The sequence below is a fragment of the Saccostrea echinata genome, unplaced genomic scaffold, assembly GCF_033153115.1.
Source record: "Saccostrea echinata isolate AGI-Se365-2 ecotype Australia unplaced genomic scaffold, CSIRO_AGI_Sech_v1 ptg000033l, whole genome shotgun sequence".
Taxonomy (NCBI): domain Eukaryota; kingdom Metazoa; phylum Mollusca; class Bivalvia; order Ostreida; family Ostreidae; genus Saccostrea; species Saccostrea echinata.
In genome coordinates this window covers 8,148,062-8,436,419 of record NW_026889782.1, presented here as the reverse complement: position 1 = coordinate 8,436,419, position 288,358 = coordinate 8,148,062, and the positions used below count along the sequence as shown (strand labels likewise).

General features: G+C 33.8%; 2 protein-coding genes and 1 long non-coding RNA gene across 3 annotated transcripts; 1 reads left to right on the top strand and 2 right to left on the bottom strand.

Moving 5' to 3' along the window:
* Positions 1-39,576: 39,576 nt before the first annotated feature.
* On the bottom strand, positions 39,577-41,541 carry LOC133198073 (C-type lectin domain family 17, member A-like). The gene is made up of 4 exons (XM_061334221.1): positions 41,505-41,541; positions 40,878-40,957; positions 40,279-40,375; positions 39,577-39,872 (listed from the first exon to the last, which is right to left on the bottom strand). Exons 1-4 carry the CDS (start codon positions 41,539-41,541, stop codon positions 39,634-39,636), a joined length of 453 nt encoding a protein of 150 aa, XP_061190205.1. The 3' UTR covers positions 39,577-39,633.
* A 6,904-nt stretch (positions 41,542-48,445) lies between these two features.
* LOC133198970 (uncharacterized) lies at positions 48,446-49,422 on the bottom strand. The gene is made up of 2 exons (XR_009722696.1): positions 49,381-49,422; positions 48,446-49,083 (listed from the first exon to the last, which is right to left on the bottom strand). It is a non-coding gene; the product is annotated as an uncharacterized LOC133198970 (long non-coding RNA).
* Positions 49,423-70,151: 20,729 nt separating this feature from the next.
* On the top strand, positions 70,152-173,667 carry LOC133198071 (uncharacterized). Its single transcript, XM_061334220.1, has 32 exons — positions 70,152-70,187; positions 70,313-70,371; positions 71,196-71,317; positions 71,838-71,956; positions 73,168-73,245; positions 73,537-73,610; positions 73,750-73,888; positions 126,629-126,691; positions 126,812-126,886; positions 127,091-127,198; positions 127,414-127,495; positions 127,653-127,779; positions 128,770-128,851; positions 131,195-131,386; positions 132,098-132,224; positions 132,477-132,593; positions 132,852-132,979; positions 133,222-133,346; positions 133,500-133,642; positions 134,640-134,756; positions 135,669-135,763; positions 136,513-136,642; positions 137,353-137,528; positions 137,785-137,866; positions 138,100-138,222; positions 142,031-142,147; positions 146,871-147,104; positions 167,781-167,882; positions 169,263-169,379; positions 170,526-170,642; positions 172,534-172,770; positions 173,419-173,667. Exons 1-32 carry the CDS (start codon positions 70,152-70,154, stop codon positions 173,664-173,666), a joined length of 3,891 nt encoding a protein of 1,296 aa, XP_061190204.1. The 3' UTR covers position 173,667.
* Positions 173,668-288,358: the final 114,691 nt, after the last annotated feature.

The window sequence follows — 288,358 nt, the reverse complement described above, 5'->3', positions numbered from 1 at the left end:
GTTTCATAGGCAAAACATGAAAAAATTAATTATAAAAGTTTTGAACAAATGTTTGGAATAAGATAACAGTGCTAGAATGAGCTGAAATCCTGATGACACCACAATGCTACTGAAGTCAGGATGACATAAGATTGTTTACAGGAAATCAAAATTGGCGGCAAAAATTGCATGAAAATTTTCCGAGGGGTGGGTAGCAAAAACTTTACCCCGGGGTATAGCTTTGTTATGCGTGGAAATTTTCAGACTATAAAAGATAGTTATTTTACCTTCTTAACTTTATATAGGAAACAATTTAACAGAAGTATAATAATCTACGCTATCGCACTTTGAGTTTCATTCCAACGTAGCTTGTCAGCCCGTGGGCTAACTAACAAATGATTGAATAGTGGCATAGATATTCGTTAATCTGTAGTATTTGGTTATGAGATTTGAGAAAGTCAACTGTACATCTTGTGTAATGACGTATCGCAACTATGTCGTTCCTTGATGACGGAAACGTTTAGCACCTCTATTGCTTATACGTTCCATAGATATTGATTGAATAGTCAGGCAAGCTTTTTGAAAAGCTATTACTTGTTTAAGTAAGGATTTACAAATTTAATACTTAACATATCGTGTTTAAAGAAAAAATTATCTACAATATTTGTTTTTATTATTCTAACTTAGCTGTTAGGTTATTTATTAAATTTATCTGGAAAATAAATGTTGTTATAAGTACATGTATGTACCTATGTAGAACGATGCTGAAAAATGAAATTTAAATACGGGCAATATGCAGATGCTTCAAGCACTGCAACATTTTGTTATGTTAAAGACGACAAATCATTAATTGATAGATAATAACCGAAGTCAATTAATTTACCAACTTCAGCAGAAATACGAAAATATTTATTTCTAACACATTTTTTTTTTTCAAATAATACAGAAATACATGTTAGAACTAATTCTGAGGATTATAAACAGTACTGCGGATATCCAGTTGATTAAATATCTTTAGAGCGAATTAAATTGATAGTGTGGTTTGAAAAAAAAATATTTTTTAAAAATGTAATACATTATAGAATTTTTTTCTACTTTACATATATAAAGTCTTTAATTAGAGAGAGAGAAATGCCTTTATAACATGATTATCGTTAATATAACGAAAGTGATTCTCCAGTAATGTTATTTATATGTTTGCCATTCGATATAATTAAGAGCCCCCCCCCCCCCCCTTCCCGTAAATCGGTTACTTAGTTAGTATTTTCGGTATATTTTAATTAACATTTAAATAGACGTTAACGTATTTTGTAGCACATAAACTTCAGTCTCAAAACAAACATGCATCTAAACAAAGTCATTAAACAGTAGTAGTTCAAATATACATGTGCCGGTGGTGATATGTTAAATTGGCAGGGAGTAGGTTTCAAATTCAAGCGGCTTAATCATTCCAAGTGTTTATTCCCAATGTATTTTATTCATTTATTTTTTTTTTCAGAAATGTTGGAATCAGATCTAGAAATGATAAGAAAAAATGTTAAAACTTCTTAGAAATACTGAACACTTTGCCTTCGGTGTGACGAGACTTTCACACCTGTACAGTGTCGAATGATTTTGATTGACAGGTCAAGCACGTGGACTTCGTGTGATCTTGAAGCAGGAAAATAAAAACCGATTACGACTGTAAAACAAATGGATTTGTTTGTTTCATTGCCTGGTATATTTAGGAAAAAAAAATTAAGAATTTTTATTTGATATACATGTAGGTACAAACATTTGAGAAGGGGGGGGGCTAAAACCGAATATCTTTCTCTCTCTCTTATTTGTCTGTTTTATAAAAACTATGACAGCATATTACTTAAATATCAAGTTGTGAAAATTTAATATATAACAAATAATATGAATGCCTCTTTGTATCATCTTATCCGAGTATAATCACGGCCGGGAAATGTCTACAGATACATGTAGAATATGTAAAACATGCTCAATAAATCATCATAAGAAAAAATAAAACTGACTCATTAATACATGTATATTATTGCATAAAAGTTTTAAAATACGGGTGTATTTATGCAATACGTCCACATACCTTTGTAAAATATTTTAATTTTTTTCTCATTATTTTACACAGAATCGTCTTGGCACGGAAATGTATGTATGGTTGTTACAACCGTTGTAATTCATTCTATAAGTCCGTAGTTTGCTCTTCTAAAAATCCATATTATTTGTAATGATTTTATATATCAAATAGGAATAAACATATTTATTTTACAACAAGATTGATTTTATCTTTAATACTACAGCGTTCGGTAACAATTACAATGTTTTACGGCGATAAAAATCGTCTTATTAAAAAGTTTAATTTAAACATCGTACATATGTGCATAAAATATTGTAAGAAATTTAAATTAATAATTTTACTTATTGTGCATGTATCGTCTTTCTTAGGACACTTTTCATTGATTTGTTTATTTATTTATTATTCATTTATTTTTTTAGCACCAGGTATACATACACTAGAATAGTTTCAATGCAAGGAAAAGATCAGAGGCATTCCGAATAAATCGTTCATCTTGCGTTCACCGTTCGTTCACCGTTCACTTTGCGTTCGCGTTTGCGCTCCGTTCGCGTTCTGCGTTCGCTCACCGTTCAGCGTTCACACATCGTTCACCAAGTTGCGTTCAGCGTTCACACATCGTTCACTCACCGTTCGCTCTGCGTTCGTTCACCGTTCGTTCAGCGTTCGCTCACCGTTCAAGTGGGAAAGTAGAACGTTTCAGGGACTGTACCTTTGAACAAACTGTTTTATGTTTATTTATCCGCTGGACGTTCAGCTGGTCGTGTGGGCGCCCGCATGCCTTGATCCAACGAAGGCATTTCTCAAGATTAGTCTTAGGTTTGGGGAACAAAATAAGCTTTACCCCATTCTCTAACCTCTCTGGGTACCTCTCATCAACATTACAGGTCCCCCAAGCGCATCGCAAAACCATTTCGCCCAAAAGTTTGGTCTGCCTTACAGACTTCCCACAAGTTTATTTGTGGGACAACATGGCCGCCGATCGAAGTGTCTCTGTGCCTAATTATGCGTAACGATCTGATTGGCTGATAAAAAGCATTTGATTGACAGCCCGGAACTATGAATTTAAGTGGATACAAACTACGAGTGACTAAATGTATCTCAACCACTAAACGATGGCTATCAAATTGATCTTTTAAGTGTCAATGTTCGGAATTAGTGCACTGTATACTTTTCATCGATTCAATGAATGAAGATCCGATATGGATTTAAGGACAGGAATACAGGGATTGTTTGATTAGCTAATGGAAGTTTAAAAGTGGAAATGAAATGTTTCACAGAAAACATGAAGATTGATAAAAATACTACTGAGGCACAAATAATATCGTTTGCAATTTGTCTTCTATGACAAATAAAAATTTGCCAAGCGATTTCGAAAGAGGTAAAAAAAAATCTAATTTGTGCACAAATTTTTCGAAAACAAAGTAATCAAGTGAAGAACGCTTACTACAAGTTGCAAAAAAATATTTTGCTTAAACATACGAAAGGTATTTCTGCCCTATCAGAAAAACAGAATTAATGTCTTATTTATGACCCTGTATTCAGACATTACAGGACACGAGACACTCAAAATGTAGCACACGTGGTTATATTCATTTGTAAAATAGTTTCTACAGGCTTTCGTTTTGATAAGACGCATATTTATCGAAAAGGTTTTTCCTCTTAAAATCTCGTTATTCTTGCATTCTCCCCAAATTTTTTAGTACCTAATTTCAAATTTTATATGAAAACATGAAACATTAAATACTTGCAAATTGTCTGGATTTTTTCAAGTGTTTTTTTTTTCAAATTTAAATTTATATTGATGTTCAATCATTAGTCTATTCATAAAAAGTCGCAATTTATTAATTTCCTTAGGTGGCCTAATGATATTTGTTTTTGTCCATTGTCATCCATATTTTGAAAACTTTAACATTTTCAAAGAAAGATAATAAAGAAATAGCAAAAATGTAGAAGCATCTTTTAGATACACGAAAACTGCTGTTTTACAAAAAACAAGATCAACAACATACGGTTTGAAGTCTTTTAGATATGAATCCACAAAACTCTGGAATTCTTTACCAGAATCTTTTAGAAATATTACTGCTTTTAACCAATTCAAATCAAACATAAGTAGTTGGTACGGAAGTAGTTGTAATTGCTGTGCTTGTCGCTAAATTTTATTTTTAGATAATAGTAAACAAGGTTTATTTCAGTTTGTTGGTCTTATTGTGATGAATACTATGCCATATGTCATTGTATTGCATCATGGGGTGTATTGATATTTTAGTAGTGTGATTTTTAAGTACCGTTTCTTGTTTATTCTGTATTGTTGTATTATATGTAATATTATTATGTAGTCGGAAAATAGCTCTTCAGAGCTAATGTTTTTTGTTTGATTTACCCGACTTGAAATAAATATTATCTTATCTATCTTATCTTATCTTTTAAAAATCTATAAGAACGATAATGAAACTGTGGATTTAATTTTGTTCAAATCATCGGGGTAGATTGGGGCACAGGAGGGGACAAAGTTTTGCAAAGGAAAATACAGTGAAAAAATATTTTGAAAACTCTTCCTCAAGGACAGAAGTGACAAAAATATAGTCATAAATTATATGCAAGTTTTCGCAGGTAGTGCAGATCAAAGGCCGTTCAAATCATGCCCCTGAAAGAAGGCAGGTTCTACATTGACGTATCAAAGTTATTTAGAGAAATATTTAAGAAGAAATCTTTAAAAATCTTCTCAAGAAAAAAGTCTATGATTAGTATTTTAATGAATATGTGAGTATCCTCGGGTTGTAAGATTAAAGTTTCTTTTTTTTTTACATTGGCCCTGGTATAGGGTGGGGTTACAATAAGAGATCAAAACTTTTAAGAGGGGAGGGGTGGGGGGGTGTCACAATAAGAGATCGGTATTTAATATTGGAATATGCACGGAATAAGGTCATTTTTTAAAAAAAAAGTTTGTTTGCCCTCTCCTGACTCGGGATAAAAAAAAATGGGTCGGTTACGGTAGGTAGGTGTGGAATTTTTTTTCCTAGAAAATTTCAGAATACATATTGACAGGATGAGAAAACCAAGGATTAAAAAGAAAAAAAAAACTATCCTTTTCTGGAGGTTAAACAAAGTTTCGAGTCGGGTCATTTTTAGGCAGTCGGTCGAGAGAGGGCAAAAAGAACATTATTTTTTTTTTTAAATGGCCTAACCATTATTTTTTTTTTTTAAAGAACACCAAGGCCATGCTTACTCGTATTGATATGCAAGTATCCTCAGGTAGTGTAGGTTTTAGTTTGTCCATATCATGGCCCCGGGATTAAGGTAAGACCTAACCCAGGGAATCTAATGGGTATACACAGGAAAAAAATCTTTTAAAGAACAGCTAGTTGATGATTAATCATTTCATTACATGTAATCAAGCAGCTCCTTTTATTGCATATTCATGTTCCCCGGGAGTAGGGTTTTGCCACAGTAGCGGGAAAAGCTTTATACAGAAAAACTTGTCTATTCCGGACACCACTGGTTCCAAAGAAATTGGCCGGATTATAGGCAACATTCCGGATTAGACAACATTTTAAACAATTGAATTTACTGCAAGGGACTTAAAGTGTACACCGTGTTAGACAAGATTTTGGATTACACAACATCCGGATTACATAAGTTTCATTGTATAAATGTTTGTATATTAATAATAATATGTCTTTAAAACGTTCAATGTAAACTTGTCACGGTATCGTTTACTCGTTGTTTATTAAGTATTGGATATACCCTGGAGGAAAGGGTATGTTGTATAATAACTAGGAATGATTCTTGTTTCTTACTGAAAACAAGACACCCATGGACCTTCAAGGTCACCGAAGTGTCACGAGTTTCTCAGACTAAAACCACGTTTGGTCCACTTGGAACAAAAATTCATTTGAAAGTTACTCCTTTTCACAAATAAATTGATAGCGTAAATTGCAAGTCACATCGTTTGCTTTACCATTTCGCATAATGACAATACAATGCTGGTTTCCTCCATAGTTATTTGGCTGATTTGAGCTCCACATTGGAAAAACCATGTCCGTTCCGCTATAAGTCCATATAAATATAGATGTGGTGTTGTAGTCCGTAGCACCCGTCCACACAGAACAGCTATAGAATGCAGGACAGTGGTCATCAACTGATACAAAAAATGATGTAATTTACTGTGATTGCAGCATCAAATTGACGTGCAAAAAAAATAAAAATAAATACAACATAAACAAAACAGAACAAAACAAAACGATGCATGTGTATTTTGTTATTTTTCATTAGCATTGTGAAATCAATATTATGATTTACAAGTAGTCAATGCTTGATTATTTGTTGGGGTTTTTTTTTCTGTGCTGTATTTTATTACTAAGTATGTAATAAACATAATAAAACATACCCTTTTCTATATCACATCCTGTATCAGAGGCCCTCGGCCCTCTGTCTGATATTGGTGTCTCGGGCTGATACAGGATGTGATATGGAAGAGGGTATTATTCTTCTCTCTCTCTCTCTCTCTCTCTCTATATATATATATATATATATATATATCTGACATAAAATTACTGTTTTCTCACCACCACTAACGGGAAGAAGAAATGAGTCTACGATCCAGTTATTTTCTAGAGAAGTCTGTATTTCCATTAAATAGGACCCTTTCTGTTTGCAAAAATCCTACAAGAAAGAAAACAACCCTATAGAAATTTAATTCATTTATTTCTTTACGTTTTTAGTTTCGGTACTTTCCGCGAATCTTCGTATCTTATGAAAACTGGTTTTCCCTGCACGAGCGCTTTAGCGCTCAGTATAAAATTTATACATTTAACGGGGAATATTCGATTAATGCGACTTTCGTTACAAAGAATATAGCAGGTTGTTTTGTGTCTTTGGCTTTCCCTGCCCACCCAGTTTATTGTTTATTTTGTACAATTTTTATAATTGTGTATATTGAATAAAAATGCAATTTGTAACGAACGCAATAATCCTATAAAATATTCCTTTTATTTGTTTTTCTATAAATTAGTCAAGAAAGTATTTACATGTATTTTCGGAGGAGTGAAATGAGGGAGAAAATCAAGCAATTTTCATAAAACTCTTTTTTCATAATTCAATTTTTTTTTTTCAAATAAGCAATGAATGAACCCTCCTTATTACATTTCGAAGGATTTTGACACCCATTTTTGGAATTATTTAGATTTTTACAGTGCCTTTGTCAATATTTTATTCGAAGTATTTATCCCTCTCAAAATAGCGATTCAGCACTGACGCATTTTATAAAATTATCTATTTAACAAACTCAATGTTTGTGCAGTTGTGTCCTTACCAAGGCGTCATCCCAAGTTCCTCCAATTTCATTGAAATAATAACAATGGCCGTCAAAGGGAGACCATCCATCCTCACAGGCTAAAATTAAACAAATTGTTTATACATTGTTGGGTTTATTGCCCCAAGTCCAAAAACCACGCTCTAACCACAATATGGTGAGTAAAGAACTACTTTTAAAAATGAATACTCAGGTTAAAAGATTTCATAACATTTAACATAAAAAACATAGTAAAACGAGATATAACAACTAAATATTAAACTGAATGTAATATTCAAGATATATATAACACATCCTCTGATTTCATCCATTCGGTATGAGTGTAGTGTATGAAAGTTCTCGACATTTATAATTACAGTCCTTTTCTCCAATTCAAAAAAAGAAGAAAAAAAAATTAAACAACACAATGTTTATATCTTTTTTTTTTTTTGATGTAAAAGAATAAAATACCTTGATATTTTGCCCAGTATTGTGAACGATCCGTCACTGTGTTTAGAGTGTGAAAGTTGGTTATTTTTAAGCTGAGAAGTACTCTAAGAAGCCGACAGGATTGTAGACCTTCATCATACAAAAGACTCACGCATTCGGGTGAGTGCATTAAACAGAAAACAACACACATCGAACGAGTAATTTCCTCTAAATTTGTCAAAAAGTACTGTGTGTCTGTTGGTGTTGAACCATCGAATGAAGAGACTCGCCCTAAAATAGCTTCTTTACATGCTGTAGCTAATAGGCAAGTACTTCCTACATGTAATGTGGAAAGTTGAAGAATTCAGACTACGTAAACAAAAAGCTGCATTTCCCTTTGCACAGCTGGCAATCGTCTTTAATTCATGGGTTATATACATGTAGTTCTCTCGTATTTTATTTTATTATTTTTTTTTTTTTTGCCCTAGAAATAAACTATAAACATTGCAGTTTTTTCACGTCATATATTTAAAATCATTAGGCCTGTGATAATCAACAATTTTAACAAAAAAATCAGACTGTTGACTGATATTTAAGATTTTATCCCTTGTTTCTTGCAGTATTTGACATATAAACACTGATCATATATGTAGCACATCGCAATTTAAAGTCAATACACATATTTCAGTTAAATTCTATACTTTTGGAAACTTGTATTGTCTGTTCGCCATTAAGGATATTGAATTTCATGAAAAATTTAATGATTAACTTTAAAAGCTAATGTGTTTTTTTTTCAATTTGTTGCCTTTACCCTACTTATGTTAGAGCTAACTCTGTACAATAAATTGCTAGCTAATATTTCTTTCAGTATTAGGGTACATGTAACTTTCACTTGCGCTGTTAATAAGGGGAGTCTTGGTATATAGACATGTATACATAAGCGAGACATGGACTCCATAGTAATCCACCTTAAGTGTAGTGATTGTTTCCTTTAACTCGCGTTTGATTTTTTAATGGCCCTGTAATCGGAGATTCGGGGGCACACAATGTTTGTCTATTAATCGATTGGAGCTTGGGCTCTTCTATTTCATACGTGTGTTTCTTGTAACAAGAATTCTTTGGGTACCAACATTTTTTGACCTCATGTCCTTGACCTTGGAGTATGACCCTCTTTTTTAAAGTAAATTAATATTAACCTTTGCCTTAATTTTTTAGGGGTTCGTCTAAGAGCTTTCGTACTTTGCATGTTCATTTCTTGTAACAAAATGGTTTTTCTTTGGGTACCAACATTTTTGGACCTCATCGATTTACTAAGTTTAAAAACACGAAAATATATTAATTGTGTAAATTAAAAACACTTCTAGAAACAAAAATTAAGCTAGTCTTGAAAATGTCTGTTTTTCAAAGATATTAGGTGTTAAATGTCGGATTATATTCTATGACGAATGAATAATGCGTGATGCTCCTCAGACGCAATAGTTTCTCTACAGAGATTTTCGCGCTTTCTCCTGCGCAGTTTTCTTACAACATTAACCGTCAATGCGTGGACGAGTTCATTGGATACTCTGAAAGGTAAGATAGGTTAACCCTCCGTTAAGATCTGACTACTTTGAGTGATAGTTCTGTTAAATTCTTTCCCCGGTAGGCCTATAGTTTTGTTTTCAAAAAAGCCTATCTACAAAAACGATGCGACAGGTCTGTAACAAGCTTTTCTGGATTGCTGCATATCAATTTTCGTGATAGTATTTAATACATAAATATGGACAAAAATTTAATAAATATAGAATTTACTGCCTCTATGCTTCATGAAACATTCCTAAAAATGAGTTACGTATTGAATACAATTTATTTTAAAAGTGGAACGTTTAATTATATTAATTCTAAGTTCTATTTGATTTTTAGATAAAATAATCAAAAATATATGTATCTATTTCTTTTTATACAAGCGCTGCTTCGTGATAAGGCCACAACATGCGCGTAAATTGTATATGTCTATGAATTTTGTTTTCTAGTACATGTATTTATTTATTTTTCAACAGAAGTTGTTAAAACTCAAACGCCTATATCCCATATTATTTTAGCATATTTATAGCACATTATTATTTACTTTCTACAGCTTGAGTATTTCTGACGTTTTGTCAATACTTGTCAACTTTACAATATGTTGTAATAGATATAATTACACATGTACATTATACAACATACATCTACTGTTCATACAGTATTTACAAAACTTACTAATTTAATCAAAATAATAATGTATTTTTTTTTCTTTAAAAAAGACTCCAACTGTGTATCAAAACAAACAAATGAAGTCATTTAGCTTTTTATTAAAAAGAAAAAAAAGTTTCAACAATATTTTTAAGTTGATGTTTATATGGGGTATGTACATGTATTTTCAAGAAAGTGTAGGAAGATTTTTAAAAAGCCTGTGAAATACATTATATTTATTAGCTTTTTGAACCGAATAGATTAAAATCTAATATTTTAAAGAGAAGATGTTTAACCATGAAATGCTGCAAATATCTACATAAATGTTAGATTTTGAGGTTATTTAGATTTCTTATATATATTCAATAATAATAAAGTATTTTACATACTATCAACCTTTACGTACTATCAACCTATCGTAGATAGCATTTTGTTGTTTAAATAAGTATTCTGACATCTCATAATCAACACTGGATTCTTCAATTTTTCTTCATAGAAAATTAATATTTTTTAAAAAAGGTTAAAGACCTAAAATGCCTTTAAATATATAGAGGATATTCAATGTTTTGTAGATGAATATGTAATTTATTTTACGAATGGAACATTATTTTTTTAAATATATTTTCACGAGTGCGAAGCCGACAGGTATGTAGGCTTTCATCATACAAAATACTCACACACTCGGGTGAGTGCATTATAAAAAAGCAATACACACGAGTAATTTCTTCTATAGTTTTTAAATAATACCGTGTGTCTGTTGGTGTTAAGCCGTCGTATGAAGAGTCTCTCTCTATAATGGCTTCTTTACATGCTGACATTAACAGACGGGGGTTTCCTACATGAAATGTAGAAAGATGATAAAAGAAGGCTAGTACGTAAACAAACAAATGCATTTCACCTTAAACAACTGGTATCTTCAAACAAAGTAAAATCCAAGTATTTTCTGTCATTTTCCGTGAAGACGTCTAAGATTTACTTCTTATCGAAAGAACAATAACTTGAAATTCATCCCTGAATATTTTGGTGTACTGGACTGATTAGTCTATTATGAATATTAAATGTAGCACATAGCAACTTGAAAGTCAGAGCAGCTTCAAATGTAATTGAAGGAGATGGGCGAACATAGCGCGCAGAAAGCCTATAGCTTCAGATATATAAAAATCATGTTGTTTGTGAATTTAGTATTTAGAGAAAAGTTCTCATTATTGAAATTAATGAAATTATGATAAACAAAACTTTTCCGAGGAAATTTTTCTCGGCAAAAATTTATTCTTTTATTAAAAAATAATGTGGTATTCTTGGGGTTCAAACCCTAGCAATAACAAGAGGCCCAAGGGCCTTAACGGTCACCTGAGTACAACAATTTAAAGGATCCATAAACTGATAAATGAAGCTTTGTTGCTCAATAGCAAGGAAAACAGTATGATGAAGATCAACAAAATAATTGTTCTAGTATCTTTCTATTTTCCCCCCATTTATCACTATTACCATGCAGACTTTTAACAAAATGTCTTTATTATTACCTCTCACACTGGCCTCATTTGGCCTTTGAAGAACATTTAAAAAGATATGTTATTTTTGTTTCATTTTTATTCATCTATTATTTCCAAGTCCACCTGATTATTAAAACTATGAAAGTACTTTTTGTATTATACGATAAATGTTCTTGCATAATTCTCTTATTTTATTAACCTTTCAAATACACTATCTACAGTGATTAATTATCAAAGGTGAATAGCAAAGGGGAATAACTTCACTCAGTAGAATACAAATTAATAGAGCCCTGGCCAGGACCAGAACACTTGACTAAACGGTTCAGATGTTCAAAATTCTGGTAAAAATACCTTGCTTATAAAAACTTTTACTCTGTTTGCTTCCAATATGCCCAGGAGCAGAGGAGATTTTCAAAGAAATAATGCATTATCACTATTTAACACAGCCCTACCCTAACACCAGAACCCATGACCAAGGGTCATGAAAATTTACAAATTTGGAAGAAGTGCCCTCATCATCATAACTATTAGTTGAAGATTTTCAAAGAATTCACACATTTTCACTATATAATCAAATAGAGCCCCCCCCCCCCCCACTTCAGAGAAACAACAGAACCCCTGGGACAACAAGTTTTAAAAATTTTGTAAAAGCATCCTTGCTCATCATAACTATACACTTGTTTCTTTGCTTCATACCAGGAGTAGAAAAAATATTTTGAAAGAAATTATGAATTTTCACTATATAATCAATAGAGCCCCCCCCCCTTTCACCAGAACCCCTGACCCAGGGGCCATGAAATTCATAATTTTGGAAGAGGCAGCCATTATCATAATAACTATGTACTTAAGTTAGTATATTATTTCATACCCAGGAGCAGAGAAGAAGATTTTCAAAGATTTAATGCACTTTCACTATATAATCAATAGAGCCCCGCCCTAACATCAGAACCCCTGACCCAGGGGCCATGAAATTCATAATTTTGGAAGAGGCAGCCATGCTCATCATAACTATATACTTAGTCAGTTTATTTCATGCCCAGGAGCAGAGAAGATTCTCAAAGATTTAATGCATTTTCACTATATGATGTATATAGCCCCACCCTAGCACCACAACCCCTGTCCCTGGGGCCATGAATTTCACAATTTTGGTAGAGGCCTCAATCCTTATTACAATCATGCCAACAGTTTGACTCCATGAGTAAAGAAGAAGATTTTTAAAGATTGCATTAATTTTGGTGGTTTTAGCCCCATCCCTCAGGCCCCAGGGGGGCAGGGATCATGAAATTCACAATTTTTGTTCCCCTTCACCCATAGGTGCTATATGCCAAAATTGGTTGAAATTGGTTGAGCGGTGTCAGAGAAGAAGCTAAAAATGTTCAAATGTTAACGCACGACGAACGCCGACGGACAAAAACGGATAGCAATAGGTCACCTGAGTGACTCAGGTGACCTAAAAATCCTGAGTATCATTTTCTTTCGAGACTAGCACGCTAACCACTAGACTACACAAGTCCTGATGAATAGTGGCATTTAAATCATGTTTGTGATATGACCCTTGACTTAATGGACTTCAAGTATTTCTCGAAAAGATGCAAACGTTATGTCATAAAAGTATATTTTTAAGGTATAGTGTGTCTTTGCTCCATATTTTTGGTAACCAAAAAATGTCTATTTTTATGCAATCTTCAAGGATCAACTCTCAAAAAATGGAGCGAAGACCCACTCATATCGAAAGATAGTGTTATTGTATGAGAAAATGACTCTTTTTGCCCTCTTTAGTGTGTGTATGATATTTCATAAGCAAATAATTTTAATCTTTGTGGGATTTTTGCAAATTGTACAGATTTTACATAAAGTATATTTTAATGTCCCACTGCGGGACTTGGAGACCGGTCCTTCGTATGAGACCGTATAACCTAGGTCCCGTGTCGCAGTAAGTGTTGGCAAGAAAAAGATCCCTAACTGCTCAATGGCCCGAGTGCCGAGTATAGGTATAAATTCGCAGCCCGCAAGTGGTGGCGTCTCCATATGAGTGAAAAATTCTCGAGGTGGAGGTTAAACAACAATCAATAACGATCATAAATTTTAGAATTCAAAGTAGTCTTTATTAGCTCACCTGAGCCGAAGGCTCAAGTGAGCTTTTCTGATCAAAATTTGTCCGTTGTCTGTCGTCGGCGTCGTCGTTGTTGTCGTAAACTTTTCACATTTTCATCTTCTTCTCCAGAACTATTGGGCCAAATTCAACCAAACTTGGCACAAAGTATCCTTGGGTGAAGGGAATTCAAGTTTGTTCAAATGAAGGGCCACTCTCTCCTCCAAGGGGAGATAATTACGAAATAGCAAAAAAATTAATGGCATTATTGAAAAATCTTCTTCTCAAGAACCAATGGGCCAGGAAAGATGAAACTCATGTGGAATTATTGTCTGGTAGTGTAGATTCAAATTTGTTCAAATCATGACCCCCGGGGGTAGGGTGGGGCCACAATGGACGATCAAAGTTTTCATAGAGTATATAGGAAAAATCTTCAAAAATCTTCTCAAGAACAGTAAAGCTATGATTGGTCATATTTACTTGGTAGCATCCTCAGGTGGTGTAGATTCAAGTTTGTTCAAATCATGACCCCCGGGGGTAGGGTGGGGCCACAATAAGCGATCAAAGTTTTACATAGCAATATATAGGGAAAATCTTTAAAAATCTTCTTAACAACAGCAAAGCCACTGTTTGTCATATTTATATGGAAGCATCCTCAGTTAGTGTAGATTCAAGTTTGTTCAAATCATGACCTCCAGGGGTAGGGTGGGGCCACAGTGAAAGTTTAAACTTGTAGAGAAAAAAGTCGCAGTTAGTCAAAAAATTATGTAAGCATCCTTAGTTAGTGTAGAATTAATTTTGTTCAAATGAAACCCCCACTCCCTTTTAGGGGTAGGTTGGGACCACTTATGCATTTAAGCATCCTTAAGGACCCTTAAGTTATTTAAAGTCTGGTCCAAATAGGTTTGGAACGATAACTCTGAAATTAAGCAAAGAGATGGGCTAAGTTAAAGATACATGTACCTTCACATTATGGATTAGGCTTCAATATAAGGGTGCAGCGACGTTTTCTGAACACAAGTTAGTTGGTATATTTCTACAAACACCGGGGAGAGTTTATTTTTTTTTTTAATAAAAGTCTTGGATTTGCCTATGGAGTTCATTTATGGACGCTGAACGAGGGAAAATATTTAAGCACAATTGTTAAAAGAAAATGATACTAATCGGGGAATAAATTATGATTATCTTTTTTTTGAAATTTAGGAAAGTTGGGTATATGTAACTTGTGAAACTGTAAACCATATTTCAATACAATGCAACATTTTAAGTTTTCATCTGTTTAATAGTGTAATATTAATGAATCTATATTCTTATTATACAGGTACATGCTTTACCAAACCATTTAGGCTTGATCCCAGAGTCTAAATTTTTTTTAAAATCATATACCATATTTACAAGAGTTCCCTTTTCCAAGAAAAGAGCTATAGCTGCTTTAGCGACGACACGGTCGGCTCAAGAATTAAAAAGGAAATCACCTGTTCCTATTTATAGATATACCTTTTCAATTCAAGATCAACCTATATAATATCATGTGTGAACGAGTGTTATATTTTCATAGTTGCAAGTACTACGTATGTCATATGTCAAATTTGAACATGCTCATTACTCTAATTCAATAATCATAATATTAACGATTCTATTTATACCAATGTCCGACATCATCAGAGATATAAACACTCTGTCTGGAGGCATCTTTGAAAAACAAACAAGTCAGAATTGAGAGCCTAAGTAAAGACAATGCCATCTGCAAAAATGAAACTTGGTCAGGCCAGACTGGAGGTGAATGAGATGACCTCAGAGTGGAATAAGTTAGGGAATATTGATTGAATATGTTGTTTTATGTCCCATTCGATAATTTTTCACTCATACAGAGACGTCACCATATACCGGTGAAGGGCTTCAAATTTTGACCTTTACTCGGCACTCAGGGCCATTGAGCAGTGAGGGGTCTTTATCGTGCCAACGCACGCCGTGACACGGGGCTTCGTTTTTTAAGGTCTCATCCAAAGGACCCGCAACTTCACTTCAAAGTGCCGAGCGCACGGCGAAGGAACAGTTGCTTCCCATTTTTTATCAACTTTGGTCACTCACGACCTCCCGATCAAGGAGCGAGCGCTCTACCGACTGAGCTACCGTGAACGGTAATTAAGGAAGATTCTATCATCAATCCAGTCGTTCTTCAGCTTTCTGGAAAACAACTTGGAAAAGGAAGCGGAGAAAAATTCACAAAACAAAAACAACACTTTCAATCAACAGGAATAGGGAGCTGATACATTGAGTCAATTCCAAAAAGTCTTGTCAGAAACATATGATATTAATGTTACTAATTAGTTATACAACTGAAAAAATGTTTTAATTTGCATTGTTGATCCCAGCTTTTGTTACTGTAACTCGTGCAGATATAAATAATAATATGTTACATGTAGTGGAATACTCTTATCTTTTTTTCTTTATTTTAGTATTGAAAAGAATGTTCTGAATAGTAGATATATGGAACAGTAATGATTAACTCATCAGATTTATATCATTTTCAGTTGAGTACTGTATTTATCATAACATTCAAATCAATGTGGTTCTCAAAAGTCTTATGTACCTATGTGGGTACTATATACTAAATTGAACAGTTTCATATCTGTGTTTAAAATATAATCAGGATTAAGTGTTTTGATAATTTTTTATTTCAATGAAATGGTTTGCTTCCTTCTTTGATATCCTGTAACAGAATCTTTGATAATAATTATTGTTCATGCCAAGAACAAAGTAAAGATCATATAGGCAGATAAAACACAAGGCCCGAGTGGAAAAGAGAAATACCGGTTAACTTAACATTGCAGTGCAAAAGAATTATTTCTTGCATTTGAAAAAAAAACAAACAAAACAAATGATACTATCAATACATAGAACAGATGAACAAAATATTCCACTTTTCAGGAAAATAATGAACCTCCCGTTACATTATACCGGTAAATTAAACAAGACTCAATCTTAGATCCAAAGCAGACTCCTATACTCATTGGAGATGATAATACAGAAATTCCTGATGATGTGATTGAGTTTGCTATAAATTCAAAGAGAGCATATACCGAAACAGCATAAACTGAGTATATTGGGTTATAAACCCAGCAGAATTGCAATTCGTTATTAGCTCGAATTAAAATCTGGTTCCTAAAGAACTTGCATCTCTCTCGATCAATTTGCAATAAATTTTCACCCTCATCCACTGAAAAATTTAGACAAGCCAATTGAAACAAAAACAGAAAAACAAAAACAAAAAACTCTTGGATTCAGAAACTCTATTTTTCGGGTTGGGAGGGGGAAGGGGGCACTGGTTAAGGACAGATTATTTATTTTCTTGCCTGTCGAGGACACATTATTTCTTTTCAACTTTTTCGAGGACAGATTATTTATTTCCAAAATCTCATAGCCTCTTCTCAGAATCAAATGGTCGTCCCCTAAACATATTTCAAACAAGTGCTTCCTCAGCTGCTACTGCCGTATGGTCATCTAGATACATATAGTTTCTTTTTTATCAAAGCGTCATCCAGCATTCAGTTTTAGCAATATGTGGCTTTGTGGGCATAGCATTTGCAATTAATTTCCTAGGTGAAGATTGCACTGAAATGCGTTTCGATACAAAACAAGTGAACATCAAACTCCTTCAGAAATTGAAGTTGAATTTCATTTCTTGTAATCCACTGTGATCCATTGTGAAACTCCTTCATCCATAGCAACCCCCATGCAAATGGAAATATATTTTGCTAATCAGGCACATGCACAGAAAGTTTTTAAATCCATATCAACAATTTTCAAAGTAAACCATATCCCACAGATAAAACAGCCCGCAAAGATAGGTCAAATATATATCAAAATTCTATTCAAGAAAACAAAGTACACCAACCGAACAAAGAATATCGAGGCAAGCGACAAGAATTGCAAAAAATATATTAATACTGTTGTACATGCTAAAGAAAAAAAGTTTCCAAGATTGTTTATACCTCAAAGTGTGACATAACCTTGACCAAGATCATTCTGGCAAGTTCGAGGTTTACGGTAGAAAAGTATAGTAAGGTGCAAAAAAATCCGGATTTTTCTGTGCATATCTTTCACATGCATATTTAATTAAATATATAATTTACAAACATTATTTTCATATTAAAAATAAAAGGGCTACTTGAAATTGACAACAGAAAACATCTCCGAAATTTATATGAAAGTGGAATCACTTCGACGTAAATTTTGTGTGAAATAACAAACATACCTAAGTTTACAGTATATGATAATTTGAAAAGATTTCGTGAAGGGAAGTCCGAGATTCGGTGTAAAGTACCTGGTCGAAAGAAAATTTTTGACGTGAATGACAGCAGACGGGCTGCACAACTTGGTGCTTCTCATCCGCAATGGTAGGCACAGCAAATTGCTAATGAATGTGCAAGATTGATTGATTGATTGTTGTTTAACGTCTCTCTCGAGAATTTTTCACTCATATGGAGACGCCACCACTTGCCGGTGGGGAGCTGCAAATTTTGTCCTATACTCGGCACTTACGGCCATTGAGCAGTGAGGGATCTTTTTCGTGCCAGCACCTACTGCGACACGGGACCTCGGTTTATACGGTCTCATCCGAAGGACCGGTTTCCACGTCCCACAGTGGGATTCGAACCCGCGACGTAAAGATCAACTCCTTACTCCGTGACTCTAGAGCATACGCTCTATCCACTGCGCCACGCAAGCGACGAATGTGCAAGAAGATCAGTTTTACTTTAAGATGGACTATGGGTAGCAGTAATTATTTTAAATCGTTGCCTCAAAAGGTGCCACTAATGACCGCAGAACATAAGCGTAAAAGAGAGGCATGGTGCATTGTTCATCAGATTGACAATTTTGACAACGTGATTTTTACAGACGAAAATCGATTTCAGTTCTAAAGATGTACCCGAAAAAGGTGGGCAAAATTTGGACATTGTCAAAAAATGGTGCCGAAGTTCTCACCAGAATTCCGGTATGAGGTGGAATATGCAAGTTGGGTTTAACTCCGCTTGTTTCTGTGAGTGGAAATATTTCCGCAGTGAAGTACTGTGGAATTCTGGAGGAGGGATTGTTGTCGTCGGTTCAATATTGTGACAAACGATCTACCTTATGTTTGTACAACAGGACAACGCTAGACCGCACACTGCAAGCTATACCCGTGAATGGTTTACACAGAATCACGTGACCATAATGGAATGGCCTGCCGCTTCACCGGATTTAAATCCGATAGAAAATGTTTGGCAGATCATGAAAGATCGTGTGGAAAAAATTCAGCCAGATAATATCACAGACTGGAAAGTTACAATCATGGAAACATGGATGGGTTTGGATCAGAATTATATAGACAGTCTGGTAGAGAGTATGCAAGGGCGCATCGCTCAGTGTATAGTGAGACACGGGGGTCTGAATGACTATTAACTTCATGCATCGTAAATTCAGTGGTTCTATATTCATTAATTTGCTTCCATTTGAAAATATTGTTGCAAATATAAAAAAAAAAACTTTAGTTGAAATGCGGATTTTTTGCACCATACAATATAAAATTATCGTCCAGAGTAACTTTGTAATGGAGAAATTAAATGGAATGGGATCTTAAGAAATGCAGGTTTTCATTTTGCGATCCCGCTCACAGTATCTCTTTTTTTTTTAATTCTTGAAGCTTTCAATTAAACCTTGGTCTTGAATCTCCATATAAACTTGAAAAAATACACTTTCAAAAGCTGATCTTATTTTTCCTTTCTTCATTTCCATTTCTTTCTCTGGTCTTCCACTCTCTTTTTTCGGTAAGCGGGAAACACAAATTCGTTGAATTAACTTGTTAAGTTCATTTTCAGTGTGATCAATCAGAATGTCTTTAACATTTTGAAATAATTTTGCAAAAGAATTATGACAATGTACGTTAATTAACGATTTCCATTTTTTATTTGAAGAATTAGGCGACTGTCTTTGATGTCAAAAAAGCCTCATCTTAATTTTCGTAGAGAATGGTTGTATAAAATGTCAGAAAGATGATGATTTGATTTTGGTAAAATTTTGCAATTTCAAATTTTCTAAAAGTTTCTTGGAGATTTTTAGTGTATTGTTGTACAGTACTGCTGATGTTTCTCCTTCAATGCTGTTAATATTTTAGTGATGAGTATGGAAAGAGGCACTTTCTGGAACCCACTATGTATAGGAATGATAATTCAAATTCAATTTAATTGTTGGGAATATTAAAAATATTTAAAACTGACATGATTTCCTCCTTAGAGTCTTTAGAAGGGAAACTATGAGTATAAGTTGGATTACCACTTGCAGAATTTAAACCAAATTCTTATAAAATACAATTAAAATAATGAGACTTCAAAACAAAGACACTGTTGTTATCTGCTTTGTCAGCTGGGCACGGTAACATTTATACATATTGATCGTAAAATATATCTTCTTTTTTTTTCACTCTGATTTATTGAAAACAGAAGGATAGATAGTTTTCATGCCCCTCAGGCGCTTTCATCGAAGTGTTTGTTTTAATGTTCGGACCATCCCACAGATTTCATATTTATAAAATTATGACGCCATTTGATTGATTGTATGTTGTTTTACGTCCCATTCGAGAATTTTTCACTCATACTGAGACGTTACCATATACCGATGAAAGGCTTCAAATTTAGGTTTTACTCAGCACTCGGGGCCATTGAGCAGTGATGGATCTTTATCGTGCCAACGCCTACCGTGACACGGGGCCTCAGTTTTTGAAGGTCTCATCCAAAAGACCCACAACTTTTACTTCAAAATGCCGAGCGCTTGGCGAAGGAACAGTTATCGACTAAGGTCAGTTGAGGCTGTGATTGGAACACACGACCTTCCGATTACGGAGCTAGCGCTCTTCCGACTGAGCTACCGTGAAGGTTGACGCCATTTGAAAGATCGGGGTTTCCTAATACTTGACCCTTTTAAAATAAGTAAATTTGTTACCCCTGCATGTATATTTCCATGCATTAAATATGGATTGTTAATGTTTACTATGATAAAATGATATAAAATAACATCTGTAATGTACGGAATAGGGGTTTATGATAATCAAAAGATATTGTACCCATTCGCGGTAGGAGCGCGAAGTGTCGCAATGTTTCTATACATATGATTTGAAATGAATATTTCATGATTTGCCATGGTTGGGGACACTTTCTTAAAACACGATGCAAGTCTTACTTTTTCGTTGCTTTGTCGTAAGCGAAAATTTTGTTCTTAAATTGTTCCTAAATTCTTTTTTTTTCATGCCTAAGGTACTTGCTGATTTTTTTTTTTTTTTTTTGGGGGGGGGGGGGGGTCAAAAGTGTTCTCGTGTACACCATTAGCGTTAAACGTGCTGTTTGTTGCTGGTTGTCAAAACACTGAATATTTTAGTTTTAATGCTTCCATTTCATTTAAGTAAACTTGATAATTAAAACAAGAGGCCCATGGGCCACAACGCTCACCTGAGTCAATATTGCCCTGCTGTTCCTCGTCAGCAGACTTCTTCTCCTATATATTCATAATTATATAAAGCTTTGATCGCCTGTACCCTACCCCAAGGTGCCATGTTTTGAATGAAATTGAATACAAACCTTCTGAAGATGCTGCTACAGTACTGGCCACGAGTTTTCCCCGTCGCACGGTGGAAAACACCGTGTGAAATGCTCTGTGTCACACCGTGTACACGGTGTAGCACGGTGTGTGTGGATTTGAAAAACACAGGTAGGCACACCGTGTCGCACCGTGTCTTGAAAAATGCCAGCTAATGCTCCCCGTGTCGCACCGTGCCCAGAAAATTCCCTCCGTGCCGCACCGTGTCCATAACATTACAGAGAAAATCGTTTGGTTCAGATGAACACTTTAAAATTTAAAAACAATTAATCACTTTGATTTATATATGTATAATTATCGTTTTAAAATCTAGAAGACGTTGAATGTGCTCTGAATCGTACTAATGACACATGTAGTATTTATTTTTATATTTAAATTTATATAAATGTCTATTTAAAAAATGGTTTTGAATTTATCGTGCGCCCAGAAGTTTGTATTTCGTAAAGTTATTTAGTTACATGTACTTTTTAAAATTATCATTTGGATTGAAATTTTTAATGTCCGAAGAATTTAATTCCATGAGCTCATTCATGCAACGAAGAAAGGCTATAAATAGCATGATCCATCGAGCTGCATTACATGTAGTATACGATCCGAGCTGCAGTTGTTTTAGTATACAATCAAAGCATTAATTTTATATTCCTGAGTAGAGCACATCTATTTTGTTACTCTTATATCATTCTGAATTTATAAGCGAGAATCGACAGCAAAAACACGAAATCCCTGTGTACAATAATGTGCGTATTTCTCGTAGCAGATTTTCATAAACTAGTATTTTGAAAATCCTTCCAGTGTAAGTATGTAATAATTTTTTCTTTAATTGAAAAGTGTTTATAGAAACAATGTCAGAGAGAGAGAGAGACCCCCTTTCGCATAAATCTAAAAATAAAAAATCTCCGTTTTATAATGTCCAAGAGTATTTCTCGTAACAGACGATTGTCTTTATCTTTTCATAAACTAGTATTTATGCTTTTGTTTTAAAATCCTTTCAGTGTAAGTATTTAATACGGTAAGTTTTTATTTAAATGGAAAGTGTGTAAAGAAACAGTGTCTCAGAGAGAGAGAGAGAGAGAGAGAGAGAGACATTCTTATAAATTTAATTCTTCGTTTTATTTACATTACCAAAGTCACAATTAATCATTCTATAATACTATTTAAATTCCGTAACTTCGTTTCATATTCAACTCAGTTACAACTGGGTTCAATCAATTTGTTCTCCGTACATGTAACACCCGAAATCCTCGTGCTCTATCTGTCAATCAAAATCGCAGCTAGCTATAGATGGCCCTGAAAGTTTGTTTACGCGGAAAGTATTTCTCTTGTGATTTGAAACATTCTTATCGTCAGTTCCGAGTTTACACCTTTCTTTAAAATATATTGGGATACAGCCGGAGGGCCGGGGCGCTGTGTGTTTATCACACCTTTCAAATTCTTTCGTCCTGACCATATCATGTGTAAAACACACTCAAGTGACTTCCAGCCGAATTCATATACCGGGTTACACCACCAGTCCACCAAACGTGTACTTTGACTTGATTTTAAACTTACTTGTAAATTATCCTTTTCAGACACATATAAACATGTAATCAGTTAGATTATGACTGTTTTATTTTCACAATAACGTAACATATAAATCCACAGACTTTCGATTAATTTTTAATTAGCTGGATTATATCGCTTTCTGCAAGCGGAAAGGGGGGGGGGGAATAAACATAATGCATGTAGCTTGAAAGAGGCTAGGTATTTTTTTTTTATTTATTTATTTTTTTTTTTTTTTTTTGTTGTTATAACTACACATTTTCTTCCTTAACACCATAATAATACTTTGACCATGAGAAGCTTAATTTGCTCTACACATCCCCGCTCTACATTCGCTAATTGATTTTTTTTCTCGCAAACCTTACGAGACATTTTTCATAAAATAATCTCAGAATAAGGTTATATTTGTACAGTAGTTGAAAAGCAGATTTGAGTTACCAAAAGTCGGATTTGTGTGTGTGTGATATTTACCTCCATGTTTTACATGATTACAGATTGCAATAATCCTTAATCGAAAGTACATGTATAATTCGCAGAGTAATAATCAGGGAATAGAGTTCATGTGTGTGTATTTAACACGTTTTTTGATTTTATTTATTTAGATGCATATATTTTTTTTAAAATAAAAATCTTTTTACGTAGAAAATTATTTATGAAATAAACTATGCATCTGATAAATACCACATATGAATGCATATGTACGGTAAAAGAGATCCTGTTAGGAAAATGACTGTAATTTAAATGAACACAGTTATAATCGAGAGAAAAGACAACCAGGTAATTAATTTACGAAAGTGTATTCCTTCGTAGTATGATAATAGTATGACTATTGAACATATTTTTTCTCTCGTATAGTTAGGTTTTTGAAACGCGACTTACATGGATGTATGTACACATTTTGAGGAGTTTGTATTTTGCTGTACAAGAGCACGTGGATCTTCGATTTTATTGTATCTTATTTGTTCAAATATCTGTTACAGTATATCGGTGAAGAAGTAGTAATATTTAAGAAAAACGTGAAAAAATCTGATTTCAAAGGAATTGATATAATTGATTAAATAAAGAAATGAAAAGTTTTTATTATAAGTTCTGCGTGATATCGTAATGGGGCACTGTGATACACCGCGCGTTCACACCGTGTTACACGGTGCGCAGACACCCTCACTTCAAAGACGCCGACATTGATCGAGGCCCACGCTAAAGCGTGGACTTTCGGTCCACGGGGCCCCGTGTTTTTCGGGGAAAACTCGTGGCCTGTACTGTATATTCATGTAACTAATCATGTTTTGCAGTTCTTTAAAACGGAATTTTAAAGATGTCTGACACCCTACCCGGGGGGGGGGGGGGGGGGTGCTTCCATATCAATATGACTAATCATGGTTTTGTTAATCTTGAGAAGAAGATTTTTAAAAAATTTTCCTATATGTTTTTTTAATAAAACTTTGATCCCCCATTATGGCCCCACCCTACTACATGAGGATGCCTTGAACAAACTTGAATCTACAATACTTGGGGATGCTTCCATATCAATATGATTAATCATAGCTTTTTTGTTCTTGAAAAGATTTTTAGGGATTTTTCCTATATATTCCTATGTAAAACTTTGATCCCCCATTGTAGCCCCACCCTACCTTCGGGGGTCATGATTCGAACACGCTTGAATCTACACTACCTGAGGATGTCAGTATGACTAATTGTGGCTTTGTTGTACTTCATCAGAAGATTTTTAAAGAATTTTTTTCTATATATTCCAAGTAAAACTTTGATCCACCATTGTGGCCCCACCCTACCCCTGGGGGTAATGATTTGAACAAACTTGAATCTACACTACTTTAGGATGATTCCATATCAATATGACTAATTGTGGCTTTGTTGTTTATGAGAAGATTTTTAAAGAATTTTCCTATATATTCCTATGTTAAACTTTTATCCCCTATTGTGGCCCCACCCTACCCCCGGGGGTCATGATTTGAACAAACTTGAATCTACACTATGTACTGAAGGTTTCACATAAGTTTCAACTTTCTGGCCCAGTGGTTCTTGAGAAAAAGATTTTAAAAAGATGACACCAAATTTTCACCAATTCTTAATTATCTCCCCTACGAAGAGGGCGTGGCCCTTCATTTGAACAAACTTAAACTCCCTTTACCCAAGGATGCTTTGTTTGAAATTGGCCCAGTGGTTCTGGAGAAGAAGTCGAAAATGTGAAAAGTTTACGGACAGACAGACAGACGGACTGCAGACAAAATGTGATCATAAAAGCTCACTTGAGCTTTCAGCTAAGGTGAGCTAAATATAGATCAGCTTTTTTTTTTACAAGTCGTGTAGCTGCATTATCATCATGGAGAAGTATATGTTAGCTTGTTTGTTTGAAATCACTATCTTTGTGTCGCCTGCAGAGCAGATCGACACATAGGGGTCACTTTTACCACTTGTCTGTCCGCCTGTCACACCTTATATCTCGAGAACTGTAAGAGGTATGGATTTGATATTTTGCACATATATTCCTTGGCTTTATGGCTTTTGTAAATTACCATAGTTAGAGACCTCGTGACTTTTGATCTTGACCTTGTAATACCAGCATTACAATCCACTTGACCTTGAGTTTTGATCTACTTTGCAAAAAGATACCCCGTAAAGGCAGACATAAATCTCTTTTGGGGGACTGTTAGAAGCACCTGTTATAAAATGACAAATAATTATTATCCCCCGCTCCGAAGGAGAGGAGGGTATACTGTTTTACCCTTGTGTGTCTGTCTGTCCGTAACAAATTTTTGTCGCAGTTTTCTCAGCAACTACTTATCACAGATAAGTGAAATTTTTGCACATACTCTGTTTAGACATACCGTATGGTGGGATTCATTTTTTTGCGAATCCGATGTCAACTTCCTGTTTATCCGTGCGTCTGTCCGTACCATACATAATAAATTTTGGTCGCAGTTTTCTCAGGAATTACTCATCGCAAATGTTTGAAATTTTAGCACACTCTTTCTTTAGGCATGCCACATGGTGTGATTTATTTTTGTGCGAATTCGATGTCAATTTCCTGTCTCTCCGGATCCGTACCATACATAACAAAGTTTGGTCGCAGTTTTCTCAGCAATTACTTATTGCAGATGCTTGAAAGTTTAGCATACTCTTCGTTTAAGCATGTCATATGGTGAAATTCATTTTTATGCGAATCCGTTGTAAACTTCCTGTTAATCCGTGCGTTTGTCCGTACCATACATAACAAATTTTAGTCCCCGTTTTCTCAGCATCTACTTATCGCAGATGCTTGAGAGTTTAGCACCATCTTTGTTTAGGCATGTCATATGGCGGAATTTATTTTTGTACGAATCTGATGACAACTTACTGTTTATTCCTGTGTCTCTCCAAATATGAACTTGTGTATTTACATCAAAGCGGTGGTATTATTAGTGAGCATTGGCTCACAGACTTCTTGTTTCTACTAATTTCAATTTAATTATTCATTTGAGAGTTGGGGAAACATAATTATATATTTTCTTTGATTGTCAGATCCTATCGCAGTTTTTTACTATCCTGGATGGGTTTTTTTTTTTTCATTTCAAGCACATGCATGGCATGAACTATCATGCTACATGTAGTAATAAAATAAATGGTTGACCACTCTTAGATTTATTTGCATCTTTAATGAAGCTACAAAACAGGCGACACGTGCGTTCCTTGGAACAACTCTAGTTTAAATAAACATGATGGTAATTTTTTGAAAAAAAAAAAACATGTTCCCCTTGCCCCCCAGACAAAGGCGATACATGTATATTTTTCTGTCTTTGCAGTAAAACTTTTTCAACCGTATAAATAATGATGTACATGTATAAACAAACATGTTGCTAAATGTTTTACCCCTACCTGCTTGGCAGCATTTGCAACTTCTTAGCCATGATTTTTTTTAACTATTAAGATTCGTGTAGTTTTAACTACGCATTGGCTCCTGGTTAGAAAGGAGATGATTAATTTAAAGTAATAAGCAGTTTTCAGGTTAGGTGTTTACTAACCTTGCTTGGTCTACAAAAATAAAAGTACTTTATATTGCGATGACTTACACGTAACTTAACGGAACTTTTTTGCAGTGGAGGTAGGAAACGTCTGTTTACTGGGGACATTGTGCTGTTGAATACTACGCGAGATCATTCTGGATTTTATAAGGACAGATAATAAAGAAGTCTTTGTGAAATATCTTGCTGAACATTTGCTGCATCACACGAACAACTTTGAGAGGACTAGCCCTCATGTGTTACGTTTTTTTAAAAATGATACTTTTCAGTACGCCGCTCTTTAATAAAATGAACCAATCCTTTTTGAAAATCGTTACGTTTGGAAGCTCCTTAAATACTTTGAACATTCCTTATTATTCAACCTAATATGGAGTTCAACCCTCGGCAATACTTTGTACTTTAATTTTGACATAATGATTGTTCAAATCATTCAATTGCCACTACTGTAAACAATTTTAAGCACCGGGAATCTTGCGAGACTTAGAGCTTCCTCGACTCAGCCGCAAAAGACCAGCAGTAAGTTAAACAGTGGGACGGACAACTTCGGAATGGACATTTTTCCGAACTTGCGCACCCTTTTCCTTTAAAGCTATTATCTTAGGATTTTTTTTAAATGGTGGGGTTTTTATATTTAAATTGATTTATGAAATAAAAAATCCAACATTTTTAGCTAGTTTTTGAGATATTAAGTGGCAAAGATAAAAATCCCATGGGGAAACATGTACTTAAAATTACCCCATAAAAAACCCCACAAAAACCCCATGGGGTTTTAAATTTTCCCCATGGGGAAAATTTACCCATACAATTCAGTGTGGGGTTTTTTAACCCATGTGTTGCTTATATTGTAATGTGGGGTTTTTTCCCCCACATTTCTTCATCAAGGGGTTAAAAAACCCATATATCAATATTTATTTTCTCTAAGATAATTCCTAAAGACTGTCTTTTTAAATGCATCATTTTCTTCTTTGTCTTTCTATAATAGTTAATAGTTATTACAAATATATATTTTCATTTATTTGTGTATTTATTCCTTAATTTCATGGGAACGTGTTTAAAAAAGTTTCATATGAAATAGTCAAGAAAATAGTTAACTCTTTTTAATCATTTCTAGCTGTTGGCAAATTTTCATCCCCACTCCCCTTACATCCACCACTCATAAGTTTGGATCATGGTCATCCATTTCTAGTAAGCTAAATGTTTTATATCTAAACCTAAACAGTTATATACCCTGAAATAAAATATAAAAATCCTTTGATCCACCACATATATTTAAAATTTTTAATGTCCACTCCCCTTGGATCCACCATTCATAAGTTTGGATCTTGTTCACACATGACTTTGAAGTCAATTAGACATAATTATTAAAGAAAAAGAAATTATCCCAAGATCCACCTACCAATATTTTGGATCCCAGTCACTCATTAAAAATATTCATATTGATTTAAAGTCTTGATATTTGACGTTACATTTAAAATAAATAGGCTAATCAATAAATATCTTCAAAATCTTGAATCCCATTCCCTTTGGATCCACCATCAATTTCTGGATCTTGATCATCTATTAAACTTGCCTCGGGTAAGACAGAAACCTAATATAAATTACACCCCTCCCCTAATATTCACCTCATAAAATACTGATCAGAGTCAATCATGCAACTGTACAATAAACAAAGTGTTTTACAGTTTAATTTAAAATGCTCACAACCTAATGTACTATATTATCAACAAATTGTACATACATGTGTCAAAAATAAACCAAATATTTTTTGTCATGTTCCATTCAGGTATATACAGGCCTAAATAAAGTTATATAGGTCCCCATTCAACTTGCCAGGATTTATAGCATGCCAATAACTTACATCAGTTACATGTAAACAAAGTTGCTTGTCTGTAATGACAGCAGAATGGACAGGTCAACTGGTGATGTTAGTGGAGTAATTCACACATGCTAAATCAAATAGATTGATTTAAAACTTGCATGAATTAATCCTTGTTACAATAGACTTCTACGATAGGGATAGCCGACAGGTGATGTTTCTATTCTGTTCATAAAGCGCTCTTCTGACTTGGACCAAGTGTTGACTAAAACATGAACAACACAGAGAAATCTTAAATCGGAATCCAAAGTATTTTTTTCTGGTACCTTTTTTTTTTATTTAGAATAATGACAATTATTTAGTACGTTTTTTTTTACTTATAATATGATACTTGCGAAATCGTTCTCTGTGTTTTGTTTTGTTTTGTTTTTTTTTTTTGTTTTTTTGTTTATTTTGTTTTTTTTTTTTTTTTGTCTGATCAGCTAAATAAAACGCAATGAAAGCTACATGCTGAAATGTTATATAAGTGGAAAACCTGGGCGGTCTTGCATGGCTATATAATTATCTGATTATTCAGTAGCTGCGTGGGCTATTACGATGATGTTTTGGGTGACTTTGCTTATAACACGGAATGAAGTCCCACGGAATAAAGAACTGAATTAACACGTTCATAACACAGTTTTATCGTAGCTCTGATTTTACTTCTTAGTTTTATTTGCAATTAATAAGTTTCGAGAAAACAATTATATCGTTTATAGTTAGATCGAAATTTTTCCGTCCCTCCTTTTCCCTCTTTTCCCCTAAAATAAAAGTGATATGTTGTTAATTTGACATAAATGATACATCCAATTTTTTCTATACAAACATCATTTCCTATCAATTAATTACCTTGATTTATTCACGTTTACACGCACGTACCGCATACATGGCTATTTAGCCCAAAGAAGTTAACCACCCCCCCCTTTTTTGATTATCTTTCTTAAATAGATTTTTGCTTTCAGAATCTTTTATTATACGGGGTTGAATCCTCGAGAGCTCCTAATTACATGTAGAACAATTAGCAATTAGCAAACATAACAATATAGAAGGGGTTCGGATATTTTCTAACCTTTTCATATTATCGTAGACTGTGACTATATATATAACAGAAAAACTGGACCCTTTATAGTTCTGGTCTATATTTGCTTATTTTTATTCTTTCAGCAAACCAAAGTACACAAACAAAAACTTAATCAGTGAATTCTTTTGTAATCATTGTTTTTACAACACATTTGTTCTAGACATCTATATCTTTCGAAGAAACCTGAAAACTATGCAAAATGACGTCCGAAAATTAATGTGAAAATAAAGAAAAAATAATTAATTCAGCATGGCAAACGCATTAGATCGCATAAAGCACCCCTTCCCCTATAGCATGTATAGTCCTATCCTATATGAACACATCCGCTACACATCGATGAACTTACAATGTGTATATATCTGCTATCGATGTTCACCTCTGTTTACACCCGATAATCAGCCATTGTCACAGTTCACGAAAGCGTGACTGTGATCCGCCACCCCTTCCCAATCGGATCATTAATTTTATTTGTAACTTTGAGACAAGGAAATCGGACTTCCAAAAGACTTTGGATTTAATCATTTAATTGTTTGTAAATGATAGAAATATCAAATTTCTAAACACATCAAACATTAAACAAAATTGTACATGTTTTAAAAAAATAATCTAGCTATGTTTAAAATTCTTATTCGAGAAACTTTGAATGAAAAATTAAACTATTAATTTAATCAGTATTTTATTATGTAAAGTCAGTTTACATAATTGGATTGGACATCAGATTGGACATCAGGCATGACCTATATAAGTCCTCTCCAAGAAGGTCAGGGTTACAAATGTTAAGAATTGACAATGATTTACAATCATGATGAAATAATTCATAACAAGTTACATTAATTTCTTTTGTTAACTAGAAAAATTAAACTATATGGCTAAACTGATTCATTAATACATAAAGCCATTGATTTTTTTTTTTTAATCTTTTTTTTTTTTGGGGGGGGGGGGGGATCTGCCTTTAATAAATGTTGTTCTAAGAGGAACTTACGAAGTTATATAAATTTGTTTCCAATCCATTTAATGTATTCAAAACAAATCTTTTGTGGTACGGGATATGCAAACTATATGACATGGTACAATGTACGTACATGTATACTGGCATTTCGGTAGATTAATTTGTATTTTATTCTTGAAACCGTTAAATACTATTTCATCCCATGCAAATGCACGGATATCATGTAATAGGGGGTACAATTAATCAGTGATTTAAAATACTGCATGCTATCGATCTTTCAATTCACACCTTTGATTGAAAATCGATTGCAAAATTCACCCGCAGGGCTGAATTCACACCTTATAGAATTACCGGCTAATAGCGGCATATCGAAACCAAGACATATATTCAAGAATTCGGCTTCACACCAATCGATATCTGTCATTACATAATATTGACAGGATTGTCCCTAAGACCCGGGAGCCGGGGAATTTCCCCGCCTTTAAAGACATAATGTCCCGCGCGGTTAATCTGGCATTCCCACTCAAATCCCTGTTACATGTAGAGGAGGAACCCGAGACCCCCATCAGTGTTCCCTGCTATTTTAATTCTTGGGGACAACCCTGATATTGGTAGTCCTGTATTCATGCAAGTGCATGGTAGCATTGCAAAAATAATGAAGGCTGTGTAATATAAGAGAGTACATGTGAACTCAAAATTAATGTTGTATATTTCAGACTTTGAAAATCACGGTCATACTACATAAAAATAACCAACGATTAAACTTACACATAATTTATAATTAGTAATGATTATCCAAGCTTATCAATGGTTGGATTAAATTTTCTGAGTTCGAAGCATCTATATATTTGTCATTGAAATGCTCTTTTTTCTGTAATGTTAACATTTGTTTTTAGAACCTTTACGAACTCCTTAATATCAGAGACATATTAACCCGATTTAAAAATTTCACGGCTAGCAGACATGCCAGAAGTGAAAAAGAAGACAAGCCCTGAAGGGGGCTTGGCAGGGTGGCCATTGTCCTTTTGTTCATGTCAAAACTTCTACTTCTTTAAAGGTAGTAAATATTCTTCGGATCCGTACTAATGTTTCTTTTTAAAAGGGGCGCCTCCCAAAAATACTTACCCCCCCTAAAATCTAAATCCTATTGAGGGGGGGGGGGGGCTGGACCTTTCTCTTACTTCTTGGTACCTTGTTTTTCAAATCCTGAAAATTTGCCAGTGTTTGGGCTTACACAGCAAGAAGTGTGTGTGTGTTGTGGGGGGGGGGGGGGGCTAACCAGCATCTGAATGAAAATTTACCAAACCGAAAGACTATAATAGTGGCGGTGGGGGGGAGGGGGGTTCAACATCTAATTATAGGTTTCTCTTAATCATTTCATTAACATTATTAAAGCTTTAGCCAGTAGAATTAAAATAATTGCATGATATTTGTGGTTTTCTTTAATCCAATGATCACTTGCATGTCTTCAAAGCGAGAGTTTTTTTTTTTTTTTTTTTTTTTTTTTTGTAAAGTTATTTTTTCTTCATTATAAGATAATTGGCAGTGACGTAACATTTTTAAAATAACATAGTTGTAGTATCGTATTGTTTTCACAGTAAATAAGATAATTGGCATGCAGTGACGTAACGTTTTTAAAATAACATATCTATAGTAGTATCGTATTGTTTTTACAGTAAATGGTTAAATGGTAGGCCTCCTTTGAGCAGTTAGGACCAGGTGAACTACAAATGGTTCAGTTAATGATAATGATTACAAACTTGTATCAGTGTTTTCACTGTCAGTCTTGAGGTCATCGGGTCATTGTACAGCACAAAGGCCAAACGTCAAAAGTTAAAAAAAAAGAGTTAGGTGTCAGTCGCATACAGGCTGTTAAGCTAATATGTCCGCTAAGTAACAACGATAATTGTTAATTACACACATTTGTAAATAACATACACATAGCATAATTTTTATTCCTGTGTGATGGAATATTATTTTATTTATTTGTTAGGAATTGTTTTCAGATGTGACACGGTGTAATGCTTGTGGTGATCATGGTGATAAAAAGGTTGAAGTGGTAAAATTAACAAAAAATTGCATTGAGTAACAATATGGTGACTATGGTGTTGTATCAGGGACTTATATACTAGTATATAGGTCCCTGGTTGTATTATAGTAATACAACTAATTTCAATTGCATTTTAAACAAGCACTGCACCTTTGCCCCCGTTAAGTTATCAAAATTATCAGTCTCACTCAAATTTGCTCATATTTATATAAATATAGTAGTAGATACTACTTTATATCTGTATGCTTTATCCATCAAATTAAAACATGTGAAAGTGTCTGTTTGAAAGAAAGAATGGGAGATTCAGTTCAAGATTGCCCTTTTCAGTGTTTCGGCCGTAATGAATTGGACCGTGTATACATCTTCAGACTACCCTCTATTGTTATCGATTGGAACTGTATACCGTGGTATATACATAGTACAAACACACAGGAGTACTGTATCTAGCGGTTGCAGGTGCCCGAACAGAGGCGGATCCAGTACATATTTCCTGTCATTCGAAATACGTTTACAAGGGGGTGAATCCGAAAAAAGATCTTATGATCATGCACTCCCAAAATGCCCATAATCAATTAATTGCAATTATATGATAATAAGCACAATGTATTGTCATATTCACCACTTATTCAGTAATTAGATACCTGACAGGCGTACAAAACTCTCATTCACTCGAATTAAAATATAGCCCTCCGTTTTCTCCGTTTTAATTTTTGTTATGGCACAACAATAAAAAAAAACGTATTGGGCGGGCTAATTTTAATTAGACTGTGGCATAACAATTAAAATGTTAAATAATTAAAAAAAAACAACGTAAGGGCTAATTTTAATTAGTCTAAGACTGAAATCTCATTTCACAAAAAAAGAAAATAATTGTGTGAGGAGGGGAGTTGACTTTTTAAAAAAAACTTATTCCAGCACGTTCAATATTACCTGAAAACAACGTCAAGAACGTAAAATTTATAATAATATGATGAAGTTTGCCTTCGCAGATCTAAAGGGGGGGGGGGGTTAAGGAAATGTTGAAACCCCAGTCTAATTAAACTGTTGGAAACCCCCTCCTTATAGAAAACACAGACCCCTTGTGAAATAGTAAGGAAAGTTGTTTGCTTGAAAAAATAATTTGTATCTGTGCCTGCGGATATTTCCTGGATCCGCGCATATATTTATGCCCGAAGGAAGCAATTTTAATTTGGAAAAGAGGGGGGAATCCAAACATTTTCAGGGCACTACCGACCAAAAATACCTTGTCGAGAAGCAAAATGAATATATATATATAATAAATAAAATAATATATGTAATATTATTGTCATATAATGAGGGGCATATCCATAAAGTAGCTTTGTTTTCTAGTATACAATAAATTCTATAGACCTGGTCAGTATTTTAGGAACTGTCATCAAATAGTATGAAGTCTACAGTAACATATATTCATAAATCGTTCATTCAAAATGTAATCTTACAATTGCATTAAATCAAACGCACCCGGGAATCGGACAATTAAAAGCACGTGCACCGACTACCAAGATCGGCGACTAAGCATGCAAAATTTAGACTGCTTAGTGTTTTCTCAGTGGATTAAATACGAAGCTGTAACTTGTGATTTATGTGATGTATGTGATTAAGAACTTTTTATTGGTTGGTATACTAGGGAACTAAGTCCTAACTTCGACGCCGTCATAGGCGACTGTTCAGTGATCAGCTGTTCCATTCCAAGATATATTTCGCGTGCGCATTCACCAGCTGTCCACGATGTAAGTATCAGTGAGTATATACACATAAACAAACTTTATCTGTTACATGTAGAACTGTACACGCGGTCCTCAGCCACAGATATACATACATGTACATGTAGTACATTGTCACGCACAACCTATTAAATGTAAATATTTATAAAATACAAAATATCTACATGTATACTATAAAATTAGTTTGTTCATGCACCAATTAAACATGCATGTTGCTTTAAACGAACGCAGGCGTGGGTTCCTCTACTTTTAAAGAAAGCCAAGGGCCCGTTAAAGAGAGAGAGAGAGAGGATGTACAAATCAGACATGATTTTAGACATATGGTCAATTGACTGCTCCTACTGACAGTACATGTAATGTAGGGGGCCTACCTATAAAAATATATTTCTAAAGGCAGTTATATAGTGCAGATTATTAAACATGATTAAATGGTCGATAATTAATATCATGGTGAAATTATACCAATACATGAGGCAAGACAATGTGATTTATGTGACATTCACTGTCATTTTCATTGGTAAGAGGCTTAGGGTTGTTGACGAAATTTATTCTACTGAAATAAAAGCAAATTTCATACTTATCAGATGATTTCATAGATATAAAAATGATTTCAAAGAAAAGTCCATCTATAACATGTATAAGGAAAGATTTGTGTGTCCTTTAGTTAACACATAATGTCGCACATGGATTAAGCCTTATAATTCTGTATCAAAAGTTAAGTTATTAAAAAAAATATATTATTGACTGCTTAACCCAACAACTCTAATTAACCTGTTACTGAAATAATTGATGAGTAAGAAGAAAAATAAGTGAAAGTAAATTGAAATAAGGAGAAGAAACAGGGTCTAGATGGCTAATTTAGTTGATCTTTGATATCCCGAACACCAATATCTTGAATACCAGGGATATGTCAAAGCAAGTTGTCTGTCCCAACCATGTTCTTAATGTTTTTTACATTTAGTTATCTCAAATCTTTGGATACTTTTAGGTTTGATTTTAATTTGGTCCTATCAAGTTTGAGATAACATTTAGGTTTGACTGCAGGTATATCAAGTAACTCGACAGCTCACTCTGCTACATGCAAGACAATTTCCTTGATTGGATATTGCTATTATAATACCTGGGTATCTACATTAACTAAGAACTGCATGTTGATCTAATTTTTTACCAAGATTTAATTGACAATTTTTAGTACAAATTAAATCCTATACCATTTCAATTAGAATTTTAGATTAAAAAAGTTGACAAATGGAGAAATATTGACATCTTGTACAAGTTGCAACTTTCACCCCCCAATTTAGGCTCACTGAGAGTCTTAAATTTTGTAATGTATGTTATTAATATATGTTATTTTTGTAAACTGATGGGCTGTATTGCCCAAAGTTATATCCTGAATAAGCTTATATACATTCTACTGCAAAGTAAAGACTCTAAAAATAGATTGAAAGTTTATCCTAATTTTTAATATTCACATCTCATTTAATAAATTAAGTATTACAATACAAAAATTTAGATTTCTGATGAATTACACAGTGCTTGTCAGTGAATTTTCATCTTGATTTTGGGGTAATTTTAAAAGGATTTGTTTGGGACTGGGTCCTAGCTGGCTTCTAATGGACCTACATGCATCAGATATATACACATGTATACATAGCAATAGATACATGCAATCTCTATAATACAATGAAATTAATGGTGTTTACTAGTTAGGTCAACTGTCATTAGGTGTGTTGGGTTTCATGTTTTTTTTTTTGCTTTTTTTTTATGTACATGTACAAAGATTGCTGTTGAGGTTTGGTCAGTTAAAAAAATGTAATATACAAGGGATATTTTAAAATGATTAATACATACAAGTTTTGGAATTAAAGATATGATTGTCATCTTCATTATCTCAAACCCTCAAAAGTTTCAGAAATCAAGCAACAGCTATACTTTTTAAGAAGGCTGGGGGGTCGACAAATTGACCATCAGATATATAACTTAATTTTTTTAGATATGATATCTTAAGCTGTCAACTATCATTTGGCAAACAAAAATTTCATACATTTTATTTTTAAAATTTGATCAGTTTTGTATATCTTTATATGGAGCTCTTCTTCTAAAGGAGATCAATATAGTCTGAAAATGGCCACAACCACCCAGCCCTCTTAACTGCATTCAGTCAATATGCTTTAATTTCTTTGAAGTAGTATACTTTATTATTTTGTGATATTTAGGGCCTTTCATGGAATGCGGGAAAACAATTAGAATCGCATTGTCCATCCATCAACACTTTGTTTTTACACGATAAGTCAAACAATTTTTAAATTTTGTACAGAAGTTAATTCTTTACAATGAAAGGAGAACCTATATCATACAATCAGATTATACTTGTGAACAGTCTGGGTAATTGGGAGTGATCCAGTTGTTGATAGCAGATTTAATTTTATTCAAATTTTTTTTAATAATACAAATTGTTTGAAAGTTAGCATTAATAAAATATTATCAGGTGGAGATGTAAATGGAAGGATTATTAGTAGGTTGTACATGTATGAACATCTCCACTGACAGAACCAGAAATTAATCTTTTTTTTTTTTTTTTTTTTTACAAATTGTTTTGTTGTTCCCCTTGATTTCTTCTGCTGCCATTTTCAACATACACTCATTTAGGTGCTGGTTCCAAGGAAACAACTGAATCAACGCTGTTGGCTTAGATGTGATTTTTAAGTTAACCTAATTTTTTTTATTCTGCTCTCAAATTTTATGCTATTGTCAGTGCATAACGAACAAGTGTAGATGCTGGAATTAATGAGAGTACATGATAATGAATTCTTTCATCTGCCTTTTTAAAATTTCTAATTTTATTTCCTTATAATATTTAAAATAAAAAATACATTACATGTGTTTACAATTTAATAACAGGTATTAGGGATAAAAATCTTAAGTTGTGGATCCAAAGGAAGAGGAACTTTTTCTAATCACATACAATGTATGTATTGATTTAATTTGAAGAAAAAATATTCAAATATAGATCCAGAGAATTTTGTGGTGGATCCAAGGGTCTAATCTTTTGAGAGGGGGATCCAAGGGGAGTGGGAAATATATTATGAATTAAAAAGTTTGAGATATTAAAAGTATTTTATATTTAAGAATAAATGATTTTTGATATATATGTTAAACCTATGAATAATTGAGAACATCAGGCATGTCTAATGTTCATGGCTCTTTATCGAAAGGGAGAGGAATGTAGCTTTATCTTATAATATGAAGTTTTGTTTTAAGCATAATGTCAAAGTTACATAACTTTAAGCTCAATATAAGTGAATTATATAGATCCAAAGAATTAAGTGATGGATCATAGGATCCAGGTTTTTGAATGAGGGATCCAAGGGGAGTGGGGAATAATTTATCAATTTAAAAAAAAAGAAAGAGATATTCATGAAAAAAAATTTGAAATATAGCTATGTAACTCTTCTGTATGGTAGATAAGAAAATTTATCCTTTATATGAATGAGTCATATATTATATATAGGTTTGAATTATATATAGATTCAAAGAATTTAGTGGTTACTAGATCCAAGGGTCTATTCTTTTGAGTGGGGGATCCAAGGGGAATGGGACCTAATTTTTTAATTAATTTATAAACAGCATTTGCATATCCTTATATTTGAAAAAAAATATATTACATGTGTTTACAATTTGATAACAAATAATAGGATCAATTAAATTTTAATTAAGTTGTGGATCCAAAGGAAGAAGAACTTTATCTAATCACATATGTATTGATTTAATTTGAAGAAAAAAATATTCAAACATAGATCCAGAGAATTTTGTGGTGGATCCAGGAGTCTAATCTTTTGAGAGGGGGATCCAAGGGGAGTGGGAATATTTTATGAATTAAAAAGTTTGAGATATTAAAAGTATATTTATTTTAAAGTAAATGATTTCAATATGTTAATCAGGTCTCAAGAATAAATGTTTTATGTTCAGGCTGTTGATTGAAAGTGAGAGGAACATACTTTTATCTGATAATATAAATTATTTTTTGATTTCAACAAAATGATATCAAGCACACGTACATAACTTAATTAAGCTTAACATGAATGAGTTAAATAGCTCCATAGAATTAAGTGATGGATCCAAGGATCCAGTTTATTTGGGGATCCAAGGGGAAATTTGAAGGAAAAAAAGAAATATGAAATAAATATTGAAATATATATAGCAATGGTACTCTTCTGTATGGGAGATAAGAAAGTTTATTCTTTATATGAATAAGTCATATAGAAAATATATCTATGTATAGAAAAAAGAATTTATTGGTGGATTCAACGGTCTCTTCTTATGAGTTGGGGATCCAAGGGAAGTGGGACATACCAAGATAATTTATGAATTAATTAATAAACAGAATTTGTTATCTCTAAGAACAAATGATTTTGCTACTAACAAGGTTTCAAAAATATTGAAAAAAAAAATGAGGAGAAGACATGTCTGAAATTATTATTTCTTGGAAATAAGTTTGAAAATAAGACAAGACAATAATTAATGTCTCCATTCCAATTTTCATGAAATCAAAGATATATAATGAAGATTACATGGGTTTTTTTACCCTAAGTAACAAAAACGTGGGGGAAAAAACCCACATGTAATTTTTAGTCGTATATGGGTTTAAAAACCCCACGAAAGATTATATGGGTTTTTTTCCCCCATGGGGAAAATTTTAAACCCCATGGGGTTTTTGTGGGGTTTTTCATGGGGTAATTTTCAGTACATGTTTCCCCATGGGATTTTTATCTTTGCCACTTAATATCTCAAAAACTAGCTAAAAATGTTGGATTTTTTATTTCATAAATCAATTTAAATATAAAAACCCCACCATTTAAAAAAAATCCTAAGATAATAGCTTTAAAGGAAAAGGGTGCGCAAGTTCGGAAAAATGTCCATTCCGAAGTTGTCCGTCCCACTGTTGTTAGATAACCGCGATGCTAGGTATTATAGCGCGCCCGTGAACGTTGAAATTTTTATTTAAATCTTTGTATAAAAGTAGTTGGAGTATTTTCTGAAAATCAAATTGATTTAATCATTAATTCATATCTTAAATAATTGACAGTATAAAATACAACATTTATAGCAGATTCCTTCGTCACATAGAAAAACAATATTTGTCGAGTTAGTAAAATGTATGACTGGGATCTATTCGAGATTTTCTTGCATCACTCTTTCTCACAGATGAACTGAAAAGTTTTAGTACAATACATGTCATTTCCGGTTCCGGCCCGCTGAAGGACGACACAGGCTGGTACTCCACGACCACTGTTTGGTTGGTTCGCAGCCCATTGAGGAAACACTATTTCTGTTCCGCTTTGGTTCCACAGAAACTTGTCCGGAGGCAATTCGCATCTTGCACCAACCCAGACTGAACAGCTAAAGAAGTGAGGGCATATTGCTTCAACTACAATACGAAAGCATATTTATCGTAACATGCCTTTGACAGATTGGGAAAATACTTTTAAATATAAGAATTAAATAGACGGAACCTTGAAATGTAGAGAAAAAAACAAACGGCTATATATTTGTCATAAACTAAAAGTTTTACGGCTCAAGTATCAAATATACCGTTTTTCATCTTTTGTCTTTTTTTCTCTCTTAAATGATGGAGGGGTACGGTTTTCTATTTTGAAAATGAATGAAAACAGGATTCGCATCTTCACCCAAATATTTTGAAATACAATATTGTTTGCCATTTTATTTAAAAATTTTTAAATAAAATTATACAATTTACTTGCATAATGGTATCATTATATCATTCGCAAATAAAAAAAAAATTCAAGGCTTCTCAAAATAAAAGAAACACTCACCACCGCTTACTGGCAGAAGAAATGACTCTGTGATCCAAGTGCTTTCCAAATCGGAGTTCAGCTCGATCAAGTACGAGTCTCTCTGTTCACACTGAGCCTTTGATGTCAGAGAGAAGGAAGAATATTTTTGTATATGTCAGTATCATATATTTGTGTGAAAAGGAATATAGATGGGATTAAAATAATTATATATGTTGTAAGTAAACGAAGTTCGAAGGAAATATGCATTTACATAAAAGCTGATAGAAACCAACGACGCTAGTAGGGCTGTATGAATAATACAATTTCAAATTTAAACTTGAAACCATACCCGCTACTAAAAAAAAAAATTAAAATTCCGAAAATATAAGTATAAACATTTTGAATTCATGGAAATGGTTTGCGTCATTGGTTCACTCAATTTAGGTTTCCCTTTTTATTACATAATCAGTTGAGATTTATAGTTAAATGTTTTGGTATATATGGTGACTTCTTGTGAAAACATAATATTTGCATTAATTATGGCACTATTAGATTTAAAAAAAAAAATACAAAGGTATGTTTAAAGAATACATATATAAATATTTTTAGCTCATTTTAAACAGAATTTGATAGAGTACCACAGCCTCATCCCAAGTTGCCTCTGTTTCATTGAAGTAATAACAATGGCCGCTGAAAGGAACCCAGCCGTTATCACAAGCTGAAATGAAGGCAATTAGATTAGCTTTTATATTGAAAGGTTGTCGTTAATTTCATTTACAACAAAAAAATTACCTTTTACTCCATTATGTAACAATATTTTTACAAAATTTCACAACATCATGGAAAATATAATACATGTATATAGCGCAAAAGACTTTATACATGTAAAATGAAAACAACTTGACGAACAAAAGATAAAACGTAAAAAGAAACAATAAAAAAGAGAGAAACAGAAACATGATGTACATGAAAAGAAAAAGTACATTATTATTATTTTGATTAGCGTCTTGAGACTATTTCTCTGATATTTCATTTATCGCACAAAATTGAAAACAGCTATAACGAAAACGTTTTACATATTAACTTAAGCTTTTTGCGACCTCTTTTTTCTTTTAAATTCATAATTTTTATAATAAATGGAATAAAATAAATACAATGTAAAAAAAAAAATAATAATAATAATTGTGAAAGTAGAAAACTTTACCTTGAACATTTGCCCAGTATTCCCATTGGCCCTCCTCTGAGCTGTTGCTAATTAAACTCACTATTTTTTCGTTCAGATGAAGTTTCAGAAGCTTGCATAATGTTAGATTTTTACTGTACAAAAGACTCGCGCATCCAGGTGATTGCATCAAGCAGATGTAAGAACACATTGCCCGATCTATTTCATTCACAGTTGAAACATATAATTCTGATTTATTTGGTGTTAAATAGTCAAATAAAGGTACCCGCTTTAAAAGTTGCTCCTTATGATTCAAAGTTCCTGAAGCATAAGATATCCAAAGGGTTGTTGAAAGACAAATAACACTAACCGCACAAAGCATCCTTTTCACTATTTCTTTTGAGTAAATCATTTTAAATCGCACTTGATCATAAAAAATAGTGTATAATAAGTAGCCAGGGATGACGAAAAAAGATGTTTTTCAAATACTTGTTATTAAACCAAATGACTGGAGCTGACTAACATTCCCAAAGAAGCACAATTAATACGACTGACTAAAGAATGTAAAGTTTAATCATTTAAATTGTTCGTCCAGGAGTATGCGTTGACAGTACATATTCAATTATTTTCAATTAGATTTTGATGTTTTCCATTTTGAAATAAAAATTTGGTTAATTGGAATCCTTTATTGGATATCAATATACGTAAAACATCGTTTTGTATTATTAATTATGGTTGAAGATAAAGGAAACACACAATGAGTCATTTAACAATCCCGCATGCACGAGTATCAGAAATAAAATTAAACATTAACAGATGTCCATTATTCTGACCAAAAAATATCTCGGGAAAATAAATCTGAATGTCCGTGTAAAGGCGTTTTATCGGAAAACATAATTAGAATATCATTGAGGGTAACAACTAGCAAACAGTAATTAGAAAAACTCATCAATACCGAATTAAGCCTGCAGAAAATATGTAAACATTAACTTTTACATTTATGTTAGTTGTAAATTCCCACTAATAGGTTTAATTGAGTAGCGATCGTGCATATGGAATTCCAATCTTCTTAATTAGTTTCCTATTTAAAAGTATTCAGTATTGCAAGTTTCATTACCCACAATGTTTTTTTTTTTCGTTCGTGTATATTGATCAATGTAAAACATATGTACATAAAGAAGAGAATGGAAAAGATGGGTTAAACTAATAGTAAATTATCTTCATTATTGTCAGGAGAAGATTGAAAGGTTTTATTTTATTGAATAACAAGATTTTTTGTCATTATATATATATATTTGATCATTCAATTACAACAAAATTTCTTGTTTCAACGTTTAATAGATTACTAGATCAAATTTGATTGTTCAAAAATTAAAAAAAAAGTCAAAAAGATAAGAATCAAAACTAAGCAAAAACTTTTAAAAAATTTAAACGCCTATCAGGAAAAGCTTAAAAAATTACATTTTTCTTGAAACCCTTATAGGCCCTTAATTTTTTAAGTTCTTTACTTCTGTAAACAACTATTCTTTGAAGCCCTTAATGTATTTTTTAAAACCATGTTTAATCATATTAATCAATCTTCTTTTCATGTCAATTCCCCATCTCCGGATTTAAATATTTATTTGTTTGTTTTTAGCGTCATCCCTTCGAGAAAGGTTTTGAATTGATGCTCTTATTAATTCATATTAAGACAAAAACCTGCCGGTGGAGGGCTGCAAATTTAGACCTGTACTCGGCACTTAACCGCCTTTGAGCAATGAGAGATCTTTTTTCGTGCCATTATCTACTGCTACACGGGACCTCAATACATGTATATACTGTCTCATCCAAACGACCGGTTTCCACATCCCGTGGTGGGATTCGAACCCGCGACGTAAGGATCAACTCCGCGACTCTAAAACAAACTCCCTAACCACTGACACGCGGACGACGATTTACATATTTGTGAACGTCATATAGATAGAGTGAAAGAAATGTGACAATTCCTTGCCTTCAAATCCCCCAGAAAATATCTATTTACAGAAGTCATTTTTAAATTTTAGTGTCTTTATAAATCAATTAAAATGTATTTTGTAATGTATTTATTTACTTTTTTTCAAATCTAGGATAAAAGTTTCTATGGTATTTAAAACTTCTTGTTCCGACCAAAAACAACAAACAAAACAAAACAAAAAAACATATTTGAAATCTATATTTTAGGATTAATTTTCATCTATTTTAGTCTGAGTTCCCTTGGTAAACATTGTCTTGTTCATTATAAAAATTCCAAAAAACGCATATGTCGCCTGCTTTGTAGCTTAACTAAAGATGACAATAAATCTTAAGAGTGGTCAATAAATGAATGTACAATCATATACGGTACCGATTTCGATGCACTAGATGCGCATTTCGACAAAATATGTCTCTTCCTTGATGCTCATGCCGAAACAGGTTAATTGCTTTTAGGTTCATACATGAAAGTTCATGCAATTTTCTGCAAAGATTGACTGATTGATTGTATGTTGTTTACGTCCCATTCGAGAATTTTTCACTCATAGAGACGTCACCATATACCGGTGAAGGGCTTCAAATTTAGAGCTTTACTCGGCACTGAGCAGTGACGGATCTTTTTCGTGCCAAAGCCTGCCGCGACACGGGGCCTCGGATTTTTTTTAAGGTCTCATCCTAAGGACCAGCAACTTTCACTTCAAAGTGCCGAGCGCTTGGCGAAGGAACAGTTGCTACCTATTTTTTTATCGTCTTAGGTCAGTCGCGGCCGAGATTCCAACTCACGGCCTTCCGATCAAGGAGAGAGCGCTTTAACGACCGAGCCAATTTGACTGTCTTTTCTGCAAAGAAAAGAAGTATCCACATATAGATTGGGGGTTCGATGAACAGCTTGGAAGACTACTGGAAGCAGAAGATACAACTTCTATCCGTTCGATTTGTTGTCTTCTCTTCTCGAATGCTCTTCTTTCCTTCAATCTGCACGTGTAAAATAAAAATCGGAAGGCAGAAGAAAGATGGCGGTTGCCACAAATATCATGTTTCAGTGCCAGGCATGCTCTGCCTTTCACAATATCGAAGAATTTGGCATGTATACATTTTGTGGTAAGGTGGATTTAAGTATTTTTAAAGATTAATACGTTAAACATACATGTAATAAAATTATTTGGCAATTGAATATTGTAAGTTCACATTCTTTGTTTGACTCAACCTACCAACTGTTACCCATTCAGAACAATGCATTTTTTTTTCAAAAATCTATCTTCAGAAAAAATATAAAAATAAGAAAGATGTGAATATTAATTTTTATAAGTTGGGATAGGACACTTTTATAAAGAATATTTTTCAGGGCAATCCTAATACAGTGTATTGCATGAAATATGTGGAGATAAAGAACAGTATTCGAGCTCAAAAGTCCATTTAACATTACAAAATAGGAGCAGAGCAACACGGACCTCTAAGGCATCAGACGTGGAATCAGGTGCCATGGAGGAGTGACCATCCCTGCCGACCGGTCACACCCACTGTGTGCTCCTTATCGACCAAAGAACTTACGAAATGATGACTTTAAACGAGACTGCTGATATTCTTCTTTTATCAACTTGTTTGTCAATAATTTACCTCGTTTTAGAAATTGTTCATACGTAGAGCATGGCTTTGCTCTTGCGTGCCGATTCAACTGAGAGATATAAACCCCGTATGCAGGTGATAAGGGTATATTGCTGCAAAAATAAGGGAAGTTGACGATTGAAAAGTTAAAGTCATCACGTTTTTCATGAAGTTTTGTTGTTAGATTACCATTAACGTCTTTTTCTAAGAAAATATCCAAATATGAAACAGATGTGTCAGACTATGTGGTATCTTTTATTTCAAGCTCACTGGGATATATCTTGTCGACATAAGAATGGAAATGAGCATTGCTAATTGATAATACGTCGTCGATATATCTAAACGTCGAGTTGAAGGCCACAGCAAGTGTTTTCTTCTTTTCATGTAAAAGATTTTGAACAAATTCTGCTTCATATGAATACAAAAATAGGTCTGCTAATAACGGGGTGCAATTGGTGCGCGTTGGAATTCCAATCTAGATTGTTAGAAGACCTGGTCTCCAAAAACCACATAGATGTTGTCAATCAGAAACTCAAGCATCTTTTTAATGTCAATTTCAGAGTACTTGTGTGTGCAATCAGATTGTTTTTTAACAAAGTAATTTTGTAAATGACCAATGACAAGGGAGGTAAATTTACGAGTTCCTTTTTATAGAAAAAGCAGCTGTCAACGATGTCAGAAAGTCTGGACTTAAATTTATCGTAGGGAATAGTTGTATATAAAGTTGAAAAGTCGTAAGTTTTTATGTTGTTGACATTGGTAAAATTTTGTGATTTCAAATGTTCCAAAAGTTCCTTGGAATTTTTTAGTATCCACATCTGATTTACACCACTTCTCGAATATATTGTTGCACAGTACTCTTGAAGTTTCTCCCTCACTACTCTTAATATCTTAGTGAGGAGTAAAGAAAGAGGCTTGGTAGAACATTTACTGGAACCCGCTATGTATCTTTGTTTGTAAGGATTTTTATGAAGTTTCGGAATCCAAATATAGATATGGTCATTCAAATTCATTTTGGTTGTTGGTAATGTTAAAAATTTTCAAAAATGACATATGATTTTGAAGAATTTCCTCCTTAGAAAGGGAGCTATGGGTTTAAGTTGGATTACCACTTAGAATTAAATACCACACATAACAAACTTTGGTCGCAGTTTTCTCAGTAACTACTCAACAGAGGTGATTGAAATTTTAACACACTCTTTGTTTAGGCATGCCAAATGGTGGGATTCATTTTTGTATGAATCCAATGTCAACTTCCTGTTTATCCGTGCGTCTGTCCATACCTTACATAACAAATTTTGGTCGTAGTTTTCTCAGCAACTACTCATTGAAGATGCTTGAAATTTTAGCACAATCTTTGTTTAGGCATGCCATATAATGGGATTCATTTTTGGAACAAATCCGATGTCAACTTCCTGTTTATCCGTGCGTCTGTCCGTACTATACATAACAAATTTTGGTCTAAGTTTTCTCAGCAACTACTCATCGCAGATGCTTGAAATTTTAGCACAATCTTTGTTTAGGCATGCCATATGTTGGGATTCAGTTTTTACAAATCCGATGTCAATTTCCTGATTATCACTGTGTTTGTCCATAACCGAACTTGTGTATTCACATCAGAGCGGGGGTATTATTAGTGAGCATTGGCTCACAGACTTCTTGTTCTTTTTTCACTTCTGATTTATTGAATACAGAAGGATAGATGGTTATCATACTGCCCCTCACTCGTTTAATGCGAGATTTCAACATATAGCTGATACATTTCATCCATTTTGACGTAGTTTCAAGTTCTTTTTCATGTCTGACCCAACGCCTGGCGTAATCCTCTACAGAATCAATAATATGTATGAAATTATTATATAGCTAACAAATAATCAATAATAAAATACTACTGAAAGTCTAGAGAATTTCAACATTCAATATCTTGGTGTTTTATTAAACGCTGACTTAATTTGTATTACGGATATGGAGTATACCCGAAACATTTCGAATACGAGCGTTTAATATCGAACGCACCGTTGTAAACAAAAAATGTCGTCTAGGCAATTTACGATAGGTTAGTTAGGTAGTGACAGTGAGGTAAGAGGTGTTATTTTTCACGCAAATTTGAAATTATTAATTGATAAATTAGTACGTATTAGCCTCAATAAATCCCCAATAAGCAAATGATAACGCTTGGTAGGGTCATTGGAATGATGCGATATTGAATACTTAGGCTAAGCTTAAAAAAATCTTTGTTTATAGTTGCCGACCTATAAATTTTAAAGTGGGTAGGTAGGTAGTTTTTTTGTTTTGTTTTTTTTTTTAAATAGATTTCAGTTTTCGGGGTTTTGTTGCATAACAAATTATAGATATTTTCATAGGGTTACTAGATGTAAATAAGCTCCACTTATCATAATTACGCCACTATACTTTGATAAAAACAGAAATGAACCAGTTTCATTGTCCTGAAAACTTGAAACTTGCAAATAAAATCTCGAAAATAGCTTTAAAAAGTTTGGTTCGGGTGCAGTTTAAAAGGGGTCGGTAGTCAACTGCAAACAAACAATTTTTTTTTATTTTAGGCCATACAGGACAGACGTTAATTTAAATACCGATACTAAAAATCCTCTTTAATTTGAGTTATTTAGTTGAAATAATTAATATGACTCAATGGGAGATGTTTTAGATATATAATAAAGGAGTTATTGGCCTTATATTGGTGAATATTGGCCCTTGTTGATCGAGCAAATGCACTCGCAAGCTCGTGCATTTGTACAGCCAATATTCCCCAATATAAGTTCAATATACCTATAATATGTGAAGCATCCTGTATTCTTTTCATGCTTAAACATGTTTCACTATCCGTAGTAAAAAAAGAATAAAAGGTAAAATCTAACATCAATATTGCTTTGAGGTAATTGTATTTTTCAGCTGAGGATGACAATGATAGACCGGGTCCTCCCCTAACAAAAAATACTATAGCAAACTTATAGTTAACTAAAGTTTACTATAGTTAACTATAGTACCAAAGTAAAAACTTTGGAACTTTGATTTACTATAGTAAAAACTTTGGGACTTTGATTTACTATAGTGAGAACTTTGGAACTTTGATTTACTATAGTAAAAACTTTGAAACTTTGATTTACTATAGTGAAAACTTTGGAACTTTGATTTACTAACTATAGTAAAGTATAGTTTACTATAGTTTTCTATAGTATTTTTTGTTAGGGCTTCTGTAAAATCGACTAAAGATTGGACATCCACGCAGCTTTTATGAACACAGTTAATGCCATCGCTTTGCCTCATCCATAAACTTTTTTTTGTCAAAACTTGAGCAGAAACTACTGGTGACGTGTTTCTTACTTTAAAGGAATTTTTTGGCTACCCCTCACATATTGGTGTCTGCTTTGATAAAACCAACCTTTAACTCTTAACATCAATGAAAATTATAAAAATGGTTCCAGAGTATTAGCAGATTGGCAGACATCAGTTTTATTCGAAATGATTATACTCCGAATATGAAAGCTTTGAACAAAGAAATAAATCATTCGAGTTTCATGTCAGATGAATACTTGATTATTGTTAAACACATATTTGAAAAATAAAGGTCTCCCCTAGAACTTTCTCGATGCAAAAGAAGGTTTTAAAATTAGTCTTTTGACATACATTAAGACTATAGATTGGGTGAATATCCGCCTGTATATGTATACATATCCAAACACATATTAATTCTTATAAAATCATCTGTTAGACTGTGTACAAGAATACGTTCCAAAACATCCGCATTCACAAGTCATGTCAATACCTCTTAAAGAAATCTCAAATATTGTGAAGGGCGGTAACTCCTCCCACGTGAGGGGATTTCTACACAAGATACAATTATCTCTACAAATCAATCGGTGCCGTGCCCTAGGACAAAAAACCGAACCATCACAGCGACAAAAACATTGCCGCAAGCGACATCTAGAAAGCTGAACATCAAAACGAGTCAGGGGGCTCTGCGATTCACCGTTGTATTCACAATTGCGGCATGCCTTCATACTCTCAGTAGCAACCAGAAATTTGACACATAATAGCAGACATATAGCGATGGAAGTACGATCTAGCTGAAATAAAGCAAAATGTTTTAGCTTTAGCTGAAGTTAAGATATTTTCAGAAACAGTTCTTCGTTTTGATCCGTGAAAAAATCTGATAGAATGGTCTAAATTGAATTCTGAAGGGCACGAGTCAGACAAATAGCCCATGTTGGACCTTCATTAAAGTTCTGTTTGTTTTACGTTAGTTTTACTTAAAACACTTGAAAAGTTTCCAGTGAACTAGAAATAAAAGAAATTCCACTGTTCCATATTTCGCAAAATATACGGATTGTTTGAATTTCATTAAGAAATTATAACGTACATACCATTGTGAAATTTTTAAGTCCGTTGTTGTGATATGATGTGGTTGTGCTATGAATTTGTTTTTATTATAACTTAATACTACTTACCAACTGCCCGTTGTAATCATCCATGTTTATGAGGAATCACGAGCATCACGAAATGTCAAAACAATTTTCTGTATATTGAGGATGCATTAAAAGTGACGAAAAAAGAATTTATTTTACAGTCTGACATTTTGTAAAAATTCAAATGAACGAACTGCCAGCAGCATAATGTGAGGTTAAATTGTTTTTGAAAATTTAATTTTCAATGCTGCAGTCTGAATTTATTCGCAATTTTCACTTTTCTCAGTGCATTGTAATATGAGGGACAATATGTTATAGCTGGAGGGAAAACAATAATTCGGAACGAAAAATATACAGCTACGTGTATAATCTGTTTTCTCTTTAAAGCAATTTGTAAAAAAAAAAAAAAAAAAAAGATTAAAAGACAATTCAAACAAATACAGTGTATAAATTATACACGTAATTTCCTTCACATTTTATCATTATCGGCCACTCTTGCGGCCGATCTATTTGTTTCTGTATTAGAAAATGCACATGGGGGAATAAGACGTTATAATTTTTTTATCAGTTCGGTAAAAAAAATTAGTTAATGATAACATACATGTACTTAAAAATTATTAGTAAAATAATTTGAAAAACTTGTGCTCTTTAAACTTCGTCGTTATTGCTGTTTTATTTCTCTATTTTATATTATTTATTTTATGACTAGATAATTATAAATTTATGACTTTATGAAAAGACGTTTACAATACGTTCTCCCTAACAATAGAGTAAGACAGAATGTAAATTCATTCGTTATATTTTCCGAATTCCAGTACTAACTACAGTGCACAACCGATGAACAAAAATTGAAAAGTTGGTAATACTAGTAAAAATCTTGCTTTGAATATGCTCATATGCAAAGGACATCGATGATTTTTTTTTCTTGCCGTTGTACTTATTCATAAGTGTATTGTAAATCACCGCACGGAGCGGCATTCCACAGAAACCATCGGTATCGACATCACATGACAATGATCCAGGATATCAGACCGTGGAAGGTTATCCTTTTTGACATCTAAAGATCTGAATATAGCAATGCATTCTTATCAATTATCACCGCTGTTCATATCGATGAATGAATCTGATCAACAAACTTCAAGGCAGTGAAAGTAGGTACTACATGTATTTTATTTATTATATAATATGTGCACATTTAGGTTTTTTTGTTTGTGTGTGTGTGTGTGTGTGTGTGTGTGTGTGTGTGTGTGTGTGTGTTTTGGCTTTGAAGACAGGGCTTACCAACTAAAGAAGATTATTGTAACTCTGATAAAGATGTACGTATAAATATCGAAGTCTAAAATTGTACGTTTGAGGATAAATGACACGAACAAACCTTTTTTTGAGAGAGAGATGGGAAATTTTAAGATTTATACTGAGAATGATATGAAGTCGTTTTTCTTAGCACCAAAGAAAAACCAACGATTTCTTAATATTTTAGTGATTTATTATTTATACCACTTCTATTCTAAATCAGTAAAAGAATATATATCAATCCATGCATGAATTGTTATGAGGAGTGAGTATTCCCAGTTGACCCGTTACACTAAAAAAAGCGTATGCGATCAGTCTCCATCCTTAATTTATTGTAATATTGCATCCGTGCGAATCCTGTGACCTAATGCTGCTAAATAAACCAGTGATTAAGTATATAAGTAGCTCAGGAGTTTTTGGATTTGTTCTTTGTTGCATATATTATGGAAAAAAATGTTCAATCACTTTTCTGTGGTCCCTCTAAAACTAATGTAGACCTGCGTATCCCTTATGTTTTTGGAGCTTTTCTTCCGCTGTTTATCTGTAAGTTATACTTTTACGCCATAACAATCAATTTTAAGCTTTTTAAATTTCCCGCTTAAACAGTCTGACGAAGATTTTCATAATTTTTATTTACACAGCAATATACACTATACAAAGGATTGACCTAGTTCTGCAGGCACTTGACCAATCACAACATTAGGAGAGGAGTTATTATGATTAGTTGGTATGTTAGGATGCACATGTTGTACAGAACATAGCATTTACAGTGTATGTCAAGAAATGATTCGAAAAATATCTTAAATACGCCTTTTATTATATAATATACAACACAGGGTCTGATCTTCATTGAACAAAATTACAGTGAGATAACCTAGTAGGATAAAATATGAAAATTACGCCTGTCGTCTCTGATATTCCATCAAAATGAGGATTTAAATTACACATCTGCACTATCAAAGGTAGGCAATTCTGCTACTGTCTTAACAATATTTGCAGTTGTTGAATATATTTTTGCTTACTTGTTTCCAAACATACTATTTCTTACAAATAGTTGGAGGGGTACTACACTTTAAAGGGGTTGGGATACAGATTTGAATCTCATATTAACTTATATTTTCTCAATAATATCATGCCTTATATGTTGCTAGAACATTTCACACTGGAATATATTAAAACGTGTTAAGAAAATTATTTTATCTGGAAATTATTAAAACTACAATTTTCGGGATTCGTTTGATTGATACATATCCTTCCACTTTCACAAAGCAAACTTTATCCATATACTTAAGAAAAGTAGAAATTTTATTGTGTATAAATGAAATACATGAAAACTTTAATCCGGATAGTTAAGAGTAGACATGCGAGAAAGCAAAACCAACTCGTTAGTTTTGGTACTCCGTGGCTCAGTGATGGTTTGAACATATTTTATTGTTTAGATATTACAACAAAAGGATCGGACACAAGTTCTTAAAACTTAGAACGTCCTCTCCTTTATAACAATTCATTACACAAAATAATGTTAAAAATTAAACTACACTGGAACCAAAGGTCAATACGATTATCTTACATAGGTTGTGCATGTACAAAATTGACTTGATGTAGTATGTACAAATGAATTAAATATATGAATTCAAAAACGACCAGATCTCTTAATAAACAATTGCACATTTAAAAATAAACTTTCATTTTCAGAAATGCTAATCGAATCATCTCCCCATAACAGTACGTGAGTGTCTACAATACGTAAATTAATCATTCTAAAAATAGCATTAAACAAATCGTTTCTTGGGACAGTGTATTTCGTACAAGAAAAAAAGTAATGATATGCGTCTTCTATTTTTCCACAAGTGCATAATGGACTGTCAATGATGTTGCACCTAAATAAATCTTTATTCAGAACGCAATTGTGTCTTAATCTAGTATGAATTACATTCCAGTAACGATCACCAAAAGAAACAAATGCAGGAGTAGGTGTTTTTTGAGAGTTTATAAAATTTTTGAAGGAACCTATAGTAGTGGATTGTCTTGTTTCAAGAGGTAAAGAGTTCCATTCCCTTATTGCCATTGGGACAAAAGATGATTTATAAATATTTAATCTACACTTGGGGATGCAATAATTTTGTGATTGTCTTGTTACGTAATTTGATTCATGTGATCGAATGTTTGGAAATATTTCTTTCAGATACTCGGGTACCATATTATGAAAAATTTTGTACATAGTTGTTCTTACTTTCGACATTCTTCTAATAGCAAGTGGTTCCCATCCAGTTTCAAAATAGAGAGAATCTCGCGATGCTAAAGAAGTTAATCCAGTGACTATTCTTGCTGCTGCTAACTGTAATTTTTCTAGTTTTTCGGAATCTTGACTAGAACACCCACACCAAACTTCAGTTGCGTATTCTAACTGAGGTCTTATAAAAGTAGTATATAAAAGAGTTAAAGTTTTAGCACTTACCCTGAACTGCAATTTTTTAAGTAGACCTAATTTTTTATATGCATTGGCAACGATAGAATCAATGTACGCTGACCATGTAAGGTCGTGTGAAAAGAGAATACCTAAGTGGTTTTGTGATGATACAAAATCTAAATAACAGTCTTGAAATTTAAGCCTTGGTAGTTCGACATTTTTCTTAGTACTAAAAAAGAAAGCTTTGGTTTTCGAAGGATTAAATTTCAATAGCCACTGTTTAGACCACTGTTCAAGTTGATTTAAATCATAATTCAATCCTACTTGAATATCATGTATGTTTTCAGAACAGTTCTGTAAAGAATTATCATCAGCATACAACCTGCTTAAACTCGACATATTTTCAGCAACATCATTGACATATATCAAAAATAAAAGTGGTCCCAATACAGACCCCTGAGGGACTCCAACATGTAATGGTTTAAAATTAGACATAGTATTCCTATGCAATACCCTTTGTGTCCTTAAATCTAAATAACTTTGAAACCATAGCAATAATTTAACACCATAAGTTTGTAACTTAAATAGAAGACCTTTATGCCATACCCGATCAAATGCCTTAGACAAATCACAAAAAAGCTCAGTGATGTGTGCAGACTAAACAAATTAAACACACCCAGTAAAACGTAAACACTAACAATAGATTGATTGATTGTATGTTGTTTTACGTCCCATTCGAGAATTTTTCACTCATATAGAGACGTCACCATATACCGGTGAAGGGCTTCAAATTTTGACCTTTACTCGGCACTCAGGGCCATTGAGCAGTGAGGGATCTTTATCGTGCCAACGCCTGCCGTGACACGGGGCCTCGGTTTTTAAGGTCTCATCCGAAGGACCCGCAACTTTCACTTCAAAGTGCCGAGCGCATGGCGAAGGAACAGTTGCTACCTATTTTTTATCGACTTAGGTCTGTCGCGGCCGAGATTCGAACTCACGACCTCCCGATCACGGAGCGAGCGCTCTACCGACTGAGCTACCGTGAACGGTCATGGTGTTATGAAGAATGTCGTTGTAATTGAATTCTTAGAATATTCATGTACGTTCAAAACATTAAACTGAAGTTATTTTTAAAAATAAAAATAGACATTTAAAATTGAAGACAAACACCACTGGCCCAGGTCCCTTTAAATCAGCTTGTCGCAAATATCTATCATTTTGTTTTAGTTCGCCCTTTGATTTGCTGCATGGACTTCATGCACATATACAACATGTACGATGACTCAATTAAAAATATATAGAATAACGGAGGACAATATCCTAAACATGACTTAAGAGTATACATATTCAAACAAACATGTATGAATAAGCAGACTCTTCGCTTGTTTATGTGAAACAGCAAAAGCTATTAAACAACTCTTTCGCACATTGTTACATTGTATAGACACTACATGTGGATCACATACATAATTATGAGACCTATCGTTATTCATTACGATTCATTATCCAGTGTACATGTCATTATTAGTCGAAATTCCAGTTAAACAGCCATCAGATAATAAATTGGATGTAAATATTGAATTGAAAGGACATGGTAATGGCAATGGTTTCCATTCATTCATAGTTAACATCCTTGAAAATTTGTGCTTAAACAAACAAAGAACTTCGAACGATAGTATTGTTCTTCCGCCTACCTCCAAGTCAATTTTCAAAAGTTAACAAATTTCGAATGATTTTTCATATCTTTATAGATATTTATATGAATTTTCATAAAACTACTTCTTTGCGAAAACAAAGAGATATAACTCTATAATTTTGGTAAAACTTTTTCACTATAGAAATCAATGGAAAACGGAAAATATTTTTAAACCATCCCCCCCCCCCCCCCCGTGAAACAAAAATTCCTTTTTACAGGTAATATGGACTGTCATTTAACAAATTCGTACCAAAGCTTTTTGTGTTTCACGGGGGGGGGGGACATATGTTTACAGACAAAAAACAACAGAAATGTTTTTTTTTCACCAATTTCAAAGGGATTTACAACTAAAACATTTTATTTTATTAATAATATATGTTTAATTTTATATGAGTAAAACATAAGAAAAGATTTAAGGAACATAATTCACATCCAAAATATTTTAAAATTTAGTGATGCTTAAGAGCCCGATTTCAATGAAAAATATCGTCTACCCCCCTTACATGTATATAAAGAGCTGGAATTAAGGGTAATTAACTATTTAACACTGGTATTAAAATTATCAATCAATTACCATTGAAATGTTCTTTGCATTCAACATAGATTTTACGGCCAAATTGCCATTAGTATTGAATTAAATGGGTGTAAATGTAGGCGGGAATCGAGAGTTAGCGTGCGTAGTTCTTATGTACCACCAACGGTCGATGGTTCATTTATATGAGGGATTTTGTAAGAAGTACAACACATTATAAACAAATAAACGTTTGTTTGGATTAAAGAATATGTGATTCTGAAATTCTAGGAGAAGGAGGAAAATCCCAAACGGTGTCCCATTATTAGATGAAATGAAAACATAATTAAATTACACATGTTCTCATTTTTTTTTTAAATTTTAAGGTTTGTCACTCGTCAGCCTTTTAGAAAAGTTCATTCAGAACCTCTTACTTAAAAACTATTTATCAAAATTCAATCTTTATAACATATTTCAATTTAACAATTTAAAATGTTCAACATTCAATTAAAAAACTGCTCAAAAATTCATAAAGAAGCAAGATTTGTAAGGGACTATTTCTTGTAGTGGAAGGATATTAAACAGAAAATTCTGCAAATCTACACATTTATTAAATTTAATATCTTGGAACTTTAGCCTCATACTTTTACTCAGGGAATATTTTCCGTTATGATATGCCTGGAATATTAAATACAGGTCTCAATTTATACTTTTATAACAAAATTTACACCTTCGCTCAACAAACTTTGCCAAAAAATGAAGATATATTAAAGAAGTCGAGATAAAATTTACACAGTTGTTTGCCAGAAAATCCATATTTTGACCAATATTTCAAAATTTACATCACTGACCCCAACTTTTTCTTTCATTATTTTAAACTACTCGATACTTTTGACCGATCAGCGCTAGAGTCGTAAAAAGTTTGATACAAGAAAATATTCTATTGCCTGTTTAGATTTTTAATACCCGCAAAAAGGTCACACAATAATTTACGCGCATTAATTTGCATGATTTGTTCAATGATAAATATTATTCAAACTATTTTACGTAAAATAAGATTATGTTTATTCCCATGGTTACACCTGATAAAATATGATAACGGTTAAAGTGATTAACCAACTAGTTACAATTTAAGTGCAAAAAGGTCAACTTAATTGTACCGTAGCTCAGTTAGATGCACACTGACCCCCCATTTTCTCAGCGGTTTTGAGTCATACTATATGAGTACTTATCCAAAATATACTTCTCAAAAAATCCTTGATATAACAAATTTCATACCTTAAATAACGAATTTATTTAAATTGCTTGAACCATTCCAGGCTGAATCAAGGCGTAACCTAGGAAATGTAGTATAGTATGTAGTTTGAAATGATCATCGAAAATACACAGATACAGAAGTATCTTCAAAGTTTAAAAATGTTCATAATTCAGAGGAGCGCCTTCCTGGGACCATAAATGGACTAAAATTGCACAAGCAAAGTAGAAACAAGATAAAAAGCGTACCAGTTATTTATCTGCGTGCTTCTTCTTTCTGAAAGAAGATGGGTGGACAAGGCGTGCAGAATGCCTATAGCTTCAGATGTCAGCTGTCTCGTTTAAAGTCATCATTTCGTAAGTTCTATGGTCGATACTATGATCTTGTCAGCAAATACAATTTATCATTGAGTCAAATGCTGACTGACGTTTTTCATACTAATTGTTAGGCCATTATTTACACACTGAATTGTTTTCCGTTATTCCCGATCATGACAAGGAGCACACGGCGGGTGTGACCGGTCGGCAGGGGATGCTCACTCCTCCATGGCACCTGATCCCACCTGTGATGTTTAGAGGTCCGTCTTTGCTCTGCTATTTTGTATTGTTTAATGGACTTTTGAGCTTGAATACTGTTCGTTATCTCCATATATTTCATAGTAAAAAATCATATTCAATTTGTGAATTAAGTATTTAAAGCAAAGTTCTCATTATTGAAATTTATGAAATTATGATCAACGAAACTTTTCTGAGAAAAAAAAGATCTCGAAAAAAATATTTTAATTTAAAAAATAAAATAGTATTCGTGGAATTTGATCCCCTTCACAATAAAAATTCGGAGTATCATATTGCTTTGAGACTAACACCCTTACCACTACGCCACACAGCTCCTGATGAATAGTGGCATTTAAATCATGTTTGTGATATGACCCTTGACTTAATGGACTTCAAGTACTTCTCGGAAAGATGCGAATGCTTTGTCATAAAAGTACCACCGTACAGAATTGACCCTTTTTACAAATTTTCTTTTGAACTTTTATTTTGAACTTAATTATGTTTTATCAATTATTTTCATTGAAATAAGTTATGAATCATTTTATTGTTCAACTGCGAAATACTGAATTATTTACTTAATTGAATAGTGACACTCTTTAAACAATTATTGAGAAGTACAAAGTGACAGAGTGTTAACACAATCACGTATTTCTAATACCTCATAAAAACATTCATGTAATTATTTTGTTTATCTTTCTTTCATATCTATCTTATCAAAACTTTTCACATATTGTAATTTACTCATCACTTGCCATGTTATCACTCAATTTCTTAATTGTTGTCAAAGAACTCTTAATTTATATACGAGTATCTGGATTGTATATGGCAGTTCGGAGGCCCGACGCATTACTGGCCACTTCCATCTGTGTTCCCCGCATGTATTTCTTGAATGTTAAAATTGTTGTCCATCATTAAATTAATTGCCTTTATTAATAAACTCGGAAACTAAATTACCCGTTACTTTGGATTTATAATATGTGATTTCGGGAAGAGTCCTAGGAATACGGCACTATACTTCTTCAGGCACGCAGCGCCACTCATTTTACGCCAACATTCCCTCTTCCCCGATCAACGACATATAATATTTTTGACCCAAACCACGCGGTCATTAAAGTGTACTTTTAAGTATAGTGGGTCTTTGCTCCATGTTTTTGTAAACCAAAAAATGAATATTTTTATGCAAACATTTAGGATTAACTTTAAAAAAAAATGGAGCCCACTCATATCGAAAAATGTTGTTAAAGAGTGGGAAAATGATCCTTTTTTCTCTTTAGTGTGTGTATGCTTTTGCGTACGCAAATAATTTCAGTCTTCGTGAGATTTTTGTAAATTGTAGAGATTTCACATAAAGTATACTTCAATGTTAGATGAAATATCAAAGAAAATTTTTGAGATTTTATTTTTCACTTCATGTTTGTCGCAATATGGGCACTTTGCCCGCCTTGTTCACCCATCTTCTTTATAAAAGATTATAAACTAAATGTATAAAGAAATCAGTGTACCATGATTAAGGCAGTTCACATTTTTGTTCATCCTCGAAACACCCCTCCCCATCATTATCTAGCACTTCTTCAATCAAAATCCAAGTTCCGGAGGATTTTTAAACTATAAATGTACAGTACAAATGCAACACCTTTATGTTTTTTTCATTTTGGGGGGGGGGGGGTATCTTACATTTGTGTAATTCTTTTTTTTTTTTTAGGACGAATCATTAAGACTTATGTTGTTGCCTTTATTTTTCTTGCCATTTATTGACCTGTTTTTCCTGTGTTTTAAACTTCTTTTGGAATTGCAACTGATAATCTACCTTAAATTAATATAAACAAGACAAAAATAATTTAAGATTATATAAAAACGCGAATACCAAAAGAATGTCATGATTTAAAACAAATGGTTCAACATAATAATATATAAGCGCAAAATTCTTTGACGTATTTTTTTTATTTATCTTTAATCATTATTTTCTTTTTAGGTTTTTTATTTATTTCTTGTTTTGTTTTGAAAATTTTCGTCATAAAATATTATGGAATGTTATGAAGTGTTGTCAGTTTTTTTAATTGTTTGAAAAAAAAAATAATTACCACCTGATAGTAAGAATTCTACAGTTTTGCTGATAAAAAAATAAATAAGCCCCAAAAATTGGTTTCATTACCGTTATTTGGATAATTAAAATGTACGTAATAAATGGTTCTGTGACGAAATAAACTTGTGAATGTAATAAGCGACTAATTCTCAATAATTTCAGATTAAGTAGAGGACTGTTTTTATATATAGAAATGTCAATTATCAAGGTTCATTTATACATGTAGTAATTTAGTTCATAATCAATATTTTTAGATATGAATTAGTAAGACACATGAGTACTATGTAGATTATCTTCGCAGTTTGTACGTAGTGTCATATAATCCACTGATATGTGGAAGACACCCTTTGAATGAAAGTGGGTCATGGTGTATGACAATGTGTTGAGCTAATTAAAACCCACGCGTGATTATGAGATCGACGAAAGAGACAGAAGTGGATAAAGAAGAAATGTCTAATTTAAATTATATAATTATAATCAGTATACTCATAGTTATAAGAATATAAAACCGTGTGTTAATTTTCCTACGGATATCGAACAGTTTCATTTTACATAATATTACGGACAGATGCTACCAAACATGAATGCTGCAGGGATTTGTACATACATTGCAAAGGCGTCGGAATTGGGGGGGGGGAGCCTTTTCTTTTTTTTTTTCTTCTTTTTGTTTTGTTTTGTTTTGTTTTTTTTTTTTTGCAAAAATGGACATCATATAGTTTGTGTGTTGTTTAACGTCCCTCTCGAGAATTTTTCACTCATATGGAGACGCCACCACTTACCGGTGGAGAGCTGCAAATTTTGACCTATACTCGGCACTTAGGGCCATTGTGCAGTTAGAGATCTTTTTTGTGCCAGCACCTATACTGCGTCACGGGACCTCGATTTATACGGTCTCATCCGAAGGACTGGTCTCCACGTTCCACAGTGGGATTTGGACCCGAGGCGTAAGGATCAACTCCTTACACCGCGACTTTTGAGCAAACGCTCTAACCCCTGCGCCACGCGGGCGACCGAGACATTATATAGGCATCGAAAATTGGGGCTTAGCCCCCATAACGTTTTTTTGGTTGGTTTAATCCCCCCTTTTTAAATTTGCTCCCGACGCCTTTTCATTGTACTTTTGAACTTTATTAGGTTGTAAATGACGCAAAAACATGAATCAAATATATTAAATATTAGAAAATTGTACACTTTTTAGGATGTTCAAAACTCTTCCTTTTTATTTTCATCTTTTCTTAAGTTGTTTTTTTTATCACTTTATAGAACTTTAATGTAAATACTATGAATGATTTTTTTTTTTGTTTTGCATGTATTTGAAGAGGTTCTCTCCTGAGTTTTTGAGCAGATTTTTGTCTTGACCTATGTTTAAAAAAATCTGCAAAATGTTTTAGTTCTTACATATAACCCCATAGATAAATTCCAAAACCAAAAGCATTAAATGAGGAACTACATGTATATTTTGTGGCGGAAGGTTTTTTTCTTTAAAGAAAATGGTCATTTTTTCTCTTTCGAAGTATTTAAAATATTGTTAAGTTTGGATTCCTGTTTTTCCATTCAGCCAGCCTGAGTTATTTTGTGCCATGAACTGTCTTATGCTGGTCCTCCTAAATTATCTATTAAATAAACAGTCATGAATTCTATCATCATATTTGACAAATATATCAAATGTATTGTGAAGATCCAGAAAAAATATCCCAAATTTAAATAAACGCTATTTTAGTAATATATAAAAATTAACATAACAGGCCCCCACTTTTAATTTTCTTTTCTGAATATATAAGGTAACTTCAACTATTTTTCTTAGATTTAATAAAATGTCATTACTTTCAAATGATTTTTTGCCTTAATTTTTTTGTTTTGATTTTTAATTAAGCTATGTATGTAGATTCGATTTTAAAAAGAACTTGATAAAAAATTCTCATTACATTTGATAGCAGGATCCAATCTCCTAAAGAAACATGGCATTTGTTTTTTTTTTTCAGGATTTTTGTAAACAAAAATTACAGCAACTGCCCTTCATAAATGTGACATCTACTGTATATGTGGTATGAGTATACAATTTTTCTAGTCTAGAAAATGTTTTAAAAACATTGTTTGATATTGTGTGGTAGGATTATATCTGGGAGTTCGGATAAATTGAGAACTTACATGTACAGAAAGTACAAAAACTTTAATAGCATGAACATATTTAAAGTAAGAAGTGAATACCTCCTACCAGATTCTAAAAAAAAAGATAAAACAAATTATGCCATGGACGTTTATTAAGTAGTGAATATCTTCTAACTAGTCTACGCCGAAATATGACTCAGATAATGCCGACAGTAACGAACAATCAGTCCTACTGGTTGTTTATAAATGTTTAAAATAAAGAGTTGATTTACACTTTCGTGTGCTTATATGTATTTAAAATCTCTGCAACTGACATTAAATGAATTCTGCATGTTTGAAATGGTTTGTTCAGCCATGACACGCACGGTAAAACGTTATAATTGTAAACATTTTCACTATTTGAATGGCATTCAAAATAATTTGTGTACAATCGACAATATATTTACTAGTATATATCCATAATGTGCACGTTTTATAATTTCATTATTTATTTCAAATACCATAATCAATTTAAATATAGTTTTCTCCCGCTAGGTCATCTTAACAGGAGACACATATTGATGGTTCAAGTACATAGTACATTTCTACCTAAAGAGAGAGATATAGTGAGAAGGGGAGAGGGGGTAGTTTAAATAATCAAGAAAAATACGAAAATAACGTCATGCGTTATAAAAGAAAAAAAAAACGAAGATAAGTACAAAGATCGATCTCAAAAAGAATCCACGAACAACTAATCAAATCTCTGAACATGCCATAAACACAGACCTGCAGACATTAGAGATGTGGGATCAGGTGCTTAGGTGGATTAAGCAACCACTATCAACCTGTCGCACCTAGGTATAGACCAGGTAGAAAAGACAATACATAAGATTTTATCAACTTAATTATATATTCTTAAAATACACCATTTAGACTTTCTCTATATTCAAAGAGCCATTTTACATATAATTCATATCTTATCAAACATCCTCCAAAAAGGGACTATGCATGAGAAACTGGAATTTTGCTTGAATATTCAATATTGGAAATAATCATTTTTAAGAGTACAGAATATGTATAGGTATTCAGGTTCCTTGCTCATTGCTGGAACATGACTGTGTGTTGATTTGAAATGTCGCAAAAAAACTATTCCTTTCAGACTCCAGTTTTTGAAGTCTTTCGGAACTCCAGAAAAAGATCATTTTTTTCAGTTGATATCTTGATTCGGTGAATCTCCACACATACAGGACTGGATTAATAGCACTGTTCAAAAACATCACACCCGCCGTGGCGGCAACTAATGCCCGCATAATCTTATTGTCGTAATCAATGTTAGGAAGTGCTTTAAGCAGGAAGTAAGGAGTGCAACATATAAGAAAGAACCCAGTGATCACGGCCAATTTCTTTACGACTCTTACTTGATATCCTGCAGATTGTCCGTAATTTGTTTGTGAAGCCAAACTTTTTTTCATCCTTCGTTGAGGTAAACTTAATGTTTGATTCGCCTTATTTTTATCTTCATCCGATGGTTTGAAAGACACAGTTCTTGAACGAACATACAGAAGTTTTGCCATATAAATATACATGAACAGATTTGATAAAATTGTCAGAAGTTGAAAGACTTTTGTACAGCCACTCACCACATTTTGAGGAGCTAGATACATTATTCCGCAAAAGATCCCAAAACTATTCGACGGCTCATAAAACATGAAGTACGATATAAATATACCAACTATCCATGAAAACAAACACACAATCTTCAGGAACTTTGGAGTAACTATTTCATAGTATCTCAGCGCAAACCTCAAGGAAAAACAGCGATCCATATTAAATAATGTAACAGTAATCAGTGAAACATTAATGAATGGGGCCGTAAAATATTTTTTTAGAAGACAATTTCCAAACGCATCATCCGGGATACTTAAAATGAGACCCGCCAGGCAATCCGTGATGGCAAGGTTAATGGAGAGTATCCTGACTTGATAAATCAGGCGGGAACTTCTAATAAGGACAACGATGGCTAAAAAGTTCTCCAGGCATATTGGGATTCCAAACGGAATGACTACAAGATTTGTTAGAATCTTCCCAGACGGCTCAATTTTTTCCGTAATATTCTGCTCTCCGGAATCATCTGAATAATTTTTAATGAACATATCTGATTTTCGCACGAATATTCAACGAAAAAAAAAGATAAATGTTAAGATATCCTTATGTCTTTTCATTCAGTTACTATTTGTATTTTTTTTTTTTTAAATTTTATTCCCACTTAATTTAATACCAAAACAGGAGAAGAAAAAATATCCCGGGGATGTTAAAAGAAAGTCGTGCAGTTATGTACCATCAAATCCACTTTTCTACACCAGTATAAATTCAGAGAATGCGGGGGAAAAGGTATTCCGAAGATTTTATAACAAAGAAGTATTGAATGTACTCTCAACACTTCTGTTGCGAATAGTCCATTATACGACCATTATAATAGTCCATTACATGACAAAGTGCTAATTACATGGCAGTCCACATTTACGTCGTCAGATACTATAGAAACTAATTATTCCTCCCCCCTGAAAATCAAAATGACGTGAGCTGAATACAATTTTAAAATAATTGGAATTATGTATTGTTGAGGTTATCTTCATAAAAAATATATTCTGATTAAATTGTCGAGATAACGATCACTCAGAGAGAAATTAAATCAATACATTCAGTTCAGTTCTTTCATTTCTTGTATAAGCAGATACAAAAGATTTACATAAAAATAATTTGTCTAATTTTTTGCTACATGTATCAGGAACTTGATATGCTTGTCTAAAAAAACAATTCCCTTACATTTCGAACTCTGAATAATTTATATACACTACATGTCTTGATTATAACATTTTTTATGCATTTCCATTAAACTTTAATCATAAATTTCTCATGATTCGGCATTCCGATAGGTTTCATATATACACACTATTCAATAATTCTATGGGACCGACCTTTTATGTCAATCAAATCTCATTTAATTATATTTAATAATAAATACTTTTATCACCCAATACTGTCATTTAAATTTTAATTTTTTTTTTGTAGAAATGGAAATATTCAATTACAAATTCAAATGCTTGACAAACTACATGTACTTCTTTGTATCTTCCTACAATTTAAAACGATTCTCCATTAGAAATTTCACATTTAATGCAATGATATAAAAGTTATCTTATCTCACTTCGATTTGGTATCAAAGAGATACCTGTTTTTTATGCCATCTTTAGATGCTTTTCATTTTATTTCTGAAAGAAGCGCTTGTAATGATTGCTTTAATTTCATATGCAAGAGCGTATAAAGCGTGTCGCAGTAGATGCTTGCGCCAAAAAAAAAAAAATCCCTCTTTGTGTAAAAACCGTAAATGCCGAGTGCAGGTCTCCACCGGCAAGTGGTGGCGTCTCAATTTGAATAAAGAAAAAATACTCGAAGGAACCTTAAGCACAATCAAAATACGAATTGGAGAAAGCAGTATTATCCAATTTAACCAATTCAAGAAAACAGAATCGTAAATCTAATTATGAAGCGCAAACCGAGGAAACATTTTGATATTTATTCTGTAAAAAAAAAATGCGAAAACTGTAATCTTCTTATATAATGTTTAGATTACTTAACAAGAATATTTCAATTTGTGACAATCACATGCACTGTACATTTCCGTTTATTCCACGTTACCTGAAAAAAGCTGATCTTTCTGCTTAAAGTTAGCAGTGCAAAACCAGATACGACTCGTACAAATATATATTCAAGCTCTATAGAAAAAGTAAAGCCAAGTTGGAGACCTGACTGACAAGCACACGGAAAGGCAACGTACGGTGACTGGTCCCTTCTGGTTTCACCAGCCCTTCAGAACTCAACAAGTGGATCACTATTTAAAGACTGAACGCTGTTATAAATGAATTACTTGGCCTTTAATCGAAAAATACTGCAGTGTCTAAGATCAATTTAGTTAAAGATCGTCAGAAAAACTATCTAGTATATTTATTCCTTCGGGTTTTGGTTGCTGGTGAAAGTTTTTTTTTTAACTATTTGGTTACTGAACATCTGAAATTTCCTTTACATGACCTTTTACTCTTCCTTGACACCTTGCTCCGAAACTTTGCAATAAAAACTGTACTGTTTCTCGATTTATTTCTTCGTATACTTATACTTCCGTCTCAAAATATTACTAACCGCGTATTTCTAACATTCTTTTACTATAATTCCTATTCTTTTCCAGAATATTAATGACCGTAAGGTGTTTTGCTTTGAGAAATTTAAATATAACGCGCAACTCGAACTGTTGGAAATCGGTCAAATGTCATTTTTAGTAAAAATTTATTTGAAAGATAATGAATAATCTATTATGTCACTGTTCTAAAAATGCATTGAATAACACAAATTATTGCTTTTTCTTCCACAGAAAGTCTAAATAATATCTCAAATAAGTATTCCGCGGATATTCCGGTATCCACATAAGAAATCTTAGACACTTTAAAATATATGCGCCGATTCCTAGTTTCCCTACTGATCCAAAAATTTCGGTAAAAATCGCCAGAATTGGATACAATAGCCTTTTTCTTTCACCGGTATTATTTCTCGTATTAAATTATTAATTCGCATTAAATTAACTTTTGAAAAACAAGTTTGTTTTTTTTTTTTTATCACATATCTCCTCCTATACTGAAACACAGTTTAATTTAGGGCATAATTGATACCCCACAGGCCCGTAGGAAGCAATTTCATTTTGAGGGAGCACAACCATACATTTTCAGTTGGAGGGAGGGGGCACTATCAACTACCAAAATTTCTTGACAAGCAAAAAAAAAAAGGTCATCAGACGTTATTATTCAGGGGATACAAGCATATAGTAGCTATGTTTTATGTAGTATTCTATATATCGGCAAAATTATTGGAGGGGGGGGGGAACGGCCAAAAATCCTTGAAGGTCAATTTCGAAAACTGTAGAAAACTTGCTTGCCAAAAAAAGTAGTCTGTATTCAGTCTCTTATGGCGCTGCGTATTTAAAACATTTCTATAGTGACTGAGATATTTCCGTTATGTATCAGTTATCATTATTATGTAAAAAGTAAAGCTAAGAACAGTAATCGATACAACTCAAAAACCACAAAACATCCCTGCTCAGGACCCATCATTCAAAAATGTTTGTGAATGAGCAAAGCAAACAGATTGTCTAGTAGGGGTGTGACTTCTTCTGTTACATACTGTTATTTAGAGAATGTAGCCATTAAACTCTGTTACAAAGGAAACAAAAGTCTTTCATTTAAATTTCACATTAAGGTTGTTCGTGCCTGCCCAAAGGGTCAAATCCATGGAATACTAGGCTTTTCCGTGGACTTGAACACCCTATCATATTTATATCTTTTGACTGTCAACAACAACCTTATAAATATTGTGGTTTTGTCGAGGACAAATAACAGAAAACAAATGTACCGAAATCTATACTTTTAAATGAATAAATAAATTGTGCCAAAAAACTTCCAAACGCTTGCAACAGAGGTCATGCTTTCTCTTCTAAAAATACATTAGGTATAAGATGATGTCCGTAAACTATAAGTAGATTTCATTCGCAAAGTAATTATCGTTAGTTTATTTAAAAGTCTATTTTCGTTTTCGATAAACAGACGTGAGAAACAAAAAGATAATTCGAAATGGATAAATTTTGCGGATCTAAGTTATTAAGATTTAATGTTATTTATTAAATCGGTTTATCTGAGAGTCAAACACATGTTTGTATGGTACTAATTATCTCCCTTGATCATGTCACGCAGCAGCCGACGGATGGTAGTCTGAAACACAAAGCCGATCGTGAGGAAATTGCTGATATTCTTAGGTTTGTGTAATCTTCTCTGTTAACTTTGTTGCTAAATTATTGTACATAAAACCTTGTAGGATATGTATGTTAAAGTTTTCAGGCGGCATAGTTTAAGATTATACTAGATTATGGAGACGTTTTCACCCGCGTGTAATAGCCATGTTCGTCAAGCTTTGTTGTAATCTCATCTCACTTGTAAAACAAAGCTAAATTTCATATAAGTTTATTAAATTATCATGTTCCGCCTCTAGTTTATACGCTAGGTACCGTGGACACATACACTGGTTCTACTAAAATTGTGTTTGCACCCCCCCCTTCCCCATTTTAATAATATTAAAAAAAATTGATACAATATGAAAATAAATTTCAAAGGAAATAAGAATAGTTGCATAGCTTTGAAGGAGTGGGGGGAAGATATGTAGACATTTCTTAATTTTCTAACCATTCTGCTCCGGGGTCTTCATATGCTCGGGCGTGATGACGTCACGCGTCAACATTGTATATTTGAACTGTTTAAACAGCATTGCAATTTATAGTAGTTTCAAAAGACCACCTTGAGAAGACAGGGGGCATATTCAGATACTTTGGTGGGGTGACAGTCAAAAAAGAAAGGTAGACTTAGGTAGCGGGGTACATATTGACAAGTATAATTACACATACGTACATACTGTCATTTACAGGTAAGTGTAGTTATGCTAAAGGAGAGTGAAGCCTGTAACAAACTCTGCCAAAAAAATTCTTCAGAGTACAGATATTGTTGAAAAGTGCAAATGCACAAGTTTACATAATTTTCAGAATACAAGATATTGTTGGTAAGTGCAAATGCACAAGTTACAATTTAAGTGATTATAGTTGTAATTTACGAGTTCATCAGTTTTGCATGATTCAATTTAAGCATGCCACGGGGAAAAGGATTGAAAAGGCGACCTGCAGCTGCCAACCCAGTGCACTCTAGGCAGAAGGCAAGCAGAGCCATGGATTCAAGGGTGGAGTCGCAGAGCCAGGAGGGAAACCGGCTGGTAGGAAATACTAACACAGTCAACTTGCAGTTATCAGACGACCAGTTGAATGCCCTGGCAGAAAAGATAGCTACGGCACAGGCCATACCAACAATCACTGGTAGTAGCGACCCGCAAACACTTGGAAATTTCAATGAGTCAGACTTCCAGTGTTAATCATGAGCTTAATTACCATGTCTCAAACACTATCAAATCAAAGATTATCAACTCAGAATATATTGATCTAGCTTTGTTGTTACCCAATAATTTGAATGTAGATGATGATAGTAGGGCACTTTCACTACCTGATGGTTTGTTGATTGTAAAACCTAAAATGGTCAGACGAAAAATCACAACTTTCAGTGAGTGGACAAATGCATTTATTATTTATGCTAGCATTTTTTCAACAGCACAGCCCGAAAGCATATCCGGAATTTTCAAATACATGTACAATGTACGTTTGGGAGCCAGTAGGTTGCCAGTTACTAGTTTAGGGTGGAAAGCTTATGACATCCAGTTTAGGTTAAAGAGAGTAAATAATCCTTCCATTTCATGGGGCAGCATAGATCAGGAACTCTGGTTGCTCTTTATGTCTCCGTCTACTACTGGGCCCAGTAATAATTACAGTAAGGTTTCAACAGGCTCGCTGAAATGTTACGATTACAATTTTAATAGGGTCTGTGTTAGGAAGTCGTGTCAATATAATCATAGATGCTTAAAGTGTTCAGGTTTTCATCTTTCAGTGAAGTGTAGAGTTAACGTGGGCAGTTCGGCTTTTTCCACTTTTAGGAACCCTGCAGTCCAAGCTGGTAGTGGTCAAGCATACTCAGGACCACGAGCATCAGGGTTTAGAACGATTAGAGCTACTGTCCCTCGCTCATACTCCAATTAAAATAGAATGCCTTCGACCTTATTTGAATGATTACCATTTAAGAGACGATGCAGGAGAATTATTATTGGGTTTTCTTGAGGGTTTTTATTTGCATTACGAGGGCCCAAGGGGGGCCAATGAATGTAATAATTTAAACTCAGGACTAATGAACAGGAAGCTCTAGAAAAAGTTAGGAAGGAGGTTAGTTTAGGGAGGATAGCAGGTCCATTTGATAAGGTTCCGTTCATAAATCTACACGTATCTCCAATTGGTTTGGTTCCTATAGATAAGTCGTGGTGCTTGATTCATCATCTTTCACATCCCATGGGTGCAAGTGTAAATGATCTTATAGATAGATGTAATTGTAGAGTTTCATATACATGTACTTCATTTGATAAGGCCATTGACATGATTTATTCCCTTGGAAAAGGTGCCCTTCTGGCCAAGCTTGATGTTAAAAGTGCATTTCGTTTAATGCCGCTACACCCATCACAGTTTGTATTGTTAGGTTTCAAGCTTCGTGATAAGTATTATTTTGACAAATGCCTCCCGATGGGTTGTGCTAGTGCATGTTATCTTTTTGAAAAATTTTCATCATTTTTGGAGTGGGTCTTAGTGTCAAAGTCTTGGTTGCAAAATGTTGTGCACTATTTAGATGATTTTTTATTAGCTGGGAAAAAGAATACCCTCGATTGCAAGTTGCTTATGGAGTTATTTCAGGATATTTGTAAGGAAGTCGGAGTGTCTTTGGCAGATGAGAAAACAGTAGGGCCTACAACTGTTATCGAGTTCTTAGGTTTGGTGATTGATACTAATAACCAACAAATCAGGATCCCAAAGGATAATTGGAAAGGCCTTCAGTTGCATTGTTGGAAATTTTAGGCAAATGCTATTGAATGTGAATCTACAAGATACAACTGTTATCGAGTTCTTAGGTTTGGTGATTGATACTAATAACCAACAAATCAGGATCCCAAAGGATAAGTTGGAAAGGCCTTCAGTTGCATTGTTGGAAATTTTAGGCAAAAAAAGCTAACTCTAAAATGTTTGCAGTCTGTTATAGGGTTACTTAATTTTTGTTCAAGAGCAATCCCTTTAGCTAGGGCATTTAACAAGCGTTTTTTCGAAGCAATGGCAGGAATCACATCTGGTAGACATCACATTAGGGTTAGTAGAGAGTTAAAGGAAGATATCAGAATTTGGTTCAATTTCTTAGAGAATTTTAATGGTTATTGTTACTTTCAGGAGTTAGATTGGTAAACTATGGTAGATTTGCATTTGTATACTGACAGTGCTGGGGTGCAGAATTAGGTTGTGGTGCAATGTTAGGAGCTCATTGGGCTTATTTAAAGTGGGCGGCAAGTTGGGCAGACACCCCAATCATGGGTGATCTTACTTTTTTTAGAGTTGGTACCTATTTGCATGGCTGTTTATATCTTGGGGGATATTTTAACAAACAAGAAAATTATTTTCTTTTCTGATAATAAGGGCCTGGTATTTGTATTGAACAAAAAGTCTTCAAAATCAAAAAGAGTCATGGTGTTACTTAGGTCGCTAGTTTTGAACTGTATGTTAAATAACATATTCTTTAAGGCGCAGCATATTTATGGTAAAGAAAATTTTGTAGCAGATGCTCTTTCTCGACAGCAGTTCACTCGGTTCCGGCGGGAGCATCCACAAGCAGACGAGGCCCCGAGTCCTATTCCAGACGTTTTTCGACAAATGCTATTGAATGTGAATCTACAAGATTGTTAAATTCATCCTTAGCCTTGAATACGCGCAAGGTTTATGAGTCAGGCTTGAGGGAACTTAAACTTTTTTGCAATAAATATAAAATAGGGTCATCTAGGCCGCCAAAGGTTAGCTGTTTAGTTCAGTTCATTTTACACCTGTCATTAAAAGAGTGTGCTTACAAGACTGTTAAGACATATCTAGCAGGTATATCTTTTCACTGCAAGATTTTGGGCATGGAAGATACCACAAAATCCTTTATAGTTAACAAGCTTTTAGAAGGGTTGGGTAGAACTAGTGCAACTCGATCGGGATTTTAGAAAGCCAGTAACAACAGGTGTCTTAACTAAGCTTACTGGTGTTCTTGGGCAGGTGTGCTCATCCAGATTTGAAGAAATTTTATTCACTGCAATTTTTGTATCAGCTTTCTTTGGGTTTTTTTAGAGTCAATGAGTTAGTTGCTAACAGTCATTCAGATATCGGTCATGCATTAAGCTCTGCAGATGTTTGTATAACGGGTAAGGGAATAGAGGTTTTGTTGAAGCATTCAAAAACTGATCAGAAGGGTAAGGGAACTTTGATGATGTTGCCTAGGGTTAGAGAAGGGCTTTGCCCAGTTAAAGCGGTCTTTGACTACATGAGAATAAGACCACAATGTAAAGGATCATTTTTTGTGCATGCTGATGGTGTACCGGTGACAAGGTATCAGTTTAATGCTGTTTTAAAAATTGGACTTAAGGCTGCAAAAGTAGATGTGAGTAGTTTCAAAGCACATTCTTTTTGGATTGGAGCAGCAATAAACAGCATGTCTAGTTGGTCTTTTAGAAGATGAAATCAAGGGGTTAGGTCGTTGGAAATCAGCATCAGTTAAATCTTACATTAGAGTACCTAGTTCAAAACTGGCCAGTAGTTCATAGGGCTGATGCAACCAGAAGTGTAAGGTAACCATTGGGCTGAGTGTAAAGTCTTCTCTTTTTAATTTGTTGTTTGGATTGTTTGTAGTTATTGTAAATATGTTTAGATAATACTCTAACACTAGATAAGTGTAAATATGTTAAGACAATACCTAACAATATACATTTGTAGATGATATACATGCAGGTAGTGGTTCGGTTTGGATAGTAGGATCGTCTATCATTAAAAGAGCATTTATTGAGGCAAGATCTAGTGACGAGGGTGCAAAGTTAGGGTTAGGGAGGATAAATGTAAGTATTTTATGGCAAGGACAAGGAGGTATGCGTTGGCATCAATTGCTGGGGAAATTAAAACTCTTAAAAAAAATTGGAGGATCCTCCTAAATATTTAATTATTCATTGCGGTGGTAATGATATAGGGTGTAGACCTTCAATAGAGTTGCAGCATCATATGGTAGGGACAATAAGAAAAAATCAGGACATGTTTCCTACAACTGTTATTATTTGGTCACAAATTTTGCCCAGATTAGTATGGCGGGGTGAAAAGAAGCATGAAGCTTTAGAGCTTATTAGGCGTCGGGTGAACAGTAAGATTGGCACTTTGGTGAAATCTATTAACGGGCATTACATCACATATCCTGAGATATCGGATGGTGACTCATCACTCTTCTTACCTGATGGTATCCACCTTCAAAAAAGGGCAATAAAATTTTTCTACATCGTATTCAGCAAGCTATTTACTATGTACCTTGTTACAATTAAAGGCTTTGTTCATCAACCAATTAGAGAATGGGGTCCATGGCTGCTTCCGTCAGAGTATTTAATTTGAGCAAATTCTGTTCATTAATGTGCAAATGTCTTGGTTAACAAATTAAGTTGCCATTTGGATCTGCAATATCAATTCTAATGTGTTGTTTTGCACAAGTTGCGCACATCTTGTTAGGTTGCAGACAGTTTCCTCTGCTATAGCTTATTATATAAATATGTTTATTTACAGATAATAGGTTCTGTTAAGTTACTGAAGTATTTTGCAGACATCTGATTCTGCCATATGTTGTGGCACAATTTGTGCAAATTTAATTTGTTGCAGACGTTTGTTCTGCATTTAATATTTGCTATCTCAGCAATTTGTGACACAGTTTTGTGTAGTGGAATATTTACAGCTAGGTTAGTTATGGGGTTTAAGCTCGAAGCAAAGTTTTAGCCAGGCGCCCCATTACTGAAATTTGAATAGTTGCAACTTTAACCTGGTATCGCAAACATGGGGTTGTTGCAATTGCAAACTTCCGTTTCCTTTTAAACTACCACTAATGGAAGAGTAGCATTTGGGCGTCACTGGTGGCGGTGGCTATATTTGCATATAGGCAAGTGGCGCAGTTTTTCAGTCGCACCAGTATCGCCAAAGGAACTGTGGTATCATTTTATGAGTGAACATAATCAGTTTGCAGAAACTTTCAGCATATGAATCATTAACATTTTGTCATCATCTGTATGGTTACCAGTTGAACAACTGTTCCCAGGGTTCATCTGCTAACAGTTCATTAACTAATGCAGCCATGGCCGATTCTGCCAACGAGCAAGTAAAATCATATTACATGTATTTGTTAAAGTTGTTTTGCCTGTATTAAATTTTATAAAGTGAAATTTGGTGTTTGGCTTCTCTGATAATAGGATTTAATGTTATTTATTAAATCGGTTTATCTGAGAGTCAAACACAGCATGTTTGTATGGTACTAATTATCTCCCTTGATCATGTCACGTGATTTAGACATCACGCAGCAGCCGACGGATGGTAGTCTGAAACCCCTCCCACCCTAACCCATTACTGTATGTTACAAACTTCTGCTGGTTTTTTTTGTTTTATTTTGCAGGATATTTGGTGGAAAGAGTGTTGTTTTTTCTCCCAACTTCCTCATGGCTGCATTAAGTATGGATACCAATGCATGTCAGTTGGACTGAGTTTGCACAGCTTTCAGTCGCATCGGTATCGCAGTTTTTCAGTCGCACCAGTATGGCGCAGTTTTTCAGTCGCACCAGTATCGCCAGAGGAACTGTGGTATCATTTTATGAGTGAATATAATCAGTTTGCAGAAACTTTCTGCTTATGAATCATTAACATTTTGTCATCATCTGTATGGTTACCAGTTGAACATCTGTTCCCAGGGTTCATCTGCTAACAGTTCATTAACTAATGCAGCCATGGCCGATTCTGCCAACGAGCAAGTAAAATCATATTACATGTATTTGTGTATTTGTTAAAGTTGTTTTGCCTGTATTAAATTTTATAAAGTGAAATTTGGTGTTTGGCTTCTCTGATAATGGCAATTTTAAATGAATCTGACAACGATAATTTAACAGTTCATCAAACGTAATTATTAAAAATAAAAAAAAATATTCAATAAAAAAATTTAATTTTAAGTATCAAAGAACAGATGTGATCATTGATTTAATATGAAAATGTGCTTATCCATTGTTGTCAGTCATCAATCTCTTTCAGAGTATTCTCATTGAACCCGATGTTAATTAAAAAAAAGAAAAAGAAATGAATTGACAAGTAATATAATAACTACATGAAAATATAAAATACAGTTAGTTTTATAATATTTGATACTAACAATAGTGAATTATGTATAGAAAGACTATCAGCGAGTCAGTATATCCGCGTTTTTATCGTTGTTGAAAAAGGAAACGGAGCATCGTGGAAACGAACCCAAAATACAGTAAGTATACAAATGGTTACTCGTTACGTCACTGAACAGTCCGGGGAGCTATTCTAATTTTAATAGCAGAATTGCAAAATCGGTTAGGTGTTAATATATAGATTTCTTTTAAATATGTCACGTCTGAAATGAGTAATATCAAGGATTTCTTGAGAATATATATTTTAGATAAATACTCATATAATAGCATAACTCAAAATAGCAAAGAAAAATGCAGGTCTAACAGTGTGCATCTCATTGAGCAACGGTTCAGTTTTTTTAACATTATTTTCTTATTCCTTGCATAATTTAAGAGTTCCAATAATTCTAGGACCTTTTTGCGATTCTCTGAGGAAGATTATTTCCTCTGAATCAATTTTTTAGGAAATACCAGGTCGAACTATATTTTGTTAATTTTTTGTTTAAAATATCAAGGATTTTCATCAATTGATATCTGTTCAAAATTTCTAATTATGTATGCTGATTTTCCGTCTGGGAACATCTGATGGTATTATGATTGTAAATTAAGAATATCTTAGAAAACTATCGGCAGGAAAGGCATTTTATTGATTTAATTTGAACATATTTTATTGTAATTAATAATTACAAAGGGATTGGGCACAAGTTCTAAAACTTATTACGCCCTATGAACGAGGCATTGAGTTCTTAGGCAGCGGGGAATAACTCTATTTTATTCTTTTACTGACCGTGCCAGTTTGTCAATGTGGCATAATTAATACAAGTTCCTGTTTATTTTTATAATTTATTAAGAAAATCAGTTCCACTATATGATATATTTCTTTAAAAAGTAAGTAATATTTAATGTCAGACGACACGTTCCTCAAATATATGTTTTGTACACCTTGGAATTATGAAAAGAAATATTATGTTCATTCTATTGTGATTTCTATTTATGTTTTAAAAAATAAGTACACCAAAAATGGTTACATTGGCAATTCAAAACATTACCAATAAGGATTATACATGTATAAGAAATATCACCTTTGGTATCTTGCCCAAATACCTGGTAAGGTACCTCAATTCTTGGTGAGAAAACTTGTTAAAGTAGCTACATGTATACTTCAATGATAAATTCTTGGGAAAAAATTATATATTTTCGAGGAACATGTCGTCTGACCTAAACTGAAAAGAATAATTTTCCGGTCCGACAAATATCACATGATTGTGTATGTATTACAAAGCACATAATTCAAAGCAGAGAATTACAGGAATGTGTTTCCAGATGAAAATATGTTTTTTCGTCAAAAACACAAATGACTGATTTGTCAGACATTTTGGTCATCTAGCATTCGCTACTTTTGTTTCTTTACAGGTAATTTTGCATCATACAAAACTGAAGTCTGATCAGTACAGTGCAAATAAGGCAGAATTACCTTTTGAAAGAATGGGTATTTATCGATTTGTAAGAATAAATTCATTCTTAAGTATTAAAAAGACGATATGGTGTGTGGGCTCATGAGATTAGAAATCCTTTATCTATGATTTTTGTGTTTAAATGGTACATCATTTCTACGGATATCTGCATCTTTGTTTCTTATCATACAAAAACAATTTTTGACGTAAGGTAAAAATGAACATCTGACACTCAGGTGAAATTAATGAAAATTCTGAAACCTTATTGCACGTTCAGATAACGCCATCAATCTATCATAAGATAAAAAGGCTACTGCTTAAAATGTTAATGGAGATCAGGGGGTCAGGATTTGAACAAACTTGAATCTACACTACCTGAGAATGCGTCTTTATAAATATGACTAATTATGATACTGCATGTTGTTCTTCAGAAGAAGATTATTAAAACCATTTTCTTTATTATCCTATGTATGACTTTGATATCTTTTGTGGCCCTACCCTACCCGCGGGGTATCTTGGAGGATGCCTCTGTATAACTATAATTAATTTCGGCTTTGCACAATGCTGTATTTACAGTGTGTAATGAAGCGTTTACAATAGTTTCATCCTTTCTGGCCCTGTGGTTTTTAAGATTTTTATAAGATGCAACAAAATTTTAATTCTTGATAATCTCCCCTTGAAAAAGCTTGAAAAAAACTTAAATTCCCTTCACCAAGAGATGTTTTGTGGCACGTTTGGTGGAAATTGGCGCAGTGGTTCTGAAGAAGTCAAAAATGTGAGAAGTTTACAGACGACAGACGGACGCCAGACACTTTTCGATAATAAAAGCTCACTAATTCTAAAGCAGTGAGGTATTGTTAATTTGCAGAATTCTCAGTTTAATATTATCGAAAATAAAGTCTACCGTTCACGGTAGCTCAGTCGGTAGAGCGCTCGCTCCGAGATCAGATCTCGGCCGCGACAGACCTAAATCGATAAAAAAAAGAATGGGTAACAACTGTTCCTTTGCCATGCGCTCGGCACTTTGAAGTGAAAGTTGCGGGTCCTTCGGATGAGACCTTAAAAACTGAGGGCCCGAATCATTACAAGCGATGGCATGATAAATAATGGCCCTGAGTGCCGAGTAAAGGTCAAAATTTGAAGCCCTTCACCGCTTTATGGTTACGTCTCTATATGAGTGAAAAATTCTCGAATGACGTTAAACAACATACAATCAATCAAAAATTAAACCTGTATTCATGCATTGTTCTTCTTGGCGTTGATCGAGGACATATGCTTCAGTGGTATTTTATGTATTCTTTCTATAACTTTGATAATTAATCCAATCATGCTGTTTGCATTTCTTTTTTCTCAAATAACACAATTCATTTGATACTATATGTCTTTAATGTTTTCATAAACTTCCACTCATTCCGAATTTTGTTTTTTAACGGTGTTTTGTGTGTGTGTGTGTGTGTGTGTGTTTTGTCTGTTTCTGAATGTTTTAGTGTTGCCTTTCATTATTCAAAATTTGAATAAACAATATAATTTCCAAGATAAGAAAAATATACTGTTTCAAAATTTGAAACAGTAATCATTAATCCTATCTAGACTTGCAATCAAGTAACGTGTGAAAGATTGCATATACGCAGTTATTTACATTTATTCTCACCTTCAATGCCATCTTGTTATTGTTTTATTGTTGCAATGTGATAAGATGCATGTCTTACGCAATATACAAAAATAATAATAAATTCTCAGATGTATATCTTCAGACCAAGTAAGGACAGTAAACCCAAACATCTTCCACGTGATGACTTACATTACTGCTTTTGTCTTCAGTACACCCTTAGAGTTCATAAACCTGTACGCCAATGGCCAGAACAATCTAATTACACGTTTTCAAAAGATGCTTTGGTAAAAAGACGTGATATTCGCTGCCAAAACATATAATTATGATTTAATCAAAAATACCCATTTATTGTGTATGACGTATAAAAATTATTGAAGTTGATTGTGAAGCAGATGTTGCGATAAATTTTAATAAACCAGGCCCCAGGTTCATGAAACCAGACTTAGACTTAAGTCAAATTTTCAATCACCTGTAAAATGTTTATTAATTATTGAATCAATCTCTAAATTTGCAAATAAAATCACTTTTGTGAAGCAATGTTGAAAAATATTTTAATTCTGGTCTGCTTGACTTTTACAACAATTTAGTACAACAAAAAGTTTTTGACTTAAGCTTAAGATGCTTCATGATCCCGGGGCCTGATGCCTTCGGCTCAGGTGAGCTAAAAAGCAAAATAGATTTCCATTGTTCTGTAAAGCCAAATTTTAAAGCAGTGTGCTTATTGTAAATTTGGAGAATTCCCAGTTTAATATTATCAAGAATCCGCCTCGACGATCCATTCATTGTCATTCTTGGAGTTGATTGAGGACATACACTGTATGCTCTAGTAGTACATGTATTTTCAGTATTCTTCCTCTAACCTTGAAAATTTAACCAATCAGGCCGTTAACATCTTTTTTTCAAATAACATATCTATTTTACACTATATTCTTTAATATTTTCAATCAATCTTTAATTATTCCAAATTCTGTTTTTCATGTTGTCCTTTTCTGTGTTTTGCCAATTTCTGATTTTTTGAGTGTTGTCTTGTACTGTTTAATACGCGAATGAACAACTTGATTTCAAATGTTTTCATTCATTTCAAACATCAATAATTAATTCTATCAAAACGTGCAAGCAAGGGACGTGTGAAAGATTGTGTATACGCAATCAATTATCATTTTACTGGACACGCTTTGTCTTACTTTTATTCTCAGACGTTTATCTCCAGGCAAAAACAAGGGCAAGAAACTCTCACATATTCTACGCAGTGATTTACATTACTGCTCTTGTCTTCCGTGCACTCGTACTTGTAGAATTCATTACCATATTTGTTCACTACTCCTACAAGTAAGAGCCTCGGTTAAAGTCCCTACGCTCCTTATATACCTCGGACTCTTACATCCGAAGGCCATTTTCCAACGAGCTCGTTCCGTCTGAGATTTTGGGCGGAACATGTAATGCGTGAAATAAACTGTAAACAAGTAATTCTCAGGTACCTGTTTGCATGGGGGTATAAAATCCACTTTATTCAGTATGGATCATTGTTCATTAATCAAAATCGTCATTATTTCAGTTTGTCACCATAATTACTTGCGATTTGACTTATGTTAACTTTGCAGATTGCTAGCTAGAAAACAAAAATTTCAGTTATTTCATAGCGGAAAACTAGTTTCGTTTCGTCAGATTTTTCTGCATTTCATTCCCGAATTTCAAATAGACGACTTGTTTTAATTTCTGCCTCGATTATAAAATAATGGATTTATCGCTAAAAGGAGAGATAAACTTTGTTTTATGTGTAAGTTTTAGTTATCGCAAATAGTGAATATTTTATTGTCTCGTGTCATTCGTTAATGTTTAAAGCCAGAATTTTTAATTAAACAATTTATTTCCACTTGGGGTTTCAGCGGCGAGAATTTTTACAATGGATGCTAGAGGTTACGCAGCTCCAAGTCTAAAGTATCTCGTCGTGAACCTCTAGCATGCTGGAGTAACTTGATCACTAATGGTCAGAGAATCTAATTATAAGTTTGCAAAAGATGCTTTGGTAAAAACAGGAGCTTTGCTGCCGATTCAAATAATTATGATTAAATAGATTGCCTATTTATTGTGTATGACGTATGAAAATCTGCCAAGTTGATTGTGGAAGAGATGTTGCAATCTAAATATTGGCCTTTATTTAAGAACATTGTGAACTAATTATGATACAGTGTACACAATTTATAGATCCTGTATCGTTAAGAAATACCACAACAGTTCACAAAGATAAGAAAATTCGGAAAGAAATAGGTATATGTTGAGGTTCTATTTTTTGAAAAACAATTTATGGAACGAGTGAGCATCCACAATTTGTGGATGCATACTCCTTCCTTAAATTGTTTCAAATATACAATTAAATGTAGGAAAGCAAAATACTACACTTGATGTTAATGGCAGAGTGAATCTGTATGACAACAATGTTCAACAATGGCCGGAATTATCTGACTATATGTTGAAAAAGATTCTCTGGTAAAATCACGTGCATTGCTGCCGAACCATATCATTATGATTTAAGAAAAAAAGTATCTATTAATTGTGTATGACGTATTGTAAATTTGGAGAATTCTCAGTTTAATATTATCAAGAATCCGCCTCGAAGATCCATGCATTGTCATTCTTGGAGTTGATCGTGGACATACACTGCATGCTTTAGTAGTACATGTATCTTTAGTATTCTTCCTTTAACCTTGATAATTAATCCAATCATGCCGTTAACATTTTTTTCAAACAACATATCTATTTTATACTATATATTTTAATATTTTCAATCGATCTCTTCTTATTCCCAATTCTGTTTTTCATGTTGTCCTTTTTTTGTGTTTTGCCATTTCTGATTTTTTTGAGTGTTACCTTTTACTATTTAATAGCGATTCTCTGTAACCACTTAAACTTCTTTGCCACGCATGGTCACCGATTTTAATGAAACTTTGCCCATTATTAGAACTTGACACCAGAAACATATATCAAATAAAATTTCGTTGCTAGGTGTCTTGGTTGCCATGGTAACAGCCAGAAAAGTTGGAAAAATTGAGATTTTCAGCTACTTTGAATCTTTATTAAGCCTTAACAAAGACTAAGAAAAACAAACCATTCTTACAAAAACATGATACCTTGTTGCCAATTATGCTATAAAGAAACTATTTAGAATTTATCTCTAAGTAAGTGGTAACCATGGGTACGTTTGGAATACATTTCAAATGCTGAAAAATGCTTAAAAACGCACAATATTCACTAATGATAGGTGTTACATGATCAAACTCAATCAACAACCTAAGAAAAAACAATAAAAATAATTGACTTTAAGTAACTAGGTATTGGCAATATTATTCTAAGAATAACTTTCATGGTTGCCATGGTAACATAGTGTAACCATGCAAAATCTGTTGCTAAGATTGGGTTACTGCTATTATCTTGAGGAAAAACAATAAAATTCATGACTGGCATATATACATCCTTAGGACCTTGCAACACCCACAACATCAGAAAAATTGGGATTAATTGTTACTTTGCAGTGTAACCATGGAAACAACGTACCAGTTGTTTAAAATGATATTTTTTTGCTGCCTTAGGAATTTACTAACCTTTTAACCAAGAAACATATTATTTGACTCACCTTGAATAGTACTTATCTAGTGGAACTAAAATAGAATATCATATATTGATAAAGTTTGTTGAAAAATACAACACTGTTGCTATGGTTACCAAGAAGTGAAAATGTTCGATTTTGTTGATTTTATATCAATATTAAATCCTATGTGCCAGCTTTTTGCATCCAGTTAGAGATTGGGTGGTAGTCAAAATTGAAAGTCAGGTTAGTTGTTTATAAATATCAATAATAAAAATTTTGGGAATCTACATACAAGGGTAGGTATCCAAGGAAACAGAATATTTTTCAGATTTTTATGCATATTTTTTTTTTTCAGCTTATTTCCATAGCAACGCTCTATTTAAAGAATTGAATTTGAATTTTCTGAAATGTAAAAATTAGAGTCACACGAACGCCTTTAAAAATTGATCATCAGTTATATAGAAATGTGCTTTTTAAAAAGATAGGATAGGATTAAAACACTAAGAGAAAAAAGTTAAAATCCCTTTGTGGTATTAAAACCATGGCAACCATTGCCAACCTATATGAAATATATTTCGTCCTTGATATTTGTTACTAGGATCTTTTGTGTATTATTTGCTACCATTTCAACCTATAATTGTTTTTATTCTTAAGTGTATAACTTTTTAAAGTTAAATGAACAAAATTATTACTTTTGAATACTTTGTTTCATAGTAACGTATGTAATAGTTGATTTACCAAACATATTTATCATGCATTTAAGACATCAGGCATTCAACTTTCAAAAACAGTCATTGTCACTTGTTTGCTTTGCTGCAAAGTTAACTGGGGGACTCTGAACATGTTAAAAAATGCCATTTTTCAAAATTTAGGACATGTTGCTATGGTAACCATGACACATAGCAACCAGTTTTTGCCTGATTTGAGTTTACGTTATCAAAGACTTTTAACATAGAGAGTTTGGAGAAATTCTGAGACTATGCGTGTCACAGCTCCTATATAAAAGTTCAAGTCATTACAGAGAATGGCTCTTAATAAGCGAATGAACAGCTTGATTTCAAATTTTTCCATTCATTTCAAACATCAATCATTCATTCCATCAAAACGTGCAAGCAAGTGACGTGTGAAAGATGGTGTATACGCAATCAATTATCATTTTACTGGACACGCTTTATCTTACTTTTATTCTCATATGTTTATCTCCAGGCAAAAACAAGGGCAAAAAACATTCACATATTCAACGCAATGACTCACGTAACTGCTCTTGTCTTCCGTGTACCTGCACCTACAGTTCATTACCTTACTTGTACGCTAATGGTCAGACAATCTAATTATAAGTTTGCAAAAGATGCTCTGCTAAAATCAGATGTATCGCTGCCGATTCATATAATTATGATTTAATCAAAAAAAAAAGATTGCATATTTATTTGTACATGATCTACCATGTAGATTGTGGAAGAGATGTTGCAATAATGTCCTGTTTTACTATTTATGATACAATGTATACACAAATTATAGATCCTGTTTCGTTAAGAAACAACCGCTCACGAAACATAAAATCCTGAAAGAAATATATACATGTTTGAGGTTCAAGTTTTACATGTATTAAAACAATTTAAGGAAAGAGTAAACATCCACAAATGTAATACAAATGTACTGTAGGAAAGCAAAATAGTATACTAACATGTTAATGACAGACGGAATAGGTGTGACATGTAGCAAGATGACTAGAAATAATGTGACAGAAGCAGAATGGATACAATTTCCTTCCTAAGCATCTTCGCTAGCTAAGGGTTTCTGATACGCTACTCTCCTCATAAGCTTATGAGGAGAGTAGCGTATCAGAAACCCTTGGCTAGCGAAGATGTTCTAAAGTCATATAACAAAAAACATGTTTATTGAATCCATCATATTCTGTTCTCTCAAAGAACAAATTTAATTTTATGTAAACTTAAACTTAAAAAGTATACCTAAAGTATTAGCCAAAGCATCTTCATTTCTTCCTGCTCTTTTTGTCAAAGGTGACATGTATCTTCGTCGCCCGCAGTGCAGAAGTAAACTTTCCTTGGACAATCTTGGAGTACCGCCGACTGATTTTTTTTTAAATGACAATATACAATTTTCTAAATGAAATCTTGAACTTGCCAGAATTATATTTGCTTCCTCTGGTCTGCTCCCTGTAGGACGTGGATATCATGGCCCTTTTCATGAAGGTTCCGTGTTTTATTACTTCATTACATATCTTTTAAGCAGTGTTTTATTGTTGACGTTTTAATGCAGACGGGAACAAACAGGAATTAAAGAATAAATATAAGATTCAGACAAAAAAGATTCTTCATAGTTTGTGTTTGGAATAATTTTTATTAAACTCCATGAGCATTGTCGGGGATAGGTATGAGACGAGTTGGGCAAAGTCATATCAAATCATATCAAAACCGCCACATGAGACGTCCTAAGTTTTCAATATCGATAGAATAAACCATAAATCATATGTTTTATTTTTAATAAATTGTTAATGTTTTTGAAAGCAATGGTATGTCCAGGCGGCGCAACTTCAAATATGACGCTTTTTCTACCTGAGTGTAACAGAAAAACTCGTTTGATATGAGAATTTGTCATCAAAAAATTCCGTTAATTCAGGCATGTGGTACGACACAATTGTTCCGTAAAATTTGCAATTTTTACCCCATTCTGTAAGTTATATGAAATTTTATCGTTAATTTTATATGGAGTTCCAAACAATTAAGGGCTTCAAAATGACGTCAAAAATGGTGAGGGGTTTCAATTAAGTTTCGCACCTGGAAAAAATGGTATAGACCTAGGGAATGTTAAAACGGGCTACAGAAAAATAAAATGCATTCAGAGTACTTGTTTTAAATACCCAAAAAAGATTCAGAGAAATGAAAGATGCACAGTTAATGTCGATTTGCACTCAGGGTGTCAAAAGTCAGTCACGTCGAAAAGTGACATTGATCATGTGTGGTAGAAATTGAACTCCAACAAGCTAAGTATTCTGGCATAATCAAGTGTGGATCTTTCTCTATGTATAGATCCATTTACAATATTATATGCATTGAAAGCAGCTGTTCATGACATTGTAAAGTCATATAAACAAGACCGTGTTAAGTCCTTACTTAACTCCAGGTAATCTCATCAAGATAAGTGCACGAGGTTGAGAGAGCAGAGATTGAGAAACAATGACGTTGTCAGACGTCATGAAACTAAACGGTGACAGCGCCGGGTGATCATATAATGTCTTTTTTATTTTAGAATAATTTGGCAAATTATTAACGCATCAAGCTAAAATTTTCATCTTTTCTTAAAACTTTTGTTGATTTATGTTCCTTTTAAATTTTATAAGCACAGACTACATAGTGTTAATTTTATCGCAACAGTCCACGAACTTTTTGATAACCCCTTGTATGTGGCATTGTAAAAGGACGAACCCTATTCATTTTCAAATTCATCGATGAAATATTATTTTTTAAAATATCGCATTTTTACTACCTTAATTCAAACCCTGGAGTTTAATGTACGAGTTAACAATACTCACTTCCGGTTAATTAAATTGGTATCCTGTTGACCGGGTAAATTCGGGTCGCTTCGATAGCACCAATCAACAGGGTACCAGTTTAAAAAGACGAACTGTCGTGTCTGTGTCTGCTGCTGGTAATTTGGTGTACTATCTTTGTATTTGAGTATTGTCATATTATTGTGCGTATCATGAATTATTAGTGTCTAATTAAAATAATTTGTTGAATGTCGCGGTTTCATTACCAAATTACCACACGTGTCTGTTTACAATATGGGATTTATTCTTGGGGCGCAAGTAATTCTTAAAAGCTATAAAGACATTTCACAAGCTTCATCGACCTCTAAACACCGGTATATTGTCATTTTTCATTTCGAAAAATATGCTTCCGTGAGAATTCTCAGATTTGTTGCATATTGCATGCAACTCTGAGGAATACTCAGGTAGGTTAATTACTGAAAATTAGAGCATACGTGATATGTTTCTGCTAGAAATAAGGGAAACTGCCCAGTCACGTATGCATGTTATGCCACCACCTCCCCTGTGAACATGATATGCACCAAGATGATATCCACCATGATTTTTGTAAAAATTAAATTATTGTCGCAATTTTTTTAAATTAAATTATTGTCGCAATACTTTTTAATTCCTTTACCTTATTTTAAGCTTTATATAGTAATACTGGTTGACTTGATTACCAGAAGATTTCCGAGAATGGGTAAAAAAAGACCTTAAATACAAATGTATTTGTAAATTTATATTGCCTATCATCTAATTATCATCTATCTATCTATCTCCATTTTATTCATAACCCACACCCACACACATATATTATATATATATATATATATATATATATATAATGGAAAGGCGACCTGAAGGCTCATAAGAATATTGACTTTGCCAAATAATGTACCTTCTTCATATATGTCCATATAAAGTTGGACCGACGCTGGTTTCTGCGTTGTAGCTTTACACCAATTAGCATAGACGAATTTACTTCAATAATTAAGTTACATAAATAGCTAAACTTTGATCTACAATTTCTTATTTTTGTATGACCTTCACAAACTCAAATTGTTAAATTTTACTTACGTAACCGAGTGTTGCGCCTATGTTCATAAAAAAATTTAATTATTAGTTACGGAATATGCCCCAAGTTTTCATTGAATACATTTAAGCTTAGCAGTAATTCTAGCATAAGATTCATTTATATGAATTTCGGTACAAAAATAGATTTTGATGGTTTAACACCGCAGAACGGTGTTCGAGCCAACCGTGCACAGAGACTCAATTAGATTTTAAGTCACAACCCGTCCTAAGGAAACAGATCTAGGAAACGACAATGTGAGCAGAGAAGTTGGTCCAATATTTCATACTAATAAAATTTATTTTATATATATATATATATATATATATATATATATATATATATATATATATATATATATATATATATATATATATATATATACTTTTGTATCCCAGACACAGACACGCGCCCTGTATTACATACCCTGTATCAGCACCCTTTATTATATCTTTCCGAGACATCTCCGTATTTTTCATTCAGAGTACCTCGGATCTTTTTCTGTTTGTTTATGAAATTTATTTAAATTGTAATTTTATTTCATCAGACATTTTATCTTACCGGTATTCAAAATAATTATTTCTTTAATTTATTATTATTTAATTTCTTATCGCTAAATGACGGTAGCTCAGTCTGTAGAGCGCTCGCTCCGTGATCGGGAGGCCGTGAGTTCGAATCTCGGCCGCGACTGACCTAAGTCGATAAAAAATGGGTAGCAACTGTTCCTTCGCCATGCTCTCGGCACTTTGAAGTGAAAGTTGCGGGTCCTTCGGATGAGACCTTAAAAACCGAGGCCCCATGTCACGGCAGGCGTTGGCACGATAAAGATCCCTCACTGCTCAATGGCCCTGAGTGCCGAGTAAAGGTCAAAATTTGAAGCCCTTCACCGGTATATGGTGACGTCTCTATATGAGTGAAAAATTCTCGAATGGGACGTAAAACAACATACAATCAATCAATCTTATCGCTAAATGCATTGTCTTCGGAAAAAAATGAGAAACGGAAATTCAACAAAAACAGAACACATTCAATTATTAATAATTCAGAAATTAATTTACAAGTTTAAATATGATTTTAGACACTAATTTCAAATATATAATTAAAACAACAATACAAGACAAAATCTGTATCACACCCCATATCAACCCCCGAACAATATCGGCGCTCTGGCCTTCGGGCTGATACTGGAGTCTCGGATTGATATGGGGTGTGATACAGATTTTACCATAGGTCTATCTATTTACACTTATTTTTTATGTTGTGTTCTCTGTAGCAATCGCTTAATTTCATTTAATGAACTCGTTCTTGCTGCAAGGCCTGTTTTTTAAATAAATACTTTGGAGTGGGGGGGGGGGGGCAGCTTTCTTAACCACATATGTGAATAACAAGACGTAGACCTACTTACCTCTTTTATTGCAGAGCTGTAATCTAAATACTTATTACGCGGAATTTCAGAGACAAGGGCGTAATTCTTTGTATTTTTAAACTCAGCTGACCTATTGCTATCTGTTTTCGTCCGTCGTCGTGCGATGTGCGTTAACATGTGAACATTTTTAGCTTCTTCTCTGAAACCGCTCAACCAATTTCAACCAATTTTAGCATATAGCAACTATGGGTGAAGGGGCACAAAAATTGTGAATATCATGGTCGCTGACCCCCCCCCCCCCCCCGGGGCCTGAGGGGTGGGACCAAAACCACTAAAATTAATGCAATCTTAGAAAGTCTTCCTTGCTCCTGGACATCAAGCAGTCAAATTGTTGGCAGGATTGTAATAAGGATTGATCCTCTACCAAAATTGTGAAATTCATGGCCCCATGGTCAGGGGTTCTGGTGCTAGGGTGGGGCTCTGTTGAATATATAGTGAAGATGCATTATTTCTTTAAAAAAATCTTCTCCTCTTCTCCTGGGTATGAAGCCGATGAGCTAAGTATATAGTGATGTGGAGGGGGGGTGCTCTTCTATAATTTGAATTTCATGGCCATGTCTAGTGTTAGGGCGGGGCTCTAATGATTAGCATTAATTCTTTGAAAATCTTCTCTGCTCCTGGGTATTACGCCGAACTAAGTAAATTGTTATGATGAGGAAGAGTGCCTCTTCCAAAATTGTGAATTTCATGGCCCCTGGGTCAAGGGTTCTGGTGTTAGGGTGGGACTCTATTGATCATACACTGAAATGCATAAATTCTTTAAAATTCTTCTCCTCCCCCCTATATATAAAGAAGATAAATTAGTTGCATGGTTATGATGATCAAGGTTGCCTCTTCCAAAAAGTTCGAAATTTCTGGTCCCGGGGGGGGGGGGGGGGCTCTATCGATTATATCGTGACAGTGTATTATTTCTTTGAGGTTTTCTTCTCTGTTCCTAGGTATTTAGCAGATAAACCAAGTATATAGTTATGATGATCAAGGGCGCCTCATCCAAGACTGTGAATATCTTGACCCCTGGGTTAGGGATTCTGATGTTAGGGCGGGGCTCTATTGATGATATAGTGAAAATGAACAAATTCTCTAAAAATCTTCTCTCCCCCCCCCCCCCACCCCTTGTATATAAAGCAGATAAACTAATTGCATGGTTATGATTATCAATGGTGCCTCTTACAAGATTGTGAAATTTGTGATCCCTCACTGCTCAATGGCCGTAAGTGCCGAGTATAGGACAAAATTTGCAGCTTTCCACCGGCAAGTGGTGGCGTTTTCATATGAGTGAGAAATTCTCGAGAGGGACGTTAAACAAAATTAATCAACCAATCATCTGACCTCCTAGGTATTAAGTAGATAAAACAAATATATATAGTTATGACGAGCAAGGGCGCCTATTCCAAAATTGTGAAATTTGTGGCCCCAAGGTAGTGGTTTAGGTGTTACACTGCAGGGTGGGGCTATATTAATTATATAGTGAAAGTACATTATTTCTGTGAAAATCTTCATCTCTGCTCCTAGGTATTAAGCAAATAAAACAAATTTATAGTTATAATGAGCAAGGGCGCCTCTTCCAAAATTGTGAAATTTGTGGACCCAAGGAGGGGTTCTGGTGTTACACTGTAGGGTGGGGCTATATTAATTATACAGTGAAAGTACATTATTTCTGTGAAAATCTTCATCTCTGCTCCTAGGTATTAAGCAAATAAAACAAATTTATAGTTATAATGAGCAAGGGCGCTCTTCCAAAATTGTGAAATTTGTGGACCCAAGGTAGGGGTTCTGGTGTTACACTTTAAGGTGGGGCTATATTGACTATATAGTGAAAGTGCATTATTTCTTTGAAATATACTTCTCTGTCCCTGGGTATTTAGCAGATAAACCAAGCATACTAAAATGCAAAAGAAACCCTACAAGCAGGAAATACTATTTATTTTTTTTATCTAATGATTTTCAAAAATAAATTCAGTAGGCTAAAACTTGATTTGAAAACATCAGCGATATTATAAAAATGTTGAATGTTATTTTTAAACTTTAGAAAGTAACGCATAATTGTAACCCCCCCCCCCCCCCCCCCGGCCATTCAAATACAGCGTGCAAGTCCGCCATGCACAACATTTGCAGCTCGATTTCTGTTACTGTTCTGTTCTGTTTCTGTTAATCTATCTCTTGATCTGAGAAATATTCTTTGGCATTTTTAAGTGCCTGTTTTTCAGATGCTGATGTCGAATTTTCTCGAACCTAGTCCAGGGACTGTCATTCATGCTAATGAAACATATGATGTAGTGCATATTTGCATATGCAACTCCTCTTCACCTTTATTTTGAGAATTTCCAGCTAAAGCAATGGAAATGCATACATAAGTCATTTTGAGGAGCCCCTGGCATCACTTCGGGAAAAAAGATTTTTTTCCGAAATATTGCTGCATTGCTTATGAACAGATACAAACCCTTAAAAACCCTAATTAATGGCAAATGTTTTGTTAAACATGCAATATTTGATTTCTGTTAAGTGGGCTTAAACTTAACTTCCGGTAACCGTTTAATGACCGATTTCGCAAAGTCGAAGATGTCCTTACTTTTAAAGTACAAAGTTATACCCTATATATAATATTTCCTACCTAAAATAAGATGTTGCGTTTCTTTTGCGTTTCAGTGTATATAGTTATGATGAGCCAAGGCAACTCGTTCAAATACCAATCCCATGGTATATATTATTGCAATAAAATATGTTCAAATCAAATCAACTCTTTCAAAATTGTGATTATCTTGGCCCCTTGGTCAGGGGCTTTGGTATTAGGTTGGGGCTATATTGAATCTATAGTGAAAACGGATTATTTCATTGAAAATCTTCTTTTCTGCTCCTGGCAAAAAGAGTATAAAAAGTTGTAATAAGCAGGGATGTTTTTGCCAGATTTTAAAATTCTGTACCCTTTGGTCAGTTAATTAATTTCTACTGAAAGAAGATACTCCCCTATAATAGTAAATTACTGTAAATAATGTAATTGAAAAGGTCAATTGAATAACAGAATTATACGAGAAATTCTTATAATATTTAATACAAAAGTACTTTGATAGTTTTTAATGTTCAGGAAAAGTTTTCAATAATACATAAATGAAAATGGTACAAAATTACCATATCTTTGTACAATAAATAATCTTTAAAGAATAAGAGAGGCCAATGCGAGGGGGAATGAAATGTGTTAACTGATAGTGCTGTAGAACAGTCAGCATGAGGATAGTGACAAATGGGGGATAGTGCAGGCAAATAAATAGATCTACTTTTAAGATTTGTTATAGAGTAAATGTGCTAATTTAATATTTTGCTGATCCCTGATTATCCTATTTCTCTTGCTCTTGGGCATCATAGATTTATTTATCAGTTTATTTTCTTTTAATCTATGGATTGTTACATTATACTCAGGTGACCGTTAAGCCCCTTGGGCCTCTTGTTCTATTTTGATGTCTCACTGTGATTTATGTATAATTTGAATTAGATCATATGTTTTAAATCATATATTTAAGTGGGTAAAATTATTTTCAAATCATATACTGACATAAATTCTTTGTCGTGTAAACATCTGTATTCTTAGTAACAGCCCAACATGTCCACTCCTTTCTTAATGACGCATTAGGTCAATAGCTACCAATCACAACTACAATGAAACTTGTTTAATCCGGGCACCACTAGTTCCAAAGAAAATAGATGGAGTAGATATCATTCCGGATAAGACATTTTAAACAATTGAATTTATTGAACGTTTACATCGTATTAGGCAAGATTTCACAACATTTGCATTAGGCAAGGTTCACTGTATTTTAATCTTTCGGTGGTATATAAAGCACATATCTATATAATCGTTTAAGTATATGGCGAGTTTTCATCTGCTTCTTTTTTCACATTTATGTTGAAAGCTGCGTAAGCCATCTTAGTTATTACAAAAAAAATTCTGTCATCTAAGAACCATAGACCCCTTGATTTATGATGTGTTTACAGAACTTGTATATGCTTATAAATAAGTCAAACATTTATACAAATGCAAGTCATTCATTTTAAGCATGATATTCTAAAACCATAAAATTAATTATTATGGCGCACATATAATAGCGTAGTTTAATGGTAAAAAGAGGAAGAAATATGCCAAAAGCGGAAAGATAAGCAGGTCTGCAACTTACGACAGGGGATGCTTACACCTCCATGGCACCTGATTCCACCTCTGGTGTTTTTAGAGGTTGGTGTTTGCTCTGCTGTGTGGACTTTTGAGCTTGATTACTGTTCGTTGTCTTCATATTTCATTTTAAACTCTTAAGACCACTAAAGCAGGGATTTTTTTAGTTATATGTATATTCAAGAATCCTCAAGTAATGCAGATTCCAGTTTAGTCAAATCATAACCCCCCCCCCCCAGTGAGTAGGGAGGGGCACAAAAGGAGACCAGAGTTTAACGCGAGAATATATTTTTAACAAAATATCTTCCATTTTTTACAAGAGAATCAGACGAGGCTATACTAAATATGCCGAAGTTACCAAATTATTTTTTTTTATTATGGACAAAGAGTTTGAACTCGGGATTTTTTGAAAAATTGACGTGTAATACTTCATCATATTGATACAAAACATTTCTCAAATGGTGTTAATTTTAAAATTATGGAGCCAGGGATTAAGTTGGTGCTTAGTTGGGGATCAAATATTTCATATCTCGTGCAAACAGGGAGAAAAGATTTTAAAACAACAAGGCATCCTCGTGTTGAATGGATTCAAGGTTTGTTATCTTTGGTTAGATCACTGTTTCTTATCTTCACCCTTTTCATTATGAACCCCTAATGGCTAAAATAGGGTCACAAAAATAGGGGAAAAACATCTTCATGTAACTAAAGATTGTAAAATCTTTCAAAAGTATTCTGAAGAAAAGAGCCCCTTGCTTGTCTTTTTTAACACGATAATATTTTTCAAGAAACTAGGAATCAAGGGATTTGTATGTGTTACCGAGGCCTTGGCATTTTTAACAAGAAAAAAAAATACAGCCAAATTACTGTATACAGGGTTATTTTCGCCCCGTGGTATTTTCACCCTTTCACACGCAAAAAAAAAATTGCCCCGTTTTAAATTCGCCCAATCACAGTTCTCTTTCAGAAATTATACTAAATTATGCTGTGTTTTTTTAATTGGCCCTGTTTTAAATTTGCCTACCTATGAGTAGGGCGAAAGGAGCGAAAATTTCAAGTTCCTGTATACAGTATTTAGATGAATGGAAAATGACAGAAACTTTTAACTCCATGTTTGAAAAGGCTTCAGTTACAGTGTATCATCCACTATAGTAGTTTTGCATCAAACATTTTCTTTTCTCATTCTTCTTCACGCCAACGTATTCATAGCATTCGGTTACATACATGTATGTGTGTAACCTGTTACGTAAGTAGCCACATGAAAATCTTGTCAATGGGCAATGTCATTATGAATTCGGTACACAATTGCTATGAAAAATACATAAGAGAGAACGTCTAAGTTATTTTTATTTTAAAAAATACATATATGTACACATTAATGTAATGATTACGTGCAATAAAAGTTATTTTTTTATTTAAAAAAAAAACATATATGTACACATAAATTTAATGATTACGTGCTATAAAAGTTACATAATGAGTGGAAATCATGTGTTTCTTTTAAGATAATCGCATCATAAAACAAAAGACTTGTGTGAAATATGAATAAAGCGAAGTTTTGACAATTCAACTGCACTGTAAAGCAAGAAAAGGACTGCAAAATGTAAGTGCCGGGAAAACAAAGGTTGTATCTACCGCTTAGTTGTTATTGTCAATGTCAACAACGTCAAAGTCACGCGACTTTTACTTTTAGCGTGAAACTTGTAAAAAACATTGAATTGGAGCAAGCAGAAGTAAGGAATAAGTTCTGATCATCTTTATTGAAGATTGTATCAAAATCCTCGGTCATCCGATATTTATATCTATGGAATTGACACCATGGTAAATTCTTCAACTTTTTTGCGTATGCGTACAATAAAGAAGAAGTTTGTTGTTTAACGTCCCTATAGAGAATTTTCCCTCGTAAGGAGACGCCGCCACGTGCCGGTGGAAAGCTGCATATTTTGACCTATTCTCGGCACTCAGGGCCATTGAACAGTGAGGCATCTTTTTTGTGCCAGCATCTACTGCGACACGGGACCTGGGTTTATACGGTCTCATCCGAAGGATCGGTTTGCACATCCCACAGTGGGATTCGAGCCCGTGACTTTAAAGAGGAAGAAGTGAAGCAATAATTTTGTGTTGGGGCAAACAAAAAATTATTTTTACTTTTATTTTTTCCCAAAAATGTAGATTTTATAGGTTCTGAAACCTGTAATTTTCTGAAACCTAATATCTTCAAGAATTGAACAAAATTTGCATGTGTTATCCAAAAATTCTACTTTTGTCAGTTTTCCCTTTTTCCGTCACGGCGTTCCTTTAACGTTTAACAACACAAAGTCTTGATTTTATAAATTCACGAACATCATGGAGCCTCCACAAATATATAAACGGATTTGCAAACGAATTTAAAACACACAGACAAGTCGATACACCGTTGTAGATTGCGGACGCATTTTCATTCCATAATGTTATAATAAAAGGACCTGTCAGAATTGCGAGAAAAATAATTAATAAACCAACTAATTTCAGGGAACTGACTACTTTTCTTTGTCTTATTGAAATTAGTTGTTGATGACTCCGGGACTTTGATTTTTCCTGACCGTTATCTTCTGTTTTCTTTTTATTCTTCGTGTCGCCGAAAGTAGCAGGAGCCTGAGTCATTTGAACATTAATAGTATTGATATGAGTGGATGTGGAATTACAATTACCAATAGGATGTACTTTCTTGTAAGTTTTCATAACGTAACAAACTGTTATTGAGTAGAAGATAAGGGTCAGTGACAAGAGAAACAGCGAGAGAAATCTTATGTATATTGAGTGTGCTTGATACTGTCCATGAAAAACATACGACAAAAAACTATCATCGTACAGATCACAATTCCTGTTTGGGGGTGACACAAGAACGGAGTTGATAATTATTACAACAATCGAACTGCCGGCACAAGTATAATACTTCCGGTTTTGCTGGAAAATGTACAAGTTCCAGTTTTCTTTACATAGAACCAGAAATCTTTGTAAACTGATTAAAAACGTCTGAACGAGTGACAGACACAAGCCATTGGTCATCAAAACTGTTTGCAAAACAGTTAAGATCTTGTTCCCGTTCAAAGAGGGTATGAATAAAATGGGACCGATGCATATGACTGAAAGACCGACTGTAAAATCGCTCACACATAACATGAGAACTAAGAAAAGGTAAGGATTCTTTCGTATATTCTTATCCTTTATTAATATAGCAAAAACGCCTCCATTTATCAAGAGGACAAGAGTTCCAGCGATCATTGCTGGGATATATATTGGTAGTAGTGCATGGGAATGGTGAATATGAATGGAACAGTTGACGTCATCGTTTGGTGAACAATTCGCGAGTTTTAGTCCTTTCATGATCGCCTCTGCTGTAGCTATTGTCTTAACCAGTTGCTTCGTATTAGATGTAGACGTTATGTTCAAAAATTCCCAAGACGCTTTGTTAACAAAAGGAGTGCGTAGGCGTATTCTGTACAAACTGAAAACACAGAAAAAAAAACATTTGAAATGAGGTAGAACACACTAGTTATTTTTCTCAATTTTATTAAAAGGCACACATGCATCTTTCATGTAAAATGAAATAAATTGGTTTAAATCAAATGGACAGGGTCACAGTTTGAAGTTTATACCCTTCACAAAATTATGGGTGTGTCCGGTCGGCAGGGGATTCTTACTTCTCCATGACACACTAATGTTTTAGAGGTCCGTGTTTGCTCTACTCCAGATTTGTTCTGTTTAAATGGACTTTTGTGCTGCAATACTGTTCGTTATCTCCATATTCAATTCAAGGCAAAATGTGTCGTAACGCCACGAATGCCCCCGCAAGCAGCCAAAATTTCAAATTTGCAAATTGTAAATTGCACATTTGTAACCGAGATAATGAAATTTTGAATTTTATATCGTTTCCAAGTTCAAGGGGGATAACTGTCAAAAATCATCGGACCAGGACCAAATTCGAATTTGACCTGTATTTTTTGGTAAAATACCTGCATATGCAATTCCAACCTTAATACATCCCTTCAAAAGTACAAGAGCGGAAACTGAAAATTTCTTAGTTTTTCTAAGTTCAAGAGGGATACATGTAACTCTGCCAAAAATCATTGGAATACGACCAAATTCGAACTCGAACTTGGTCTGTGTTTTCTGGTAAAATACCCGTATATGCACTTTCAACCTAATACATAAATCCCTACAAAAGTTGCAGAGCGGAAACTGAAAATTTCTTAGGCCATATTAAGGCGAGGACATAAAAAGCGTCAAATATATAGTGTTATTAAAAGATGTGAAATTTTAATAAAACTTGAAAATACAAATGAAAGAATGCAAGATTAACACATCGATGTAATCTATGTATGTGCATTGATGCTTTCAGTGTTAGCAAACTGAACATACCCGGTAAATCGTAAACATACCCTACAACGTACACCTCTACTAGTGTTATTGTTGTTTAAGGTCTCGACACGTGGTCATAATTGACCCCTTCAAAGGTTATAGAGTAGAATGTCAATCATATACGATACCAATTTTGATGAAGGTGATGCGCATTTCGACAAATTGTGTCTATTCAGAGATGCTCATACCGAAACGTTGGAAATCAAAATATTTAAAAAAAAAAGACTTTGAAGAGCTGAAAAAGTTGCCAAAGACGAGTCGAAAACGCCGAAGGATCAGCGCTATGCATGAGAGAGATAATCCTTAATTTTGATATATATTTCTAAATTTTACCACAGCAATTAAATATATATCCGTTTTAAGGTAGAACCGAAGTACTTAGCCACTGGGCTCTAGAGACCCTTGCGGACTAATAGTCCGCCAGCAGAGGCCTCGATCCAGGGATCATAATGTAAATCTTATACGGTACCAATTTTGATGCACCAGATGTGCATTTCGACAAATTATGTTTCTTCAGTGGTGCTCAAGCCGAAACGTCGGAAATCTAAAATATCTAAATAAAAAAGCTAACACTGGTTCTATAAATAAATTGGCAGTAAACAAAATATTCTATAGTCTTTTTCTTTTAAATGCATGTACCACGGACATATAGGTTTCGATACCATTCTGAAAGAGTTTCATGAATTTAGAAAGGGAAGGGTAGAGGGAATATCACATGCTGCCTAACTATCGTTTTTTTTATTATTTACATTACAGTTTGCATGAACAGTGTGTCCTTGGCCAAAATATCCACTTGACATTTGTTTTCATCAATGGTACAACAAAGGAATATAACGGAAAACGCATTACAGAATGGCTATGAGAAACCTAGAACTCTATGTTTATTTAACAGTTGTTTGTAGATGTAGGCAGGGGGATAACCCTAACAAAAATACTATAGTTAACTATAGTTTACTATAGTTATCTACAGTTTACAATAGTATCAACGTTTTTTCACAATAGTAAATCAAAGTATTTTTACTTTGTATTTCAGATTACATGTATCATATTTTTTGTTCTTAAATTCATAAATGCACATTTTTTTTATATTAAATGGAAGTATTATTTGTATTTTCACATATTATTTCCTAATTTTACACAACTGTTATCGAATTAAAGGTATTTTTTGCTTTGAAATCTAAAAAAAAAACGCTCCAGAGTAAAGTTTCATAGTAAATCAAGTATCAAAATTTTCACTATAGTTAACTATAGTAAATTTTTGTTAGGGAAGATATATTTATGGGCATATTATTTTTTGTATCTATATAATGTATGAAAAAATGTCTTGATTGCGTGTAGATTGATCTTTTCAAAGCGTAAGATTCTTTAGCAAGCCCAAAATAAGTTTACATGGGTGACATAAATTGAAGGGTGACAGATTGTTCAGCAACTTTTACATCCTGACCTGGCTGAATGAACCGCCACGCCATTGTAAGGAAGTCTGAAACATCCCTGCGTTATCGTTTACCTCACTTGGAGATAAAAGCAAACGTCTGGATGATGCAGACTAAATCAAAACATGGACTAAACAACTTTAATTCTTTACCCGGACAAAAATGAAAACGGATCGCTGCCAAAAAAGTACTGAAATATCGGAATACACTCGTAAATATCGAGTTCTTGGCTTCAAATTAGCGGAATCCCGCTAAATTTCGGAACAGAATCATCACTGAGTAACTCATTATGCAATTCAACCCATTCAGCTGATTTGTAGTTTTGAAGTCATGATGGTACCTTGTCCAGTTTGTAAATTTAGTCTGTCACCAGAAAAAATAGTTCGTTCGCAAGCATGTTTGTTCAAAAGGAAAATAAATCAAAAAGAATATTTCATGAAGAAGATTGAATGAATTTTAGAGAGGGAAAAATATATTTCCATTGATATTATACAGTAGTGAAAACTGAAACTTATAATAACTGTTCGGTTTACCATGTCTCCAAGCGCTAGTCACGTCCTAGCTACACTTCCGTGCATAATGTACCTTATACAAAGTCCTTTTTACGATCACTGCTCTTCGCACATGCGCGTAACAACTTCTGCAGGGCAAACTTTTACTTTACTGAACTTGTGCTTTTGGTTTACTCGATAAATTTATAGGCATGGTACATTAAGAACGTATTGCGTATTTGGATAAATTGAATCGTGATAATACAAAGCGAACGGAGACAGGACTTTACTTTTTCAGATACATGCATAACAGCAATTCCCCCCCCCCCACTCCCCGCAATCGGTCGATCTGTCTGTCGCTCCACCAACACTTTCCGATCATTTTCTTCGCAGAGGTTGCACATACTGAAGTAAAATTTGGTATAAAGATTTATCTTGGGAATATCTTGGTCAAGTTCTGTTTGGGTACGATCGAGCAATTTTTGACAGAGTTAGGCCCCTGAACTTGTAATTAATTCAAATTATTTGTTTTCCGTTCATTATCTATGCAAAGGTCGAACAAATTAATTACTGATATATCATGAGAATCGTGTTTTTGCCAAAGATGTGATGCAGAAGACTATTTCTGGTTGATGATTTCAGATAATACCGGTAGATGACCCCAATTGATTTTAAGTTCAAAAGGTCAATGTCATTTCCACTGCCCATAATGTATACTGCAAATAAAAAAGCCTTGAGCACCATATAATATATGTCCAAAGGGGGCTTGGGCATAAGTGATTCACAAACATCTTGAAGTAATAAAGTTACAATTGGTTAATACTATCTTTCACACCTAAACATAATAATATTACCGCATGTCCTTTGTTAGGATGCAAAGCAGTTGCATCTAAATATTTCTCATATTTACATAGTTATGAATTATATTATTTACGTATTACATATATTGTCTATTCATTAAATGATTACACAATGTAAATGTACAGTGTGATCCAGATGCCTTGTTACTAGAAAACAGGAAGCTCCGGTCCGAGAAGGTTGCAAGATATTTAATGGTCTGTAGTGAAAAAAATATCAAAGATAATGAAATGTACGTCTTGAAGAACTTATTTTTCCCTCTTTAGATCCTTTGAAATCTCCCTAGTCAATATCTTTTGATTTGTAAACACTGATGCGCCCCTAGTGCACTAAGATTAACGCTTAAAGGATGACTGCACTTAACGCCGGGTTTTGGGTCTTTTTCGGTCGCTTCTGTTGCTTTTATATCATAATCTTATTTCATTTTTATATATTTATGAAAGAATCATGTCAATTTCGAACCAAATTTAAGTATTAAAATGATCTTAGACTGTGATACAATAAAATGATTCTATGTTTTCTGTCCTTACTCTTTCCAAATATAGAGAATTTACACTTACCTGCCCTAAATTGAACATTAAGTATGCATGAGAGGTGGAGCTAATATTGTAAGAAAGGGTCTAAAATTAGACTAGATAAATAACAATGACATGTATTAAAAAAAAATACGAGACCACTCTTTTCCATTCCCTCTTTATTCTGTATGGCACAAGTACATTATTTTCAGAAGTCTCAGAAACGAAATAAACAATATGAGCGACGTCCACGTAAGTAAAGAATCTTTTAAACCAATGCCTAACAATTTAACGTGTTCGAGCACTTTGTCCTAGTTAGCACAAAACATGCTACTTTACAAGTCACGTGACGGAATTAAGTATTCACAGAGTTACCTGAGGTAAGAAATCACGTGGTGAATTATAATATTCAACATGTTGCAGCCCTTGGTTACAATAAAGAGAGAGAATGTAAGAAGAAGCAGTTTTTTCTTGTTTAAACCATGAGCAAGTGTTTGTCTATTAATCTCCTTTTGACACAACATTATTAATGCAAATATACAACTACTGTTAAACGGAGAACAACAGACAAACATGCACTGAGTCAGTGAAATAGTGGGCGTCCCCATTATCGTACGGAGATTCAAGGAATTGTGATGACCCCCGCCTTAGAAAACATCTTCGTTCTTCGTCAATACATACTTTTATTTAATGTTATTACATAAAGTTGTAGATTAGATGTTGACCATTCGTGCAATTAAAAGTAAAATTCTTGTTTTGAAAGTTTATTGTCGCAATTTTTGCATGTCTTTAAATGCAGTCATCTTTTTAAAATATATTTTGCAAAACATCTCAAAAGTTTTATTTAAAAAAGCATGCTATTGTAATAATTAGAAAAACACAGAAAACAAAAACACAGTTTCATAATATTTATTTATAAATGAAATTTCTGTTTCGATTGTTAATAGAACTTTGAGTAGTTTGTCAAGTGCAAGTCATTAGAAGCATGTTTATATAAGAAAGAATTATCATTAAACAGTCCATTAACAGTCTCGTTGTAGTCTTACTACCTGTAAATTTCGCCAGAGCTCCTGCGAATTCCTCGGGTATTATAATTTTCAGAACACCGAAGTATCGGGGTGACCTAGCTCGTGCTCTTCTTTTCCAACACTGATGCTTTGTGTAAGGATATTTAATGTGCCTTAGTTATTAAATATTAAGAATTCCCATGTGAATTCAGATCTTAATATTGATCTTATTTGTGCAACTGTAGAAATTTCGCCAGACAAGGATTTTGGTTCTTAAAGCTACCCACATTTTGAAACGATGAAAAATCTTCAAAATCATTCAAAGTGCATTTGAATCCTGGCTCTAAACAAATTTCTCCAGATAAATTGAAAGGGATATTCTAGTGTAAAATAACTATATGGTAATTATTTAAGACTTTGTAAAAGGGATGGGGTGGGGTAAGTGCAGTTTGAAAGAATAAACGAATCTGGTGGCACAGATAACGCAAGTAAGTGTTCTATTGCAATTATGTGGTTTAAGTCACAAGAATGAGTATTTTCATCGTATTTCCATTGCAAAAACATAAATAAATCTGTGCATCCAGTATATATATATATATATATATATATATATATATATATATATATATATATGATAGCACATCAGACCTAAAACATCGATTAAAGCGGGACCCGATAAGGTTCTACATTTAGTCATTTTCTGATTTTTTTTATTAGTTGGCATATCGTAGAGAAATTGGGAATTGAAGAGGAAAATTATCCAACAATCGATTTTTCAATAGAGAATAATGTATATTTAATAATACACTAAATACTTAGTAAGTGTTACAACATTTCAACTTTTATTTCAATTAATATTAAAGTCATGTGATAGTATAATAGCTTTACAAAAATAAACTCAGTTTAAAAAGCTGTCATTTGTGCATGTCTATTTTCCGTTGATTTGTCGTAGTACGCCTTAAACTTGCTGCGTAAATACATGTAACTGGAGGACCTAACTGCGATTTTATAATGGCTAGTAATGCTGTGTAACTACTCTTAATCAATTTTTTTAGGAAACACCAGTAAAATTTAAAATTTTCTCAGTTTTCTCATGTATGATGTTTTATCTAAGAACATCTGATGAAACTATGATTTTAAGAATATCTTAGAAAATCACCAGTTGGAAATATACAATGTAAAGTACATATACATGAACGTTGCGTTTGAATTTAACGTCTTGATTTTAAATGAAAGCTATTTTTAATCTAAAATATTTCTTTGCATGATCCTGAAAATGTCAAATTGTTGTCAGTAATAAATAGTACGAAAAAATACGAATTTTTAAAAGGGGAGCAATTAGCAGTGATATCTACAGTGTATTTGACAAAAACGATAAATAAAACACATTTGGCTCTTAAAACCTTCCCAAGACCCATTAATACTATATGAGATATACTGGTGCCTATTTCATAATCATTTTAATTTTTTCAGCTTAACCTTTAATATTAAAGTAATATGAGAATTTTATGTTGCTGTTAAATGTGTTTTTATGATAAATTTATATGTTATTCAAACCTTTTTGATTAATAAGACAGAAATAAAGTATCAAATTGTTTCAGGAAAAAGGATTCTGTACAATCAAATATATACATTTGTGGTATCTCTCTATTATATAAACATGCAGAGAGCAAATATCTTCATACCTGTATGAAGTTTTTCGAAGGTTATAGGTCATTACGTGACCTAATCACACAGCGCAGTAATATCTACATAAAAAGACTTACTCCACTAAGCAATATAGCATGTTTTTCATGCATAAAAATGTACAAAATACGCAAGTAAAATAATAATCATTTTATTTACAATGTAAACGAGTATTTAATACAGTTCTTGATCGATTTTACATAGAGAATAGAAAACTACGTGTTATAAGTTTCATGTCTGAGCTGCATAGTCTCAACGTTTACCCTTATTTTTCTCGCAGACCTCTGAATGCTATAATTTTTTTTTCCATTAAACTTTACTCACAATAAATTTGTTGAAAAATATCAATGTAATGCAATCACGCCACACACTGCACTTTGGAAGTTCGGTAGGCACACCTCCATCATCGAGATCGTTGTGACGTTGTCTTGACAATGTAAGCTGTCGCCAGTGTCTCCATGTCAACATCATAAATTAATAAATATGCCTTACTGAAATCGTAGATTTTATGTTTTTGATCAAATTTGTACTTGATTTCAAGTTATCTGGTCCGGACAAGTGTCTCCATCCATCCCTTTCCGACCGAAATTCCTCCAACTTTTTAGTATCAAACATCGGACGTATTTCTTGTGTTTTTAACATCGAATATGGGTTCTCATGAATACAAAAATTCCCAGACACCAATATGCTCACTATAATAATTGATCACAAGAAGCCTTTCACAGAATATTCCCTTCGAAACAATCCTTTGCCAGATGAATTTGAAGCGTAACCGCTTTTCAAGCCGATTTACACCTAGCGTAATTTGTCAAAATCTACGACGTACAGTTAGGGCAATATTTATATTCGATTACATTCGATTGTCCGTCTCAAATGTATATATAAGTAATAAATAACAAGTTTAAAAACTTCAATGGGAATTGAAGTGGGTCGGTACGTGATCAAATCTTCTGAGAAGGCCTTCGGCCTTCACAGGATTTGATCCTGTGACCGACCCACTTCAATTCCCATTGAAGTTTTTAAACTTGTTATTTATTTCTTAAATATATAGTATTATATAGGAAATCAAAATTATATAGTACGATAATAATGTAATTTTGCTTCAATCAAAGTTTATAAATTATTTCTTCCGACGCAAATATGAACAGAAGTTTATAAATGTTCTTCTTTTTCTGTATTAAAATAGTAAATAACAATTTTGCAACAAAATTTCTGACAACAATGTTGCAGTTCATACTGTTTTAAGTCAAAAGATATTAATTTAAGTTAGACACTAATAAGTGCTTAGAAATTACATTTCTTTAAGTCAACTGTTTACTTGTCTCATGCTTTTAGGCACTCTTTGATTACACTAGTTCATATTGCCTTTTATTCCGTAACTTTATATCTTAAACGTTATCTGATAGCCATCTTCGCAACTACAAAAAAGGCATTTTATTGTTTAAATAACTTAATTCAACAAAGTAATGATACATAAATCAAAAATTAATTGAATTGATGCTTTTAGTTTACATGTAATGTACATCGATGTTAAGTCCGTCACGGTAGCTCAGTCGGTAGAGCGCTCACTCCGTGATCGGAAGGTCGTGTGTTCGAATCATGGCCGCGACTGAGCAAAGTCAATAAAAAATTGGTAGCAACTGTTCCTTCGCCAAGCGCTCGGCACTTAGAAGTGAAAGTTGCAGGTCATTCGGATGAGACCTTAAAAACCGAGACCACGTGTTACGGTAGGCGTTGGAACGATAAAGAGCCCTCACTGCTCAATGGTCCTGAGTGCCGAGTAAATATTTAAATTTAAAGCCGTATTTGGTGACGTTTCTGTATGAGTGAAAAATTCTCGAATGGTACGTTAAACATACAAGGATAGCTTTTTCAAAAAGCTTTGCTGTCTTTGGCATCAACCTTAAACAGTAAACTGACAAACGCCTATAACGCCGCATTCTTTAACATTTCTTTACTTAATGTTTTTCATGACATTAGACCTACCATATGAAAGGCAGTGCAAACAAAGGGAAAAAAGAATAAATACCAGCTGTAGTGTTTGCATGCAGTAAAGAAACTTTCTGTTTACCAAGTAAATATATAAACATCTTTTAGTAATTTTCATGAAAAAAAATAAAATAAAGCGTTATTAAGTTTCATTCATTGCTATTTTAGTCTGTTCGTTTTGTCGATTTTTTTAAAGATTGAAAATCTTGAAATAGTGTTAAGTCGTACGAAGATTGGCATACAAGAAAATTATCTCCCTTGCCTTGAACAGCATTTCAACCAAAGAAATAATTGGGGATTTTCACATCATGCATTTTCTACCAATCACAAAAGAGAGGAAGTTAATAGTCCGAAGACGGTGAAATACTAAAACTCTGTATACCGTCTTCAAAGGAAGATGGTAATCAATCAATCGATGTTTAAATTATGCCTTGTTGTCAGTACCTTGTTAGTCTACTGATCAGAGACCAGGAGATCTTATGCGATAGTAAGGCGTCCGTTCGTCTGTTTGTCTCTAAAAAATTTCCTCCCACAGTTTTTGTCTGATTTCAAAATAACTTGATATTCAAGTAGACTACTCTAAGATATTTGATTTCAAAGAACGGTGTTGCTATGGTTACTAAAAATGAAAATTGCTGTGAAATTCTTTCCTGCTACAATTTTTTTTATTTCAATATAACTTGGTACACAAGAGGACTACACTAAGATGAAATATGGAGATAACGAACAGTATTCAATCTCAAAGTCCATTCAGACAATACGAATACAGAATCAGAGCAAACACGGACCTCCAAAAACATCAGAGGTGGGATCAGGTGCGTAATTCTGTTTATCGGTTTTTGATTCCGACGGTGCTACTATAGTTACTAACAATAAAATTTTCTGTAAAATTCTTTCAAAATTTTACTTCCACTGCTTTTTTGTTAAATTGCAATTAAATTTGACTCAGAAAGACACTTAACCAAGGATCATTATTATATTTATTGCTGTTGCCATAGGTTCAATTCCAAGTGCTTCTTTTTTGTAGATTGGTTACATGTAAGTAAAAACCAGTAGAGCTACAGTTTTATCAGAGACTTCTGGATTTCTGTGGCCCTTTTCATAAAAAATCTTACGACTTAGATGAATTTTTGACAACTCTGTCATTCTTTGTTAAATAAAGATATTTATTTTTTTTTCTAAAATATTATTTATAATGTAATCTAATGTAATAGAAATATCAGATTTTTGGTGACATATTACAGCTCAGTTGCTTGTTGGAGATTTAGAAAATGTTTGTCTTAGTAGTACGATTTTTTGTGAAAAGGAACTCTGTTTAATATTGAGATGATTTGATGAAAACTGTATTTTAAAGTAAGAATCTGTTGGTAAGTAGCAGAATATACGTTTGTCCTTACCTCTACATATACGTCAATATCCTGGCTCTTATTTCATTCCTTGTATTTGTTGTCCGAGTGAATTTATGAACCTGAGTGAAAATATCGAAGTTTATATATAACATAATAAAATCGATTAGGACTGGTGGACGTAAATACAAATACCGTTATTTTTTTTTTTTATCAATTTTCAGAATTAACAAGGTGTCCATCCTTCTAACCAATCAGATAACGGCATTTGGACACGCCGATGAGGAAATAAACAAGAGGCCGAAGGGCCTTAACGGTCATCTGAGTACAATACAACAATTTAGAGGATTCATATATTGATAAATGTAGCTTTGTTGCCCAAAAGCAAGAAAAAATAGTATGATTTGCATCAACAAAATAATTGGTCTAGTATCTAATCTGTCCCCATTTTTCACTATTACCATGCAGACTATTAACAAACTGTCTATTTTTTAACCCCACATTATTACTTCCCACATTGGCCTCTCTTGGCCTTTGAAGAACAATTAAAAAAAAGATAAGTTATTTTTTTCTCAATTTTATTCATCTATTATTTCCAATTCTATCTGATCACCGCATCTAACTTGAGATGTAATGTATATATTACTTTCATCAAACGTACTGAAAATTACACGTTGTAAGATAAGTTGTACAGAAAATTATTGGTATTAACAAATCGGGAGTTTCTTGAATGATGGCGTACTTTGTTTTCTTGATTGCATGTAATCCTCTCCAAATACTCCCCAGCCGCTTCAATATTCCTCTCTGTATTTGAAAGGCCCGAGTGTTGACTGATCGAATACATCAACCCTTTTTCTCCAATCATGGAGAAAACGGTTCATGAAATCACAAGATGTATTAACAGCCTAAATTTGATTGATTGATAAATACAATACAACAAGTGTTTTGAAGTAAATTATCGTTATTGTCACAATTTGGAAAATACAAAAAGTTGACTGAAAAATTCTATTTTGTATACATCTATTTTAGTATGGTTGTATACTTTGTAAATATCTTTATTTTTATGTTTGTCCTTCAATCTTATTGTGAAAAAAATGATAATTAAAAAAAGAGATTTCAAAAATCAGTGTTCGTATATAAAAAGTCACGAAAATTGTAATACATACATTATACACAATATATACAGAGAATTACAAGTGACATTTCAAATCAAAGAATCGCTTGTCTCTTGGCTGAGGGTGTACTTTGTTTCGCCCTATTTTCTTAAATCAACTTGAAGTGAACATCAGTTATAGGAATATCCTCTTTGTGCTTACGGACGAACTCTTCAGATCTAAATCTTGATGTGATCAACGAATACAGCACCCGTTTTCGATTGCAAAGAAGTTGTAAAACTGCAGGAAGTTTTTACAGCCTCTAAATATTTGATGATACGAATAAAATCTCTATTTTGACGTCACATTTCATAATCAGTTACAATTTAAGAATATGCATAAAATTGATAGAAATTCTAATCCTTGGATAAGCAAATACACATGTCTTCTTCCAAACGAGGTTCGATATTCATAATCAGATTTATAAAAAAAAAAAAAAAAAAAAAAAAACACACATACACGGGTTACTGAGGGTGCATTGTTCAAATACTGTATACCAATTGCACAGCATATAAGTTGTGATGTGATGGAAACATTTCACACATCATATATACTAAAAAGTTCTGGGATAAGTTGTACAGAAACTGTATTGGAATAAACAAATCAGATGTTTTGACTGAGGATGCACTTTCTTTCTACTAATTTTCCGGATTCCATGTTTTCCTCCCCAAATGCCCCTTTTCCTCTTCAATATTCCTAACTATGTTTGGGAAGCCCCGGTTCATTAAACTACAATTTGTGTTTATACAGCCTCCATTTGATTGCTAAATAAAATAAAACAACTGTTTTAAAGTAACTCACCCTTACTGTAACAATTAAAATAAAAACAAAAAGTTAACTGAAAATCCTGTGTTGAACAACATCCTTTTTTACATGATCTTTTACTTTGTAAATATCTTTGTTTTCATTGTGTTTTTAAAAGAGGAAACAAGAGAGATTTAAAAAAAAAAATCAGTGTTTGTAAATGGGAAATCATAAAAATTATTATGCATACATTACACACAATATAAAAAGAAAATTACAGGTGACATTGTTTGAAAACAAAATAGCTGGTCTCTTAGCTGAGGATGTACTCAGTTTCTTCCTATTTTCTTACAGTCAACTCAAATTTAACATCAGTCGCTTGAATCTCCTCTTTGTAGTATTGGACGAACTCTTGAGATTTAAACCTTAGAAGACTTATTCGTTACAACATCTGTTTTTATACAATGGCAAAATGGCGTCTACATATGACGGTATCTAATTATATCGCGATATAATGAGATACGGTCATATGTAGATGCCACCACTTGCCAGTGGACGGCTACAAAGTTTGACAATTGAGCAGTGAGGGATCTTTTTCGTGTCAGCACCTACTGCGACGAGGGACCTCGGTTTATACGGTCTCATCCGAAGGCCCGGTATCCACGTCCCGCACTAGGATTCGAACCCGCGACGTAAGGATAAACTAAGTCCGCGACTATAGAGCAGAAGCTGTAAAAAAAAAATGCGCGGGCGACCAGAGCACGTGTTGATTTTGTATGTATTTTTCTTGAATCAGCTTTCGGAATCAACTTGTATATCTTCCCTGTGATTTTACCAGAGTATTGGTTATATTTTATTATGGCCACTCGCCCGGCTGTCAAGCGGTTAGACAATTTTAACCCACGTACTACTCTGTGAAGGGTGGGGGATTTATTCACCATATGGCTATAACAGGAGTGAGCATTTAAACTCCCGTCACACACCTTTTTCTCGGTCAATGTCGGGCCACATGGTAGGTGGGATGCACTAAAATACATAATTCTATTTATTGCTGCTGTCGCAAAGTTTCAAATCCAAGTGCTACTTTTCCTTTGTTATACGTACAGACAAGTAGAGCTACAGTCTCATCAGAGAATTCTGGTTTCTCCGCTTAGGATAGTCACGGCCGTGATCTGCGGCCTTCTGATCACGGAGCGAGCGCTCTACTGACTGAGCTACCATAACGACCAACTACACTCTGGAGCCGCTTGGATCACCATGGTTGATGTGGAACCTCAGGACCTTGAGAGAATAGCAGCTAAGCTCACCTGTAGGATTTACCATTAGCCAGAAAGTACAAGGCATCGGTGTAAAGGCAAGTGGATACTGGGGCTGAGGTCAGCGTGCTGTCTACCAAGTTGCATGACCTTCATGACCTCATTAATGGTTTTCATGATGCAGCCGATATTATAAGGAACGAATCGGTTGAGGAGTGCGGAATTGTTTTCGCTGATCAACATTAAATTTATAATAATATATAATAATAATAATAATAAAAACTTTATTTAAAGAAGGTAACCTGGTTAGTGCATGCACTATTCTTCCCCAGGGCCTTCTATATATCAATTACAAAGATAAACAAGTACACATGTAAATATACAATTCAACATAAAACAGATATAGTCTTAAGGAATTACAATCACAAAATTATGAATAGAGTGTCCATGTCAGGTAATATGTACATACAACTAACAATCACACTGTAGATAGGATATCAAATCTTACTGTGCTCAAATAATTGTACGACAGCTGATAATGTAATTTTCTACATTACACTTAAATGCTCGTAGAGATTGAGAGAGTCTTATGTGCTGGGGAAGTTTATTCCATAGGTGCACACCTGAGTACTGAAAAGAGGTCTTGAATAAGTTTGTACGGAACTTAGGTAATTTAAGGTCATAATTAGTTTCAGATCGCAGGTTATAAGAGGCTGAGGAGTGAAATTCAAATAAATTACAAAGATATGCGGGAGTCATTCCGCTGAAAATTTTGTATAATAATATGTATTTGTATAGATCAACTATCTCATAAACTGTTAACCATCCAAGTTTCTCAAACAGTGGTTTAGAAGAAGAATCAGGACTTGCGCCAAGAATAATCCTGGCTGCCCTTTTTTGTAATTTAAATAGTCTACCCATGTCCTGCTTGGGGGCATTACCCCAAATAGTCAAACAATAGTTAATAGATGGTAGAATATAAGCATTGTAATATAGTTTTCTGGTATGTAGGGGAAGAATTTTTTTTATCTTACGTAGAGTAAATAACTTATAGTTTATGGTTTTCCAAACTGAATCAATATGATTTGCATACTGTAACTTATCATCAATATGTACACCAAGAAGTTTCTCAGTTTCAACCATTTCAATTGTTTTGTCTGAGGCATAAAGTTGTAAATTTGGATTATCTAGTTTTGATTTTCTTTGCTGTGTCCCCATTAGCATACATTTTGTTTTGTCTACATTTAATACCATTTGGTTTTGAGCACACCATTTCTCAATCTCGCAAAGATCTGAATTTAGTGTATTTTCTAAACATCTTACATTATGATTATTAGAATACAGAGTTACATCATCAGCAAACATATCAATATTTGAATTGTTTACATGTAATGGAAGGTCATTTATGTACAATAAAAATAAAAGTGGACCCAAAATTGAGCCCTGTGGTACTCCTGCTGTGACGGGTAGAATATTGGAGACACATGTTCCAAATTTAACACACTGGGTCCTATCGTAAAGATATGACTTAAACCACTTTATAGCTGTTTGGTCAAATTTGTAATGGGTTAATTTCTCTAGAAGAATATTATGATTCACCAAATCAAATGCTTTACTAAAATCTATAAATGTAATACCGATTAGTTCACCACGATCCATTGCATTAAGCCAACTTTCTGTTAGTTTTTTAAGTGAAGTTTGACACGAATGGAGTTCTCTAAACCCCGACTGGGATTGTGTTAGTAGATTAAATTCATTAGTGAAATTTTGTATTAGCTTAGCTACATGTTTTTCTGTCAATTTAGATATAGTCGGTAGAATAGAAATTGGACGATAATTGTATTTAAAACACTTCTTGTCATTAAATTTTCTTTCGCCATGGTACAAGGGTAACGGAATCGACGCATATCGCCAGTCTGAGACAAAGACTCAACTCCCCTTACAAGCACGGAAAGGAGTATTCAAGCGGCTGAAGAAAACTTGGAAGAGAGTTGAGAAAATCAAAGAAACAAAATACATCCTCAGTCAAAAAGCAACTGATTTGTTTTTGTCAGATCTCGAACCATTTTTTTCCTGAAATTCAAACAAATGTCCACATTAAAGCTTTTCGATTCCAGAATGCACTTCAGGGTGTCATCCGTAAGTTTCATTGAGCATCCTTATAGAAGAGTTTGCTGAGGAGTTTCATTAGTAAGAAGCTTTGATAACTGTTCTCCGTGTAGACTTCAGGGTCTTAGGTGCCTCCTAACAAGTACAAAATTCCACATATTACCTTTCATTTCTACATCGCCGATTTCATAAACAGCAAGTCTCTTGACAACATACACATGATCAAACGTAAATAAAGCAGTTGCAGGGAACAAGGTTTGTCTTATTTGTTGGTAAGGTATAGACAGCAAAGATAAGTGTTGTAAACTATTGTTTTGTACAGAATACACCATTGTTTACTAAACATTTTGATTGATTAGACATAGGCACATGAGAAAAAGACTCGAACACCGATTATTTAATGCTTACATTAATATATCTTTGAAATCTTAAGTGATTTTTTTCCCTTGAATTTGTTTCTATCAATACTCAATATTTTATATAATAAAGCTAAAAGTATTTAACTGTGTTTCTTTTTTTTAAATTCAGATGTTTCAAGGTATTGTTTAAGGAAGATTTACCTACCGTTATCCAACCTGCATGTTTTATCCTGTGCTACAAATGAAATGGCCAATAGCAACTAAAACGAGTTCAAATGATGAAATGTCTACTTCCTTTCAAATCTTCATGAACAAATGATAATCAACGTTGATTTTTATACAATTCAATTTTTTTCTCTAAATGTTTAAGTGATTTAATAAAAAGGTCAATTTTACAAGGCATTAGTAGACATGCTGGGTGTATACTCTGTTGTGAACAGAGTGTTTTCTATAAACAATAATAGTAGGGTGATAAATATATCTTTTCTGTTTGCTTTTGCAATTTTGGATAAATTTTGCTTGAAATATATGTTTCTGGAAGAAGCATTAATTTAGGGCTTTATGGAAACATCTTAAAGGATTTAATTTTTAAGGTATTCAATGAATTTTTTAGGAAAATTTATTTTATATCTTGTTTCATAAGTTCATCATAGGAACAGAGCTGTCACCGGTAAGAACGTACTTTATAATTCTTATTTTTAAATTGCATGGCCGTAGGAACCAGGGGCATGGCGATTTTATCTTATATAAAGTAAACTACAGAAAACAAAGTTCACCCCCTAAATAATTACATCTCTGATTTTTTTTTTTACCGAAATAACATTTGTTCTGCCCCCAAACGGTAATTGCTTCCTACAGGACTATTAAATAGAATTATAAGGCACTCTCATACATAAATATTTCAAAATCAATCACATCACCCTTATGTAGTTTTTAAAATAAAGAAAAATGTTTAAACGTTAGTATATTTTGTTTTCTGGTGCTCTTTTGCTAATTGTGTCACGATGCCGACACCAAGAGAAAATAAATGCTGCAGAAAAACTATTATTATGGGAAAAAAAATGAGAGCAATCACTTGTGTGCATAATTGAACGAAGGTTTTATTTTAAACTGTTCGAATAAATATATTCTGGAAACAAATTTACTATGAATATATTCTAGAAAAAAAGGAAAATTGGAAGTAAATGAACGCATTCATGAGCAAGTCATTTCTGAGACCGATATTTATATATGTACCAAGTCTGTATAAAATCCGAGGAAAATGCCTTACAGGTACAAAGTATCGGCGGATTTTCTCCTAGAATTAATAGCTTGTTTTTAATGTGTCCTTTTTTTTTTCTAGAAGTTACTTCCACCCATCACCTTATTTGGATTTTTTTGGCTTGTAAAAGTTTTATTAAGCATCTTTTTGACTTCTCAATTATCTTCCTCGTATTCAGTCTCCCCCCCCCCCCCCCCCTATTTGGATATTGATTTTTTTTTTTTTCACCATGCTAAACAATTTTTAATGAAGAAAAACATTTATGTACAAAATGAAAAAAAGTATGGTAATAGTATTTACTTTCTCATTCCCTACTCTACAGACATCTCGTTTATGGATGGATATATAATCATATGATATATAATCATATGAAGAAGAACAGATGAATGCTTCCATCTTGTTTAGTAAAGAAAAACCGAAAAACCTTTCCCCCCGAACAGTATTGCGGCTATAAATACTCAAACTGACAAATGTACAATATAAATTTTGAAATGAAACCAAGAACTTCGTGAGTCATTTTATATTTAATTAAACTGTAAACTGGTTCATTTAAAAATGTCGCTCAGAAAGTTCCGCATGTTCATTGGGTTCAAAACCATCTCTTTTCAATTTTAATGTCCATATTTTCCTCAATTTCGGATCCTTAGGAAGTAAATACATACTCAGGCCCTGTCCCGATTTATTGGTACAGTTAAAAGCGCACATAGCACCATATCGCCATATGTTTCATAACCGGCAAGATAAGTTTGTACTTTCTATTTTCTCTTTGTCTCCTATGACGTCACGCAACAGGGGAGAGAAGCGATTTGACAATAAAAGCTCCACTTGTCACACTCTTAAATTAAAAAATAAATTAGTGATGCTATTGGTGACAAAAAAATTAAACAATTAAACAAATTAAAAAAATTAAACAGACCATAGATGCTCTAAAGGCTGATAATCAGGGGGTAATTCTGTAGTATTTTCAAATAAATATTGCATTTGACCTTTAATACCTTCAAAGGCTTTGGTTTATTATCTCTTTTTTTATCGAAGATTCGGGGGTATATAGTTTTTGCCCTGTCCGTCCGTCTGTCTGCCTGTCTGTTTGTCCATTGCCCATAACTTTTGATTGGTTGGAGCTATGGCTTTCATATTTCAAATGTTTATTCCTTGTGACACCTTTCTTTGGGTACCACCATATTTGACCTTGGAGAAATGCAAACATTTTTCCCAACTTTAACCTTGGCCATACCTTTTCAACGATTGGTACTGGGGCTTTCATACTTCACATGTGTATTTTTTGTGACAAGATCTTTCTTTGGGTACCACCATATTTGATCTTGGAGTTTGACCTACTTTTGAAAAACTTTAACATTGGTAATTAATTTTGAACGGTTGGTGCTAAGGCTTTCATACTTAGCATATGTAATCCTTGTGACAAGACCTTCCTTTGGACAACTTTGACCCCTTGACCTTGCGGTTCGACCTACTTTTGTAAAACTTTAACATTGGCCATAACTTTTGAACGGCTGGTGCTAGGGCTTTCATACTTCACATATGTTATCATTGTGACAAGACCATCCTTTGGATTCCAACAACTTGGACCCCTTGACCTTGGCGTTTGACCTACTTTTGAAAAACTTTAACCTTGGCCATAACTTTTGAATCGCTGATGCTAGGGCTTTCATACTCCACATATGTAATCCTTGTGACAAGACCTTGCTTTGGATACCAACAATTTTGACCTTTGACCTTAAACTTGGAGTTTGACTTTCTTTTGGAAAATTTTAACCTTGGCCATAACTGTTGAACCGTTGGTGCTAAGACTTTCCTACTTCACATATGATCCTTGTGACAAGACCTTCCTTTGGATACCAACAACTTTGACTTTGACCTTGGACTTTGACTTACTTTTTAAAACTTTAACGTTGGATACAACTTCTGAAAAGTTGTTGCTAGGGCTTTCATATTTAACATGCTTTTCCCTGTGACAGGACCTTTCTTTGGATACCAACAATTGTAATCCATTGACCTTGACCTTGGAGTTTGACCTACTTTTGAAACACTTTAACCTTGGTCATAACTTTTAAAATGATTGGTGTTTCAGCTTTCATATTTCACCTGTATATTTCTTGTGATATGGCCTTTCCTTGGGCACCATTAATTTTGACCTTGATGTTTGAATTACTTTAACCTTTTCCATATCTGTTCAATGGTTTCTGCTAGGGCTTTCATATTTCACAGATATATTCCTCAAGACAAGACCTTAGTTTGGGTACTAACATATTTGATTTGCATTGGAGAAAGTTTAATCTTTGCTATAAGTTGCCATACGGGGGCATCAGTGTTTCACAAACACATCTTGTTTTTTGATAAATTTAATGGTAAGGCTAACTTTAAAATAATATTTGTTTCCCTTCTCACCACTCAGGATGAAAAAAAAAATTGGGTCGGTAAGTAGGTGAGAAAAATTGTTTTCTCGGAAAGTTGTAATTCCAATGCTAAATTTTTAAAATCTATTTTCCAGAATGCATAAAAAATAATTGCTTCGTAGAGGTTAATAAAAATTATAAAAAGTTTTCAGTCGGGTCATTTTTAACCAGTCGGTCGGAGGAGGGCAAACAAATATTTTCTTATTTTTAATTTTTCTTTAGTTACCTGTGCCGCAAAGTCCTACAGAATACACTGTATAATGATTGATTCAGTGGTTTACCTGGAAAGAGAAACCTCTTTTTGCCCACTTAATGTTGAACATACATTTGAATTTAGTTGACGTTAATATTTTGAACAATATGATTATAAATGCAGTAAAAGATATTTTAGTAATATTTTAACAAATCTCTTCATTATTGTTACCCCCTTAATTGATTCAATTACAAACGTTATTAATATAAAACTTCTTATAATTATTCATTTATGATACTACCTTACATTATACCTTAATTCATTTAAATGTAACAAAATTGATTTTTAACCTGTATTTTCAACCCCTAAGTAAAATGAATGTTCGGTACACGATTATGGTTTCTTTTACAATCAAGTCACGTTCACGGGGAAAGTATATGTTTAAAAAATGAAACTTTATCCAAGAAATGAATGTCACTTTTTAAAAGTACATGCATAAACTTCATGTAAACATTTTATTAACAGGCTAATTATAGATATCAAATTCTGACATTTCATGTATTAAGAAATATTTGCAGAATTGAAGGGTAAAGTTCATATTACATTTAAGCCTAATTCTTATGGAAAAAATAAACCTGTAATCATTCTGAAACTGAGATGAGTGACCATAATTATCACCGGAGTACATAAAAATGTGCGTCACCAAATAATAAAGACATCATCAGAAGTCCCTTTTAATGAGGATCGGTGAGGATTGGTTTTATATTCTGCAAGTAAAGGCATAACTTACACGAAAAAGCGAAAGTCACTCAACCATCATCATGGTAAACTATTGTCCTTTCTGACATATTTTATTTCTTAAATAAAATCTGCAACATGTCGACTTTAAATTGAAATGTAAAATAAGAACACAGGCGTTTATTATACAATTGTTAGATAGCATCAGGTATTTAATGTCGCATGGTCCAGGTACGCCTATATAAAGGGCCAATGTTTAGTCATACCCCTTCATATTCTCAAAAGAAAAAAAAAATGTGGACATTTCATGCATTGTTTGTATTGCTGATTCTGACCTGTATTGGACTTTCCGGAGGAAAGCCTCAGCAGATATGTAAGCATTGACATGATTTCACCAATAGATTCGAATTCTCAAGTGCTTTTAATCTTAATATTCTTTCTATTATAATGAAGTATAATTTTAGAGATGCATTGATTCAGAAGTTAAGTCTAGATCACACTGTTTTTTTTTTTTTTTTTTGTTTGTTTGTTTTTTTTTTTGTTTTTTTTGTTTTTTTGAAATCACTTTTATCTGTGTCAAAATTATCAATGATTAAAAGTAACGAATGAAAGTGAATTACCCACTGTAGACAATCACAGACGCGGAGATTAAATGTAAATTGTCCAGATATTCGATTATCAGAGATTTACAGTTTTACTTACGGTTACTCAAAGTTAAAAAAAAATGTGTGAATATACTAAATTGATGTCCTTGTTTTATTTAATCTTGAGTGAAAACAAACTTTCCATTGTTTGCGCGACTTAATAGATTTCAGCACAAGTTTTATTGTTTTCCTCTGTCAAATTCCTTCAATGTCAACAGCGGTTTTTGTTGTTTGAAAAAAATGTATATTTCATGAATGTTTAATTTTTGATATGGGCATAATTGCAAAAAAGACTGTGGATTTTAATCGTATTATGTTATTCCATTTGAAATCCCCCAAAAATTGTTAATCATTGATATGATGGATATCATACTTATTGCGTGATTAAAGATAGGGTTTTTTATTCTTGACTTCTACAGATACAGGTTATACATGTAAATACAACATAATACACACTCATGCAATACAACAATGTCGATATTTCATATGTAACTGAGTACCCATACATGATACACATTACTGGATCGTTGGGATGGGGATCACATTTAAAAAAAAAAAAGAGTCGAAAAGTTCATAAAATATATTTTAGTTTTGATATATCTTAATTGTTTGATAATGATTGAAACACTTTGATATGACATCGAAAGTGTTAAATTGTTAATGATACATACACCATTTTTCTTTGTCTTAACCGACTTACCTATTTTCGGAAGTTTTATTTTTATTTTATTTTTAGTTGGAGGGGGGTTTATTATGACTAAAATACGCTGCGATAATTTAATTTCAAAACTATAGATACCCTTTTCTGAGTCATGGCTGTCCGTAGTCTAATATGGGCTTAAGGTTCCTATCAGTGGCGTAAGCACTTAAATCAACTACCCTTACCCTTAAACGTGTGATATCATCGATAAAAAAAAAACCAGTTAAATTCATGTCGGTCTGAAGTCAACACCAGCGCATAAAGAATGTGTAACAATTCGTGCAAATAAATATTATAAGACTTCACTAAGTAAATTGCTAATGCACTAAAAGGATTTTGATATTTGTTTTCTGTTATTATGTTCCCCAAACGAAGTTTGGGAACATATTGTTTTTACTCTGTGTCTTATTATTATTATTATTATTATTATTATTCTTTTTTTCTACTTTCTTCTCCGGTACTTTTTTGTCCGGGAGTGTTCTCATAGAACCACTCGTCCGATTGACATGAAACCTTTTTAGGGTTAATAGGCATGTTGTGTAGGTGTTCGGAACGAAGGTCATTTTGCGCACACATGCATGCACGTGCGCGCGCGTGCAATGAGTGAAATGACTGATATACTTGATGAAGCCGTAACTTTTATATTTCTTGATGAATTGCTTTGAAACTCAAAATATAAAGATATATTAGTAGTCTAGACAAGATAACATTGTCAAATTAGCGTGAACTCACGCGCATGCACGTGCGCTCTTCTCTGATTGGCTGATACAAAAATCTCAGTAATTTCCTTGTTTTTTGACAAAATACTTTGAAATTTTGAATATTAGTATATATTATAAGGTGCTTCAACATGTTATATAGGAAATTTCTTGAAAACACGCGCATGCAGGTGTGCTGCAATCTGATTGGTTGAAACTTTAAATGTCTATAATTCCCTTGGTTTTCAACAAAACAGGATGAAATTTACGACATGGATAGGCACATAGAGCTCCTACATTATAATACTATCAACATTGAATGCAAGGCCATGTATGCGCGTATGCTGAATTCTGATTCTTATTTTTCAATGAGATTCTTTAATATTTAACACAAATGTATGTATTGTGAGACACTATAAGAAAATAAATGTGAAAAATGTAGAAAACATGTGCAAGCACATGCGCTGAAATTTTGATTGGTTAATACCCATATGGCTCTATCGGAGTAGTTTTCCAATGAAATACCCTTAAAAATAAAGCGTCCATCTATATTACAAAAGTATTGTCTAATTTATTGAAGCTTGTAGGGAATGGGGCATCATAAGGGATTGGGGAGCCGTTTGGGGAACATCTGTAACGGTTCCCGTTACAATTAGCACTAGTTTGTATTGCTATTAACAAATTTTGCAATAAAAAAAAAATTATCAAGAGTCGTCACTGAATCGGATATGGTGTTCAAAAAGGCAATGTTCAAGGTTTTTATTCAATAAACAATTAAAAAAAATCCATCCATTTTTCTCTTCATCTTTTGAATAAAATGTTGAGAGCCTAATACAAACTTATCTAATATTCACAGGTTAACGAATTAAAATGTATAAAAAGTCATATTTTTTACTGGATCTCCATTTCTCTGTATCCAGGATATCCATTTCAATTATCAAGAATGTCTTTTTCATGCCAATGTCTTCCTTTAGTCTACATAAGGTAGAGATGTTTACAATCCAGCAGAGTTCTTAATCTTAGAACATTTTCAGGATGATCCTAGGACAAACTTTCGCATATGAATTAATGCTTACATAGAGTCGTCCTAAACTAGACGTCTTAAGGAGGTTGGATCCTGTTTTCAAAACTATTGAGAATTTTTTTTATCAAGTATATTTGTAGAGTCTTTACGCATAGCTAAATTTAAAATCAAAACAAAAAATGGAATCAATGCGCTTCTTTTGGCGCTACGGAGATTTTAATATAACCCCTTTGCACTGTAATAACGTCTTGCACATAAATCTATTTATCAAAGTTTTTCCTGTAATATCTTTTATTCAAATAAATTATGGAAAATTATGGAAACAATTGATGAAATTATGGAAACAAACACCAAAAAAAAAATCTTTTTTCATCTTGAACAGTCACATTGAAATTTGTGACAGAAAAATTGCAACCAAAATTTTCCAAATTACATGTACTTTGCATAGTCAATTATGTGACCTTTTTGCACTCAAAAATTTGAAACTAATGGCATTTTTTCTGAATTTAATCAGATTGCTTAAAATTATCTTATATATTCAGAAAAGAAATTTAAAAGTGGGGGTCTGTGAGGTTAATTTTTAGATAATACTAAAATAGAGCGTATTTTAAGCTTTATCCGGGCTATTTTTTTTCCAAGGACTTTCGCAATATATTTGCTATATTTGACAAAATATATGATAATAGAATTCATGACAGTTAATTTAATATACTTGCATAAAAATTTCAATGCACAAATAACTTTGTGTACAGGCTGCATGTAAAAATAGAAATCCAAACTTAACAATACTGTAAATACTTCAAAAGAGAAAAATTGATCATTTTCTTCTAATAAACTTTCCGCCACAAAATAAGTTTCCTTACTTAATGCTCTCGGTATGGAATTTAATAATGGGAGTTTAATAGAATATTGTTTAATTAGCACTGTAGAATCCAAATTTATTGTAAGAACTAAAACAGTGCACATGTTTGTAGAATTTTTTAAATAGAGGTCAATACAGAAATCTGCTCAAAAGCCCAGAAACGAACATCTTTAAGTGAGTTTAACAAAAAAAGCATTTTTTTTAAATATTTTATTACACTGAATAAAACCCTCAGACAGTATATACAATGTATCTAGATAAAATTGTTTAATAAATTGATATCCTCTTTCTGATGTTTGTATTAAAGAGAAAACTAAAAAATGAATTAAAAAAAAAAACATGGGTATGGTGAGTAACCATTCAAAGAATTACATTTTACACTACCCTTACAGAAATTTTCTATAGATTACTGTTGTAAATATTTTAATACTCCGATTTACTATTAATCTTTACTTTAAAATATTGGGGGGGGGGGGGGGGGCTCTAAGACCCTTGATACCTCCTAGATATCAATCCAGTGATGTAAATTTTAAAAATCAAGGAGAATCAAGATTTTTTTTTCATAAAAATTTGAAATTTACATAATTTACAATCCTAGTAAGTCAATTAAGTACAGGTCCACGTAACAATCAGGCAGGAGGTGATACAAAGGGTATTCAGAAATTAATGATTTTTCACTCACAGTTTTTTCTTGGGCTATAAGCCGTGTATGTGGAGGGAAAAATATTTTGGGTCATTGTTACTATGGAAACCTGGACAAAGAAATTTCCCTAGCAACCGCCCAATTTTTCTTTGTAGATTGACGAAATTTCACTCATTTTGAAGGCTTTATACCAAACGTAAATATAGTGATTTTTTTATCTTATTTAGTGTAATAAGAAAGATACATTTTTAAAGTGTTCTGTCAACATAATAAAAAGAAATTACATTCTCTAATATATTTGCTATAGACACAGGTAAAGATACATGTTTCCCATTTTTTGCTGATTCAGCATTTTGCTTGATTTTAGCAAAAATCAAGTCAATATTATTCATTTCACCATCTTAATACAACTGTTTCATCTATTTCTTGTAAAACTACAGATAAGCTTCTCTAAGAATTTGAAATAAAAAGTTTTGCAAATTTGAAAATTCCTATCTGTTGCTAAGCAACAAAAATGGATGGTTTGATTAATTAAAAAAGGATAATTGTAAAACATTGGAAGAAAAATCGTATAAATTGTAATCATTGAGTACCAAATACAAATTTTAAACTAATAGAATATTCAATATTCTTCCTTGTATACTAAAGATTATTTTACAAGCTATCTCCATAGCAACAGCAAATTTTCCTTAGCAACGAAGCATTGAAAGTTATTTTTAGCACATATTCATCTAAGTTTTAAAAGATTATCTGATTCTCATTGTTGGATTGCTATTGCCCAGAATCGACATTGTCAAACTGTTTTTTAAAAAGTATTTTTTTAAGTTAATTCATCCATAGCAACAGAACTTGTCTACATAGCAAATGTATTTTATAAAGAATCAGTATGCAGCAATTCCTCAACAAAATTTGTGTCTTTAAAGGATGTTTACTAGGCAAAAACATTCTACTTATGGGAATGAAAAATCATTTATTTGACTTATGACTGGTATTTTTTTTTCACTTTGAAATAGTAAATCAATGACCTACTTTTCATGCCAGTGGACAATTGAGACTTGAGAGTCTTAAGATTTCTTGCAAATTCCTGAAAATTTTGCATCATGACCAATATTTGCATCGAAAATTGGATAGTCTAACTTCTGACAAGTTTTTAAAAAACAGTAATCTTGTAATAAAAAAAATTGACTTTTGATGAGGTCTACTTGTGACAATGCAGAACTGGTGAGGTATTGATTGACCGAGGCCGAAGGCTGAGGTTAATCAGTTCCTGACAAAGTCCGCATGGGCAAGAGTAGGCCGAATTCAAAAGGTCAATAAAAACAAATGTTTATATTGTATTCATTGCGTACCAAACACAAATTTTAAAAGAATAAAATATACAATATTCTTCTGTGTAAACTAAATGCAATTAAAAAATTTTCCATCTCCCATGGCAACAGAAAATTTTCCTTAGCAACAAGGCAAGGAAAGTAATATTTAGCACAAACATGTATTCATGAAAGTTTTTAAAAATATATATATTACATTTTTGCAGTTAGACTGAATTTGCGCAATCTGACTGGCTATTCTACTTTTTTGTTGAATCTTCCTATGCTATTGAAATTGTAACAAATATTCAAATATCCACATAAACAAAGTTGGGGGGTTGGGGTGTGTGTTATACAGAAATCCCTTTACTGTGTGTCCTTCCGTCCATGCAATCTTCTCGCTATAACTTGAAAAACACTGGAAGCTCATACTTTGTACAGAGATTGCTTATGACCCAAGGAGGTGCCATGCCCTTGACACAAGGTCATGCCAGCATGTTCAAGGTCACTGGCAAAAAAAGTGTATAAAAGTTGTTGCCCGGTCCAAAACTTTGTAACGGGGAATCATTGGATGCTCATACTTAGTACAGTAATAGCTTTGTTGACCTAAGTGTGTTAAGACCTTGACCCAAAGCCTTTTGATTAGTTCAAGGTCATTTGGTGAAAAATTTTATAATTATCTGGGTAATAAGTGATTTTGTAATGGCGAATCTCTGGAAGCTCATACATGGAATAAAATTTGCTGATGATCCAAGAGTGTTTGTTGACTTTGACCCTAGGTCATTCCGGCAAGTACGTATTCACTGGCAGAAAAACTATATAATGGAGAATTACTAGAAGCTCATACTTGGTACAAAGATTGCTTTTGACCTAAGAGTAAAGCCGACCTTAACCCAAACCCATTTTTGCGCGGAAGTTCAAGTTCACCTACAGAAAGTATAAAATTCTGGTTTGTCCTTTAACTTTGTAATTGAGAATTAATAGGCTTATACGTTGTACAGAGAATGCTTTTGACCATGGGTAATTCATGACCTTGACCCATATAGGTTTTGGCAAGTTCAAGGTCACTGACGAAAACATATTAAATGCTTGTCTGAACTCCAACTTTGTAATGGTGATTCACTTGTAGCTTTACTTGAAACAGAGCTTGCTAATGATCCGAGGGTGTGTCCTCATATTGAATAAAGATCATTCCTCCGAGCTCAAGATCACTGGCTGGAAAGGAAAAAAAAAATTCTTGTCTGGGTTATTTTTCTTTTACCCTTGACTTTGTGACCTCAGAATCAACAACGATCACCCTTCTTCTTGGGGGAACCAATTTGAAGTTGCTAAGGATTTTTAGCTAACCTGAGTGAAGGCTCTAGTGAGCTTTTCTGATCAAAAAGAGTCCGACGTCTGTCGTCGTTGTAATTGTAAACTTTTCACATTTTCATCTACCTTCTCAAGAACCACTGGGCCAATTTCAACCAAACTAGCCACAAAGTATCCTTGAGTAAAGGGGATTCAAGTTTGTTCAGATGAAGGGACACGCCTTCTTCAAAAGGGATATTATGATGATTTTGTGAAAAATTAATGGCATCATTTAAAAAAAATCTTGTTCAAATCATGGGGTAGGGCGGGGCCACAATGGGCGATCAAAGTTTTAAATATGAAGACAAAGGGGAAATCTTAAATTCTTCACAAGACCAACAAAGCCATGATTGGTCATAAAAATATAAAAGCATCTTCAGTTAATGTTAATTTATTTTTTTTTCAAATCATTGCCACCCAGGAGAATAGAGGCGCCATAACAGGAGATCATATTTATACAAAGGAATATTAAGGATATAATCAATAAAAAAAATACTATGAATGGGTTCAGCCAGCATACAATTCAAAGATAGATTGCATTTGCTGACAAAGTCATTGTATCGACCATAGAACTTGCGAAATTATGACTATAAACAAGACTGTTGATATTCTTATTTCATCAACTTGTTTGTCAGTAGCTTGCCTCCTTTTAGAAATTATTCGTACCTAGAGCATCTCTTGCGTATTGAACCAACTTGGAGATATAAAACAAGCTTAGATTACAGTTAAAGCACAAACTTTAATTGTTTATTTCATGAAACAAGACTATCACTATTTTCAGTGTATTTCTTTTATTTTTTCATTAAGCTCGTTATATCAAAAATATTTTTTAGTTATTACATGTAAATAGCCTGTAATAACTAGACTAGTAAATAATAAAAATCGAGAGTTAGTTATCTCGTAATAATTTAATTCTGGTTGTAACACGTCATTTGATAGAATAAAAGATGTAGTTTATACCGTATAACATATGTTGCCTACGTCACAATGACTTACACCAAAAACGTATTATTTGGCTTGAGGTACTTTTAAAATATGCTTAATTTGAAGGCATTTCTTAAGGAAAATTGCCTTAATTGGAAAATTAAATTATAAGAAATGAATTTAATTAATAGCTGCCCAAGTTACACTGGTATAACCTGGGTTGGAACAATTTACCCTTTTTATGAACCGCTTCATGGTTTATAAAGCGGAAACTGTCCCAACGCAGGTTATACCGTACGGTATAACTGGAGTAGCTATGAAATTCATTCCTTAAATAATGAATTAGTTACCCCCAATAAAATGAATTTCCTATCTTGCTTTTATAACGAGTTGGTATCATATTATAATAATTTTTTAATCTCATTCTCCAGGAGTTAGTAGTCTCGTTACAACGAGTTTGTTATCTTGTTAAAAAGTTTCAACGAGTTAGTCATTTTTTTTTAATAATAAATTAGCTATCTTGTTCATGAGTTAGTATCTCATTATAACTTATTACATATGTAGTAATCTCATCAAAATAAGGTTTTTTTTATCTTGTAATTCAGGAGACAGAAGTCTCGCTACAAAGAGTTTGTTTATTTAGGTTTTCTGTCTTAGCCAATCTTGATAGCTTTGCTTACATTTTTATCTGCCAGTCAAATTGCGCACAGACTCCAGTACCGAACCGTCTAAACTCCTTATAAGTAAATGGTTTGAATATTTATAGTTTTAATATACTATTTTCCACCTTTGTTAAACAGTTTAAACTGTTGAAAAATAATTATGATATCTTGCTGCAAAACAAAATACTAAGTATATTATGGGCGTTAATATATATTTGATGAAGAAAATAGGTGGATTGTGAAAAATGTATAAAAAAAAAAAAAAAAAAAAAAATCCTGATACTTTAAAATACAGTTATTGACTTTTGAATTAGGTCTACTTGTTACTATACGGACTTTGTCAGAAACTGATTAACCTCAGCCTTCGGCCTCGGTCAACCAATACCTCACCAGGTCTGCATTGTCACATGTAGACCTTATCAAAAATCTATTTTTTTTTATTACGAGATTACTGTTTTTTTTTAAACTTATCAGAAGTTAGACTACCCAGTTTTCGTTGCAAATATTGGTCATGATGCAAAATTTTCAGGAATTTGCAAGAAATTTTAAGACTCTAGAGTCTCAATAAGCCACTAGCATGAAAAATAGGTTATTGATTTACTATTTCAAAGTGAAAAAAATACCACAGTCATAAGGCAAGTAAGTAATATTCATTCCCATTAGTAGAATGTTTTTGCCTAGTAAACATCCTTTAAAGACAAAGATTTTTGCTGAGGAATTGCTACATACTGATTCTTTATAAAATACATTTGTTGTTATGTAGACAAGTTCTGTTGCTATGGATGAATTAACTCAAAAATACCTTTGAAAAACCAGTTTGACAATGTCGATTCTGGGCAATAGCAATCCAACAATGAGAATCAGATAATCTTTTAAAAAATTAGATGAATATGTCCGATAAATAACTTTCAATGCTTCGTTGCTAAGGAAAATTTGCTGTTGCTATGGAGATAGCTTATTGTAAAATAGTCTTTAGTATACAAGGAAGAATACTGTATATTTTACTATTTTAAAATTTGTTTATGGTACTCAATGATTACAATTTATTCGATTTTTCTTGCAATGCTTTTCATTTTCCCCTTTTTTAATTAATCAAACCATCATTTTTGTTGCTTAGCAACAGATAGGAATTTTCAAACTCGCAAAACTTTTTATTTCAAATTCTAAGAGAGGCTTTCCAGTGGTTTTACACGAAATAGATGAAACAGTTGTATTAAGATGGTGAAATGAATAATATTGACTTGATTTTTGCTAAAATCAAGCAAAATGCTGAATCAGCAAAAAATGGGAAACATGTATCTTTACCTGTGTCTATAGCAAATATATTAGAGAATGTAATTTCTTTTTATTATGTTGACAGAACACTTTAAAAATGTATCTTTCTTATTACACTAAATAAGAGAAAAAAATCACTATATTTACGTTTGGTATAAAGCCTTCAAAATGAGTGAAATTTCATCAATCTACAAAGAAAAATTGGGCGGTTGCTAGGGAAATTTCTTTGTCCAGGTTTCCATAGTAACAATGACCCAAAATATTTTTCCTTCCACATACACGGCTTATAGACCAAGAAAAAACTGTGAGCGAAAAATCATTAATTTCTGAGAACCCCCATGTATCACCTTTTATATATAGGCTGCCTGATTGTTACGTGGAACTGTACTTAAAAGTATATTTACCAATCTATGCAGTCGCCCGAGTGGCGCAGTGGTTAGAGCGTCTGCCCTAGAGTTGATCTTTACGTCGCGGGTTCGAATTCCACTGTTGGACGTGGAGACCGGTCTCTTGGACGAGACCGTATAAACCGCAGTAGGTGCTGGCACAAAAAGATCCCTCACTGCTCAATGGCAGTGTTGAGTATAGGTCAAAATTTGTGGCCTTCCCTCGGCCAGTGTTGGCGTCTCCATATGAGCGAAAATTTCTCGAGAGGGACGTTAAACAACAAACAAACATATCCAATCTGCGCATCCATTTATTTATTTGTGGGGGGAGGGGGTGTGTTCATGTGCTTGTAATATCCTTCATACTATGGATCGAAACATTTATTCATCATTTGTATAATCTAATCATCTATTTTACTTAGCTTACAGAGAACGTCTACTTGATGACATCAGAAGACTTTTAGAGCTTGGCGAACAAACTACAGAGGAGGCACGTATCACACTATATATAAAATAATCCTTAAGTGCTGTTTTTATTCTACTCAATGTATTTTACTTTACAACCTTCATTAATAAAACATCAAATATTTATGTAAGTGAAATGTTTCAGATACTTTAATTATTTCAAATCCAATCAAAAAATTTAACGAAAGATGATCCAAAAAAGGATATCTCGATTAATATACATGTATATTTTTAAATTTGGACGTTTTTTGGTTGTAAATTACGCAAATATTAAATTTCTAAAATATTGTTTACTGTAAAAATGTCATGATGTTCAAAATTCTAACTTTTTAATGTTATTCTCATAAATCAATCGATTTTTTTTTCATCACTTTATAGGACGTTATAAAGTCTTGAATGATAATTAACAATTACTATTAAATGCGACTAAACTTATTCAATTTATGTATAGACATGGCTATAGCTGTTACATGTACTTTTATTATTTTTGAAGAAATATTATTTGTATCATCTGTCTTTAAAAGCTACATTTACGAGGAATTCTGTTTTAAATTCAAGATAGTATAGTTTGAAACTTTGTTTTTAATCTTTAAGAGAGAAAGGTTGGAAAATAAAGATGAAACGAGAATTCGTAACGAAGACAAAATTGATAAACAGGTATTAATCTCTTAATTGGCTAAAACCAGTGCAAACGAAAAGGAAAATTTTCCAGCGTTGTTCAATCTGAATTGTGACTGCCCTGTGCAGCTACCTGTATCTGATAATTTTTTTTACTAGAATATAAGCCCAGAGGATCCGGATCAGCGGCTGTTATACAGTATGGGCGTAGGAATAAATGGGCAAATCCAACATGTGAGTACACTAAATTGCCGTTAAATTTTAGTGCTAACAATTAACAAACTACTTTTAAAAAAGCAACAACAACAACAAAAAAAAAAACAAAGAGAAAAATTATGTATATATACAAATATACTAAAACTGTAGTACAGATAAGAAATAAATGATTATTTTAAGCGTATATGGAGTTATTTTATTCATAGAGGCTTTTTTTTTCAGCCTCAAGGGCTCCATCCGGAAAAGTCCGAAAAATTTAAGGAACAGAAATTGGACAAAACTGTAGAGACAAAAGAGGAGTCGGAGAAGGAGGGCGGAAGTGGAAAAGAGGTATGTTGGTATGAAGCCACAGTGTATAGAGTGTTATAAATTGATGTAAACTTCTAGTGCCTAAAATACCTAAGTGAAGATATATACAAAAATATACAATGATAGATGTAATGAAAAACCCTGAAAATTACCTTTAAAATGGTGGTTGGAAGTGTCTATATCTTGCTGCATTTAATTATACTTTCAAAAAATCATAAATCGTGTGTTATTTTCAGAAACGCAGGAAAAGGAACTTTGGACCGAGTTGGCAAAACTGGCCTAAAGGCATCGTTCCCTTCATATTTGATGATAATCTGCGTACGTTTTCATCTTCGAATATGAAAATTGAACTTTTGATCATTATGATTAGAATATCTGTTGTAAAATTTAAAGCATTCAATTGAAATTTAAAATCAAATAATGCAATTTATGCAGAAAAGGTAAGTAAAATAAAAATAAAAGTTTTTTTTTTAAGGTGCAAATAGAAAACCATTCCAAGACGCAATCGCGTTATTTAATGAACTCACTTGTATTCGATGGAAGCCAAGGTCGCCGGAAGTAACCCAAGAAGTAGGTCACCAGGCATACGTTCGAGTTCAGAGGTACGTTTTCTGTAGAGGTTTCTACAGTGTAAATTGAAGTTAAAAACCATGTTAAGAATCTAACCTGTCAATGGTATAAGATTCAAAATAAGGCCATATTTATCTTTATTTTCCCAGGCCAAAATCTCAAAAATATTTTAAAAAAAAAAAAAAAAAGATAATAATGCTCTTATGTTCACTACATCATTTGAGTTAAGTTATTCAAATATTTTTTTTTTATATAAGGCCATTTTTTAGAAAATTATTTGGATGCCCTCTCTCGACCGACTGACTAGGAATGACCCGACTCAAAACATTTTTAGACCTTTAGGAATCATTTTTATGTATTCTGGATAACAGATTTTGAAAATTCAGCATTGAAATTAAAATTTTCTGTGGAAAAGAGAAATTCTCACCACCTTTCGACTCAGTTTTTCCTGCCTGAGTCGGGAGAGGGCAAACAAATATTAAAGTTGGCGCAAACTTTATTAATTTAACATTTTTTATTTAAAAGAAACATATTGCGTATAAAATATACAAGGCTCTTTAGAAGCACTGGGGAACAAAAGAATACCTAAACCTCTCCCCCCCCCCCCCCCTCTTTTCAATACGTCATAAAATTGATAGTTGTGGTGTAAAACTTAATAGTTGTGAAATTATTTTACATTATCGATTAATGTTAAGGTTTCTTTGGATATAAAAACGTTGGTTTTATCCAATATTTAGTACAAATTGTATCGTCCTAGATCAGTATGCATAAAAGAGAACTGGAGAATTGATATTTAATATAGTTTATATAGATTTTCAATTATTATCATGGTCATCAAAATAAAATCTTTAAGTTGGGACAACACATTGCACAATTTTTGTTCCGTAATGATTACGATGAATATACCATATAAATATACCATGTTTTCGTCCCTCTCTATATATCCTGTTGAGCATTCCAAAACAAGATATTAATCTGATCATCAAACATTAGAGCCGGGGTATAAATTTCTCTTTTTTCAGTGGATCAGGATGTAGTTCTGGTGTAGGGTTCTATGGAAAAGGCGAACTCGTGATTACATTAGCAGAACCCGGATGTGGATCGGTGAGTGGATTGATTGATTGTAAGTTGTTTTACGTCCCATTCGAGAAATTTTCACTCATATAGAGACGTCACCATATACCGGTGAAGGGCTTCAAATTTTGACTTTTACTCGGCACTCAGGGCCATTGAGCAGTGAGGGAACTTTATCGTGCCAACGCCTACCGTGACACGGGGCCTCGGTTTTTAAGGTCTCATGGAGCGCATGGTGAAGAAACAGTTGCTACCCGTTTTTATCGACTTAGGTCAGTCGTGGCCGAGATTCGAACTCACGACCTCCCGATCACGGAGCGAGCCTTCTACCGACTGAACTACCGTGAACGGTCGGTGAGTGGAAGCTACAGATTATATACACGTGAAAAAGGTCATAAAAGCTTTTGATTGAAGACGTGTGATAATGAATCATACACTTACGCATAATTTTCTTAATTTCATTTGAAAAATATACTACGGCACAGTTAATTTTCTAGAGGATTACCGGTTCATATGGAACCAAGTATGTTTCCCGATGTTTCCCCTAGACGCCATCACTGAAGCGTTATCTATTAACCAATGAAATGAAAAGGGAACGATTCATATGAAATATATAAGAAACTGGATTTATTTATTAAATAACATTACATATTGATACATATAATGGGGAAAAATACGTATGATTGTTTGAAATTCACAAGTTAACGTAATACATGTATATCAATTTATAAATTGATAAGATATCAACTAGATATATTCAACTTTGGTGCACATCCATGTCTCTACATGTATCTAAGGAAAAGTGATATTTCAATAACTGGTCACTCTGAGTTAAATGTTGTACAGTGTATAATATATAAGGATGTATGTTTAATAGAACATTTTTTTTATTTGTACAATTCCTAGGTACATGTACTTCGCGTTCCATATATTTTTTTATTATTTCAAGTAGGTGTACATTTTAGTATGCACTAGTTCAGCCTTACTAATGTGTTCGGAACCTTTTATTTTTCGGTGTTCTACAAACTATAATACCCGAGGAGTTCGCAGTAGCTCTGACGAGAATTAGCGAGACTATAGCGAGATAAGGTAAATTATTCACGGAAATGTGGCTACGAAGTGACTAGCACGTGGAGACATGGTAAACAAAAAAGTTATGTTGCGTTTCAGTTTTCACCCCTGTATAATATCGGTAGAAATGCACTCCAGTCTCTCTTGAATTCATTCAAACTTCAATATGTATTCTTAATGACATTATTTTCTGAAGTTATGTATTAAAATTTCTTTTTTGGACAAACACACGAATTGAAACTGGGGCCTTATTTTTTGGCGTCAGATTAGCAAATGAGGTACCATGCAACATGGCTTACGTTCATAAATCAGCTGAATGAGTTGAATTGCATTAGGAGTTACTACGGATACTACAGGAATTTTACGCTTAGAAAAAACCAAATCTTCAGGCGATCGGAAAGGCACAATGAACATTTTTCCATGCATTTCGATCGTAGATAAAAAGCAGTATGTCAATTTTTATTCTATTATTTAACATTTAGAAACAATTCATTTCTTATTAATAATAAATAAACGTGAAATTTTAGATATCTCAAAGCCATACAAATGTCAGGTGGATTCCCTGGACAAAAACACGTGTTCACTGGTATTATAATGTACAAAACCCCCCACTTTTATTGCTTAAGAGATGCTGCTCATTTTCCTTTTCCTTGAAGCGCTGAATGTTGCAAAGACTACATTTATAATGTACATTTTCTAGTTAAAAACGTATCAACACATTACAAATGCCCGAGACATATTTCTTTGTTTCTAATCTTTGTATTTTGATAAAAACAATATTCTGTTTTAATTGGTTTTTTGCAGTCCATCAAATATCGGGTCGTAGATTGACCTGAACCACGTGTTTGAAGTAAAATGTTAACATGTAGTTGTCCAAGAAACGTTGCTATTCATGCAACGATTGGTCAGTTGTTCGTGGTATGATCCACTGTGTGTAATGATAACAATAGCGAAAGGTAAACAAAGGTTTGTGATTGCAGTTTGTGATTGATTCTACCAGCTTATTGAGCATTTTGAGAAAAAAAATGTCGCCGTAAATTTTCACAAAAGCGAAGATTAAGAAGCTCGTGATTTTTAACCTCCTTTTCCTTTTTAAAATCATGAAAATTTTTCAGAGGGTAAGGAAACAAAAAAAAAATCATAGAATATGTTTTAAAGGAAACAAACTATAGCAATTTCCTGTTTACTACCATTTTAATTTATAAAACCGGATCTACCCTATAACCTTTGAATGGGTCAACCTACACCACGTGTCTTAAATTATAGGGTTGTAGTTCAATTGTTTTTTTTTCATTCATTTAGGTCAGTACATCCGTACATGAAATGCTGCACAGACTTGGACAAAGACACGAGCAGTCTCGGAGTGATCGGGATAGGTATGTCAGGATTGTTTGGAAGAACATCAATCCCGATAATAAGTTTAATTTTTACAGACGCTTGACCTACAATCGTAACCCGTATGATGTTGGAAGTGTGATGCAGTACGGATATACGGTAAGCATTCAACAGGAATTTCAGAGCAACATAGTCGAAAAAGTAAAACAAATATATCATATCAAAATATCCTGTATAAATACTGTAACAATAAACGGTTTTATTATATGATAGAATAATTTATAGAATGGCTAAGATCAAACACTTTAGAAATCAAACTAAGATATGTTCAACTTCAAGTGAACATAATGTACTTTTTCAAGATAAGACTAAAATTAGATCGGGACAATATTTACAAATATATACATGCATGTACAATTTTACGTTGTGGCTAAATTGTTTCAGCTGTTTAAAAATTATTTGTAGATGTAATACATAAAAATAATTTGTTGATTCATAAATTGTTTAAAGAAAACACACGTAAACAAACAAAAATGAATGTGAGGTCTGCTTAACGGGTTTGTATCATTCAAACATGTTATAAATCAACTACTGCTGTTTTTTTTCGGTCAATACAATAATTTAACAATCCAAGATGTACAATATTAACCTCGTTATTTTTAGTTAGGTAAATATGGTACTCATCGGGTAACTAAACCATTGTAAGACTTCAAAACAGCAATATCAAAAATTGTATAATATTGAGAAACCTCAATCAGACAATTGAAAAGTCTCACTTTTGAATGATTTGTCTAACGACTGAATTTACAACTTTTTGTGTTCCTAGATTGATACTACTTTTCTCTTCGATGAACACATGTTTATTTTTAGTCCTTTGGTGGTGGAAAAACAACGATAGAATTGAGAGACAAAAACCTGCTATTTCTTGAAGTTCCAAGCCATCAGATTTTCTCTTTTTATGATTTAAAAGATGTACTGGATCAGTATAAATGCACCGGTAATTTACTACAAACGTTTTGAAATAAATAATGAGTTGAAAATACGCATACTTAAATGTTAGAGATGAAAAATAAAAGACGTATCTTTTAACACTGTAACAAAGATTATTGTGTCGTATGAATCAATTAGAAAGCTAAATCTTGCATGAGTTATGACCTAATGATAAACATTCTAAAATCATTTAAAATATCAAGGTAAATTTCAGTAAAAGAAGATTTGAAATTTTACTTTCGCTTCCGTATAATTTCAGATCATTGTTCCCCGCCACCTGACTGTTATAATGGTGGATATATCAATGTAACATGTGGCTGTAACTGTCCCGAGGGGTTTACCGGGGCAACGTGTGATACTGTGATTACAGACTCGGGTAAACAATGGAATATCTATGTGCATTTAGAGTTCAGAATATTGTTATTGTTAGACATAGAATAAACTCAAAGATACATATTTAAAGTACTGTATAGTTATCGAATTAAACAGTTAACTTTGCATAAATTCCCAAAGAGAAATTTATTACATATTGATCTCCGGTTCTTAATAAATACTGTGCTTATGACCGCTCGAAACCAATTCCTTTAATAATCAATTTAATACCACTTGGATTCTTACTGGGTTTTTTTTTCAGACTGTGGTGGCTTTGTTTACCTGAAGGAAAATGATGTGGTTTTAGACCAAAGCAAAGACGTTTCTGTAACATCTCCCAACTATCCGGGTCCAGTCGGTCAGGGAAAGATTTGCAGATGGGCAATTAAGGCACAAATGGCACCCTTTTAGTCGTAACTTTGAATTACTATCTTGTATAATTTTTATCCTACATCACTTTCAAAAATTACCAAAAAGAAAATTAAAAATTAAAAAAAAGAAGAAAAAAAAGTTGGAGCGAACGTTCTTACACAGATAAACAGGGAAAATGTACAAAAATGACAGTCATATGAAATACATATAATACGGGTATTGCCTTTTTAATTTAGAAAAGCAATTCTTTTGTTTAACAGGCGCCAGAAGGATTCATTATTAAAATGACAATAGATGACCTTCATTTGGCATATAACCCGAAAACAGTTCGATGTTATCATTGGTTAGAAATACAGTACAACCTTCCAGGTCAACCTGGCATCAGGTAACCTAACATCTGGTAATACGTGATTTTACATGTACATTTGTTCTGTTCGTTGCATGCGCAGGTGTTACGCAGCTATATAATGTATAATTTTTACCGTACAATAATCGATATGCTTTTTTAATATTTACCACGTGACGTTTTGATTGGCAGGCGGTGTGGAGATATCGTTGGTGAAACCTTTTTGACATCAAAAGACTCGCCTACACTTATGATTGTTACCATGGATACTAAATTTGCAGGCAGCAGAGTTACTCACAAAGGATTCAAACTCCACTTTGAGAAGGAAAAAGAAGGTAAATTTCAGAAAACAGAATGTAAAAAGGACAATGTTGTTAACAAAATGTGTTTTTAAAGAATGTATTCTTTAAAAGGGGATAAAATATGTGTTTATTTTATGCAACCTCTATTGATATTTTCAAATTGTCTTCTTTAGAATGATATAAATGTGCTATTTTATCGCTTGTATGATATACCTTATCCACCTAATTCTCCATACGGAGTCCTTTTGGCCGTTGCTCATTTGCACACGATTTGGAAATGATCACACAGGTTTACTCCATACGGGGTCCTTTTGGCCGTTGCACACTTGCACACGATTTGGAAGTGCTAACACATGTTTACTCCATACGGGGTCTTTTGGCCGTTGCACACTTGCACACGATTTGGAAATGCTAACACTTTTACTCCATACGGGGTCCTTTTGGCCGTTGCACACTTGCACACGATTTGGAAATGCTAACACGTTTACTCCATACGGGGTCCTTTTGGCCGTTGCACACTTGTACACGATTTGGAAATGCAAAAACATGTTTAAAAAATAAAAATCTATTTATATTGTTCTTATCCTGTTTCAAATTTCCTAATTGCGACAACAGCAAAAGGTGCTAAACAAAACATTGGTCGAAAATTTCCAGGCATACCTGTCAAAATCATTTTCAAATATGTATTTAGTACCATATATTTCTGAAAACGTCGCGCAGAATATTAGAATTTTTAATTACTTACATGTAACTTGTAACACTAAAGGACGTGTGCTAGTACATGTAGTTTTTGTAATTTTTTTTCCGTTTTGGCTACATGGATTTTCCCGCCGATTTGCTCCTATGATGTCCTGTGACGGTGTCGTACAAAAATAACACAAACAAGACAGTTACAATTTGCCATAAATAGTTGCGACCCAACAACTAAAACACGGAAAACGGGGGACCACAATTTCTTTGAATTCGCTAGTTTAAAAAAGTTTGCCATTTTGTTTTCTTTTTACATTTCGTGTTTATTATTCTATTGCAGTGTGCAGAGATAATCCTTGTTTGTATGGTGTGTGTGTTCCTTCCGAGCTAAAGGCATGCCAGTACAAGTGTGTATGTCAACCTGGATACACGGGAGACAACTGTGACCAAGTTTTAGGTAGAAAGATTTATCTAATAGACGATTTTCCCATTTAAAAAGTTATTTCCCTTGGCGGGGTCAATCACAACGTCAACCGGCGTGAGACACTGTTTTCCCTCTATACCATTACTAACTTTATGGGGCAATGTCTTACAACTGAAATCTGTATGAATAAGTTTGTTATTTTTTTTTTATGTTGCCCCATATTATGGCAATACAGGAACGGATCAAAACTGTCCGATAGCATTTAAAGGTTGAAAATATTTACAAGTCAGTTTCAACGGTTATAGTGAGAGAAATGAGCGTTACCCCGACAACGAGAGATAACCCTTTCGAATGTGAAATCCGTCTATTGAAAATAATATACAGGGAAAACTTACTTTTCCGACTTGCAATGGGATATGGGTTTCGTGTCGGAAGTACAGGTTGTCCTATACCATATTGCATATAACAAGGGGAATAGTAAGTTAGGGAAAAAGATCGCCATTCACAATGAAATTGATTGCAAAATTGTCAGATTAGAGAGTTCTCAATAAAGAGTTCTGTCTAAAAAATGTATACTGGTAAAAACTTAACCATCTGACAAAAAAATGTTTTCTTTTTTCATCAGGTACCATCAGATATACAAATATGAGTTATATACATATTTACTTTTATTTAATAAAAATTAAAGAAACCTTTGACAATTAGTTTTAACCTATAAAGTAAAACCGTTTTCAGCAAAAAACGAACACGGAATATTCAAGGGAAAAGGATCATTTTCGTTTGACTCGGTTCTATAAATCAACAAATGCTTTACCATATGCACTGATAATGTACATCAGCACAATACATAGAAATGTCAGGCAATATCAGCTTAATTAGTTCGGCAATTCGTTGTATCTGTGATGAACTCTTCAAAAACTAATGCATAATATTTTTTTTCTTTAGATGATGCGAAACTGAAGTGTACATTTGAAAGGTTTGAAAAGTGTTTCTTTAGCAACACCCAGGAGGGCGACAACTTTGAATGGGGAGTAGGATTTGTATGTATTCTAATAGAAAATTCTGTACAAATACTATAGAAATAAAACGTCCTTTTATTTTGTTGATGTTCATTGTATACTTGACACGTCATAGGTAAATAAGTAATATTAAGTATCTGACTATCTGTAAAGATTGATTGTTTTTAATGTCCCATTCGTGAACATTTTACTTAAACAGAGACGTCACCATATACCTGTGAAGGGCATACAATTTGAACCTATACTCGGCACCCAGGGTCATTGATCAGTGAGGCTTCTTTATCTTGCCGACACCTACCTTGACACGGGGCCTTGGTGTTTAAGGTCTCATCCGAAAGACCCCTGTTGGGGCTTAGCAAAGGAACAGTCACTTAATTTTAAACTGCGTTTATGAACCATAAAATATATATCTTAATATAATAATATGTTGAATGTAAGAATTCCATTGTTTCCTCCATTCTTAGAAATTAAAATTGTTTTAGAATTTTGAATTCATCGCACAGAATTTAGACAAAAAGAGTTATTTACATGTAAATATAAAATATAAAGATTCAATATCAGTATGAGAATTTAATAAACAGTCAAAGAACTAACTCTTTTTTTTTCTTCCCATAAAAACTGCCAAATCCGCAAAATATTTTCACGACACAAGCTTATTCAATCTAGTTGTTAAATAAATAAACAAAATATGCTGATTGGAATAGCAGGGCTATAAATTACTCAAGTGAGCGTTGTGACCCAGAGACCTATTGTTTACGATTACTTTTCAGAGACATAGCATCTCTTTGGGGACGGGACCAGAGAGCGTCTATAGAGGAGAGAGATTCCTTTTCGCTGAAATGTCCTCACCTAGAAAACCAGGGGACAGGGCGGTCATAGTAACAGTTGTTACTCTTCCAGGTTAGATGCGGTAACGTTTTTAAATATCAACTATAGTCTGGTCGATGCGGAAACGACGTAATCAATTTTAAATTAAATACGTTTTGAATATCGCTGGCATTTCAAATTGAATGATTTCATTAGGAAATGTCAACCCCCTGCCTGGAATTACCAAAATAATCGACAATGTCCATGAAAAAGCTTTGTAATGTTAGTTTTTTAAATTAAATCTGGCAACAAATATTTTGGAAATGATTCAAAATAAATGCTCTATTAGTTTTTTTACAATTCAATTTAATCTAAATTGAAAAAAAATGTTTTTTAATTATTTTTCAAAAAAAGGATGTAACGAACCATAAATATATATCTGGCCCCAGGATCATGAAACATCTTAAGCTTAAGTTAAAATCTTTATTTTATACTAAAATGTAGTAGAGGTCAACCAATCCAAAATTAAAATATTTTTTATATTGCGTCACAAAAGTTTTTTTTATGCAAATTTAAATATTAATTCAATAATAAATAAACATTTTACAACCGATTGAAAATTTGACTTAAGTCTAAGACTGTTTCATGATTCTGGGGCTTGGGTTTGAGACTATGTACCTTATATTAAATTGAAGTATACCGGTATTATTAAGTTGAAGTTACTCTAGTACTAGATTTATTAAGCAGAGACTCCCTTATATCCAAAACCGCATACATATGGTAAACTTTTCAAAATTTTGCAGACAAAGCCGGTTGCCTTACCTTCGCTTATAATATGTTTGGACGGAACGTCAAAAAGCTGACGTTATTTTCCGAGGGCCGAAATGCAGCAAAGACGTCCCTTTGGTCTAAAGAAGGAAACCAGGGATCTGATTGGTTGACAGCAAATGTCAATATTCCGGCAAAGGAAGGAATAAAGGTATCAGAATTGACCATGAATTTAATTTCCTGTCGGATATTGTACATGTAAATAGTTTTTCATCAATACGTGACCCCTTCTTTATCAGTTACCCCACATTTTTAATCCTCTGAAAGGAAAATTTTTGATAATGCAAGTGTCCAAATGAAACTTAGTTTTTGTGAAACTTTGAAATCAATCTTGAAGTTTAATACAAAAATGAAAATTATTTATGGGGATCGGACATTCCCCTTACTATTTATTCCTTCTGTTTAAGCTTTCGTTTGAGGCAATTGCAGGCGATGCGTGGGACAGTGACGTAGCTCTGGATGAGATCAAGTGGGAGGTGGGGCAGTGTGGTGAGTAGAGTTCGTAGTTACTCTTCAATGTCCTTACATGTAATTATGACTGTCATTTTAAACGTTTGAGCCGGATTTATGTTCGTTATATTTACATTTTATCTAAAGGATAAAGAACTAATTTTTTATATTGCATATAATATTTTTTAAATGAAAACAAACATCGTACCAAAATAACTGATTTTGATCTGTCTCTTGAGTGCAAACAATCAAATTATTAAATTTCTTAGCAGACAAAACCGTCACGAAGGACTGCATTGAATCTGGAAAAGAGTATGAAGGGACCCGTGCCTACACTAAGAACGGAGTCAAATGTCAAGCATGGGCATCAAACGAACCTTACGCTGTACCTTCCAGTAAATAATTGCTATTAATGACTACATTTGACTAGAAACGCTTCTTCATCACAGTATATAGATATATTTAACCAAATAGTAACGTTTTCGAATGTCACATAGTATCAAACAATCTGCTTCCAGATATATCTTCACAAAAGATTTTTTTTTACAGTTATTTAAAACGAAAGTTCTAACCCCCTCTCTCTTGAAAAGTGGGGTTTATAGTGAGGAGTTACCTGTCGGTTCATCTGTAAAATTCGGGGGTACCCATTCCTTACCAGCAATTCTCCTATACCTCGAAATAAAATTGATTAAGACTTTCAAACAATTCTTGTAACATACTGCCCTTGTGACCTTCTTTTATACGTTTCTATCAGACAGATATTTCCAATAGCAAAACATGGACAGTGTCATTCTTTCTATAATATTGTGGTACCTACTTTTTACCGTAACTCCACTTATAACACTGAATAAAATTTAATGAGACTCTTACAGAATCTTTATTACATAGTGTTCCTATTTTTAGGTCACCTGAGTCACTCAGGTGACCTATTGCTATCCGTTTTTGTCTGTCGTCGTCCGTCGTGCGTTAACTTTTGAACATTTTCAACTTCTTCTCTAGAACCGCTCAACCAATTTCAACCAATTTTGGCATATAGCATCTTTGGGTGAAGGGAAACAAGAATTGTGAATTTCATGGTCCCTGCCCCCCTGGGGCCTGAGGGGTGGGGCTAAAACCACCAAAAATAATGCAATCTTTAAAAATCTTCTTCTTTACTCCTGGACATCAAGCAGTCAAACTGTTGACATGATTGTAATAAGCATTGGGCCCTCTACCAAAATTGTGAAATTCATGGCCGCAGGGTCAGGGGTTCTGGTGGTTGGGCGGGGCTATATAGATCATATAGTGAAAGTGCATTATTTCTTTAAAAATCTTCTTCTCTTCTCCTGGGTATTATTTAAACAAACTAAGTGCATGGTTATGACAAGCAATGATGCCCTTTCCAAAATTGTGAAATTCATGGCCCCAGGATCAGGGGTTCTGGTATTAGGGCGGGGCTCTATAGATTATATAGTGAAAATGCATTAATTCTTTGAAAATTTTCTTCTCTGCTCCTGGGTGTTACTGAAACAAACTAAGTGCATGATAATGGTGCACAAGGATGATTTTTCCGAAATTGTGAAATTCATGGCCCCAGGGTCAGGGGTTCTGGTGTAAGGGGGGGGGGGGGGTCTATTGATTATATAGTGAAAATGCATTAATTCTTTGAAAATCTTCTTCTCTGCTCCTGGATATTATATAAACAAACTAAGTGCATGGTTATAATAAGCATTGATGCCTTTTCCAAAATTGTGAAATTCATGGCCGCAGGGTCAGGGGTTCTGGTGGTTGGGCGGGGCTATATAGATCATATAGTGAAAGTGCATTATTTCTTTGAAAATCTTCCTCTCTTCTCCTGGGTATTATTTAAACAAACTAAGTGCATGGTTATGACAAACAATGATGCCTTTTCCAAAATTGTGAAATTCATGGCCCCAGGGTCAGGGGTTCTGGAATTAGGGTGGGGCTCTATTGATAATATAGTGAAAATACATTAATTCTTTGAAAATCTTCTTCTCTGCTCCTGGATATTATATAAACAAACTAAGTGCATGGTTATAATAAGCATTGATGCCTTTTCCAAAATTGTGAATTTCATGGCCCCTAGGTCAGGGGTTCTGGTGGTTGGGTGGGGCTCTATTGATTATATAGTGAAAAATGCATAAATTCTTTGAAAATCTTCTTCTCTATTCCTGGGTATTATATAAACAAACTAAGTGCATGGTTATGATAAGCATTGATGCCTTTCCGAAATTGTGAATTTCATGGCCCCGGGGTCAGGGTTTCTGGTGGTAGGGTGGGGCTCTATTGATTATATAGTGAAAATGCATTAATTCTTTGAAAATCTTCGTCTCTGCTCCTGGATATTATTTAAACAAACTAAGTGCATAGTAATGGTGCACAAGGATGCTTTTTCCAAAATTGTGAAATTATGGCCCCAGGGTCAGGGGTTCTGGTGCTAGGACGGGGCTATATAAATCAGATAGTGAAAATGCATTTATTCTTTGAAAAATCTTCTTCTCTACTTCTGGGTATTATTGAAACAAATTGAATACATAGTTATGATAAGCAAGGGTGACTCTACCAAAAGTGTGAAATTCATGGCCCCCAGTAAGGGGCTCTGGTGCTGGGGGGGGGGGGGGGGGCTCTATTGATAATATAGTGAATCTGTAGTAAAAATGCATTATCTCCTTGAAAATCTTCTCTGCACCTGGGCATATTAGAGGCAAAAAGAGTAAAAGTTTTAATAAAGATTTTTGAACATCTGGACCATTTGTTCAAGTGTTCTGGTCCTGGCCAGGGCTCTATTAATTTGTATTCAACTGAGAGGAGTTATTCTCCTTTGCCATTTACTTTTGATAATTAATCACTGTGAATAATGTACTTGAAAGGTTAATAGAATAGGAGAATTATGCAAGATTTTTTATTGTATAATACAAAAAGTACTTTTATAGTTTAAATGATCAGGTAGACTTGTAAGTAATAGATAAATAAAAATTAGACAAAAATAACCTGTCTTATTCAATGTTCAATAAAGACCAAGAGAGTCCAATGTAAGAGATTTCATCAAGAAATGAAAATAGTACAGAATCCTTGATAATTTGTTAATATACTGTATGGTGATAGTGATAAATGGGGAACAGATTTGAACCTAATTTATGAACTGTTAATGAACAGTAGACTAATTATTTTGTTGATCCTGATCACCCTATTTTTCTTGCTTTGGGCAACAGCTTCACCTTTCAGTTCATTTTATACTCCATGGATCCTCTAAATTTTTGTATTATACTCAGGTGACCGTTAAGGCCCTTGGGCCTCTTGTATATTTTGCTCGGGTTAAGAGTTTCCCATAGCAAAATCATATACTCATATGGGAGCAGGGGTGTCATTGCTCACAGTATTTCTTGGCAAGCCCGTAGAACGGAAGGGGGGGGGGGCGCCCCTCTTTATTCTGAGTATAGTTTTGTTATATGTAATTTTAATTTTAATTAGCTGCTGTCTGCCCCCCTAACTTTTTATTACTGTTTAGTCGAGCACTGGCAAATTCCAAAAGGATCTGGAAGTTAAAGAGATTTTATAAATTTTTTTTTTATTTTATATATATTTTTTTTTATTTTTTAAGTTATTTATTTATTGCTTCAGATCATTTTGGGGAGTTGAATTTTCCCTCTTTTGGACAATTTTAGGCTTCTAAGATGTTTTTGAGGGAGTCCCCCCCCCCCGAAACCGTTGCTATGAACGTGCTTGGTCACAAACGCAGACCTGTTTACTCTTACGATTTCGTCGTATTTTGTACGGATTTTCAGTCCAAAATACGTCTTACGTTTTGCTATAACGAAAATACGGAAATCCGTTCATATGGATTTTAGCAATTAGTTTTCGTTATCTGTCTCAGTTTGACGCTTTTTAATCGCTAAAGAAGAGAAAATGTTCAAACATTTAAGTTGCCAAAACGCGGTGGTTTAAAAAATGACAGAAATCACTCAAAAGAGAGCAGTGTATGACGTTTTGCTTTGTTATTAAACCATGATTTGGTAATCAGAAATGTAATTGTTTCTAGTAATATATGTACAGTCGATGAAAAGTGAAATCTTGCGGGCAAATGCCAAATCTCACTGACAAATCTAATGAAAAATACTGAGAGACAACAATTTGGGTAAACAGGTCTGCAAACGCTGACAATCGCATATAAAATTCCATTCATTCAGTAATTCGTTTTCGCAGAATATGCCTACCTTGCCACCGAATCCAACTACTGTAGAATTGCTGACGAACCTGAACCCTGGTGTTACACAACTTCTACAACAACAAGATGGGATTGGTGTGATGTGCCATACTGTTGTAAGTAGAAAAAATACACTTTGGTGACTCAGATTGAATTATTTTTGCTAAATATATTTCACCAATAAAAAAAAGACTGGAAGTTTAAATTATACCATATCGTTTTCTATTGTCAGGCAAGTTAGAAAATTTTTGTTTAGAATCTCGGTGAAAATCTACCCACCGGAAATTGGTGCTAAAAGATTTACATCAGAATCTTTTATTTACGTTATGACGAAACAAAAGCCAACTATTCATCATATATATTACTGATACAAAATATTGTTTAGTTTATTTTCTTTACTTTTCGGCATACATTTTTTTTTATACTTTATTCTAAATGCCAACTAGGCATTTTTTTCTGCGTTTCTTTTCGTAAGGAAGACTCCATTTGTCTTTTGTGCAAGGGGATTTAATGAATTATTCACGCCAAAATGTCGTTTCATACTCCCGCCTATTCATTTGGAAAATGTTTTAAATGGATTCCATAGCTTTCATGTGTTCTTGTAACATGTTCTTATTCAAACAGGTTTACTTATTACATTTTACATCCAAGATTTTCGTATTCAAAGCAAGGCTTCCAAGGTCTACTTATTTTAGATTCCTTTTTACACTCAAAAGGGAACAAGTCATTCACGTAACTTTCTTACGGTCAAAGCTTTTCAAAACTATTCAATAGCCTTCAGTATAACATCATTATTACTGTAAACGAACTATTATATTCGCATCATCTTTTATTTGCTATTTGTCAGTTTGAAATCAATCCCCAACGATTAATTTTTGCGACTGAGGAAACATTCTTTACAAATACAAAGCAAAATAAATTATTCGCGGCGATTAATACTCCCGAGTTAAAGTAGGTCGCGAAGCTCGCGGGTATTTCTCACACGCGAATAAAAGTTGGTTTACAGTAACATTTCATTTTCGAAATGTTATTCAGTCACTTGAATGTACTTATACATTTCAATTTAAAGCCGTTGTAATCTTGTTGTTTTCGTGGGCATATATATCTACTTATAGAGGCAAACAATAAAAATGTTCATTTGAATTAAGTTTGCTTTCCATTCTTCTGTAACGAAACATACTAAATGCATGGTCATGATGAGCAAGTGTGCCTCTTCCAAAACTAATTGTGAATATCTTGGCTCTGGTATTAGAGTGGGGCTATATTGAATCTAAAGTGAAAATGGTCTCAACCGAAGGACCGGTCTCCATGTCTCACAGTGGGATTTGAACCCGCGACGCACATGTAAGGATCAACTCCTTACTCCGCGACTCTAGAGCGAGCGCTCTAACAACTGCGCCACGAGGGCGAAGAGGCAAACAGAGTACATAAAGTTGTAATAAGTAAGGATGTTTTTTACCAGATTTTGAAATTCTGTACCCTTCGGTCAATTTAGTACCCTTTGGTCAATTTCAGTATTAATTTTTACTGAAAGAAGTAATTTCCCTTGCTATTTGCCTATGATATTTAATTAAGGTGGTATGGGATACCAAACGAAACTTCTCCTACATATTTATGTACCCAAATTAGAAGGATTTGAAATACCCCCACCTTTCAGTATATGAAAGTGTAATTTTAATAATTTTTTATTATATTAATGAGAAATACAAAAAACGATTTTTTTTTCTTGCATAATTCTTTTTTCATAAGCTTAATATTATAGGCAGGTGTTTGCTAATATAAAGTGATTATAAAAACAAAAATGACAAGAAATATGTCTTAGTATTTTTTTAATTTTCAACAAAAATAAGCGTAAAAAACTGGGAAAACTTTATTTCGTGAAAACAGACGGATAACATTTCATGAAAGTCTACAATAAGAATGTATCTTAATATGTTAGCAAAGTGAAATAAACAAATTGAAAAAATATATATAAATGGAAAATATAAAATGCATTTAAAATTTTTTGAATTAAAAGATCCGAGCGGAAGAGTTATCCTTCTTTATTTTCCAAGAGTTGAAAAAACCTGGGTGCTATTTTAGAAATGATGAGCATTTTTTCCCAACCATAGAAAAATCGCACTTTGTAGTTTTCAACTTTGAGCGGTTTTGAAAACAATGCATGGACAATCGCTTTCCAGGACGTGTCTTGTTCAGAGCAATTGCATTCATCTGAACGTTTTGGGACTATATACAACAGCTAGCTGATTTGTGACCAAACAGTTACTTCTTGAATTAAATAACAAAAAAGTCCAGCTCTGGTTAACGTGATAATTGATTGGTGATAATTCAGCACAATGTGAAGTAATCGCACTTATCCATGCCTCACCGCACACAAGGTGCTGTACAGTTACTCAAACAATTGAAATACATCTTTTGCTTAAAAGTGTTCAAAAGCAGCAATGTTGAAACTACCTTTTACAGGGGTTTGCTTTTTTAAATGTCCGTTGTACAATTATAAGTAAATTTATATACTTGCGATTTTTTTTTGTCTGTTTTTACTTAAAATGCCGACTTGTGAGAACTTGCATTGAAATAGGCTTCAGAGTGTTCTTTTCAACGGTGTATCTACAAATTTTGACCCGGTAATAAGCACTCATGCAAATCAAAACAATACTTCAAACGGAAATACGTCATAACGTGGAGGTATCCCATACTACCTTAATTAAATATTGTAACTTAAAAGGTCAATTGAATAACAAAATCATACAAAACTTTTCATAATATTTCATACAAAAAGTACATGTACTATTGTAGTTTTTAATGGTCGGGTTTACTTCTAGAAAAAAGATAAATTAAAATGAAACAAAATAGTGAATCTTTGTACATTAAATAATCCTCAAAAACAAATAGAAGCCAGGGTGAGGGGAAATGAAATGTGCTAACTGATAGTGCTCTATGACTATTGTTTTGTTTACTCCGCACGAGGATAGTGACAAAGAGGGGGGGGGGGGGGTTTCAGGCAAATAAATAGATCAACTTTAAGATTTGTTATTGAGCATTAAATGAATATTTTGTTGACCCCTGATCACCATATTTCTCTTGCTTTTGGGAAAAAATAGCTTCATTTATCAGTTTATATTGTTTTAATCTATGGATCGTCATATTATACTCAGGTTATCGTTAAGACCGTTGGACCTCTTGTTCCTTGACCTACTTAATTTTATTTGACCATGTAACTTTCTTACGGTCAAAGCTTTTCAAAACTATTCAATAGCCTTCAGTATAACATCATTATTACTGTAAACGAACTATTATATTCGCATCATCTTTTATTTGCTATTTGTCAGTTTGAAATCAATCCCCAACGATTAATTTTTGCGACTGAGGAAACATTCTTTACAAATACAAAGCAAAATAAATTATTCGCGGCGATTAATACTCCCGAGTTAAAGTAGGTCGCGAAACTCGCGGGTATTTCTCGCACGCGAATAAAAGTTGGTTTACAGTAACATTTCATTTTCGAAATGTTATTCAGTCACTTGAATGTACTTATACATTTCAATTTAAAGCCGTTGTAATCTTGTTGTTTTCGTGGGCATATAAATCTACTTATAGAGGCAAACAATAAAAATGTTCATTTGAATTAAGTTTGCTTTCCATTCTTCTGTAACGAAACATACTAAATGCATGGTCATGATGAGCAAGTGTGCCTCTTCCAAAACTAATTGTGAATATCTTGGCTCTGGTATTAGAGTGGGGCTATATTGAATCTAAAGTGAAAATGGTCTCAACCGAAGGACCGGTCTCCATGTCCCACAGTGGGATTTGAACCCGCGACGTAAGGATCAACTCCTTACTCCGCGACTCTAGAGCGAGCGCTCCAACAACTGCGCCACGAGGGCGAAGAGGCAAACAGAGTACATAAAGTTGTAATAAGTAAGGATGTTTTTTTACCAGATTTTGAAATTCTGTACCCTTCGGTCAATTTAGTACCCTTTGGTCAATTTCAGTATTAATTTTTACTGAAAGAAGTAATTCCCCTTGCTATTTGCCTATGATATTTAATTAATTAAATATTGTAACTTAAAAGGTCAATTGAATAACAAAATCATACAAAACTTTTCATAATATTTCATACAAAAAGTACATGTACTATTGTAGTTTTTAATGGTCAGGTTTACTTCTAGAAAAAAGATAAATTAAAATGAAACAAAATAGTGAATCTTTGTACATTAAATAATCCTCAAAGACAAATAGAGGCCAGGGTGAGGGGAAATGAAATGTGCTAACTGATAGTGCTCTATGACTATTGTTTTGTTTATTCCGCACGAGGATAGTGACAAAGGGGGGGGGGGGTCAGGCAAATAAATAGATCAACTCTAAGATTTGTTATTGAGCATTAAATGAATATTTTGTTGACCCCTGATCACCATATTTCTCTTGCTTTTGGGAAAAAGTAATTTCATTTCTCAGTTTATTTTGTTTTAATCTATGGATCATTATATTATACTCAGGTTATCGTTAAGGCCCTTGGGCCTCTTGTTCCTTGTCCTACTTATTTTAATTTGACAGAAGTCCTACATTGGAGCAAATCTACTTACTTCAGATATTGATTGCTCAAGTTAAGCAAGCGTTTTAGAAAGCTTTTACTTGTTATGCGTTTATTGTTTTAAAACTGAGATCAGTACTTAAGTAGGCGTTTGCACGATAAAATCCTTTACTGCTACGATCACAATCAACATTTTAAACACTTTATCTAAAGCAAATTAAAGTGAGTAAAACAATAAAAATTAAAAAAAAAAAAACATTAAAGCAGGCAATTAATCAGTTTTCATGGAAAATCTTACCTATCTTTAGCTGCCACTGAATGTGCTTACACCCCCAACCAAGTTGACTACAGTGGGACGGTAAGCTACACAAAAACCGGCATTCCGTGCCAAAGATGGGATTCCCAGACTCCACACACACATTCATATAATGACCTTATGAAGGATGAGAACTATTGTAGAAACACAGACGACAGTGCTGGAGCCTGGTGTTACACACAAGATCCAGATACTCGATGGGAGCTGTGTGATGTACCACAATGTGGTAAGAAAGGGTAGAATCGCTTTACCTATAACGAGTATTTGCCAACATCAAATATCCTTTTATGTAAATATGCTTTATTAAAAAAACACATTGTCTGGTCTAAAATATTCCAAGAAAGTAATTGCGATAAAAATATGAATATTCTAACATTTTGTAGCGTCTTTGTGAAATACGCATGATTATTTTCCACAGTATTTACAATTTCAACCAATGATTAAGATTTGGACACGCTAATAAGCAAGTCATAGAAAACAATAGTGTGTAAACAAATGCGTCTTAATCCAAAAATTTCAGTGTGTTGTCTATCCAGCTAGGGTATGTGATCAAAATTTAGGATAAATGAAACCAGATAAAGTAAACAGTAATTGACTTTTAAATGAAATTATAATATCCAAACTAACCACTTGTTGTTTTCCTTGTTTCGCTTCATGAGTATTTCAAGTTCAAATGTCGTTTTATGAATCCTTAAAAGTTGGCAAAATAAAGCTATTCCAAAAACAAAGTACATAAAGGATATTCAATGTTTTGTAGTTCAATGGATATGGAATTTACTTCACGAGTGGAACAGGATTTTTTTTATATTTTCACGAGTGCGAAGCACGAGTGAAAATATTAAAAAAAACCTGCCTCACGAAAAAAAATCCTGCCTCACGAGTGAAATAAATTCCATATCCAACTACAAACATTGAATTTTCTGTTTATTATATTTTCTTTAATTTTCCCTTCGTCTCTGTCTTTTCCTCATACAGTGTAATAGGCTGTGACGACATAGTTCAGCTTATTGAAAACATTGTATCTTGGATTTTCAAGGCAACATATTTGGGTAGAAATTGGCAGTTTTAGTCTCTATTAAGATAGTTTAGTTACTATCTCTATCTTATTACAGGCCAGAAGTTATTTTTTGCTTACTTTGATATCCTTTTATATTGCGAAAGAATATCACTTTGGTATCTTTTCACACTGTGAGAGAATATCTCTTTTATTCAATAAATAAATCACAGTATTTCACTATTAAAAATGTAATAAAAGCAATATATCCTATGAAAATTGTGCCGCAAAGATGGTTGATTTAATTTTCATAAGGCATATAACGAGAAGATTATCATAAAATGTACAATTTTTCATAATGATTATTTTTAGAAAAAGAAATTATTTCAATCAAAAAGCGATGTCTAATGCTTCATGCAATTTTTTTGAAGGCATATTATACAAATGAAACAGTATTTTGAATTGCCGATTTTATTTATTGGGACAGCAGCAGTAGACGACGCTTGATTCGATACTGAAAATGAATCTGAAGCAAGAAAAATACAGGGTGTTGTACTAACATCTGTTTGCCTGTACCGCTTATAGTTTTGGAATTTTGGTACCACAAATTTGAAAAGCATAGAAATACAAATTAAACAACAATCAAAGAACGTTTTGAACATATAGGTTGAGTGCAATACGTAACAGCATTTTTTTTATCGATTTGCTACCAATAAAACGACGGTATAAACAAGATTTCTTGTGTGTTTTTCCATTAAAACTCAAGTTCTTGTTTAATGAAAAAAGTGAAGATAATGAACTGTGAGCGATCTAAAAAAAAATCTACAAAAAATACAAATGTATGAACAGGGCATAAATACGAACTCCTAGAAACTGGGAGGTTGAATCTACATGGTGCATAGGAAGATTAAGTCTTCCCTGTTGACCAATCACATCCGCCGTGAATCCCATATATTGATCAGATAGACGGAACGTCAAATTTAGAATAAAAATAAATAAAGGCCTAACAATTGGTGTGAAACACGTCAGCCAAAATACGACCCATAATTTGCTACTACGGTCAATATAACAAGCACAGAATTACAAAATGCTGACTATAGACGAGGTTGTTGAAACCCCTGTAACATCAACTTCTCTGTCATTAGCCTGCCTTGGATTGAAAACTGAACTCACTCAGAGCATGCTCTTAAGTATCGAATAAGTTGGGAGATGTTAACACCATATTAACTAATAACGGAAAATTACTACGTAAATAAGGAAAGTTTACGACGAAAAACAGAAAACATCTCATTTGTCAAAAATTTAGTTGTTACATGTATCTGGCCCTCATCGGCTATATAGGCAGTAAGATATCCAAATATGAAACAGATCACAGGATGAAAAGCCAGGTTTCCCAAATTTGGAAACCTGATGGAAACATATGGGAATCGTGACATCAGTAGTTTCCATATAGTTTCCATTTTATGGAAACCACATAGTGGTTTCCACGTAGATTCCCGATATGGAAACAATCAACCTGTGGTTTCCCGTAAGTTTCCTAATATGGGAAAAACCGCGGAAACACGCAGTATTGGTTTCCACGTAGATTCCCGATATGGAAGCAATCACCTGTAGTTTCCTGCATGTTTCCTATAGATCTGGAAAACACGTATGCTGTGGTTTACACCTATTTTCCCGATAAAGGACATTTTGGAAACGTATATCAAAAGAATAATTAAAAAATCTGTTTAATTCTGTGTAATAAAATTGAACATTCTGTGACCACCGTAAACCCAAATTAAAATAATTTTTTAGCATTTTAGTCTCGGTAAAACTCATAAAGACACGTGAATTGGAATTAGTAGTAAGAGAAGATTTAATACAACTTTTAATTTTAGAAAAATCAGTGTAAACTGTTCAGATAAAATTCAATCATTGCGCTAACCCTTGAAATCGCGGGCACCTGTTCTCACGTGCCACAGGTGGAGACACGTGTCGCGAAGACACCTGCGACTGTGTATTTTTTGTATATATTCTATGTGATTTGAGAGGGTTTTCTTCCTAAGGGGAACAATGGGCTGTGGTCAAGCAAGTACATACACATAGTCTCCTCAAACTCAGTTTAAATTTAGGAGATAATTGCTGACCATTGATTTGATTTAAAAAAAAAAATAATTTAAATTATCAATAAGACCACAGAATATTGATAAAATAAGCTACATTAATTTTAAGATGTTCAATAAGAGAGGAAAAAAGAATTGAATTTCAATTTTTCATTACTGATTAAAAAATAAAATTTCCTAACCGTATAAAAATTATATTTACACTTTTCTATCGGTGTAGAATAAATCTAAATTCTCGTTATGTGTTAAATCATAATTCTTTTCCAAATAAATTTGTAAGTGCATAGATAAATGAAATAATTTTTTTTAAATCGGTAATTAACGAATCGTCCTTGTTTGACATCAATGTAAACTTCAAATATTGAAAACATAGAAAGAATTATTAATCATCAACTTTGTTGCCTGCTTAATTCGCAAATTGTTTATGAGAAAGGATGCAGATGGATCTATTATACAACATAACAACAAATTACTAATGTTTTGTGTGAAATTCGTATATAGTCCTCTACAAAGACATTGATAAGATAATACAGCAGAATAATATTCATATACAAAATTAATGAGTGTTAACTAAATAACTTATTTTATTTATTTATATCTGTACACAGATCCTGATGTAGTAAATGTCTTCATTTTTAGCAGGAAATTACAATAATGTTGGTCTTAAATGTATACATGCACGTGTATTTAATTTAGTCATTTAGTACACAAAGACCAATGCTGGCTCTAAATAAAGAAAAGTCAATGATATTTATATAACATGATTTTCTTTTCCTTAAGAACAACGTCTTCTGAAGAATTGCATGCTAAGGCAATTCATTGAAGAGGAAAAAAAAACAATAATTTATTAATTGTTTTACACGTAGATGCTTAGCGAAAACTTAATATTTTTAAATCGTGTATTGTGTTAAACAGAGGGTTACCCCTTTCAAATTTAAGTCCCCTCCCCTCCTTCAAAAAATGAGAGAAAATAGTTTCTTTCGTTATTTAGGCATAATATACTGATGTGGTGATTGTCAATACTACTACATGTACAAACATTTCTTTATATATGCCCTCCATTTCTTGATTTTTATACCCCTACATGTACCATTACTTATTTTTTTAAAAAAAAACTGCACTTCATTTTATTCAGGTAAAATTATCACAGAATGTCATGATAACACACAATTAAAACATTACAGATTAGCCCACTAATAGAAAAAAACCAGACAGACTTAAAACTGTCTACTCAAACCACAGGTCTGTATAATTTCAGTTTGGGGCACAAACTTTACCAGAAAGTTCTTAACTAGCAAACCTTACCAGAAAAAAGTTATATATGAAAGATACAGGGCGGTACTGGCTGAACGGCTAAAGCCACGTATTTATATACAGCCCTGCACATCAACGAGTATACACCGGGCATTATTTTCCAACAAATCAGATGATCAAATATTGACAAATTGTTATCAGTCACGACTAAAATTCTGAACGCAATGGACATGATTGTAGGTTACCTATAATAATTCTGGGCTTATTTTAATTATGTGTTTCAGGTCAGTAGCAACAGTTTCAAAAGTTGGGGGGAGAGGCTTCCAAAAAAATCTGACAAGCCAAAAAAAAATAAATAATAAGAAGAGCATAACCATTTACTTTCACCCCCTGCCCCCCCCCCCCCCCCCCCGCATTCTACGGGCCGGTGTTTTCCAAATTAAAATACTGTTTTCCCTACCTTTGCTTATATATTGGTTCGTTTATTCTCACCTTGTGTTTAATCTCCTTTTTTTATAAATCAATTTTCAAATTTAATGTGAAAAATTCTGATACATTATAACGGTGTGAGAATTATTTTTAACTAAAGACGAAGATGTTTAAAGTAAAATATAGCAAATAGAAAAAAGTCCAGCAATTTCGTCCACTTATTATTATTGATATCAGGCTGAAAATCGAAACCAAAAAAGGAGGGGGTTCAATAAAGTATCTAAAGCCGAACAAGAGAAAAAAATCAAATCTTTATTTTTCTTGAACCGTCCTTGCTGGTAATTAAATTATTTTGTCTTGATTTTCACAAGTGTATACTATAGTCTAACATACCCTGATTCCTTCTACTAACTAGCAATTTGAAACCGAACTTTTCCATCATCACTAAAAATAAAATACTATTCTGTATACATGTCATGTAGTTCATTTGCATGCCAAATGCCCATCGAAATTTATGGCAGACTTCAAAGGACAACCTTCTTGTCACAAAATAATAAACAGCTGATAAAGAGTCATCATACGTTTATTTTGAGGGGCGCAACAGGAAATAAGCTTTGTTTTGTATACTGCAAAAAATATGTTTAGGGACGTATGACACGTCCACTATGCCCCCCCCCCCCCTATTTTCTACGGTCCTCAACTAATATTCATTTTCTGACGCTTCAAATTTTAAAACATGTATACATGTATAAAGGTTTAACATCTTTCGTTGTGACATTATACATTAATCAGAATAATGAATAATTTAATGAGAAAGTAGTGGGGGGGGGGTGTATCAGGACATTTTCTGCTTGGATGAGCACTACGTACCAAGCCCCCCCCCCCCCCCCCCAGTCAAATAATTTGAGGGGTCACACCAGAAAAATAAAATGTCTCTGGTCACCCTCAGAAAAACGCTTTGTTTTCTATAGTATACTAATTATCAGCAAATTTATTGAGGAGCACCCCCCTTTCTATGAACAGGGAAGAACTTCACTAAGGATATGAACTATTAATCACCGTTACAGGGAAATTATATATAAAAACTACATAATTAACGTAAACAGGTTCCGTTTCCCATAATGCATCGCTCTGCAGAGGCTTAATTCCATTGGTCAATTTTCACGAGGCGCCATTTTTGGAGTTGAGCAAGACAGAGAAGAACTCGAGTGTAAGGTGCAGATGTGAAAAGTTAACGATGTTTTCGCCACTCAGTGTCTTTAAAACTGTGAAAAATGCAATGATCAACAACCAAGGATTAGTGTACGTATATTTTTATATACTTTTTACGGTAAATAATATTAATAATGGGCTGAACAAATCTTTCCCATCGAAGAACACATTCGTTTTGACGCCATTTTGAAAAGTTTGATATCAAAGTTTTAAATATCTTAGTTTACACATTGCAAAAAACGGAAAGAGAAACTTGATTTATACAATATTTAGTGTTTTCAGCCGTTCAATCATAGATAGTAGGCTTTGTATATAGTGTAGGAGTTGTATTTCACACTCTAAAATATTTTCACTTTTACCTAGGTTCGTTCCGAAATATTATTGTTCTGGACCAAGATTAACTTTCCCTAAATAAAACAACTTGTAAAGTTTCAACAATTTATTATACAAAAAAAAACAAAAAAACATGCAATAATGAAAAAAACATGTAATACCTGATTCAGGTGGAAAAGGTGTCAACCCTAGACCTAGTCAATGAGTAGATACACTACTCATAATATAAAGGTTTGTTATGATTTAAATAGCCAAAAGAATAAAAGAAGTGAAAGTGACCAATAGATACTTTTCATGCTTGACTGATAATAGAACACCGATAGCCAAAATATATCTCTCGATAGAGCTGTATTAATCTGAATACCTTTAATATTATGGAAAGCCAAAAGTGAAATCTACTACACTCCTCCCCCCAAATTTTAGGAAATGTTTACATTTTCTAAAAAATATCTACTCAAGACACCAAATAATCATAATTTAGAATCTTTATAAATAAATGTATATATTATATTTGAGAAAAAAAATCAATAAATATATCAAAAATAAATTTTAACAATTAATAAATAATATCAACAACATTAATGTATATACTTATAAATATACAAAACATATATGATTAGCAAAAATATATATTTATGTACAAAAATATAATCTGTTATATACAAAAATGACTGGCTCCAGGGTTCACATAGTTTTTACTAGAATTAAATTTCAAAGTTTTCAGCCGTGAAATTACATGTGATTAAAAGTTTTTCTCTCTTTGGATAATAGTTTTTCTTTAACCTCAGTTCGGCATTGCCATTCTCATCAAACTCAACCACTTCATCTCTGGAATTGGTATTGCACTGCTCCTCAGGTAATATGTTTCTACAGTTCACTATGTTTCCTGCGACTTGTTGCTCCCTCTTCCTTTTCTCAGCAATTTTCCTGTCAGCAATGCTGGGTTGTTGATCAAAATTCCTCCAGTATATAGGTGGTAATATGTCCCCAGGACTTTGGTACAGTAAATTCCTAATATTTACGCGGTTAGCCTTAGCTGCCATCTCTTTGCTTGCTGCCAGATGTAGATGATGGTCTCCCTGTATATGTTGCGTGAGAAAGTATAATTTCTCGAATCTGCGAGGACATAACCCACACTCCAACATTTCATGGAATTCTTTATGAATTTTCTGCCAGTGGCGCATTTATTTCCGAAGAGTGGGATAGACATATTGGTCGCAGCCGTTTACTTCACAGGCCATGCCTTGAGAAGGCCAATGTGTCCTACAATAGTTTTGATGAAACTGTACCAACTCATCCTCCTTGACATGTAAATCATCGGCTTCCATGATACTGAAATATATATCAATAATTATAAAGGGGTTATTGTTTAATATCAATAAATAATGTGTAAATCTTTGTTACATTAAGTAACAGTTAAAGTAATCATAAAATATTCCTACTATGCAAACAATAACTCAAAGTTTACGTTCTCTTGAACTACATGTAAAATTCTCTAAGACTACTGATATGTACAACGCTTTATGAGGGACTATATACATCTCTAGGCTTAATGGGTCTTCCACAACGAGTTCTACGGGGAGAGAAATCAGATGTTGGGTTTACACATGAGTTATCCCTATCATCTAAAGACAATTCAGTCTCTGATTCTGAGCTAATTTGTGTATCTGATAATAACCAATTTTCAGGGGAATTTCTGCCTCTATATGGTTTGAGATGGTCAACATGAACCACTAATGATGGGGATGTTTCATTTTTCTGAATTTTGTAGGTTGTGTCTGAAATTTTTTCCAAAATGAGATAAGGTCCCGTCCATCCTAAACCAAGTTTTTGTCCTGCACTAAGGGGATAATATCTCCAAACCCAATTTCCAGGAGTGAATTGTCTGGTTTTAGCATTAATATCATGATCTAGTTTTTGTCTCTGGAGAGCAGACTGAAGATGGGTATGTGCAAAATTGAAAGCATTTCTCATAGTATTCTTTAGCCATTCTATGTACATAACAGGACATTTGTCATCTGGAGTATTAGGAGGCAAACCCATCATAATGTCAATAGGCAGGGACAATTCTCAACCCATCATTAATAGATTTGGGGTACAATTTGTACTTTTGTGCAGTGTTGCACGATACCCCATAATAACATAAGGCAAATGGTCGTCCCAATCATTACGATTCTCGTTGACAAAAGCTGAGAGCATATCTTGCAAAGTTCTGTTAAACCTCTCTATCATACCATCGGATTGAGGGTGATAAGGTGTAGTTCTAGTTTTTTCTACCCCAAGATTTGTACAAAGGGCTGTGAATAGCAAAGATTCAATTTCCCGGCCTTGATCTGTATGTATTACCCGTGGTACTCCAAATCTACTGAAAAAATTGGTGCAGAGTTTATCTGCGACAGTATACGCAGTATGATTTGGTAGAGCATAAGCCTCTTTCCACTTAGTGAAATAATCACCAACAACCATAATATATTCATTGCCATTTGAGGTTGCTGGAAGGGGACCCATAATATCTATTGCAATTCTTTCTGAGGAATACCCAATTTTGCTAGATTGAAGTTCAGATGTACCTACACCAGGACCAGGTTTTCGTCTTGCGCATTGATCGCATTGTGAGCACCATCTTTGAACATCAGCATTCAAACCAACCCAGTAGTATCTAATTTTGACAGATGGGATCGTTTTGTCTCGACCGAGATGTCCTGCAGTTCTGTTGTTATGTAATTGTTCTAAAAATTTTTGCCTTAATTCGAAAGGAACTACAAACTGATATTTTTTATCGCCAATATTGTTGACATTTACGCGATACAATATTCCCTCTTTTAGTTCCAAAGTGTCCCACATACTAAATAAAATTTTAGTTTCAGTATTTGAATTCGACAGTACAGAACGATTGGGTTTTTCTGTGTACTCTGTCTTTAAGTCAATGATGGGCTTTAACGATGGATCATTTGTTAGCAAGTTCTTTATTTCTGTTGTTGATAAAGATTCCATCCATAAACCATGATTACTTTCTGTGCTCTCAGTACTTTCGGTACTTTGATTTATTGAGATTGGATTTATTCGGGCACTCGAATGTTTTGAACAATCAGGACAATTTTGGCAGGGGCATCTGCGTATTGGAATACGCGATAAGGCATCTGCATTTGTATGTTTTACACCCTTTCTATGCTCTATTTTGAAATCATAAGTCTCAAGTATGCTCAACCATCGTGCAAGAATTCCTATTGGATCTTTGAAATTTTTAATCCAAGTCAAGGACGAATGATCTGACCTGACAGTAAAATGTCGACCCCATAAATAATGATTGAAATGTTTCACAAAATAGACGACAGCTAAAAGTTCGCGCTTTGTGGTGCAGTAACGCTTTTCTGATTGGTTTAGCGTTTTGCTAGCATAGCTAACGACACGTTCTTGACCGTTTTGAATTTGAGATAAAACGGCGCCAATACCATTTGCACTCGCATCTGTATCTAGAATAAAATGATCTTCAGTTGTTGGAAAAGTCAAAATCGGTGCATTAATAAGCAACTCTTTTAATTTTTGAAAAGATTCTGAGCAATTTGCGGTCCAGTTAAATATTTTATTTTTCCTAGTCAACTGAGTCATTGGGCTCGCTATTTCACTAAAATTTGGAATGAAACGGCGATAATATCCCGCCAGGCCTAAAAAAACTTTGAACGTCTTTAACGTTTTGAGGTTCTGGCCAATTTTTGACCGGTTTGACATTTTCATCTAGCACATGTATGCCATTTTTTGAAACTGTATGACCTAAATATGAAACTTGAGTCTGAAATAAAACACACTTTTGGGGATTAAGTTTTTAGTTGTATGTTCTCAACCTGTAAAAAACTTGTCTTAGATTTTCCAAAGAACTTTCAAATGTTTTCCCAAAAACTATTACATCGTCAAGATAACATAAACATCGATCTATTTTCATGCCACTCAAAACAATATCCATCATTCTAGAGAATGTGGCGGGGGCATTGCAAAGACCGAAAGGCATGACGTTAAATTGGAAAAGGCCCTTATGTGTTAGGAATGCTGTTTTTGGTTTGTCTTGCTCAGAAACTTTACATTGCCAGTATCCTGATGCTAAATCTAACGTACAAAACCATTGCGAGCCTGCTAACAAATCGAGTGTATCATCGATACGAGGCAATGGAAACGCGTCTTTACGTGTTACTTTATTTAGTTGACGATAGTCAATACAAAAGCGAGTACTCCCGTCTTTTTTCTGAATTAAACAAACAGGTGCAGCCCACGGACTCTGACTTTCCTCGATTATTTTTCCTTCAAGCATTTTACCTAATTCAGACTCAACGATTTGTCTCTGAGCTATAGGAACTCGACGTAAGGGAAGTTTTATAGGTTTTGAATCACCTGTGTCGATTGTGTGTTCAACAAAATTTGTTTGACCCAAATTTCCGTCTTGACCCACAAAAATATCTTGAAATTCAATCAGTACTTGTTTGAGTTGTTTTGCCTGAGAATTGTTTAAATTCTCTGAAGACCTTTCGTAAAGTTCTTGGAGATGTTTAGGTAGAACTACATGACCTGGTGTCTGAATTTGTTCAAAATTCGACTTTTCTTCAATACAATCTACGGTACTTAAACTAGCAACCAGCATATCTCTACTCAGTGTTGTGTCTTTTCTGTTAGTATTGATAACACTCATAAAAACTTTGCCATTAGTAGACCTCTACTTTTTATTATAGGAAATGGTTCTACAAGACCAACATTCTCTCCTATCTCATTCTCAATCTCACCCTCTATCAACAATTCTGATTTCGCAGGAAAAGAAACATCATTCTTCATTTTCACTCTTGTGCAATATGTAGCACCCTCTCTGAACAATTTAATCTCTTGTCCATCTAAAATCATACACTCGTCTTTGATATTTAATTCTGATTTCGAACTGGTCAGGAAATCTATACCCAATATTCCCTCTAAACCAGATTCTAACTTTGCCACGTAAACATTTTGAGAAACACAATTTTTCCCAATCTTGAAATTCAATAGTAATTGCCCAATCACATTCAAGCAGCTTCCATCTGCTGTAGTGAGATCTATATTCTCTCTCGATATCAAAGACATGTCTAATTTTAGTCCTTTGATGGTTTTTTCTGAGATTATGCTAACAGACGCACCCGTATCTACCAACATCTTCACAGGAACTTTATCTACAAAAATCTTCACAAAAAGACACGATCGAATAGAGTTCATTCTCAAACTAGGCCATTTTATCCCGTCATTTTTTAAGTTTTGTTCATGTTCTGGTGTGGCTGGACTTTCGGCCTCAAGACCAGCCCTTAATAGTTTTCCGGTATGGGAACATTAGATCCCGAAGTGTGTCTTGGCTCGAATGTGCTTGCGGTTGCTGCATTTAATGGTGTTCGGTTTGGCATGGATTCAAATTTATGTTCATGAATTGGGGGCAAACGCTGCGAGGGATTTTGTTCGAATTGCTCGTTTGATCTCGGTTGAAAAGCGTGCTCACGTTGTGGGAGGTTTTTATTTTGATCTGTGTCAAATTTCTGTCTTGAATTTTGTTGAAACGTTTTAGGCCTCTGGCCTCTCATGTAATTATTTGTTTGAAACCTTTCTTTTGCATTCATACTGTCAGTAGTTTGGTCGTAAGAGAACGGTTGAAAGTTTGATAGATTTGGACATTGATTTCTTTTGTGACCCTTGCGATTACAGGCAAAACATGTTATTTCTTGTAAATTTGCATTGTCAAAGAAATTTGAATTTTCTTTCCCATACAACCGTTTATCAGGATTGCTCTGTACATAGTTGATTTGTTCGGTATAGCTGGGTTTCCTGTTTGCATGTGATATTTCAAATTCTTCACTTTGCATTGCCAAAGAAATTGCTTTGTCAAGTGTTAAAGGTTGATTCAACCGTACGTGACGTTTTGTGTCATAACTTGAAAGACCACGTGTATAATGTTCTACGAGCAATGACTCGCGAGATTCTGTGTCCATCTCAGTAAAAGCTAAGTAGCTGAGTTTTTTGATTGCATACCCAAAGTCTGTAACATTTTCATTTTTTAATTTGCGCCGAGTCCAAAATTTATCTTTATGTGCCGTTTCGCGTTCTTTGGGGCTAAAGCGTTTTTTCAGAGCGCGTACTATTTCATTGAAATCTGATTTCTGTTTTTCTGTCAGGTCTTTGATTAAATCAAAAGCAGGATCTTTTAAGCTCATTAATAGCTGACTTGCTTTTTCTTCATGAGACCACTCGTTCCACTTTGCCACAATTTCAGATTTGATCAAATAATCATGAACACTTTGTTCACGCCCTGAAAATAACTCGGGTTGTTTTTCTTTGTGTTTTCGCGAACTTTGTGAGATTGTTGACTCGTTTGCATGTGATGTTTCGCGAGAAAACTCTTGAGATTTTGAAACAATTTTGTTGTCTTGATTTTTCACAATCGAATCAGGTATTATTTCACATGAAGTTGGGCTATTGTGTGGTACCGGTAATTCGCGTGCACTCTCTAAATTGCTCTGTGTTTCTGAGACATGTGTAGTCTCGAAAATCTGATCTGAATCAGTGAGATTAAATTTTACTCGGGGCTCATTGATTTCTGACCTTTGAAATAATTCAAACGAACTAGGAGTTTGACGCCACGGAGTGCTTGTCGCGATTGGTTGTACTGAGGGCTCAGTTTGACTAGCATTGTCACATAAAAATGTGCGGAGTTCATACGAGTTTTGCGTTTGTTCGAGTAATTTTATTTCTTTTTCTTTACATTCTAGAATAACTCTCTGACATGAAATCAGCTGTTTTTGACACTCAAAATGTTCCACATCTCTTTTCTGGGCTTCGCGTTGTAATACATTGATCTGTTACCTTAGGTCAAGGATGACTGTGTTTAGGTATTCTATTTCTGATTCACTCTCAACACTTTTATTTGACCTAGGAACACTTCCTTTCATTGAATTCACAGGTGGCGAAAAACACGAGGTTTGGGGTGAGCATGGTTCGGGATTTAAGCTTTTAAAAGTTTTGTCATACCCGGAGTCAAACAAAGAGCTTTCCAAGTCAATTAATTTGTAACGCTTGGATACACGGGGTTCATGTGTTTCGACTGCAACAGGTTTTAGAGCAGGTGTGTTATCTGAAGGACTTCCGCCATCAAAACAATCAAGCAACAAATCTAAATTTCTTTGCATTTTTAATTTGTAATAGACAAGGTTTTTATTGAAGGAAAGTCAAGAACTTGATCCTAGGTAACACGGCACCATTCTGTAGGAGTTGTATTTCACACTCTAAAATATTTTCACCTTTACCCAGGTTCGTTCCGAAATATTATTGTTCTGGACCAAGATTAACTTTCCCTAAATAAAACAACTTGTAAAGTTTCAACAATTTATTATACAAAAAAAAACATGCAATAATGAAAAAAACATGTAATACCTGATTCAGGTGGAAAAGGTGTCAACCCTAGACCTAGTCAATGAGTAGATACACTACTCATAATATAAAGGTTTGTCATAATTTAAATAGCCAGAAGAATAAAAGAAGTGAAAGTGACCAATAGATACTTTTCATGCTTGACTGATAATAGAACACCGATAGCCAAAATATATCTCTCGATAGAGCTGTATTAATCTGAATACCTTTAATATTATGGAAAGCCAAAAGTGAAATCTACTACAATAGCTTGGCCATATGGCACTGTATGTTGTATGATAACGTTTCGCCTTTGTAGATTTTTTTTAATGAAAATGAATGCTTACTATAATAGTTCTCTCTCTCTATCAATAAATGAAAAGTGTATGAAATTTTTTTTCGTTGTTAAATCGGATAATAATGTTTGTACCGAATATGGTTTCTTTGTTAATATTGACAAACATATATCCGGTTTGAATACATGTGTTCTCGGAATGCAACTTGTTGCACTTTTGGACTTCTGGAACTTTTTATGATGTAACGACAAGGTAAAAATGAATTATTTCTCCTACTAAATTAGGATTAAGTCATCATTATTTAAATAAAAAGTGTCCGCAGTCTCAACATATCAGATTATTCACGAAGGACATCATCATCGATGGAAATTTAAGAGAGTTCTGACTATTGTAAGCCGCCTTTGTTTGGCAGATAAAATTAGAAATTATGAAGAATCATCAGAACAATTTAAGTAGATTGTCTGTAACTAGAGTACATAAACATCTTACAAGTCATAGCACAATCCTTATTCATATGCATAATGATGATATGTATAGGGAAAATGTATTGGTTTTAAAGTACTGTCTATAATATTAATATTTATATAACAACTGTTTAACAAACAAGTGATAGATTATAAATTGAAATAGTTTACTGTTCAAAAGACAAAATTTCTCATGTGTAACCTGCTGAGAGATTTACTGAAAATGTTAAAAATAATAAGCCTACAAGATGTACAAATATTGATAATTTTTGATAGTATTTCAAGATGCAAATGAATCGTCTGAGTAACAATCATCAGTTATTGATGGTGGTCGCAACATCATAGAAGTCGAATGGTAAAAATAAGTAAATCCTCATTTGTTTGAAATTTTTGTTTGATATATGTTGTATGATAACGATAAATTTTTGTTTGTTTATTTTTTTTCCTCCCTAGTAGTTGTTGAAGTTTTGGCCATTATTAAAAATACTCTTGTTTGATCAGACGTACTCCGACCGAAATTTTGTAAAATGGGTAGGTAGGTAGGTAGATTTTTTTGGCAGTATCTAACAAATTGATTTTTTGTCATACAAAAACACAGAATTAGAAATTTAGATTTAATATTTATTGCTATCAATAAAACAAGTGTCTTGGAGAAATTATAAACCTGAACTTTACAATGAAACAAACTTTATTTCCCTGAAACCAAAAAAAAATGTAGTAAAATTAAAATACTTAAAAAAATGATTCGGTAGGGGTGATTTTGATGGATCTTTTGGAGTACATCAAACAAATCATTTATAGCTCACCTGAGCCAATGGCTAAAGTTAGCTTTTCTGATCAAAATTTGTCTGTCGCCGTCATTGTCGAAAACTTTTCACATTTAAATCTTCTTCTCAAGAATCACAGGGCCAATTTCAATCAAACTTGCTACAAAGTATTCTTGGGTAAAAGGGATTCAACTTTATTTAAATGAAGGGCCATATCTTCTTCTAAGGGGAGATAATTACAAATAAATGAAAAATTAATGGCATCATTTAAAAATCTTCTTTTCTGGAACCACTAGGCCAGGAAAAATTATTAAACTTATTTGGAAGCATCCTCAGGAAGTGTAGATTCAAATTTGTTTAAATCATGACCCCCGGGTATAGGGTGGAGCCAAAATGGATGATCAAGTTTTACAAAGGAATACATAGGATAAAATCTTTAAAAGTCTTCTTCACTAGAACCACTGTATCAGGAAAGATGAAACTTATGTTGAAACATCCTCAGCTAGTGTAAATTCAAGTTTGTTCAAATCATGACCCCCGGGGTAGGATGGGGCCACGATGAACGATCAAAGTACATAGGAAAAATCTTAGAAATTCTTCTATTCAAGAAGAGCAAAGCTATTCGTCATATTTATATGGAAGCATCTTCAGGTAGTGTAGATGCAAGTTTGTTCAAATCATCACCCCAAGGGGTAGGGTGGGGCCACAATGGGCGATCAACGTTTTACATAACAATACTGATACATAGGAAAGATCTTTAAAATTCTTCTCGACACCAATATCATCAAAATTGGTCATAATGATATAAAAGCATCCTGAAGTAATGTAGATTCAATTTATTCAAATCATGACCCCCCCCCCCCTCCCCAGGAGAATAAAGGGGCCATAACAGTGGATCATAGTTATACAGTAAAACTTGTTTAGTATGAACAGGGATATTGCGAATTCACAGACATTGCGAAGTTTTCTTGGATCCGCAGCTAGATAAATTTTACTAATTCTTTATACGGATATAACGAATTACGGATATAGCAAAGTAATTTCACAAGTCCCAGTGACTTCGTTATAACCGAGTTTTACTGTACAAAGGAAGAAAAAGGATATATCAATAAAAATTTTCTTCTTCAGAACAGCAATGCTAATACGTGTCATATTAATTCAAAAGCATCCTTAGAAAGTGTAGAATTCATACCCTCACCCACCCACTTTCATATTAAAACATTTTAATACTGAACTTATTTGTGCTTTTACCTACCCAAAGTGCTCAGGTGAGCAATGTGGCGCCTAGGACTCTTGTTTATTGTTGGTCTTATAAGTGAAATCAGAATGCAATAGTAAATGTACATAATATATTCTTTCAGAGAGAAGAAAACTGACATTAAAGGAGAACCAGTAACTAAAGATGTTGAATGGAGATGGGATCATGTAGTAAGTGGTAATTAATTCAATCATAAATAGGCATGTATGACAATTGCATTAAAAGAAAAGAATTTGATTCCAATTTTAATTGGAATGTTGAACTACCAGCTGCAAACTACAACAGGTTAGGCATAATAAAAAAATATGTTTGTTTATGGTTACCCGACCGACCCTATATCTAATAGCCAACCCAAATTTTTTTTTCCTCGTAAAAATCCACAAGTCACTCATTCAACGGTTTAACGTTTACATGCATCTTAATCGGTTACGCGTTTGAATCGAAAGTACTAGAAGTAGTTAGTGCAACATGGAATTAAAGAAGAAATACAAGACAGTTTTTTGTTGCATTTTGTGGTACATGTAGCTGTAAGGCAGTTGGCAAGAAAGATATTGTCTATCGCCTATATGGCAAACCCAAACAAAAGTAAAGCACCACACAATGGTAAAACTGTTTAGTATTTCAACAAATTCATGTGAATTTGTGTATAAAAAAATTCAAAAAATACAGAAAAAAACCCTACCTACCGACCCTATTTTATTTCAGCATGTAACAGTAAACAAACATATTTTTTGTTTGGCCTTATGAAATAGTATGGCTTGGAGTCTTTTTCACTTCTCTATAAAATTTTCTGTCTGGATGATATCTAGCATAATATACACCATGCAGTGAGAATTTTAGTTCACCCGAGCTAAAAACTCAAGTGAACTTTTCTGATCTCCTTTTGTTTTGTCTTTTGTCCATCAAACTGTCTATCCATCTGTGAACTTTTCACATTTTCAACTTCTTCTCAAGAACCACTAATTTTAACCAAGGTTGACACAAAGTAAGGATGTTTTAAATTGTACAGAGGAAGCCCCCCCCCCTTCACCCCAAGGGGAAATGATCAACTCTTTTTAGATATTATTGATATGATCATTGTTGAGCAACTTATAATTTTGTAACCTGTAGACTTTATTTTAAGAATAATGAATATTTGTTTAAGAGTCCTTTTGTCAAGGTTCAAAGTTCAATGAAAATTAGTTTGAGATACATGTATTTGAGGACTCGAGATATCAGGAGTAAAATATTTAAAGAATGCTTCCAAATTACTTCCACATATCTATGGTGTTCGAGATGCCAAAGTTCAACTGTATGGCTATGCTAAAGTAGTAAATATTATAACTTAATAAAACTTTCTAACATTAAAACATGTTATATAAAACAAGACAATAATGAAAAATAAAAATTTACTGATTTCTGGCTGGTCAATATTTTGATGACTGTAATTTCTAAAATATTCAATGAAACACTTTGAAGCTTTAACTGTAGGTATATGTTAACTAAATATACTATAAGGTAATATTTATAAATGAGAAGTTTTGAACAAACATTACAACATGCATGTATGTAAATTGGGTGTAAAAATTGTTTAATGGCTATCGCCTTAATTTTCAGTGACATAAAACAAGATTTAGAATGTAGGTAAATAATGCTAGTATGTGTCTGTACATATGATATAGCATATAGAACTTGTACAGAATGTTGATTAGCTAAATCTTGAATGACTGATACGTTGGTAGTTTTTTATGAAAATTAGATAATTTGCATGTAAACTGAGTGTACATGCAATATGAATTTATTCATAAGGTATTAAATATGATTAAAGCATGTGTATGCAATGCAACATATGATGAATTCATATTGACTTGTATGGATATAGCTTAACATGTATGTGCATTGTTTTTTTAGGGTCCTGTTCTGCTGATGCCATGAGATGATCTGTCTTTCCATCTGATATAACTTGTCCTGAGTATATTTTCTCTCCTCTTAGCCCAATCTCACTCAAATTTAACTCATAGAGTGCCTGTGGATGGAGGGTAAAAAGTGACCTTGGACCAATTATCTAGGTCAAAGGTCAGTATCAAAATACACTATGTATCTTTATTTAAAGTCCTTGTCCAGAGCATAATTTTTCTTCCTTGCTATGATCTGGCTTGTGTGCCATGAGATGAAGGGTTTTTAGTGATCTTTAACAAAATTTCTAGTTCAAATGTCAATTAATAAAAAAAAAAGATTCGTAATATCCTTGTCCAGAGCACATTTCTCTCCAATTCACTCAACTAAAAGCAGTGTTCTACATGTATGAGATGGTCATATTCTCAATCATACCTGCTCAGTCTTCGCCAAATCTTTTTTTTTAGTACATGCCCTTTGGGCAGGTTTAACCACTTATTATGCTAGCCCGAACAAATATTTACATGCCCAGAATTTTATCAAGTAATTTTATTCTTGTTCGACTTTTCATGCCAAGGAAATGATCCGAAATCCATTTTTATCGATCTATTGTCTCGCCATTAATATTGTTTTCAAACTGTACACTTTTTGTGTTTCCTTTGCAAAAGAGTTCCTCGGAAGTCACATATTATTTTCAACGTGTATACTTTTTGTGTCTCCTTTGCAAAAGAGTTCCTTGGAAATCGCGGTAGAATAAACTATCGTTAAAATTTTATTTGGTGCTCAACTTTACATGAAAAATCAGACTTTTAAGTACATTTTATGTTATTAGTATTATTCAATTTGATAATACGGAGGCTTAGGCCTCAGAATTTACATGCCCTTCGGGCTTGTAAGTATGCAATTTCCACATGCCCCCTTCCAATTTTACCAGGTCCCGGGCTTCGGACTCCCGGGATTTGTGGAAGACTGCCTGCTTTGATATTAATCTGGCTTAAAACCTTACTATGTAATGTTCATTATTCGGATTTCATGATCATTAAATTTAAAGACTGAAACTAATAACTGATATTGGTACATTAAAGGACTTTGAGTGATCTTGTCAGATTTCTAAATAATATTCAAGCATACAATTCTTACATCAAATAATAATTTTATATGAAAATATATTGCAGATTGCAGATGATGTGAAGAAAATACAAAGGAAGCTGATGTTGAAAGAAGTATAGAGTATTTAATGAAGTTTATGAATGACTTAGATGTGAAAGACTACTTCATTGTTTACCCAAGATATATGATTTTATTTATTTTGATATCATTTTCAAATAATGTTTTTGCACATCAAAAGAATTATTAAACGTATGATTTGATAATGCTTTTTCCTTTTTATACATTTTCTTGATAGATTTTGAAAAGAAAACACAGTTTACCAAGGAAATTAATAATATATATTCTGATTTAAACCTGCTGTTCTCTTTTCACATTCTAGACAAGAAAGATTTACCATGGAAAATACAGGGTTCCTTGAGCTTCCAGTTGCTTGTCAATCATTTTTCGAAATTGAAATGCTCATCGTACCCTGTAGTTTCCATGGTATGGAAACTATTACATCACAATTACACATTGCTTCCCGTCTCAGAAAAATAAGGGAATCTTGAAGTTTCCCTGTAATTTCCTTCTATGAGACACCATATAATTCCACCAAGTTTCCATCACATGGAAACCGCTACGCTCCGATTCCATGTAGTTTCCTGAGTCATGGAAACTTGAGGAATCACGACGTTTCCTCTAGTTTCCGTTCATGGGAAATCTGAAGATTCCATCAAGTTTCCATTCCATGGAAACCACTACGCTCCGATTCTACATAGTTTCCTAATTATGGAAACCAGTGGAATCTTCAGGTTTCCCATTTCGGGAAACTACATGGAGGCTAGGGAAACTTCAGGTTTCCTGAGGTTTCCGTGGTTCGGGATACCTAATGGAATCTGAGCGTAGTAGTTTCCGTGGTACGGAAACTTGACGGAATAACCTGGCATCCGCTGTGGAAACCACTAGGAAACATGATGTAAACTTGAGGTTTCTATGTGGTTTCCATAGAGTTTCCCATGACGGGAAACTGCTTATTTCACCCAGTGGATGTGGCAGACTCTCTGTCGTCTTATATTTCAAGTTAACTGGGATATATCGCGTCGATATATGAATTGAAGTTACTATTGTTTATTGACAAGAGGTCGTCGATATATCTGAATGTTGAGTTGTAAGCCATGGCAAATGTTTTCGTCTTCTCAAGTAGAAGCATTTGAATAAAATCTGCTTCACATGAATTTAAAACCAGGTCAGCATATAAAGGAGAAAATCCAGCATGCCCTGTTGCCTTTGTCGAAAGATATGGCCCTGAGCCGTGTTTTTTTTATATTTTGTTATGATTTTGGATTACTGCCTAGGTACGAGATGATACTGTCTCTCAGAAACTTTTCTTCATCGCTGTTTAATTCATAACAAACTACTGCTTTGCAGAAAAAATTGAACGTGACTGTTTAATGACTGGTAGAGGTATAGACTATGCTGGAAGATTAAGTACAACCACATCTGGAAAAACATGTCTACCTTGGCAAGAGGGTTTGTATTTTTCTTTAAGTTAATTCAAAGTTGGTTGTTTTGGTTGGTCTTTAAGTTAATTCAAAGTTGGTTATCTTTCTTACGTTTTCTCGGAATCTGTTTCTTGAAAGAGTCGTAGACAGGGTAAACAGTTCAGTTTTTCTTGATTACTTTTTTTGTTGTCATAGTAAAAATGCAACGTTTAATGGTTATGAATATAGTTTCATAATAAAACACATTTAATGAGAAAGGAATGTTAATCAAAAGGAGAAAGAGAGGGTATCAGTCAAACGCCATTTACTGGCACTTGACAATGTGTGCATTGCGCGTCTTATGGCATCGCTGATTTTCAAATATACTGAAACTTCTCAGACTCTTGTCGCAGGAACCCATTGAAATTCGAGACTATGCCCTTTTCTTGATCGGATTTTAATTTCAGCCCATGGTAGGTGCCTTTTATTGTAAGAATTCAGCAGAGAATACGCAACGTTTAGCGTCTAATTTATTTGTCTATAACTTTCCTCACCCTCTGAAATTGATGATCATTACTGTATATCTTAGGCCTTTACACTTTCGGTGCTAAGGTGAAACTGTCATTGAATCTCTTATGCAATTTATAAACAACCTTTCTGTCTAGAGTGTTATGTCACTTATATATATTATCGGGGTGTCAGAAAGCAAATAAAATGCAATAATATCAAGCGTAATTTTCCCGGAATTTCCCTACAGACAATTTCGGTTCTCATCTAAAACGTCATAATATTACTTCTATGAAAAAAAAAATTATTCAATATTTATTATTTCAAGTGGCATTTAGTAAATGATAGTCATGCAAAGGTTGGTAAAAATTGTTTAAATGTTTACAAAGTAATAAAACTTGTTTACGACTTTTCGGAACAACCCTTTTATATGTGTTAACAGTAAAATAGGGACATCTTATTGGTTAAAATTAAAAAAAAAAAAGATTTAAAACATTTATATTTCCTGATTAAGTTTAAGTTTGTTTCAAAGAAATAGTTAATAACATAATTAATAGTGCCAAAATGACTTTGTTCCATTCCTTAAATATTTTACATTATTTTCCTATAATTACTGAAAGTTGTGTGATAAAAGATTGAATGTGTTAGAGCCATCCTGATTAAATTAAATGTTTGAAGAATAGTTATGTTTTGTTTTGTTTTTTTTAATTTTTTAAGGTTTAACTATACCATTTGCCAAGACCATAACTGAATAAAGATTTTAATAAAAAAATATATATTTTGAATACCTTTGATTTTATTCAACCAAACATGATAAAAACTTTGCATGTTTATATAATGTGCAAATGCAAATGCTTGGATGTGTTTTATTTTTGAAGATATTCTGATTAATCTAACAATAAAAATATTCGAATATTTTCAGAGTCAATGCGTGAAGATGCTAATTACTGTAGAAATCCGGATCTGTCTTCTAAGCCCTGGTGTTATGTAAAGGGAGAAACAGGGCCGATAAAGGAATACTGTGAAATAAAATCCTGTGGTAAAGTTTTATGACACAGAAAGTATAATATATGTAATTAAGTAACCGAATTATTCTATTTAAATGGCTTCATTATCTCCATTTATTACTTAAAGTCGGTACTCTATGTAACTATCAATAAGTTTTATAGTCAAAACCTAGGGATCGAAAAAAAAAACACGTCACATCCTGGTATCAACACATTTATTATATCTAATTATACAATTATATACATATATGTGATAACAATGATTTTTAGCTCACCTGAGCTGAAAGCTCAAGTGAGCTTTTCTGATCACATTTTGTCCGTCGTCCGTCTGTCTGTCCGTCCGTCTGTAAACTTTTCACATTTTTGACTTCTTCTCCAGAATCACTGAGCCAATTTCAACCAAACTTGCCATGAAGCATCCTTGGGTAAAGTGGATTCAAAGTTGTTCAAATGGAGGGCCACGTCCTCTTTCAAGGGGAGATAATTAGAAATTAGTGAAAAAATAATGGCATCATTTAAAAATCTTCTCAAGTACCACTGGGCCAGGAAAGATGAAACTTTTGTGGAAACATCCTCAGGTAGTGTAGATTCAAGTTTGTTCAAATCATGACCCCCGGAGGTTGGGTTGGGCCACAATCGGGGATCAAATTTTTACATAGAAATATATAGGAAAATATCTTTAAAAATCTTCTTCTTAATAACAGCAATGCCATGATTGGTCATATTTATATGGAAGCATCCTCAAGTAGTGTAGATTCAAGATTGTTCAAATCATAACCCCTGGGGGTAGGATGGGGCCACAATGGGGATAAAAGTTTTACATAGAAATATATAGGAAAATTTCTTTAAAAATCTTTTCTTAAGAACAGTAAAGCCACGATTTGTCATATTTATATGGAAGCATCCTCAGGTAGTGTAGATTCAAGTTTTGTTCAAATCATGACCCCGGGGGTAGGGTGGGGCCACAATGGGGGATCAAAGTTTTACAAATGAATATATGGGAAAATCTGCTGCTTAAGAATAGCAAAGCCATTTGTTACATTGACATGAAGGCATCATAAGGTAGTTTAAAATTCAACCCCCCCCCCTCCCCCGTCAACTGATTTTTGCTTTTTTTTCCTAGCCAATGTGCTCAGGTGAGCGATGTGGCCCATGGGCCTCTTGTTTTTGTATTGCAGCTGATTCACCCTGTTTTCCCAATCCTTGTAAAAACGGGGGTCAATGTGAGGTGAACGGAACAAAATTCAGTTGTACATGTCTGGAGGGGTTCAAGGGAGATAACTGTGAAACACAGGGTAAAATCCTTCCCATTCCATTTGTTTTCAGCAAATACATAGAGTAAAGAACTTAAGATAATTAAATTATGGTTCTATATGTAATACGCTATTTATTTTTCCCAAAAATATAGTTTGTTTCGTTACGGCACTACCTGTATTGCTAGTCACATTTCCACTTGCGTCAAAAACGTATCAGTATGAAACTTAATGTCATTTTCCTTGATCTTTGCGTTGATATTGTCTTTTTATTTACACATAAGGATAGAAAATAAAATTTTTAGTAAAAATTTAATAGCAATCCGTTAAATGCAAAGAGCGTATTAAACTAACGTAAACAGACAAACTAGATTATACATGAACTGTAAAACTTGGCAAGCTACTCAATTCCTGAACTGCATTTAAACGAAGTCTCTTCAATTAAAAAACGTAAAATCACTTTATGTATTGGGACCATGTAAATTGACGTCCGTGACTGTAGGTGCTAGATGGAAAACCCAAACTGTCCCTTGGTCAGAATACAAGTGCAAGTTTAAATTTGCGGTCTTCTTAGAGAAATATTTGGATTTAGAACATGGGTGATTTTTTTCCAAAGGACATGAAGCAGTCTAACAAAATAATCGCTAATTTATCTATATCAAAGATTCCTATTGACTATTTGTCCAAAAAGAGAAAAAAAAATATGATAATCAGATAAATAAAACAAATATATCAAATTTAAAATAAAAATAAAATTATCAATCTGTTTGTTTCACGATAAATCCATGTATACAAAACTAGAGGTACTATGCCGGCGAGCACTTTTTGATAAAAGAACACCCCCCCCCCCCCCCCCGCTCCAATACGAGTATTATTGCAAAGTCCATATTTCCTATGGAAAGCCTTTATATCTGTCCGATCAAATAAAAAATACGAGGTGTACATGTGCAATAATAAAAATTCTCGGAAAGTTTTATTAAACTTTATTCCGTAGTATACGAGAAGTTACGAATAACTTTAATAAGAAATGAGTTCACACGGTGTATGTGACAGACATCCCAATCACTATACACCCCATTTTTCAAGCCCGGGGGGTTCAAGCCGGGGGGGGGGCTAAGGCAATCTTCAGAAAAGGGTTTGTTTGCCCTCTCTCGACTGACTGGCTCAAAATGGCCCGACTCAAAAGATTTTTTTTCAAACATCCAAGAAACGATATTTTTCTTTTTATTCATTACGGAATTTTATCATTCCGTCAATATCTATTTTAATTTTGTTAATATCTTTAATTTTGATAGATTTTGAAAGTTCAGCATTGATGTTGAAAATTTCTGGGGGGGGGGGGGGATTTCCCAAATATCTTTTCGACCTTTTTCTTATCCTGAGTCGGGAGATAAGGAGATTCATACATGCACAATATTTTTTATATAATAAATGGAACTATCATTTATAAATAATTTTTTTTTTATTTTTCATCACTGTTATCTAACTGAAAATATTTTAAACTTTGAAAAAAAGTTCTAAAGTAAAGTTTTTATAGTAAATCCAAGTATTTTCATAGCTTACTATAGTTAACTGTAGTTAACTATAATTAATTTTTGTTGGGGTTCAAACAATAATGAACTTGATTATTCAAATTAAATTATGTGAAGTAAACAACTTGCTCGCCCTTGTAATTTGTATGAAAAAAGTTCACTGAATAGTGATAGCCTTTATCATATGTAAGAGAAGAGTACGTAGCCTTTTAAAAATCGCATAAGTACTATTAATTATCTTTATGGTTTCAATCTTAACAGATTTACATTTCCATGAAATACACGGAAATATATATATGTACTCAATATGTAGCTTTCCTTAGTAAAACATGTATATCACATTTTTACACTGTAATAGTTCTGAAAGATGAATTAAGTAAATAGTCTTTCTAAAACGTCAGAATTGCAAGAAGAAGCGGATTGCAAACGGACAAAAATTGGATGGGAATACCAAGGCAATATTAACGTTACAAAATCTGGGAGAAAATGTCAAGCGTGGGGATCCAATTTCCCCCACACGTCCCGATACACTGACCTGCCTGTAAACTACTGCAGGAATCCAGGCATAGATGACGCTCCCTGGTGCTACACCACAGACCCAGAAAAGATATGGGAGTACTGTGATATTCCAGATTGTGGTAAATCAAGGATATTCAATGTTTTGTGGTTGGATATGGAATTTATTTCACGAGCGGGGCAAGATTTTTTTGATATTTTCACGAGTGCAAGGCAAGATTGAAAATATCACAAATTCTCTCTACGGAGTGAAATAAATTTTATATCCAACTAAAAAATATTGGTTTTTTTGCTTATTACATTTTCTTTGACTTTCCCTTCGCCTCTGGCTTTTCGTTACATTGTGTCATAGGCTTTGACGTAATAGTAGAGCGGTTGAGGCGTCATAGCTTTGCATTTGTTAGATTGAAAACATTTTAAACATTGCATCTCAACAACATTTTGTCATTTAGTGTCTGTCAGGATGATTTACATACTCTCTCTGTATTATTACAGGCCAGTGAGTGCTTTTTTCAACATTCCTCTTGAAGGGAAAGAAAATCGAGTGTTTTTCCGCACTTCTGAAATATTGTCACACTGTGTCAGATTATCATTGTTGCATTTTTTCACACTGCGACAGAGTATCGTATATATAAATATTTAAATATATTTTTGAATTTTTACATGATGCTTTAAGAGGTATCGTTCCTTGAAATGTGTTATTTGATTTTTTTATTAATCAAAATGTGCGTTTTCAGTCATTAATTTAAAGAGACATACTTTTTACACAGCTACTACTGCTCTAGAATGTCTAATAAATTCGGACCCAAAAGGAAGGCTGTATTTCGGTACACACAATGTCGCTAATACCGGAGACCTGTGTCAAGCATGGGGGAGCCAGTCCCCAAACACACACAGATACACTTACCTCAGTGACCAATCAAACTACTGCAGGAACCCAGATGGAGAGCCTGCCCCCTGGTGTTACACCGTCAACCCCAAAGTTCGTTGGAGCATTTGCATTATTCCTCACTGCTAAAGTTCAGCAGTGATATTCCTTGAAACTTAATTACTATAAACTTGGATATTCACGCTTATTCAATTTCTATTTTGATTACTTACTGTTTATTTATATGCTTTTAATAACAATGATAATTCATCAGTTCGAAAACTTTAGGAATTTCGTGTTGGTTAATAATATTGCTCTTTTTGTGTTTGTTTTTTTATGTTCTTCATTATGCATGTTGTTTATTGATAATAAAAGATAACTCTTTTCTTATATATGTACAAGTAAAAATTCATATAGAAAGAATCTATCATTATAGCCTCTTTTCAATTTTTTAAATGTTGTAAACTGCACACGTAAGATATAATGAAGGGTTATTTGTATGCTCGGAGATCAAAGTTAGGGGGCATATGTTTTTTTGTTCCGTCTGACTGTCCGTATTTCCGTATATTAATTAATTTTTTAATAACTTTTTTTATATGACAGAGATTTAGATATATCTGAGAACATATATATATTTCAACGAATCTTAATAAATGGATTGGGATTGGTATTTTGAATATTTTGGAAAGACATTCTATAAATAGTTAATCAAATTGTTAGATTATTTCACATAGCAAAAATTTTAATTACAAGTAGTTGACGTTCTTCTCATTTACATTACCATTCATCTCCTTATTGTAAATTTGTTGTTCAGTGTATGTTGAAACGTTGAACATCAATCTTCAAGTAAATACATTGCATTTTCTGTGCACTTTAAATATTATTTCTGAAAGTGGCGGAGTGGCTACAATTAGTTGAAAATGACAATTTTTGTGAATTATTTAAGGAATGTTTTTAAGTTTTGTGTGAGTTATTGGTGTGTAAATCACAAAGACTTGTCACGTAGGCATATTTTATGAAGCGTGTTAGCGTGTGTGTGATTTACACAACAATAATTCACAATAAACATAAAAACATTCCTTATATTTACATTATTTACATGTTTAATGCACCAAAAATATACTCAATATCTGAATTTCTTGCTACCCTATATTATATATTCGAATTTTTTTCTCTTTATTTCATAAAATTAAAGTAGCGAATTCTTTATAACATTTGTTTTAATTACTAATATGCTCGTTAATAAGCATATCTCATTAAGTCGGAAACCTAGTCCCTTGCTCACAATTTTTTTTTAAAGTTTTCTTAAAACAAAAAAAAAGTAATGGTGCCTTGGGGTGAAGGTACTTAAATTTAAAATCGTTGTTTTAAAATATGCCATTACACTTGGCAAGGTAATCGAATGGTGTTTGTGATATTCATATCTCGGTTTGAAATATTGTATTCATATACTGATAATATATATGTAATTATATTTCATAATTTTCTGTCTTACCTTTAATAGGGACTAAGACACATATTTGAAGTTATTAGCCTTCAATTTCATACCTTGCATAATACCAGAGCTTTGTAGACAGACTGATCACTCAAAAAAAAAATTAAGAGAAGTTCTGCCTTAGGGCATATTGGCTTTGTCGAATGTACAAGTACGTGATTGTGATTTTTTAAAGTTCTTCAATATTACAGTTACAGTAAATCAGTCTTTATAATACCTATCTTCATAATTTAAGTTTACCAATGACAGTACTCGTACTTGAAGATATGAAGAAAAAAAGAGAAGGAAGTTTTATTTATATAACACACATGCATGTACACCTTTTAAAAATAACATTCAATAGAGGGGAAAAACGAGAGGCCCGTGGGCCACAACGCCTACCTGAGTCAATATGGCCTTGCTGTTTATCAGCAGATTTTTTCTATATATTCATATGTAAAGCTATGATCGCCTGCTCTAGCCACATCCTATCCCAAGTGCCATGTTTTGAATGAAATTGAATCTACACTATCTGAGGATGCTTCTGTATTCATATGAATAATCATGGCTTTTCTGTTCTTGAAAACAGAATTTTAAAGATGTCCAGTCCTCCACCAAGAGGGGTTTCCATATCACTATGACAAATCATGGTTTTCTTGCTCTGAAAAAGATATTTAAAGATTCTTCCTAAATATTCCTATGTAAAACCTTGATCCCCCATTGTGGCCCCACCCTACTCCCGGGGGTCATAATTTGAATTAACTTGAATCTCCACATCAATATGACTAATTGTGGCTTTGTTGTTCTAGAGAAAAAGATTTTTAAAGAATTTCCTACATATTCCTATAAAAAACCTTGATGCACCACTGTGGCCCCACCCTACCCCCCGGGGGTCATGATTTGAACAAACTTGAATTTACACCACATGAGGATGATTCCATATCAATATGACTAATTGTGGCTTGGTTCTTCTTGAGAAGATTTCAAAAAGTTTTTTCATATATATTCCTCTGTAAAACTTTGATCCCCTTCTGAGGTCCCACCTTTCCCCCGGGGGTCATGATTTGAAAAAAAAAAAATCTACACTATGTAAAGAAGGTTTCATATGTTTCAATTTTTGTGGCCCAAGGGCTCTTGAAAAGATTTTTTTAAAGATGACACCAAAATTTCCCAGTTCTTAATTATCTCCCCTTGAAGAGGAAGTGGTCCATCATTTTAACAAACTTCAATCTCCTTCATCTAAGGATGTTTCTGGCAAGTTTAGTCGAAATTGGCCCTGTGGTTCTTGAGAAGAAGTCGAAAATGTGACAAGTTTACAGACGGACGCCAGGCAAGATGTGATCAGGAAAGCTAGGTGAGCTAAAAAGCAATAGAAGTACTGAAAAGTATTTCAGTTTCCAAAATCTGAAGAAATGTATTTGATCACCACAAGATCACATGGTTAAAAACTTGATTTTCAAATTAGATCATTAAGGTAAGAAGGAGTGATACGGACATGTGAGTTATCAAACTGGTTTCATTGGCGTGATATGTATCAAAAATACGCAGGCAATCTTCAGATTGTGAGTTTTCTATGTTTTGGTCCTCATCTGTTTAGTAAAAAGAAAAAAATAACATAACAGGTACAGTTTACGTTTAAAAAAGAAAGAAGCAAATATTCGTTATATTCGTTCTAAATATATTGTCTCGAAAGCTCCAGGACCAAGAATATAAAATGAATAGTATCGTTCAAGATGTCTCGAATTATATATAGATAGATAGATAGATAGATATAGATATAGAGATATAGATATATAGATATATAAAACATTGAATTGACACTATTTTTGTATTGTTGTAAATTTGAAATTCAATTCATCCAGATATTTTTAAACTCCAAGGTAACTTTTGTAATTAATACTTCCCAATATACATTTGGTGGTCATACTTGAAGGAAAAAATTTTATATTGTGAATTCGCTATATATACTGAAAGAAATGTGTTATACGATATAAAAAATTACGATATAGTGAAGTAATTTCGCAGGTCCCAAATACTTCGCTCTAACAAAATGTTAATATTTATTCTAATGCAGCTGTTCTGTAAACTGCATTATTTTGTTTCGCTAGTGCAATGACTTTTAAGACAGACGATCAATAACAAAAGTGAACGTTTACAATTGTGGCATCATAATATAACAACTCAAAATCACAACGCTTTATAACAAATCTCTACTAAAAATATAATGTTCACATCAAACAAGATGCATAATTTGCATTACTAGAATAGGAATGACTATCTTCTTATCTTTTTATTTGCGACCGTTATGCTCATTGAACTGTCGCAAATAACAAGCGAGAAGATACTTTTTTCAAAAATTACTTAATTCTCGTTGTAATGCACCATTTGATTGGTTTGATAAATTTTGTTTATATCGTAAAACGCGCGTTCGCTACGTCTTAATATTTCACGTTAAAAAGGTGTTAATTCAATTGACGAAACACTAAAACTATGTACTACTTGAAGGGAGATTAATATTATTAATAAACAATTGATGATAGAAAATAAAATAAGGTTACAATTCAATATTTTTGCGAACCGCTTTGTGGCTTATGTAGCGTAAACTACTAGTAAAAAAAGTTTAACTTTTGGTGCTAATAGGTCCATTATGACGCCATAATTTAAACTTACTTTGTTCCAAATTTTTCTGGCTACATTAGTTATGTAGATAATAAATCGTTTTAATGGAATTCAATTTCATATCATGCGAATTGTAATCCCGATGTCTATATTGCATAAAATATTATTTTAAAGATAAGGACAAGAATACATGTATATAAATAACTGGTGTTTTTTGGTCAGTGAGCAATGAAACATTTCGTTGTTTTAAGTGAAAAACGCCTCCCATATTTAAATCTGATTTTTTTTTTTAAATTTTGAATTGAAAATGACAGTTTAATGTATACTGATTCTTAGAATTAACCTTAAACATAAGTTATGTTCCGATACACCTTGTTCTTTTTTTCTTTCAAATTATAGCTATAGATCATCATAAAAGGAACTCATCTTTCAAAGAAATCCATATGCACCTTTCATTTACTACGACCAAGACCAGAAAATCATACTATTCAATAAATGACATACCTAGTGATGTTTGATCATCATCATCGTTTCTTTCACGGAGTTCCCATACGGAACTGTGGGATACCAGACATAGACCCAGTACCCGGGCTAGGGTCCGTTAAGGGAGGCGTGGTGACAAGTATTCCACATACTATCACCTACAGAATTTATAGAAAATAACACACTTAAGGAAGCTCTTAACACTAATAGTTCACTCGGGGGGCCTCGGGCGGCTCACGCCTCGAACACTTACCTCGGACGAGAACGGTGTTCTACTATTTTGCTAATACAATTATGTGATCAAACTGAAATTTCTCTAAATATTTAACCTTAAGGTCACTTTGTGGTACGTCCAATACCATGTTTCTGCTTTCAAAGACTACTAGCAGAATGCTGTAATTAAAACAATTATACAAGAAAGAATTAAACAAGGTAGGAAACTCTTTTGGTGAACTTTATGGAGTGCAAAATATGAAATGAGTTAAGACAGATTTGATGCATATTCTTCCACCAATAACATCCGAGGTTTCTATGGAGCGCAGCATAGTCTGCCGAGGATTGCCGATTGCTAATAATTAGTTTTGACTTCGAGAAAACTTTATCATATGTAATGAAGGTGTACAAACTGAGTTTATATAGTTTGTTTACAACATTAGGTACCTTTCATATTTATCCAGGAAAAAAATTTTTCAAAGACAATGGAGTGTAATTGAACAGACACCTTTAATGTATATTTACCTTGAGAAAATACAATCAAATAATATTTTCGATTTCTTAATCTTAGTCCAACAAAATTTTTAGAGTACTGTAATATATTTCGAACTATGTCATTTACTGCAGATTTCCGTTTATTCCATTTGACATCAAATGGCAGCTTACTCTAACTGCAAAGATCTACCATAGTATTAGAATTCTTCAGTGTGCAGTGTTTAGAGCTTTCTTAATTCAGATGAAATAAAATTGTACCCATATCCATTTATATCAGTGTAAACAATACTGAAATGTGAGCAGAGTTGCAGTTCAAGATGTCAACAAGCTAATTCAGAGAATTTGTGTCCCCTGCTTAGGGAAAAAAGAATAGCATGCGCAGATCCGGGGGGGGGGGGGGGGTCGGACTCCCCCTCCCCCTGGATTTGTAGAATTATTAAATGTATACATGTATATTGAAGCAAGTAAACAATGCCAATATGGATATAAATTTAAGATTTGATTGCTTATTCTTTAATATGTGTTTGTAAGATTCTTTTTATATAAAATATTTATCACACTGTAATAATGATTTTATGAGTTTGTTCACGCCAGACGTCATAACTTTTTCATTTCTCATGTTGAATACTATCATTTAGTAAATCTAAAAAAAATTCAAAAAAAGGATCATCCAGGATTTGTACCTGGTACCTCTCACTTCCTAAGCAAGAATCATATACCTAGGCCACGGAGGCACTTGATTATACAGCAAATTAAACGCAAACATTAGGTCACATATATTGTTTATATTCACGTTCGATATTGTCAAAATTTTACACAATACATGGTGTCTAATTTAACCTTAACTAAACAGTCTAATAGATGTAATTAGAACATAAAGTCCGAAGACAACCTGTATTATACGTAAAAACTCTCCACATACCCCTGTGCTAAAAATAGTGCCAAACGACTTTTAATACATTAAATAAAAAAACGGGGCGGGACACTTTGAGAGGGGAGAGAGAGGCCATAGGGAGTTATGGTATAAAATTTCATTGCAAAAGCTCAAAAGTTTCTTGAGATATCGCTCAGAAAGGAAAGTGTTACACACAGACGGAATGTATGAATTTACGACTTTGAACTTTGAGCTCAAAATCGGTAGGGTTCTCCCTTAGGCCATAGGGAGATGTCATGTAAAATTTCATTGCGAGAGCTCAAAGGGTTCTTGAGATATCGCGCGGAAACGAAAGTGTTACAGAAAGACAGAAATACAGACGGACGGACAGAAAGACCCAAATTAATATCCCCCACTTTCAGTAAAAGCGGGGGACAATAAAATAAAGTCTTTGTAATTATTTGCAATTGTCTGTTTTCTTTTACAATAAAAATGGAACTCGTAAATATACTTACCTTGTCATTGGTCATTTGCAAAATTATTTTGTTAAAAAACATTCTGATTGTACACACAAGTACTCTGAAGTTGACATTAAAAAGATGCTTGAGTTTCTGATTGACAATATCTATGTGGTTTTTGGAGACCAGGTCTTCCAACAATCTATTGGAATTCCCATTGGTACCAATTGCGCCCCGTTATTAGCAGACCTTTTTTGTATTCATATGAAGCAGAATTTGTCCAAAGTCTTGTACGTGAAAAGAAGAAAACACTTGCTGTGGCCTTCAACTCGACATTTAGATATATCGACGATGTACAGTCAACTAACAATGGCTATTTTCATTCTTATGTCGATACGATATATCCTGGTGAGCTTGAGATAAAAGATACCACAGAGTCTGACACATCTGTTTCATATTTGGATATTTTACTTGAAAAAGATGTTAATGGTAATCTAAAAAGTTAAAGTCATCACGTTTATCATAAAGCTTAGTTATTAGATCACAGCAATTAAATTCAAATCCTGGCAATGAATTGAACTCTTAAAATATGCTTATTTTTTTTAAATATAATAAAAATTTACTTACGAGTACCATTTTAATGCAAATAGACTCTTTACTGGATAACTTTTTGGATGTCAATCGATTAATAGGCTGGAATAAAAAAAATATATAGAAACTTTGGCACCCCTGTGACAGCGGCCCTAAAGTTATCAGGCATAACAAATTCATTGGGGATAGTGCTAGTATCGAAGACAGGATTAATATTGCCTATTTAAGAATCGGACTCGGCTGAAAGACTGTGGTTGGTACAAAATCCGGGTGTTTGGCTTTAATACAAAAATAAATCAGAATAATATGTTGCTTTGGCGTTGGAATGCCTCATGAAGACTCTCTTCTACTGATAGGAAGTGAAACGACACGAAACACGTTGATATATTCCAAATTATCTGCACATGTGTTAATTAGGGGGACCACGTTTTGCCAAGTTTAGTATTGCTAGAAGAAGGTTTTAATTCTAGTAAGTAGACAATAACCAATATTGTTACGAGCAATTGCGATACTATTACTTATAAACTAGCAACTGATACAAGTCAATAAGAAACATAAAGATATGTGTACAATAATATTGATAGAGCTTCTTCAACGAGTAAGCCACCGTTCACGGTAGCTCAGTCGGTAGAGCGCTCGCTCCGCGATCAGAAGGTCGTGAGTTCGAATCTCGGCTGCGACTGACCTAAGTCGATAAAAAAAATAGGTAACAACTGTTCCTTCGCCATGCGCTCTGCACTTTGAAGTGAAAGTTGCGGGTCCTTCGAATGAGACCTCAAAAACCGAGGCCCCGTGTCACGGCTGGCGTTGGCACGATACAGATCCCTCAATGGCCCTGAGTGCTGAGTAAAGGTCTCCATTCTCGAATGGGACGTAAAACAACATACATCAATCAATCAATCAATCAACGAGTACGCCAATAAACCGGAAGCTTCATCTTCCGGTCAAAATTTGAACAATTTAAATAAACAAATATAGCTTTTTTCAAAAGCTTTAATAGCAACAACCTTAAACAGTAAACTGACATTCATCTATCAGGCTCATCTATCTATTATTTTTTTAGTTGTTCTTGGCTTTGTATTTCGTCAACAGATTTGTTGCAGACAATCTTATTTCAGTGAAAATGAAAATAAATAATCTGTTCTTGATCATTTTTAAAATAAATAATCTATCCTTGACTGGCATGAAAATAAATAATCTTATTCGAAAATTTTTGCCAGCTCCCCGCCCTACCGTAGAAAAGACAGTGCAAAAACAAAGTAGGAAAAAAAGAGGTTGTTTGATAGACCTGGAAAATTCTTTCATGCAAAAAGATGAAAAAGTAATACTTTAGATAGAAAGGGGCATTCTATTATCGGCAACATTAACTTTCAATACTAAACGCATAATGACCTTGACCTGACTTGTTATTCAACTGTCAATTACAACTGAAATGATACCATCATTTAGTGATATTTTCTTCATGAAAGTGTGAAAAAATTTCATCAATTTGTAAATACAACATCTACAGGAGGAATCCCTCCATGAAAGATGTAACAAAAAAGTAGTAGCGTTAATCCGTACGATGAGAATAGTATCTCAAACCATCTTCGTCAGCCATTTCAGATGATAATATCTTCTTATGGACACGGCATTTCTTCAGTGCAGGATTGTATCCAAAAGAGCCACAATCCTTTTGACACATCGTAGAACAATAACACAATGACTGAGCGACGTATTCTTCTAAAACTTCGTTGTCGGACTTCTTATTATCAAGTATTATCAAGTTCCAGCTTTGCGGTATAATTCCACGAAACTTCGGTAGCTTGAGACCAAGCAAAGAAGAAAACGTTTAAACTGATAACAAAGAAACTGTTCATATTTTACTGTGAGTTAAAGCTGAACACTACTCATAAATAGGCACCTCCACACAGGTATATAAACCCTTCGATTTCGTTACACCCGATTGCACACTTGAAACTCGTGGCCGACATGTAGTATTCCTTTCGTGGTCTTAGATTTTTTTTGAGTTTATTCCTTGTTTTATGTGCATTTTCTGTCTGTAAATAATGCATTCACTTGTATATTTAATGTTAATTTTCTCCTGGCTCGGAAAAAGTAAAATTTGATAATTTCATCGCGATCGAGTAATACGGCAATGTATAAGATGTACGTCTTCTCAGGTGAGACCTCTACAGCGTAATACTTTGAACTGTTTAAAGGTCTCCGGCTTATATAGGGGTTGTTGGGATAGCGCCGATGAAATAGAAATATGGCGGACAATGCCTTTTACGAGTAGTGTTCAGCTTTAAACACAGAGTACTGCAGTCCTCCAAGAAACTGAAAATTGATAGTGCAGCTGCCTTATATAACAAAGCCTTACTGTAAAATCGAAAACTGATTGGTTAACCGTTACGTATTCTGTATTTAGTTTTTCGGAATAACGATTTTGTTGACAAAACTTACTTGTAACACGTTGACAAGTTTGGCTTTCCAAAAAAGCCTTAAACATTGGTTTCAGTAATGACAGAGAATAAAAAGTGAAATGTTACTCTTTTTGCTATTAACTTATGAAAAATAAGAGTTTTTAAGTACTTGTTACCAGCTGTATTCAGATGTTATGATTGAAGAAGGTTACATTAAATTTGATTCTTTTGTTGTTTCTTTTAACAGCTGCTTTTCCTGACAAACCCTAAGAAGTTTTATACCGCTAACTTCCCAAAAACCTTTAAGCTGATTACATTGACTGAATAGGCGACAAAATAGACAGTGGTGACAGCGGCAAAGTCAGGAGACGTTAGTGAGAAGTGTAGCTAAAACGCGGAATGGAAAACGGAATGAAACAGAAAAAGGAAGATATGAAAGGAGGTAAATGACTTCACAAATATGTTAATCAGAACAAAAAGATTCCAACGGCCAATCTTAGCAGAAACGATAATATGAGGCGCATGGGCCACAAGGTTAACCTTCACTTTAGCCCTACTCTTCTTCAGATTTTCAAAAAGAATTTTATTTTCATTTGAAAAATTGTGAGCCTCACTCCCGGAATCCACACCACATGGAAATGCTTCAATATCATCATGATGAACTTGGCCTTCCAGGTATTAAAAATAAATTGTTATCCTCTGTGCATACATCATGTAAAGTTTTATCCCTATTTTAGCTAACTTTAACCCACTTTGCATAATTTAAAAAAAAATGAATCCATTCAGTTTGGGAATGTTTGAATATATGTGGTACGATTTAACTTCTTGATTTCAATCAAAACGTATTTCTTTGAAGACCCATGTAAAACTTTGATCCCCTATTGTGGCCCCACCCTACCGTTGGGGCCATGTTTTGAACAATTTTAAATCTACAACACCACAGGAAGCTTTCACATGTATCATCTCTCCTGCCCAGTGGTTCATGAGATGATTTTTAAATAATTTTTCTTGCGCATTTCAATGCAAAACTTTGATACACTTTTGTGGCCCCACCCTACCTCTTTAGAATCGACATTACCCCAGGAAGATTTTACTTCCGATTCCTTTCTTTTGGCTCAGTGGTTCATAAGAAGAATTTTTAAAAAGAATTTCTCATATCTTTAATGTTTGTTTGTTAATTGTTTAACGTCCTTCTCGAGAATTTTCACTCATATGGAGACACCACCACTTGTCGATGGAGAGCTGCAAATTTTGACCTTTACTGTAAGATCTCTTATTGAAAAAAGTAAACAAATATCTAGAAAAGAACAGTAATGAAAACCTAGAAGTCTACACTATATTTTTGCGTCAAGGCACATTTCGAAAGATCATATTTCTTGATCTTTACCGAGTTTTTTGTTTGTTTGTTTGTTTTTTTGTTTGTTCTTTTACGTCCCTCTCGATAATTATTTACTGATATGGAGACGCCGCCTCTTGCCGATGGAGAGCTGCAAATTCTTACCTATACTCGGCTTGTAGGGCCATTGAGCAGCGAGGGATCTTTTTCGTGCCAGCGCCTTCAGCGACACGGGACCTCGGTTTATACGTCTATTCCGAAGGACCGGTCTCCACGTCCCACATTGGGATTCGAACCGGCGACGCATGCATGAACTCTTTACTCAGCGACTCTACAGCGAACGCTCTAACCACTGCGCCACACGGGCGACTGTTTTTCAATGTAAAATTTTGAATACCATACTTATACTAGATTCCTAAAGTACTTTAACTACATACAAAGATACAAAGCATCAAATGAAAATGAAATCTATTCAAACAATTGAATTTCTCGTCGATATTCGTTAAGTTTTAAACAAAAACTGAAAAAAGGTTTTTGTTACATATACATGTTGATGAATTTTTATTCAAAAGACATAAATTCAAACTAAACGAAAACTTTCTAGACCTAAATATGAGATTTTTTTGTTTGTTTGTTTTTGTTTTTTTCTTTTTTTTAAGATATTATTATTCTAATTCTAATATATTTTAATCCGCTAGATATTATCGATATTTGTTTACTTTGATTCAAAATATATGATGAGGCCCAAAGGTTAATTTCTAACATAAACTTCAATTCACATAGTTCTCAACATGACCTCCCTTTCATAAAAATATGATGAATGTTGATTGAAATTATTATCACGTCCTATTATTGAATACAATGTAAATAAAAGTTATGTCTTTTTAGTGATTAATATGAACAGTAACAAAGTCTCTTATACAATAGTTATCGATTGATTGTGACGTCGCGCATATTATTGAGTAACGTAATTGCGTAACTTGTAATACTAAATGACGGGCGCTAGTAGTTCTTAGTCATTTTTTCGTTTCGACCACATGGATCTTTCCGCCAATTTGCACAAAGTGTGTATAATGTCCTGTGATGACTTCCTACAAAATTCATAAATAAATGTCCAATAATGGCCGATTCCGACTGTTCGTAAAAACAATACCATTCCGTTATATGCCGTGATTTTGACAAGTAACAAGGAGAGATGGGTTGTTTGGTAAATTTTCCCATATTATATATTGGTAATACTTAAGAGATAAATAAAATGTGCAAATCAAGAGGTAGACACATGTTTCTTTAAAAAGATTTTGTCAAGTATTTGAAGAGATGGTAGAGTGATTTTGATGTCTAGTCGGTTTTGTTACTATGACACAAATAAGCGTATTATGATATTTTACGAGGCGTATATCAGATATGTGAGCTATTTTCTGTTTTAAGTGGAATACTTATTTTCGAAATGAGCAAATAAATTTTAAAAAAAATTGAAAGAAGTTAAACCTTTTTAAAGAAAACAGAGCAAATATTAGATTCTAGTCTAATTTGTTACGCATTCAATTTTTAACGTTTTCGTGCTTTGACAACGTAACGTTTAAGATAATTTTACTTGCAAACTTGCCATTTTTAAAGGAAATACAAATTTGTAATCAGCAAATTTAATTTAATTTAATCAGTAAAATTATATTAATTAGTGAAAAAAGAAGAAAAACAGAGAATGAAAGAAGACAAGAATATCCAAAAAAAAGATTCTCGTAAGAAAAAATCAACATTTCTGATTGGGATGTTTTAGTACTTTCACTTGGACGTAAACTTTAAGCGTTTTAATGACGCTATTTTGACGTTACAAAATAGGGTCAATTCTGTGTGCGACGTCTGTACGTTGTTTTACGTCCCGTTCGAGAATTTTTCACTCAAATACACACTTCACCATATACCGGTGAAGGGCTTCAAACTTTACTCGGTACTCAGGACCATTGAGCAGTGAGGATTCTAAATCGTGCCAACGCCTATCGTGACATGGGGCCTCGGTTTTAAGGTCTCGCACGAAAGACCCGCAAGTTTCACTTTAATGTGCCGACCGCTTGGCGAAGAAACAGTTGCTACCTATTTTTTTTTTATCGACTTAGCCAGTCACGGCCGTGATTCGAACACAGGACCTTCCGATCACCGAGCGAGCGCTCTACCGACTGAGCTACAGTGACGGCCAATAATTGTCGATGTTAGACAGCAAAAAATTCGTAAGCTCATTACCCCCTGCCTTACTTGAACATATTTGGATTTTGAAGTTATTTTTATCGGATATGTTTCTCGCCTAAAAGCAAAATTATGTTTATTCTATGATTTACTTCCATGATTTTTTTTTGGGGGGGGGGGGGGGGGAGGGGGGATATAGCGGAACAACGCAACGCATGCGCTTTGAGTTCGAAACACATTTGAGTGTACTGCATAAGAAACTGCGCCTATGCTTATATTCTTTATTATATTGTTCAACAGTTTAAGTATTTAAATCAGTTATGATTGCCGCTTGTCTCCAACATTACATTCATGTGTTTATATAAGAAATCATTTAAAATCATCATGCGCAGTCAAATGAGTAGTACTCGGGAAAGAGGCATGGTCATATTATGTTTGGATTAAATAGACTTTTTGATCGATGCTTTTCTCTTCCTGCTCCGCGATTTCATCCAAGTACCGCCTTACCACATGTTTTTCATATTTGAAGCGAAACCGGCTAAACTATCAGTCTTTCTAACAATAAATGTCCCAATGTAGTATTAAAATAGGTGGTATATAATACTGAAGGACAAATAAAGTAGGGCCTGGAGTATTCGTATTTTTATTTATTTATTTTTTTTTTGTTGTTTAATTGTATCCCCAAAGAAATTTTACATCACTCTTCTATTTATAGATAAAACTATTAATCATTTGAATCTAATTCTTTTCACTTAATGATCTATTTGTTAAAGCAGTCCAATCCATCATATGTCTGATCACCCTAGATGTGACTGAGAAAGCCGGTAGGCAAACCACTCAATAGTAAATGAGGGTCCATAATACATGTGTTGGAAAGGCCTTACCGACATTGTAGCACCGCTGTCTCGTACTTTATTTTATACCTCCTATGTATGCAAATCTTAAGTCGGACATTTCTTTTTTTCATTTTAATTGGATTATTTCAGTATTTTACGATTTTAAAGATATAGAATTTCGGGTACATTTGACATTCGGTCGGACACTTTTCTATAGATATAATATGATACAAATACGTATGCGCGGATCTATAGAGGCGATGGGTCTAGAGTTGGTCAATTTTAGAGTTTTTAGATATATATATAATAAAACAAGCATTCTGAGAGTATTGCATTAGCAATACTAGTCCCCAACCGGCAAGTGTAATCTGGTTTCCGTTAAAAATTGAAAATGCCATAATTCCATCAAAAATCAATGAAGCAGAACGAAATGCAAACTTGATCTATAACACATCAAGGTAAAGTCACATACCAAAAATCAGCTTAATATCTGCAAGCGTTTAGAAAAAAAATGCGGAAAACCCTGAAAAATTGAGAAGGTCGTAATTCCGTCAAAAATCATTGAAGCGGAACGAAATGCAAACTTGGTCTGTAACTCATCAAGATACACTCACATACCAAAAATCAGCTCAATATCTGCAAGCGTTTAGAAGAAAAGTGCGGAAAACCAAGTGGGACAGACAGACAGACAGACAGCTGGACAGACTCAGAGGAAAACTATAGTCTCCTCCGGTTTCACCGGTAGGGGACTAATAACCAACAAATGTCCTTGGAAACCCTTCTCCACACACAAGAAACATTGGCCCCTTAAGTTAGTAAGAAGAATCTATTTAGCGGCTTGTTCACAAGAAGTGTCTTACACCCGCACCCTACAAAAATCCAGTCATTCAGTAGTCGGAACGAATTAGTGGGGATTATGAATACTCTTTAACATAAATAATTATGTCGTATTTAAAATCCGCAAAGAGAATTAAAACGCCAGATGTACAGTACCAAACAGACGCCTCTAAACAGACGCCTCTACTGAGGTTCGGCTTAATAAACACATCTATGAATTGTCAGAATAAGTTCTCTTTCTTTTCAAACATAGATTCTTATTTGCAATCCGCAAAGAGAATGAATACGAATGATATAAGTATATCTTTCTGAACGAAAAACAAATTTACTTATGAGCAATTTGTATATCATTTATATTGGATTCTAAATGACTTTATCACGATATACTAACGGAATGGATATAAAACACATACTGTATTAACTGGAAAAAAAAAGAATATTCAATGAAAGAAAAGAAACTCAGTTTCCAGGCAGAGTATTTATAATTGTGAAACAAATATTCATATTTCACTGACGTTTTTGATTTTCTGAGCACATTCATAATTTTTGTTATTCTTTAAGATAGTTTTATATATTCATGAATTGCTCAAGAAAGACAAAATTATGAACCATCTGCCGTGCTTACTTAGATATTAAAAATACAGTTGAAAACAAGCTTTAATAATAAAAAGAGCTATCCTTTCATCTCCAATTTAGATATAATTTTGAAAGGGTGTTTAATAATATACAATCAATTCATCTTAATCATCCTAGCTATCAGGGCTATAAACTGACCAGTGCTAAGCCTCCAATCCACCCCCATAAAATAGAGTTTTGGCTTTTTATTTATTAATTTGTTTATCTTCTTGGGGGGGGGGGGGGGCTTTTCAAAGTTTTTTTTTTTTTTGCAGTGTAGAATAAAATTTATTGTTGTCTATATTCATCAGCATTCTATTTTAAAGTTGTACCTAAATTTCATTTACCAAAAAAAACAAAACAAAACAAAAAAAAACAAACAAACAAACAAAAACAAATACAGAGTTACTCTAAGGCATGTACAGTAAAAGACTAAGTTAAAACTTGAAAAAGAAAATTCAAAGGCATGGGTAGTCAGAGTTTATGAAATTTAATGTGGATAGTGAACAAATTCTCTTAATATTAAATATATACACTGTGTCTTGTTTGCAATCCCGCATGGTATAAATATATCAGATGTACAGTACTATTCATCAATATTGTATTTAAAAGCCCATATAACGATTACCTTGAGGCAAATATACACTGTAAAAACAGTGTTTAGATCCTAAACACAAAACTAAAGGCAAAATTTGTTTCACTTTTTTTACACGTTTAGCTCTAAACATGTCTCATTTCTAAACACATAGACTTCATGTGTTTAGTAGCTAAACATGTTTACTCCCTAAACACTTTTAGCTAAACACAAAATTTGTTTCACTTTTTTTACGCGTTTAGCTCTAAACACGTCTCATTTCTAAACACATTTTAACTTCAGGTGTTAAGTTCCTTAACATGTTTAGTTCTACAACATTGGTTCCAGAACAATTCTTTACGTGATAAACGATTACAAAAAAAACTGAATGTATTTGATTAGTTTTCTAGAAATACAGCATATTAATGCACTGGTATGTACATATAGATCATTAACAAAATTTTAAACTTCAAAGGTAACCATATCACAAGAAAGGAATAACTAACAATAGCATCACTGAACATTTAAACATGGATTTATTATAAAGAATTTTAAATTAAATATACATATGTATGCTTAAACATAATCATTTATTATAGATTATTTCAATATTAATCATCTCAGCAAGCAGTTTCTCCTCACATCAGTAACAAAAGGTTCACATTCAGTAAGTCCTTCACTAGCAACACATACAGTGTATGATTTGTATCCATCCATGACTGTCAGGAGTCATGAAGTAATCCATTTCCATTGTACAAGAATGGTATTCAAAACTATATACTGAACATGTACAGTAGACTTTTCAAATTCCAGTTTCCTCTAGAATGTGAGATATGCTGAATTGTAACAACAAATGCACTTGAACTTGGAGATGACACCAGTTACTCTGATACATGTGCTTTTGCTTTTAAGTTCGATCTGGACCATATCCTGTAAGAAAGAAATTTAAATTATAGTAAAGTATGCTCCTCACTGTACATTTTTTTGATGGACATTATTTGGCAACTTAAATTTTAGTGAAACTCATTTTTTAAACTACAATATAGTACCAATACTGATATAGATGTTTTTAATGAAATTCGATATAGATACTCCTTTCTAGCTTTCATGGATGGAAAATAACCGAAGGAAATCTTGATCTACATTCATGTGTAACTGCATGTTTATATTTACGTTGTTCATTGTGGTCAATTCATGTAAAATAAAAATAGTAAACAGACCTTTTATCGTAGTAATAAGATGCCTTTCAAATGTACTTCACAATCTCTTCATGTTTATTACTTTGGTTATCATTCACTTCCTTGGATACATCTTCTTAGCTTACATTGGGATTTTCTTTGTTTCGATAACCGCTCTAATAAACGTTCAAATATATACGCGTCATTTCCGGGAAGATAACTATGTATTTCAAAGAAAAGTGTTAAATTTCTAAACACTTATATCTACACACATATTATACCTAAACGCGCTTAGATATAACACATGTTTAGGCGTAAGTGTTTAGTTTTTAAACATAATGTGAAACATGTTTAGGTCTAAACACGTAATGGAAGTGTTTATTTTCTAAACACAGTTTTTATAGTGTAAGAAACATATGTTATTTATGATATCGATCACTGTTTGTTATCTTTTATATTCTTAGTACAAGCTTTATCAAAAAGTCTGTTTGTTTATTGTTGTTTAACGTCCCTCTAGAAAATTTTGGATACGCCACCACTTGCCGGTTATTTATGACATCGATCACTGTTTGTTATCTTTATATTCTTAGTACAAGCTTTATCAAAAAGTTTGTTTATTGTTGTTTAACGTCCCTCTCGAAAATTTTTCACTCATATGGATACGCCACCACTTGCCGGTGGAGAGCTGCAAATTTTGACCTATACTCGGCACTCGGGGCGATTGAGCAGTGAGGGATCCTTTAGTGCAAGCGTCCACTGCGACACACGGGACCTCGGTTTGTACGGTCTCATCCGAAGGACCGGTCTCCACGTCCCACTGTGGGATTCGAACCAACTGTAGATTCAACTCCTTTTACTCCGCGACTCTAGAACATACGCTCTGACCACTGCGCCACGTTTACCAAAAAGTAAAAAATAAAGTACCAAAAATAAATAAAATTAAAAAAGTAGTGAAAAAATAGATGCTGTCTTAAGACAGTAATACCCACACTAAAGTGTTTGCACACTCCTTCATGTTTGGGTAATCAAGGGAAAATTCACAATAGTTCTATAATGTACACGGTACATGTATTTATCTAATCGAGCATAAAATACTCAGGTAAATATGTGTTCCATGTGCCTCTTATGCAAGTATTTCATATACTAAATTCATTACTAGGTTGATGTGATGTGGTGATTTTTACAATAGAGTTATCTCTCTTTGTTTTCATACACTGTTTGTCATTGAGGTGATTTCCTCATCTATTTTTAGTAATAGAGACTCTGTTAACTAAAGTATTCAAGATTTTCATTTAAAATAATTTTTGTCATTATCATTTTTCAAATAATGATGGAAAAATATATGCAAGTTTTTAGTTAAATGTATTGTTTAATATTTTGATAATTTCAACATCACTTCCTGTGATTAGGTGACTTCATAGTTTATGATTTTGCACGAAATGTTTCGCACTAAGAAGACGGTGTAGTTGTTGAAGCCGAATTTTAGCTAGGTGTTAGTGTCTGTACTAGTAAATACCATCTGTAAGTTTATATTTTTTTTATCTAGCTTTGCTTATAATAGTAGAGTATGTTTTGGTAGGGTTATTTTATATTCTCCCTCACTTCGTTCGTCCGAATATAAATCAATGAAGTGCTAAATTAATAAAACACAACACATATTAAGTAGGAACGCTGCTCGCTAGTGCTGTCATTCCATTATATACTGTTAACACATAACCATAACACATTAACTAATACAACTGTATAGCCCAAATTCATTGCACTCCATTGGATTTGCATCACTATCAGCCATATTTTTAAATCCTAGCGAGCGAGCTTAGAGTGCCGTGCTACCGCATGGCCTTACTATTTATACCCTATATAACCATGTGACTTTTAAAGAAACTTTTCGAACACGCTACATAATACCATGCCGCACATAATTTTAATTATATTCTCCCTCACTTCGTTCGTCCGAATATAAATCAATGAAGTGCTAAATTAATAAAACACAACGCAAATTAAGTAGGAACGCTGCTCGCTAGTGCTTAGAGATTCAAAGAGATAAAATAATTGGGCTGATTACATACCGTCTATTTGTTACAACTATATATATAAACAAATATAAGTTCACAAAAAAATAATTTTAATAATTATATTCACATAGAACGTAACTTATATGCGTAGATTCTTCGTAACAATCAACTGCTTTGATACAGAATCCTTAATATAATTGTCCCTTGAAAATTCTGTCTTCCAACGACCATGTATTTTTAATAACCTGTCATTTACCCCATATGAAGCTGCAGAAGTACCGCCACCGCAACGTGAACTATGTAGACCAAACAGTTTTGGATCCAAACCAATGGACGATAAAGAATCAAGTAATATTTCACGTGCCCTGGTGTAAGAAATAGGCTTGTTGATATTACAAAGTCTGTGACATTTATCTGATTTGAAATAACGTACAGACCTAAAAACGAAATAGTCTGGTTTTTCGGATATTTCCACTAATTGTAAATAATGTTTTGTCCAAACCACGGGACATGTAGCATTACCTGTACTTGCAATGAGAACATCATTACCCCGTCTATAAAAGTCAGTTTTGCTACTCTCAATATGTAAACGCACGTAAAAATCATGAAAATAAATATTTCTAACTCTTAAATTAGCTAATTCATTAAACCTTAAAAATCCCGCAAACCCCGTCAGAAACATAGCACACACTCTTACACTTAATAAGTCATTTTTTCGACTGTCATCACCGTATTTGTTTATGATCTGCTCCAAAATTTCGGGCGTTATGGGTTCTTTCTTCTGAATTGGTTTACTAAGGATTCTTTTTCCCCCTTCCATAACCATATGCAGAATTTTTGTATCAAACGGATTAACGCACACATTGAAATTGTGGAACCACTTGATACTGTAAAAATAGGCTGATAACACTGATTCTGACACCGACTGCTGCACGAGACTGCTAAGAAAAACGGCCACCGTACTCACTGCCGCGGGTAAATAAGAAACACCATGATCTGGTCCTAAACTTTTTAAAATATGCGTCGTACATTTTATTTGAACTATCACTCTTCCCTTTTCTGATTATGTGCTGAATATTTGATGCTGCTGAATAAAGTCCGCTGTCCTTTTTCGTTTCCTGAACTTCTGTCCAAACACTGCGCATCTATGGGAAAAAAATGTTCTCATATTAAGGTTATGAACCACCAATCACATCTAAATACATGCATATCGACATAATAATTTCATCACAAAACTGTTGTTTTTAAACAATTAGACAAATCTTTTTGCACATGGTGCGTAATTTTTTGCACATGGTGCCATTGCCAATAAATCAATTCACACAAGCTTTGCACATGGTGCATGCATTTACACTGTACATTGAATTGCACGTGGTGCTCAATTGTTTAACCTCTCAAAATTTATTTTCAAAACCAGCACGTTACTCAAAAATTTTTCTGATGCAAAAATACTGTTTTTTTTCTGACCCAGCTGTGAAAAATTTTGTAGGCCTTTTATATTCATAAAACTTCAGCACAAAATCGTGAAATTTATTTTGCCTTTCATTTCAAACCATCGGATAAAACAAAGCGGATTTCCATTTTGGAATTATTAATGTACCAAATGCTTTACATATTTGCATATGATTGATAACTTTGCATATCAAAGCAGGTGGGGGTACAATCCAACAATTATCATCAGCCCAATTTTGTGCAAACGCATCAACCCCTGAAGACCCGGGAGTCTAAAATCTTTGTTAATTTATTTATTAACTAACTCATAATACATGCAGGTCAGGTACGTACACATGTAGTATCAGGAAGGACCTGTCTCCCCCTTTCTCCAAACACAATTATTATTGTTATTTTAACGTGAAAATCTCAGGCCTTTCTGGAAGTGCTCAACAGAACACGTCTAATGATTTACCTCACCCATTGTTTTTTTTTTTGTTCCATTTTTTAAAAAAAATTATTGATTTATTTATTGTTTATATAGTCGCATATACTGTTTATTAAAGAATAGTTGAATAGACAGAGATGATTGTTCCTTTCCCAGACTCTACTGATAGGAAAATCTCCCTACATTTCATACGTGTCGGAACTGGGCTTAGAACCCCCCCCCCCCCCACTTTTTTTGCAAAGGTGGACATAATATAGGCATTGAACATTGGGGCGTATGTTTAGCCCCCACATACACACACTTTCAACAGACACATTGCAGAGTAATCAAAGGGTAAGTGGTAGCGTTTGAAAAAAAAAATGTTACTGAAAGAAGTTCGACCCCCCCCCCCCCCAAAAAAAAAAATTGGATTTTCGGGTATGGACCATTTTCAATTTTATTTTTTGCTTGATTCTCAAGTTTTTTTTTCAGGTTTGATTTTTTTTTCAATTAGACCCCCAACTTTCAATTTGCTTCCGACGCCTATGCATTTATTTGAGTGTTAATGAAAAAGGGTGTGTGTCATGGACACCTTTGTAACACAGTCAAGATTTTTTCACCGCTTGTTGGAAAAGCCCGAAAAGTTGCGATTAGAAATGTTCATTGATCACCATTCCATCGCAGTTAAGTCAAATTTTTCCATGGTTACACATTCTAATCTGTGTCGGCGTGGTGCAGTGGTTAGAGCATTTGCTCTAAAGTCGCAGAGTAAAGAGGTCTTTAAGTCACGGGTTCGAATCTCACTGAGGAATTGGAAACGGATGAGACCGTAGAAACCGAAGGCCCGTGTCGCAGTAGGTGCTGGCACAAAATAGAACCCTCACTGCTAAAAGGCTAAGTGCCAAGTACTAAATTTTTAGTCCTACAAGTGGTGGCATCACAATATGAATGAAAAATTATCGAAAGGGACAATAAACGTCTATTTGTTGAATTTGTGTACTGTATCTCTTGAATTGTCAATTACTTGTATTTGTATTCTATTGTATTTGCATTTATGTTCTTCTTTTAAAGCCATAATTGCAATCAAGCCTTTTTTTTTTTTTTTTTACAAAATATTGTACGAAATACTTACACGATCACCCGATACCTGGCGCAACCACAGATTCAAAATTTCTTATAAAGATGGGTAGTTCAACAAAAGGTGAAATTATTATCTTTCATCTTTTATACAAGTTTTACTGTATCAGATTCTTTATTTTGTCTTCTTTTTTGCAGATGGCAAAAAGGAGTTATGAGCTTATGCCATCGACGATGCAGCTGAACTCGAGGCACAATACGTCAGGCAAACAATTGAGACGGTATGTTAAAGTGACACTGTGACGGACAAACGGGAAAATTGACAACAGTAGAATTTTTGCATGACACATGCAAATTTTGTTCAGTTCTTGAAGATATTAGGTTTCAGAAAATTAAAGATTTTAGAACCTAAAAAATCTAATTTAATGGAGAAAAATAAAAGTAAAAAAAAATCTTTGTATAACCCATCACAAGAAATATTGCTTCACTTCTTCCTCTTTATTGTACGCATGCGCTGAAAAGTTGAAGAATTTACCATGGCTATAAATGTCGGATGACTGAGAATTTTGATACAATCTTCAAAGAAGATGATCATAACTTATTCCTTACTTCTGCTTGCCCCAATTCAATGTTGTTTACAAATAAAGGACTAGTGATCTTGACATTGTTGATATTGACGATAAAAACAAAGCGATAGATACAACATTTGTTTTTCCGGCACTTACATTATACAGTTTTTTTTTCTTGCTTTACAGTGCAGTTGAGTTGTCAAAACTTCGCTATATTCATATTTCACAAAAATCTTTTGTTTTGTGATACAATTTTCTTAAAAGAAACACATGATTTTGACTCATTGTGCAACTTTAAACAAGAGATTGTTCAGGCACCGAAATATTGTACATCTTCAGCACAACACGATTGGTCAACCCAAGAAAAAGTTTGGTTTTCTCTACCATTTAACCAAGATAACATTCAGTAGCCCAAAGTCTCTTTCTCTGAAAAATCGTGTACTCCTAAATTTAACTGGTGCTCAAGAAGTGTCACACATACCTGAGGGACACGCCAATTGCTGTTATCAGCTCTGTTAGCCTCTGAGAACCAATTCACTCTTACTGGTATAACCAAAGAACAATTTAAAGATATAATGAATTCTTTGCTACCCACCATTCAAAAATGAGACCCGTAAGAACTCTAAATGAAAATGCGCACAAGCCTTTAAAAGGTGTTCTATGTATTACTTAATATAGAAGAGGCAAAATAACATATTACAAAAAATATATGTATTTAAAATGACTTTTTGTTTGACTTCTTATTTCTGCACCTCAAACATGATCGTACTATGCACAATATTAATGATATTCATTTTGCAATATAATGCTGAATAATAGTCTTATTGAATTCCTCTTTTAAATGATAACATACAGATGTAAATTGCATTTCTCATATTTTTTTCTGCCAGTGACTTGAATTTTTTTTAGATGACCATGGTTTTTGTTCATGAGCCACCTTCACCTTTATTGAAGCATGGGAATCCATCCAAATTTTTAATTATAAAGTTATGAAGTCAACACAAATTAGTCAATGTTTTTGCCAGTGACATTGAATTTGACCTTGAATCAAAGTTAGAGCTTTATTCAGGTCATTAATCCTATATATATATACATGTACATGTAGAATACCGTATATTAAGCTTCTAATGTTTCTCAGTTACAAAGTTATTGTCGGAAATGACTGCATTGACGGACAGACTAATGGTCAGACGAACAAGTTGATATTTGTTATGACCCCCCCCCCCCCTTCAAAAAATAGTTTTCGTTAAAATATTTAAATATGTTTTTCATTTTACTAAAAAAAAATATAAAGTTTAACAAAAAATCGGAATAGAGACTGTTTCAAAATTAACGATTGTTTTTATGACGGTAAAAGTTTGATTAAATGACAATAGTTGCTAGATTTTTAAGTCTGAAGGTATTTTTTTAAAGATGGTTTCCATGGCAATGGAATGTCTGATCAATTTAAAATATGTATTCTCAGCAGTACACTTACGTTAACATATCCCAAAGTATAAATAGAGACATTTACTGAAGAAATTATAGATGCAACCACAAATAAAGGTTCGTTAAATGACAATAGAAGCTAGATTTTCAGGTCTGAAGGTATATTTTTTTAAAGATCGTGTCCATGGCAACGGAATGGCTTTTCTATCTAAAATATAGATCTATTTCCTTAGTAATACAGTCACCTTAGCATATCACAGAGTATAAATATAGACAGTCACTGAAGATATAGATGCTACCAAAATTAAAGTTTGGTTAAATGCCAATAAAAGCCAGATTTTAAAGTAGGAAGAAATACATTTTTGAAGATGGTTACCATGGCAACAGAATGCCTGATCAATTTAAAATATATTTCCTTGATAAAACAGTCACTTTGACGTATCCCAAAGTATAAATATAGACATTTACTGGAGACATTATAGTTGTTATCAAAATTAAAGATTTGTTAAATGACCATAGATGCCAGATTTTTAGGTCTGAAGGTATGTGTTATTTGACGACGGTTTCCATGGCAACAAAATGCCTGAACAAATTAAAATATATTTTTTAAGCAACACACTTGCCTTATCACTCCCCATAGTAAATATAAACATTTTCTAAAATGGCCCAAACCATATATAGTTCTTTTGCTTAACTCATCTGCAGCTGTATTCATAGTTCTAGGAATCCATTCTAACTTTAATTTTATAGAATGCGCAACCCACAAACCAAACATTTCTAAAGCAAGCTGATGCAGCTCGTAATTCATACTACCCTTAGAAGCAATAGGTACTGCATTTTGATTATCTGTATACACGTTAACAAGCCTACCCGACAGATAATTATGCAAACTTTCAATAATCACACAAATAACTTTTATTTCTCACCACGTAGAGTTTTTTTATTTTTCTGAATCACTCCAAATGTAATGCACAACCTCTTCATTTTGTTCTAAAGAAAAACCTGCTCCCGCAAAAGAACTAGCATCCGAAAATAAAACTTTTGCGGGTGTTCTTCTAAACCATGTAATTTTTGATCTTGGTAAAGTGCCCAAATTCTTATACCAAAAAAGCAATTCAATAATACAGTCACGTGACATATTCAACACACAATCCCAACTAGTTCTCTTACACAATGCCATGCTCAAATGCCGTGTCATCAGCTGACAAATTTTACCTAATGCAGATTTCAATGAAATTACCTTTCCCACAATGGAAGCGATATTTCGCGCAGTTACTCTACTTATATTGTTCACTATTGAAGCAACAACAGAACGGATACTGTCAATTTTTTTCATTCGGAACTTCTAAAATGCCATCCTTCAGATTCCATAAAAATCCTAACCAAATCATTTTATCTACTGAAATAAACTGAGACTTTTCAATATTAACCTGGAACCTGAGTGATCTTTTTTTGCAGAAACGCGGCTATTTCTAGACAAGAATTGTAATCAGAACACACCCAATCATCATCGAGATAAACTACGACCGGAACGCTATGAGATCTCCAATATTTTACCAATACTTTGATAACTTTTGTGAAAATATGCCCCGCAGAAGAAAGCCCAAAAGGTAAAACAGTAAATTCAGAATATTTCTGTTTTCCTTGAAATTCCCAACTAAACCCTAAATACTTTTGGAATTCAGGATGTACGGTGATAACCGGAATTTAAGTCGAATTCCTTCTTTAGCATATAACATAGCTTCCTTAATTCCCTCAAATTTGATTTTATGTTTCTCGATAAACTGATTAACATGTCTGAGATCTAAAACAAGACGTTTTTTACCAGACGCGTTAAAAGATACTGTCAAAGGATTAACTACAAAAGATGGTTCATGAACCTCTCTAATACATCCATTTTTAATTAAGTCTGAGATAGCCGAGCAAACAAATTCTGTATGATTTAATGAAGACCTGTTATTTTTTAAAATAATACTAGATGGAAGTTCTTTGAAAGGGATGGCATACCCGCATCTTATAGTATTCAAAATAAAACTATTAGCATTAAGCTCAGAATTCCAGAAATTTATGCTTTTCTTGAGCTTGGATTTAACACTGACCATCTTAACATTTTGCTCATATTCATATTGCTCATTTAAATCAAACATATACTCAACTTCACTATTTTCATTGCTTAGAGGTTCCACTAGTAGTTGATGTTGACAAGGAGGGGATGGGCTGTCCTTTAAGGTAGGAACAGTCCCTGACCATGTGTCCGACTTGCCGACAGTAGAAACATCCGCCACGATCTCTTTGGAACTGGAATCCTGTAGTTCCGACCCTTGTAGCCCCTGTATTGAATTTTTCGGAGGAATTATACGACTGGTTAAAGCCACGAAAAAAGTCACTGGGCGCAAAACTGCCTCTGCGTCTCTCATATGGTTTGCTTCTGAAGGAACGTTTTCTTGCAGCACGTCCCACCGCGTAACGAAGCTTAGCGGCATCTTCAGTATTATCCGCCAAGGGGTCATCGAGATACTCGTGCACAGTATCCCATCCGTGGCGGTCGGCGATTTTTAAAATTTTGTTTCTCTGCTGTAGGGCAGTCTTTTCTTCCGCAATAACTGCTGCGGCCTTTGTAAAATCCCCCTCCTGAATGAGTACTTCAATTTCAGACAACTTAGAAAGTCTATCTTGGTTAAAAGCGAATTGAATCTTATGCCCCTCATGCTTAAATTCAAATGTTTGTCCGAACTCAGGCACGTGTCCTGCACTTTTCAAGGCATTACTTTTTCCTAGTTGTTCAGTAAGTCCCGTAATTGTACTCACGATCACATTACTTTGTTTTTCTAACGCTTTATTGAGTGATGCACTAAACAGCGAAACGGCCTCCTCGTTTGAGAGCCCAAATTCATTGCACTCCATTGGATTTGCATCACTATCAGCCATATCTTTAAATCCTAGCGAGCGAGCTTAGAGTGCCGTGCTACCGCATGGCCTTACTATTTATACCCTATCTAACCACGTGACTTTCAAAGAAACTTTTCGAACACGCTACATAATACCATGCCGCACATAATTTTAATTAATATTTGTAAAGTCAGAAAATATTTATTTTAGGAAAATAAGTTTAAGCCATGTTTTTGTTGATAAAAGTTTTCATATAATATTGGCTATTCATTTTAATTCTAGTGATGCTTATTAGGCTTTTATTATGAAGTTTAAATTTATTATACAGGATATATTTGTGCTATTGTTTACAACTACAACTAGAGGTAACATAGGTATATTGGGTTTTGGTTAGGTTGTACAGTATCACTGTGGCCAGTTGTGACCTTCACCTAAGTTTATGCATTGTGGCCCTATTTGGGGTAAGATTTATATGAAAGCATATGATCTATTATTTATATATATTTATTCATAAGTCGATTATGAGTGTAATATGTAATAAATCTTTATAATGAAAGGTAAACTGTCTGTCATAATTATGTATATTTATTTTATTCATTTTTTATTAAAACATCATTACATTTATGTGAAATTACAAATGTAAATAAGGTCATGTTTTTCTTTATTTTTCATTTGTACAGCACACTGCCATTATTATTATCATAATCATCATTATTAATGATTATTATTTGACATCATACCATTATAAATGTTGTTGATCTGTTGATAACAATAAAACCTATAGAACAAAAAGCTGGTTATCACACTGAAATTACAGAATTTAATTAATAGCGTAAATTACGTTTTTCTATGGACAAAACAGATGGAGGGGTAAAATATTGCTCCATTATTGGGATTTTTTAAAATTTTCAAAACATATGCAATACTTTTTTCACATCCAGGCAACATTACAAAGTCAATTATATTTTAAGAATGCGCCTTAATTATGCTTGCTCGAAATTTTTTTAAGCATGTATCTGACTGATAAATATGTATATTATGCGAATGCTTGATATGTAAATAAATGCAGCATGAAAGCTTTTACAATATATAGACATGTACAGGCATAGGGAAAAAAGAGAGGTGTATCAATATATATTCCGCTACGCGGGTGTGACTGGACGACAGGGGAAGCTTACTCCTCCATGGCACTCCCCTTCTGTTTAGTGTTTTGCTCCCGATTTGTATTGTTCTAATTGACTTTTGAACTTGATATACTTTTCGTTATCTTTATATTCCATGCAATGTCCAATGTCCTTGTGATATCACTTCATTACTAGTGTCAAAATGCTTTTATACCCCAAGTGTTTTACGCTGGGTTTTTTTTTGGGGGGGGGGGGGGGGGGGAGTCTACGTTCTCACTTTTTTACGAACCAGGCTTAAGGATAGAGCAGCTCTTAGAATTTAAATTGATCAAAAATAAATTGCTATTGATTTTAAAGTTCCCAGACAAACTGGCCATAGAATTACTAAGCATTGATCTGTTTTGTAATATAATTGATTTGAAAATTAAACTGGCATACAAAAATATGAAGGGATTAATACAACCTTAAATAAGAATCAAACAATAATTCCATTCTTTTCTTAAACTAAAAAAAAAAGCTTTTTTTGATCGAGGTATTTATTGCACATTATCACAACTTTTTTTTTAAATTCACAGTTCCTAAGATCTAAGATAAACATTGATTGTCTTTGAAACAAAACTCATTTCTGGAATGACTATGCTGGTCATATTAGAATTGGAAAGTTGATTTATACATTCTGTTTGAATAAATTCTATAATAGCTGTACACAAGTACTTTTCTTAGATCCTTTTCCTCATCTTCGTAACGACATTTATGAGGTTTATTACGTGTTTTAAGAGGATTTTATCAGTCGACACCTGGGTAACCTTTCTTTATCAGTTTTTCCTACCTCAAGTTGGAGGTTATCTGCCTTCCTGGTTGAATGACATCTTATACAAGTATTCATAGCACGGATGAAATTCTCAAACACTTTTAAAAATTGGGCAGATCCTACAGCTACAGTCCCTGAAACGTTCTACTTTCCCACTTGAACGGTGAGCGAACGCTGAACGAACGGTGAACGAACGCTGAACGAACGCAGAGCGAACGGTGGGTGAACGATGTGTGAACGCTGAACGCAACTTGGTGAACGATGTGTGAACGGTGAACGGTGAGCGAACGCAGAACGCGAACGGAGCGCAAACGCGAGCGCAAAGTGAACGGTGAACGAACGGTGAACGCAAGATGAACGATTTATTCGGAATGCCTCTGATCTTTTCCTTGCATTGAAACTATTCTATTGTATTCTAATTCCTGGTGCTAAAAAATAAATAAATAAACAAATCAATGACAATTGTCCTAAGAAAGACGATACATGCACATTAATAAAATTATTAATTTTAGTTTCTTACAATATTTTCTGCATATCTGTACGATGTTTAAATTTAACTTTTTAATAACACGATTTTTATCGATGTAAAACATTGTAATTGTTACCGAACCCTGTAGTATAACAGATGAAATTAATTTAGTTGTAAAATAAATATGTTTATTCTTATTTGATATATAAAACCATTACAAATAATGTGGATTCTAGTAGAGAAAACTATGGACTTATAGAATGAATTACAACGGCTATAACAACCATACAAGGCGATTCCGTGTAAAATAAAGAGAAAAAAATATTTTACAAAGGTATGTGGACGTATTGCATAAATACACTTGTATTTTAAAATTTTAATGCAACAATATATTTATGTGTCCGTTTTATTTTTTATGATGATTTATTGAGCAGACTTCTACATGTATCTGTAGACATTTCCCGGCCGTGATTATACTCGGACAAGATGATACATAGAGGCAATCATATCATTTGTTATATATTAAATTTTCACAACTTGATATTTAAATAATATGCGGTCGTGGATTTTATTAAACAGATTAATGAGAGAGAGAGAGAGAGAGAGAGAGAGAGAGAGAGAGAGAGAGAGAGAGATTCGGTTTTAGCCCCCCCCCTTTCCTCAAATGTTTGTACCTATATCAAACAAAAATTCTTAATTTTTTTCTAAATATATCAGGCAGTGAAAGTAACCATTTTTTATCTACAAATCCATTTGTTTTACAGTCTTAATCAGTTTTTATTTTCTTGCTTCAAGTTCACACGAAGTCCACGTGCTTGACCTGTCAATCAAAATCATTCGACACTGTGCAGGTGTGAAAGTCTCGTCACACCGAAGGCAAAGTGTTAGTCTTTCCAAGAGGTTTTAACAATTTTTCTTATCATTTCTAGATCTGATTCCAACATTTCTAAAAAATAAATAAATAAATGAATAAAATACATTGGGAATAAACACTTGGAATGATTAAGCCGCTTGAGTTTGAAACATACTCCCTGCCAATTTAAAATATCACCACCGGCACATGTATATTTTGAACTACTTTTGTTTAATGACTTTGTTTAGATGCATGTTTGTTTTGAGACTGAAATTTTTGTGCTACAAAATACATTAAGCCTCTTTTTAAATGTTAATTAAAATGTACTGGAAACACTAAGTAGCCGATTTAGGGGAAAGGGGGGGGGGCTCTTGATAATATCGAATGACACACATATTCATTACTGGAGAATCACCTTGGTTATATAAATGATAATCATGTTATAAAGGCATTTTCCTCTTTCTAATTAAAGATTTTATATATGTATAGTAGAATTTTTTTTTTATGTATTACATTTTAAACAAATATTTTTTTTGAACAACACTATCTATTTAATTCGCTCTAAAGATATTTAATTAACTGGATATCCGCAGTACTGTTTATCATTATAGAACAATTTCTAACATGTATTTCTGTATTATTTGAAAAAAAAATGTGATAGAAATAAATATTTTCATATTTTTGTTGCAGTTGGTAAATTAATTGATTTCGATTATTACCTATCCGTTAACGATTTGTCGTCATTAACATAACAACAAAATGTTGCAGTGCTTGAAGTATCTATATATTGTCCGTATTTAAATTTAATTTTTCAGCATCGTTCTACATAGGTACATACATGTACTTATAACAACATTTATTTTTCAGATAAATTTTATAAATAACCTAAAAGCTAAGTTAGAATAATAAAAATAAGTATTGTAGATAATTTTTTCCCATGATTCTTTAAACACGATATGTTATTTATTAAATTCAAAACATGTAAACCCTTACTTAAAAAAAGATAAGTCCTTTCACTTCGAGTTCCGAATGACAATAAAGACTGAGCGATAAGTGAACGCTGAACGCAAGGTGAACGCAAAGTGAACGAACGAAGAGCGAACGGTGAACGCTTTGTGAACGGTGAACGCGAGCGCACGGTGAACGCTGAACGCAAAACTGTGAACGGAGAGCGAACGGTGAACGCACGGTGAACGAACGGTGAACGCACGCTGAACGAACGGTGAATGAACGGTGAGCGAACGGAAAAATGGGAAAGTAGAACGTTTCAGGGACTGTACTCTGGTGTTGTTTCACACTGTTTTTTTTTTACACCTTCGGTGAAACTTCGGGGATCAGCTCTGTGGCTACTGAGCTACTCGCTTTCACAGGGGATCTGATTGGAACAAATCAAAAGTCCGTAATTAAAATTTAAAGATGAAGTTTATTCGTAGAAAGCAGGACAGAAAGTGTAAACAAATCATTAAGAAATTAATATAACAAAATACGTAAAATCTATATTCACCACTCTGGAATTCTACAATTCCTAAACATTGCAAATATTCTCAATTGAAAGTAATTTAAAAGTAAATCAGCGGAAAGAAAGAAACTAACGCTTACCTAATCTAACATCTTTTTTATGTGATTGATCCAAATAAAAACCAAACATAACAAAAATAGTTACTAAATTTCTCGTTGAGCTTTACAGAAATTTTCACTTTCATTTTGTAAACAAAGTTATTCTTAACTCCTCAGACTAGAGAGTTCCGAAGCGGTAAATTCAAACCGACAAAGTTACAAAGCATTTAACTGAAAACAGAAATCATAAATCAAATTGCAAATGACAATGAAGATTTAAACAGTAAAATTAAATTCATTTTTAAACACAGATTTCACAAAATAAAACAAGATAAGGTAAAGAAGAAAAACAAGTTTTTAAATGTTTTTCCATGACAAACAAATTAATATTTTTTTAAAAAATTGTAAATAACAAAAAAAAGATAACTTTTGAAAATATAAAATAAATTCAAAATTTAATTCAATTTCTAAATATTCTTAGAGAAAGAAATAAAATAGAATAATTCTACAAATGATTTAGCTTACCTGATTGGAACAAATCAAAAGTCCGTAATTAAAATTTAAAGATGAAGTTTATTCGTAGAAAGCAGGACAGAAAGTGAATTTGCTAAAATCACTTTCTGTCCAGCAAAATTACGGACTTACATGATTTGACCAATCAGGCTGCATGTTACAAAAATTATTTACCTATTCGGGTTCCCTTTGATGTATGACACCATTTGTTCAGAAGTCCGAAGGTGATATATTTAATTACACGTATTAACGCGGAGAGTTTTTATAACAAAGAACGGATTAACTTTAGCCGAAACAAAAATAAATAAGTTTTATCTTCGAGGAATTTTGACGTGTCATACTAATTGCCTAAAAAGAGTAATTTCTAAAGAGCCGAAGCTGGAAAGAATTTATCTATTTGTACACCGGATGTCAGAATAGTTTGATCATAATTGACACATTAATTGGTGACAAATGAAGGTGTAATTGAGTTTGAATGTTGAGAAATTCTTTATAAAAACACTTTAAAGAAGAGAAACAAACAATTAAAAATAAGGAAAAATTACTCAAAATTATTTCTCCTACATGAAGCATTTAACTATAAATGAATCAGATTTTTCCCATTCTTATTTTATAGACTTAAAAGAGTGAACGGTATAGTGGCTGTGTTAAATTGCTGCTGTGATTTGGTAACTCCATGGCCACAATTGTCTTAGAAATTGCGCTATTTCTATGAATGTTACGTTGTTACTAGACTTATGCCCATCGCATACATATTTGGCAAAAAATGTCCGTTCAAACCAGAGATTGGCAATTCTTTCCTCCGTCCAACCACTCTCAAACGCTGTATAATGACTATCTGTTAGTACAAAATCCTTTTGAATATATATTTTCTATTACATATCAGTCGGTAGAGCGCTCGTTCCGTCATTGGAAGGCCATGAGTTCGAATCTCGGCCGCGACTGACCTAAGTAAAAAAAATAGGTAGCAACTGTTCCTTCGCCAGGCTCTCGGCACTTTGAAGTGAAAGTTGCGGGTCCTTTGGATGAGACCTTGAAAACTGAGGTCCCGTGTCATGACAGGCGTTGGCACGATAAAGATCCCTCACTGCTCAATGGCCCTGAGTGCCGAGTAAAGGTCTAAATTTGAAGCCCTTCACCGGTATATGGTGACGTCTCTATATGAGTGAAACATTCTCGAATGGGACGTAAAACAGCATACAATCAATCTATCTATTACATATCCCTGCAGAACACGTCTTTCCCAGCAATATGATATGGGACGGAATTGTGCCCCCCTTGCATAAGAAGCGATACCTGTTACCATTTCTCGGAAGCTTTCCATGAAATGTGTTGGTGCTCCTTCGAGCAACTACTTTTCCATGTAGTGAAGCATATTACAAGGAGACACAGGTTTGTTATGTATTGATGTCCGGTGTAAATTTTACGCAAATTAGCAAATAATTTATTCTTTCTCTTGTCAAACCTTGATGATGGAGATGATGGAGAACGCTCTTTGATTCGGGTATTCTAAGCGTGAATTCTGGATAGCTTCGCTTCAGTCGCCTTCATCACATTTCTGAAGGCATCGGACGCTTAATTTCTATCCCTCTTCTTTTCAGGAAGTTCACATGCACATCTTAAAAATAATGCATTTCAATATCCCCCACCCATTTTGGTCCTCTTCTTCGCATTTTCCAGGAGTCATTCCCTCGTCCTTCTGTGATAATTAAGGATCACCACCCTACCTTGCCCCTTCCTGAAATTTTCCAGTGGCGCGGTTGTTTAAAGTTGTCGATGGAACTAAATACTTTCCGTATTCACATTTTGTTCAGCTGAACATCAACAAAGGCCGTCATCATCTATCCACTTCCTGTTAACATGGCTTGCTCATGTTTTGTTAGTTCTATCTGATAATATTTTGGACATGCAATATGTTTGTACTAGCTATAGTGAAGCGGGTATTCCTGGCAATAGATGGAAAAACAAGCTAACACAGCTGTATGGTTTTTGTAGGATGATATCTCTGAATCACATGTTCTTGTGGACAGGACCTCCCCCCCCCCCCCCAAATATATCCGCCGTGTCAAAAAATATTTTTGTCTTTTTTTCATAAACTATTCTTCTAGTACACATTCATAATGTATTCCATATGAAAAATCCAAAAAATTACGCAGAATTAACGTTTTACTAAAAAAAACCATACCCGCGGTATTATAAAACAGAAGGTAAGTCACTTCCATTTGTTTACACTGGACCCCTCTTGGATATCAGGCCCGAAATATCATTTACCTAATACATGTCACCAAAATGTGTCATGATATCTTGTTTCGGTAGATATTTTTGACTTTAGTCGTGCTATTTAATTGCCCAAGCATTCCATAATAATCCGAGTATTCATCTTCAAAAGTGAAAAATGCTACAAGATTTGGAATGTCAAAGTAGAAATTACGGAAGTGATGCAAAAACGACACCTAGCCTGTAATTCTGGAGTTCCGAGTGTTACAAAATTGAGGGAAAAGCCAGAGGTCTACGAAAATGACAATAAAGACTGAACAATGAGTGAACGCTGAACGCAAGGTGAACGCAAAATGAACGAACGAAGAGCGAACGCTGAACGCTTTGTGAACGGTGAACGCGAGTGCACGGTGAACGCTGAACGCAAAACTGTGAACGGAGAGCGAACGGTGAACGCACGCTGAACGAACGGTGAGCGAACGGAAAAATGGGAAAGTAGAACGTTTCAGGGACTGTAAATCGCATCTAAAAAAGATGTACACAAACGTTATTATCTATCCTTTTGATCATAAAACTGTTACACCCTACATGTATATATCTTACTATTTTATATATTCTAGTTTATTAGTAAATCATATCAGGATTTCACTCGATATTTTAACACTAAATCAAGAAACACTGACTTGTGAGTGTTTTTTTTCCTGATTTATTGTTATACCGAGTCAAATAATAACCATAAGTAATATCGGAATCAGAAATGGATAATGCTGCTGGTCACCTATGCCCTACAGCGTCGAGCCTCGCAATACATTCTATTTCTACTATGGAAGAGATATACTTCGTAGTGCGCTCTTTTGTGAAAAAGTTGGAAAATGTACAAATCTCGCGGTATTTCTGGGACAAACGTAACATAAACATGTAAACAATATGTTGAATGTCGATGAACAGTTCCTAAGAAAATGCAAATGAAATATTTTATTGTTGTGGACTTTATATACATCAAGAGTAGGAATGACAACGATATCAATTTTATCTATTGTTGATCGTATGTATCTATTTATCGTATGGTACATCTAAATAAAATACACATGCCTCGGAAATGTCGTATTTTTTATTAATGGATGATAAATTTAAGGATCTTGCTCTCTTACATATGTCTTTTAGTTCTTCTATTCTTTAACTGGAATGACAAATACATTTAACATTTAAAATTGGATTGAGATTGGCATGTTTTGTATTATTCGCCACGCCATGCTGTCCCAGTCAGACGACCAAACGCGCCTCTAATTTTGAAGAGTTCACTGATGGAAATAGAACGTATTATCAGAATCCGTCAAAACTGAAAAAAAAAACGATAACTCATTACCGGAACTTGTTTACAACTGGTCCGAGATAGCTAATTGTTTTTAAGTATGTCGATTTTTAAGGTTTTCCAAGTGTCCCTTCACTGTCAGCGGAATCGTATGGTTTAAAAATTCAGTACAAATGGTTAACGTATTTATCATGTAGTTACAGATACTGTACAATAATATATAATTGAAATGTTTAATAAAAATATAAAGTGAAATCAACCCCCCTTCTTAAATTTAACCTGATTAAAAGTTTATACTTTGTCGTTCTTCTTTGTGCTTAGTACAAAGAATAAGATAATGAATTATTGCATTTAATTGTAGATATATATATCTTTACAGAAGAAGCACAACAATGCACACACAAAAAACATATTATATTTTTTCTTCATTACAACTGTCATAGAGAGTTATAAATCTTGAATATAGTCCGTTTCCTTTTCATTTTGATCCCGTTATTCCAGGTAGAGTGAAGACATTCTCCTTGTTTTGGTCAACTCTTTTGTATACATAACAATACCGATTGAAGCAGTCTATATGTCATTCCTATAAACGATAAATCATAAATCGACAATTTGTTGATCGTTTTTTACATTTGAGTTACTCCTTAAAACACCGCATCGTGCAAATCAATTAATAATAATTTAGATTTTAAATTATTTGATTAGATGTATGTTAAGATTCTACTCTTTTCTGAAAATTTCACGTACCTATAAATCTATCTTTCAAATGTTTTTTACCATATGTGCAACTTGAAAAATTAGTTGAAAGGCCTAAAGTTAACGTTATCCAATCCTCAGCAAGGCGCGATAACTCTTGCAAATTCCGGGAATAGTTTATTCGTATCATGGATTTTGGCTTTTACATTATTTTGGAACTCTTATGCGAAAAGAGGAGAAAATGTAATAGGTAAACAAAAATATGGAGGAAAACCTATCAAAGACAAGAAGGGTCTATTTAGAAAGCAGAGCACTGTATCTAAAGATGTTGACTGTAACAACAAAGTCGAGGAAGGTAACAACCTGAGAGAGTGCAATAGCAATCCGATCGTGCCTGAGGCAGATCATGAAACACACGGTGATCAACAACAAGACAGTTGTATATTTAGCAATCCGTTTGAGGGTAGGCGTATTGCAGAGCTGGCAGTTTTAGACGAACATTTGCGAAGGGGATGTCATGTTTGCCAGACACTTCTACATTTGACAGACTGTGTTGGAGAAAGACGATACGGTCTTGCTAGTGTGTTGTATATAAAATGCAAGAATTGTTCTGAAACAACGATTGTTCCAACTGGGAAGCGGCATAATATTGGAGTGAATGGTCAAGGCCCCTTTGATGTGAACACAAAACATGCAATTGGTATGTATTTTATTCTCAGAACAACATTTTTATTACATTTGCATGAACTCTTTGACAGAAATAAGATAACTAACTATTCTGGGAGTATACTATTATGGTAAAGCAGAATGAACCTCCCAGAAATACAGCTATTTATCAATGCTTATAACATAATTTTACTAATATGATACATGTACCTACATACCAAGCTTCACATGTTATTCATAGTGTATGTATAAATATTGTTTACCTCATTTACTATTATAGTTTCTACCACTTCCTCGTTTTTGCCAACCAGCATCATATGATAACAGCAAGCCATTCTCACTAAAAATAAATACGTGTCCTTGTATAAATAATGCTAACAAAGTTTTTCATTTACAAATTGAAAGCAAAAATGAAAGAAAAGGCAAAAAATTGTGTCATTTTAAGCTCACCTGAGCCGAAGGCTCAAGTGAGCTTTTCTGATCACATTTTGTCCGGCGTCTGTCTAGCTGTCCGTCCGTCTGTCTGTCTGTAAACTTTTCACATTTTTGACTTCTTCTCAAGAACCACTGGGCCAAATTCAACGAAACTTGCCACAAAGTATCCTTGGGTGAAGGGGATTCAAGTTTGTTCAAATGAAGGGCCAGGCCCTCTTTCAAGGGGAAATAATTAGGAGTTAGTGAAAAAATAATGGCATCATTTAAAAATCTTCTCAAGAACCACTGGGCCAGGAAAGATGAAACTTATGGGTAGTGTAGATTCAAGTTTGTTCAAATCATGACCCCCGGGGGTAGGGTGGGGCCAAAATGGGGGATCAAAGTTTATAGAGGAATATATAGGAAAAAATCTTTTTCTCAAGAACAGCAAAGCCATGATTAGTCAAATTGATATGTAGAATGAAATTTGTTCAAATGAGGGCCTCTGGGGGTACGGTGGGGCCACAATGGGGAACCAATTTTTACAAATGAATATCTGTGAAAAAGTCTTCTGCTCAAGAACAGCGTAATTTGTTATATTGATATGAAAGCATCGTCAGGTAGTTTAAAATTCAACCCAACCCTCCCCCCAAAACTTTTCAATACTGAACTGATTTTTGCTTCTTTTTTTTTTCTAGCCGATGTGCTCAGGTGAGCGATCTGGCCCATGGGCCTTTTGTTTATCATTATTATAGAATTCTTACCCTGATTCATTCACTTCCTTTTCTTATGAAGCATCACATGCTTTTCTTGCCAGTGATTGTAATGAGGAGAAATTTTCTCTCTCTCTTTTCTTCAGATGTTTCTGAGTAATATGCACGGAATGTTCAGTGAAGAAAACATTTGCTTATCACAGCCTCTCCAATTCCAGCATGTACTAATGCTAAAAAAACATCAAAGGACAACACTTATTTTTTCTAAAGACATCACATTGCATTTGATTGAATTTGAAAAAAATTGGCGATGTTCACTGGAACAACATTTTACTTTAGGCTATGAGAATTTTATAAGCATTTCAACTATAATTTTATTTATAAAAATATCTTTCCACACTACTTGTCATAGTTCATTGATTGGATGCCATACTGGCTCTATTGCCAGCTATGATGCGATGTCCACTTCCTGTAGAATATGTGAATACAGTGAACGCAATGGCTGTGAACCAAAAGAACACACCTGTAGGAAGAATTGGAGTGGAAGTGCTAAAGCCATGGAGCCAGCAACGGCAGTCAAGATGATAAAAAACATAAAAAAGTGAAGGACACACTCTAAAGACACTAGTTATTGATGATGACACTAGCACAATATGCAAAGTTCGTGAAGAAGTTGATCCAGACATAGAAAACCAGAAGTCTCTGATGAGACTGTAGCTCTACTGGTCTGTATGTGTCACAAAGGAAGAAGTAGCACTTGGATTTGAAACTTTGCAATAATAGAATTATGTATCTTAGTGTAGTCTACTTGTGTGCCAAGTGATATTGAATTCAGACCAGAACTATAGGAGGAATAACATTTTAAATGAATTTCACAGAAATTTCTATTTTTAGTAACCATGGCAACACCGTTCATCGAAATCAAAAAACAAGGCACTACATTATGTATCTTACTGTAATCTACTTGTGTGCCCAGTTATATTCAAATCAGACCAAAACTGTAGGAGTAACGTTTTAAACGAAGTTCACAGAAATTTTTATTTTTAGTAACCATGGCAACACCGTTAATCAAAATCAAATACAAAAGCACTAAATTATGTATCTTTTTGAGGTCTACTTGTGTGCCAAATAATATTGAAATCAGCCGAAAACTGTAGGAGGAGTAGCTTTTTAAACGAATTGCACAGAAATTTTGAGTAACCATGGCAACATCGTACAACGAAATCAAAAACGGATGCACTAAATAATGTTTCATAATGTAATCTACTTGTATGCCTAATTATATTGAAATCACACCAAAACTGTAGGAGGAGTAGCGTTTTAAAGTAATTTCACAGATATTTTTATTTTTAGTAACCATGGCAACACCATTCATTGAAATCAAAAACGGATGCACTAAATTATGTATCTTAGTGTAGTCTACTTGTGTGCCAATTGATATTCATATCCGAGCAAAACTGTAGGAGGAGTAGCTTTTTAAATGAATTTCACAGAAATTTCTATTTTTAGTATCCATGGCAACACCGTTCATGGAAATCAAAAACCGCATTATGTATCTTGGTGTAATCTACTTGTGTGCCCAGTATTATTCAAATCAGACCAAAACTGTAGGAGGAATAGCATATTAAATGAATTTTTTCACAGAAAGTTGTATTTTTAGTAACCATGGAAACACCGTTCATCGAAATCAAAAACCAGTGCACTAAATTACGTATCTTTGTGAAGTCTACTTGTGTGCCAAGTAATATTGGAAATAAGACCAAAACTGTAGGAGGAGTAGCATTTTAAATGAATTTCACAGAAATTTCTATTTTTAGTAACAATGGCAACACCGTTCATCGAATTAAAAAAACGATGCACTGCATTATGTATCGTAGTCTAGTCTACTTGTGTGCCAAGTGATATTGAAATCAGAGCAAAATTGTAGGAGAAGTAATGTTTTAAAGGAATTTCACAGAAATTTTTAGTAACCATGGTAACACCATTCATCGAAATCAGAAACCGATGCAGTAAATAATGTATCTTGGTGTAGTCTACTTTCGTGCCAAGTTATTCTGAGATCACGCAGCAGTGTTAAGGCGTACTTCGAAGAAATCAACAGAATATAAACGTGCATAAATACATACCTTTTTAAACTGAGTTATTTTTATAAAGGTACTATATTATCACATGACTTTGAATATTATTTGAAATAACATTGTATACCTCGCTCTTGTACTGAATTTGATTTGGTCACGTTATTTGACAGTCACGAGCATATAATGTGTACTGTATGTAGGTCACAAACAAATTTCAATATCGCAAGGGCATACCCTAGTTAAAATAAAAAAAATAAGTAATAAATTGTTTCTACATAACTTGTAGTTTATGGAAAGTGCTGCTGCTTTAAATCGAATTCGCATTTTGATAGTTTAAATTTCAAGTTATCGGGCTTATGTCGAAATATCTCTGACCTTTATCAAGTATTTTCTGTATTAATTGAGTAATGCTCTTGATTTCAGGAAAGCAGGAGCACTTTTCAAGTTAAGGAATATGTCCGTTATGTATATTCAAAAAAATGGTTAATATTTATTAAGTGTATGCCCTTGCGAAAAGGCGATTTAATGAGGCACCTCGGCGTGAAACATGCACACCCTGTAGACAAAAACACGGTAGAATTAATTCAATACATTTTCTCGATAGTTTTTAAATAATGACACTCAACAAACGTTTCAAATTGTATTAATTGTCTACCTAAGATTTGCAAATAATATTCTGTTTAATAATAAAATGCATTTTTCACTGTGAAAAAAAAATACTTGATCCGCCTCTCACTGCACATAAAATGCGTCAAATTTTACCATGATGACGTCATGTCGACAAGTGCATTGCGATCATTGACTTGTTTATATCTTGCTGTGTGGGATTTACTAGCGACAAAAATGAATGCAGTGGTAAGTTTTGATGTAGTTCATTACTTTTATGCAGTTTAGAATCGCAAATTATTTCATTTTCTGTTATTGTGAGGAATTGCTATATTTGTGTGATGTCACAGTAAACTTTTCCCGTATAAATTAGGCCCTGCCCCCTTTATGCAGCCTTAACAGAGCTGCGCAGACCAAAACTGTAGGAGGAGTAGCGTTTTGAAAAATTGTTTACAGACAGACGGACAGCTAGACGGACGGGCGACGGACACCTTACTATCGCATAAGCTCTTTTGGTCTCTGACCAGTAGAGCTAAAAAGTGCAACAGCAGGGTATGACATCGCAAGAGTTCTACACTGTAATAAGCACTAAAGTAGAACGTGATGTGATAAGAATTATACGTTTTTACCATTATGACGTAACGACAGCCAAGTCTTTTCAGTTAGAATCGTTTCGGATTATTCACTTTGAGTAATTATATAACTATTATGGACTTGTGTGAATGGTGAATATTGTAGTGATGTACGATGTATTTATGATCGGGATCGGGATCCTGATAATGTATATAAATAGAATGTAAATAGTTTTCAGTAGTTACCCCCTAGACCTTGCAGAGTCCAGACATATTATACGGCCTGTGAGATCCGGTAACTCAGATCTTTGGTGAGTTATTGACTCATCTATTGGTTATTCATTCTTATTTCATTGTATTTATTTATGTCTAAATATTAACACAACATTGGTATCAGAAGTGGTTGTACAATGTAAATTTCAATCGAATACCCCGCACAAAAGATCGTGAATCTTGGCGCCATTTTTAAAAATAAATTCTTTGTTCGCCTAAATAAGATCAGGGTACATTGAACAAATAGTGTTAGTATTTCATAAGATCCTTTGCCATTATTTTTCAATTTTCAATTTTTACATATTTTTTCTTAGCCTACAACAACATGTTTTTTTTTTTTTTTTGCATTTCATACAATTGCATGACTATTTCGTCGAAGTGTCTGATGATTTAGTCAAACACATCATTTAAGATCATTAAATAATTACTAAGTAGGCTAATATAGTGGGTAAATAAGATCAAGTTCATGACTACCCCTATAGATATAAGCACACCCTCTGTTGAAGATCTTGTGAGGATAAATAAGTAAAGTAAGAGCACAGGCAATTGTAGAGGCAAGATTAAATAAGGGAACCCTTACATTAGAAGACCTGAAGGTAATCCCTAGCATCCCAAATAATATCTGGGATCCTCTTGTCGATCAGGGTAGGATAATTGTTCCTTCAACTTTAAGAAGTACTTTGTCCACACAGATCACTGGACAAGTAGAAAAATCACAAGACAGATCACAAATTCAAACAGAATCAATAGAGCATGTACAGACACTGCAATCACAAGAAAATTTCTACCAACAAATAGAAAATTTACAAAGAGAGTTACGAGAGAGAGAACGTCATTATATTAAATGTATTTTAGAGGAACTTAGATTTAATTCTACAAGTGGTAATCCAACTTATACTCATAGTTCCCTTTCTAAGGAAGAAATTCTTCAAAATCATATGTCAGTTTTGAATATTTTTAATATTCCAAACAACCAAAATGAATTCGAATTACCATATTTATATTGGATTCCGAAACTTCATAAAAATCTTTACAAACAAAGATACATAGTGGGTTCCAGTAAATGTTCAACCAAGCCTCTATCTTTACTTCTCACTAAGATATTAACAGTGGTGAAGGAGAAACTTCAAGAGTACTGTGCAACAATATATTCAAGAAGTGGTGTAAATCAGATGTGGATACTTAAAAATTCCAAGGAACTTTTGGAAAATTTGAAATCACAAAATTTTACCAAAATCAACAGCTTAAAAACTTACGACTTTTCAACTTTATACACAACCATTCCCCACGATAAATTAAAGTCCAGGCTTTTTGATATCATTGACAGCTGCTTTTTCAATAAAAATGGAACTCGTAAATATACTTACCTTGTCACTGATCATTTGCAAAATTATTTGTTAAAAAACATTCTGATTGTACACACAAGTACTCTGAAGTTGACATTAAAAAGATGCTTGAGTTTCTGATTGACAATATCTATGTGGTTTTTGGAGACCAGGTCTTCCAACAATCTATTGGAATACCTATACCTAATATTATGGGTACCAATTGCGTCCCGTTATTAGCAGACCTTTTTTGTATTCATATGAAGCAGAATTTGTCCAAAAACTTGTACGTGAAAAGAAGAAATCACTTGCTGTGGCGTTCAACTCGACCTTTAGATATATCGACGACGTATTGTCAATTAACAATGGCTATTTTCATTCTTATGTCGATACGATATATCCTGGTGAACTTGAGATAAAAGATACCACAGAGTCCGACACATCTGTTTCATATTTGGATATTTTACTTGAAAAAGACGTTAATGGTAATCTAACAACCAAGCTTTATGATAAACGTGATGACTTTAACTTTTCAATCGTCAACTTCCCTCACTTATGCAGCAATATACCTTCATCACCTGCATACGGGGTATATATCTCTCAGTTGATTCGATACGCAAGAGCATGCTATACGTATGTACATTTTCTAAAACGAGGTAAATTATTGACAAATAAGTTGATGAAACAAGAATATCAGCTGTCTCGTCTAAAGTCATCATTTCGTAAGTTCTATGGTCGATACAATGACCTTGTCAGCAAATACAATTTATCATTGAGTCAAATGCTGACTGACGTTTTTCATACTAATTGTTAGGCCATTATTTACACACTGAATTGTCGACGGATTTTTCCGTTATTTCCCGATCATGACAAGGAGCACACGACGGGTGTGACCGGTCGGCAGGGGATGCTCACTCCTCCATGGCACCTGATCCCACCTCTGATGTTTAGAGGTCCGTGTTTGCTCTGCTTCTATTTTGTATTGTATAATGGACTTTTGAGCTTGAATACTGTTCGTTATCTCCATATATTTCATCAGAGAGAGAGAACATCAGATCAGAGAGAGAGAATATGTGAACATGGAGAGAGAGAAAGAAATAGGAGAAAAAGATCAATTGTTACAAGAAAAAACTGTCAGTCTTGAGAATAGTGAAGAGGAAGTTTCAAGGTTACAGAGAAGTTTGGTCGTTAATAGAGAGAAGTACGATGGCATGTTTGAAGAGTTGCAAAAGAAAGTTAATTTAAGAGAACAAGAACTAAAGGATCAGTATGAGAGATTCGATGAACAGAAACAAAAAGTAAGAGCATTAGAAGAGAAAGAGCGTGCTGATAGGGAAGAACATTTAAGATCAAGAATGAGAGAAATGGATGAAAGAGAAAGGAAGATTGTGAAAAGAGAAAAAGAATTGAATCAAATGAAAGCAGAATTAGAACATCAACGCTTTACATCAAGAATAGAAAAAGAAGATCTTGTAAATATCAGAAAATTGGGTATAAAAAATCTAAGTTTAGATCAGATTAGACAAGAAATACCAAAACATTTGACTGAAATGTTTGAAAGATTAATTAAAAATCTGTCAACAGAACAAAGTATGCTGTTTGCAAAATTCATTGTTTCATTTCAAGATGTTTTTGCAAAAAATGATTTTGACATGGGTTTGTTCAACGGGGATATTCAACATAGAATTGATACAGGTGATGCTAAACCAGTTAGACAAAAATTAAGAAGAGCACCATTATGTTTTGAGAAAGAAGAAAAAGAGCATTTGGATCAAATGTTAGACAAGGGTATCATAGAGCCTTCTTCTTCTGATTGGGCTTCATCTCCAGTACTAGTCAGAAAAAAAGATGGTAGTCAAAGGTACTGCATAGATTTTAGATCATTGAACAAAGTTACAACTAAAGATGCTTTCCCTTTACCAAACATCACTGACTGCATAGATTCATTGAAGGGGAGTGATTTTTTGAGTACTCTGGACATGCAAGCAGCATACTGAAACATTTCTGTACATAAAGATGACAAACACAAGACTGCTTTCATAACAAAATATAGTTTGTTTGAACATAACAGGTTACTATTTGGTCTGTGTAATAGCCCTGCCACATTCAGTAGAGTTATTCAATTAGTTCTTCAGGGTTTATCATGAACAGAGTGTTTAGCATATTTATATGACATATTGGTTCTAGGCTTTAACTTTGAAGATCATCATTTTGCTAACATTGTTGAACCACTTCACCATTTAGTTAATAAGCATCCAGAATTCAATTGGCTAGATGAACATCAAGAGGCATTTGATAAATTGAAAGATTCTCTGTTAAATGCCACAATATTTAACAACCCAGATCCCGACGAAACTTTTATATTAGATACTGACGCTTCAGATAAGAGTATAGGAGCGGAATTAAGTCAAATTCAAGATGGTGTAGAAAAAACTATTTCATTTGCAAGTAAAGTTTTGACACCAGAACAACGCAAGTATTGCACAACAAGAAAGGAACTAATATCTATTGTTGTTTTCAACAGACAATTCAGACATTATTTATTAGGAAGACCTTTTGTAATTAGAACAGATCATAACAGTCTGATTTGGTTGATGAATTTTAAAAACATTCAGGGTCAGCTAGCTAGATGGTTAGAAGAATTAGCACAATATAATATGGTCATTCAACACAGATCTGGTAAACATCATCAAAATGCAGATGCGTTGTCTAGAATTCCTGATCCAATACCATCATGTAATGACTATAAAGCAAATATTCCACTAAATTCTCTTCCATGTGGAGGTTGTACTTTTTGTACTAGAGCTAGAAAACAATGGGAAACTTTTGAAGAGAATGTAGATTATGTAGTTCCCATATCAATAAGATCAACAAAAACAAGTTCAGATTTAGATCAGTATACAAGCTCATTATTAGATAATGATGAAATAAAAAAATGCACAAGAACAAGATCCAGATGTAAGTCAAATTGTATTATGGCTGAAAAACAAATATGGACCATCCATTCAAGAACTCCAGCTGTCTAGTAAGATCATTAGACATTTTTGGTTATGTAGATCACGGCTACAAATAAAAAATGATACCCTGTATTATTTGTGGGAAGATCCTATTATGCCGAGATTACTTTGTGTAGTTCCAAAAAGTCTGAAACAAAAAGTACTAGAATTAAGTCATGATATTCCTCTTTCAGGGCATTTAGGGCAAACAAATACAATAGGAAAACTAAAGAAATGTGCTATATGGTATAATATGCATACTGACTGTAAGGAATATGTAAGATCATGTGAAATTTGCAATAAAAAAAAAAAACAAATGTTAAAGCTAGAGGACAATTAGGGCAGTATCATTCTGGTGTCCCAATGGAAAGAGTTCATATGGACATTTTGGGTCCCTTACCTGAAACAAAATTAGGAAACAAATACATTTTAATGATCATAGACCAATTTACAAAGTGGGTCGAATGTTTCCCTTTATCAAATCAAAAAGCTGAGCTTATAGCTAAGACATTTGTAAATACTTTCATTTGTAGACTCGGTTGTCCTTTATATTAGAATTGCACACTGACCAAGGTAAAAATATGGACGGTAATATCTTGCGAAATATCTGTGATCTTTTACAAATCGCTAAAACGAGAACTACTCCATATCACCCAGCTTCAAATGGTCAGATAGAAAGATATAATCGAACAATTTTACAAGCTTTAAGGTGCTACATAAAAAACAAACAAGATACCTGGGACTCATATTTACAACAACTGACAGGAGCCATCAGAGCTACAAAGAATAGACAAACAGGGTTTACACCAAATCAAATGATGTTAGGAGGGATTGTTATACAACCCTTAGACATATTTCTTGGTACAACAATCAATACAAAAGAAACAGATGCAAATGAATATGTTTCAAAATTAAGATCAAATTTAGAACTTATCCACAAAGAAGCCAGAGATCCCCAAAGCTTCACAACAAAGACAAAAAAGAGATTATGAATTGAAATCTTTTCAAAGTACATATCAGATAGGGGATGTTGTATATAAATTGAGTTCAGCCACAACTGTTGGCCAAAGCCCAAAATTTAAATCCCCTTGGAAAGGCCCTTACATCATTTCAGAAGTTAAATCCCCTGTTTTGTATAAAATATAAAACAGAAAAAGAGAAGAAGTTATTCATCATGACAGAATTAAGCTTTGTCAAGATCGAAACCATCCCTTATGGTTATCCCGGTTGAGAAATCAAATTCTTAAAAAATGTGATGTTGAGGATAGTTCTGTTCAAGAAACTGATTTTGACAATGTGTTCAACCTTTCAGAACTTTTTAATGCACAAGAAAATAATTTTTATGATGATAGTGAAGAATTGTCTGGAGATCAACAGATAGTGGAGTTGGATACTCTGATACCCTTGTCTTGTGATGTCTCAGATAATTCTAAAAACAAACCAGAGAGAAATAGGAGAAAACCTAGATATTTGGCTGATTATGATCCTGATGATTAATTTGCCAATATATTAATGTTTTATTGTAGTATATATATATTTTATGACATATGTAGCTTGGCTTACAGACTCAGCCTAGATATTTATCTATAATATGTAATGAGTAAGGATACTTAATCCCCGCCCAAAAAATACATGTATATATGTATATAAATATTAGGTATTGACTGAGTATAAAAATACACTTGTGAATATATTCAGTGTTTTATTTAGTTAGAATGGAAAAAGAAAGGGACTTCCTTTCCTGATTATGAACCCGAGTATGATCAACTACTCAGTCCTCCATCTATGGTGCCTGGTTCGCCTACCAGTAAAAGAGGGAAACCGTGCCCAATCTGTATGGCAAAATTTACCCATGTTAAGCGCCATGTCATAAAAAGATCATTTGCCATGGTGTGCTTATCCTTCCACATGTTGTCCATCTTACAGAATTAACTTTGGCCAAAAACACTTTTAAGATGTGCATGTAAAAAATCAACATAACAATAATAGCCCTCTAGAACAGTTTGACCATTTCTGGATGGATTTTATGTATTACCTATTCTTACAAATTATTCATGTTTTGAAAGTAGAAACTTTTGAGAATCTGTTTAAATTCATTAACAGTAATGAACAGTTCAGTTGTTGTCAGGGATCTGTTTTTCAAGAAGATGATCTTATTCTAAGTGAAATTTTTTTAAAAGTAAAGTTCCAAGATTAACGGTTTAAAAAATACCCTTTCCAGTAGTTAATGCTTCATCTCTTTTACACTGGAAGATTTTGAGCAAACTTATAGATGTTTCTAGCTGTACAGATCTTTTTAAAGTGTACAAAAAGTATGTAGTGTGAATTTTAGGTTCATCAATTGTGCATTGGGCTGCTCAAAGAGCAATTGACATTGGTATAGAAAATCTTGAATTTGAAAAGACAAAATTGAGCATTTTGTGGCATGGAATAAGAGGCATGAAGTGGAAAAGTTTATTGGATACTGTCTCTTTTTGTAAATCAAAATTTCCCCTGCAAGATTTCATAATTATACATTTAGGTTCAAATTATATCAAATTTGGATGTTCAAGAAAACTATTATCACACATGCAGAAAGATTTAGCTGAAATCAGACAAGAGTTTCCAAATTGTAAAGTGATTTTTTTCAGATTTCTTAACCAGGCTTACTTGGAGAGGTTTAAATTGGGAAGAGGGAGAAAAGGAAAGGTCTACCATTAATAAAGGAATGTATGATTTTATTGGAAATGGAAATAATATTAGACATGCTAAAATTGAACCCAGAAAGAGATATTTATTTAGGAGAGATGGCATTCATCACTCAGATTTGGGTAATGATTTCTTACTGGAAGATTTCAAGATCAAAAGTATTATTTAAAGTTTGATAACATCTTTTATAATTATTTATTGCGCATGGATGATGCTGACAAATAGTCGGATCGTCTGATTGTTGTAAATTTCATTGTCTATGTGTAATAAATAAACGAACTACAAGTTTTTATTCTGACATTATTCTTTTTAAAACTATGTAAGTTCTATATGCGTTATATTTTAAAAGACATAAATATTTTTATGGCCATATGTATATAGACTTTCAAATTTGAGGGGGAGGAATGTAGTGATGTACGATGTATTTATGATCGGGATCGGGATCCTTATAATGTATATAAATAGAATGTAAATAGTTTTCAGTAGTTACCTCCTAGACCTTGCAGAGTCCAGACGTATTATACGGCCTGTGAGATCCGGTAACTCAGATCTTTGGTGAGTTATTGACTCGTCTATTGGTTATTCATTCATATTTCATTGTATTTATTTATGTCTAAATATTAACACAACAATATTTGTTTATAAGGATTAATGTCAAGTGATTATTGACCGAAGACACAGAAAGTGATAGCTACCGAGCTTGCGAGGTCACCATCATTTTCTGTGTCTGAGCACAGGGGCTTGCTCCCGGCGCGTAATAATTATTTATTAAAAAATCATATACGGTAATACTAAAACAACACAAGGGAGGACGCCATTTTGGACCCCTTCCTCGCTTCAACCTCTGTTTTCGTTATATTTTCCCGTATTTTACTGACTCACCGCCTCGTGATTCTTCTAAGACATAATGCTCGAATTTTCCCCTTGGAGCCTCTACAATACACATTTCAGACTAATAATAATCGAAACGCGCTCTTTAGGACAGTTGATGAGGACAGAAAATGAAAGTAACCTCGGGGTTTTACATTCGAATACGAAATTAGAACGTGGTTTTTTCAAATTTATAATAAGCAGCTGTTTTAACTAATAGAAAACATCTGAGATTTTCGAATGTGTTTTCGTTTTTGGCCCTATCAACTGTCCTAAAGAGCGAGTTTGGAGTCTGAAATGTGTATTGTAGAGGCTCCAAGGAGAAAATTCAAGCATTATGTCTTAGAAGAATCATTACTTGACAGACCCGAGGCGGTGAGTCAGTAAAATACGGGAAAATATAACGAAAACATAGGTTAAAGCGAGAAACGGGTCCAAAATGGCGTCCTCCCTTGTGTTGTTTTAGTATTACCGAATATGATTTTTAATAAATAATTATTACGCCGGGAGCAAGCCCCTGCTGTCTGAGGTCAATAATTACTTGAAAATGGTACTGAATAACCATATATGAACCTACACTAAAGTCCATAATTGTATAAATTCCTAGTCGTGTGACCTTGACCTCATAAAAAACAACCTTGACTAAGAATCACAACAGACCTTGAACACAGGCAATATTTGAGCTAAGTATGACCTCCTGTTTTGACTTCAATAGAGACCTTCAGAATTTGACATTTTAAACCCTGTGACCTTATCTAAATGACTTTTGTTCAGGGTCATGACATATCCTATAATCATAATCAACTTGCACTGGAATGTCACACATCCTCTGCTCACAAGCAAACTTTGTTTCTAGTACAATCTATTACAGTGCTATTTTTCTCCACTTCAAAGTTCTGGTCAAAACAAGAATTTTATCTTTCTAAAGCCAGTGACCTTGCAAATTATCCTGGGTTTAAGTTTGGACATATATATCATGATCTAATTAAAATTAGTCCTTTCATCTCACTCTTTGTTCATCTATTTGTTGCTTATGAGCGGCGATAGATATATAAGAGCAAGGTGAAAGGTCCAATTAGATTGGGAGATATCAATGATTCACAAATAACCTTTGTCTCAAGTAGAGTCAAGTATAAGCTTCTAATGTTTCTCCATTTACAAGTTGTGGCTATTGACAATAATTTTGTATTTTTGTACCTGTGACCTTGTCGAAAATGACACTGGCTCGATGTCTGCTTTCAATGTTTCTCCATTTCAAAGTTGTGGCTCTTGACAATAGTTTTGTATTTTTGCATCTGTGACCATGGCCTTGTCCAAAATAACCTTGGTATAGGGTCAAAACACCTTTTACAGCAACTGTATTCTGTCATCCATTTATGACAACTTTCCATTTTGAGAGCTGTTGAAGAAGTACAAATGTGAGATAAGATAGGGATATAAACATTTCCAATCTTCATTGAACCAGAGGTCTCTGATGAGACAGTAGCTCTACTGGTCTGTATGTATAACAAAGGAAAAGTGGCACTTGGATTTGAAACTTTGCAACATGCAACAAAAAATAGAATTATGTATGCTAATGTAGACTACTTCTGTGTCAAGTTATATTGAAATCAAACGAAAACTGTAGGAGGAGTAGCGTTTTGAAAGTATTTCACAGAAATTTCTATTTTTAGTAACCATGACAACATTCATCGAAATCATGAACCGAAATACACATTACGTGTCGTAGTGTATTTTAATTGTGTGCCAAATTAGATTGAAATCAGACCAAAACTGTAGGAGGAGTAACGTTTTAAAGGAATTTCACAGAAATTTCTATTTTTAGTAACCATGGCAACACTGTTCATTGAAATCAAAAAACGATGCATCAAATTATGTATCTTAGAATAGTTTTCTTGTATGCCAAATGATATTAAAAGCAGACTAAAACTGTAGCAGGGGTAGCTTTATAAAGGAATTCACAGAAATTTCTATTTTTTGTAACCATGGCAACACCGTTCATTGAAACCAAAAACTGGTGCAATAAATTATGTATCTTAGCGTAGTCTACTTGTGTGCCAAGTTATACTGAAATCAGAGGAGTTGCTTTTTAAAGGAATTTCACAGAAATTACTATTTTTAGTAACCATGGCAACACCGTTCATTGAAATCAAAACCCGATGCACTCAATTATGGACCTTGTACAGTCTACTTGTGTGCCAAATTATATTGAAATCAGACCAAAACTGTAGGAGGAGTAGCGTTTTAAATAATTTTCTGTGACCAGTAGAGCTAAAATGCAGTGATTAAAATCGCACATTCAAAAACTTCACCAACCACCTGTTTACTCTTCAAAAAGAAAAGTACAAGAGGATCCTCACCACAAACACAATTACTCACATCAAAAATTGTTTTGCCTATGCTGTCTCATCAAAGAGGGGAAATCCATCAGCACTGAAAGCAAACCTTATTGCCATTCCACATCATCTCTTCGGAAATCACTCCACCTGTGATTCAAAGTGGTGTCGATATCTTCAAAATAAGGAATCATACATCCCAATGAATCTTCCCTGTGGACGATATCTGTCAGTTACCAGTTTGCATGAAGATATACTCCATCTGTTTTCATCGTTTGCAGGGCAAACCGATAAGCTTTCATCTCTAGAAAGCACCCAGGGCAATGAAACCTTCAACCATATGGAGTCAAGGAAAAATCCCAAGAAAACTTCTTGATCTAAGAGCACCCGTGGAAAAGTTGCAGCTGCTGTATGTGAGAACAATTGGGGGCCACAATGTTACAAAGGTTAGCTTGTACTAAAGACATTAGTTAGTTTTAGTAAAAATTGTGAAATTTTAGGTGTGAAATTATAAAATGATGATTCTGTATTTCTTTCCAGGTAAATGAAGAATTGAGTTTGTCCCCAGGATCATTTACGCTAAAGGATGCAGAAGGAAAGATTAAGAAAAAAAAGATGAATGCAGAAAAAAACATCAACCAAAGAATGTAAGATTAGAAGATGCAGCTGAAGAAAAGGTCTTCGGTCTCTACCATAACGGTGGAAAAAAGAGAGGAAATGACCTATGAAAGTTCCATTTCCACCAGATCAGTGTACTTTGACCTTGGGATAACTGGCTTTGGTATGCATATACATTTGGACATTTTAGAAAGGAGGTGATTTCTTTTTCAACTTATTTTTATAAACCTTTTTAGATAGCAAACATACATTGATCTTTATATTTCAGGACTATCATCTGAAATTATACAGTTTTCAAGCATCCCGAACTTTTTCGTAGACCTCTGACTTTTCCCTTAGTTCTATAACACTCGGAACTCGAAAGTCACACGCTAGATGTCATTTTTGCATAACTTCCGTAATTTCTACTTTGACATTTCCAAATCTTGTAGCATTTTTCACGTTTGACGATGAATATTCGGATTATTATGGAATGCCTGGGCAATTAAATAGCACGATTAAAGACAAAAATATCTACCGAAACAAGATATCTTGACATATTCTGGTGACATTTATTAGGTAAATGATATTTCGGGCCTGATATCCAAGAGGGGTCAAGAGTAAACAAATGGAAGTGACTTACCTTCTCTATTTTATAATACCGCGGATATGATTTTTTAGTGAAACGTTAATTCTGTGTTATTTTTTGGATTTTTCTTATGGAATACATTGTAAATGTGTACTAGATGAATAATTTGTGAAAAAAATACAACATAAAAATATTTTTTGACCTGTAGGGTATATTCGGGGGGGGGGGGGTCCTGTCCACAAGTTCCTGTGGGCAGCAGCTTGTGGAAATAAATGTTTCAGCTGTTATGTTATGCCAGAATCACCTGTTCAAGAACAAGCTACTCAGGTAACAGGGATGGCATTTGATGTCACCACTCTGTACAAACGTGGCCTACCACTTGAAGCAGTGTCTCTGGATGAATGTTTGTCATCATTTGACCTTTGGTTCACAGGAATACCTAAACCGGTTTTGTTTGCACACAACTCTAGCCAATTTGACAGCATAATTTTATATCGTGCCATTTCAAATTGTAATTTTCATGTACTGTCTGAATGTATATATGGATTCTGTGATACTTTACCTAAAAGAGCAGTTCTACTGCAGCTACCAGTTACTCTTTAGAGACACTAGTGAAGAATGCACTGGGATGTTAGTATGATGCACATGATGCAGTAGAAGACTGTAAATATTTTCAAAAGCTTTCTATGCATGGTAGTGTTGATACATTTTATTTGCATTACACGATTTCAGCTTCCTATATCATGGATACTATAAAACAGATGGAAGGTACAAAATCAAATTTAGACTCCTTGATGCCTTTGATTAGTGGTAAAGTATAGGGAAGAAGATTGCTTCCTCTGGCCTCTCTTTACATCATTTACGTTTAGCATATGAAAGAAAGGGATTTGATGGAATCTTTAGTATATTTAAAGAATGTTTTCGTGGTAAAGTAAGGGTGACAAAACATAAGAAAATCATAAACTTTTGAAAGAGAGTTACCTCTGTCAAAATATTTACTGCATTGTATTTTAACCTATTGTATAATGAGTATTTCACTGGATACAACACATGTTTTAGTGATTATTTCATATTTCTGGTTCTGTTGACCATTTCTGTGCTCCAGAGCATGGATGAAAGATATTTTGTGCAATACAGAAAACCAACATTGTCTTTATTTTTCTTATATAATACTAATAAGACGATGATGAAATATTTTGGATGCAAGCTGGATACCATAGCAAATATGGATGAATTATTGTGTTCAATGAGGTCTAAACCAATTATTGACGCATCTATTTGAAGAATATTTACTCGTAAGATTTTTTGGATCTGAGGAGCGGATAACCTTAATGATAAATTGTATTTGCTAACAAGGACTTGTATCGACCATACAACTTATGAAATGATGACTTTAAACGAAACTGTTGTGCTTCATAAGACGTTAATGGTAACTTAATAACAAATCTTTATGATTTACATAATGAGTTCAACTTTTCAATCGTTTTTGATGTTTTAGAGGTCCGTGTTTGCTCTGCTCCTGATTTGTATCCTTTGAATGGACTTATGAGCTTGAATGTTGTTCGTTATCATATTTTATTCATAAAGATATTCATGTTTTTAATTCAATATACCATTTTCAAGGTAAGAATTCTAATTTGTAAGCTGCATAATTTTATTTTGTAGGACATAAATGCCACTTGTGGAGTGATTACTTTGTTTTCCTCTTTGTTCCTGATATAGTACAGTTCATCTGTATGTTATTCAAGTGATAAGGGTGTAATCTGAAAAATCGTAGAATTTAAGGCGATATATTTTGCAGCCCTCCACCGGCAAGTGGCCACGTCTCAATATGAACGAAAAGTTATCGAAAGAACGTTCAACAAACCAAAGAAGAAAACTAAATTCCTTTCTTGCTTGATTTTTGGTATCATTTGTAATAGGGATTTGGAAATATTGAATGAATTTTGAATTAATTTTCTATAACAAACTTTCTTGTTTCTTTAATTTGCTGTATGAACAATAGATCAATCCATGACTAGAAGCTTTTCCTGATCGGTTTCTATGCCTTCTGATGAAACGACGTAAACTATATATTTTACTTTCTATGTAACACGTTGCATTTTTGGGTGAATATTTAAGACCTAGTTCGAGTAATTTATTAAACTCTAGCTGAAATCTGTGAATGGGTTCTTCAAATGATATGGAGAACAGTGACGGATTTAAGGCGCGCGCCCCCTAAAATTGTCAAAGTCAGTATAAATTATAGTTTCGTCGAGAAAATATAAAAATTGTCTACTCGGTAGACCTCATTTTTTACCCTACAAAAACTCTAGAATCCAAGAGCTTCCGGGGGCTTTGCCCCCTGGGCCCACACCAGGGCTTCGTCCTGGATCCACTGGGGGTCTCAAGGAGGCCCTAAGACCCCCTGCCTACTTTTGGCGCCCCCTCTAATTTCAATTCCTGGATCCGCGCCTGGAGAAGATGATTAAGTCATAAAAAAAATGAAACAAATATTTAAATGCAGGTCTCCTAAACAGTTTTTCATTAACTGTTGGTTGCCCGTAGTCAATGCACATTCTTATGAAATCTGGTATTCTGCTACATTTGAGGAGCTAGAAATCTGAATGTTGTCTAACCTTTGAATTTGCTTGTAGCTCTATAACCTGGGGGTAATTTCCTTATTTTTTCTCCTTCTGAAGTCATCATTTCTCCTCATTTCATCCATTCTAGACCGTCACGGTAGCTCAATCGGTAGAGCGCTCGCTCCGTGATCGGAAGGCCCCGTGTTCAAATCACGGGCGCGACGGACCTAAGTCGATACAAAGTAGGTAGCAAATACATATTTTAGAACGTTATCACAACAGATCATAAAAACATCACTTTTTTGTCACAAGTAAAACCCTGATATCTTAGGGACACCACTCAAAGGAATTTGTAATGAGATGGGAAGGGTAAGATCACGGGCACATACAATAGGCTTGGGAGGACAAGAAGGTCTTACTTCGCACCCCAGAATCCCCGGGAATTATGCGCTATAATGCGATGTCTATTTTGAAGAGCTTGACAAGATTATTTTTCACCAAGTTCAAAAGATGAGTCGTCAATAATGTGGAATATGGACGAGACTGGAATTTATCTGAGCCATAAACCAAATAAAGTTCTGGCTAAAAAGGGGGTAGATCAGTTCAACATCAACTTTCCTCAAATTGATTACCTTATAGCTTGCGAAAAAATGGATGCTCGATATTTACCTTCCCAATTCGTTATTCCTGGTAAAACCAAGAAAGAATTGGATGGTTGTCACCTACAGTCAGTGGTCCAAGATGGGTCTGCATTGAAGGGTGCCAACTTCTCGGTCTACGACTCGGGATGGACAAAGAATGAAATAGCAAAACTATGGTTTACAGACACATTTTTCAAAAATATTGGCCCAGCTAGATCACAGTTGTTTGTCTGCGACGGACAAGCCTCTCACAATAATGTGGAATTTGTCGACCTAGCGAAACAAAACCACATTAAAATTGTAGAACTGCCAAGGAACACTAGCAATAGGAATTCAACCATTTGATAGCTCGGTATTCAAGTCTCTCAAGAGTCACTGGAACACCACATTGGATGGTTTTATTTAAAAAAAGGAGAGGTTGCAGTAGGCCACACATGGTTCTTAAGACTGTTTAATGTGGCTTGGCAAAGTGTAATTACACCATCAGCCATTCGAAACGGCTTTGCTTTGACTAGCATGTACCCCTTTAATGCCGATGCCATTCCAGACGAAGCGTTTGCCCCGAACGAATGTTGTGTTAATTTGAATACAACAACAAATCTTTAAGAAATCTTCGTATTGCAGGATGTTCCCCCATTAAACAATGGTTTTTCAGAGAAATATCCCAGAGCTAGCAACACTCTCTGGCATGGAAAAAGAGTTATCAATCAGTAGTTTCTCTAACAAAATCGAAAGTTATAGTAGATCATCCAGATTTAAGGATACTGGGGATGTTTTCGACAAAAGTAGCGATACTTTCATTTCATCTGACCTTGATAATTTCTCATATGTAACACGGTCAGATCCTTTGAATCTGGATGGTGGAGTTACACTCCCGGTGGTGTTTGATCCGCTCGATGGATTGGTGTTGAATTCCAGTTTCACAATTAATTATAGCTCTGGTGAACAATCATTTGAAATATGTAGCTTTAAATGCTCTCCGGAAGAAGCGATAGATGTCATGAAAAGTGCAATAACATCGGAACAAAAGCTCCAATTTCAGGCTACGATCTCTTTCTGGGTCAAATAATACACATCTGAACAAAGATTCTCTCTTCAAACCATGGAGCTAATATTTTGGAAAAAACACAAATCAAGTTATGTGACAACTGCTAGTTTGTAAGATACATGTAATTCTGTTTACATGGCATCAGCTGTGCAGCCCATTGTAAAATCTCCGGATATAGTTCTCACTGCCACATCTTCCTCAGCTATCGCATCCGTTTTATCTACAGCAAATCAGTTATTTCCCCTTCTTAACCCAGTACCCGTAAGGAATAGGAAGCGGGGGACACGTTATTGTGAACAATGAACAAACTTGAATCTACACTACCTGAGCATATTTTCTATATCAGTATGACTAATCATGGCTTTGCTGTTCTTCTTCAGAAGATTTTTTCCATATATGTTCCTATGTAAAACTTTTATCGGCCATTGTGGCCCCACCCTACCCCTCAGAGGTCATGATTTGAAAAAAACTTAAATATACACTTCCTGAGCATGTTTTCTATATCAGCTAGATGAAATCCCGTGCAAGTACGGGGAATTGAATTTATACCACTGCCGAAAGAAACATTCCAATAATATATACTGTAGTTTCTACCGACAGCCTACAGACTTATAGCAGGAAGAAATACTTTGTTCAAAATCCCGCATTTAAATTTGGAGCAGAAGTACACTGTAGATGTACGTCACCAACCCCCACCCCCACCCCTTTTTGTAAAAACTTGAAAAAATAACAATTTCATTAATTGATGTTTATTGTGAAACCTGTTATACTATGTTATGGATATTGTAATTCATGTGCTCTTATTTCATTTTCGTCAAGGATAAAAGCAGCGAATATGCACATTTTAATGATAAATTGTTTTTTTTTTTGGTAAACATTAGCTTTTAACCCCCAATGAATAGGCCGTGTATTTGATACAAAAGACTGTATTCAGAAAAAAAACTGAAATGTATTGATTAAAGCACAAAATTTTAACAGCTTTAATTAATTGTATTTGAACAATACCTTATTCATTAATTTTCTCTTTTCATGTAAGCAAATTTATTACGAAGTACAAATTGTACTTCGGGTTCGTTGCCACTATGCTCTCAGTGAAGAATATACCAATTTTACCGATAAATTTATTAGAAAAACCTACTAATAGTCTTTCGATATATAAACGTCTTCGCAACTTATAGTGTTAACAATGATTTACCATTCACACAAAAGACTTTTTTTATATTCACGCAGAAAAATCGCCTCGTTTTTCTTTTTAACATCGGGCTCGTTGCTATATGATGTCTAGAAGTTTCCGTCAGTATTAAGATCGGTGAATGACGAGAATAATTTGCACATTTCCCGTTTAAATCGGTTATCACAACTTATTTTTTTTTTTTTTTTAAATCATTTGAATCACGTTTTGATTGAATAATTCTGTGATGACGTTTTATGAAATAAATAAACGATTGCTTGTTGTCAGTTTCATTAAAAATTGCCAGTAACCTAGATCCGCCAACCGGAACCGCCACCGTACTCACGATTTTGCTATTTCATGGCTGTTTATAAAAAATAAAAGTAGACTTTTAATTTAATGCACGGTACTTTGTGCGAGTGAAATCTGAATATAGTTTACAGACATCATCTTGTATCTAGTGTATTCATAGAGAAGTTCGTAAGAACTCTGGTTCACCCGTTTCGGAGTTTATTTGCAAAATTTATTAATTTATCAGTATAGATATGACTAATCATGTCTGCTTTACTTGATAAAAAGATTTTTAAAGAGTTTTCCGATGTATTCCTATGTAAAATTTTGATCATCCATTGTGGCCCCACTCTAACCCCGGGGGTCATGATTTGAACAAACCTGAATCTACACTATGTAATAAAGGTTTCAGATAAGTTTCAAATTTTCTGGCCCAGTGATTCTTCTTCAGAAGATTTTTAAATGATGCCACCAAATTTTCACTTATTCTTAATTACTGTTAACAAACTTTTATTCGCGACAACTTTATTTCGCGATTTACCGCGGATAAACTAGTTCGCGACGAATAATTTCGCGTACAAGCCTTTTTTAAAATCTGTTATTTTAATACGAAGAGAGACTTTAAGGACCGGTTCCCGGCGATAAATATTCGCGATGACGAGGCTCTCGCGAAAATTTCTCGCACGCAAATAAAAGTTGGTTTACAGTATCTCCCCTTGAAAGAGGGCATGGCCCTTCATTTGAACAAACTTGAATCCTCTTTACCTAAGGATGCGTTGTAGCAAATTTGGTTGAAATTGGCCAAGTGGTTCTGGAGAATAAGTCAAAAAATTGAAGGACGAACAGACAGACAGACGCCGCACAAAATGTGATCAGAAAAGCTCACATAAGCTTTCAGCTCAGGTGAGCTAAAAATATAATAAAGTAAGCCTTTTCGTTATTATTATTTTTAATATCTATTGTTCTCATTCACTCTTCTGCCTTCCCTAGTCTTTACATCGTCCCCATTCTCCTCTTATTTCGTCAATGGCCAAGTAACCATCCGAGTCTCCAGTACTTCCTACGATATTCTGAAATTATAAACGATTTTAATATATATAATGCAAAAAAAGCAAGTCTTACATGTATGATATGGATATAGAACAGTTCCATCGATCAGGACGGCTTTGGAATTCTGTTTTAATGTTGTAAGTTCCAAATAAAAACAGCATTTCAATCAGAAATCACTTCTGATTGATTGTATGTTGTACGTCCTATTTAAGAAATTATCACTCATATAAAGACGCCACCATATACCGGTGAAGAGCTTCAAGACCTCTTCTCGACACTCAGGGCTTCTGAGCAATGTGGGTTCTTAATCGTGCCAACGCCTACCGTGACACTGGACATCGCTTTTAAAGGTCTCTTCGGATGATCAAGGGACGCATGAGTATCTATGTAATTTTTTAGATCGTGTTCCAACAATCTGTTGGACTGCCGAAGGGTTCTGATTGCGCCCCGTTCTTATCGGACCTATTTTTGTATTCATAGGAAGCAGAATTTATTCAAAAAACTTCTACATGAAAAAGGATTGATTGATTGTATGATTGATTGATTGTATGTTGTTTTACGTCCCGTTCGAGAATTTTACACTCATATAGAGACGTCACCATATACTGGTGAAGGGCTTCAAATTTAGACCTTTTTACTCGGCACTCGGAGCCTTTGTATTCATTATTTTCAAAATGAATATCTACGGATTTTAATAGATTTTTCTGTTTACTCGATCATAACAAAGAACACAGGGCATGTGTAACAAATCGACAGGGGATGTTTATTTCTCCATGGCACCTGTTCCTACTTCTGATGTTTTTTAGAGGTCTGCGTTTGCTTTGCTCCCAGGTTGAACTGTTTTTTAATGGACTTTAAGGCTTGATTACTGTTCGTAGTCTTCATATTTCAGAAAGACCGATGACTTTCACTCCTTACATGTAGTTGGCCACTTGGCGAAGGAACAGTCACTACTCATGTTTAAATCGTAGGTTTGATGTTGCGCAGCGAACCTGGTCTTCCAGATCACGAAGCGAACGTCCTAGCACTAGGCTACAGTGACCAGTGATACATGTATCACATTTGAAATTCAATGGGTAATGTAATCAGTTCATATAAAAATTTTGTACACTTTATATTACAGCTAAGAGATGATAGAAGCTATTACCAGTTAATATTGATTATATTTTATTTACATGTAATACCTTCCATGCAGCAAAGTGATTGATTGTTTGTTGTTTAACGTCCCTCTCGAGAATTTTTCACTCATATGGGGACGCCACCACTTGCCGGTGGAGGGCTACAAATTTTTACCTATACTCGTTACCTCGGCACTTAGGGCCATTGAGCAGTGAGGGATTTTTTTTTGTGACAGCACCTACTGCAACAAGGGACCTCGGTTTATACGGTCACATCCGAATGACCGCATACCGAGTCCCACAGTGGGATTCGAACCCGCGACGTAAGGATCAACTTACTCTGCTACTCTATAGCAGACGCTCTAACCACTGTGTGACGCGGGCAACGAAAGTGATTATAGTTTAAGTCTTAGCAGGAGCTAGTTGTTCCCTAACATGAACTCTGTCTCTAGTCTCTTTCGGAGGAAGTTCGTCTTCCCCGACTCTAGGAGTGTCATTTTTGTCTTTTTCCTTTGTGAATTATTAGAAAAACTTCTCCACATTGGTACAATCTGTAACAACTATCAAACATGACACCGAGGATTAAGATGAGCATGCAAACTATGTAGGTGGCACTGTATGGTTAGATTAGGAATGTTTGAATATCGACAATTGTGGCAACAAATTGAGGGAATGAGTAGCTATCGTAAGCTGTATCAGGTAAGTACGATTCAAATGACATTAAATGCACCATGAACTTGATACCCAATCTGGTGCAGTGTTTAGAGCATATTTGTTGACGAGGACGAAGTAGGTTTAAATTTATCTGCTAAACTTGAAAACGTTTGAAGACGTATAAACCGAGGTGACTTTTCGCGCATTTGCTGGCACAAACAAGATCGTACTGAGTAAAAGCCTCAATGTGAGGTCTCGTTCAGCAATTGCTGGCGTCTGTATACAAGTAAAATATTCTCTATTAATGGCCTATTTTACTTACAAACTGCCCATCGGCTAGTCCAATAAGCGTGGATCTATGGTAATTCCACATTCCAAATTGACTGGTTGATTTGCTGTAACTCCAGATAACTTTACGCTGATTTGCATAAATAGGAAATCCATTAGCTCCAAATACAAGTCTCCTGCGGGATGCATAGATTTCAAGCTTCGCCTCGGCATTGTTTGTAAGATACGCAAAGCTTAGGCAATATTCTAAACCTTTTAAAAGCAAAACATTTATTTTAGCAATGCATTCAGGATACTTTCCTATGTCAAAGTGACTGCATGGTGATTATAAATAGTAAGCAATTTAGAACTGAATTTAAAACATGTTAACGCTTAAAAATAAAAAAAAATTTGAAGTACATTGTACTTTACTATTCTTCTTGCCATTTTAGGAGGGGTTTATTTTCTATAGGGGAGAGGGGGTTCCTAGGTTATTATTTCGTTGCTTTTACGTAGAACTTTAATAAATGGAAATTAAAGTGGAGTCCTCCCTCTTTTTAGATCCGCCCATGAACTTTTGTATTACTTAATACTTAACTTTTCATTACTTATATTACCATAATTATACTGGAGATTTTCAAAGGTTTACTGCATTTTCATTATGTGATCAAAACAGTCCCGTCCTAACTTTGGGGGTCAACATTTTCAATTTTGGAATTGACCCACTTGCTCATCATAACGATGCACTTCGTTTTCCGATTAGTAATCGGGGCAAAGAAAAATATTTAGAAAGAATAAATGCATTTTTACTGTATGATCAAAAGAGCCCTGCCCTAACTCCTGACCCAGGGGCCATGAATTTAACAATTTAAGAACAGGCACCCTTGTTAATCTTAACCATGCACTTCAAGTGTCTGCTTAATATCCAGGAGCAGAGATTAACGATTTTCACTATTTGATGAATGGAACCTTGTCCCAATTCAAGAACTCATATGACCATATCTTTATTCCATTTTGCTTTGGGGATCATAATATTTCAAACAGTTTGACTGCTTATTGCCCGGGGTAAAGAAGAGTATTTTTTTCAGATTGCATTAATTCTCTTGGCTTTGACCCCACATCTCTGGGCGGGGAGATGCAATTCATATTTTTTGTTTCCCATTACCCATAGAATTTATATACCAACATTTTTTAATGAATATCTTCAGCTGTTCAAGATGAAAAAGTGCCAAAGATATCGAACGACGTTCGTCCGACAAAGCACGACAACGGAGAAAAGCAGATAGGAAAAGGTCGGGTGACTCAGGTGACCTAAGACTTTACCATGTACACCTAGACGATTGCTTGTTATTTCAAGGTTTTGGTTCCTGTCGATGCGGCCATATTTCTTAGTACCTCTGGCACCCATGCCCTGTGGTAAATGATGTACAAATTGTGTTTTAGTGGAAAAAAATACCAATGCTGTTTAAGGGCAGATGATACGTTCCTCAATAATATATAATTTTTTCTAAGATTTTGTCATTGAAATATTGCTACTTTAATATGTTTACTCGCAAAAAATTGAGGTACGTTGCTAGGCATTTGTGCAAGATACCGGAGGATGTTGTTTCCTATAAAATCCTTTTGGAAAAAAAAACTTAATTTGCCAAAATCACATTTTTAAGTGTTTCAATTTTTTAAAGACAACTAGAAACCACTTTAGAAATCAAAGTATTTAAAATTTTGAATATTTTCCATACAATACGAAGATAACAAAACAGATATTTGAGGAACGTATCGTCTGACCTTAAATATATCTTCTGTAGTTTTAAACATTTTATAAAACTACTTGAATTTCTACATTCTTCCATATAACCATGTGCATGCCTGAGTTGCTGAATCTGTTATTTATTAACACTCTTCCTACCAATGTAGCTACAAGTTTTGATAGAAAAAAAATATGTCGTGGTAGTTTGAATTAATTTTTGTGTACACCTGCCTCTAATAAAATGTAATATATTATCAGATAAATCTTGTTTATTTTATTTATTGAAAGAACATCATTTATTACTATCATTGCAGTTCATTTTTTTTCAATGTCAAATTTAAATATTTTACGAATTAAAAACAATAAATCTTTTTAACCTGTATGTCATTTTTTAAAAATAAAATGTTAAAAGATTTTATAAAGAAAAAAAAAATAACGTTATATCTCTTTTCCTTCTTTTGAATTACATTTCATGTTTGTTTATACCTCTACTATTTGTAAATCTCCAGACATGTCCATATCTTTACTAAGGCTGTCAAAGTCCATGACCAAAACCTTGTCTAAATATAGAGATACATATCCACATATTTAAAAAAAAAATAAATCCATCATCATAATACATAAGCTAATGACGCCAAATATATGTTACCACTCATACTTTGAAAGTATCGATCCTAACACATTTCAGTATCACAAAATCTAAAAGAAATTCACCAAAAAAAAAAAAAAATCATATCTCTCATCCTATTGTTCTTAAAATATCAGTATGTCTTCTAAACATATTTGTACTAGTATTTAAAGTAAAAGTCCAGCAATCTCAAAAACAAGTGAGACATGGTAGCATTTAAAAACCACTTGCTGTACTAAAAACATACATGGTCCATACTGAAAACTACAGTCGTATATTGAAAAGACGGAGATTACTGTGTTAAATGATGTACTTACATGTACACCTGGGTCCACTCCATTTTCCTATACATCTGCATTTACTTAAATGCGGCCTCCAGGTATTAACTTGACAAACTCCTCCATTGTTACAATTTTTGTCCTCTAGTAATGGAGCACAGACCGAGAGTTCGCAGTAGATTCCAGCAAAGCCCTCCTTACATTGACAACGAGTGGAATTCACTCTACGAATGATTATTTTTCCCCTTTCTTCGCTTTGATATTCTCCAGCCGGTATTGTAATGCATATTCCATTAGTGCAGTTTGTAGTTTGGCAATTTGGGTCCGGTATGCGGTGAGTAGAAGGCACTGTAGAAAAAAAATGACAAAACAATCATTATATAGCGAAAATTTAAATCAATACGTTCTTGTATAGTTTTAAATTAATTTGGTTTTTACGTCTTCGTCGTTAGTGTAACTGTTGTGAAAGTTACATTAAATTTTATTATTGTGTATTGGAGGAGTATGGGATAAGAGATAGGTACTCCAATAAAAAAGAAAGAATTGCAGTGCCCATGTTTCTATGGAAGCCCCAAATATCTCTTCCATAGAAAAGGAGGTACACAATGACACTGTGTTATAAAGATTCTGTTAAACTCTCGTTGGATTTTATTTAGAGGTATACGAAGAGTTGTGGTTAGGAGACTGGACCCCAAGTGTTACGAACGGAAGGACATCATCACTTTACAAGGTATAATAATAGATAATCTTAAACCAAGAAAAGACTCCTTCATCTACCAATCTCGGAGTCAATCTTGATTTCTTGACTGCATTTTTGTGAGAAACATTTACGTATACACAAAGATATTCATAGCAAAACCTGGAAGACAAGCAAAGTCCTTACATGATTTTAAGTATAACCAACATTATTTTTCTTTCAAGTAAATGTAAAAGTAACAAACCAAATGCAGAAACAGATACAAGCGGTAATAGTAGGATGCAGATAAGTAGCTGTTTCATCGCTGATGCTTGATCCTTTGTTAAATACAATCCGAACACTCTCTAAATTTATACCAACTACACACCAACACGTAGATTGTGCATTAAGATGTAAAGTACTGCTAACTCAGAGATCAGAGATGATTATAGTTTTATCGGTACATCTCTCTTATAAACATATCCCTGGTCCTTGCTGTTAGTTGTTTATTATAGATGAATAAAGAGATTGTACTTTTCACGCCAGCAAAAGTTGCGGTAAATAAAGATTGAACAACGAATTGTTCAAGGTGACCGGGTGCTTTGTGAGTTATTGTTTCTTGTCAATAAGAAAGGAAACAATTGATTACATCAGCTTTCTATACTTCTTTATAGAAGACATGCACTGTAACCCTTATACATGTATAAAATTTTGCCCCGTGGATCAAAAAAAAAAAGAGTCAAGAAGCATGAACGGTAAGAATTTAAAAAAAAAAAAAAATAAACATTTCTGAAAATTTAAAAAGAAGATGCTTATAAAAGTATTTTTCCCCGGTAATTGCGGGTGAGATGACAGAAAAGAGTTTGCAACTTGTTCTTTCGACACTCGGCCTGTTTCGGATCTTTCGGAAGACTTTATTAGGTGAAGTCCTGCACTGTACATATGAACATTGTTTCTTAGCTTATCACCTGCAACTTTACACTTTCACTTAAGGCCTAATACATATTTACCTCTTGTCCTATCCGTCTGTCTCTAACACTTACCTTTCTAGATGATATCTTAGAAGTAAAACACGCTTATAGCAAAGTATTACATGCATTTTAAAACCAAAGGGATTAAAATCACTTCGCTGTTAGCTTTAATTCACTATAAGCGTGTTCACTATAACCATGCTACACCTCAGCTTTGGCATAGACATTTTATAAGACTCTATGATGATTTAAAGGTTAAAGTCCCAGTCACACTGTTACGATTTTAGATCAAGGTAAGCACCGGTTTGGAGATCCATGTCCGCAGTCAGTCTTTTGTAAGTACCGTGAAAAACCCTAATAAATCGGAACAATCTGAATGATCCGTAAATCGCTACGCCTGTTCAAAACAGTCGTCGAATATCGGGATGTTACTTTGTTTCAGGCACATCGTAGTCGGTCCGTACTGTAATTCTAATATCACCGTGTAACAACCGTATAGACTTTCGTGGAGTATCGGGGAAATTCGTATGAAATAGCTCTATGCTTGTTTGAGGAGAACGACGGCTATGGTAAATGTACGGCTGTAAATGACGATCCGTTATACACCGTAACCCAGGTACGTTGTGTCTCGGTTGGAGCCTATAAGAACTTTTTAAGAATGAAGCCTGCGAAAATCCAGGAGATTTTTTTTTAGAATAGTGGATCCCCTAACAAAAATTTACTACAGTTAACTATAGTTAAAATATTGATACTTTGATTTACTAAAAAACTTTACTCTGCAATTTATCTTGAGATTTCAAAGCTTATAATCTCTGAAATTCGATAATATTAATGTAAAATTTGGAAATTATATGTGAAAATACAAATAATAGTACGATTTAATATAAAAAATGCACATGTATAAATTTAAAAATAAAGAATTTAACAATCTGAAATCCATAGTAAAAATACTTCGATTTTTTTTTTGTTAGGGTCGAATTGGAATGATACTTGGTATAGGAAGGCTATTCCTCCTGGGTTAAAGCTAACTATAGCCTTGCATCAGTAGATAGCTACCACTCATCAATTTATGCTTTCAGAGTTTCTCACAACACAATCTTTTTAGTTTATAGTTTAAGCACTGTCACTCACATCATCATTAGTATGGCAGTAGGTGTTCCTGTATAAAATTTAGAACTCTCTTATGTCATTCTAGGTACACAAAAGTCCTACAGCATGACCAAGGGCTAAGTTGCGTCAGGTTTGGGATAGAAAAGGGGGATGATGGTTTAACTGACGGTTTTCCAGCAGATGCAATAGTGGCGTCCCAGGAGATTATGTCGCTGTTCATACGGCTGTAGGGTGAATAGTGCTGGTTCCTGAGGGAATAATATGTCTGCTGCTGAAGAGTTTGTTGAATAGACTGATTGTAATCAGGTTGCTATTGCCAGTTGTCGTTTCAATGATCTTGGTTAGTCTTGTGTGAACTGTTTTCGGAGAAGGACAGAAGCCTGTTGTTGTTGTTTGTCACGCAGTGTTGTCACGGCTTCTGTGGCTCTAAGCTCGTTAGACTCCTCCAGAGAATCCATGACAAGATTAAATGATTGTTATAAGTAGTAATTGGTCGTGATTTTAGCTCGACATTGATCCAACGCAACAGCTCTAGCAGCACGGGACGAAACCGGGTCCTCAGTTTTATTTAACACTCTGGCAATCTCGGTATGTAATGTATTTGTCGTTTCCTCCTGTTGGCAACGTTCCTATCAAAAGTTCCGTCTCCCGGTCGAGGTCCTTGGTAGACTTTGATTTCCGATGTGGTCGCGAAAGGGTCTTATTCACAGTCTGCTCTGAAAGAAAAAATACAATTAACTACATGTACAAGCATACTTTGCTAATGTAAGCTATAGTTTACTTATTAAGTTAAAAAAAGAAATCTGTGAGCCAATGATCACTAGTAATACCCCCGCTTTGATGTAAATATAACTCTGATGTGATTTCGGATTCGTCCAAAAGTGATTCCCACCATATGGCAGGCCTGAACAAAGAGTGTGTTAAAATTTCAAGCATCTGCAATCAGTAATTGCTGAGAAAACTGCGACCAAAGTTTGTTATGTATGGTACGGACAGACGAACGGATAAACAGGAAGTTCACATTGGATTCGTATAAAAATGAATCCCACCATATGACATGCCTAAACAAAGAGTGTGCTAAAATTTCAAGCATCTGCAATCAGTAGTTGCTGAGAAAACTGCGACCAAAATTTGTTATGTATGGTATGGACGGACGCACGGATAAACAGGAAGTTGACATCGAACTCGTACAAAAATTAATCCACCCATATGGCATGCCTAAACTAAGAGTGTGCTAAAATTTCAAGCATCTGCAATCAGTAGTTGCTGAGAAAACTGCGACCAAAATTTGTTATGTATGGTACGGACAGAGCACGGATAAGCAGGAAGTTGACTCGGATTCGTACAAAAATTAATCCCACCATATGGCATGTCTATGCAAAGAGTGTGCTTAAATTTCAAGCATCTGCAGTCAGTAGTTGCTGAGAAAACTGCGACCAAAATTTATTATGGATGATAAGGACAGACGCACGGATAAACAGGAATGGAAATTAATGAGTTTGACATCATTGAAACTACTTTTTCATTTTTATTGCGTAATAAATGGCATAACAAAAGACACAGTTCCAGAAAAGTAATATTTTAAGGTCACCTTCTGTGCAGCACCTGGATGCAGGCTAACGGATACAATTGCCAGTTTGGAGATTGTTAAATAGACTACAGTCTAACTCATGAAGTTATATTCAGGAGCTCCTACAGTTCTGAGGTGAATTAAGAGTGTGTCAAACAAAGCATGTTTTTATCGAATCTTGTAAATATGGGGTAAAAAAAAAGACGTTTCCGTGAAAAAGAATGACAAAAGTTGACAAACTCAAGAAGATAGTGGAAAGTGTTGCAGAAAGAACTAAGCACGCTAATTCCTGATTCCCGCCTACATTTAACACCCATTTAATTCAATACTAATGGCAATTTGGCCGTAAAATCTTTGTTGAATGCAAAGAACAGTTCAATGTTAATTGAATGATAATTTTAATACCAGTGTTAAATACCCCTAATTCCAGCTCTTTAAATAAGGGGGTAAACGATATTTTCCATTGAAATCGGGCTTTAAAGCATCACCACATTTTAAAATATTCTTTAATATGAAAAAATGTTCCTTAAATCATTTCTTATGTTTTACGCATTAAAATTAAACATATATTATAAATAAAATACAATGTTTTAGTTGTAAAACCCTTCGAATTTTGTGAAAAAATAAGCATTTTTTGTAGTTTTTTGTCTGTAAACATATGACCCCCCCCCCCCCGTGAAACACAAAAAAGCTTTGGTATGAATTCGTAAAATGACAGTCCATATTACCTGTAAAAAGGAATTTTTATTCAACGTGGGGGGGGGGGGGGGGAGATGTTTGAAAAATATTTTCCGTTGATTTCTATAGTGAAAAATATAAGTTTTGCAAAAATTTATAGAGTTATCTTTGTTTTCCCAAAGAAATAATGTTTTATGAAAATTCATATAAATATCTATATAAATATGAAAAATCATTCAAATGTGTTAACTTTGGAAAATTTACTTGGAGGTAGGCGGGAGAACAATACTATCGTTCGTAGTTCTTACTGGCATTAGTTCGTCAGGTGTTTAAACCAGTTAGCGGGAACGATTAAAGTTCAGGAGATAACATGTACATCAACTCTTCAACTGTTAAAAAATGTGCTCAACTTAATAATTAAAGGAGTTTTCCTTATTGTTCCAACTTCTTTCATGGATAAATCTGCTGATTAATTGCAATTTTTCCTTCTTGTAGTATGTTGCAAAAAAAACATACGTGACAAATGCCCTATTTGTAGTTAGGAGTCCAACAACACGTATGGATGCAGAATTTCTGTAGAAGCAGAAAGTTGCAATACAAATGAGTGCACTAAAGCATCCATATTCAATGATCTAGTATGTTTTTTCTTTGTTCTCAATTGATCAGCATACTCTGGCCAGTTCTGATGCTTGCTGCACAATTCACTCCCAAAAAACGCCTGTTCATTTCACAGCTAAAAGGGTAGACAATAAATTCTACAACATAAAAAATGTAAATCTCATATGCAAAGAGTTTCGTTTTTTTTTTTAAATTATATTCCATATTTCTAGCACTTAGAGAGTTTTGAGGCTTAATATTTTAATAATTCGATACATTTACATATCCCATGTAGCGTGAATACATATTCAAATTCTAGGGCTGAAATGATTCACCGAAATGTCGAAACTGTTCAATATAATTGTTCCATTCAAATTTCGATTAATTATCTCCTTTTCGGCTCGATACATTTTATTCCTCCCTTCGAAGAAGGGAAGGCATATTGCTTTGCTGCTGTCGGTCGGTCGGTCGGTCTGTCGGTCCATCAACAGTTTCCGATCATTTTCTTCGCAGATGCACATACTGAAATGAAATTTGGTATACAGATTTATCATAAGAATATCTAGGTCAGGTTATGTTTTGGGTACCATCGAGCACTTTTTGAAGAGTAATGCCCCTTGGACTTGGAAATATTCCAATTATTTGAAAGGGGGGGGGGGGGGCACAAGTGTTTCACAAACATCTCTTGTTTAAATTGTTCTATTACTCCTTGAAGTAGATGAAGGTCGATCTCATTTCAATAGTTTTAAACAAACAGGGGGAAAAAGGCGACGGTACGGTAAAAGTGTCAGAGCAGGCTGCTATCGACAATGTCAAGAAAAATTACCAAGTTAACTAAGAAGTTCATCGGGATGTTACTATTCGGCGGTATGGTAGCACTTTGGTTTTAAAACTGTCACTGTCAATGGAAGGCAAGTAAAGACCGTGTGTGTAGACGTTAGCAACAATTCTCGGAATACTTCGATGGGCAGCCCATCTGAAACTTTTTAGAATGGCTAAATATTACTTTGAATCCGTTCAACGTCAGTTTCCTCAGAAAGAGTGCTTTCATCAATAGAGGAAACTATATGTGCACAAATAATCTCATTCAAAAGGAATAATTTTTATCAAGGCACAGAGTAAATATTTTTTTCTCTTTTCGTTATTTGCACAATGCTATTCAAACTGTTTTTACATTGCAACTGTAATTATCTGTTGAAATGTACATGTGTTTTCGTCATCTTTTTTTCGATCATTTTTTTTTTTTGGGGGGGGGGGGTCTTTGTAAGACATGTAATTAGGACTTTTCAAGTATATATACTAAAAAATTCTATATGATGTTTTATAATTTTTTTTCTAATATTTGTGTTCAAGTTATTTCTGACATTGACAAGAAATGTTTGAAGTTTTTATTCAGTCCTTTTAATTTCCTCAATTTGAAGTAATAATTCGAGAGCTGGCAAATTTGTAACGTCCCATAAAGCCTTGTAAGAATCACTGTCAATTTGTCCCCCACTTTTGCTTAATTTTATCAGTTTCTTACCTTGGCTAAAACTTTTGAACAGTTAGTGCTAGGGCTTTCAAACTTCACAAGTGCATTCCTTGTGACAAGACTTTCCTTCGGATACCACCAACTTTGATCGTGACCTTGACCTTGGAATTTGACCTACTTTGGAAAAACTTTAACCTTGACCATAACTTTTTAACAGATGGTGCTGAGGCCTTCTTACTTCACATGTGTATTCCTTGTGACAAGACCTTCCAATGGATACCAATAACTTTGGACCTTGACCTTGGAGTTTGACCTACTTTTATAAAACTTTAACCTTGGCCATAACTTTTATAATTTGAACAGTTGGAGCTAGGGCTTTCATTCTCCACATGGGTATTCCTTGTGACAAGACCTTCCTTTGGATACCAACAGTTTTGCCTCATTGACCTTGACCTTGGGGTTTGACCTAATTTTGAAAAACTTTGACCTTGGTCATAACTTTTGAACAATTGGTGCTAGGGCTTTCATACTTCACATGTGTATTCCTTGTGACAAGGCTTTCCTTTGGAGACCAACAATTTTTGCCCATTGACCTTTACCTTAGAGTTTGACCTACTTTTAAAAATTTTAACCTTGGCCATAACATTTGAACATTTGGTTCTACGGCTTTCATATTTCAAGCACAGGTGTATCACTTGTGACAAGACCTTCCGTTTGGGCACCATTTGACCTTGACCTTGATGTGGTACTTACTTATGAAAAATTTTAACCTTCGCCATTACTTTTCAGCGGTTGGTGTTGGGGCTTTCATATTTCACTGGTATATTCCTCGAGACAAGACCTTTCTTTGGATACCAACATTTTTTATCTTTTGACCTGGAGTTTGACTTGCATTTGCGAAACTTTGACCTTCGCCATATGCTGCCATACGAGGGCATCAATGTTTCACAAACACATCTTGTTAAAGATTGCATTTATTTTGTTTGTTTTAGCCCCATCCTTCAGGGCCCAGGGGGACAGGGACCATGAAATTCACAATTTTTTTTCCCCTTCGCCCATAGATGTTATATGCCAAATTTGATTGAAATTGGTTAAGCGGTTTCAGAGAAGAAGCTAAAACTGTTCAAATGTTAACGCACAACGCACGCCGACGGACGAAAACGGATAGCAATAGGTCACCTGAGTGACTCAGGTGACCTAAAAATAGGGAGAAAAAATGGTGACACGATCCCAGATTTAAAAAGAAAAAAATGAAAAGGGGGGGGGGGGGAATACCTCAAGTGCCTGTGGTTTCTAGGTTCAAATACCAGTCATTTTGTGCATCGTATGCTTTGCTACATTTTGGTTCTGTCAAACTCTCTATCTAATAAAAGCATGTTTACCTTTACAGTGCAAACTATAGATTGATTTTGATACACGACATACTAGTATGAATACAGGTTTTCCCAAAAATATGTTACTGTCCGTTCCCTTTGTAATTTGCATCTATGAACACACAAGTTATTCAACAAAATGCAGTGCTACCCTAGATTACCCGTGACTTATTGTTTGCGTGCTACATGACACGATCAATTTTTAATAGGATACCAGTTTTCTACATTTTTTTTAATTCTCAGAAAAAAGAAAATCGGGTATAAAAGTATAGGAGAAAGTTCTCAAACTGTCCATTCTGTGAGAAAACGAACTAATCTCGGGTCTATGGCACCCGATCTGATCTCAGAACGGACAATTTGAGGCCTTCCTCCTTTTCTGAATACGAGGGCTGTTCGGAAATTATTGAGACATTGTGTATATTCTTCTTTCTAATGAACTTTTTTCGGTGAAAATTTGCATATACGTTTGACAAACACTAAGAATTAATAAAAGCAAGAAATATTCAAAAAATATTTCAATGGTATAAAAATATGTCAATAGTAGGGGTACCCGGCGCAGTCACGAAATCAGATATTGAAAATTTGTAACACCAACGTTAAAACTCCCAGTGGTTCCATAGTGAGAGCGAAAATAATTCAAATTATGTATATAATTTTTCGATTTAATTTTGATTTCATCTTGTGCAAGTTTGCTAGAATTTCGATCAGAAAAATGGAGATCATTAAAAAATTTAAGCGCGGTATAGCAATCTGATAACGACGACAAAACGGATTTTGACGTCAAGGCGGAGCAGCGAGCATACCTAAAATTTTGTGTAGCGGTATTGAGAACTCTTGTCCAGACTAAACGACCTTCTAAAACAAAAACAATGCAATAAAACATGTCTAAGGGTTTATTTTTTCATTGGTATATTTTTTCTCACAAATAATTCAACCAGAGTAAAAACAACAAGAGGCCCATGGGCCACATCGCTCACCTGAGCACACTGGCTAGGAAAAAAAGCAAAAATCAGTTCAGTATTGAAAAGTTAACGGGGGAGAGAGGGGGGGGGGGGATGGGGGATTTTAAACTACCAATGCTTTCATATCAATATAACAAATAACTTTGCTGTTCTTGAGCAGAAGATTTTTTTCCCATATATTCATTTGTAAAAATTTGATCCCCCATTGTGGCCCCACCCTACCCCCGGGGGTGTTCATTTGCACAAATTTCATTTTATACTACCCAACAATGCTTCCATATCAATTTGACTAATCATGGCTTTTCTGTTCTTGAGAGAAAGATTTTTTCCTATATATTCCTCTGTAAACTTTGATCACCCATTGTGGCCCCACCCTACCTCCGGGGGTCATGATTTGAACAAACTTGAATCTACACTACCTGAGGATGCTTCCATATAAATATGACCAATCATGTCTTTGCTTATCTTGAGAAGAAGATTTTTAAAGTTTTTTTCTATATACTCTTACGAAAAACTTTGACCCCCCCATTGTGGCCCCACCCTACCCCCAGGGGTCATGATTTGAACAAACTTGAATCTGCACTACCTGAGGATGCTTCCATATAAATATGACCAATCATGGCTTTGCTGTTCTTAAGAAGATTTTTCCTATATATTTCTATGTAAAACTTTGACCCACCATTGTGGCCCCACCCTACCCCTGGGGGTCATGATTTGAACAAACTTGAATCTACACTACCTGAGGATGCTTCTACATAAATATGACCAATCATGGCTTTGCTGTTCTTAAGAAGATTTTTAAAGATATTTTCATATATATTTCTATGTAAAACTTTGATCCCCCATTGTGGCCCCACCCTACCCCTGAGGGTCATGATTTGAACAAACTTGAATCTACACTACCTAAGGATGCTTCCATATAAATATAACCAATCATGGCTTTGCTGTTCTTAAGAAGAAGATTTTTGAAGATATTTTCCTATATATTTCTATGTAAAACTTTGATCCCCCATTGTGGCCTCACCCTACCCCTGGGGGTCATGATTTGAACAAACTTGAATCTACACTACCTGAGGATGCTTCCATATAAATATGACCAATCATGGCTTTGTTGTTCTTAAGAAGAAGATTTTTAAAGATATTTTCCTATATATTTCTATGTAAAACTTTGATCCCCCATTGTGGCCCCACCCTACCCCCGGGGGTCATGATTTGAACAAACTTGAATCTACACTACCTGAGGATGCTTTCATATAAATATGACCAATCATGGCTTTGCTGTTCTTAAGAAGAAGATTTTTAAAGATATTTTCCTATATATTTCTATGTTAAACTTTGATCCCCAATTGTGGCCCCACCTTACCCCCGGGGGTCATGATTTGAACAAACTTGAATCTACACTACCTGAGGATGCATCCATATAAATATGACCAATCATGGCTTTGCTGTTCTTAAGAAGAAGATTTTTAAAGATATTTTCCTATATATTTCTATGTAAAACTTTGATCCCCCATTGTGGCCTCACCCTACCCCTGAGGGTCATGATTTGAACAAACTTGAATCTACACTACCTGAGGATGCTTCCATATAAATATGACCAATCATGGCTTTGCTGTTCTTAAGAAGAAATTTTTTAAAGATATTTTCCTATATATTTCTATGTAAAACTTTGATCCCCCATTGTGGCCCCACCCTACCCCCGGGGGTCATGATTTGAACAAACTTGAATCTACACTACCTGAGAATGCTTCCATATAAATATGACCAATCATGGCTTTGCTGTTCTTAAGAAGAAGATTTTTAAAGATATATTCCTATATATTTCTATGTAAAACTTTGATCCCCCATTGTGGCCCCACCCTACCCCCGGGGGTCATGATTTGAACAAACTTGAATCTACACTACCTAAGGATGCTTCCATATAAATATGACCAATCATGGCTTTGCTGTTCTTAAGAAGAAAATTTTCAAAGATATTTTCCTATATATTTCTATATAAAACTTTGATCCCCCATTGTGGCCCCACCCTACCCCTGGGGGTCATGATTTGAACAAACTTGAATCTACACTACCTGAGTATGCTTCCATATAAATATGACCAATCATGGCTTTGCTGTTCTTAAGAAGAAGATTTTTAAAGATATATTCCTATATATTTCTATGTAAAACTTTGATCCCCCATTGTGGCCTCACCCTACCCCTGAGGGTCATGATTTGAACAAACTTGAATCTACACTACCTGAGGATGCTTCCATATAAATATGACCAATCATGGCTTTGCTGTTCTTAAGAAGAAATTTTTTAAAGATATTTTCCTATATATTTCTATGTAAAACTTTGATCCCCCATTGTGGCCCCACCCTACCCCCGGGGGTCATGATTTGAACAAACTTGAATCTACACTACCTGAGAATGCTTCCATATAAATATGACCAATCATGGCTTTGCTGTTCTTAAGAAGAAGATTTTTAAAGATATATTCCTATATATTTCTATGTAAAACTTTGATCCCCCATTGTGGCCCCACCCTACCCCCGGGGGTCATGATTTGAACAAACTTGAATCTACACTACCTAAGGATGCTTCCATATAAATATGACCAATCATGGCTTTGCTGTTCTTAAGAAGAAAATTTTCAAAGATATTTTCCTATATATTTCTATATAAAACTTTGATCCCCCATTGTGGCCCCACCCTACCCCTGGGGGTCATGATTTGAACAAACTTGAATCTACACTACCTGAGTATGCTTCCATATAAATATGACCAATCATGGCTTTGCTGTTCTTAAGAAGAAGATTTTTAAAGATATATTCCTATATATTTCTATGTAAAACTTTGATCCCCAATTGTGGCCCCACCTTACCCCCGGGGGTCATGATTTGAACAAACTTGAATCTACACTACCTGAGGATGTTTCCACATAAGTTTCATCTTTCCTGGCCCAGTGGTTCTTGAGAAGAAGATTTTTAAATGATGCTATTATTTTTTCACTAATTCCTAATTATCTCCCCTTGAAAGAGGGCGTGGCCCTTCATTTGAACAAACTTGAATCCCCTTCACCCAAGGATACTTTGTGGCAAGTTTGGTTGAATTTGGCCCAGTGGTTCTTGAGAAGAAGATGAAAATGTGAAAAGTTTACAACAACAACGCCAACGCCAACGACAACAACGACGACAGACAACGGACAAATTTTGATCAGAAAAGCTCACTTGAGCCTTTGGCTCAGGTGAGCTAAAAAGTTTGGACGACCATCAATTATTACGGACTAAATAACGTTGACCCGCGTTGTATAACTTGGTACTGCATAATAATAATAAAACCTGTATATGACACTTCGTGTATATTTTACACTGGGGTAGCAACAGCACACGTTTAATTTTTTTTTTTTTTTGAAGAATTGTTTAAGAATTATAAGAGACAGTTTGAATTTTGGAATGTTAGATGTAATGACAGAGAAGTAGATTGAACGATTCCCGATCATTTCACAATGAGAAAATATCGGCTGACCAGGCGATAAAATGACGAAGCGATGCTGCTCCAGGTCAATAGATATATGCTTGTTTATAATTTCACCGGAACCTATTTAATCATCCTATAAATTAGAAATTTTGCACAATTGTTTTATTTGTTCTTTATGAAATGTTGACGAACTTTCATGAATTTATCTCTGTCCTTTGTGGAGTAAAAGTAATTGTCTCAATAATTTTCGAACAGCCCTCGTACACTATTATTGATCATCATACCACTAAAATATGAAGTGGTAATACATGTATAGTTACTTTGCATGCTTGAAACTAATGCCAAATAAATATGTACAAGTTTTTTTGTTTCTTTGTTGGTTAACGTCCCTTTCGAGAAGTTTTCACTCATATGGAGACGCCACTACTTGCCTGTGGAGAGCTGCAAATTTTGACCTATACTCGGCATTCGGGGCCATTGAGCAGTGAGGGATCTTTTTCGTGCCAGCATCTACTGCGACACGGGGCCTCGGTTTATACGGTCTCATCCGAAAGACCAATCTCCACGTCCCACAGTGGGGTTCAAACCCGCACGGTAACGATTACCTCCTTACTTCCCGACTCTAGAGCAGACGCTCTAACACTGCACCACGCGGGCGACACTATGTACAAGTAAATGTACCATTTAAAATCCCTTTTCAGGAAGGGATAAGATGTGTACATTCCACGTGTAAATGTTTTTAAAGTTTTAAAAATCAGATCTTTTATTTGTCAAAGATTATTGACATATATATAATTAAAAAGTTTGGGTAAATACGTTGCACAATTGTTCTTTGTTCTTTCTCATTTTGATGTCAGATGAAACTTTCCTATCATTTCTGTTCAGGTTTCATTTCCATGAATTAGGAATTCTCCATCTTCACTGAAAAATGTCCGAATTTAGGGGGGGGGGGGGACATTGCAACTTGATGCAGTAATCACGGAAAATGCATATGTTTCCACCTTTTTAACAGGGTAAAACAAAAATATCTAAAAGTGCATGTCAAAATTACACATCTTCAATAAATTGCATGACTGGAAAAGCTAACATTCAATTGAATTATTTTAAATCTTTAATCTCTAAAAAATATTATGAATGTACATTAATTGCATTGATTTCGGAAGCATTAAGAAGACTTATTGCACTTTCATTTTGTTTAATGAATATTTTAATGGACAAAAACATTCTCTTTAGCATCTTTTCTTTATCTTCACTGTTATTATACAGTACCATATGGTGCACCTGTGGTGCAGATTTCATCAATTTGGAGACATACCGTTTTTTTCCAACCCTACTAGATGAAATCCAGCGCAAGATTGGGGAATTGAATTTATATCACTACCGACAAAAAAAAAATTCCAATAATATATTATATTGTAGTTTCTACTGACAGCCTATATGCTTTGGAGCAGAAGTAGATGTACGTCAACACCCCCCCCCCCTTTTATAAAATTACAATTTCATTAATTGACATTTATTTTGAAACCTGTTATACTATGCTATGGATTTTGTACTTCAGGTGCTCTTATTTCATTTCCTTCAAGGAGAAAAGCAGCGAATATGCACATTTTAATGATAAATTAATTTTTTTGGTATACATTAGCTTTTAACGCCCTAGGCGTTAGGCCGAGTATTTGAAAAAAAAGACTGTATTAAAAAAACTGAAAGTATTGATTAAAGCACAAAATTTTAACAGTTTAATTGTATTTGAACAATACCTTATTCATTAATTTTCTCTTTTCATGTAAGCAAATTTATTACGAAGCACAAATTGTACTTCCGTGTTCGTTGCCACTGTGCGCTCAGTGAGGAATATACAGATTTTACCGATAAATTTATTAGAAAACCTACTAATAGTCTTTCGATATATAAATATATTCAGAACTTATAGTGTTATCAATGATTTACGATTATTTCAATGACCATTCACACAAAAGCTTTTTTATGTTTATGCAGCTACAATCGCCTCGCTCTTCTATTTAACATTTTATATCATTGAAATCAAGTTTTGATTCAATAATTCAGTGATGACGTTTTAAGAATAAATAATCGATTGCCTGTTTTCTTTTCATAAAAATTGCCAATAACCTAGATCCGCCAACCGGAACCGCCACCGTACTCGCGTTTTTGCTATTTCATGGCTGTTTATAGAAAATAAAAGTAGACTTTTAATTCAATGTATGATACTTATTTTGTGAGTGAAATCTGAATTTAGTTTACGGACATCATCTTGTATCAAGTGTATTCATAGAGGATTTAGTAAGAACTCTGGTGCACCCGTTTCGGTGTTTATTTGCAAATTTTATTGATTTATAATTATAAATAGTAAAAATTTTGATACTTATACAGAATATACGTGAAATTTTTTATACACGAATCATGGAGAATTACATAGGTCCATTCTTGTTGTACAGGATTGATATAAATTTGAAGTGCATGTCCTGTATTTTGTGTAAAATATTGTTTATGAAAAAGTGTTTGTCATACTTAGAAGAAAATTTATATAATTATGATACGAAAAAAAAGAAGACGTCATCCCATGAAATGAAGCAAGCCAGACAAATGAAGATGCTAATGAGTTTTCCATCTTAAATTATGGTGTATTGCTTTATTTTTTGTCTTAAATATCAATAAAATTGCCTTTAATTATATAGAGTCAGAAAACAGATCATTAATTAACCTTAAGGTAAGAGGAGCTTGCAGTGTCTTTCAGGGCAATGTTTTTGCATTTACTGATTGCAAATTACACTGCTGTGAAATAATAATATAATATTAAATAAAAACTATTTCTAGTTATGGAATATAAAAAGTACCGAGGTCTCAGCATTTCTGTCTTTGCAGATCCCTTATGAGATTGAAGACCTTGTAAGTTGATTGAATATAACATCATTGTAATGGTATGTCTACAGAATATTTGTTGAACATATTAATAAATTTTGTATATTTTTGAAGATTAAGTTTTGAATTTAAAATACCAGTCGTAAAAGAAATGTTTAATGATAAAACAATACTTTAATCAATTGAAAATATTTATCACGTTTATTGGGTACAGTGGCTGCAAGATTATTATTAATTGACAATTCAATCGTGCAGAATCGTTCGTTTGAAGTGCATTTGTGTAACGTGAGAGATCATGCGCGAATCGGGTTCAATCGTTTGGGTTTTAATCGTGCGTGATCGTGCAACTAGAACCGCGCAAATTTCGTTTTTGTCACTTTTTATCGGAATGTAAAGGTTACAAGTATATTATTTCTCTTTCTTTACCATTTTTAATGGAAATAAAATCAAATTATTGAATATAGATACATGCATATATATTTTTTTCTAATATTTGTGAAGTAAGTCTGTCGGTTGATTCGAATTTATGTGTTAACTAGTTCATTTTATTTATTGATTTACATGCATTTATTTAGTTACTTAATTATTTTAATCAATACGAGTTTCTCTCTGAGCATAGACTCTTATAGTTGCTTATTACACTAGATATTTAATTGTTACACCCCTCTCTTAATCCTTCATATCGAGACAGAAATGATTAAAATCGTCTGAAAGAGTAATTGAGGTATTCTACTTTTTTTCCTAAATTATGTTCAGGGGCTGAAAATCCCATTGCCCGACGCCCGGGGCTAGTGAATTTTAGGGGTGGGCAAATGAAATTTTATCAACCACTTTCCCGTGGGCAAGTGAGTTAAAAATTTTAAATTCACATGTAAGTGAAAGAAATAAAGCTAGCACGGGGGCTTGCATGATCTACTCGGTATTTGTTTTCCTATTTTTTGAAATATATATTTAATTATATACAGTGTAAGTTTATGTTCATGATGGTGGGGCAAGCAAAAATTCAGGTTGGGCAAGTGAATTTTGACCATGCACTTGCCCTTGAACAAGTGCCTAAAAATCTATTTGTCAGCCCCTGATGTTCATTGCTAAGGCCACCTTTAAATTAATGTTAAGTTGTCCCCTCCCAACTCAGAATTTAAAAAAAAAATGGGTCAATAGGTGAGAAAAATTTTTTTTTGTTCTGAATTTTACATCAATTCTGCGTTTTCGAAATCTGTTGAAATTATATGTATTAATACAATGAAAGTAGATGTTGAGAAAAATTATGGATGAGAAAAATCTAGAATGAACAAAAAAAAAATCATCGAGATGTTAAAAATCGTTTTGAGTCGGGACATTTTTAGCAGTCGGTCGAGAGAGGCAAGCAATTCTTTTCATGGTCTTCTTTATATCAATACATTGGAAAGGTATATCTTAAAAAAAAAACCCAATAAATTACCTGATTCTTTTATAACAAATCAAGTCTGCGAATATAAAATGATACATGTATCCGGGATTACTGTTATCCTGGTTACTTACTTTCTTGCGTGTATTTCTAAACTCCGCGAATGTATTAAGTGTTTTTAAAAATAGGTTAATTAACAGATGCATAAATGTAAGAAGAATATAAATATATTAATTTTTTCCCCTGCCAAAATAAACCTTCATGGTTATTTAAATCCCATCTTCCTCTTTAGTTCTGCGTCATAAAATCCACTAGAATTATAACTCACGCCTCCTTTAGTATGCGGCAGACGATTATAACTTCGTTATTTAAGGAATCACCAGTATTCTTGTAGTCCTTTTTCCGCTGTCAGTCGTATGGACTTACTGACGACAACTATCTAAGTCTGCCAGTCCGAACAGATTTTTATCAATCCCCCCCCCCCCTAAAAAAAAAATCAATAAAAAGATGTTTTTGAATTTTATTATCATGCCTATCTGATCGCCATATAACAACCCATCTCTCCCCTCCTTCCAATTTACTTTCAATTCACGTTGGGGAGGGGAAAATTTCTTTATATTTGTTTACGACGTAATCTAATTTGATCTTTTTACTTTCCTAAGCACCGTCAGCAAACTTAATCGACCACGTTTTAACAGTTTATTATTCACAGTTTGGCATTTGCGTTTATCGAAAAAGACATTATGAGGTACAGAAAAGCGTTTAACATATTATGATCAGTAGGTCGTAGGATATTCGCACGAAATTTAGTCGGATTTTCGCAAGTTGCTCCGTCAACATCTACCGATCACTCGGAACCTAAAGTAAGCAGTCCTTGGTTGTTTTATCGATCTAGCCGATAGGACCGAAGATTTTAAGAACATTGAATCACTGTCTAGTTTGTTAGGTATGCCGGATGCTTTGCACAACGGGCGAAGCACGTAATGCATAAATTATCCCACCTTTCCAACTATCGTTGATGTCCCTGGCATACCCCATTAACTAGACAGTGATTTCTTATATTTACATTTCTTTGTGAAATAAAATTGTATTTAAAAATTTTGAAGAAAAAAAAATGTCATAGATTTAAAATGCACGAGGCGTCCAATGTTAATTTCAATAGTCCCCGCCCACTGATGTCAGACACAAAGACATGCATATTAGCTTCCTGACCTTTCACTTGGCGAAATTTACATTCAAGTTTAATTATCAAGAAATCATCTTACCTAACTTTTCAAGAGTTTTCACAGAGAAAACAATTAGATAAGTAAATATTGTGGCTTGAAAAAAAAAATATCTTAACATATCAAACAGTTGAAAAAAAAAAATTTCAAACTTTCCTTTGTTGTACAACTATAAATTAAAAAATAAATACAGGTATTTGTAATCTAAAATTAAGTCTTATTCCGTTTCAAAAATGTACATTCCGGAATATTTCTGAAAATTTTGCGTGATGAATCGTGCGTTTGCAATAGTGTTCGTTGGTGAAACGTGAATAATCGTGTGCGTGAAGGATCGTTCTTATAACGAGGTATATCAAGCAGATTCGTTCGTGTGACGTGGTCGTTCGTGAGTTGTCAACAAGAACGTTGCAACCATTGTATTCACTGTTAAATTTAAGGTTTTTAACCTTATATTACTTGAATATTACTGAATATATTTTGAAAAATTTATTTATGGGGTTTGACATACATTGTGTTACACCAAGGGTGGCTTTATGGCAAATTGATACGCACGCTAGCGAGTTCCGAAATTATTTCATTATATTCAACCGTCCGTCACAATGCATTTGAAATTCAATATTTGTGTTAATATTCTCAGATTTTCTCCAAAAACAACCAGTGTGATTTTCTTCTTAATCTATGAACTTGTACGAATAATTTGGAAAATGAGTTGCAAGTATAAACAGAACAATAGCATAAATAGAACAATAATGTTCGCCAATGATGTAAATTTGATACGGTACCAATTTTGATGCACCTGATGTGTATTTCGACAAATAATGTTTCTTCAGTGATGCTCATGCCAAAACATGTAATGAATGAATAAAGAAAAAACCTTCGAAGAGCTAAAAAAAAAAAAAGGTGCCAAAAGACAAAGAGCCAAACACATCAAAGGATCAGAGCTCTGCTTGAGGTAGATAATCTTTAATTTTGGAATAAATTTCTAAATTATACCACAGCAATTTATTAAATATTCATATTTTCAAGCTAGTACCGACGCACCTAACTACTGGCCATGGGCTGTATGAATAAACTGTGACAAATTGAATGAAAAATGTTCAATAAAAAGGGGGAAGATAACCAACAGTAATCGATGTCCAAACAAAATCTACAAACTACACAAATCTGTGAATAGGAAATAAAAATTCTCATTTACAAAAAAATGTATAAAAAAAAGCGACTATCTAGAATTTTCTTACCTAAATTCTGTCACGGTAGCTCAATCGGTAGAGCGCTCGCTCAGTGATCGGAATGTCGTGTGTTCGAATCACGGTCGGGACTGACCTAAGTCGATAAAAAAATAGGTTGCAACTGTTTCTTCGCCAAGCGCTCAGCACTTTGAAGTGAAAGTTGTGGGTTTTTTGGACTAAACCTTAAAAATCAAGGCCCGTATCATGGTAGGCGTTGGCACGATAAAGAACCCTCACTGCTCAATGGCCGTAAGTGCCGAGTAAAGGTCTCAATTGGAAGCGCTTCACCGGTATATGGTCACGTACATATTCGTAACGTAAAAATTCTCGAGCGCGACGTAAAACAAGATACAATCAATCTTCTTTACTCCTGGACATCAAGCAGTCAAACTGTTGGCATGATTGTAGCATTGAGCCCTCTACCAAAATTGTGAAATTCATGTCCCTAGGGTCAGGGGTTCTGGCTCTAGGGCGGAGCTCTAATGATTATATAATGGAAATACATTATTTCTTTAAAAATGTTCTCGTCTGCTCCTAGGTATTTAGCTGATGAGCTAAGTACATAGTATAATGAGGAAGAGTGTCCCTTCTAAAATTGTGAATTCCATGGCCTCTGGGTCAGGGGTTCTGGTGTTCGGACGGAGTTCTTATGATTATATAATGAAAATGCATTAATTCTTTGTGAAAATCTACTCCTCTGCTCCTAGGTATTTAGCTGATGAACTAAGTACATAGTTATGATGAGGAAGAGTGTCCCTTCTAAAATTATGAATTTCATGGCCTCTGGGTCAGAGGTTCTGGTGTTAGGGCAGAGTTATTATGATTATATATTGGAAATGCATTAATTCTTTGAATATCTTCTCCACTGCTCCTGGGTATTAAGCTGATAAACTAGGTACATAGTTATAATGAGGAAGAGTGCCTCTTCCAAAATTGTACATTTCACAGTCCCTGGGTCAGGGGTTCTGCTGTTAGGGCAGGGCCTTATGATTATTTATTGGAAATGCATTAATTCTTCGAAAATCTTAACCTCTGCTCCTGGGTGTTAAGCCAATGAATTAAGTACAAAGTTATGATGAGGAAGAGTACCTCTTCCAAAATTGTGTATTTCATGGCCCCAGGGTCAGGGGTTCTGCTGTTAGGGCGGGGTTCTTATGATTATATAGTGAAAATGCATTAATTCTTTGAAAATCTCCTCTGTTCGTGGGTATTAAGCCGATGAATTAAGTACACAGTTATGATTAGCAAGAGTGCCTCTTCCAAAATTGTGAATTTCATGGCCCCTGGGTCAGATGTTTTGGTGTTAGGGCGGGTCTCTAATGATTATATAGTGAAAATGCATTAATTATTTAAAAATCTTCTCTGCTACTTGGTATTAAGCCGATGAACTAAGTACATAGTTATTATGAGGAAGAATTGTGAATTTCATGACCTCTGGGTCGGGATTCTGGTGTTAGGACAGGGCTCTTATAAGTATATAGTGAAAATGCATTTATTCTTTGAAAATCTTCTCCTCTGCTTCTTGGTATTAAGCTGATGAACTAAGTATAAAGTTGTGATGATGAAGAGTGCCTCTTCCAAAATTTCATGGCTTCTGGGACAGGGGTGCTTGCGCTTGGGTGGGGTTCTATTGATTAATTAGCAAAATTCATTAATGCTTTGAAAATTTCCTCCTCTGCCCCTGAGTACTTAACAAACAAAGTAAATGCAATTATATCAACGTAAATGTATTAAATATAATTATAAGTAAATGTGCCTTTTCTTTGCTTCTGGGTATCCAGGAGGCAGCGTAGACAATTGTGATAAATGAAGCAAATATTGCTAAATATTGTTAATCAGGAAATCCTTCGCAGCTATGTTCAGGCTTCCCGAAGCTTTAAAATGCACTCAAAACATAATATTCCATTGCAAGGTCTGTTTTGGTTTTAATTAATAAGTATTGAACTTTAGTACTTCAAATTTATATAGAGTGTTCCATCGACTATATATGTTATGATATCACATGACTTTGTTGATGATCCAGGGATCGACATTAACGGTTTTCCGATTGCCCGGGACAAGTAAATTATCATTTCGAGCAAGTGAAATTGTCGACGTACTTGTCCGATCAGGCAAGTGATTTTTTTTTTCATACAAATGAACATATTTATTTATTTTACATTAATTTATAAATAAAACAATAAATTGAACACTTGATTTCCGCAACTGACAATGCTTTTACATTTAGAATTCCTTACTAGCGTTTCTGGATTATTCCGTTCATTTAAAAATCGGGCCCGTTATTTTCTTTTCTAGTAGATATGCTCTACATCTAACAAAATTGTGTTAACTTCTTATTTGGAAATTAGATTATTTAATAACGCAGAGAATATAAGTACAGTGTAACACGATGTATCTTAATCAAGATAAAATTATGTTTCGACCGTAGCAACTATCTTCCTTTAGCGTTGCTTCACAGTTATCTTTGAAAATTACGATTCACAAAAGGATCCTACCAAAAGTAATTGCTGCATGGCAGTGTGTGTTAACAGGTTGAATTAACAAGTACAGTGGTATACATTTCTGTACTGATGCGGCATCGAAATTTTTTCAGGTAGCTCAACTTGCCAAATTGACAGAAGTGTATTTGGTCACATTTTTAATATAACGTTTACAGTAATAAATAGTTTTCTTCTTTAGTTCTTTCTTAATTTTGGGCAACCAAGTTTTGGACTCGGACAAGTCAAAGTTTCAGATCACTTGCCCGGGCAAGTGAATCTGAAAGTTAATGTCTATCCCTGTGATCACGTGTCACATAAATCGCTTCGGCGCAGCCGATTAACACAATAATTATTAACATTTTGTTATATAAATAAACTCATCGTATCCTTGTGTACCCGAAATGTGCTTGGGAAAAGTCATAGTATTACTTGGGTACAAAATATTTCGTGAGAAATTCAACTTACCTACAAATTTGAGGATATTTTCCACATAATATCGTAATCTGTATTAAAACAAAGCTATCACATATTTTTACCAAGCAAGATTCAGTTAGAGAACAACCTCTTCTTACAGATTTCCACAAAAAATCTCAGATTAATCCTCATTAATCACCTGAGCCAGGCTATTTTATACACACACAAAAAATTCTACTTCAAACCACGGGTATAAAACAGAGTACATTTCAAAAGTATATTTTTCGTAAGCATTTTGAACATGCTGCATTTCAATCAAGGTACGTAAGCGATGTATTTTTAAAATATTCAGACATATAAGACTTAAAACCTTTCATGACACTCTCCCCGTCATAACACCTCAGTTGTCATTGACAACGTCATTTTCCATTATGACGTCATATTTTGATAGTTCAGAGAAGTGAAGGCACTGTGATATTCTATGCGAAGCTTTAACCTACCTGCGTTGTATATCATTTAATTAACAGGTTATTTGATTGAGTGAGAATACAAGAAAGAATTATATATATATATATATATATATATATATATATATATATATATATATATATATATATATATATATATATAGAACCAAAATAAAAATGAATGTTTGGTTTAAATGAGCAAAGCATGCTCAAAGTCAGATTCTTGCCTGGAAAGAAATATTAAAGATTGACATAAAGATTATTTATATATTTACCAAAAGTTGTACACAGTATGTTTACACTGTGGTGATCTAAGTTATTGTCACTGGTAGAAGAGTCATGATTGACAAGAGACTGGATGTTGTTTTATACTTTATCAACGTGAACTAAGAATCAGAGAGAGCCAGGGTGACTTATGTAATTAGTGGCAAGTAGCCACGTTGTATACCCAAGTCCGCGTGAATTGAATTGTAGCACTAGGCAAGTGACAAAAACATTTCAGTATATATTGAATTCTTTACACAATAGTCAAGTGTCCATTGTATTTGTATATTTTGCATTCATTATCATTCCTGTAAGACTTGGGAAAACCAAGTATGATGGAGATCAGTTGGGTATACCACGTTACAATAAGTAAGGGTATTTTTACCAGATTTTTGAAATTCTTGGGCAACATTGTTAAGTCTATCAGTTAATTTTGTTTTATACTTCCATAGATCCTTTACTGTGTTGTATTATACTCAGGTGACCGTTAAAGCCCTTGGGCATCTTGTTTTTCTATACCTGCAGATTATGAGTTATTTTTGGGATTGTCTTATTGATGACTTGCAGATCAAACCCGAGTTTTTTTGATGATTGGCCCATTTTTACGAAGGTTCAAATAATTCATTGGTATCCGAACTTTTTGACCACGTCTATAGTTAATGAGTTCATTTTCTGGTACGTTTCTTTATTTTGATGGCTTAAAGATGAAGTTCGATTTTCGTGATGATTGATCTATTTAGTATTAAATTGTGACAAGATCTTTCTTTCGGTACCATATTTGCCCTCATGACTTTGGTGTGTAACCTATTTTCGACAAAAAAATTACCTTAACTTACTACGTGGTTCTTGTTAGGGCTAAAAGAAAATCTGTGTATATTTAAAAAAAAATTGGGGGGCGCGCTACCAACATTAGTGACCTTGACCTTGGGGGTTTAATTAACTTTTGTATAACTTTTACCTTGGTCATATCTTTTGAACAATTGTAACTAGGGTTTTCATATTGAACTTGTGTATTTCCTGTCACAAGAATTACTTCTGGAAGTTTTTGACCCCATGACCAAAACTTGGAGTTTGACCTACATATGAAAAAACTGCCTTTACATGGGCATAAATGTTTCACAAACATAAATCCTATTATTGATACTAGTTAAAAATCACTGTTGATTACTATGTACTTATTATATATACTGCTTATCTGACCTCGTCTATCCTTTGCAGTTGTCTATCATATCGTGTTTAACCAAACAATTTGAATTAAAATGATACATTTCGTTCAGACTTAGTAATGCTTATGGAGACAATGCAGAATGAACGTGTATTACAAACAGTCTGAAAAATTATCAATGGCGCCGATATCTCATGCATGTTTTATGGATTTCTTATGTTTGTTTTTCTTGCATATTGAAATTTAAATAAGAAATATAAAGTTTTCTGACCAAGCATAAAAAGAATAATACTAACGTCTTTTTCAGTCTACTAAATGTATGAATAGAGCTTACTTGAAAAAAAGTTAAGAAAATGCGTATTTTTGTATGATTAAAGTGTTAATTTCCCGGAATTTTTTGAGGTTAATCGACTGGCAATTCTGTTTTTGATTGCCATCCCCTAAAACTTTTATACAATTAAAAAACGTGAAAATAAATTTTAATCCCCTAAAATAAATATTACTTTATTTTCATTTTAATTTTATCATGTAGCAAATTACTTTGAATTTAAAAACAACATAGACATAACACATTTTCTTTGGATTTTGAGTATCATCCCCCCCCCTTTTTGTTGTCTTTTACTGTATTATCTGAGAATATTTAATCTTTGTAAATCAATTTCTTTAAAAAAGTAGTAATTAGTAAATTAACTTATAGCTTGTATGTTACAACGCGAAATGTAATAAAATGGGATTATTACATTTTGCGTCAATACATTTTGCATCGAAATCAACACAGAATTTAACAACGTAAAATGTCATAAGAAACTTTTAGAAATATTACATTTTGCCAATGTCTTGTGTTTACGTATATTTGAGGAAAAAGTATTAGATACGCCAATTATATAACACCTATTTTCAATCATCTTTGCATTCAGTACCACTTGTATTCAGTGGATATACGATTTTTTTGATAAGAGGGTGCAATACAAAAAAAAAATTACTAAGAAACAAAAACTCAAAATTTTATGAGACAAAGCTTAATTTATGCAAAGGGAAATTATATAAAGGACCTTAAAAGCATTTCATACTCGTAACCGACTCATCCAGTTCGGCACAACATCTTTTCATATTTTATATTTTAAATATACTTTTGCATTTAAGACTATGCAAAAAATACTATCTTTTGTGTTGTTAAATTCTTATTGAATTACATTTTGCGTTGCGTAAATAAATAACGCAAAATGTAATAATCAAAAATCACTACTATATTTTGCGTTTTTTAAATGTAATGGTGCCGAGTATAGGGCAAAATTTGCAACTCTCCACCGGCAAGTGGTGGCGTCTCCATATGAGTGAAAAATTCTCGAGAGGGACGTTAAACAACAAAACAAACAAAAAACAAAATGTAATAATCCTAAAAGTCCGTTATTAAATTTTGCTATATAACATTCTGCCTTGATTTCGACGCAAAATGTAATAACGAAAATGTAAAATCCCAGTTTATAATATTTTGTGTTATTACATTTCGTATTGTATTCTGGTAGCTACTATATATGACCAAATTCTAAGCGTATTTTTTTCACAGCAAGAATTCCACTTTGAAAATTATTTTACTCAAAAAGTCTTGAACTACATGTTTCAATCACGTATATGTACCAGCACTTGTATATGTTGTCAAGGCAATATAAATGCACGACGTTAAAGGGTTATATTTCACTGTTTTGTTTTTATGGTCTCCTCCGCCATTTTTTGGGGGTGATGATTGAAATATGAATAATTTTAATTGTTTTTTGACAAGAAAATTTATATTTCATTTTTTTCCCATTTTCCAAACATTATGGAACAAAGTTAAGGTAACTATTCATTTATAGCATTACCGAAATCTCATATTATATCTACAAGAGAGCCGAGTGTTAAAGAAAAAGAAAATATCACTATATTCTTAAAGACATGATGAAACGCATAATCAAAAGAAACTATTATGTATTTTTTTTTTTAAAAAATAAGACTTGTTTCAGGGATATATAAATATATATACATATTATCTATAATAAATATATCTTGGAAGAAATTAAATTTGTGATCAAGAGTTCCACATCCTTACAAGAATTATAATTTTTTTTATCCCCCCCCCCTTGGAGAAGGGATGGCATATTGCTTTGCTGCTGTCGGTCAGTCTGTCTGTCAGTCCACCAACAGTTTCAGTTCATTTTCTTCCCAGGATTTTCACATACTGAAATGAAATTTGGTATACAGATTTATCATAAGAATATCTAGGTCAAGTTTTGTTTTGGAGACGATCGAGCAATTTTTGACAGAGCTATGCCCCTTGGACTTAAAAAAATCGAATTATTTGCAGGTTCCGTTCATTTTCTTCGCAGAGGTTGCACAGACTGGAAGGAAATTTAGAATACAGATTTGTCATAAGAATATTTAGGTCAAGTTCTGTTTTGGGGTCAATCGAGCAATTTCATCCTGTTTTGTTGAAAACCAAGGGAGTTATAGACATTTAAAGTTTCAACCAATCATATTGCAGCACACCTGCATGCGCTGTTTTCAAGAAATTTCCTATATAACATGTTGTAGCACCTTATAATATATACTTTTGTTATACCTTTAAAAATGTGTTCCTATATAAATCAATACTAATAAAAGTCTAACATTTCCAATGTTTTACTGAGCGGGCATAAAAAAATCGACGTTTGACCGCGGATTGAGATATTGGACCTGTCGATGAGATGTTGGACCGCTTAAGTCACACAATGGGCGGGGTCAGCTAAATCTCATTTGCATTCGTTGGTGTTCGACATACATGTATGTAAAAATAATAATAATAACTAGAAACTCATTGCAAGCAATGAGAGGTCTTCCGTCCGATTTTGAAAATAAAAACGTTAATTCAAGCTTTAAAGGTGATAAACGAAATTCAAACACTCTGGAGATTTAACCCTGGTCGTCGGCGTGAAAATCCAACGTGCTAACCATTAACCATTCACTTTTTTTGAATCACTTCCTGTCACGACCGGAAGTAACGGCGATACAAGATTTTCTCGCGATTCAAATAAACTGTTGACTGACTATCAGTCCTGAAAGTTTTAGACTTTAGTGGCTACTGTTGCCGAGCAATATTGTGAGAACAAATTCTAATTTTGAGAACAAGTAAACAAGCGACCGGAAGTGAATTTTATTAAAAAAAAATCTCTGGCGTTTCTCTAGACATTTGCAGTATCTACAAAATGCATAAAAAACATTTCAAGTACTTTATCGATAAGCAATATTTATGAGAGAGTTAAATATCGAAATAATGTAGTTTATCACCTAAAACCGGAAGTTAACGTTTTTGTTTCCGGTGGAATCTAACATATTTCAAAACAGCGAAAGAGATGCAATAAAGTGATGCAAACTTTAATTTAAAAAAGAAAAGTTACTTTTTTTTTAATTTCTTTGTTCACTCCCTGTGACGACCGGAAGTTAGGACTAACGCGTTTAACCAAAATGGTTTTGCCTACTCCTCAAGGTCTGTTACTCATAAAAATTTGGTGTTTTAATCTTTTACCTGTTTTTGAGATCTCGCTCAGACAATTTCTCAGTTTGAGGACAGCAAAACACGCAATCGGAAGTGAATTTTTGAAAGATAATTGAGGTTACTTTAGACATTTGCAATGTGAATAACATATTTAAAATTCAATTCAAATACATTATCTATAAAGAAAATTTATTGGAAAGTAAAATACTCAAATTATTTAATTTTTCTCTTATAACCGGAAGTTGTCGTTTTTGTTTCCGGTAGGACCAACATCTTCGGAATCTGCAAAAAAGATGCAATAAAGTGAATGTAATTTTTAATTTAAAAAAGAAAAGTTGAAATTTTCGATTTTTTGATCACTTCTTGTGACGACCGGAAGTGACGGCTGACGCTCTGAACACAAATGGTTTTGCCTACATCTTAAGGTTTGTCGCTCATATAAGTTTGGTGTCTTAATCCCTTACCGTTTCCGAGATCTTGCTCAGACAACTTCTCATTTTGAGGACAAAAAAAAAACAACACGCGACTGGAAGTGAATTTTACAAAGATATTTGACGTTACTCTAGACATTTGCAGTCTGAATAACATATTTAAAATTCATTTCAAATACTTTATCTACAAAAGATATTAATGCGAAAGAAAAATACTCAAATTATGTAGTTTTTCTCTTATAACCGGAAGTTGACGTTTCTGTTTCCGGTGGGACCAACATATTTCGAAACTACATAAAATATGCAATAATGTGATATAGGAATTAATTCAAAAAAGGAAAGTTGAAATTTTACGATTTCTTTGATCACTTCCGTAAGCGACCGGAAGTACCGACGACGAACGAAAAGGCGATTCCACAAATTTAGAAGTCACGTTCTATGCTCTCCAATAAGTCTCCAGTTCATATCTTTAGCCATTCTTGAGAACATTCACGGACAACATTCCATTTAAAAATCAGGAAATTGCCCGTAACTTGGAACCAGAATGGAATTTTCCAAATTTTCCTTGTGATGAACAAACTTCATACAATGACTAATTTTTCCTGAAAGTTTCACGTAAAACCACTGAATAGTTTTCGAGAAAACGCCTGCACAAAATTTGGTCAAAATAATAATAATAAGAAGAAGAAGAAACAGTAGAATCACTATAAGGTCTTCCGTGAAAATGGAAGACCTTAATAATAAAATAAATAAATAAAAGGTATAACAAAACATTTATTGACTGTGTTATCGGGCAAAATGCGTTTTGTCGACCCCTCGAACCAAACTGTTTGCCTACGGCCTCAGGCAGTTTGGTTCTTGGGTCCGACAAAACACATGTTGCCCTCGAACCCAGTCAATAAATGTATAATATTCTTAATTTCAAAGTATTTTGTCAAAAAACAAGGAAATTATTGAGATTTTTGTATCAGCCAATCAGAATAGTGCGCACATGCATGCACGTGAGTTCACGCTAAGTTGACCATGTTATCTTGTCTAGACTACTAATATATCTTCATATTTTGAGTTTCCAAGCAATTCATCAAGAAATATAAAAGTTAAGGCTTCATCAAGTATATCAGTCATTTCACTCATTGCACGCGCGTGCATACATGTGCGCGCAAAATGACCTTCGTTCCGAACACCTACACAACTTGCCTATTAACCCATAAAAGGTTTCATGTCAATCGGATGAGTGGTTCTATGAGAACACCCCCGGACAAAAAAATACCGGAGAAGAAAGTAGAAAAGAATAAGAAGAAGAAGAAGAAACAGAGTAAAAACAATATGTTTCCAAACTTCGTTTGGGGAACATAATTAGGGGGAGGGGGGCATAAGTGTTTCACAAACATCCCGTGTTTAACGGATTATACAATGTAGACCATAATGTACACATTTTTGTACTTTATGAGATTAATAATTAAGTTGATGCGCGCAACAATTCAGTTATAGCATGCATTAAGTGATTATATGCGCACAACAGCTGTGGAGGAATCATTACTTTAAAAATTATTTAGATCATGAGCTCTGTATGAACATGTATGATTTCATCGTCTTAATAAGTAATTCAATCATCATTAATTAAAGAATATTTCTTAGCACGAACAGAAGTCTTTTCATCATATAACTTGAGTCTTTTAAAAAAAAATGTGTTGCACTCATGACCATAGAAATATAGATCTGAAGCACAGATAGACCCTGTAAATGATACATCTATTTGGTGAAAATGTTTTTTGTGTCCTGATTTTCTAAAATAAAAATCAGAAAATCATATACTGATATATCTTTTTTTCTTGCTGGGGAGCAAAACATCAAATGTTGCACTCCTAAAATTATTGGGTATGCACAGATACTTGACTCATTAATGCTGCTTGTGATTTATATAATATTTTTTAGTCTTAAATTGTATTTCACTTATTGTTTTACACGCTGAAAATTGTTTTTGGACTTGATCGTCTTTTAGGTTTTTAAATCGATGCTTTTTTGGCAACCCTATATTTTTTTCTGTTGCACTCCTTTTTCAACATCAGCAATGACAACAACTCGGCCAAACAAAAATTGCTACAGTCCACATTTAAAGCTCAATACTTTGAATATTATCAGGAAAGTCTTTATTTCCAGCATAAACCATTTTTTTTTATTTCACGATCTTATAAAAAAATATTGATTCAAAATGTCACAAAAAGGTGTTTCATTTCTAGTCATTACTTTTTTTGTGAAAAGATATTAATAAGATATTTAGACAATTACTTAGATACTATCTATAGACATATGCTCAGACAGAAATTCTTTCATTGCCTGTATTTTTAATGCAAGTTGAAAAATATGTGTTTGGTCATTTCTTTTAATTCACCGTTAAGGCTTTTAATCGGTCTTGCAATGTGTATCTCGTTTTTCAACAATCGTACATAAAAATAAGAACACAGTTTTCATTTTTATTAAAATTTTAATAAAAAAAAATACATGTATATCATTTTTTAAATTACTTTTTTAGGTTAAAATTATTATCCACGAAAAAATCAACAAATATTGATAACATTTTATTTGACAGAAAAATGGCAGAATAATTCTTTCATGATTGAATTATTTAAAACATTTTATTTTGAAGAGGTAAAAAAACATTTTAATTTTTTTTTCTTTTAGTGATAGTATTATTATTTGATATTATGATGCCCCTGCAGGCAGCCAAAATTTCAAATTGTAAATTGCACATAGCCGAGATAATGATAAGAAATTGTGAATTTTTTCATCTTTTCCAGGTTCAGAGGGGATAACTGTTAAAAACCAAGACCAAATTCGAACTTGACGTGTATTTTATGGTAAAATACCTGCATATACAATTTCAACTAGTTTTTCCCCTGTCCGTCCATCTGTCTGGTTGTTTGTCCGCAAAAACATTAACATTGTCTATAACTTTGGATGGGTTGGAGCTATGGCTTTAATATTTCACATGTACATTCCTTGTGAAAAGAACCTTTCCTTGGACACCATCATATATGACCTTTTGACCTTGGAGTTTGGCCTAGTTTTGCAAAATTTTAACGAACTTAAACCTATAACCTTGGCCTTAACTTTTAAATAATTGGTGCTAGGGCTTTCATACTTTACATATGTAATTCTTGTGACAAGACCCGCCTTTGGATATCAACAATTTTGACCTTGACCTAGGAGTTTGACTTACTTTTGAAGAACATTATTGGCCATAAATTTTGAGGGGTTAGTATTAGAGCTTTCATTGGTTATATATGTAACCCTTGTGACAAGACCTCCTTTCGGGTACCTACAATTTTGACCTTGACCTAGGAGTTTGACCTACTTCTTGAAAACTTTAACCTTGGCAATAACTTTTGAACAGTTTGTGCGAGGGCATAATATTTAAATGTCTATTCCTCGTGACAAGGCCCTCCTTAGGATACAAGCAATTGTAATCCATTGACCTTGAGTTAGACCTACTTTTGAAAAAAACTTTAAACTTGGTCGTAACTTTTGAACGATTGGTGCTACGGATTTTATATTTCACATGTGTATTTTTGGTGAGAAGACCTTCCCTTGGGCACCATAAATTTTTATCTTGATCTTGATGTTTGACTTACTTTTTAAAAATCTCACCATTTCCATATCTATTTCATTGTTTTCATATTTCACTGGTATATTTCTTGAAACAAGACCTTACTTTGGGTACCAACATATTTAATTTTAATCTGAGAAAGTGTAACCTTTGCTCTAAGTGGCCATACGACGGCATCAGTGTTTCACAAACATATCTTGTTTTTCTAAGTTCAAGAGGGATAACTCTGTTAAAAATCGTTGAACCACAACTGAATTCAAACTTGACCTGTATTTTCTGGTAAAATACCTGCATATGCAATTTCAAATTTATACATACACCCCTACAACATTTAGAGCGGAAACTGAAAATTTATTTTTATCAGGTTCAAGCGGGATAACTCTGTCAAAAATCATCGGACCATAACCAAATTCAAACTTGATTTGCGTATTTCTATGACATAATCATATGTTAAATTTGAGTTGAATGTGTGCAACTGTAGTCGGGAGTAAGAACGGAAAGTCAATGATGACAGAATGACGGTACAGGGTAACACGTTGTGTCCCGGTCATTTTATGGCGGGGGCATGAAAACGTTACCTTATTGAAAAAAATATCTCCACTATCGTTTTGTTTTGTTTTTTTTTTACCGCGAAAACTACATTTTTTATCATCATTTAAAGTTTTTTTTGCTGATTTATTCTACACTGCGATGGTGCAAAAAGATTATTGTAAAGAGACTATTAGTACTTACTAAAATTTTCTAATAAATTTTTTTCGTTTTGATTTTGACAATTTCTCAGCTTAAAGTAAACCAAACTACAAGAGGGAAACTGCAAATTCGAAATAAAAAAGCGGTAGGGTTTGGAACCATTGTCACGTATGGGTGAACAAAGTAGGCCCAGAAAGCAATCTGAGGGACTGTTAGGTTTGTTTCTAGAGCAGTCAAACATCGGTCCGAACAGAGATCTCAGAGCAGTCCCACTTTAGTCCCAGGGACTGTTTAAATGCCAGTTTGGGTATGAGTGTTATATAAGGCGTGTGTTTGTGCGTCAAAAATTATCTTTCCTTCGCAGGATTCAAACAACACGTGAAACTTACAGTAAATGCGCAAGGTAATCTAGTGAGGCTTTCTATTTCAGAAACCGATGGCTGCAACAACATTTTTGGTGATCTTTCTTGTCCATGCAATTGCTGATACTATGAATGTAAAAGATAACCAGACGACTGACTTAACAAACAAAGGAACCTCACCTGTGACGTCTACAATTAAGGCATCAACCGACAGTAACAACAATTTTCATCAGGATTCTTACACAACAAATATATGGATCGATATTACTGAGCCTGCAATGCACGAACAGAACTGCACAGGTACATGTATCACAATGTATCCATCGACAGAATATGAAACATCTACCTCTTCCAGTTTGGTTGATTTTAATACTGAGAATGTAACATTCAAATGGACAAATACTTCATTCACAACCATTGGTAGTGTACCTATAATTGTTCCTGTAGTGTTGCTTGGAGTTGGTACTGCTGTCATGGTAGTAAATGCTCTTGTAATGGTGGCGTACGTCAGAGACTCCGAAATCCGACGCAACACATACCACAACCTCGTCATAGGCTTATCACTGAGCGACTTCCTGATGGGATGCTCATGCTTTATTGTTGGATGTCGTTCGCTCTTTCCGAATTTTTCAGGAGAGTTGGTTTTGTGCATCTTGGAGAATATCTGTGGCTCAACAAGTTTGATCATGTCCCTTTTTCAGATTTTATGTATCAGTCTCCATCGGTTTCTTGTTCTGTCAGAAAATGTCTGGGCAAAACACCTCTTTGATGGCAATCGTAAATACTACGTCTACTCTTTAAGCTGGACTACAGCATTTATTCTTTTTTCATCGCTGGTTTCCCCAAACAGAAACCGAGTCGAGACTTACGAGAAAGTGTTTGGTCGAAATGTTTACACTGTACAAATGATTTTGTGTTCAGTAATTCCAACCCTTCTGCTACTGACTCTGATTTTCTATGCCCTTACAATCTTTCAGGTATGGCAACGATACAAAAAAATGTCAACTTGTTCTGATACTGGAAATATGGAATATATAAAGCACAGGAGAATAATTAAGTCGATAAAATTAGTTAGCATGATCCTCCTTGTCCTGTTTCTATGTTCTGGACCATTAAATATTGCTCTCTTATTTGACAGTATCCCTTATGTAGGTTCTCTGATTGGCTTTGCGGCAATTAATGTCAACTCTCTATTAAACCCGATAATATATTGGTCTCACATATCTCAGTTAAGAAATCAGTTGAAATCAATCTGTCAGCGTAAAACGTAAATGTTGCAGGTACGAGGGTATTTCTGTAAAATCGTAGACAAGTACTTAAGATTAAAAAAAATAATAATAATAATCAAAGCTGCGTTTTAAAATTTTCTCATTGGTACATATTGGTACATTATTCACCAATATACATAAAATATACTAAATATATACTCAATTAAAAAAATTAAAAGAAAGACGTGGTATTGACTCGAGGCACAACGATCATAACGTCAAATATCTTTCGAGATTTCACGTTGCATCTGTATTGATAATCTGCTTAAAATATGGATCAGTCTTAACCAGTACAGCAATTTTAATCCTAAAACAGGTGAGTAGCCAATTACGCAAACGCATAAGACCTGATAAGTTTTGCATATGTTTTGTATGATATTCAAAATAAATAAGCAATTTCGCGAACGGTGTTTGAAAGTCTGCGTTGATGATGCCTTTCACCAGTGCCTGGTATTTCCTGGGATTCGAAGCAAAAACTCCGCTTTCAAACTCGATCTTCCTATGTTACATCAAAGATTAAGATTTTCTTTCGGTTATCGCTTAAAAATTTGAAGTAGGCATCTGTCCTACATCTAGGACTGCTCTACAGTACGCCTTTAATTTGTTGTCAATGTGCTTACAACATTTTCATTTCAAATAACAGAAACTGGCAAAAATACGCAAATGTCTTTAAATTCTCAAAATGGCGACATAGTTGATTGTAACTCTAAAGCTGTACGATCCTCGAGTGTAATGTATTTTCTTTACCCATGGAAATTGGTTCATTATATCTTTAAATGACGAAAAATATCCTTTCCATTAAGGTCAGATGATACGTTCCTCAAATATCCGTTTTGCAAATCTTAAAAGTGTATGAAAAATATTCAAAATTTTAACTACTTTCTGATTTCTTAGCAGATTTCCTATTGTCTTGAAATAATCGAAACACTAAAAAGTGTGATATTGGCAAATAAAGATTTTCCCAAAAGGATTATATAGGAAACACCATCCTCTGGTATCTTGCACAAAAGCCTAGTAAGGTACCTCAATTTTTTGCGAGTAAACGTGTTAAAGTAGCAATACTTCAATGACAAAATCTTGGAAAAAAATTATATATTATTGAGGAACGTATCGTCTGTCCTTAAGAAATGACAATGTTGATAATGCAAATGCGCACTTACATGTTTCGCTCCAGTCTTATATATGAGATTTTACATATTTGGAGGTGAAAGCTGGTTATTTATTTTTTTTTTTTTTTTACGAAATCGAGACACAAGAAAAGAAGAGCAGCGGCCAAACAATCTACCTTATTGAATTAACGATTTTTTTCAAGCAAAGTATGAGGTGTATAGATTGTTAAACTGTTAAACTAATAAACTAAACCAGTAAACAAACGCAAGTGTTTTACCTAAATATCACGCGATCGTTCTCTAAAGATCTTTACGCTAAATATTCCATGAGTTTTTATTTGTAAATCAAAGAATTATTTCTTTAAATTACAACTTGGGCACAAAACATAGAATAGGATAGCAATATCTGAGATTAAAGAGATCGGATCATGCATCTTTAAGATCTGACGACACGTTGCTCGAAATCTGTTTTGCATTTCTTCGTAATATACAACAAATTAATCATAATTATCATTATTTTGTGATTTCTAAACTGTTTTCAAATGTCTTAGTAAATAAAGTCACCAAAAATTTGTGATATTGTAAATGTTAATGGTTTCCAATTGGGTTATATAGTAAACAGCATCCTATGGTATCTTGCACAAATGCCTGGTAAGGTACCTTAATTCTTTGTGAGGGAACTTGTTGAAGTAGCAATACTTCAAGACAAATTCTTGGGAAAAAATTATCTATTTTGAGGAACGTGTCGTGTGACCGTAAGTATGATAATTTTTGCAACCTGATTTATTTAATGCTTTTTATTCTTTGAGTTGATCGTGGGCCGTGAACCATACCCTGCGCACATACAAGTATATTATTAATAATAAAAAAAAGTGACGAGACTGTAGCACTACTTGTTTGTACTTATAACAAGGAAGAGAAAAATAGCACTTACATTTGAAATTATGCAATAAGCAAAATATGAAATAATTGTCCTAGGTTAAGTCTTTTATGTGAAAATATTTATTTCAATCTGACTAAAACTGTTGGAGGAATAACCTTTCGAAAGAACTTTACAAATCTCTATTTTGGTATTAAAGCATGGCACCGCCTTTCATAAAAATCAAAAACCAATAGAATTCTGTATCTTAGTGAAGTCTACTAGAATCCCAAGTTATATTGAAATTAGGCCCAAACTGTAGGAGGAATAGCATTTTTAATGTATTTCACAGAAATTTCTATCTTAAGTTTGTTATTTTGTTGTTTACTTCCATCTCGAGAATTTATCACTCAGAATGAGGCGCCACCAATTGCCGATGGAGGGCTGTAAATTTAAACCTATACTCGACACTCTGGGCCATTGAGCAGTAAAGGATCTTTTTAGTGACAACACTTACTGCGACACAGGACATCAGTTTATTACGGTCTCATCCCAAGGACCGGTCTCCACGTCCCGCAGTGGATTCGAACCCGCGGCGTAAGGATCAGCTCCTTACTCTGCGACTCTAGAGCGGACGTTCAATCTTAAGTAACCATGGCAATACTATTATTCGAAATCAAAAACCCATGCATAGAATTTTGAATCTGAGTTTGAAATCTCCTTGTGTGTCAAATTATACTGAAATCAGACTAAAAACAAGATGTCTCTGGGTCAATGCTCACTAGTAATACCCCCCCCCCCATGTGAATATATGCTCTCATAAATCCCACCATATGACCTTCCTAAACAAAGAGTGTGCTAAAATTTCAAGCATATGCCTTGAGAAGTTGCTGAGACAACTGGTGGTCTCTGACCAGTAGAGCTAAAAAACACTGTCCAAATTTCATCCCCCAATAGTTATACTCGAATATGGTAGAAATGAAACGTCTTTGAAATCTCAAACAAGTGCTCGAATTGTAGCTTTTAGATCTACTAGTCAGATACCAGAAGGGCTGGTGCGATAGTATGGTGTCCGTCGTCCATTCATCTGTCAGACTGTCCATCTGTTAACCTTTTTTCCCTCAAAATACTACTTCTACAGTTTGGATTTGATTTCAATATATCTTGGCAAACAAGTAGACTACACTTAGAAACATAATTCTGTGTAGCGGTTTTAACTCAGCTGAGCCGAAGGCTCAAGTGAGCTTTTTTTATCTAAGGGTGTCCGGAGTCCGTCTTTCATAATTTCGACTTCTCCAAAAGCACTTGGACAATTTCAGCCACAAAACATCCTTGGGTGAAGGGAATCTAAGTTTGTTCACAGGAAGTGCCACGCCTTCTTTCTATGGGAACTAATTATGTATTCGTGAAAATTTGGTGACAACTTTTAAAAATCTCCTTCGCAAGAACCTTTGGACTTGAAAAGGTGAAACATACGTAAAAGCTACTGTAGATTCAAATTTGTTCAAATCAAATACTTCGGGAGTAGGGCGGGGCCACAAAAGAAGGCCGTAATTTTACATAGGAATACATGTATATAGAAAACGCCTTTAAAAATCTTCCGAAGAACAGCAAAGCCATAATTAGTCAAATTATCATAGAATTATCCTCAGGTAGTGTAGATTCAAGTTTGTTCCAATCATGACCCCTGGTGTATGGTGGGGCAACAACAGGGGGTTATTAGTTTATTATAGGAATATAATAAGTTTATTACAGGAATATAAAGGAAACATTTTTAAAAAACCTTCTAAAGAACAGCTGAGCCATTTTTAGTCATATTAATATAGAAGTATCCTAAGGTAGTGTACCTTCGGGATTGTTCAAATCATGGCCCCTTAGGGTTTGACGCAGTCACAACAAGCGACCATTTTTTTTACATAAAGATACACAAGAAATATCTTAAAACGTTTTCTTCTCAAGAACAACTCAGCAATTATTATTCATATTAATACAGAAGTATCCTCAAGGATGTAGATTTAAGACTGTTCAAATCATGACCTCCGGTGTAGGGCGGAGCCACAACAGTGGGTCAAAGTTTTACATATGAATATATAGTAAATGTCTTTAAAATCTTATCAAAAGCAACTTAGCTATTATTAGTCATATTTATACAGATGCAACCTAAGGTAATGAAGCACTAAGTTTCTTAAACTTATGACCCCTTACTTTCAAAATGCTACTCCTCCTACAGTTTTTATGTCTGATTTCCATAACTTGACACACGAGTAGACTATACAATGATACATAATTCTGTGTATCGGTTTCTGATTTCGATGAACGGTGGTGCCATATTTAATAAAAATAGAAATTTCTGTAAAATTCTTTCTTGCTGTTACAAAGTTTCAAGCTAAGCGCTAATTTTCTCTTCCTTTTTTATACGTAATAACCAGAAGTGCTACAGTTTCGTCAGAGACTTCTTGTTAATTCATTACGCTTTGTCTACGATTTTACCGGACAATCCTCATATAAATAGGAATGAAATTTAATTACAGAAATGCCAGAGGTGGAGTCAGGTGCCTAGGAGGGGTAAGCATCCCCTGTCAACCCTCATGAGCCTTTTGTATGGATCAGGTATCCGGAGTACTTCTCGTTAAATAAAGCATCAAAACAATGACCTAACAAATGGTGCGAAACATGTCGGACAATATTCTGTCCAACATACAAACAAATTCATTATGTGACCGTTGTATTTGCAAAAAAGCTACTTTAAACGGAGTTTTTGAAATCCTTCTAATATAAAGTTTTTTGTCAAAAGCTTACCTCGGTTTGGTTATATAAAAAATCATGTTCATGCATATCGAGTCGATATGGAGGTTAAGTTTGGAATAAGACAGTTGAATCTAAGTTTATCGGTAATTTCATAGATCGCAAGCATATGCAGGCAGTCGCCCGCGTGGCGCAGTGGTTAGAGCGTTCGCTCTAGAGTCGCTGTTAAGGAGTTGATCCTTACGTCGAGGGTTCGAATCCCACTGTGAGACGTGGAGACCGATCCTTCGGATGAGACCGTATAAACAGAGGTCCCGTGTCGCAGTAAGTGCTGGCACGAAAAAGATCCCTCACTGCTCGATGGCCCTCAGTGCCGAGTATAGGTCAAAATTTGCAGCTCTCCACTGGCAAGTGGTGGCGTCTCCATATGAGTGAAAAATTCTCGAGAGGGACGTTAAACAATAAACAAACATATTCAGGCAAAATGATCCTCGTTTTGCTCCTCAAATCCATGCCCTTTAACCTTAAAAAAGTTCTAGTAATCTTCGAGAATACACTCGCGGACAGATAAGTAGGGATAAGAAAGGAAAGAAAACAATGTGCTGATTGTAACGGGAAGCGTTCCCCAAACAGCGTTTCTACTTCCATACGGTGCCCACTCCCTACAAACTAAGGTTAATATGGAAAATCTTTTTTTTTCGGTAAATCTTCAATTTATTTTCCACAGTATTTTATTTGATATAGACTTATGTGAATAATCCAATCAATTCTCGTGCACGTGTGTACGTGCACATGTTATCAAGATTTCTCACGTATCTTTTAAAGAACTATGGAATATATTTATTTATTATATCTCAAAGATTTTCACTGGAAATTGAGAGATAAAGCCATTTAAGTAATATCCGATCAGAATTCAGCACATACGTGCATGCATGTTCATGCATGAAGTTAGATAGTACCAAATCGCAGGAACGCATTATACTGATTTATTGCTAGCGATCTCGAGCGCTAGCAACTATGTTAGTCTTTTTTACTGGAATACGCATGCTCGACTTCACGGTAGGGCATTCTGGGAATACTACTGTAGATAAGCTGTACCATTCATTTTCGTTTTATCATCTGAAAATACAAATGATCTGAAGTTTCGTGTAACGTTGACTAACCTGTACATTAATGTACACAAGCAACAGTAACTTAGGTCTTATAATGCCAAGACTGTAGAGATCAATTATTTCTAAAATTATAATACCTAGCTTTTCTACAATACCTTCTGGATCTTTCCGGTGAGCAACAGAAAGGCCTGGAAAAAAGTGATTACTACAATACAGTACCACTCTGGAATATTTTTAACTAGGTGCTCATTGGATCTACTGATGTTTTATACTTCACCCCAAAATTAAAATTACAGTATTAAACTACAGCATGCTTTAATCACAATTAATGAGTCAAGCCATTGCCAATGTGGATCTCTCTAGATTCACCACTCTGAATTGAGACCCCATCCCCCAAACCAGGTGCACCACTGTGACTTACTATTAATAATTACTCGATTCAGCAAATTAAACCAATGATTTAGATATCTACTTCTGTGTCTTATGATCGCTACAGCGCTAGCTCACCTATTTTTTTAAAAGATAAGCTTGTATTTTAAATTCTGTCCCGTTTTCTTGAAAATAGCAAAAGCCTGAACAAAAGTTCAGTCAATTTTTTTTAGTAGAAACTATTTTTTTTTTTACAAATCTCGTGTACAACGTTTCGTAAGAGTTTTAATTATACACATGTATCAATGTTATAAATTTCAAAGTATTTCGTAAAAAAAAATATTGAAGAATTAAGATCCAAAAATTATGAAAATCATAACAATTTGAACTAGTTATAATTGTAACGGGGACCGTTACAGGTGTTCCGCAAACGCTCCCCAACACACATTTGGTGTCTTATTTCCTGTAAGCTTCATTAAATAAGGCAATGAAGTATATTGGTCATTTTTTTGCATTTCACGCGCGCGCACGTGCATGCATGTGCAAGATGACCATGTCATCCCGTCTATACTATTAATGCATCTGTATATTCTCAGTATTAAAACATTTCATCAAAAATATGTAAGTTCCGGCTATATCAGGTATATTGGTCGTCTTAGCATTGCGCGCACGCGCACCTGCATGCATGTGCATAATGACCATGCCATCTTGTCTACACCTAGAGTATGTCTTATGTACACGCCAAGCCATTATAACGATTATAGAATTTGTTATGTTATGATTTTAAACAAAATGATTAAAAGTCTTAAAACATGAAGCTAATTGTCAGTAGCCTGCCCCAATTTCAAAATTGAACATAATCAAAACCTGGTTTTGCATATCATTCACTTTGGAGACATTGACTCCAGGTGGAAAACTGCAACATTAAAAGGGAAATTTAACGATGGAGAAGCTTGTTACAGTAAAGCGCATTGAAGTGGTAAAATTTTCCGTTTGAATGGAACGTTTTGAGCTTACATAATGACACGCCTATTTCTTCAGAAAGGAAAAAGCCGTCACATGCTTCATTCGAATACCGGTATAACAGGTATTCTATTAATACAATAGCCAGTCAGATTAGCAGTTTACATAAACACCGGGTAAACACGTGTTCGATCGATACATGTGTTCTGGTAACTTTAATAAGCATGATAAATTCATAATTATGTACATATTCGTTGCAATACGTGTTTTACAGAAGCGGGGACTTTCTCTCTCCTCTAACTTTTAAAATCTCCATTTCAGTGCAACTCATGTTGCTAGTCGTAAAGAGTGGGGTGTCCTAAAGCATTACGACGAATATTTTTTCATCTCGTTTCTAAAGAAATGGGCTTGTCATTATGTAACAATTGACGTTCGATAATAAACAACCAAACTTTCCATTCAAACGAAAAATTTTACCACTTCAATGCGCTTCATTGTATTCTGTTATCACATAGTCGGCCACCAAGTCGGTGAAACATCCAAATGTGGAACTTTATTATGCCTTTTATTTCGAGTTCATTAGGATACACTAGACAAAATTGGTAACGCACTACTTATTATTCTTATTTGTGAATTGATCATTTTCCTGATTGGTACTAGTATATAAGATATGCCATCTTTTCCAAAACAGTTGGAATGACAAATGTCTTGGTGTCATGTCAAGACCCTTAAAAGACCTTCTTGTCTGAAAACCGATTTCCCGACGTGCACTGCGCACCGATGATTCTGACAATTAAAGTAATGTTGAGCATCTAGTGTAGTGATTGCAACATTCAAAATGTCTCCCACTTAAAAATCAAATGATATACCTTAATTGACTACCATATCGCTTAGTAGTCATCCAGTGCCTTCGTGTCCCTACCAAATCCACCCAACTTCCGGTTGCCCCAATTTTGAGGAACAATCTTGAAGTTATTGCGTGGTGCTTACTTAATGTCGTCGATATCTGTTGTAAACATTTTTATGATCGTTAATTCATTTTCAACAATATTTCACCAGAGAAATGTATAATCTTTTAATTTTAATTTTTCACAAATTTCTTCAAAGGAACCCCCTGCAGACACCATACTGGCTGTCTTAGCACGCTCTTCTGGAGTCAAACGCCGCATACGGTGTAACTTTTTTCCGAGTTTTTAATTAGTAAAAACATCAAGAACACAACCAGAAAGCAAAAACTAGAAAGTTATTCCACCCAAAAAGTATGGATATGATTTTAATTTTTTCTATGAAGTGGTTACGCTTCAGTAAACATTGTTGTAATTTATCAGTTAAAACATTTAAATGTCTCATTTTTTATTAAAGTAATATAATTATTTATCAAAAACATCATACACAAGTTTTGAAAAGAAAAATGTTAATTTATTTAGGCGGTGCGTTAGCAATTTTGTCTAGTGTATATCGAGGCGACAAATAAATGTAAATAACCTTATCATTATAATTAAAGTGTCAAATTGACGTCCAGAGCAAGATATTCCTCTTCTCTGATGTAAAAAAGTTAATAAGTTTTGCTTTATAAAAATATCCTCACAAGAAGCACAATTAGTTCCAATCGATAAAGATTGAATTTCTTCCTTTAATTTTTGACGGAGTTGCAATGATTTCAATTTTGACGTGGGATCGACCACATTATCCTTGCCTGTAATATACATGTAAGTGAAATTACTTTGTCTGATCGAGTACTAATTGAAACCCTGAAAAAGAATTTTCGTTTGGAAAAACATAGATAAGAAAATTATAACCTTTTCTTAAAATATCAGTGACATGCTATCAGAAGCTTCAGTCAGATAATAGACTCCTAATTTAACTATCATAACCAGGGATTTAAAATTATTGTCTGCATTAATCTGTAATATTTTATTAATTTTTTTTTGTTCATATTTAAGGCTTTCTCTGCTAATGTTTTAAATACTTCTTACGAGAAAATTCCTTTGTTTTACACATAAGTTGTATGTTTGCGAGTCCAAAATAAAATCGACTTTATACTATATATAGAGGGAGAGAGTTTTTGCTCGCGGTGTGAAAAAAATTACGTTGTATCTTGGTTAATAGTGTTATCACGTCAACAGTCTTCAAACTTTGTGGTTATAATCATATATTGCACATCCCTGACAAAAATTTACTATAGTTAACCATTGTTCACTCTTGTTAATTATTAATTAATTTAGTTAGTAAACACTTTGATTTACTATGAAACTTTACTCTAGAACTTGCTTGTAGATTTAGATCCTTAATATTTCTAAAATTACAAACCAATTATGTTGAATTTTGAAATATACAATGAGGCTGGGGGTCAACAAATTAACTATTAGATATAACTTAATTTTTTAGATATGATATCTTAAGCTGTCAACTATCATTTGGCAAACAAAAATTTCATACATTTTAGTTTTAAAATTTGATCATTTTTGTATATCTTTATATTGAGCTCTTCTTCTAAAGGAGATCAATATAGTCTGAAAATGGCCACAACCACCCAGCCCTATTAAATATACAAGTAATTATTCACTTAAATATAAGGAAATTGCCGATAGGAATAAAAATAATAAATAAAATATAACGATCTGAAAATCACAGGAAAGATACTTTGATTAACTATAGTAAAAACTTTGATTTACTATAGTGAAAATTTTGATAATATAGTTAAGTATAGTAAACTATAGTTTACTAAAGTACTTTCTGTTAGGAATGTGTGTGTTTTGCATCTTGTACTACTGTTGAAATATTTAGGTATATTTGTACAAATGTCGTTAAAGCTATATGAGCTGCAACTTTGATGTCGGAATTTTTTGTTGCAATATTGTAATTAACAATTTCAATGACAGAAAAAAAGAACTTTCGTTAACTTCTGTTCTTATTTGCGATGGAAGAACTATTTTTAAGCTTTGATTAAGCAAAATTGCATTATCGTCGTCCTGTACAATATTGATTTCTTATATAATACTACACATTCCATTGTACAGAAAACTTTCTTGTGAAAAAATTTAATACTTTATTTTAGTGTAATTGATCATAAATGATTAAATTACATACATATTTATCACAACAGCGCATTTTAGCGGCAAAATAAAATACTCAAAAATGCAGCTCATATTGCTTTAAGTATTTTAGCAAAAGTGTTGAAAAACTCGTCGTTGTTATGTGTTGAACGTATCAGAAATCATCAATTTTCTTTATGTATTAAACCATATATTAATTATAATAAATGTAATTCATATATACTGTTGCATTTATTTATCTGTGTTCTTGAATATTTTCACAGAGTATCCTTAACCCAAGGGATCTCTTGAAATAGGGATGCGATTCTTAAACAAGGGAAGCTAATTGGGAAAATAAAAGCAAAAACAATGGTTGCTAAAACAATCTTCTCCACTACCACAAGGCAGAATATACAATGTATCTAAATTTACAATTAATCAAGGCATCAACTTTGGGCAAAAGGCATAGCCCGTAGATAACTTGAAAGATGAATAAAAATTGTGTTTTGTAAAAAAAAAAAAAAAAACTTTTTTGCGCACTATAAGGACTAGGATCATCAAATCCTGTCACTGTGAGCTACTTTCTGAATTTTATTGGGTATCATTTTCAGAACAAGCGTTAAAGCCATTATTTCGGATACTGAGATGTTAAGAGTCATCAACCCCTCTTCATGCATCTTGGGGCTTTGAAACATATTTATCAAAACTACGTCAATAAACACTACTTTTTGAATTTCGCAAGTATTCATATTCAAATTATTTTAGAGGCATATTTTGGACACTGTATAACCTAGGATCCCCATACCTTGTCAATTGATGCATTTAAAGCCCTGGGAATGTGTCAATTAAGAATAAGTTCTCTTGACCAACTTCTGGAATTTTTGGACTAAAGTTAAATATTTCATATAATAATGGGCTAGGAAACTTCAAACTTTGTCAGTTGATGCATTTTGGTTCCTCCGGCTTTCATTTAGAATTTCACAGGTATATTGATTGAGAGGTTTTATGCTGTTTAACGTCCCATTCGAGAAATTTTCACTCGTATAGAGACATCACAATATATCGGTGAAGGGCTTCAAATTAAGACCTTTATTCGGCATTCAGGGCCAGTGAGCAGTGAGGGTTCTTTATCGTGCCAACGCCTACCGTGACATGGGGACTCGGATTTTGAAGGTCTTATCCGAACCAGAAGTCTCTGACGAGACTGTAGCTCTACTGGTTTGTACTTAAAGTAGCACTTGGACTTGAAACTTTGCAACAGCAATACATAGAATAATGATCCTTGGTGTAGTCTCTTTTTGTTTTTTTGTATTACTAAGATTTAATGCAATCAGACTAAATCTATAGAAGGAGTAGCCTTTTAAAAAAAAAATACAGAAATTTCAATTTTAGTAACCATGACAACATCATTCAACAAAATCAAAATACAATAAAGACAATTTTGTATCATAGAGTAGTCTACTTGTGTGCCAAGTTACACTGAAATCAGATCAAAACTTTAGGAAGAGTAGCATTTTGAAAGTATTTCAAGGAAATTTCTATTTTTAGTAGCAATGGCAACACCGTTCATCGAAATCAAAAACCGATACACAGAATTATGTATCTTAGTAGAGTCTACTTCGCGTGTCAAGTTATACTGAAATCAGACGGAAATTGTAGGTGGAGTAGGGTTTTAAAAGGGTTTCACAGACATTTCTATTTTTAGTAACCATGGCAACACTGTTCATTGAAATCCAAAACTGGTATATGTATAGAGAATTATGTATGTAAGTGTAGTCTACTTGACTGTGTGCCAAGTTATACTGAAATCAGACAAAAGCTGTAGGAGGAGTAGCATTTTGAATGTATTCCAAAGAAAACTCTATTTTCAGTAACCATGGCAACACCGTTCATTTCAAATCAAAATCCGATACACAGAATTATGTATCTTAGTGTAGTCTACTTGTATGCCAAGTTATACTGAAATCAGATTAAAACTGTAGGAGGAGTAGTGTTTTGAAAGTATTTCAAAGAAATTTCTATTTTTAGTAACCATGGCAACACCGTTCATTGAAATCAAAAACCAATATACAGAATTATGTATCTTATTATAGTCTACTTTTGTGCTAAGTTATATTGAAATCAGACCAAAACTGTAGGAGGAGTAGCGTTCTGAAAGTATTTCCCAGAAATCTCTATTTTTAGTAACCATGGCAACACCGTTCATTGAAATCAAAAACCAATACACAGAATTATGTATCTTATTATAGTCTACTTTTGTGCTAAGTTATATTGAAATCAGACCAAAACTGTAGGAGGAGAAGCGTTTTGAAAGTATTTCCCAGAAATCTCTATTTTTAGTAACCATGGCAACACCGTTCATTGAAATCAAAATCCGATACACAGAATCATGTATCTTAGTGTAGTCTACTTGTATGCCAAGTTATATTGAAATCAGACCAAAACTGTAGGAGGAGTAGAGTTTTGAAAAATTGTTTACAGGCGGACGGACAGACAGACAGACGGTCGGACGACGGACACCTTACTATCGCATAAGCTCTTCTGGTCTCTGACCAGTAGAGCTAAAAACCCGCAACTTTCACTTCAAAGTGCCGGACGCTTGGCGAAGGAACAGTTGCTACATATATTTTAAGGACTAAGGTCTGTCGAGGCCGTGTTTCGAACACACGACCTTCCGATCACGGAGCGAGCTCTCTACCGACTGAGCTACATTGACTGTCTTCACAGTTATATCTAAATATTTCAAAAAGAAGAATCTTCAAACTTTTTTCAGTTATGGCCTTTTGTGATCTCGGAGTATATTAACAAAAAGTAAGGTCACTATGACCTACTTTCTGAATTGTATAGTTATATCTAAAAAGAAGGTCAAGGTGATCTACATTTAGAATTTCATGGGCATATTTTAATTTCTCATACACTAACTGGCTTTGAATGCGTCACTTTTAAGACAATTTCTAAATATTACAAACAATAAGACGCTTACAGTCAAAATTTTGTCAGATCTTGAAGTATGTTAACCAAAAAGTAGGTCATAGTGACCTCCTTTGGGAATTTCACAGCTATATCTTAATATTTTAGATAATAAAAATTTAGAAACAAAAACTTTGTCAGTTGATGAGTCTTGGAAAATTTCAACCAAAAAATAGGCTACATTAACCTTGTTTACGAATTCCATGGACATATTTAAAAAGTTCAGATAGGGGTTGGCGTAAAGTCATCAAACTTTGTGAGTTGGTTCATCTTGTTTCCTTGTTATGTGTCAACTAGAAGGTAAGTCACGCTGCCGTTCTTTCGGAATTTCACTGCTATATCTAAATATATCAAATAATAACAGGCTTAAAATTACTAAAAAAATTTTCAGTTGATACATCTTTCGTCCTTGGAGAATTTCAACCAAAAAGAAGGTCACTGTGACCTATTTTTTTTTTTTTTTTTTTTTAGAATTTCACATTTTTATCTCAATATTTGGGATAGCATGAGGCTTGAAATCATCAAACTTTGTAAGTTGATGCATCTTAGTTCGATGGACTGCGTCAACTATAATGTAGTTCATATTGGTCATCTTGTAGAAATTCATGGTTGTATCTCAGTAGGTAGGGTCCCAATACGCTTTAAATCATCAATATTTATTAGTTGACTCATTTACGTCTTTGTATTTTGTCATCAAATAATGAGGTCACCGTGTTCTTTTTTCGGAATTTCGTGCCTATATCTAAATATTTAAGATAATAAATGGCTTAGAATCATTAAACTTTGTCATTTAATGTATCTGCGTTGTTCTCAGAATAAATGTATAAACCGAAACGTAGGTCACGGTGACCAATATTTGCATAAATTTCAGGGCTTTACCTAGATATATTGCATACTGAGAAGCTGAAACACAAGTAATAGCGTTGTACAATTTATCAGAACGAAGGCCATGGATCTCTTAATATTTTATGTCTATTTATTTCCGACAGAAATATGGCTAAAATACTGCCGACTCAGTGTTAATCAATAAACTTTCTTTTTATTCTTTCATAATACATTTACTACATACATCATTTACATGGTCCGTACTCTGCTCTGATTTCATCAATGCCAACCGATCCACTTTCACCCACCTTGGCTTCCATAGTCTAAGATGTAAAATAATATGTGATATTTAACCATTCATATTATGTGGGAAAAAACTTTAATATTCGGCATTCCTTATATTATTCTGATATATTTTATTGTCAAAGAAACATTCGAAACATAATGATGTAATAAGAGTCATTTTATGAAACTTCAGGTTCTATATATAGGAGTCGTGTGATTACCAAACTCGCTTGATTAAAGTATTTGATACCAGAAACTCATACCAGGGATACATTGGTTGCTACATATTACCTTGGCAACAAGCCCTAAATTTTGAAAAAATGCATTTTAAAACATGGTTTTAGTCTTCTTACTTACTTTTGCAGAAATGCATAAAAGGGAAATGACCGTTTCCGAAACTTACTTACTTAATTTTTAACACGCCTGATAAAGTGCATGAAATAAACAACTACTAGTATTACATACTTTAATATGGATCCAAGTATTTTTTGAACTATTTTGATGTTATTCATTCAAAAAATAAAAGAATCATAAATTGTAATATAAACAAATTATGGAGAAAGATGTTTTTTAAACATCCCTAACATTAGGGAGCGGAAATTTAAAATTTTTTTTCTTATAATTAAGTTGTCATATAAGGTCAAATCTTATTAAGAAATAGAGAATTCAACGATTTTACCTTATGGATACCGTTCATTTTTTTCTTCATTAAACCTGGTCAATATACATTATTTCTTTTAGTTAACATTTTTCTCAGATAGCTTAGATTGTATCTTTCCAATGAAAAGGTACGGTAGATGCACAATGTACACGGTCAGACATTTTCGGTCGAAATAATATATCCCAGCGTACTAAAATTGCATTTAAGACATACGATGACAATTATGATTTCGTGGAATAAAGTACATTTAGAGTAATTCAAATCATTAAGTAGTCATAAGTATTTATATAAAACCCCTAATTTTTTTTAATTTTTTTTTAATTTTATTATCATGGAAAACAATTAAGCATATAGCAACCAATTTTGATGTATGTTTCTAGTGTCAAACTATAAAAACTGGCAAAGCTTCATCAAGACCGGTGTTTTGCGCTCTAAGAAATTTAAAGTGGTACAAGATAAATTAATCTAAATCTTGACACTCAAAATATAGGCAATAGACTGTTTAAATCCTTGCACTCACAGTTTATTAGACGGGTATCAAAGTTAACAGAGCTAAATATAACCGCCTTATATAATTTCCCACTGATAAAATATTCTCCAATTCCTTTGTATTTTTGGAAGCAGAATGATCATTTACACCTAAAATCCTCCAACTCCAATCATGTTGAAGATTTGCTGAACAAAAGCATCCAGATGAACGCGGCTTGATTGTATGTATGTTTAATGAAATCTTAACATCAGGTTATATGGGTACATGTAAGGTATAACACACGCTTCACGTGCAAAGGTTGCAAAGATCGATACATTGCTATAAGCTTATTGCATATCATTATTTGAATGGTTTTCCGTGATTCTTTTAATAATAAATTGTCATAAATATTTATAACGTAATCATCCAATTACGTCATAAGGTCACAAACAAAATATTTA

Coding starts and splice junctions, on each gene's coding strand:
- LOC133198073 (XM_061334221.1), bottom strand. CDS start 41,541: ATGCAAGCTTCTGAAACTTCATCTGAACGAAAAAATA. Junction 40,958..41,504: donor TTCATCTGAACGAAAAAATA/GTGAGTTTAATT, acceptor CCTTCATTTCAG/CTTGTGATAACGGCTGGGTT. Junction 39,873..40,278: donor TCTTCTGCCAGTAAGCGGTG/GTGAGTGTTTCT, acceptor TTCGTATTGTAG/TTGAAGCAATATGCCCTCAC.
- LOC133198071 (XM_061334220.1), top strand. CDS start 70,152: ATGGCAGGAATCACATCTGGTAGACATCACATTAGG. Junction 71,957..73,167: donor TAGGGTTAGGGAGGATAAAT/GTAAGTATTTTA, acceptor TATGGTTACCAG/TTGAACAACTGTTCCCAGGG. Junction 167,883..169,262: donor ATGTCTACCTTGGCAAGAGG/GTTTGTATTTTT, acceptor GAATATTTTCAG/AGTCAATGCGTGAAGATGCT.